This window comes from Meriones unguiculatus, chromosome 2 (genome assembly GCF_030254825.1).
Source record: "Meriones unguiculatus strain TT.TT164.6M chromosome 2, Bangor_MerUng_6.1, whole genome shotgun sequence".
Classification (NCBI taxonomy): Eukaryota; Metazoa; Chordata; class Mammalia; order Rodentia; family Muridae; genus Meriones; species Meriones unguiculatus.
The window spans coordinates 19,307,013-19,595,370 of NC_083350.1; the positions used below are offsets into that span (position 1 = coordinate 19,307,013).

The 288,358-nt window shown below is 40.6% G+C and overlaps 2 protein-coding genes across 14 annotated transcripts; one reads left to right on the forward strand and one right to left on the reverse strand.

Moving 5' to 3' along the window:
• The first annotated feature begins 17,217 nt into the window (after positions 1-17,217).
• Positions 17,218-162,775, forward strand: Rab27b (RAB27B, member RAS oncogene family). Of its 3 annotated transcripts, XM_060377080.1 has the most exons (8): positions 17,218-17,324; positions 17,456-17,530; positions 65,992-66,068; positions 145,019-145,190; positions 146,670-146,755; positions 151,454-151,557; positions 154,142-154,265; positions 156,566-162,775. In XM_060377080.1, the coding sequence occupies exons 3-8, from the start codon at positions 66,052-66,054 to the stop codon at positions 156,753-156,755; spliced, it is 693 nt and encodes a 230-aa protein (XP_060233063.1). In that variant the 5' UTR covers positions 17,218-17,324; positions 17,456-17,530; positions 65,992-66,051; the 3' UTR covers positions 156,756-162,775. The 3 variants fall into 3 exon arrangements, with proteins under 3 accessions (XP_060233063.1, XP_060233064.1, XP_060233065.1); XM_060377081.1 differs by lacking the exon at positions 65,992-66,068; XM_060377082.1 differs by lacking the exons at positions 17,218-17,324; positions 17,456-17,530; positions 65,992-66,068 and adding an exon at positions 104,820-105,293.
• Positions 162,776-168,934: 6,159 nt separating this feature from the next.
• Positions 168,935-213,828, reverse strand: Ccdc68 (coiled-coil domain containing 68). 11 transcript variants are annotated; one of them, XM_060377088.1, is made up of 12 exons: positions 213,680-213,828; positions 198,923-199,067; positions 197,342-197,466; positions 196,106-196,195; positions 193,069-193,203; positions 191,712-191,837; positions 191,167-191,295; positions 186,129-186,211; positions 184,601-184,706; positions 183,543-183,626; positions 174,921-174,997; positions 168,935-172,720 (listed from the first exon to the last, which is right to left on the reverse strand). In XM_060377088.1, the coding sequence occupies exons 3-12, from the start codon at positions 197,456-197,458 to the stop codon at positions 172,663-172,665; spliced, it is 1,005 nt and encodes a 334-aa protein (XP_060233071.1). In that variant the 5' UTR covers positions 197,459-197,466; positions 198,923-199,067; positions 213,680-213,828; the 3' UTR covers positions 168,935-172,662. The 11 variants fall into 11 exon arrangements, with proteins under 11 accessions (XP_060233071.1, XP_060233069.1, XP_060233068.1 ...); XM_060377086.1 differs by having other exon boundaries at positions 198,923-199,060; positions 213,253-213,818; XM_060377085.1 differs by having other exon boundaries at positions 213,253-213,818.
• Positions 213,829-288,358: the final 74,530 nt, after the last annotated feature.

A 288,358-nucleotide genomic window follows, 5' to 3' on the forward strand; every position in this document is an offset into this window, starting at 1 on the left:
CAATCAGCATGCAAGGGAAAATATCATAAACATTTTAGCATTTATGATAGAAATAAAAACATTATTAAATCTCCCACATGTTGCTAAATTAGGGAGGAACTGGTTTTTATGAGTCAGTCATTAAGAAATGCAACCTATAATCAATATATTATGGGTATATTCCAAAAGCATTTGCAAGTAGTTTACTCCTGAGAGTGAGCTTAAGCCTGTGCCTTAAATCACTTTATGGGGACACTGCGTATCACTGCTCAGCATTAGGTGTGCAGTAGGCATACGCTTCTGAAATCAGAGTTCTTGTGATGATTTTTCCATGGATTGGCTTCACCTTTTTAGGAAATAATGTTTGATCAAAATTAAGCACCTTTTTTCCATGAAGATGAGAGTTTCACTGAAGGGCATTCAGATGATAGCTTTTGTGGAAAACAAATTGTGCAAAATGGAAGTATAGATCACAGAATAAGGAGGATGACTTAGTAGCTAAGCTACATGCTGCAGAATCAGGAGCTGTGAATCATCATCACAACATCACAGACCAGTCAGAGCTCCTCCAGCTGAGAGCCCGGGGTACAAGAAGGCTAGCAACCGGGTCCCAAACTGAGTTTCAGTCAGCTGAAAAATGTAAATGAATGATGACGCGCTCACAATTATCCAGATTGCTTCAGCACAGAAGGGCAATGAAAAGGAATTAATTCAGGATGTGAGGAAGCCTGATGACTCAATAGCAAAATGAAAGAAACAAGGAAAAATATAGGAGATACTAAAAAAAAAATAGTCTCTAATTCTCTGATTTCTAAAAATTCTCTCAAATTGCTTCAGAATCTCATTTGAATGACTTCTAATGATGCAATTTTGGAAATGGCTGGCTTTCAGACATCTTGGTCCAATAGAAAGATGTATCAAGTTTCATGAAGAATCACACCAAGAATTCTGGTTGGAGGCTAAATTGAGCCATTTTAGGCTTTACTTAAAAGGTAGCCTGATAATAAAGAAATGTCCCAGAAAAAAAAAACAAACCCTGATTTTTAAATATAAAAACAAATGCCTTCCATTTTGTCACATTTGTGCTGAACCCAAATGAGTACTGAATTTAGGGTGAACACAAACTAAAAAGAACAGGTTAAAACTCTGGCCTGACCTTTCCAGACATTAGGTTTCTCGCTGATTTCTTAATTCTAAGCAGAGCAGCACATCTTTGAATGGACCCTTCCTTTCCCAGTACTAAGACAGAGATCCTGTCAGATTTGGAGATTTTCCTTTTCTCTGTTTGGATGATGACTTGGCCCTTTCATTCTAGGAAGGAGCTGCTCCAGAGCCGACACCCGATCTTCAAAGCTGACCACAGTCCTGTCACCCTTTCTGACATTCAAACTTCCAACAGTTTCATCAGGCTGTTTTATTACTGGGTTTTGGCACCCACTGCAAAGGAGAGTCTACACACATTTAGATTTTTTTCATACTCCAAAACTAGATTAGGTTTCTTATAAAAGCAGCCAGAGGAAGGCCCAGGTTTGTCTGCAGATGCATGTAAGCTTCCCTGTAATTCCCGCCCCCTTTGCAGCGATCCCCAAAAGGCCCTCTGCTCTATTGCTGCAGTTCGACCCAGCACTGTGAACTCCATCTGTGAGAAAATCCACTAGCACTACTAATTTTTTAAACATTTAAGGATCAATCTACTTTACATACAGTCAGAACATAGATGCGTATTTTAAAGAAATGTCTGTTAGATCCTTTGGTATTGATGTTGGCTGTGTAGTGTGTTTGTGTGCCGGGGTACTTGTTGTTTTGGTGTGGTGAGGTTATTTATTTCCTGCATTTTCTCGAAAGTAGTTAGTTTTCTTCAGTTGTATTTTTCTTCCTAGTATCTTCTGTAATGCTGGATTTGTGTTGTAGGTATTGTTGAAATTTATTTTTGTCATTGAATATCTTGTTTTCTCCATCTATGAGGACTGAGAGTTTTGCTCAGTATAGTAGCCTGGGCTGACATCTGTGTTCTCTTAGGGTCTGCATGATATCCATCCAGGCCCTTCTGGCTTTCATAGTCTCTGTTGAGAAGTCAGGTGTGATTCTGATGGGTTTGCCATCATATGTTACTTGGCCTTTTTCCCTTGCAGCTTTTAGTATTTTGTTGTTGTTGTTCTGTATACTTACTATTTTGATTATTATGTGGCGGAAGGATTTTCTTTTCTGGTCTAATGACCCTAACCAAGCAAGTCAAAGACTTGTATGAAAAAAATTTCAAGTCTCTGGAGAAAGAATTAGAGGAAGATATCAGAAGATGGAAAGCTCTCCCATGCTCATGGCTTGGCAGGATTAACATAGTATGAATGGCCATCTTACCAAAAGCAATCTACAGATTCAGTGCAATTCCCATCAAATTACCAACACAATTCTTTACAGACCTTGAAAGAAAAATTCTAAACCTGACATGGGAATAACAAGAAACCCAGAAATGCTAAAACAATCCTCTATAATAAAAGATCTTCTGGAGGTATCTCCATCCCTGATCTCAACCTGTGTTATAGAGCAACAGTAATAAAAACTGCATGGTACTGGTTTAGAAACAGAATGGTGGATCAATGGAATGTGATAGAAGAGCCAGAAATAAACCCACATACTTATGGACACCTGATTTTTGACAAAGAAGCCAAAACTATGAAGTGGGAAGATGATAGCATCTTCAACAAATGGAGCTAGACTAACTGGATGTCCACATGTAGAAAAATGAAAATATTATCCATACTTATCACCCTGCACAAAACTAAGGTCCAAGTGGATCAAAGACCTCAACATAAAACCAAATACACTAAACCTGTCAGAAGAAAAAGTGGGGAAGAACCTTAAACTCATTGGCACAGGAGACAACTTCCTGAACAGAACATCAACAGCACAGGCTCTAAGATCAACAATCAATAAATGGGACCTCATGAAACTGAAAAGCTTCTGTAAAGCAAAAGACACTGTACAACTGCCTATAGATTGGGAAAGGATCTTCACCAACCCTATATCTGACAGAGGGTTAATATCCAGTATATATAAAGAACTCAAGAAGTTAAACAGCAACAAATTAAGTAATCCAATTAAAAAATGAGGTACAGAGCTAAACAGAGAATTCTCAATACAGGAATATAGAATGGCAGAGAAACACTTAAAGAAATGTTCAACATCCTTAGCCATCAGAGAGATGCAAATCAAAAGTACCCTGAGATTTCACCTTACAGCCTTCAGAATGGCTAAGATCAAAACTCAAGTGACAACACATGCTGGTGAGGATGTAGAGAAAGGGGAACCTTCCTCCATTGCTGGTGGAAATGTAAACTTGTACAACCACTTTGGAAATCAATCTGGTGCTTTCTCAGAAAATTCGGAATAGTGCTTCCTCAAGATCCAGCTATACCACTCCTAGGCCTATATCCAAAAGACGCTCAAGTATACAACAAGGATATTTGCTCAACCATGTTTGTAGCAGCTTTATTTGTAATAGCCAGAAGCTGGGAACAGCCCAGATGCCCCTCAGTTGATGAATAGATACAGAAATTGTGGTACATCTACACAGTGGAATGTTATTCAGCAATTAAAAACAAGAAAGTCATGAAATTTGCAGGTAAAGGGTGGGACTGGAAAAGATCATCCTGAGTGAGGTATCCCAGAAGCAGAAAGACACACAGCGTATATACTCACTCATAAGTGGATGTTAGACATATACTATAGGATAAACATACTAAAATCTGTACACCTAAGAGAGCTAACCAAGAAGGAGGACTCTGGCTAAGATGCTCAATCCCCATCAGAAAGGCAAAGAGGATGGAGGAGTGAGAAAACAGGGAACAGGACAGAAGCCTACCACAGAGGGCCTCTGAAAGGCTCTACCCTGCAGGGTATTGAGGTAGATGCTGAGACTCACAGCCAAACTTTGGGCAGAGTGCAGGGAATCTTGTGAAAGAAGTGGGAAACAGTAAGACCTGGAAAGGACAGGTGCTCCACAAGGAGACCAACAAATACAAAAAGTCTGGGCACAGGGGTCTTTTCTGGTACTGATAGTCCAACCAAGGACCACTGATGGAGATGGCCTGGAACCCCTGCACGGAGATAGCTCATGGCATTTCATGTCCAAATGGGTTCCATAGTAATGGGGACAGGGACTGTCTCTGACAGGAAATGATTGGCCTACTCTTTGATTACCTCCCCCTGAGGGAGGAGCAGCCTTACCAGGCCACAGAGGAAGACAATGCAGTCACTCCTGATTAGTCCTGATAAACTAGGATCAGAGGGAAGGGGAGGAGGACCTCCTTTATAAGTGGACTGGGGGAGGGGCAAGGGAGGAAGAGGGAGGGAGGTTGGAATTGGGAGGGGAGGAAGAAGGGAACTACAGGGAGGATACAAAGTGAATAAATTGTAATTAATAAAAATAAATTTAAAAAAGAAATGTCTGTGATTTTTAGAAAACCGAATGTTCTAACTAGAGGTTTGCATGTGATTCTATTGTCTCTTGTGGGAGTATGCAGAAATTCTTCAAGGGAGGTTAACACTCCTTTGAATAACATGCTCATCTCTAAACTGCTACCTCAGTGAGCAACTTTTGCCTGATCACCACTTAATAATGCAATACACATTTCTTCATCATCATTCTTTCTTCTCCTCACTCCTATTTTCTCAAACTGCTAATTTTAAGTGATATAGTTTTTTTTATCTCTGTCTTTATAGAACAGATGTAAACTCAAGAATAGGAATTCAATCATTATTATTCAAAATAAATTTTAAAATGGTCTTTTCCTTTTACCTGTTTTTCTCCCCTACCCCCTGTGTTGGAGTTTGTGTCTAAGTCATGCTAGTCCAGTGCTACCACTGAGTTGCCTTCCAGGGTGTAGGTTCTCAATGCCCCCCATTAAATGAATGGTTGGATGACTGTGTGGCAGAATTCGACATCTAATGTGAAAGAAAACTCACATTCTCTGTGGGTACTATGGATAAGAATGAGTGGTAAAATGTAACATATTCAAAAGTTAGTTTTGAGAGTCTGGATTTGTGGCTATTTAAGGATAAGGAAAACAGTATTTACAAAATAAAGAAAATAGTTCTAATATCAGCTCAAAGTAGAGACATACTAATATGCATATTTTATGTGCAAAGACAAGAAGTTATTAAGACTTGCATAATGGAATGTAGCAAGCATTAGAGAGGTAGGTTCAGCCAGGGCTAAAAGACCTCAGATGTTAGACTAAGACTTTTTACATCTTTCATTTCAGGAGTAGGAATCCATTCACAGTTAATGAGTACCAGAAAATAGTATAAAGTACAAGTACAAAATGTGAGTGCTGTAGGACATGGCTGGAAATATACAGCAGAGGAAACTAAATAGATGGCGAGCAGTTGGGAATCATTTTAATGACAAATGCTCCAACAGTAAAGAAGATTTTTTTTAAAATGGAGGATGTGTGCAAGACAATTATGAAAGAAGAATGAGGCAGATTAATATTTCTTTTTGAACCCTTAAGAGACTAAGAAAACCCATCTTCTTATATAATACACCAAACACATTTAATTTTATAAAACTTTTCAATCATGTGATACATAAGAGTCAGATAAAGTAAAAATGACAGAGAACGAAACTACTTCCCTACCTTACCTCATTGATTTGAAAATATTGATTATAGTTTCCATGTTTTATCTGATAAGAATAAAAAGAAGTGAAAGCAGACAATTACGTCCCTTATGGTTGCTGACTCAACAGAACGTCCTACAGGGCGCACAGGCTCTCAACACACCGTGGCTGTTTCTGAGCAATAGATGACGTAAAACTTTGGAATCTCCTAGAACTTGTCAGTCTGGGAACTCTAAAGAAAAACATCCCCAGTAAACTAGAATAAAAGGACTTCTTACTTTTAAGAAAGAAAATAAGAAAATAATCTTACTTTTAAGAAAATACCTTTTATCACATTTCTGTTTGTAGTCGAAGAAGACAATCCATGTTACTTCCAGTGGACAATAAAGGAGTACTGCCGGAGAAAAGGTGTTTCTTATGCTGTAATCTGGGCCAGTGGAAAAGTTACCTCCAGTGGCTGACAACCCACCCAAAGCAGGTTGTCTGCTGTCAATTAGTTAATCTACAGAGAACATTATTCTGATGCCTGGGTTTTCTCTGATTTACTGTCCATTCACTTCTGTCTCGCCCCACCCAAAGCTTTAAATGTGTGTGTGCTTCTGTGACATATGTGTACATATGTGGAGGCTAGAAGACAACCCTGAGTGTTATCCTCATGGAGGACATCCATTGTCTTTGAGACAGGGTCTCTCAGTGGTTTCAGCTCAACAGTTAGGCTTGGCTCCCTGGCCCAGGGATCTTCCTGTCTTTGCAACTATGGAGCTGGGATTACAAGCTCATGCCATCAAGAATGGTATTTTCACCTGTGTTCTGGGAATGGGCATTCATCCCCCGCCCCTGTTTGTAAGAAAGTGCTGTACCTACAAAGCCATCCTTAAAGCCCCCTACTCTAGAGGGGAAAGTTCCTCTCATGGGGAAAGTTCACATTTTTAATAGAAAGGTTTTATTTAAAATTTGTAAATTTGTACATTCATGTCAGAAACTACACAGAATGATAATGAATGATAGTCATTGGATTTTATATGCCTTCTTTTAATTTTCTTTTGTTATAGAATTTTGACAGTTTAGAATGGAACAGATATTGATCGCATTAGCTGGTGATGATAATTTCTGAGCTCATTTATAAGCTCGGGAACTGATTTCCTTGTTCATGTGATATAATTGGACATAGGAATCTTAGGTCTAATGAATCACTAGCTTATATCCTGGACTGGTTCTGAGAGCAACAGCATCCATCATTTTTCTTGGCTCCAAACATCCCGACAATCCTCTCTCAATAAAGCATAAGTATTAATGTCTCTCCTCAGGCTCTGCTTTCCAGGAGACTCAGGCTAATACAATGATCTCAACCTATTACATTTTCATGGTCTTGAGTTTTCTTGACATTAAAATAAAGACATCAGGCTGGTGAAAGACTTCAGCAGGTAAAGGAGCTTATTGCCAAGCCTGATGATCTGAGCTATCTCCCTAGGACCCACAGAGTAGAAAGAGAAAGCCAACTCTCACAATAAAATAAGGAAGTGAATAAATAAATAAACGTGATCAAAGTTTTAAAAATAAACCACAAAATAAATTGATCCAAATTAATTCCATGATTATGTTATACTTTAACATAAAAATATTATAATTTAACTATTGCATATTTTTGAACAAGGAATATGTAGCAGAAGCTGGAGTGCCCAGTCAGGATTATTGAGTAGACAAGAAAATAAGTTAACTGAATCTGTGGATAGCAGAAACCTGCAAAACGTGCTGCCGTAGGCTGATAAAACTACTACAGACCAGACCAGATGACAAATTGTGGATCTCAAAAAAAGTTGCTGAAGTTGCATCACTGTGGCCATTACCATAAAAATAAAGATTAAATGAACGCTCATGGGGTAGAGGGGAGGGCATGCTCGGCGTACTGCATCTTGGAGCATCCTGCATCTACCAGTTCCTGCTTCTGACCAGGCTGTTGCCAGAAGACTGGCACTCCTGATTACTTCACAACAGAAAATAGCATCTGTTTTCATACTAAAGAATTCCCTCCCAGTCTAAAACTTATTCAGTTCTTTAGGATGCTAATTCCAGGCCTCAGTACATGCCCTTGAAGCCACTGAGCTATGCAGGTTCAATTTGGGGTAACACTGAAAACATCCTGGGACTTTGCTTCTTAGAAAAACTTTCAGTGGCAACCACTAAGCATAACATAAATTTTTTGAGAGTAGGTTATCACATTCTACATGAGGAATTGTCCTCCATTCTCTGTATGAGATTAGTAACATAATCCAAATGCTCAGGGAGGGCAAAGTCCTAAACAGAACTTATTGGTCTAATTGAGACTTTATTAACCCATTTTTTGCTATAACAAAATAGCCAACTCAGGCTACTTGTTTGCAAGTTATAAATAAAAAGTAGCTTATTTAACTTACTATTCAGGAGGTTTAAGGACATGGTACCAGTGCCAGCATGGTGCTTATGAGAGATTCATTGCTGATGTCATCACGATGGTAGAGCACACGAAGACACTACGTGAAATAGGAAGTAAGAAACTGGAAGAAAATGAAGTGTGTGCTATTTATATCAACTCAATCTTTCAGAAACTTATCTAGTGCCAAAATATCTTTACTCATTCTATGCTTTTGTTCTTCCTTGCTGCTCTAAAATCTTTGCATTTCTTCCTCCACATGAAATAGGGATTCACCTACATTCTTTCTCTAAGACAGATATTACTTGTTATAAAAAAGATGAATATCATAATATTTTTTATTTAAAGCATACTAATATGATGAATGTCCATAAGCCCAAAAACTAATCATAAATAATATAAATTGTATTTCATGTTTTACTGCCCCAGTTCAAAATTAATTACCGGCTTAGTCATAATTTTTTGCGTTTTCAGTTATAATTTTTATCACATTTGCATATGTGTGTAAATGACTTTAATCTTATCTTTATTAATCCTTCCAGGATTCACATTTTCACTTGGGTATAGCTTATGGTCTTACATTTTGTAACAATATATTATTATTCGTGTAAATGTTTAATTGGTCTCTTTTTCATGACCATTTGCACATTTCAAATAAGGACTTAAATGCTTGACATGAGCACTCTCTTGCATTCCTCTAGACTACTGATCTTCAGTAGAATTATTGGGTTTTGGGTATTTACTTTACACTTTTACAATCCTAGAACTGATCTATCCTACTTCCTGTTTCTTTTGAATCTGCTATGAAAACTGTCTTCTCTAGGAATTGGTTCATTTTCAGATTTCCGCCTTGACTGGGAAGTGGTTTTCCACTGCACTTCTTGTTATGTTTAATCTCTGTCTTTCTATCTCTCCTGTTTTTACAGTTTTATTGATGCCTAAAGGACTAACATGAAGCCACATGAATTCCCTGAAGGAGGTGGCCGTGGACATGTGCTTCTTGTTCTCAGGGTAGGAGGGTCGGAGACTAGCAGTACTTGCCACTGAACTCAAATCCATCACTCTCTACTCCTATGGATAACACAAAGTTCAGTCTTTTAAAAAAATAATAATTTCTGATCATTTGACTTTAAAGTGGTGATTTTACAATATTTCCTCCTCTGTATATTAGCATGTTTTCCCTTGTTTTTTCCTGGCAACTATTCATTGTTCTAGTCTAGAATTTTTGCAATATATATTTATCCAATTTTACTTATTTCTTGACCAGTCCATTCAGGTCTGTCAACGAAGACCCTGAATGGGGGAGTAGGAATGGAAAGGGACAAGAGACACAAGAAATGAAGACCAAGACACTTTCTCTGATCAAGGTCTCAGTTTGTTTGAATTTTTCATACAACTTTATAGGCAGGGCAGAAGGAATGTAATTGCCTTTGGCAGGGTTACTAAGTGACTAGGAATCACAGGATGACCCACCAGAAGAGTCACAAGATGCACTAATAAAGGTTGTTTGGAAAGTTCCTCAGAAGTGTTACTTGGGAAGCCCAGAGGGAGAGGAGGGTTTGAGGTATTTCAGGAAGATGATCTTATCCAAAGCCCCAGGTCAGCCAGCAATGCACTATTGTATCCAAGCAGCAGGCCATTAAGCCAGGTCAGGCCAGATGACAAAAATTCAGGGGGCAGCAATGTGCCAGAAGGCTCCCCACAATTTCTCTCTTGATAAGTTGAATTAGATAAGTGCAATGTATCTACTTTAGTCTTTATATACAATGTAGACTTTATATTTTCAGTGGTTATACTAGAAATTTGGTCATGCATATTTTATTTAAAAATCTGAATAAGCATAAATGATGTAAGCCTTCACAAGTAATAAAATACCTGAAGATCATCTTTTTTTCTATCTAAAAATTTACCCTTTTACTTTAATATTTTTCAGTTATTTTCTCTTTATTTTTCTGGCTACACAAATTGAGATTTGTGGTGTTTTGTTTTGCTTTATGTTTGCACTTACAGCTCAATTTTAATTACCTTAATTCCTACTCTCTGAGATCAGGTAGCTATAAAGAAGAGGAAGCAGAAAGACTGTAAGAGTCAGGGGAAGAGTGACACCAAGGGAACAGTGTCTTCCAGACACACCGGCCTCATGCACATATGAACCACAGAGCTGTGGCACCATGCACAGGCTCTGCACGGCTTCAAGTCAGATGGGGTCCCAGCACTGAGGCTGGGAAACGGACACAGGCTCCCACCTTTACCAAAGAAGCTGCCTTCAATTGATACCCACTTGCTAAGGAAAAATTGGTGTTCTCCAACAGTCTCATTTGGCATATTAACCACACTTGAAGATAGGACCCACTCCCAGCAGTGTGTGGCCAACACAAAGTGAACTCAACGGTATATTTGTGGATATTTTCTCTAATTTTGCTTTATTTGGGTGTTTTTTGGTCTTACTCGTCTTTGTTTTGGTTTTTATATTATGTTTCCCAATTTTTAAAAATTATTTTATTCAGGTGGATTGTTTGCCTGTTTACTTCTAAAGACAGCGATAAAGAAAGAGCCTAGCTCTGGATTGGTGGAGAGTTGGGAGAATCTGGGAGGAATTAGGGAGGATGAAATAGTTGATCAAGAATATAGTGTATAAAAAGACATTTAAATAAAACAAAGGAACAAAAAGAAACAAAGATGCTGTGAGCCCGTAACATTGTTCTTAGAGTCTAGTTCCTGTTGCCTCCAAACCACCATCCATCATGGACCCCAACACTTTGTAACTAACCATAAATCCAAATTAATCTTTCTTCTATTAAAAAAAAACAAATAACATAATCACCTGGCTTACCATGTTTTGTTGTTGTTCTGGTACTCTTTGGATTACTAACCTGTTTTCAGTTCTCCAGAAATTCTCTTACTAACTTTTCTTTGTTCTGCATTTCCACATTTCTTTGCCTTTAAAAGTCTTTGTCTCTTCTTAAAAGGCAAATGGGACAGACATCAGAAGAGGGAGAAAACAGAGAACAAGACAGGAGCCTACCACAGAGGGTCTCTGAAAGACTACCCAGCAGGGTATTAAAGTAGATGTTGAGACTCATAGCCAAACTTTGGGCAGAGTGCAGGGAATCTTATGAAACAAGGGGGAGATAGAAAGACCTGGAGGGGACAGGAACTCCACAAGAATATCAACAGAGCCAAATGTCACTTCTTAAGGAGCACAACCATTGGTTACCAATATAGATTTGGTCATATTGTCAAATGGCTTCAAGATTCAATTTCCTTTATTTTGTAGCCTCTATTTCTGTTTGTAATTGAAATTTGTTAGTGACATTTGAATATCTGTCTCTCAGCCTACCATGAGCACAAGGAAGGTACTTGCCCATAACTTTGTTCTCTGTCGTGAGCTAATACTCAATGCGTGGTGAGTACCACTCAAGCATTCACTGAGTAAGTGGATGTGGGTTCCCATGAGTTCTTCCCTCATTATCAGCTTCTAGTCTAGCAGCAACATTGGCATCCTCCGGCTAGTATGATATGTCAACTGTGGGCATTGTGACACACCAGATATCCTGATAATCCATGAGTTAACTCTCCAGATACTGTGGCAATGGTGAGATGCAAATGGATTGAAAACTCTTTCCCCTTTGAAAGTCCAAACTTAAAAATGTGTTTATTAATTATTGCCAGTTCAGCTTTTTTAATTGATTGAACACCAGATACGATACTAAGGAGAAATATCAACTATAATCTTTACAAGAATCTCTGCTCAAAATTCTTGTGAAGGGATGAGAAAATTCCCCTACAAATAGTGATAACGACATCATAAATGTCTAATTTAATTTACACAAGAAAGGGTATCCAAACTGTAATAACAGTTTGGATTTGGGTCAGGATGAAACCAATTTAATAAAAATAATAATGGTTATCATAGAAATACAATTTGTTGTTTAAACACAAGTATTTCCTTAAAAAGTACTCCTACAACTGATCACTTACTGAACAATTTTTTCAGTAAAACTAAGCCCTTTCTTTTAGTGCAAAGACTGTACTTTTAGTTCTTTATAATGGAGAAAGAACAAAAACCCTTGCAGAGTTACCAGAATACAGAATTTGATATTTTCAATTAGATTTGCCTTTGTCTAGGACACTTTTTTTTTTAAACCTATACCTGCATTTTTGGTGATATCTTAACACATTAAATTGTCAAAGGGCATTACATTTATTTTTTTTTAGAGATAATAAATATCTTTGTGTGAATTGGTGTGTCCTTCCTAGGCCCTCCTTGTTACTTAGCTTCTTTGGGTCTGAGAATTGTTATATGGTTATCCTGAACTATATGACTAGTATCTGCTTATAATTGAGCACATACCATGTGTGTCTTTCTAGGTCTGGGTTATCTCACTCAGGATGATCTTTTCTAGTTACAACCATGCCTGAAAATTTCATGACATCATTGTTTTAAATAGCCGAGTACTAACCCATTGTGTAAATGTACCACATTTTCTTTATCCATTCTTTTGTTGAAGAATTTCTGTCTTGTTTCAAGAATCTGGCTATTACAAATAAAGCTGCTATGAACATAGTTGAGCAAATGTCCTTGCTGTATGGTGGAGCATCTCTTAGGTATATCCCCAGGAGTGGTATAGCTGGGTCTTGAGGTAGAGCTATTCCCAGCTGTCTGAAAAAGCACCCCACAGGGAAACGCCAACCCCTGGCACTATTAACTATACTCGCTGTGTTTGCAGATGGGAGCCTTGCATATCTGTTCTCTGAGACGTTCTACCCATTTGATTGAATAGATGCTCAGACTCACAACCAAACATTAGGTGGAGCACGGGGAGCTTGTGGAAGAGTAGGGAGAAGGGTAGATGGACTGGAAGGGGATGAGAACTCCACAAGTAGACCAACAGAGTCAACTAACCTGGGCCCAGAGGTGCTTACAGAGACTAAAGCACCAATCAAAGACCGTGCATGAACTGGACCTAGGCTCCTTAAACATATGTTGCCAATGTATTCATGCGAGTTACTTAGTAAGGGGAGCAGGAACAGTCTTTGACATGGACTCTGTTGCCTGGTTTTCAGTCACTTTTCCCTGGCAGAGTTGCTTTGCCCAGCCTAGTGAAAGTAGATGCGCTCAGTCCTAATGTGCCTTGATTCACTGGGGTGGGCTGGTGGGGGAGGGCTCCTTTTTTTGAGGAGTAGGAGAGGGAGGAATAAGGGGAAGAGGGAGAGAGGGAGGAGAGAAGAGAGGGGCCTTTGCTCTGGATTGAAGTGAATAATAATCAAAAAAGAAATAGTAAATATCTTTTATACTGACATTTTATTGGTGTCAATACCACTGAGTTGAATTCTACAATCACAGTCACAGTCCATTTGACAGAACAGATTCTGGGGATGCTGCACTGAAACCTGGCTTGTATACAAGTCAGCTGGTGCATGCAGGAGACCATGGGCCTTCTGGAGGTTAGATGCTGTCCTTCAGCATGGTTGTGTATCACAAAGCACATTCTGCAGAGGGAATGAGAAAGCCACCTAGGAAGAAGTTTAGGAACAAGGAGATGGGGTCCAGGATGGCAATGCCAATTTTCTGGAATGTCTTTTAAAAAAAGAAGGAAAGAAAGAAAAAGAAAAATATACCTTCATTTTCAATACAAATGACACCATCCTGCAGCATCAAGAACAAATTTTTCAAGTTTATGACTATATTGTGGAGTTCAAGTCTCTATAAAGACTAGTTAGGCTGAGTAGAAAGTGCTTTTAAATATAATGTAAGTTTGTCTCATACCTTATCCTTAGATAATTTATGTTGGTTGACTTTATTAATCTAACTATGTTGTCATGCTTCTTTGATCATGAAGAACCCAACACACTCATTTGTTTTAAGAATCAAATTGCCCATAGTATAGAAATCCAAGAAGCGTATGCTTATATTTGACATGCTTTCACAAAGTGGAGCTTTAGCTTTATAATATTAGAAGTCACAATTTATGTAACCATTCCTTGATCCAGTGATGATAAGAGTGTCCACATTCTGCATAAGTGCATCTAGCCCTGCCAACCCTTTGCTGATGTTTCACTGAGGTCATACTCAAGAGGAAATTGAGATTCAAAGGTGCAAGAGACTCAAAATCAAAAACCTTTGATTTTGAAAGCTACTTCTGTCTATACAATTTTCAGAGCAACAATGTTTAATTGTAATGCTACCAAATTTAGTGTACAAATACAGGCTCCTGTCATCAACAGCCATGGAACTGAGCCAACATCTTTTCATTTAGAAATCTGAATTCCTTGCCGTGTCCTTGACCTCACAGTCAATTTTTTAAAGGCCAGCATGGCTTCACATCACTGTTTCACAGCCACCACTGGCTTCTGATTAGATGATCCCAAGAGGTATGATACTAACACCTTTGTCTCTCTTTGCTGAGGAGAGTATTACTACATGAATGTTGCTACAGTCCAGGGCCTGGTAAATCTTACTTTCCAGACAGTGAATCTTACAACAGTAAGAGCCAAGCAGACTATGGAAGAGATGAGCAGTGCCTGCATATTTCAGGTGTTCTGAGCTCCAAAGTATTGAAGAGTCCACACTTATATAGTTCAGACTGCTATAACAAAGTCCTATAGATGAATGGCTTGGAATCAGTAGAAAACTTTCTCAAGTCTTTGGAGATCAAGGGACAAGCAGAGGTTGGTTCTGCTTCTAGTGGGGGCCACTTCTGAGCTACAGACCGTTGACTATTTATGTGGACAAAAATGGCAAAAGGAGAGTGAGAGATCTCTCAAAACCTCTACCTTGCATTTCTTGTTCTTGTTTCTTTTTTAATGTTTTCAGACTACTATATTATTTTTAAAAAAGTTTTAAGATCTCTTATAAATTACAATTTGCAAAAGGATGTCCTTCAACAGAGGAGGATTCTTTCAGCAACTTCTTTTTCTTACCCCAACCTGTCCTTATCGAGCAGACACGTCAGTGTACCTCTAGGGCCAGCCTTTGGGTAACACATCATTCCTGTCAAGGGTCTCTAATACCCATAGAAGCGAGTGGCTACAGACGGATGCCCAACAAAAGCGCATCAGCTCCTCGCTTGCTATATAGCTTCTTCTCTGGCTCTAGCCAAGCAATGCATGGTCTCTACTTACAAACATCTCTAAAGGAGACATTATCACCTTTTATGTAGTTAATTTTTTTATTTGTTTTCAAAAGCATGATAAATTAAGAAGAACACAAAGAAGCATAATAGAGAATCAGGTCCTAGTCCACTGGGCTCAGCCAAACAGGCATTCTCTGAGCCACAATTATGCTCCAGTTATCCTGACTCTGGGATGACTCACAGGGCTCCTTGTGCTCACAGTTCTTTCCCCAAGCAGTTAAAGCTCTTTGACCTATATGCTACTTGAGATCAAACCACTGATTATCAGGTCCTCGGATTGTTACAAACATCATTCCCCTCGCTGATGCATGCAGTCTGATCTTGGGCTTGGTAGGTCTCTGATCTTAATAGAAAACTCTCGAATTTTTCTAGTTGAACCCGGAGTCTCATCTTTCCTGGCACTTGTACTAAGTGCCTGACATGTCTTGTTACTAGTTATCTAACATCATCTGGACGTGAGATGGGTGCTGTCCCGCCTTTTGGCAGAGGCAACCAGCTTTATTAGATATGGGCACCCTCCTGCTGAGCACTTGCCAATTCTAGGCTGTGATCCAAGGCCGGCAACACACACCTACCTCCCCACCTCCCTTTGCCAATTTCGCTATTTTTATGTACTTTTGTTAGAAAAATATCAAAGTTGATATGAAGTTCACTTTTCAGATTTTAGTGCCATCTGTACTAACCTTCTCCCTGCACTCAATTTTTTAACTGGATACACCAAAGAAACCTAAGAAACCTAATCTGCCAGCTCAACTCTGCACCCAAAACATCAAAACAAACGTGTGACTTATTCTTACTTTACCCATCATCTCAAGGCAAATATCTTACATGCACACAATTTAGTAGTAATGTGCATAGATAATTTGTGTGTGTGTGTGTGTGAGAGAGAGAGAGAGAGAGAGAGAGAGAGAGAGAGAGAGAGAGAGATAGGGTTTCTCTCTTTAACAGTCCTGCCTGGCTGTCCTGGAACTCACTTTGTAGACCAGGCTGACCTTGAACCCACAGAGAACCACCTGCTTCCACCTCCCAACTGCTGGGATTAGAGGTGTGTGCCACCATGCCTGGTCTAATCTTCTAATTTAAATTATGATGTGGCTAAAGAGTGATCAGCAGTTATGAGGACTTGCTGCTCTTGCAGCAGATTTCTGTTCCCAGCTTCCACATAAGACTGCTTTCAACTGTTTGTATTTCAGCAGTCAGCATCTTCACACCCTCCACTGGCCTGTAGGCACCTACACACATGTGATATACATGCACACAAACACACACATCCTCATCTGCATTCACATAAATAAAAACACATCGCCTAAAAAATGAAATAAAAATCAATTATGAGCTCCCTAGAGGCAAATGTGTCCTCCTAGTGGTACTTGAATGGAAGTACCTGGTTAGTAAATTGAATTTCACCAGCTCAGAAATTAACTTCACTAGCTACAGTACGCACAGAAAATTTTTAGTTTATTGACTGCTTCATTCTTTTCTCAGACATTTACTGAGAGGCTACCGTAAGCTGAGCAATCTTCTAAGGGTTACTTTCCAAAGTAAACAGAATAGATTCTTTTGCAAATGGCTTAGTATAGTCAAATGATAATAGAGCCAGGGAAAATGGAAACTCTCTGGGTGGAAAGGTCTCTGTGTGTTTTCTTTTGTGTTTTTAACAGTCTAAGCTAGGCAGGGATGATTAGAACTGCACCGTATTTGTAAACGGTTAAAGAAAGTTCTGTGCTGTTCCCTTTACAATTTAAATGTAGACTTAAAAAAAAAAAAAACCAAACACGGAATAAATGCGTTTCAATAAACATGGTGTCTGTGAAAACTGGTTTTCTGTCTTGATGGCCTTTAACATTGTCAGCACACTTTATTCATCTCCAGTGCTTCATTCTCAGCAACATAGCCTGTATGACATTAGCACACCATTATTTACCAAGCACAGTGTCCACTGGTGCTGCTGCTTAGCCAGGTGGAGTCTTTAAAACCTCCCGGTGGCAGCCCCTGGAAGACACAGCAGGGCGGCCCTGTGGAGTCGCCCAGCTTGCTAACCTGAGCAGGCACTAGGACCGCCCAGACACTGTCTGCGGAGCGCTTCTCACCCTGTCGGAAGGACTGAGCCGGTTTAGCTGTTACACAAGAGAGCAGCGGGCACTGAGGCGCCGACTGCCTCCCTTTTGCGGACGACAAGGTATAGATGAGCTATTTACCACTCAGCTTTTGTACGGTGTCCGCGTGCCTTGACTGTGCACGTAGTCTGCTACTCTGCAGAGCTGGCCGGCTCTAACGGGTTACTCTGTTATTTTCTGTTAATTCCCACAGCGGGTGAAAGCAACAGTGCCATAAAGAAATGGGCTAGCTATTCCAGGAGGCTGTGATCTGGAAGCGTTTGGAGGTGTAAGTAGCCCGTCTCAGATCCCTAACGCACTGGCTGTGCCATGTCTCCTGACCCTTTCCCCCACGGAAGGAGCCAATGCGCTGTGCCATATGCATGTCTCATTCATGAAGAGCAACAGAGGGTGACAGAAACCGCAAGTGATGGGCCTGAAACTCCACTTGAGAGTGGCTGCGTTCCTTCCCATAGGCTCCAGGCTTGCTAGTCAGAAGGCTGGGTTTGTGCACAGTTTGGATAGGACTGGTTTTTGCTCAGGGCTGCGGACTGCAGGCTTGGTTTCTGTTTTCTGTTTTCAAGGCTCACAGCACTCTTTTCTAACCACTGCTCCTGTGCAGTGCAGGGTCTCTTCCTGTTTCCGTTGTGTCTAAAACTCCTTGCTCTTAGCATAGAGGCGGACTTTCAGAGAGCCGAGAGACAGTCACCTGCCCGGAGCAAAGCGTTGGAGGAGAAATCCACTTCCTCTATCACACTTTACGATGCTTGACGCCACAGTTAGGAGACGCATACGCAAAAACTACCACCCTGAGAGTCTCTTCTGTGCAACGAGATGTGTGCCGCGGGAATTGCTGGCTATTAGAAAATCCAAAGGAACATGGTTGTATGCAGAGAGGTGGTACTTTTTTTTCTTTAAATAATTTACAAGCCCACGGAAGAGGCCTCGGTACTGATTAGATTATTAGGCATGTTGAGTTCCCCAGTAATCCATTTAGATGTGTGTGTGTGTGTGTGTGTTGCCAATTGTAGTCAGTAAATCCATTCAGAGAGGTTTATACTATTTTTTAAATTACTTTATTTACATTTGTGTTTGCCTTCCTGTATATCTGTGCAAGGCTCTCAGATTCCCTGGAACTGGAGTTACAGACAGTTGTGAACTCCCATGTGGCTTCTGGGCTTTGATCCTGGGTCGTTTAGGAAGAGCAGCCAGTGCTCTTAACCACTGAGCCATCTCTCCAGCCCCAAGGTTTATACTATTAAGTCTGTTAATATTCAGCTCCTGGTTGCAAGATAAACCCGGGGGGCGGGGACACCAATATGTAATGCAAGACATCAGTGTCGTGAGTTCACCGAAACAGTTACTATGGAACTTGTACGATCCTTTTAGTGGATCAGAGTTTTGTATTTAGATGCTGAAGATCCGATACATTTAAATGTCCTAAATGAGAACGTGTTCAGTAATAAAACCTTTGAAAATGTGCTTATGGTTCTCCTAAAGTTCTGTAATTGACAAAGGTAGAGACTGTAGGGATGCCCTTGCTTATTGAGCTGCTTCATACTTTTTATGTTTTAAACATTGAGCTGTAACATTTACCTTATAAATATAACATACATTATCTTAAGTGAAGTTGGAAGTGGTCATAACTTAATTTGCAGAGTCTTTAAGGATGCAACAAATATACAAAAAGCAAAGGTCAATAGTCCTATGTAATATTTCTTAAGCAGAGAAGGTTTTCACTGCTAATTCTGGTCTGCAGAAAGCAAAATCAAAGTAGACATAGTAATCAGTTTTCACTAATTTTAGAAGCCAGGGTAGAGTTCAGTTTTACTTTTCAGTTGACATAACTATGGCATACAGGTCTGTAAAGTTTGTGTGAAGTTTCCCATTTTTGAAAAGTTTTCTGTCTTTTAGTTCTAGAAAGATGATTCAATTCTTCAAATTTAAGCTTACTTTTGAAAACTCCTGCCCAACATATAATAGCAGTCTGCAAGCTTATTCTTAAGTTTTATATTGTATTATCATTATCTGTATCTTACCACACATAGTTTTAAAATAGATTGATTGCATGTCGAGTCAATGTGTGGGAAGTTACCCCAAGGACATAGATATTATTCATCATTGGTTACCCATCCCAAGAAATAACTCCTTCCTGAACTGCAGTCCTTAACTGAGATCCACCAGGCAAACCTAACTGGCTGCACATGACAGGTGCAAAGCTCACAGGAAGCTTAGAAATTCTGGTAGACAAGGAAAGCCTAAGCTGAAGAATAATATACACAGACTCAAACTAATTTGTTACTGTGTGAAAGCAGCAATCGTTTAGTGACTGATCAGAGAACAATCCCCTTAGACGACGAGAAGCCTGATGTCTGAGGGTCAGGTTGATCGGTATCATCTTGCTTCCAAAATTAATGGTTAGGTGGACATTTATAACTCACTTTTTATTTAAAAGATGTTCAGCAAATCATAAACTTGGTTTCACTGATTTTAGCATTGGCATTTTTTTTCTAAAAACAACAGCAACAAAACATTTCCCCAATATGCATTCTGATATGTATAGATTACTAACACATTTTATTATGTGGAGTTTTACATTACTAAATAAATCCCTCATACTGAAGGGGAGCCTCTTTAAATTATTCTGCTATTACAACTGACTTTCATTTTAAGTACTTATCACCCATACTTTGCTTAGAAACAGTGGCACTCAGGATTAGCCACAGAAAAGTGGAGTCAAACAGGGTCAACTTCTGATAGGAGGCTGGTGAGGGGAGGAGGCAGCGTTTATTGAATGGATAAAGAAAGCGATTTTAGGAAGTGAGAAACTGCCCTTCTGGCTTGATGCAGAAAGAAAATCACAGTGCACACATGAATTTTTGAAGAGTGGTTGCCCTACATAAACCACAATAGGGTCAGATTTCATGTAGCTTGAGATTTCCCTTTTGACAGCCACTTACACTTTTCACTTATTAAATAAAACACTGGAAGGGAAGTCGTTGAGGGCATGGTAGTGACATCATGTTCATGCTGGCATGGTGGCATGAACTAGGAAGGACAATGAGATTCATTTTGTTGTAGTTTAACACAAAGAGAAAGTTCTTATTTACCTTGCTTTGAGAGCCGAGGCATTGTCACTTCCAGAACTGGCCATTTCTTGGGGAGCCAAAGCTGAAGGATTACAGGCTCAAGTCTAGCCTGGGCTACATAGAGAGTTTGGACCAATGAGAGCTGCACAAGAAAACACTGCTTCATAAACAAGATGCAAACAGGAGATGAAGAACAGGAAGAAGAAGAAAATGGAGGCAGAGAACACACAGAGAAAGCTTTGGAAATGTATGAAATCCAGCCTCCGAGTATAAAACCAGTAAGAGTATAAAATGTATGCTGTGCATTTGTTGATAATCAAGCCTAATTCAGAATGTTGTTTTAATTTCTTCTTCCTGCTTCACACAGCCATGTGGACATGGCTGATGACATTAAGTTCTTAGACTAAATAGAAAGGACAAAGAGAACTTGGGCTTCAACATTCACCTTTCTCTGACCCTGGCTGTGGATGGAATGGGACGAGCTAACTTATACCACTGCTGCTGTGACTTTCCCACCGAGATGGAAGCCATCCTCAAACTGTGAACTAAGACTTAAGCCTCCTCTTCTTAAGTTACACTGATGGAGTATTTTGCCACAACAACAACGAAGAAAAACAGCTAATACACATTCCCACCAGCAGTGGAAAGAGACAATACTGCTTGTGAATCTTTCGCAAAACCAAAATGCAGAGCTGTGGAGCCCAGCAGAGACTGACACCTCAGCAACAGAACATCTGCACCCAAGGCTCAGAAAACAGAGGAAGAAGGGTGGAAAGACTGTTAAAGGCAGAGGGTCTGGGAGTTGCTGTGAATTTGTGTCTCCGAGGAACATCAGCGGGTGATACTGAACAGGGACAGTAGATGGGGAGAGCCAATGAAGTCTCAACCGCACACGAAGAAGTACAGGAGGCTAAGGAATGCCAAGACTCACCAATTGGGTACCAAATGATCATTCCCCAAAACATATATGTGTAACATACAGACTGAATAGGCTGTATTTATATATTTTGAAATATACAAACGTGGGTGGGTGGGTGTGGGAGGGTGTGTGGGTGTGTGTGTACAATTAATGAAAAAGGAGGCCATGAATTTGTAGGAGAAGAGATGGGGTTTGTGGGAGGCTTTAGAGAGGGTATAGGGAGGGAAGAAATTACATAGTTACATTATAATCTCAAAAAATTTTTAAAAGGCTGCATTGACATGCATTTTTCTGGCCTTCTTTAAAACCGTAAACGCTATGTTTGACCAGTGTTAATTATGACACTATTTTCCCAGGAAACTGCACGGAGATGAAACTACCCAGCAAGATAGACCCATTGCTCAACATAGACAGTTGAGCATGGCTAAACTGTGCATGCTCGCACTCGACTCTGCCCATCAATCACAGCTTGAGAAATTCTATACAGATGAGCCTGGCACATCACGTGTATAGCACAGAGTTCTGAGTTCTGCTTCAAGTGGATGAGGCAAGTTCATGCATGAAGAAAGTAGTTCGTTGACACTGGAGCTGTTCACAGCTAAACACTTAACGTTTTGTCATCTCCTCACTGTAACTTATTCACATGCACACAAGTAGCCACATTTATATACCGAACCAACAGCTTGAGTTAATTAAAAAAAATTTCATACTATATATTGTGCTCATATTACTTCTCCTCCCAACTCATCCTGGATTCCATCCCTCTCTAATCACCCCGATTCGTGTTCTTTTAGAGTTAGTTTTTAAGTGGAAAATTGTGGTGTCATGATTTAAACGATTCCTTCCATCACCTCTGAATGATACAATTACGTACAGCAGCAGATGTTTTAGAAATGTCTTCTCATTGGAAAACAAACTATGATGTAATATACTAGATACAGACAAAGCTATTTTATCAAAAAAGTCATTATATAAAATTAATGTTTTCGAGTTGAAAAAGGCTAGCATAAAAAGAGGAATGGGGTGTGTGTGTGTGTGTGTGTGTGTGTGTGTCTGTGTCCTCATGAACACATGACTCAGATGGGTCTAGATTTAATTATGGAACTATTCAAAGTGGCAGCCATAGGTAAATTAATAAATTCTGATTAAAGCCTTATGCAGAGCTATGAAAGGCCTGTATCCTGTGGGGGTGTAGGGTGTGGTAATGCAAGGTGTTCTGAGCCGCTGTGTGACTAATGGGAAAGCCAGACAGAAATTTAAATGTAAATTCCCAAGACTCTTCTCAGCTTCATTTAAGACCTACCTGGAGATTAGGAATGCTGAGATTTCTGTGTTCCAAGAGTGTAATTTCATCTCTTTGATCTTCTCCTTCTCCTCTTCCTCTACCTCATCCTCCTCTTCTTCCTCCTCCTTCTTCTTGTCCTCTCCTCCTCCTCCTTCCATGCTCCTCTTCCTTTTAAACATTACCTATTAGAATTTCATGATAATCAGCAATTGCCATTTCTTTAAATCTTTATGTTATTCAAATACTATTTTTATAGCCATGGAATTTATGCTTATTTCAAATACAGACATTAGATATGGGGAAAGAAGATTGGGTTCTGGAAGCCCCCTATTTTCATAGATAATAAAATTCAGAAAACAGAACTTACTGCTGAATATTTTTACAAGTTGAGTAAGAGGTGGCTCAGCAGGTTAAAACAATTCCTGTTTTTGCAGAGGACCTACATTCTGTTCTAGCCGACTTCAGTGGGTCACAGTTGCCTTAACACCAACTACAGAAGGTCTGACCACCGCCTTCTTGCCTTTGCAGGCACCTGCACTCACATCCTCACAGATACACACATATAAACACACACAACAGATAAAATCTTAAAGGTCTGCTAAAATACTGAATAATAAAAATATGCTGTTAAGAAAGTGCATCTGATGGATAAAATTCTTAATTCCGTATCCCTTTTCAAAGCCAACCTTCAGTGACATCCATCTAATAGCGTAAGTAATTCTTTTCTTTCCTAATGTTTTAGTTCACATTCAGTTCCATTTATTTGAAATACAAAAAAATAATGCAACTTTAAAACCATCATGTCATAATAATTATGCTTTTGTTCATCATAACCAGACCATTAGTTTATTTGTAACCATTAAATGTCATAAGTAATAAAGTCAAGATCATAAGAAATCCTGAATTTACTCGTTTAAATATTTTGACATGAAGATGGAAAAAGAATAGAGAAGGGAAAAAAATAAAAGAAGCGCCTGGAAATATGGGGCAGTAATTAAGAATACTTAATTGTTCTACCCAAACATCAGATTTAGATTCAGCAGCACACACTTGAGGCAGCTCACAAACTGCATGCAGCTCCAGTTCCTGCATGCACACGGTGCTCTTAACATGGTTGCTCATGCAACACACACAAACACACATAAAAACAAGGAAATTAATCAGTAAATGAATAATAGAAAGGACATTTTTAAAAGCGGATTAAGCCATGCATTGAAGGCAAGTAGCAAAGACAAGCTGGTAGAAATTTCATAATAGGAAGCATAAAACTCACCATAGCAATAATACTATGTATGAATTACTCAGCTTGTGCTTGGTAGAGAATCCCTGGCTGGAGAGATGGCAGTGGCTAAGAGTATACGCTGGTCCGGCAGAGGTGAGAGTTCAATTCCCAGCACCCATGTCTGTAGGCTCACAACGGACTGTAACTCCAGTTCCAGGCATCTGACACTTCTGAGCACTGTATTTACACACACACACACACACACACACACACACACACACACACACCTATCTTTAAAATATTAAGACATCTTTAAAAGATAGTCCTGTTTTATATGACTTTTAAAAAAAATACCCGTAAGATGCCGTGGCATAATAAAAGCTGCGAGTGGGGTTGAACTTATCTATTACCTGTGTAATGACTGCTAGTTCATGCCTTTCCTGTGGGGAGAGAGGTGACACGAATTTACAGAACACTCTGTGCTCCTCGCGGGAATAACACAAGGAACAAACAAGCAGAATGGACATTTTGTACTTACCTTTATGCAAATACAACTGCCAAGCTTGTGAGAAATGAATTTTTCTGCTTGGAGAAGCTCTTACAAACACAAATTTCTAGGACTGACAGCTCAGATTCTACACAGCATGTTAGTAAGGAAATGGAAAGATGGAAAGAGGGGCATGGATCTTTAATGACTCACTTACTATTTGTATCACTTTCCATAGGCTTAGGCACCCTTGTGTGTTTAATTTCTTTTTTGCCTAAAAGATGATACCTGGGGTTACGACTACATTCCTAAGGGAATTTTGAGTGAAAAAAAAAGAATCCCCCCCCAAACTGAAATATAGCTGTGAACTAAGAGCATGCCTGACGAACACATAGCTGTCCATCACCCACCTCCTGGTACTAAGAGTGTTCCTCATTAGCAAGTACAGTAAGTTCCTATCATGTTCTCTTTTGTGTGCACTCTCTTGATTTCTTGGCTTCTCTTTGTTGTTTGTAAAGCTTTGTTTTTATAGTTAAGTTGAAACACTTTTTTTTTCCAAGAATTGTTTTAAAAAATTTGGGTTGGCATAAAATACATCGTTCTTGGTCTTAAAATAATGATCATTTGTATTTTGTGTTGTAAGGCATTTAATTAGGCAAGAGAATTTTAGGAACAAATTAGCGTTATTAAGCAAGGGATTGTTTCAATACTTAAATATCTATCAGGCACTTCTAAGTGAACATTGGAGCAAGAATAATTGTAGCAGGTGAACTTTATGGCAGAAAACATAATTAGCATTTAAAAGTTCATAAAATAACCATATAGGGTACCATTCACCAGTAAAATATAGCCATCCTGAACAAGGAAAGCATTTAGGATAGAATCTAAAATATATATTTAAAAAGCAAGAATAAAAGGACAGATCCACAATATTACTGAAAAGTTTGACCAAAAATCTTTCAGACTTTGGAGTGAGAATTAAGGACATTGAAATTTTTGAGGAATGTCAGTTAGCTCTTAAATGTGTATGAACCATGAGGCCCACATTTAGTTAAAGGTTCCTCTGGGCATGGGCAAGTATTCTCCTGCATGAACAGTTGAAAAGGTAGAAGGCAAAACAAGTCTCAACACATGGGGAAGATCAATGCATGCAATTAAGACCATTTAATGATGACCACAAAAAAATGCCTCTTTATCTTCAGCGTGAATCATCCAGAGTTCCAGCAGACAGCATAAGTCCAAACTGAGCAGTCCTTAAGAGCAGGCACAAAATGGCTACCCAGTCTCCGTTGATCACAATAAAGCCCCACAAGAATCCATGTGTCTCATCGTGGTTGTTTCTAAGGATAGTTTCCCCCACCCCTTCACCCTGTGTACTGCAGGGATGTGAAGAGATAAAACAAGGTTCCTTCTGTTGACAGGTCAGAAATTTCTCACATATTGTTAGGGATGCTAAAATGCCCAACATCTACCAGGGCTTCTGTGGTAACTATGACATCTTGTGGGCAAATCCTCATTTTCTTGGTTACCTAAAAGCCATAACTGGATTTTGAGGTGGAGGAGGAAGATGAAAAGCAGGTGTTGGGTTTCCTGGAGATGGAGTCACAGGTGTTTGTGAGCCAGTTGTGGGGTGCTGGGTACTGAACTCGGGTCCTCAGCAAAAATGCACATGCTTGTAACAACTAAGCTCTTTTCACCACCTTATTGTAATTTTAAAGGACATGTTACTGTTCAGATTTGTAGGGTACAATGTGATAGTCAGATTCATGTATATAGTGTGCAAAGAGAAATAAGGTGATTAGCATTTCCGTCTCCTTTATCAGTTAGTGTTTCTTTTTTGTTGGGAACATTTGAAACTCTCTCCACATGTTTTATGAAATGCATAATGCTTTGGTGTCGATCAGTGGAAAAGCCCTTGCCTAGAATCTGTGAGAACCTGGTTTCCATCCCTATAATTGTTAAAGTGTGTGTGTTTGTGTGTGTGCGTGTATCTGTGTGTGTCTCTATGTGTAAATTACATGCTACTTTGCTATAGAATGCTAGAACTTAATCTTCCTATACTGATTTTCCTAATTCAGAAAATCTTCCAGTCATATAAAGTACCAGTCAAATCCATTATTGGCAGAATTCCAGTGTGTGTGGCAGAATAAGTATTTTAAGTTTGAGACTGTGCTGTTACTTCCATTATTGTCATGCCTTTCACTTCCTATGTAAACTGACCAAAATTAGCTTAAAATACAGAACTTTTTATGACCCCCAAGACCACATCAGTGTCCATTTTTGAAATGTTTACTTATGTTGGATTTGCTATTGACATTCTTTGCAGATCTGTGCCACTTTCTCCTCCAAGAAAGGTTGAGGAAATTTCTCAACTGAGTGGTGAATATACTGTTGGATAAGAAATTGACGCCATCTTATGTCTTTGCAAGAAGGAATGCTAGAAAAGGCATGAATCTTGTGTCTTTCTGTGTGGGTGCCAGGTGTCATCCATCTGATATACAAATGGCTCAATTAAACCGCAATTTCTGGTGGCAGAGGTATAGCGAAAGTGGCATTTCATAAATTAGAACAGAGCACAACACTGCATGAAAAGACCACGTGTTCTTGTGCTTTTTAGCTGGTTTTGGAACATAAAATTTTCTTTCTTTCAATAACATTCTGCCTATGCTAATGTTATCTGACCTTTCAGCTTTAAAAATATTTAAGCTGATGTTTGGAAGTGAGCTTTGAAAATCTCACCTACATTTCCAATTTAGAGTTCAGGTTATAACATCCCAGATCTGGAAAGAGAAGCCATGTCTTCTGATTATCAAACTGCTGACATACTGGCATATGCAATTTCTAAAATAAAACTCACAAATCTCAGATAAATATAAAATGGATGAATGTAAAAGATTCTACTTAGCTCATTTGTTAAAGAAAAAATAGCAGAAGACATAGTGATTAGTTGATAAAACCACTTAAACTAGTTAAGAAGCTTGAAAATGCAAGTATTAGGATATGGTTTAACAGGAGGTCTCCTTTGGGGTTATCTGTTTCTAAAGAGAAAACTTACTTTTATTTCTATGAGACAAAAACTCATAAGTTAACCCTGTAAATTAACAGGTAATATCATTAAATCTGAGACTTTCAATCAACAGTAAATAGATGAACTAAACCCATTACCTTGAACAATTTTGAGTGACCTTTGTCTGAATGTGTTATTGAACATTATTTCTTTTAAATGCCTGATGGCCTAGAGTAGAGACGACCAACCAAGCCTGTATGCCAGCCCACTTCCTCTTGCATGAATAAAATCATATTGAAAGGTAGATTTAATCTGATTATTCCTACAGATGCATCAAAAACACTCTCGTTAATTATGTGGTTCTTTTTGGCTTTGCAATTCTAGGGTTTTAAAGAACCTAATAACTACAGAGGCAACAAAATTCACTTTTACCCAAAAACTTTTTTTTTCATAAAAAAAAGCTGTTAGACTTTTCGTCTCTCTTATTCAAACATCTGAAGCCTAGAGAGCCAACCCCAATACTCTCTTTTACGTTTTATTTGTATTATCTTTACAATTAGATGAAACCTTCCTCATAACCATGACCTAACTTTACGAAAGTACTCAAACCACCTGAATTCACCTCTTTACTTGGCCTTGTTTTTGGAAAGCAGGTGCTCCGAAAATTGTTATTTACAAGAGCGTTGACAGTTCTAATACATTCTTAAATCGTGCATTATCTACTCGATTAGATAAGCATTACTGTCAAGCTGATAAAGAGATCGCTTACTGGGTAAGATGATTTGCTTTCCAAGCATGAAGACCACACACGTAAGGGACCCAGACAGTGCTGTCAAATGTCTGTAGCCCAAGTGCTGAATGGGGACATGACATGTAGGGAAGGGGGCTTGGCAGGGTTTGCTGGATACAAGCTTAGCTCCAGGGTGAGTCAACTCTCCTGTCTCAGGAGACTAGGACAGAGAGTGACAGACTAGGACATCTAAAGTCTTTGTGTGGCCTGCATGTGTGTATGAGAGTGCACAGCCCCACACAGATGTGAATAACACACACATACACACACATGTGAGGGAGAGAGAGAGACAGAGAGATGGAGAGAGACACACAAAGAGAGAGGGGGGAGAGAGAGACAGAGAAAGAGAAATTTTCTGAATGACATTCCAAGTTTAGACTCAGTTAATACATGGACTGATTCAGTTATGTCCTGCTACAAATGCCAAGATTCTTCCTTGCCCTGTGCTGATAACTTATTAACATGGAAAGTAAGTAGACTAAAAATATTTGATTCAAAATAAAAAGTCAGTGAGACTTAGACAACATTTAGAATACTTAACTTCAGTTTACAAAACTACTATCTATTAGGAGAAGAATTAAACGTAATGTAAGAAGACATTGTGCCTGTTTATTGAGCCACAGAAAGTTAAAGGTCTGTCCACACTATGCTAGGCAAATAACTACATTACAGTTTTCCGTGTGGGCTCACTTAAGTCTTCCTTGTTCGTTGCCGTTGGTGTGTATCTGGGGCCAGCAGGCTGCTCTTATGTAGTGTGGTTAGTAGCAGACTAGCAGTCCACAAGATCATGACAATTCTGCCAGCCTACCAGCAAATTGCCCAGGCCATACCCATCTGGAAGCCTGCCCCATTGCTAGGCCTTGGGGAGGACTTGGTACTGTATTTTCTGTCCTTTATGGAAAGTACTATTTGGTTCCTAGCAGACCCTTTAGGAATGAACAAAGAAGCAAAGAATGGCTTGAAAGAGTGGTCGTAACTAATGCATCATCATAGCTAAGATTATCAGAACAGAGGAGGGCAATGTTTGTTAGTATGTTTTCCTAAGACTTGACCAGTATTTTCTCAAGAGCGAGAGCACATTAGAAAAGGCCTTGAGATACTCCCAAGTCTTGCTGAGAAAGCATATAATTCCTAACTGTTTTATATTAGCATTTACCTTACGGATAGCTAAAGGAAGAGTGAGCACGTATTTAACAAGGATTCCTCTGCAGTTCTTGTAACAATATTGAAAACACATATAAGTGTGAAATCGCATGCATGCACACAGTAAATATTTCCATAATTTTTCTGCTTTTTCAAGTTAAAAAAGAAAATTTTGTGATTCTTTTGTTTTTTCCAATAATAATTTGTCTTTCTTTTTTAAAAATTATTTTTATTAATTACAATTTATTCACTTTGTATCCCCCCTGTAGCTCCCTCCCTCCTCCCCTCCCAATCCCACCCTCCCTCCCTCTTCCGCACCTGTGACCCTCCCCCAGTCTACTGATGAGGGAAGTCCTCCTCCCCTTCCCTCTGATTCTAGTCTGTCAGGTCTCATCATCCAATAATAAGTTTATAGACGTTTTACAGATTATCCTCCAGGATACTTAGAAACAACTTTCAAAGATGGCTACCAGCAAAATATAAATCTACACACATATAAATAATTTTAAATAACTTGTTAAATAACAAAGGAATCAGATATTATGATTTGTTATTGAAGAATTAAGAATATAAATATTGACAGTCATTAAAAGTGTGTTAGAATAAAACTGTGAAGTTAGATTTTAAAACTGGCTAACGGTTAGCATGTCATAAACTATGGAGGCTGTAGCACTAGGCAAAGTATTGTTTGCTTCTGAGCTAGTTCTGTGTCAGCTTGACACAACTGAGTTACCTAGGAGGAGATAACCTCAATTCGGCAATTGCCTCTGTCAGATTGGCCTGTGCAGGATGTTCCTGATTGCTACTTTATGAAATAGGGCAGAGCCTGCTGTGGGCAGTACCACCCCTTGGCAAGTGGTCTAGGACTATGTAAGGTAGCTAAACAGGACCCTGGAAGCAAGCCAGTAAGCACCCCTCCTTCATTTTCTCCGCTTCAGTTCCTGCCTCCAAGTTCCTGCCTTGACCTCCTGCCCTGGCTTCCTTTGTAAACTAAAATAAACCCTTACCTCTCCAAACTGCTTTTCTTTTTAGTGGTTATTGCAGCAACAGAAAGCAAACTAGATTAAATCTAAACTGCAAAATTCTACAGGTTCATATTTATTGACCTTTAATTAATAATTTAAAAAACTGAGTTAAACTAAGAGACACTTAGAGCTAGAACTACAATGTTCACTAAGCCCATTACTATTCATTTGCTTCTATTAAACTGCAAAATTATAAAGTTAAAGTAATAAAAATTAAGTACAACATAAAAATTCACTCAGTTATATTATTTATTATTTTGTTTGTTTGCTTGTGAGATGTGGTTTGCTATGTAGCCCAGGCTAACTCAAACTATGTTACTTCCCTGCCTCAGTTTCCCAACTCTACGGCATGCACCCCCACACCTAACATTCGTTGCTTTTCCTGAGAGAATTGCATACTCACCTGCAGAAACTTAAAAGATTATTAATGTTTCTTTTTTTGTCAAAAAAGAGATAAAAGATTGACATGCAATCAAGGAAATATATATATATATATATATATATATATATATACAGTTCAAGTGATGGGTAGCTTCTCACTCATAATCACTCAAAATGTTTCCATTGTGTAAGAAAAGTGCTTAGCAAGTCACTCTCATTTTCCTCTAAGGTCACCTTCTGGTGATCTCATAGTTTCCTACTCTGTCCCTAACCCTTGGGGGCTGTCTTACATAAGCAGGTTTCTGTCTGGTCAATAAGGCACTTGTCATGGATTGATTTATTGACTTTAATGAAGCTGTGGTTGCCTAGGTATACAGTCAGAGAAAGTAGGTTTCTACTTTTACCTGGAAAAATGGTGACAACTTTATTGATCAAATAGCTCAACCTTTATTGACAGTATCAGTTATAGGACATCTATGTTCTGATGTTCAAATGATATTAAACTTGAGATTTTATATAAGTAGAGAGAAGGATGGGCATAGTTTTATTTTCTTAAATCTTTCAGTTCATTATCTTGGCATCTTTCCACACACTCCTTGTGATGTGTTTATCCATGTACTATGAAATATATATATATATATATACACACACACACAAATATATCTATATTGCTGATTTTGAGATCTTTTCTATAATGTGAGCACAATTTAGCATAGTGACTGGTGAAGAGAGATGGTCAAAATATGTTTATTGGGATGTTACAAATGGGTGGGTGGGGTTCTTTAGCTCTACCTGGATAGAAATCACAGATAAGCAAGTAACAGCTCTTTTAGTGTTGACAGCCCCGGAGCCTCCCATGCTGAGCATCCAACCCCAGAAGCTTTAAGAGCTAAGCCTTGAGAATTAGAGGCTTAGGACTCTTAAGTTTTCAAAGGCAGAGGCTAATTGCTGTGAGTGCTCAGGTGCTTATTGCCCTAGGCTCAGGGCGCCAACACTTACTGGCTAGAACACCACTTCTAAGTGTTGAGGATGGAAGTAAGACTCTATGCTTGGCTGTTATCCCAGGAACTCCTCTACTGACTGAGGCTTTCAGTGTTTGCAGTAGCAGCTCCCATTCTTGGCCCTGCGCAGGTTCTCATCTTCTCCACCGTCTCTCACCTTCTCAATGCTTCTACGTTCTGCCCAGCATAAAGTTCTGCCCTCAGGCCTTTTTTTGGAATTCTTCAGCTATCTCCTAGTGTTATATGTTGGAATTTCAAGTTTAGGGGGTTGCATTTTTTTGTGGCTCTCAAATTTTTAGTGGCCTTGTGGTATTGCGATACTGAACTTTAAGCGTTGGGGTCCTCAGTTCCTGGTGACTCTGTTCCTCATTGCCATTGCCACTGTGGCCGGAAGCCCTGGGTTTTGTCTGCTCTTTGTGCAATCAGCTTAGCCTGCTCCATCATAGATTTAAGAAAAAAAATGGTAAAAACCTTTATTAGGGTTTATGTTGCAACTCCAGTAGGTAATGCATAGGAGAGAAGCCCCACACTAAGACAAAAGTCATAGCAAACAGCCTGCTTATACTCTACAGCAAGGGGTTACATGCCCTTGCTCGGACTGGAATCCCACAAGTCACAGCTTTAGGTATGTGCAGCTTCCGGTTTACCACAAGGCTTTCACAAAAGACCGATCACAAGTTCCACTTGGGTGCAACCTCCTTTCTTACGGCACATGGTGGTTTTCTTCCTCTCTGACATTGTTAAGGACTGTGACAGGCTCCAGAGTAACTGCAGGCAAGGTCATTTGAAGCCTCTGCATGTAGGGTCACCAAGGGATTGGGACTGAAGTGAAGTTTGCTGGTGTGGGTGCAGGTTGCAGCAGTTTTGACGGGAGCAAGCCCCCCGAAGCAAAAGTCTGTGGCATGAGCAGCAGCTGCCCTTGCAGTTGGAATAGTTTCCTCAAGGTCTTTGTGATGTGTTCACAGCAGCTGGGGTGCCAGGATGACAACGTAGCAAGTCACTAAAAGGGGGTGTTTGGTTGACAGCTCATCACTGTAACATAATTCCCCCCCTCTGGAATTTCATATACATTGTGTTACGGAGTACATACTTGTGTTTTTCCTGTTTGGCTACTTTCATTCACTGAAGTGTTTTTTGAGATCTGCTTAAATTCTTGCGTATATCCGCAGTTCGAGCTTTGCCTTGTGTTTGTTTCAAGTTCTTAACATTATTCCACCACATAAGTAAACCAAAAGTTTTTTGTCCATTATCTTATTGATGTGTGTGTAGAAAGTTTGTTGTTGTTTTGTTTGGGCTAGTATGATAAAGTTGCTATGATCCTTGATTTTCAAGACTATGTCTAGACATGTTGGCATTTCTCCTGGTGAATGCCCCCCAAAATAAATGATGCAGCCACAGGGTAAGAGAGCATTCGTGTTTATATGATGCTAATGTTGCCAATTTGCCAATGTTCCCCCTCTGTCTTACTTTCTTTTGCACACACATACAAGGACTTTAATTCCTTGGTGCACTTGACACACTGATTGCTCTAAATTCAGATCTGCTAGAGAGCACACTGGGATGTCCATTTTCATTCGACTGAAAAACACTGCTATCAACCTTACTCACGTGGGCACATCTGATACGCGTGTATCTTCTATTGAGGGTTGTTTATTCAGATGCTTTTGCCTACATAGATATCTAAGCATTCTCTACATATTACAGATATGAAACATTTGTTAAATATAAAATAAGTGTATTAGAAATATATTCCCATTTTCTGAAAGTTGGCTTTTCAGCTTTACAACAGGTCCTTTTTAGTAATGCTTTAAGTTGATAATGTCCTATTTCCTCACTTTTCTTTTTCTATGTATAGACTATTGATGGCTACACAAGTTAATTCACCCCATACTGCCTACAAGAAAACTGCAATTATTCAAGCGACTCTTTACAAGGCAGTGACAGTAAGACTTGCCCTCTGTCAGGTGACTCCAATGAGGCTTTTTTATCATCTAGCCCTTGGATAATGAAACAGCTTCCAACTCTGACATCTAAATAGGAAGAATTCTGGAACCTCAGGGTTGGGGAGGAAATGACATGACATTCTCTCCGTCTCCACATTTTGCAGTCAGGTCACTTTTATAACAGAACACACTTTTTATTACAGGTAGCACTGTGGCATGATTCATGGGGATGTTAGAACAGGAGAGGAAATGAGGACCTTCTCACCAATTTTTCATTCACAGGACACCTGCCTGAGTTTCACAGCTTGACAGCTGAACCTCTCCAGTCAGAATATCATTCGCTCTCAAGTGGAGTCAGGCCTCCAGAGCAGCTAAAGTGGCCCTGTCGGGCCAGAATGAGGTCTTTGTAATCAGGGAGAATTAGGCATGAATGCTGAATTGGCAATTTGGGCAAATCACTTAAGTATTTTGAACCACAGTCTCCCTCAACTGTAAAACCCAAAGCCCGGGCTACATGCTTTATTTTGTAAGCTCCTAGTAACAATCACCTTTTTCTTTTTCATTGGTGATGTGAAGGATGAAATGGAGGAAGAGATTCTCTTTTCTCTGCTGCAGTTTTAGTAACAGGAGAAAGAGGTCCATGAAACTGATGGAAAATGAAGAGAAGATTAAAAGTTGGTCTTTGTTCTAATAAACCCTACTCAGGTTTTTCAGTAATAGTGGTCTGTGGTCTACTTTATAAGCATTAGTTTATTTTTGAGGTCATGGATATAAAATAAAGAATGTTGGCACGTAACGCAAAGAGCCACATGGTGTCACCGTTACTTTCACAGGTAAGACCAACCCTTACTGAAGGAGGCCGTACCATCCGATGGGACCATTTAAGATTGTAAATGAGTGATGCCAAATTTAAACATGCATAAGAAGCTATAGCAAAAAGTCTTACCTATTTCCCTCTGGTAAGTGCCAAAACTGTCCATTGCCACCTCCTTTCCCCACCATAGTCCTGAAACCTAAAGCTTTATTCCTTAGCGATCCTTAAAGAGGCAAAGATTGATCTATACTTTTCCTCCTTTTTGTGACATAAAAGATGATATGCACGCTGCTAAACAGCTACTAGCTTTAAAAATGTACACACGCAATGTAGCATGTGAGCTATGGAGTTCCCAGAATAAGATTTTAAGAACTTTTTCAACAGTACGCAATATGCTCCTTGACAGAGCCGCGCAAGCACTGGTAGATGAAAAATGGCCTCCCTCCTAGCTCCATGGCTCAGTTCTTGAACCTACAGGCAGAAGATGACATAGACTAAAACTCAAAGTACAGTTTCTGAAGGACGTATTCTGGAGTTTAACTACTTGTGAAAACATGCGTGGAGAACGCTAACATTCTTCCTTTTGGCAAAAACAGTTTTGAGGGGTTCCTGCTAGACAAAAGGCTCCTGATGCAATGGAAAGTACAGCCTGGTGTCAAAGTGAGTGCAGCTTTTCATTGGAGAGTGAGCACTTTCATATGCAAAGCTTGAAAGGGAAAAAGAACTCAAGGCCTTCTTTTAGTTTGTTTCTGTGTGTGCTGTGTGTGTGTGTGTGTTTATTTTTTATTTTTGGCTTTATTTTGGCAAATGATTAGGAGAAATGCTTCCAAGGAGATTGCTAATTAAGGTGAATTAATTGTAACTGGAGGACGATGGCTGTTTCTTGGAGCACAGTCCCCCAGGACACTTACATGAGAGACCTTTCTGTAAGCCTTAATGCTGTTGTGCCTTATGGTTATGACCATAAATGCATTTTTTGTTTGTTTATTTTACAGTCGTAAAGTGTCTGTATGTGATTTTACCCTCTGACTTGATAAAAATCCAAAAGTATATGTATACATAATTACTTAAGAATTTAAGGAAAAAAAGAAGGACGCTGGGATCTGCGATATAAATAATAGGTATAAGGGCACCTGAATGGTTCATGTTTATTAAGAATTCATGTGCTGTTAATACAACGCATTTACCCATTCGTGTATTTCTGCTCTTGCTGGTAAATGTTCTTGCATCTTGTGAGTGCAAAGCAAGGGATCTGATGAACAGGTGTCCTGGAGACAGCTGAACAGTGGGTGTAAGGCAGTCTGGCTCCCACATTTTCTGTGTTGCTAAAGGGTGACAGAGAACACAGAAAAGCCCGGGAACCAACCCACAGGGAGAAGGCTGCCAACTCGAATATCAAAACCAAAGTATTTCCGGTTGTATAACATTTGCATTCCCCTGTAGATGTTGGCTGTGTCCCAGGACTCCAGCGATAGGTCTATCTCCTCAGACGTATGTTCTACAGCCCTGTAAAGTTTCCATCCGTGTCAGCTTCTACAGCTTGTGGGCAACTCTAGGCAAAGCTTTAGTTATAGTCTATTAGGGAAATCCTCGGGAGCTGTCTTTCCCCCAAAATGCTCTTTACAACTAGGATTGGGAAATTCAGGAGAAGATAACCCCTTTTGGGGCCCGTACTCTCAAGCAAGCCAGGCCTTCAAGCTTACTGTTTATGTCAGTGGTTGCATATCTGACCCTTAATTCACAGTACCAAGTAGCAGTCCAGTACCATGTTGATGAGTTCTTATGATTTCAATTACTTTCCCTCTCTGCATCCCAAACTTTGCCTCCCCTGTATTTGAGACATTACAAAATATGCATGGGTTTTAGAGACAATGCCAGTTATTAGACTGTGAAATCAGAATTTCCAGTTTGAGCATTTTGTATTGTTTTTATTGAAGCTTTCTCCGTGACTGATCTAATCCTATTTAAAATTATAATATTGTTTTGTATCCACAAAATCATCTGAGTCCTCCTAAGGATTACCATATTTCCTGAGAGGATTATGTCATTAAAGATATAAACACAGAAGGGTTATCATCTAGACTCTTCCAAAACTCTAAAGGCTGAATTCAGTGAGCTGAATTTTTCCCACAATCCTTACTTCTGTGCTGTGGCACACTTTTGGGTTTGCTGTAGTGAATGCCACAGGCAATTTCTTGCTAAAAAATGCAAAATTTTCTAAATGAACTGCTTAAGTTTGAGTAGAGTCAAGGCCCTCTCTAAAATAATATGATCCTTGAGTGTGCAGGGAAAAGCAGTAATTACAGGCATTATATACATGGCTTAAGACAGGAGGCCTCCAACTATGGGAGAGTGGAGACAGCCAGAGCCTAGCCTAGAGGCTCTGAGACTGAAGTTCTGGACTAAGACATAAAACTGCCGTTTTTGTTGTTGTTGTTCTTTTCCTAAATGTGTATGTGAAGGGGCTGGAAAGATGGCTCAATTAAAAGCATTGGGTTTTAACTTCCTGGGGTCCTGGGTTCAATCCCAGCACCTCCCTTTCCACGCACAACCCTCTGAAACTTTAGTACTAGGGGAGGAGATACCTACCTTTGGCTGCCGTGGGTACAGGATACATGTGTTGCACAGACGTACAGCAGGCAAGACACCCATACACATAATATAAAAATGAAAGACACATTTAAAGTGTGTATGTGTGGGGATACACATTCACACACAGATGTGTTCGTGCAGTGAGGACACCAGAGGACACGCTTAAGTGTTGACACTCTGGGGGTCAGCCACAGCAGCAGCATTTACCTCCCTCGAGACAAGGGCTCTCATGGCCTGGAGGTCACCAACCCACCTAGAAGGGCTGGCTATGTGGCCCCAGAAATCTGCTATCTCCCTCACTGCTGGGATTACAAGTGTGTACCATCAAGCCCCATTTTTCTAAGGTGCCCTATGGAGTCAAATGCAGCCTCGATCCTGACACTTGCAAGGCCCATGCTTTTGGGGCTGAGCCACAAAAGGCATTTCCTCAAGCCTCCTGAGTGGCTCTGACTCAGGAGACAGGTGGGCAGAGCTCGTGTTTTCAGAAACAGCAGCTCAGCTTCACCTAAGGCATCTAGTTCCCAGAGCTCATGAGTTCCTCTCAGCTTGAGCTCTTGTTCTCCTTGAAGTCTCTAAGACTTGCCAGGAGTGTGTCCGCCAAAGGGGCTTCGGCTCTCAGCCCTAAGTCCTTAGGATAGGCACTACCAGCTGCCAGTTCAGAACAAGAGTTCCTTCTCCTTAGCCTACAGAGGACTCCACCTCCAAATAACAGCAAAAGAACTAAAAAGCATGTGTTATTACAAAAAAATATCACGTTACATGAAAAATTGGAACAAGCCACTAATGAGTATGAACAAAAGTGTTCAAAGATAGTTAAAATTCACCTGTCTATAAGACATGGAGACACAGAAGAAATAAACAGGGTTTTTTTTTCTTCTAAATATTCATAGCACTGTACACAAGCACTATAAAATATCAATATCGGCTTTTCCCCATTTGAAGCTTTCACAGTGTTAGGCTGTATCTTAGAACTAATTAATATTTCTTATTAATTCTACTCTGATTGTTTTGGGCTTTTAAAATGTGTTTCTACAAGTTCTTAAAGAAATCAGTGGTTGGCTCTTTGATCACCTCCCCCTGAGGGGGTGGGGCAGCCTTAACAGGCCACAGAGGAGGACAATTGCAGCCAGCCCTGATGAGACCTGATAGGCTAGGGTAAGAGGGAAGGGGAGGAGGACATCCCTTATCAGTGGACTGGGGAAAGGGCACAGGAGGAGAAGAGGGAGGTAGTGCAGGATTGGGAAGGAATAGGAAGGGGTCTACAGCTGGGATACAAGGTGACCAAATTGTAATAAATTAAAAAAAAATTAAAAAAGAAATGGTTCCCAAATCTCTGATCATTTGTATTTGAGGTTTTGTATAAAGAATGTTATTCTTTTCACATAACCATGTCTGACTTAAAAAGGCAAATATCTCGGGTTATATTTACACAGAATGGAGGGTCAGTCTTTCTCCCACCAGCCAGTCTAGCCTGACTGTTCATTCATATACTTAAAGGGAACTATAATCCTTCAATTTTTAGTCAACAAAATGAAGATACCTTTCATAACCTTATAATGTCCCAACTCTGACATGGTTATACAAATCTACATCTTAGTTTACTTTCTGCTATGTGACAGCAGAACTTTTTCTTCTAACTCTAGGACCCCCACATTGTTTCATTTGAGTCCAGACTGAAGGATAACATGCTAGTTTTGCTTGAGATTTTAACATTTAAAGTGTTTAAATTGTACTGGATGAGTAAATAAGAACGTGGTCTTCCTTATTCTTTTCCGCCTTTCTTTTAGCTGTTGTTGACAGAGCACCTATTCACAGGCAGAACACACAGTTAAGAATGAAAAAAAATGAAAACACATAAAATATACTCTTTGATAGCTCTCTGGATTTAATAGCCTAATTGAAGAGAGAGAGGAAGGTCACAGCAAATACAATGGAAAATAATAAGTATAGTGGAGGCAAGGCATGCTGAGTACAGTGGGGGAATTCATTGGTAATTTAATAACACCTCATTGAGTTCCAGGCTCTGTCTAGCTACTGAAGGCACAAGTATGCACCCTGAATTCAAGGAACTCGTATTAGAAAGTGAGGTAGGGATTAACTATAACACAGCATGGTAAGCATAGTCATAGAGAGTTGCACAGGATATTGTGAAAGCAAGGAAGATTCTGGGAATGAGGGGAAAACAGATGTAGTTTCCTGGAAGAAGACATAATGGAAATGAATCAGGGATGATGGGCAGGAGAGAGACAAACAGAAGGGTCAAAGGCACAGGTTACAAGTTGAAGATGCACTGCCAGCAGCATAAACCTTTGAGAAAGCTGACCTGCTAAGTTACCGGCTGGGGATAGTTAGGAGTCGAGAAGAAGATTATGGATGAGTAGGAATGCAGTAGAGACAAAACTCTAGACAGTCATATGTGTGTGTGTGTGTGTGTGTGTGTGAGAGAGAGAGAGAGAGAGAGAGAGAGAGAGAGAATGGGCACACATTCTGGCTGGTATAAACCTTGCTTTGGAAAATACCATTTTAGAAACTTGAATATAACACTTGTCTGAAGGGAGACATAGGAGTGAAAGTCAAAAGAGGAAAAATCCATGATGATGGGTTAGAAAATGAAGAAAGGAGTCCAGAGTCCTAGGTTGGGTCATTAGACAGGCAGGTGACACTAGTAACTGGGAATGTGGGTGAGGAGTGACTGCGGTGATGTTTGCTTCAGACTCACTGAATTTGACGTGCTATGTCACTCCTGGTGGGAACTCATCACAGCCAATTAGATACTTGGACATACAAGGGGGTCTGGGAAAGTGATTAGAAACTTGAGGGTCTCAAGACTATAAAGAACTTTAAAAAAAAAGAGTTCAGTTTGAATTGGGATGAATCCAAGGCTCATCAGGATGTGGGTGTATAATCAGAGACCCCAGAGATAAGCTTACATGAGATGTTGTGAGACCATAAATCTCTATGTGGACAGCATTTCTCTTAGCTTATACAAGTTATGATCAACAACATGCTTAAATCTACCCAGGTGCTAGAGAAACATGTGAAAGGAAGAAAGGGACAGTAGGAAGGTCGATAGGGTGCTGAGCAAAGGTTTATTAGGTTCTGAGAAAGCAGCTAAGGGAGTGACAGAGAGAAAATGCTAGGGAATAGGAACTAGGGATACAGTTCCTGAAATGGATCTCTATCTAATCACCACTTTTCTGGGTCTAAAAGCAACAGCTTACACTAACTCAGGGTCCTCTGTGGCTCATGTTCTTGGGTCCAATATGTGGAGTAAATAAAAATAATTGAATGTTGAGCTTAATAATGTTTATTATTAGCCCTAAGATTATCACAGAAGTATTATCTAACCAGCTATCATAAATAATAAGACACAGACACCTTTAGATTTTAAAATTGTCTTATTTATCTTGGGCTGGGCAGATATTTCACCTACACTGTCTTAGTAACCTCACCATCCATCTCCCAGGCCCTCCCCCCCATCTAATGCCATCTACCTTAATCATCCTTATGTGGTTTATCTTCCACCCATAATTCCAATACACTTGCTTATATTTTTCATTTTTTTTCCATCCACACCATCCTTGAAGTCCTTCCTCCCAGCCCACGTGGCTCCTTCTGTATGTTAACCCATCCTGCTGTGATCCTTTCTTCTATCTTTTTATCTGTCTGTCTTTCCCGTGATTCTCCTCTCCTCAAAAGCCCAGAAACCTTAGCCACACCTACCCCATTCTGCTCTGCCAAGGTAGAGGCCATTTAATCAGCCAATCAGGTAGGTTTACACAAGGATAGGTGTTCCTAGTTCTTGAGAACCAGTAACACACATCAGAGCAACCTCTGACAGGCTGCAGAGCAACAGTTTGCATTGGTTGTGGGGTCCTTGGTGGCTCATGTTCTTGGATCCAATTTATGGAGTTAGGAGGACAAAGTTCTTTCAACCACAGATGTTATATTGGTCGCAGCATTTCAATCTGCTACGTTACAATGTACAAGGAAAGAGTTTTTGTACTAAATTCATGTGTAAATTGAAGTAGTAGGAAAGCTAGCAAGTAGCTGGAAAGGAGCCTGGGTTTACTCAGACTCGGGCTCAGACAGACTATAACTACGCACTAGTCATGTCGTCTGGGAGCCTCTAGAACAGTGCACGAGGGAGGCCTACCCTCTAGAGATTACTGCTTCATTTCTGTACTTGAGGCTTGCCTACCTTTTCATAGTCCCTTGGGTGCCTTTTATTGTGCAGACAAACATTGAGGTCCTGCTGTAAAGTAAGGAAATGTCCGTTTTGCCAAAGCAGAGTCACATCAAGGAAAATTAAATCAAAGAAGAATAAATGTAACCATGTGATCACATGGTGTATGGGCAATGGGGGATGATAGAGCAATGTCCTAGGAAAGCAGCAAAAAGAGAGGTGTTTTTCTTTTGAGAGTATAATATAATTACGTCTCTCCCTTCTCTTTCCTCCCTCCATGTCCTCTGATATACCCCTCCCACTCTTCTTCAAATTCATGGTCTCTTTTATATAAATTGTTATACTGCATGCATGTATGTATGTGATATATATATATATATATATACCTAGATCGATCTATCTATCTATCTATCTATCTATCTATCTATCTATCTATCTATCTATCTATTGTATCTGTTTTCAGGGCTGACTGTTTGGCACTAGTTGGAGTGCTTTTTCCTGGGAAAGAACACCTCTCCTGCTTCTCTCCTGTGGAGGATTTCATGGTGGTTTCTGGTTCTTTGAAAGCTACTCCATAGGGTGAGGGCATTCAGGTAATTTCCAAGCCAGTTCAGGGTTTCAGGGACCTGTTTTTGTTTGTTGTTTTTTAATCTTTAAAGAAGCCTGTGGCATGGTAGGCAATTGAGTAAAAAAAAAAAAAAAAAAAAAAAAATAGGCTGTCTAAAATTAGTTTCTGTCAGCCTTCAGACAACAAGGAAGACTGTGAAAGTCCCGGGACTGTTCCATGTCTGGCTCAGGCCTTGTTGCCCATTCACAAGAGATGAAAGCATCATAAAACTTTAAAAGTGTTTGTATAGCTTTGAAGTCATATAATTAAGCACAAGCTTAGCACCAGTTTCTGGCATCTTATTTTTAAAAGAGGTAAAACAACAATAAATGTCCTTCCTATTTTAAGTATGTTGTGTCCTTCCAGTGAAGAGTAGCTGATGTTTACACACAGCAGTTGGTCCGTGAACCTGTTTTGAATCACACTAGTGATGATTCATCTACAAACTACAAGTCTCTTGCTCATCCTAAGGTGTGACACAGTGTTCTGCAACATATCTAGTTAGAGGGAAGTAAATTGAAAGATAACTAGATGCTGGGGAAAATGCATAGCAACGTCATAGGAGAGAAAATAAGCATTATTTTGTTCATTAGAGGAAGGTTTAATTACCTACCACTCTTTATAGGCTGGCTTCCCAGACACTGGAAGATAATCCCTCCTGTTTCAGTTATGGCCCTTTATCTACACACAATCGAAGTGGCCAACCACTCAAGTGTGCATTTCAGGCTGAGATACATGTTATGAAAAATACACATACGACGCTGTTACAGAAAGAATTGTGGTATGTGATCTAGACTGGCGGGAGAGCATTTATGGGGGTCTGAGATGTGAGCTAAGACATGTGATGGCTAAATAATGTGAAACTGGAAAAAATCCCTTCAGACCAAGGAGGTAGGTGGAGAGCCAGGAGGGAGGGAATGGCTTCTTTCAGAGGCGGAGGCAGAATGTTTGCTTTTAGAATGATCCTCAAACTTCAGTATGAGATGGAAAGCCACAGGAAGAGTTTGTGTAAGGAATAAGATGGTTTATCATACACTTTGAGAGTAAGAATTTGGTTCACATATAGCGAGAAGTCTGAAGAGTTTGAATATTAAGCTGGGAGACAAGTTTTAGGAGGTTCTTGTGTCTTCTCAGGCAAGAGCATCTGGAACTTAGACATAGCAGTGCTAGAAACAAAGGAGAGAGGCACATGGTGTGTCACTGAGTGACAAAATATAGGAAGTAAAATTTCAACCAGAACCTAAAAGGAGAACAAGAACAGGCATGAAGAGCAGCATTGAGGATGCCATGGTTGAAGGGATCCTTTAAGGCTTTAACTGAAAGGATTTGATGAGAGGAATTGAATACCAACCCTATGAAAAGGAAGGATAGTCCTTAGACTATATTATACTAATATATATATCAAGACCCACTTGAATGGGAGATGCCACTTGCAGTGATAGGCATTCTTTCTCTTTATTATACACTGAATATCAAGAAATGTGCTTGTGAATCTGACATCATAATGTGGATAATTTATAGTATTTTATTTCTTTCATTCTTCCTTCATGTTATTTCACCTGGAGATTCTAACTTGAGAAGTAAATAAGGATTTTTGCTTAAACTGTTACCAAAGCATTCAGAAGCTCATTTTGCACCTAGTTATTTTTTCTTTCCAGCTGAGCTTGACACCTAAGGCTGTTTAAGATTCAGGTCTTTTGTTTTCCTGCTTAGAGAGGTGAGATCAATTTTGTTCTCTGAAGAGAAATATTTCCACTCAAATAAATGCTGTGAATTTGAAATTGTTGTTTTGCTCCTAGAGTCTGTGTGAGAAATTCTACACTTTTATCCTTTCTTGTTACACAAACACATTTCTAGCAGCAGAACGTTTTCTTGTCTTTATACTTTGCTCTATTTGAATTACAACAAAAATTATTAAGCCAGGGACATTCTTTCAAAAAAAAACTTTTAAGACTTCTTCAGAATTTTATAGTGTATTCTGATCATATTCAACCCTCCCCCAGTCCCTCCCAGATCCGCTGTATTCCTCCTTACCTCCCTATGCAACTTTGGGTCCTTGTCTTTTGAGTTCTACTCTTCTTCCTTCCCCTTCCACTTTTCTTTTTAACCCACTAAGTAATTTGTATTACCTAACTACTCTTTGGAGTGGGGACTGTCCTACAGTGCAACTGATAGCCACCGGATGTCAGTTGTCATTATGAACATCTGAGTTCCACCTCTCCGTAGCTACCAAATGCCAATAGTTCCTTGGCTGGTGGCGGTATTTTGTACCTACTTGCCCAGCGTCTGCTGGGGTTCTGTCTTGCTTGAGCTTGTTCAGGTCATGTGCATACTGTCGCAATTGCTGTGAATTCATATGTGTAACTGCCCCATTATGCCCAACAAGCCACCACTTCCTTGAAGTCATCCACCACTTCTGATTCTCACAATCTTTCTGCCCCTAATCTCCAAAGATCTTTAAGCCTTTTAGGATTGAGCACCCTGCAGCTTCTTATTCTCCACGTGTTGACCTATTGAGCGTCTCTGTGTTAATTGCCATCCATTGCAAGAAAAAGCTTCTTTGAAGAGGGCTGAGAGATGCTCTGATTTATGGGTATAGTAATATGTCACTAGGATTCTTTTAAATACTGTGTCCATTTAGCAGAATAATGGTATCAGGTTTTCTCCTAAGACCCGCAACATATTTAACTGCAAGTTTTTGGCCTCTTAACAGTGTCAAGTATGTGTTTCCTCTCATTGAGCAGTTATTTGATCCAAGAAGAAGATGGTTGGTACTCCCATAACATTTTTGCCACTATTGCACTAATAGACAACTATAGACAGCAAGAAGCAGTACATGATAAATTTGGAATAGGACTTCTACTTCCTCTGCTTACATACAACAAATGTAAACCATTTAACCTCCGTCTATAGCCAGTTCAGTAGACAGTCACAACTGCTTACTTGCTGTACATCAGTCAACCCAAAGAAGTCAGAAATCCAATGTTTCAATAAATCTCACTAACTCTTTTAAAAATAGGATGACTTCTCACTATTTACCACCTGACTATGCACCAAATTTAAGCCCTCACAATCTTGCTGATGGACGACTGACATTGGAACAAACCCTAAATGCTATCGTTGATTATTTCTTGCTCTTTGCAGTAGATCAAATACTGTTCTCCAAGGTTTAAAGCCACTCTGAAACTCAAAGTGTGACCCCCCTCTCTCTGCCACCACCTCTGCCAGGTCTTTAGAAGGTTCCAGTGCTGTTCTTAGCTCAATGCCAGATGTCTAATGAATGCTGGTCCTTTGGAGCAACTTAGATTATGACAATGGTGCAGGAAAACCTTAGAAGAGTTCCACAGCCCTTGCACTCTATCCTCATTTATTCTCCTCCCCTCTCTGCTCTCTCAGCTCTGTCCACATTGACCTGTTCAGTGTTTCTTAAATAATCAAAAGACAGTCCTCTCTCACTCGCACCAAAATTCCCCTCATAACAAGGCTTTCTCATCAGACACCCTTATGGCTTTGTTAACCACTTCCGTAGTGCTTTCCTTGATGGTTGCTCACACTTCAGCTTTTCTCTCATGTCTCATGTTTCAGTTGTTCACTTTCCTGCTTCCTGCCCCAGCATCTCCCTCCCCATCCCGTGCTTCCGTTCTCCTCAGGACTCTTAGGAAGATAGTTCACTCTTAGGAAAGTATTTACTCTTACCACACTTACGTGGCTCTTTTCTCTATTTAGCATGGCATGTGTGTAGAGATTTTGCTGTTTTGTTCACACTGTCATCCCCAACACCTGAAACAATATGTATCACAGTTTGCATAGGAAAGGTTGTGTGAACTAAAGATTTTTTTCTTCGACTTCACATACATTTTTTTTTTAAAAAGAAATACTTATGCTTGTGTGAGGGTAGGCCTGTAACTGCTCTAGGAGCCCAGAAGAATGTCAGTAGACACACTGGAGCTAGAGGTACTGGCTTTTCTGAGTCACCTGATGTGGGTACTGGGAACTGAACATGGGATCTTTGCAAAATCATTAAGTGCTCTTAACTGCTAAGCAAACTCTCCAGCTCCTAAACCTATATTTTCTGATTAATGCATTCAACTATTCATAAAATATTTATTAAGTGTCTAACCTCAGTGTTTTATTGAATATTTCACAATTGAAAGTTTAAGTTTCCTTGCTTTCAGGAAACTTAAAAGGCTAAATGATAGAGTCAAAAAACATTAGGTAGAGATAATGAAGAAAAATCAGAAGAGTCCCATGTTTCTCAAGCTGTGTGATATTTAAACTATGCTAATATCTATTAATAAATTTGTGTTTTTGACCAATATTGACAGTCTTCTTACAAACTAAGAGAGAAGCCTTTTGTGGTTAAAAATGTTCAGGCAAGTTTCTTTATGGAGGTAATATATATCATCTACAAGACGCTTTTGCCTTCTTGACCATTTTCCTGCAGGAAGTGATACCTGAGCAAAGCTTAGTGTTGGGGGAAGGGGGTTGGGCTGCTGGAGATTATCAGCACATGTTCTAACATCGCTGACAAGGATGATGTGCTCTGTCCAGCCTTAGGGGAAATTAAAGTATCCTGGCCATGGCACTGTGCTGAGCTTAATCTCAGGGAATTCAAGGGAGAGATGGGGGAAGCATCTATGTCAGCCTAATATATTTGAATGACTGCATACTTTAGTTTTTCTCTGTAAGTTTTAACGCAGTATTTGTTTCTTACCTATGTCATTATTTTTAGCATAAAGTTAAACATCCAATCAGGATTAAAGCAAAGATATCATCCTAGGCATCATTTAAAGGCTGGATGAATCAGAAGAATAACTAGTTTTCTCTCTTGATTTGCATCAAGGTGAGACATACAGTTGGCTTTCTCTCTTGAGTTCTGTATCCATGAATTCAAGCAGACATGACTTGAAAATATAAGAACAATCATGTCTGTACGGAGCCTGTACAGACTTCCTTTCTCCTTGTCACATTTCCTAAACAACATAGGATAACAATTATTTGAAAAGCATTTCCATTCCGCTTGGTGATTTAAAGCATACAAAGAGATGTGTGGAGTTTTTATGTGATAGACATTTAATAAGATAGACTTTGGGCATCCTCGGAGATTGGGGATCCTGAACTAATTTGTCATACATACTGAGGGGCAGCTGTACTGAGTAGGGAAGACTTCTATGTTCTCATTTCCTGGTTGTCTGTGACATTTTTCATCTCTAATAAGACATCCATCTTTGTTAGAACATCTTGTGTGCATGCTTCCTTTCCATCATCTCTTCCCTATCAGCAGGTACCCACAGAACAGTAGGTATGGATTTATTTTGGGTGCATCTTGATTACCGAGTTCTCTTTCCTCCTCTTTCCCCTGTCTGTCAGTCCTTGACCTTGGGCTTATCCTTTCTTGCTGCTTCATTGGATTCTGGACCCCAGGAAAGGTCAGGTGCACAGTCAACACTCCAGCATTGAATTCGAAATCTGCATGAAGCTCAAATCTTCACTATGCTCTGAGCTGCATATGTGTGTGGGTATTTGTACATGTGTGTTATATATCCTAATATATGTGTGTATGTTTGTATCTGTGCCTGTTGTGTATGTGAGTGTACTTGTGTGTGCACTCATGTATATTTTTGTGTGCATGTGTCTTTGTGTATGTGTGTATCTCTATATATGTGTGTATGTATTTGCATTTGCATACATGTATATGTGTGTACATAACATGTATACGTGTGTGTCCATGTTCCTGTGGTGTCCATGGGTGTTTGTGTTTTTAAAGCAAACAGCTGATGTTTCTGCTACTCACTTTTCTCTTCTGTCAAAGGATGGTGATATTTACTATACCAAAATCTCCTTTGGAAAATACTCTGAGTTGTCTAAGTAGGATTTAAAAGCATCTTTGCTCTCCCTGAGCCATGACCCTGGGAGACAGAATATCCCCACTGGGAGTCTACTATTACACCTCAACACCAAATCTCACTGCAAAATCCATTCCCTCTCAGAACCTCTTTTTTTTTTTAATTAATGGTGTTTTATTCTGTTTAAATGCCCTCATTATTTTCTATTTTCTTCATTTTCATTGTTTTTCTCATTCAGCCATGCCCAAGCTTATTGACTGCTCCTTCAAAATGCATGTCATGTTTGTCCACCTCAAACAGAGGGCTTGTTTAAACTTCACCTTTGTCTTCTAAGTGATATGTACTGTCACTATTCCTTACACTGCCAAGGTTACAAATCCTTTGTTTTCTACTGTGCTTCTTGTATGAATGACCGTTCATTTGGTTCTGTATTTAGCCACGTTTAAATGCCTGTCTCCTGCTCAAGTTGTCTACAAGATTCTAGGAGTGAGGGGCAAGATTCAGGAGAGCTCTGGGTCTGCCACAAGATTTCTCTGCCCTGTGTATATCCTTCATGTCAAAGCTTATATCTTGCAGCCTTGTATCCTAATGCTGTTCTCAACACTGCCAGAGTTCTTTCTTCTATAAACGGCTCTTCTATGAATGGCATATTACTCTTATTTTTACTTAAAACTATTATAGTTCTTGTTTTCCCCCAGCCCAGAGTGTCCGTCATCTGCTAAACAAACATACCAATCATCTTGCACATGGCCCTCTCCATTACAGCCTTCATTTCTGATCACCAACATACTGTGCTCCAGTTGAAGCCCAAATGCCTTCCTGTGAAGCACATGGGAAAATGTGTTTGGGGGAAGGTGACTCGCTCACTCCCTTGTAGCTCTTGGTTGGCCATTGCATATCTTAAAACACGATTATAAGCTCAGGAAGTGAAGTGTCACGGCCAGCATCTATCTCCTTCCTCTCCTTTCCTACCACTTGACAAGCTAACTCCAGGAAACGCTTTGTGGATTCTTTTTTTAATTAAGTGGACTCCTGGAAGACCAGATACTGCCCCAAAGCCCTTTGCTCACCATGATAAGGTAACTTATGTTCTGCCCAACATTAGTTCTGTCAGAAACGTGTGTTGGGCCCCCACGAAGAGTTTCTAGATTCAAATATATTTAAAAAGTAATAAATTAAATTGAATGAACTAGAGCACAGAATAATTTTCTAGTTCACTAATATTTAATGATCTAAAACCATGGTTTTCTTGTAAAGGGAACAATGATTTCCCAAAATGATTTACTTAGCCCAAAAACATGACATTCTTCTTGTGCCACTTCCTTAAAAGTGGAGCTCAACAATCACACACCCCCCCCAACTGCAAATATCGGACCTCAGGAAACCTAAGACTGTTTGGAGTTCAGTTTCTGATTTGTCGTATACGTGGTTTAAACACGTATGGCTTTGTTCCATTTCAGATCTTCATTATTTTCATGGCAGACCCTTCAGGCACTATCAAAAGCAGAAACATCAGAAAGACAAAATGAAATAACATAAAGCATTATAAGTGTGTTCGCTACTCAGTAGGAAGGAAGAATGAGGGCTCCATACCCATAAGCCGCGGAGCCTGCCTAGTAGACTAGGTCAAAAGCGAGCAGGGAAAGCAAAGCCTGCCAGCAGAGAACTTGGGAGACCTGAGTTCTGTTCCTAGATTTTTCCTAAATGCTCTAAGATTTGGACAGGGAAATTGATGTGTGTGGATTGCTGGTATAGTCCCTACCCATATATAAAATAAAGTACCTCTCAGGTATGACATCTGCAATAGAGATTTTTTTCTTTTGCATTTTAGTTGTGCTTCATGTCTGTATGTAAATCTATGGAATATGCCTAAAGACATAGCTCAGTGAAGGCCTGGCAACCAATGACAAGGCCCATGCAGCTGACTGGTTCATGCCTTGCGTCTCTTCTGGTAGTTTGTGTGCCGGTTCCCCGGAGCTAACAAGCTCAGCCTGTTAGTTTTAAATGTCATCTCAGTTACTCACTCTGCAATGAAGAAGCAAGGAGTGTTTAGGGAGTTCTTAATAGGAAGTGCGGAAGTAAATCATCACTAATGTGTCATAATGTGACTTTCCTAATGGCTTCTTCTGAGAGTTTGTGCCTGCTTCGTTTCTGGCCTTTCCTGTAATCATGCCAAATCGTAAGAACGAATGCATTTCTTCACAGCTAACAAGGAAATTTTGAATGCAATGTAATTCACTTAAAGTTTGAATTAACACAAATGTTTACTCTCCAATAGAGTAAAAAAAAAATAGTCTATTACAAATATATATGCTTTTTAAACAGGCCAAAGAATGACAAGTGTTCTTATGTTCAGGCTTGCATTTGTAACACGCGGCTTGCAGGAGACGGAACACTGTACCATCCTGTTCCTTTACTCTCTGGCATAGTTGCTCCAATACTCCCCAAGCAGGTTTCTCCTTAGGTAAATAACCCGGTAAATAACCCGGGAGGTCAAGTAACTCCACGCCATCAAGGTTTACCCAGTGGCTCATGTGCATTTGTGGAGGGCGTATTAATTTCTCAGAGTGGCCCAGCTATTTTGGATGAAGTGATTGTGAGTCACGGCAGAACTTCCTGGTGAGGCTCTAAGTGTCCTTCAGTCGGTATAACATGACTCTGTATTTTATGAAGCCAATAGGCGGTGGCTGCTTAGTGGCTCTCAGGAACGACTACAACTAAAACACCACAGCAAGAGAATTTTCTTGTATCAACACATTCGTAAACAAAATCCAACTCTCACTACATAGTTTAGGAGATGACTCATGATAATACAAAATCCACCAAGCTTGTTGATCATCATTTTGACCTTAGTGAATAGTCACTCATTTTCCTGTTTAACGCTGTTCCATCTGATCTGTCCATAACAGGTGAAAATAGCACTTGTGTATTTTCCTTGTTTCTCAGCTAATCCAAGAATATACAATGTGTCATCTTTGGGTATTATTGTATGATCTAACTTTGTATGAATCTGATAAGATTAGCTCTGTCTCCAAGAAACAATAAGACTGCAAAGGAAGCTTTACTCTATAGGCGTTACCTAAAGTTCGTTCAGGGGACATACGTGGGAGTTGGGGGCCAGTGGGAACAATAAACGATGATAAGGGATGTTACGACAAAAGAGATATTCTGTTTTGAAGAACTTCTAGCTAATGGAAATTGGAAGAAAAAAAGACCCAGCAAGTAAGAGTGTCAGTAGGGTCTGATAGGGACCATTGCAAAGCAGAGAGTGAAACTAGGGCGATTCCCTGAAGGAGTCAAAGTTAAATTCACACTGCAGGGGGATGAGCAGAACTTGATCAGGCAGGTAAGGAGGAAACCCAGGTGTAAATAATGCATCTCCAGGGAAAACAGAATCAGAGAATCAAAATGTTATAGAAGAAGAGATTTCTTCCCTATGAGTAAACCATCACAGCATACGTAAGACTGTAGTAATGTGAGCTGTAGTAAAAGGCTATCCAGCGAAGAAGAGCCTGTCCTCACCTTAGCCTGTACCTTGAAGTGTTTTTATCTACGTTTCCATCGAGATGTTTCAGATTTTACATTAAGGTCTTTGATCCATTTTGAACTCACTCTTGCAGAGAGTAAGAGAGGTGGATCTACCTTCATTCCTCTGCAAGGAGGCGTCCAGTTTCCCTGATGTCATTTGTTCAAAGGCTCTGTGTTTCCAAGATACTTTTGACACCTTTGTTAAAAAGAAAGTAGGTGTGAGACTATGTTTGTCATGTTTTACATGCTACAGTTAAGTCTCTAATTCATGGGCATTTGTTTATAATGTAAGTCAGATTCAAGTTCAGTTTCTTCTAGTTAAATAGTTAAATAGTTGCTTGAGCAACATTGTTCCTTAAATAAGCCACCCTTTACTGAACTAAATACACCTTTATCATAGACTATATTCTGTATTCCAGGATCAATTTGTGGATTGCCTGCTGTGTTTCTCTGATCCAGTTTTCCTTTCCTGTGGTATCTTGTTTAATTGGTGGCCTTCCACTAGTTGATTTGTTGGGCTCCTCTCTTCACAGTGTTTATCAAACTTTTCTCCACCTTTCATTTCATATGAATGCCAGCATCACAGGACCCACATAGAAGTTTTGTACTTGGGTTCTAGAGTTACGTTACTTAATATATTAAGAAACCATGGGAGCAATGACAGCTTTCTCAAGTTCCTTTTATTATTAACCTGAATGACTTTTAGGTATGGCTGGACAGAAGACCAGAGGCTTTGGAGGTCCAGTGAGGGCTGCAAGGTGCTGAAGCATGGATTGGAGTGACATACAGCTCAATGAGAAAGACCAGAGCATTGTGGCAATCATACTCCAGAAAGTCGGGATTCAAGGAAAAGGCTTTACTAGTCTGATTGGCTGGAGAGATGCTGGGTTCCTGTCTGTGACCTTCATAGAGAAATGGAGCATAGTGTACATGTTTACCTGCAAAGGACGAGGAGCCCAGGATTGGCCACATTGCACTCTGAAGTTCCTAAGAATCGACCTGAATCGTGAGCTCACAAGAGAAGTCTACAACAAGCAGAATACACAAGGCAGATCATTGTCACAGAGAAGAGAGTAGAGTAGTGTGTGTGTGTGTGTGTGTGTGTAAAAGAAATAGAGATAGGAAGAGATACAGACCCGCAGACAAACAGAGATGGGGAGAGAGGGACGTAGGGAGGAGAGGGAGAGGGTGACTTCTCCAAGAAGACCTTGTAAAATAAAAGATAAAAATTCATCAAATCAACCATCTCACTTTCTCTTTAACACATCACATTTGATGTTCAAAAAGAGACAATAGGCCTTTCTCCTAGTAAAGAGGCCAGGTGGAAGATAAATATTCACTCTGTTTTACCAAAATAGCTAGAAAGGACAGAACCCAGGTAACCCTGAACACTATTCTGCACGATGCTGGATGTAGAGGAAGACTCATCTTTAGGTTTGGCAGTTAGGAGAAAATACATATCATCTCTATTGCTTGATGGAGAAAAGACTTTCTGCAGCGTGCGCATTCATTCACGTGCACACAAACCCACAAAGACATTTTAAAAAGCCTCCCTTTGATTTCTTCACGTTGTTTGTGCTCTCTGGTGGGGTGCCATGTTTATTTCTAATGATGAGTTTCCTTGGGGAATGTGTGTCTTCACCTCCAGTGATAATATTATCAGTATAGTCACATAGAGGTCCTGGATGGGGACCACTTTGTTAAATGACATTTGGCAACCAAGTGGTGGGGTTTAGCCAACTGCCGTGCCAGATATTTAGTGACATAATGTAGAACGGGTTAGATGCCAACGGTTCTTGGACCATTTCCTCTCTCTGCTTACGTGTGATGGACCCAGGGGGTGACTAACAAAGTGGCACACTCTATTCATCTGTGAATCACAGCATGTGCAAATGAAGCCTGGGAGTTAGAGCGCCCCTCCTCTGCGTGGAGAAGAGAGAATGTTCTGGTGGCTCAGCCTTAATTCTGCATTGGCTTCTAGGCTTATCCATATTGATGACCCCCACATTTCCATGCAGCTATTTGAATCAGAATGTGAACTATTTCATTTTAATTGTTACAGGCATCCAAATTTCAAACAATCCAGTATGGGCATATGAAATCAGTTGCTTTGAATTAATTACACTGAACTGAGAAAATGAAAATCCTTACTCCAAATCCAGTCATTTAAAAAATTATTACAAAATAATAAATAATTGTTATGTTTTATTTTATTCTCGAACTATTACGTATTTTATTCTACATGTCACACTTGTTATTCCTCACTTCATCTAATTAGATTTTATTGAAGATGTAGTTCATATGCTAACATGTTAAGTATTGCCTGCACTGTCTGCTTTGTTCGTCCTAATGCTTTCATCTGTCTACTTTTTCTTTCATACAACTTATTCTTTGAAGAATGATGTCACTTTTCTTTAAGATTTAACTGAGTGTTCTTTTCATTAATTTGTAATCAATGACTTTATGTACAATTTCAAATCAGCATAGTCTTGGAGTTTTAAGGAAGCTTAGTATCTACTGATATCAGCTTTTTGATCCTCACCAATACTCTTTGGATCATCTCCAAACACCATATATTACTTCTTTCCTAAACTTTATTAAATCAAGCAAAGATTGTCTTTGAAATTTCATTTTATGTATCCATTCCTCAACTGAGGGGCATTAAGGCTGTTTCTAGCTTCTGGCTATTACAAATAAAGCTGCTACAAACATGGTTGAGCAAATGTCCTTATTGTGTACTTGAGCCTCTTTTGGATATATGCCTTAGAATGGTATAGCTGGATCTTGAGGAAGCGCTATTCCTTATTGTCTGAGAAAGCGCCAGATTGATTTCTAAAGTGGTTGTATAAGTTTACATTCCCAACAGCAATGGAGGAGGGTACCCCATTTTCCACATGATTTTCAGCATGTGTTGTCACTGAGTTATTCATCTTAGTCATTCTGATGGGTGTAAGGTGAAATTTTAGTGTCGTTTTGATTTGCATTTTCCCGATGACTAAGGACGTGGAACATTTTTTAAGTGTTTCTCTGCCATTCTATATTCCTCTATTGAGAATTCTCTGTTTAGTGCTGTACCTCATTTTTTAATTGGATTACTTGATTTGTTGCTGTTTAACTTCTTGAGTTCTTTATATATACTGGATATTAGCCCTCTGTCATATATGGGTACATCTACACAATGGAATATTACTCAGTGATAAAAAAACAAGGAAATCATGAAATTTTCAGGTAAATGGGTGTGGCGGGGTTGGAAAAGATCATCCTGAGTGCAGAATCCTAGAAGCAGAAAGACATACAGGGTATATACTCACTCATAAGTGGATATTAGACATATAATATAGGATAAACATACTAAAATCTGTATACCTATGGAAGCTAATCAGGAAAGAGGACTCTGGCTAAGATGTTCAATCCCCATCAGAAAGGCAAAGAGGATGGACATCGGAAGAGGGAGAAAACAGGGAACAGGACAGGAGCCTACCACAGAGGGCCTCTGAAAGGCTCTACCCTGCAGGGTATCAAGGCAGATGCTGAGACTCATAGCCAAACTTTGGGCAGAGTGTAGGGGATCTTATGAAAGAAGGGGGAGATAGTAAGACCTGGAGAGGACAGGAGCTCCACAAGGAGAGCAACAGATCCATAAAGTCTGGGCACAGGGGTCTTTTCTAAGACTGATACTCCAGCCAAGGACCACTCGTGGAGATGGCCTGGAACCCCTGCACAGAGGCAGCCTATGGCAGTTCTGTATCCAAGTGGGTTCCATAGTAATGGGGACAGGGACTGTCTCTGACAGGAACTGATTGGCCTGTTCTTTGATCACCTCCCCCTGAGGGGGGAGGAGCCTTACCAGGCCACAAAAGAAGACAATGCAGCCACTCCTGATGAGACCTGATAGACTAGGATCAGAAGGAAGGGGAGGAGGATCTCCCTTATCAGTGGACTGGGAGAGGGACATGGGTGGGGAAGAGGGAAGGTGAGATTGGGAGGGGAAGAGGGTGGGAGCTTACAGGGGGGATATAAAGTGAATAAACTGTAATTAATAAAAAAAAATAAAAGAAAAAATAAATTTCATTTTATAAAACACTAAAGAACATCAATGTTTTAATGAGTCAGGTAAACAGGGATATTGGTTTTTTTTTTTTTTTCTGTTATTCATGTCTATTCTCTCCCAGGATGCTTTTAGATCTAACTGTGAAATCAAAGCTCAGCTTCACTAGTGGCATGCCAAGTTAGTGAAGTGGCTGTAGACACAGAAGTAGCTGGATGGAGATTAGAGGTAAGTTTAGTGTGACTTTCCAAAGTGAACTAGCCCACTGAAAGTTAATAATGGCATAGGGCGGGGCTTTTCTCTGGTGTTGAGTCTAGCCCCGTCCTGTGATGTAGCGAGGAAACCTGTACTGTCCCCATGGTTATGCTTCCTGTATAGTTTCTCACCCAGGCCACTTGCATCTCTGCCATCTTATCTCCTGAACATGTAATCCTTCCAGCCACCATCTCAGTGTTGCTAAAACAAATAAATAAGAAAGCTTCCTTCTCATAACAAATCAGGCTCTAGAGAAATGAGGTGATGCATGTTCTACTTATTAAAGCTAGACAGTGTTCATGAGTTTAACATTTCAATCACAGAAAAATACAACTTCCGTTTTTTTCCTGTTGTCTTATGGCCTTTACCTAAGAACCAGAGATAGTTCGAAGAATCTGGATGAAAGCGAATAGCTACAATAAACATGGCATCCCTGATACTTTATAATCTGATTCATCAGTCTACTCTGTCTCTCCCAAAACTAATACTACAAGGAAAAAGACAAAGTAATGTTACTACTCAGAAATAATTATGGCCTCTCACAGGCTCAGTCTTATGGTAGGAAATCTTTTCAGATGCAGATTAAAATAGATTAAATATATTACTTATAAAATCAAACTTAAAATATATAATTGATTCTAAAAATAAAATACACTAATTAGCATCTATTCTTTGTGTCAGTAAGTAAACCAGACCCTAAGTATATATTATGACATTCATTCTCTTATCAGTTTAACATGGAGATAATATTATTGTTCCCTTTTACAGGTAAGAAAATAGAGCCAAGAAACATTGACAAACTATTTGATTATTGGAACCCTAACCAGTGTGAAATCAGAATCTGAACATAGGAAGCTGGACAGAATGTAAAGCTAGCTCTCCTAGCTATTATTCAGTAAGGCCAACTACTCAGTTATCCTCACTTCATTAAAAAGTGTCAGTGATCCTTTCCAGTTCCCATCATTTACCTGCAAATTTCATGATTTCCTTGTTTTTCATTGCTGAGTAATATTCCATGGTGTAGATATTTCATAATTTCTGTATCCATTCTTCAGTTGAGGGGCATTTGGGTAGGATCATCCTGAGTGAGCTATTCCAGAAGCAGAAAGACACACACGGTATATACTCACTCATATAGACATATAACATAGGATAAACCTACTAAAATTGTACACCTAAACAAACTAATCAAGAGAGAGGACCCTGACTAAAAAGCTCAATCCCCATCCTGAAAGGCAAAGAGGATGGACATCAGAAGAAGAAGAAGAAAACAGGAAACAAGTTAGGAACCTGCCACAGAAGGCCTCTGAAAGGCTCTGCCCTGCAGACTATCAAAGCAGACTCTGAGACATATAGCCAACTGTTGGGCAGTGTGCATGGGATCTTATGAAAGAAGTGGGAAATAGTAAGATCTGGAGAGGACAGGAACTCCACAAGGAGAGCAACAGAGACAAAATATTTGAACACAGGGGTCTTCCCAGAGACTCATACTCCAACCAAGTACCATGCATGGAGATAACCTAGAACCCCTGCACAGATGTAGCCCATGGCACTTTAGTGTCCAAGTGGGTTTCATAGTAATGGGAACAGGGACTGCCTCTGACATAATCTGATGGGCCTGCTCTTTGATCACCTCCCTCTGAGGGGAGAGCAGACATACCAGGCCACAGAAGATGACAATGCAGCCACTCCTGATGAGATCTGATAGACCAGGATCAGAAGGAAGGAGAGGAGGACCTCCCTATCAGTGGAATTGGGGAGGGGCATGCATGAAGAAGGGAGAGGGAAGGTGGGATTAGGAGGTGAGGAGGGAGGGGTTTATTAGGAGGGGTTTAAAGTGAATAAAGTCTAAAAAGATAAAAAAAGGAAGTGGGGAGGAAAAAAACTGATAAAAGCAAAAAAAAAAAAAAAAATATCAGTGAAAACTCAGGATGCCTACCCTGACTACTTAATGCATTTTAGCAAATCTGCTAGGTCTCATAGTTACAAGTGAGGAGAGAGAATATTTGTTTCTCGTTTTCTGCAAGAATGATGCACCATTCAGTTCCTTCAGACACTAGCAGGGTGACTGTGTTTCCTGTCCTGTTTCCTCGTCTTTATCTCCCATCACGGATCTTAACTCCATCTGAAGGAGCTGATACTGATCTGTATATTGTCAACCTCCCATTTCATTAGAGTCTGCTCTGTTGTCCATCCCCAGAGCCCAGAACTGTGCTTCACAAGTGTGGGGCATGGAACAAATTTGTCTTCTGTGAGTGAATGGGTAAGCCCAAAGGCAACAGGAAGCTTTTGTGAGCTTCCAGACACTGCCTGTGTATCTTGGAAGGACAGTGACTTCTATTTTTTTCCATTACTGCTTCAAATAATGTGAGCTTGGAGCAAACCATTCTGTTTTGCACCCAGATATACCTTGGGAGAATTTCTTCAGTTTCTTTTTGCCTGAGCCCTGCCTAGAAGAGGCAGTGATCTCAATCCAAGGTAAGGTAGCTCTGAATTCCTCTCTGTAAGTCCTCCCCATCCTCCCTCCCATTAGCTCAGTGACAGAACGATTTCCTTGCCTTTGAGATGTCCATGTTGGATCTGGAATTAATGCCAAGTTAACAATACTCCATTTTCCTTCCAGGACACAGGTTGGGTTTCTTGGCTGAGTTTTCATCCTCAGCATCTTATTGCCAACAACAACATGTCTGTGGGTTTTCTTCCAATAGTTTAACTGCTCCAGGCAACAGCGTTGTCTTTTCATTACCCCACCACTCTCCCTGTTTCTATCAGTGGCCAAATTCCGGATGGTGGCCTTCAGAATGCCAGTCATCTATGTATACCGCATTGATTTTGACCCCACAGATACCTGTTGTGATAAAGTGAATGTCATATGCACCGTTTCCTGAAATTTAACCCTTAAGTATTTCTTTAGCTTCATCTGTGTGGCCCCAGTGGAACAACATGTAATGGTAATTCCTCCCTCCTATCTATTCCTCTAAACCTATCTATCCTGCCTCAGCTCCCAGTTCTTATTCATGGCATTTCCCCTACCTGAAATGCTCATAACACTGCTCCTGCTCACACAGCCAATAGCTAAGCTTCCTCATTCTCTTCCTCTGTGCTCTCACTGCTCCCCTCCAGTGCATGAACCATGTGTGGGACACCTTCTACTTGCAGATCATGGACAGTGTGCTTGCAGTGGCCATACGCAGAAGAGCAGGCACATTATGAGAGAAGCTCTGACATCTCTAGAAATGAGCTTTCGTGCAAAAGATGCTGGAGTTAATATTTTTACTTAAGTAGATTACTCAAAGATATATTAGCTGCTTAATTAGAAAATAGGGCATATGTTGCACAAAAAGAGCATATGATATCTATAAATTCCTTGGTATAAATGTCATATGTTTACAAACTGAATTTGCCTGACTGCAGTCTTTTTAGAAAACAGAAAGAACAGCTGAAATAACTGACCGTTCAGTATTTTCATGACAGTATTTTCAATATTTTCATGACAGTATTTTCATGGGTTCTTATTTTGTTTCCTGAAAATTCCATGCATTGTTGCTGAATGAATCATGGTGGGAACAATCCAAAAGAAAGGAGTCGTGGATGTTTGGGGGAGAATATAAAACCAACATTTCCTCTCACCATGGGTGATATATTTGGGCGAGTGTTGCCATGGTGCCTCGTGTGGATATGTCTATGGGTCACTTAAGTTTTGTTCTGTGATTGTCAAATTATGCTTCTGTTTCTTGGACAAGTGCCATCTTTGGAGGTTATTCTTCCTTCCACATCACCTAGATTTCTCTTTAGCTCCAATTTGTCACACAAAGGCAACATGCAGCCTAACCTCATCTAATCAAAATAACATATGACATTGATAGAAATAGGGTGCTTAGCTGCATCCTTTGTTTTTATACATTTGGAGGGAAATTAAAGAAATATTCAAATTTACCAAGATTTTACTTTGTGAATTAAATTACTACAGCACTGAAAAAATATATCCTTTGTCAAGGAAAGTAAGAATGGCATATGATGAATGGTGAGAAAGGAAAAGAGGATCCATTCATTCAAAAGCAAACAGCATGCTGGTCTCCTGGGTACCAGGACGTAACTGATGATGAATGAGACCTTGTTGAAATAGTTGACAAGAAAGCTGGCTCTTTCAGAATAAGGAACAATGACCTGACCGTGCCTCTCAAATCCAGCATACCTGAATGCCCTGAGCCTGTGATGGCTGAACTTAAATTTAGCTGACAGTTTGAAAAAAAAAAAATCTGGAAGGATTTTGGAGATATGTAAATGTATAAAGTGTGGAGATAAGTTCTCCTTCTTGGGAGTAATTGGATAAAAGAAACAAGCATGCAGTTTGTGTACTTGGAAAGTCTACTGTCTGTGTCTTAACTACAGTTAAGGATCACTATATTTAACAGTAGATAATAACACCTATTTGTTTGCTGTCTCTTTTAATTTCTTCACCTTCTTAAACAGAGATTCAAATTGCCAAGTGTATTTCCTTAATTTTCCATGATATAACCAAAATCCTATCTCTTTCACAAATTTCATTAAGAAAAATCTGGGTTTTTAGTATGTTCTTGCTATGATGGAATAACATTTCCGTTCTCTTGTTTTTGGTACTCAGTATAGCTCTTATCATTGCTTGTTGACTCTAGTTTTAAAAAGAACAAATGTAAATATACATATTAATTCTGTCAGACAAGGAAAATCTCCATAAAGTAAAATTCCACAGAAGGCACTGTGATATGTGAGGTCCTCAGACTTATAGCCTATGTGCTATAATATTTTCAGAATTACTGGTCTATATAGCATTTTTGACTTAGGAAACAAAAATAATAATTGAGGACAAAGTGTACTTTTTAAGTTTTCTTTGTTGGGCTATTCTATCACAGAAACAGGATAGGAAATTAATACACTGATACATATCTATAAGTAAGATCATTGCTCCAGCAAAGTGACTGTGGGATTTTTTTGGCCTTTGAAACTGTTTTATAGAGGAAATGTGGAAGAGTTTGTGGCTTTGAGCTTGAAAAGCTTTTGGATGTTGTATACAGAGCAGAGCAGACTATTCCAGTGAAACCTTAGGAGTCAAGATTTCTGAGAGAAATGCAACAGACAGAGGCCTATATCATTCAGTTTAAGAAAACAAGGAAATGCTCTACCAGCAGCTGGGCTAAGGGCCATTTCTGTAACATGTTGGTTAAGAATGTGGCTGCATTCTCCCCATGTTTTTTGGAACTTAAGTAAAATTAAATTTAAAAACATTGAACTACCTTGTTTGTTGGGGGGAGGTGTGTGTGCAAGGTTAAGGCTTTGGACAAAGAAAACGCAAGCAGCAAAACAGCTGTTAAACTGTTAAAGAGTTTTCTCTACTATTTAGAGAAAAATCTAGCACTCACACTGGGACAATAGTGAAGAATTTCCTCAGGGTCAGCACACAGAATCTGATATTTCTGTGGTTCCAGGGGACCTGGGCTCTATCACTAGCTTGACCATGGCTCCCATCTTGTATTAGTTTTGAAGAGAAAGAAAGAAAGAAAGAAAGAGAGAGAGAGAGAGGGAGGGAGGGAGAGAGGGAGGGAGGGAGGGAGGAAGGTTAAGGGGGTCCAGAAAGAGAGGCTGTCTGTTAAGGCTGGAGTACCTATGGGGAGGCCCCAAGAGGCCAGTGCGAAGCTTTGAAGGTGAATCCTAACTGCATTAGGGATCCCATACTAAAGACATGAGGGCCATGGCACTTTCACCAAGGAGAGCAACAGGCAAGGATGGGGAAGACCTAAGCCTGTGAGAAAAGCTGTCCATGCTGCAAGCGGCAGATGGGGAGGAGTGGGACTACCCAAGTACCTTAGAGCCCGTCTAATTTCTCTGCGAGTCCCAGGAACTGGCCAGGGATCAGCAGGATTTGCTGTTTTTACTGTTGAACCTGTGCTTTTAGTTATATCACCCGTTGCTATGACAGAGTCTTCCAATTTGATATTAGTGTTTGATTCAGTTTCTATGTTTCATTTTTATAGAAAGGTATAATTAAGAGTTTCAGGACTTTTAAAGTGTTGACATTTGTAAAGACTATGAGGACTTTTAAATTGAACCATATTTTACGCTATGAGGTAACCATGAGACTAGGGATACGACTCAGAGAGTCAAGGCTTAAAGTGATGCGTTTGCGTGTCATGTTGGCAAGGGGTGGAATTGTGATGGCTGGTTTTCATAGCTGCTTTGACACAACGTGAAATTCCCTGAGAGGAGAGTCTCGTTGAGGCACTGTCCGGATCAGGCTGTCTTGTGGACATGCCTGTGAAGGATTTTTCTTAATTAGGTTAATGATTCATCCTGAATGTATCATTCCACAGGCAGGGCTCTGGGATGAAGAAAAGGGAGAGAAGAAACTGAACACTAGCCTGCATTAACACATTGCTCTCTGTTTCTCACAGAGAGTCTAATTTGACATCTCCTTCCAGTTCCTTCTAGCTGGGCTAGCTTCAAAGATGGACTGCAACCTGGAATTGTCAGCCAAAGAGACTCCTTCTTAGGATTCTTTTGCTGGGATATTTTATCACAGCACCAGAAAGTAAAGCTAAGACACTGTCCAACTTTAAAGTTTACATCCTCGATTCCCTCACTGTTCCTCAACTTCCTATGAACTTCACCTTTTCCCAGGAAGAGCATGGAGGCATGCAGAACAGCAATTATTCTTTGCATCTTGGAGTTCTTGATTCAGGTTTGAATCTGAGACTCAGGCAATTTAGTTAACTCTGTGAACCTATAGAGAAGACAGTGCTGGCAGAAGACAACTGGGTGGCACAAAGCTTTCTATCATTTCATGCTATTTGAGTACTGGGCAAAAAGATTGTTCTCCTGGAATCCCCTGTACAGTTTTTTAGTAAATGATCAAGGTCAAAGCTATAAATCATTATGATCTTATATCACAGGCTATCTCATTCCCATTTAGCATAGGTGATATTGCCCTCATTTTTTTCCCTTTTGTTCATTGTCTCTCCAATAAAATAGTCTTCACAAGGTGCCTACATGTTCATGCACGTGTTCCTCTTTCTACAATTCTATTATTCTAGAAAGTTTTCCTCTTTACTTTCTAAACATCTAAATCCTTGCTCCTTGTTAAGAGTTAGTTGGTTCCCCTGAAGCTAATATATATATATATATATATATATATATATATATATATATATAATTGTCTAAAATTATATATATATATATATATATAATTTTATATATATAATTTTAGACAATAATTCTCTTCCTCTGAAAATTGTACTTGTATTCATCACTACAAAGGAGGGTAGAGACTGGTTTGATGTTTTGTTCGCATGGTCTCATGGACCTCATTTCACACACCAATTTACACTCTATATTGGTTCTCAACATTCCTAATGCTGCAACCCTTTAATATAATTCCTCATGTTGTGGTGACGCCATAACATGAAATTATTTTGTTGCTACTTCACAACTGTAATTTTGCTACTGTTAAGAAGCATAATGTAAAAAAAAAAAAAAAGAGGAAGAAGCATAATGTAAATGTCTGATATACAGGCTATCTGATATGTGATGCCCTGTGAGAGGGTAGTTCAACCCTCAAAGGGGTCATGAACTGCAGGTCTACATTATATAACCTTGAGGTCAGAAGTTCAGAGTTTGGAAAAATGTTACATGTTCTTTTGAGCACTGAATTTTGGATATCCCTATACAAGATTACATTATACCCTGGCTTGCAAGGTTGGGAGAAAGTTTCCAAGCCACTAGAGTCATGCTGAGCATCCATGGGGTGGAATTCTTTCATCCAAAGCGTGAGTCGAAGTTGGCTTCACCTTCACTGCCTGTCAATACCTCCTACCTCTAAAGCCCAACCAAAGACCAAGTCATGAGGCACCTGCCACTCCTGGATACTTACCAAAGAGGAAGCAGAAATACTGCAGCAACTAGTCCCAGTTGACTGCCTGGTTGGAAGTTTTACAATGCAGTCTTTGTATCTGGCAGCATCTAAGACCAAACTCCTCCCCAGTGCCTTTTTGCTTGGGTTTTAAGTGTCAGTTTTCCTTGATAACTGGGTGAGGACAGAAGAAAAGAATTTGGCCTACCCTTGTCCTTCACGCTTGGCTCAGCTTGTTTTCGTTCATGGCAAAGCTACGAATCTGACAATTCTCTGCCTTTTGTGATCCAACATCTATTTATCTTGTTAACAAGGTTAGTGTTTCACACAGATCTTTACGTTACACTCGCTCTTGTACCACCAACGGGACCCCTAATTATCTAACACTTTCGCAGGCTGGGTTTAATTTGCTTTTAAAGCTTTGAGATTGTGATTCTGGATTTGGACACTGCTCTCTCCCAGTTTCAATCCAGTTGGTGTCTGGCTCCTCCTACTGACCTTTCCCAGAAGGAGGGGCTATACCAACTCACAGAATTGAATCTCAAGAAGCAGGCAGTAGCTGGTAAGCTTCCTTATTGTCTAAGCAGTTGCTCTATAGTCATCTGTAATCAGGTCACTGGGCTGTATATTTGCCTACTCACGAATAAAAAGAAGCTACTGGAAGGACTGGCCTTTAATGTTTTATCTTTCCAAGGAAATTTCTGTTAGTATACAAAATTAAATGTCACAATAAAAAAAAAAAAGATCAGAACAGGTACCAGTTCTTTAGAGCTATGTGCCAACTGTGATTTTAAAAAATAATGAATTAAAATATAATGACCTTAAAATGTAAAATGCTGAGAATTTATTAATTATAGTGACATTTTGGTTCTCAAGTACAAGAGGTAAGTTTTAGAAAGTTAATGAGAAAAATTATTTGCTCTTGACTCACATACATATCAGAATATACCATTCCATTATGCCAATTTACCTTCTATTATGTAAATTTGTTACTGTTGGAATATTCATTATTCTAAAAATAGTAATGCCCAATGTATAGTTATTATTTTGATGCACAGGAAGATTATGAGAATATAATAATTATGAAGCCAAACAGGCATGCCATTTTCATGTTTTGTTTGACAAAGTATATTGAAACTTGACTTAGAGAAGATACTTAACACATTATTACACAGATGAGAAGATTTATTAGTGTAAAACAGAAAACAGGAAAAGGGAGGTCATCAGTCTCTACAAAAGGCTGAAATGAGGAGACATTTCAAATTAGTTACTACCCAGATGAAGATGCTCTTTTGTAACAGTTTAGTGTGGTAGATAGCCTTAGAACCTTCTCTTCCTCTGTTGTTTCTTTATTTCTCTTGTGGTATAAATCAACACAGGTGTGATTTCATGGTATCCTGACATATATCTGTTAATAATTATCATAAAATGTGGTCACAATCCCATAAATAACTCTCTAGTGATTTTCAAATTTGTTATTAAGATTAAAATTTCTCTTTAAATGTGATTGTAAAACATCAGCTGTGCCTACATGTCCTAAATACTTGAATACAAAGGATGCTGACTCTTGCATGGCTTCAGAAATTCCTGACAGTTAATAGTGGTTCATACATGAGGCAACATTTTTTGATAATTTATTTAATTTTTATTTTATGTGCATTAGTGTGAAGGTGTGAGATCCCTTGGAACTGGCATTACAGACAGTTGTGAGCAGCCATGTAGATGCTGGGAATTGAACCTGGATACCTTTAGAAGAGCAGACAGCACTCTTAACCACTGGTCCATCTCTCCAGCCCCATGAGGCAACATTTTAAACAGGAAAAATATGGAGCGTCCACAGCACAGTGTTGGTGGCAACCATTTTGAATTTCTTAGGATAGCATCAAAGGATTCCCGTGACAACTTTTTAAATGTTTTGGGAACACACTTAGCTGGTCTCATGATTAGCATCATCTCAATCCTTTCAGAGGACGAAGTATGTGTTTTATCACCTCTCCTGCACTGAATTTTGCGGTTTTGGTAGCCATTTCTTTCAAAAAAATATTTTTTGAAAGCTGTAAGTGTTTTGGTAAACATTTTCCTTCCATCTTTAAAATGTTAATCATACAGCATGTACTCACGTAGTTCTGCGTGTAGTACCAAACCCATGGTTCTTTTACATTTGCACCCCTGCTTGTCATGCCAGGCACTTATATTAAAGAGCATTGGATTGTATTTAACTATAACTAACTTGGGCTCCTGGGCAGCAACAAGCAATTGATTTTCAGAGTACAGAGGTGTCCTGTGAAAAAGCAAAAAAGCTGGGGCAGAGAAGTGCCGTGGAAGAAAGTTTCTTTACTCTCTCCTCTCTTACCTTTGTTCCTGTCTGTGCATAGACTACATTTTGCCACATCACACTCTGTGGCAGGGAACATGCCAAAACATGTCCTGATATTTCCATGCCTCCAGAGACTGGACAGACTCTGCTTGGACTCACAGTTACAATCACCTTTGGGAAGGCGCCCACGGAGCCGGTTGATATATGGCCCCACCTTGAGCTAATTGTTTGTGACCAGTAGAAGAGCCAAGATGTTCCAATGTGTTTGTACCCATGTGGAAATTGAGGAAAGAGGGAAGAAGGGGCAGATTCCAGGGATGAGGACTCGAGGAGGCTGACCCATGAGGAGTCTACCACAGTATGTCAATTTCATCATGTTTCAGAAACAAAATGCCATTCCTGGGAACTCAAGAGGAACTGAGGCAGACAAGGCAGAAGATGGAATGTGGTGGGAACTGAGGTATGGAGATTTAATCTGATTCAGCTGTTTAACTGAGCCAAGAAACCAAATGGCTTCCAATTTCAAATTGCTATTTTAATAGAATTTTGCCTGTTTTTTTTTTCCCTCCAATTTCCCAACAAAGTGTCAATGAGATCATCTTAAGATATATGTCATATAATATTACATCATGCTAATCCTCCATAGGAACCCATCAGATGGCTTCTTTGAGTCCTGAAGCTATTCTTCTTTTCCTCTCTTTGCCCATTCTTCCAGACACAGTGGCCTGCCATGTTGCCTCAGGGCCATTGTATTTGCTCTCCTGACTCAAATGATCTCTGCCTCCTTGAATCTTTTTGTTTTAATGCAAGTTTAAGGGTGAGGGCTTGCTTAACCACGCTTTTGAATTCTTTGTTTCACTAAGGCTGGGTATGTAGCTCAAAGGTAGAGTATTTGCCTAGCCTGTCTAAGTAGCTGAGTTTAATGCTCGGCACCACAAATAAAAAGGACACCCCCAAATGACTACCCTCCTCCCCTAATGATTCTGCCTTACACATAGATTGCTTGCAGCTTATAATTTTGCTCATGACTGTTTTCTGCCATCCGACTATAGCTCCGTGAAGATTTGGGGCTTTATTTACTTTGTTTTCTGCTATATACTCAGAGCCCTTAGCAGTGCCAGGAACATAGAAGGCTTTCAATAAACACAAGTTGTTTAAACATACAAAATGTGTTATTGTATATGCTGCTTAATAGGATATGAAAATGGAGAATGCCTGTTCACAGTTATGGGCAAGTTACTGAAGTTTAAAATTAAAGTGAACTGCATCTCACGTCTAGGATGAAGCCCTTGGATAAGAGATCTCTTTGGATCTTCCAGTTGCAAATATGGAGGCCCCCAAAGGAAAGAAGCTCTCAGTGGAGTTGGAATCAAATCCACTTAGTGATCAAGTCCCAGCTTCCATTTCTGTGTTAGGCAGAACCATTAGCTGTGACCCCACATACATATCTCACATCCATCCTACATGTAGAAGTCAGAAGAGACTTTGAATATTCGCATGAATCTCCATTAAATTATTACAGGAAATGTTGTCATGACAAAAGTTTCAGAGATTGAAAAGTCTTTGTAAGATCCAGTTAAGTTTTTTAAAATAATCTCAGAAACATATTTCTCTGCAAATGAAGTAATCAAGGTTTATTAAACACAAATGGAGGAAATGTGTTCATGAGTAAATTAAATTAAATAAGCTATTGTTCTGTAATAAAGTGGCCTTATAATTTATCACAAAGTATTTTTATTCTGACCGACACTGTTTTTTAAGTACATCTCTAGATCAACAAAGATTAATAAGGATCTATTGTACTTAAATACATTCATTAGTAAGAAGCTAACTCAAATTTACTTGTTTGGCTCAATTCATCTTGCCCAAGATAGCACTTTAAGAGGGAGGGGAAATGATCAACAGTGAAACCCTTGTATTTGAGCTGAATATTGAAGATGGATTGAAAAGGTTGCAAAGTAAATATTTAGTATCAATTAGACAGAAATGAGTTGAAAAACCTCTTTTGCAACATGTTAGAGTATTCTTTCTAATTTTGCTTTTTTAAAGTAAAAATAAGAATTGCCTTCTTTAGGGTATGGAGAGATAGCTCAGTGGTTAAGAGTGTGTGCTAGTTTTCTAGAACACCAGAGTCTGTTACTGTCACATTGGTATTGGGTGGAAAACAACAGCCTATGACTCCTGGTCCAGAGCTGCCTTCTTGTGTCTGCTCTGCATAACCCCCTCCCCCCCCACATGAACACATATCATGCATATGCATATTGTCGTTTGCTTTCTCTGGGTGGCATCAAAACCTTGCTTTGAAAGGTGACTGTGTTTAACAAACGCAGGAGGCTGCAGAGCTCTAGGCACAGAGCTTCTTGAAAAGAGACTGTATCAGTTACTATACATCTGTCTCAGTCATTGCTCAGCTGTTATCAGTTCATTTCTGTGACAACCAGTTTCCTCCTTTGCAGTCACAAGATACTCTACAGCTCCGCCATATTCGTCTCCTGTGAGCGAGGGCACGAGCTATTCTGAAATTGTGCTTGTTTGCAGTTAGGCCTTCTGTACCACATCTTGAGAACTCAAAGGGTAATTCCTTGTTGGTAAAAGCAGTCTTTTTATTTCCAAAAGGGTCTGGGGGTCTAGTTGATCAATAACCAGGGACATCTACATTACAGTCCTATGGGAACATCTGAGCTGTGCATGAACAAGAAGAAGTGGAGAAGATCATATTGCTTCCTGTTCAGAGGTAGAAGGACTTATTTCTGGGCAACAGACATAAACTTTGACTTAGTGTTTGCACATATGAAGAAGTGAATAAAACCCAAGCAATAGCAACCAAACATTGAACTTCAGGGAACAGCAAACAAGAAAACATAGAGAAGTCTATAAAGCTCGGTATAAGACATCACAATATAGCATTAACTGGCTAAAAATGTTCTCAGCAGTTGTCAGTCTGTGGTGAGAAAGTCGTAATGAGGTTTGTAACTTATTAATGGCCTAGGCTCCATATATGATGCTGAAGTTGTGTGGATTTATGCCATATGACCTGTTGACACTGACCCTTTCCAAAACAGTTTAAATCTGTTTAAAGCTCTAGTAAAACAGCTCATTAAAGCAATGTTGGTCTAGCAATATCTGAAGCTTCCCAGTCCCCCACTGCCATTTGCAAGTGTCTATTCCTGGGTCCAAGAAAAGGCAAAGTTTTGACCATGTGACCAATGCTCCTAGAGCACGTGAGCATCTGCATTTTGGAAATAGCTTTTCTTGCAATCTTCTTTGCTTTATTTTCCCAGAGAGGCCAGGGAAATGATCTGATGACAAGAGCCACCCTTGATTAAATTTTTAAAAAGCACATTTAACAAGATCAAACTATAGAAATTTCATCAGAGAAAGTACAAGTTTAGAGATGTCTGGAGACTCCCAGGATTAGGGCACTGATTATACAGGGTACAGAAGTGTGGTGATACAGTTGATATTTAAGAGCCCTGAGTCTTGGACAAGTATTGAATGTCTTCTGATTTGATTTTTGACCTGCTTCTCCCACAGTGAGATAAAATTAGGGGTCAGGGAGTAAAAGAAAAGAAAGAACAACTCATTAACCTTCTGGCCTCTCATTACGAGCCCATCGTTCCTTCCAGCATTGGATCTGGCTATAACATCTTCTTCTTCTTAGAGTTCTAACCTTTCATCTTTAATAAATAATAACCAGCTCTAGGGTACTATAGTCTTAATTTTTTTCCCTTAGAATTAACAGGTGAGAGGAAATAAAAGAAACAGACTTTACAAGACATCTTACATGTGTGCGTCATAATTCAGTGGTTCTCCAAATGATGTCACCAGGAGAGGAGCTATTCTTTATTGTTTAGGTTTCATTTTTTGAGACGGGGTCTCACTGTACATTCCAGGCTCGCCTGAAACTTGCAGTGATCCTCAGGGATTAGAGAAACCAGCCACTGAAGCCAGCTAAGGAAGGTTAGTCCCTTCTTGAGATAAGGCCTAGAAAGTGAAAGAACAGAACAGCATACCGGCATGGCTCCTGGCTTGAAAGCATGGATCTAGAGACCAAAGAAAGTGTGTCCTGGATCAATGATATATATTACTTCAACAGTGCATAAGTCAGGTCATGTAAACCGTGAACTAGGTAGGAAATCTACAGATTCTGTTTAATTTATGGCTCTAATTAAGTGTGATTTCCCCACCCACATCTGGACAATAGTTTTTCTCAATATTGGGACTGAGGATCTTTCCAATAAAGAATATTTTATCCACTTGAAGATAAAACGTAATTTTTATTCCAATATTTCATTTAGTGAAATGTAAAGTAGTTGAGTCAGGGCCACAAAAATTTCCAGTTGTTTTAAAAAAAAAATCTTCATTCTTGTATGTGTATGGGTGGTTTGCCTGCATGTGTGTCTATGCACCATGCACACACACTGCCTACAGAACTCAGAAGAGGGTATGAAATCTCCGGGCACTGTAGGTACACAAGGTTGGGAGCTGTCACTGGGTGCTGAGAATGGAGCTCAGGTCCTCTTGAAGAATAGTAAGAGCTCATAACTGCTGAGCTATTTATTCAGCCCACCAGTTTTTCCCATTCTTCTCTATGATGAAACCCATTTTTAAATTCTGTCATTATCTAAAAATGATGTTTCATTCTTATATTTTTTATTTGTTTATTTATTTATTTAATTACTTTACATCCTGATACTAGCCTCCTCCCTATTTTCCTAGTCCCACCCTATGCCTCCTCCCTTCATTCCCCCCTCTCCTTCTCAAAGAAAGGGAGGCCCCCAAGGGCTAACAACCCACTCTGGCTCCTCAAGTTGCAGCAGGACTAAGCACATCCTCTCCCACTGAAGCCAGACAAGGCAGCCCAGCTAGGGGAAAGGGATACAAAGGCAGGTAACAGAGTCAGAGACAGCTATAGTGCATTGTCAGGGACTGCACCTCTGCTACATATGTGTAGAGAATCCAGGTCCAACCCATGCTCTTTGGTTAGTGGTTCAGTCTCTGTGAGCCCCTGTGGGCCCAGCTTAGTGTACTCTGTAGGTTTTTTTTTTGTGGTGTCCTTGACCTCTCTGGCTCCTCCAATCCTTCCTCCCACTCTACCACAAAACTCCCTGAGCTTGGCTTATCATTTGACTGAGGGTCTACGCATCTGTTTCCATGACCTGCTAGATGAAGCCCCTCAGAGGACAGTTATTCTAAGCTCCTGTCTATAAGCATAGCAGTGTATCATAAATAGTGTCAGGGCTTGGCTCTTTCCCATGGGGTGGGTCTCAAGTTGGGCCAGTTACTGGTTTGCCATTCCCTCAAATCTCTGCTCCATCTTAATCCTTACATTTTTGTAGGCAGGACAAATTTTGGGTCAAAGGTTTTCTCTGTGTGTTGGTGTCCCCCTCCCTCTACTGGAAGTTCTAGCTGGCTACCTGGGATATAGATAACAGTGGCTTTATTTTATACCATCTGAATTTTTACCCAACCATAAAATTAGGCAAACCAAGATTGGTTTTCAATTTTCTTGACTGATTCCACACGGCAAAGCTGAATCAAGACCAGGTAAATGAATTAAATAGTCCTTTATCCCCTAAGGAAATGGAAGCTGTCATCAAAAGTCTACCATGAAAAAAAAAAAAAAAAAAGCCCAGGGCCAGATGGTTTCAGCGCAGAATTCTATCAGACCTTCAAAGAAAAGCTAACACCAATACTCTTCAAACTATTCCACGAAATAGAAACAGAAAGAACACTACCAAACTCATTACTCATTCTATGAAGCCACAGTCACCTTGATACATAAACATTACAAAGACCCAACAAAGAAAGAGAATTTCAGGCCAGTCTCCCTCATGAACATTGATGCAAAAATACTCAACAAAATACTTGCAAACCGAATCCAAGAACACATCAAAGAAATCATCCACTATGACCAAGTAGGCTTCATCCCAGGCATGCAGAGGTGGTTCAATATACGGAAATCCATCAATGTGATCCACCACATAAACAAACTGAAGGAGAAAAACCACCAGAGATTTTTGATGAATTCAGAAGATAGCAAACTGCAATGATCCAAACTCTGTAAGCTGTCATGGCTGCAGAATAGGAATGCAAAGCTCTCAGACTTGGCATGATTCACAGTGCAATGTGCAGCCACAGGGCCTGGACTGGGATTCACTTTCAGTTTAAAAGTTCTGTAGGAAGAGGAAGTGAGATTTGACTCTGGAGTCAGCCTTCCTGGGTTTGAACCCAGGCTTTGTTGCATACTAGCTGTGTGAGAAGTAAGACTGGCTACAGAATGAAAATAAAATAAATAAATAAATAAAATAAATAAAATAAAATAAAATAAAATAAAGGGAAGAAAAGGACATTACTGCTCCTAGGTATTGTGTAGGAAAGAGTTTATTATAGATCAGCCAGAGGCAGACATATCTGGGAGAGTCCAGAGTGGTCATGACCCTGAACCATGTCTGGAGGAGGAGAGAGCAAGGGAAAGAGGGGAACCACGTACAGCAACTAGGAGGCCAGAGGTACCAAAAAAAGGAAGGTAACCAAAGTGTTTGGATTATATATGAAAGAACCTCTTGGGGAAAGACAGCATAGCCCTTGGGCTGGAGAGTTCAGGGTAGAGGACATGGCATTCTAACCACACTCTGTAACAGATAGGGATCAAGGGATGCTGGGAGAACATGGTTACCCAGGTTCACTCTGCTACGTTAAATAAGCACTTCAACCTCTTGTCCCAGGTTTGAAACGTAACAGATACTTAAGTGCTTTGGGGTTTTTTTATATATATATACAGAGATGAAAAAAAAAACCTGAATACTTACTTCAGGTTGCAATAAAAATTAAACTAATTAACAGGTACAAAGTAGATATTGAGGTTTAAAATTCAGAGAATGTTGTATACATTAGTTACCACACAGCCTTCCTTAGGCACACGCTACAAACTTTCAGCCCCAAATAAACACATTTGCATATATTTTCTGAGTGCCATTATCAATGACATTTCTCTAAGATTGTGTTTTCATTAAATAAGAAGTTGAGAATAATCAAAATGAGCTCCAGTAACTGTAGTAAAAGGCATGACTTTTACACATAATTAAGTCGGTGTCGTGAAATGCCAGATGCTTGGGTACAAGTTCTTACAGAGTAAAAGTTCTTTAGGATTCCCTCTCCACCCCCTCCCCCCAAATAAAAGATTTGCTCTAAGCATAACACATAGGAAAGCTGTTAATCTGAAGGGAAAGTGGTCCTATCCATGTAGTGCCAGAGGAACTAGTAGAAAAACTGTCACTATTCTCTTTGATGAGATTCACACAAAAATCTCACTTCCTAGCTTCTTTGTAAAGGAAGATCTCTCTGAAATTATCCCTCATGACAAAGGAAAGCTCAGGTTAGACATTGGGGCAGATGTTAAAATACTAAGATCTGTGGCCAGAAGGTCACAGTCTCCAAATGTATTTGTCTGGGACCCTTTTTTCTCTGTGAAACCGTGAAAATGTAACAAGAACCGAGTGTGCTTGTCACATGGTACACAAATGATGCTAACTCCTGAATTACATGTCTGGCTTCTATTCATGGGTGGTGTTGTTTGTACATTTTTGGCTTATCACAGAAAGTACAAACATTATTTTTCAAAATGAGGGGTTTTATTCCTCACATCTATGCGTCTGCCTGCTTTCTCTCTGTCAACATCTTCCCAAATTCCCCATCTTAACAGCAGAGTGGAAGTTAGCTTTAGAATGATCTGAAAGAGAGAAAACATGGTCATGTGATAGTTATAATAACAGCTATGATAAGAAATAGTTCATTTTGTAACAAGATAGAAAACAAGAATATTCTGCAAGAGACCAGAAAGCGAGAGTAATCATTGCACTCTCTGTCTCACTTCCTTCAGAATCTGGGATGTACACATCTTATCCTAAGCCTTGTAAAAATGAGTTGTATACAAAAAGCCAAGCAGGCATTTCACTGTACAAGCTTGTGAGCAGACTTGGGAAAGTTTGAAATTGTTTATAGGGACCCACAGCCTTATTAAAATATAAAAACATTAGATGAAGCCTTTCTCCAGAATAGCTCCATCAGAGTTCAGCTTTTTCCCATTTATGGAGACAGACTAAACAAGTAACTCTCTAAATAGATTTACCAATGGCCTATGTCTGAAATCTAATAAGGATCAGATATTAAAGTATTGCAAAGTGATTTCCAGTGTAGTGATTCGAAAGCCTGGCTTTCCAGTAGATTCAACTAAGAAGTGATTTTGGTTTCTTTGTAAGCCAAGAGCAGTTAACATTACTAATTTTTGTAGATGTTGAAAACATCTTATTTGCATAATGAAATTTCTGAATTAATTTCATTCCTTCTTTTTCTCAAAGGTCTCTCACTGCCATCTTGTCTTGGAGACCTCAATATTGTCTGCACAATGGAAATACCCAGGACATTTGTTATTTGTGTTCTTGCATCCTTAGCATCCTAAAAAATTCTAATTCAAATGACTGAGATGAAGCTGAACATTGGTAATAACTACCTAGGTGGTACTGGCCTGTTCTGCAATCTGAAAACTGGCTGTTATTTATGTCTCTACTTTCCCTTCCCTATTGTTTAGATACTATTTTCTATTCCTTAGGACTTAAGACATAGAAAATATTTTTTAATCTCATATGTACCTCAACACATGTGCCACCCTCCTCAAAGGCTAAGAGATGCTAAGAGAGAACCTTCGGGGACCAGGATTAAATTGCGCCCTGGATCTTGCTATGAAAAGTCAGGGCTTTGAGTCTTGAGGGATATTAGCTTCTGTATGGTTCATCTCTTCTTTTTTCCCCCCTGATAAAATGAAATTGTGACGAAGTAGGAAGACAGAATGAGAAAGAGAGGAGAAAGGAGAGAAAGAGAGAGCACAGACAGAGAAAATTCATTTAATTTCAGAAAGGTGGTCCTGCCTCTACACATGGGCTTCAAACATAATAGATTTATCTTGGTTAGTTTCAACTATCAATTTTACACAACCTAGTCACGTTGGAAGAGAAAAAAATTTCAACTGAAACTTGCCTGTATCAGATTGCCTGTGTCCATGTCTATGAGGAACTGACTTGGTTGGTGACTGATGTGGTGATTGATGCCCAGGTGCCTGGAGGAGAGCAAGCCAGCAAACAGTATTCCCTCATGTTTTTTCTTCAAGTTTCTATCCTGTTTGAATTCCTACCTAGCTTTCCATCAATGATGGCTGTCACAGTCAGAGAATATATGAGTCTCTTCTATTAAGATTTGGACATATATATAATATAGGATAAACATACTAAACTCTGTACACCTACAGAAGCTAAGCAAGAAGGAGGACCCTTGGTAAGATGATCAATCCCCACTCAGAAAGACAAACGGGATGGACATCTTAAGAGAGAGAAAACAGGGAACAGGACAGGACCTACCATAGAGGGCCTCTGAAAGACTTTACCCAGCAGGGAATCAAAGCAGATGCTGAGACTCAGAGCCAAACTTGGGCAGAGTGCAGGGAATCTTATGAAAGAAGGGGGAGATAGAAAGACCTGGAAGGGACAAGAGCTCCACAAGGAGAGCAACAGAACCAAAAAAATCAGGGCACAGGGGTCTTTTCTGAGACCGATACTCTAACCAAGAACCATGCATGGAGATAACCTAGAATCCCTGCACAGAAATAGTCCATGGCAGCTCAGTGTCCAAATGGGGGAACAGTGGCTGCCCCTGACATGAACTGATTGGCCTGCTCTTTGATCACCCCCCCCCCGAGGGAGGAGCAGCTTTACCAGGCCACAGAGGAAGACAATGCAGCCAGTCCTGATGAGACCTGATAGGCTAGGGTCAGAGGGAAGGAGAGGAGGACCTCCCCTATCAGTGGATTTGGGAAGGGGGATGGTAGGCGATGAGGAAGGGAGGGTGGGATTGGGAGGAGACAAGGGAGGGGGTTTCATCTGGGATACAAAATGAATAAACTATAATTAATAAAGAAAATAAATAATTAAAAAAACAATCTAGATAGAGAAAATTCAGACTTTGTGTTTCAGCCTTCAGTCACAATAAACCATGTCTCAGAAGCCAAATAGTACTTTTCCTCTAAGTTACTTTTAGTCATGGTGTTGATTTTAATCATTATTGCCTTTATCACAGCATCCGGAAGTGGACTAGATCAAAGACACTGTCAGCAGCAGCAATAATCCAAACTACTGCTTTTTGTCAATGTGAAAACTCAGCTCTCACCCCAAAGAAAATAAGAAATAGTCTAATAAGTGGCAGTTACCATGTCCTAGGAATATACATTCTTATTATTCCAGATTCCATTTTGCAATGTGGTGTCGATTCTACTGGTTTTTATAGAAATAGAAAGGAAAGTTATAAATCGAGGCATTTTTCAAAAACACTAGAACCCTAGGCAGGTCAGAGCCTCCAGAGAACATCTCTGTTTCTGGCTTCAGATGCCGTCTGAGGGCATTCTTAGCCTTCGGGTCCGTGGGAGCTGAGGGGTAAGTCTGTACCTTCCAAAGTAGATTTTGTATGATAATCAGTAAGGATGGTGGGTTAAACACAGGCAGGACAGGGGTGAAATGTGTCTATTTATGTGGATAGAGATAGCCCAAGATAATCTGGCTCTAGACTTGCAGGGTTCCAGCTCTCCACAATCACAGAGTTCATTGCGCTCAGTGTTTAAGGGTGTTTGCTGAGCCCCTGTGATCTCAGCAATGATGTAACAAGCGGTATTTTTAGATCAAGTGTTTTTAAATATTTTAATTACAGTTTACCTGTTTGTGGGAGCATGTATTGTGTGTTTGTGTGTGTGTGTATAAGGAGGGGAACAGCTCAAAGGAAAACTTATAGGGGTCAGTTACCTCCTTCCACGGTGTGTGCCCAAGAATTTGAACTGACGTTGTCACACTAAAAAATCTTGGCCAGCTGAGCCATCCCACTTATGTTGAATTGGATGCCTTTTCAACCAGAGTAAGAACTATTTAAAGATAAAATTATGATTCATTTACTTCTGGATGGGCATAAGTTGATGGTGGTAGAACCTTTGGGAAAATATATGTTCAAATATATGGTTTTAGATGACTTGATTTATCATAGAAGGCACAAAATGTCTCCTTTTGAACATAATGGGACTTTTTCTCCTTCCAATGAATAGACATAAATAAATCAACTAGAATTTCCTTCACAGATCATAAAATGCAACTTTGTATAAAATACTACATATAATTTCCCTAACCTATAACAAGTGGCTATCTTATCATTAAATACATCTTGTATTACATCAGATTTATGGATGAATGCAACATTTTAATGGTTATTCACAGCTTTATTACTTGCTTTCTTCTAAAAAATAATATGTACTTGAAATATAAATAGGAAAATCATATAAAGTATTATTGTTTAGTATAACAACTCACCCACTAGTGAAAGACAACTTGGACAAATAGCAGGAACATGAACTAGTGAGGATGTTTCTTCTTGTTTTGTTTTTGAGATGTTGAGGAAGAAACCCAGGCTCTTGTGTATGCTGATCCCACTCTCTGCCACTGAATTTCCCTTTAGCTCATGTATTTTTATTGTATGTGAGAAAATGTCATAACCTAACTTGTTCTCAACCATATATTCTCCCGCTGTCTTTGGCAGCCATATAACACTGTGTTGTGGCTGTTAGTACAATCTGTGGAAACTTTGGTGAATGAACTTTGGGTTTTTTTTCCCAATTGTTTGCCATTAGAAATCATAAAATACTTCTGTTGTAAATAGGAGTTTTAGATTCATACATGAAAGACTGCATACACTTGAAACTTGATAGAATTTGAGATAGCAGAGGAAATTTGTTTTCTAAGTGCATTAGAACACTCCACCACTGCCTCTTAATCACCCACACTGCATACTCATCTCATTAATAAAAATTGTTCTAATTGTTATCAAGTTAATTTGTCACAATTAATTTGTTCATTGCAATTATTTTTTTCTGTTTATAATTCTTTTGAGATTAATCCGTTTGCATTTTTGCCCACACATTTCTGTTGAAATCTATGCTTTAAGCATTTGAAATGATGCCATAGATTGTATGATGCTGTTTAAATCCAGCTCTTGCTTATGCATCTCCTGGTTGTGATCATTTTCTCTGGTCATTGCTCCGTGTGCTGTACTGTGTGCACTTTTAACTGCTGCCTATCCTCAGAGCTGCTCAGAGTTTGCTGTGTTGTTATTTTCACCATGTATATAATAAAGTGCTGACCCTGCAGCAACATGCTCTATGTAGCAATTCTTTGGGCCACATCCAGACCATTCACTTTACAAAAAGACATTTGCCTCATGGAGTAGCTTTATTTATTTTTAATTTTTTCTTTATGCATTACTTTGTTTGCTTTTCAAAATCATGAAATTGATTTTTGACCCTTACAAGATCGATTATAAATCTGGTTTACAGCAATGATTACCACTGAAGACACGGTCTGCCCGTCTTTTCAAAACATGGGAAGCCTCTCATCAACGTATGCTTAGTTACCACCTTGCCCATGATGTCTGCACATATGATAGCCTGCCTCACTACTGTGTATCTGAGCCTCTTGACCCTGAAGTGGGACTTCTTGGCCCCAATTCTTGACATTTTGAGTCACATAAATCTTTGGGTGGTTGGAAGTCTGTCAAGTGCACTTTCTAATCCTTGTCTGTAGCATCACAGCTTTTCTTCACTAGATCACACTAGCCATCTTCTACCACCTAGTTGAGACCAACCAAGGATCACGCCATCGCTAAGTCATCTGGAGAAAAAGTCGTGTTTGTTTCTAAGATTACCTTCTTAGAACTCAGGGTCTCTGAGGGTGGTCCTGACCTGTGGAAGATGAAAGCTCAGTCTGCAGTAATGGAGGTTACATTTTGCTCTCCCGGCTTCAAAGCATCCTTCCAGATGTCTTGTGAGTGGTTGCACACAAGGGCGAATGCTATCTGATTTGGGCCCTTGGAAGCTAAAGTAGAGGGAGCAGTTGGTGGCCTCCTGTCAGACAACAGGGGTCAGAATTGAGGTCGAGACATCCTGAGGCTCCCACTGAGGAAGACACGTGATTGTGAGATTCTGTAAGCTGTAAAACCTCCACTTCCATCGGTGGATTAGTCACAGGTGTAAAGACAAAGGTCAGAGCTACTCAAGGTTCAAGCAAGCCAGGAGCCATCTAAGCTCTCAGAATCCTGTGTGTTGATCCTGGATAAGCATTACAGGAAATGTGCGGTCCTTTCCAGCAACAGTGAGTAAGACGTTGCCCACCTGGATAAGGTGGCATTTCTTCTCTGTTCCTCTGCTTTGGAAGACTGAAGTTTGTTGACATTTGGATGTTGTCATTGTTCTGTCCTTACTGTTGGTCTTTGCTTTCTGGCTCAGGGTGTGTTCTTCTATCTTTATGATTCTTTATTCTTTTCCTGGGACAAGTTGAAGAATATTGTTATATCCAAACTGAGTTCTTTTTGTTTTGACTGAATTAGTACCTACGTGATTTTTTTTCTTTTTGACCAATCATGTCTGTTCTCTCATGGAAAAAAAAATTAAATTTCTAGTTGTTTCATGTTCAAAATTCCCTACTTTATTCAACTTCTATAATAGTGTTCTTATTTCCCTAATTATATTTTTGTTGTTATATCCATGGAATATAAGATAAAAGAGAGTTTAAATATGTGGACTCATCTGGAACTCAAGGCAGGCAGAAGGAATCCCTAGGAGACATTGAGAGGTGACGTCTTGCTGTGATGTGATCACTTTCTGGGACTTTTTAGTAGGTTCCTGAGCATAACAAAAGGATAGGTCAAGGACTATGAACTGTCCAGTGTCACTCTATCTATGTTGGTAGGAAAACAAGCTGATTTGAAAAGTTGGTACTAAGGCTCAAAGAATATGATGGCAGTGAAGAAAGATAGCTTCATCAATTCCTCATTCTTGGTCTTTTGCTTAGCATGTCATTCATTCATTCATTTACTATTTGTGCAGTTAATACTTATTGACTATATTATTTATAGCACTGGAGCTAATGAAGCTAAGTAAAACTGAAATAGTATTCCTTCTGTCATTAGCATATCTCTCCAGAGGGAAAGGGACAATAAGCAAAATACATGGTTTCATATAGCAATGGTATTTACGATGAACACAGGTACATGGGAGAGGCAAATAGTATCTGAATAAGGTGCTGTTTTATTTTTATTTTATTTTATTTTATTTTATTTTATTTACCTTTGTACTTAAAATATATTTACATCACTTTCTGCCTTCTGTTTCTTCTCTCCAGCTCCTCCCAACACCCCTCCTACCAACACCTCCCATGTGCTCAAAATCTCAAATTAAAACCCTATTATTCCCTGATTATTATTGTGACATATCTGTATATAGATGTACATACAAATATAGGAATACAGTCTTCTGGACCAGTTTTTATTTGTGTGCATATTATCTCAGGGCTGACAACTTTGTATTAAGCAACCAATGAGGGGGCTCAGCCCTGGGAGGGGCTAACTCTCCCTCTCTCGGCAGCCAGCAGGTGCCTGTAGTTCCTTATCCAGAGCTGTGAACCCAGGAGATTCTTCCTTCCCTATTGCATGGCTGTTGATACCATGCAACAGCCTCACTTACGCAGCAGTTTTGTAACAGAGAGTTTCATATCAGGTTTTCCAGTATTCTCACCTAACATAACAACGACACAATAGATCTTGGCACCCATGGTGTTCACAGCCCCTCCCAGTCAAACACCCAAAAGCCTTCACGTATTCTTCATTCAGTTTCCTGGTCCTTGTTCAAGGCCACAGTCTGAAACATGGGTAGGAAGTTCTGTGTTTGGCCCTTGGTGAAATCTCACAGGTTGACTTCTCAGATCTTTGATACATTACCCTGCAGCAATCAGGAAATAAGTTTGGGCTTTCTGGTGCTAAAATCCACAATTTGGAAGAGGTTTGGATTTTTGGAAGTGACTGTATTAAACAGTCATAAAGGATTGAGGTACCAATCATGATGAAGGGGGAAATGAATGTCTAAGATTCCTTTCCTGTTGCCATGACAAAATGCTCTGACAAAAAGAACTAAAGGGAGACAAGAGTGTATTTATCTCAGTTCCAGTTAAGACAGGGAAGTTCCAGAAAAGGGTCACACTAAATTCTATAAGGAGTGAGCAAATGCGGCTGCTAAGTCTTGGACTTGAATGCTAGAACTCTGAGCCTAAACAGTTTTTTGTCTTCATAAGTAACCTTTCTGAATTATTTCGTTGTAGCAATCTGAAGCTAATAAACAGCCCCGTGGCCCTGCCAGGGACATGCACAATTGCATGGGTTGCTCAAACACAACCCACTAGGACCTCAAAATTTCTTCCCACCAGCTCTGGCCTGGCTCCCAGGCTTGTGCATACTTCCTTTTCATTCAATCTTTTGCAATGCTGCACACAACTCCATCTGCCCACTTCTAAGCCTGAGTGGTGTCCAGGGGACAGACTGGTGGGCATGTTAAAGCCTTGTGCCCCTCCAGATGTAGGTGGACCTTTCAGGGTGGAGAGACATGATTGGAAGGCCCAGAAACTGCTATGAAGTCAAAAGAGGCATTGAGAAGCTAGCACGTATGCTAGTGTTCAGTTTGCTTTTCCATTCTTACACAGTTCAGGATATCATACCTAGGAAGAGCTAGCACACACAGTAGGTAGGGATTTCCACCTCAATTAGTAAAATCGAGATAACCCACGGTAGACATGATAATAGGCTTATCTTCCTTGTGGTTCTAGATCTTGTCAAGTTGGCAATTAACCCTAACTGTCACAGCAAGCAATCAGTCCTAATTATATCCCCCTCTTCTTATTTGGTATCCCATGGGCCATGCCTATTTAAAATGAGCTCAGCACCATGGATGGCCTGGGGGCCTGCTAGAAATGGAGAGACATAGATCTCACTGCTGTCTAATTGAATCAGAGTCTGTGCCTTAACAAGATTCCCCAGGAGATTCATATGCCAGTTAAAGTAGATGGTGAGGAGGGAGTCACTAAATCATGAAGAAAGATCAGATAAATGCAAACTGGGAGACAACTGACAGTATAAGAAGGAAAAGTCTTCAAAACTGTCAAGGTTGTAAAAGTCAAAAGGGGAGGGATGGAGATTGGTTCACTAAAGTAAAGTAAGGGGCATATTAACTAAATGTAGCATCTTATGTGAGAAGTGCTGTGATCAGTGGACTGGGGAAGGGGCATAGGAGAAGAAGAGGGAGGATGGGATTGGGAGGGGATGAGAGAGGGGCTACAGCTGGGATACAAACTGAATAAACTTTAATTAATAAAAAATAATTAATTAATAAAAAAGATGAAAGAAAATGTATTGTGAATCTAATCCAAAGGCATCCTGAGCCTCTTCCTTGCAGCGTCAGTTAGCAGAGAGTGATTCACCTAGGACCACTAGGCACTCTCCACAATCCTCCTTCATATCCGCTCCAGGTGGCATCCCAGACAAAGAAGAGGAACACCAAATGTCAGAGAGATAACCAGAGAAAACTCATGGGTGGGATTAAGAGAGATATTTAGTTTCAGAAAAGCCAGAAACCCTGTTGAAACATTTATAGCTCTCAGCCATAAATTTTACAGTTCATTTGGTTTGCATTAATGATTGTATAATATCAGAGATTGCTGTGCTTAAATAATTTATTCCTTCATTGTTAAAGCTGATACACTCAGCAGGCTTAAGTATTTGCTGCAAGTATTCTATAGTTCATGCTAGTAGTCTCAAGAGGTTCCAGCGTGAAGATTGAAAGTTAAGGTCAGCCTTGGCTATTGAATAATTTTAAGGTCGACCAAGGCAAATTAATAAGACCCTGATGAACAAGAAGTGTTGGATATAACTCACAGGAAGTTAGTTAGCTACTTTTCTCACTGCTATGACTAAATATCTGCCAAAAACAGCTTAAGAAAGGAAGGGTTTAGGGAGGCTTGGATAGCTCGTCTGATAAGGCTCTTGGGCCTGAATCAGAGAGTCCAGGGTTCAGTTCCTTGCTACCTTTAGAGGCCACACCTGGAAGTTTAAGAGTGGCTCAGACTGCGGCTCAGAATTCAAACAAAAGAGACCATTAAGAAAAAAAATAAAATGAAAGAAAGGAAGGGTTTATAGTCGTTTTTTGACTGAGGATACAATCTATCACGGCAGGGAAGCTTTGAACACAGGAGCCTATGCAAAGTTGGTCACATTGCATCTAACTTAGGAAGGAGAGGGGGGCAGGTAGCCCTCAGTCTGCCTTCTCTGTTTTTTCATTTCTAGTCAGTCTCAAATTCCAGCCATGGATTTCCACCGAACACATTCAGTGTGAGTCTTCCGTCCTCAGTTACAGGTTTCTGGTGACATCCTCACAGACATACCTAGGGGTGTGTCTCCACAGTGATTCTAAATCCTGCTGAGTTGAAAATTAAGATGGAGAGCTTGCTTAGGTTGCAGGAGGCTCTGAATCCAATAATCAATACCGTAAAAAATAAAAATAAAAACAAAATGTCATCAGACTGTGACAGGCTGTGGCGGCTAATCTTTGTTGTCAACTTGACTATACACAGGCACGTCTCTGAAGCACAAAGCAGTGTTCACAGTAATCAGTGATGAGGAATCTTCTCATTTACCTAGGGAATCTATGAGCTCTGTTGACCAGCCTCCGTGCAGTTCAAGACCTATCAACAATAACAACGCTAATCATAATAAATGATAATAAATTAGTCAGTGATATTGACTTCAAAACATTGACACGATTAATTTGTGAGTTTAAGAGATCACATGTGCTGAAAGTAAAAATGATATAATTGTGTGTGTGTGCAGATATGTATACATGTATGTGCACATGATGGTGGAGGCCAAGGACTTCAGGTATTTTCTTGAATTGGAAGAGAAGATAATTATTATTAAGTGTTAATAGCGTTGAGTACCATCCCATTCATCAAAATACCTTTATTTATATGAAGTAAAAGTTTCTAAACTTAAGATGAGGCTTAGAGAAATCGGATCTCATGCTGAGAAAGAACGTCAGAGACCCGTTTAATTTTGCTTCTTTAGAAATTTTATAATTTAGGACGTTAAATGCATGGATGAAGTAGGCAGAATGTCCTTTGTAAAAATGATATGCTTATTGCTCTCAGGCTCACCCAGAGAGAACTGTGTTCTGAAAATATTAAACTGAGAAGTCTAGGTACATAAAACTGTTTCAAATAACTTTTACTATAACACATTTTTATATTTGTTCTGAATTTGCAATAAAAAACAAGTTTGCTATGTTTAATTAAAATATTTTAAAATTTCTAATATATTTTTATTTCAAATGGTCCAAATGAAAACTTCTAGCTTAATTTTATAAGCTCCATCTAGTGTATGAGAAGAACGACTAACAAGCATAAAATTTGAAAACTTTTCCAATCAACAGTTGGGTATGCATGAAAATAATAGTAATCAAAAACAGAATTATTTTCAAAATCTCCAAGGAGGATACTGTCTGTTTTTATTTTATGTGTACCGGTATTTGCTCACACATATGTGTGCCCTGTGTGTATGTGGTGACTCAGAGGCTAGAATAGGGTGTTGGATTCTCTGAAACTGCAGTTACAGAGAGTTGTGAGCCACAGTGTGGAGGCCGGGACCCAAACCCATGTCCTTTCAAAAAGCAGCCAGTGCTCATAGCAACCAATGAGCCATGACTCCTGTCCCAGTCCCAGCCATTCTGTTTTGATTAGAAGTCTCATCTCTAGTCTCAAGCTTTCAAACTGCTTAAATTTCCTTTTTCCTCCACAAAGATTTATTTAAAGACAAAAAGTCTAAAGACAAAAAGTCTTTAAATAAAAGGTTAATTTGATGTGTAAATAGTAATGATTTTGACTGAATTCACAATAGTTTTCGAAAAATAAAACTAGTAAGCATATTTGGTTGCTTTGATTTTGTGTGTGTGTGTGTGTGTGTGTGTGTGTGTGTGTGTGTAGATAATTTTTAAAAGGCATTTTTTAACCTCTGAGCCATCTCTCCAGCCCATTGTCCTCTTCTGACATGTAGGTGTACATGCAGACAGAATAGTGCATACTAAATAAATAAATAACTAAATCTTTTAAAAAGGAGTTTTTTGCTTAATTACTTTGATTTTAGGAAGTCTTTGGAGCGGTGTGGGGGAAAGCGATGTAGGAGTCCGTTACTTGCAAGTTGATTTGTCCACAGGGGTCTCAGATTAGAACACATCTCCGGAAATACACGGATTAGAGCCCACGTGCACCCCTGTGCTCAGTCTGCCACGCACTGGGGATGAGCAACTCATTCAAATGTTTCATCACGCGTCACTGTAAGGAACGTAAATACCGTCTGCAGTCCACATGATTTGCTTATGAGCTGTGGGATTTCCTTCAGAGAAGGAAGCGCTTTGCTGCTCTTCCATGTTTGTTATTGTTGTTCTGATGGCCATTCTCTATGCTCTCTGGAGAGTGTCAGTATCTGAAATATGTTGACAGCCAGCACAGATAATGTGCTCAGCCTCAGGTCAAGGCCTGCAGACTGACCGCTGGATCTACCATCTGCTGAACACAGCACTTCTGTGCTCCCAGTAAGACGCTGGGAGGTATAGACCTCCATTGTGTGTGGCTTGTGGTGTACCCAGCAGGATGAGTAGATGGCCAGTGTCTTTGTGTCTCCTTGTTCTGCTCTTTACCTTGATTTTAAGGCATACAGACATAAAATATTCAAGTGAAAAAATTATGACCTAAGTTCCTTTTCATTTGTATTTTAAAGGCTTAAATTTCTGACCCAAAGGTTATTGTTAAAGAAACACTGAGAATGAAAATTATCTGCATCATTCTATAGCCCTCCTGTTTTTTGTTTGTTTGTTTGTTTTTTCATAGTCATGTAAAGTGTTTCTCACTTCCAGTGTGACTTGGGCATGCAGAATGTGTTAGTGAGGCTACATTCACCCGGGCCCTGAGAAAAAGAATATATTTGTTCAACTCCCGTCAAAGAAGAAAGGAGTTTCGAGGGAGTCAGCTGTTGAAGCTGATTTTTTTTTTTAATTGCAAAACTACTTGTGTTGATTCTGTTTGGTTTTGTTTGTTTTCTTGTTGACTGCACATCTGTCTCTCTACCGAGTGTGTGCTTGATGCTTTCTGAGGCCAGAAAAGGATGATGGTTTTTCTGGAACTGGAGCAGGAGACAGTTGTGAGCAACCGTGATGGTGCTAGGAACTGAACCAGATCCTCTCTGGCCTGATTCTATTTGTTTTTGCAAATAAAAATTCTCCACTTCAACTGTTTTTAAGCTTGTCTACTAATACTCTAAAAGTTATTGGTGGCTCCCCTTTTAAGGAAAAACTTTCTACTAAAACAAAGGAAATAGAAATAATAATTATTTTAAGAATCTGTAGGGTTTAGTAATTAATAACTTGTCTACTAATGTATAGCAAAGAATCTTCACATAAAACACATGTTCTTCAATTTCAGCACTTCGGGGGGCTCTAGAATGTTGGGAAACCATATGCATTTCCTGCGATTCTGAGAGAGTAACAGGCAGCTGATACCAAATCATGAAATTTCTCAAGCTAAGAAGTCTACTGCCTTTTTTTTTTTTCATCTCAAAAGACATTTCACCTCCATGTGGCAGTACATAACCTGTAATCCCAGGATTTGGAAAGTGTAAGCTGGAGGATCAAGAGTTCAAGGCCAGCCTCAGTTACACGACTCTTGCTTCAAAACACACACACACAAACACACACACACACACATTGTATTTAAAGAAGGGCCTAAATTCCTCATTTGCAATTTGTAAAACAGAAAATGGCATTAATTTAACAGTCCCCACCCCTTGCAACCATCTGCCTATTCAGGGACTGTATTACTAACTCCAGGACAAAAGAAAAGTCTCCGGAAGTGGCTCTTAGGATCAGTGAGTCAACGGGAAGTTAGAATCCCCATCTGCCTATGCTTTCAAATCCTTACCAATTACACATACTATCTGCAGAAAACAAAATATTCCATTTCCCACACTCATTAGTCAAGAGCACAACTTCTCACACTTCTGTTGTGCCAGGCAATCAAGTTGAGCACAGCCTGTAAGATCGATTGCTGTTCCTCTCCCAGCATTTCTTTATAGGATGTCTCAGTTTCCATTATGAGCATTATGAGCATCTACATGCAACCCTTCTCTTATTTATCTCTCTTTGAGGACTGTGCACAGCCTGGCCTGAAAAAAACAAACACGAAACAATTATGATATTAGAGGATAGATTCAACACAGGGTTAGTTATGAGTTATGCTTCTCAAAGGAACAATAAGTCAAGCCCGGATCTGAAATTAGGAGTGGGGGAGTGCTAGAACATACCAAGTACTAGGAGGGGAAAGCAACCTGCACAGATATGCCAAGGTGGGAAGGACCCAACTCTTACAAGGCTGAAAGCAATTAGTTCACATGGGGAATTTGCATTAAGAATTGGGGCTATTACAAATAAAGCAGCTACAAACATGGTTGAGCAAATGTCCTTTTTGTGTACTTGAGCCTCTTTTGGATATATGCCTAGGAGTGGTATGGCTGGATCTTGAGAAAGCGCTATTCCTAGTTGTTTGAGAAAGCGCCAGATTGATTTCCAGAGTGGTAGTACAAGTTTACATTCCCACCAACAGTGGAGAAGGGTTCCCCTTCCTCCACAACCTCTCCAGCATGTGTTGTCACTTGAGTTTTTGATCTTGGCCATTCTCATGGGTGTAAGGTGAAATCTCAGGGTTGTTTTGATTTGCATTTCCCTAATGGCTAATGAGGTTGAGCATTTCTTTAAATGCTTCTTTGCCATTTGATATTCCTCTACAGAGTTCTCTGTTTAGCTCTGTTCCCCATTTTTAAGTGGATTACTTGGTTTGCTGCTTTTCAGCTTCTTTAGTTCTTTATATATACTGGATATGAGTCCTCTGTCAGATAAAGGGTTGGTGATGATTCTTTCCCAATCTGCAGGCAGTTGCTTTGTTTTGATGACAGTATCCTTTGCTTTACAGAAGCTTTTCAGTTTCAGGAGGTCCCATTTATTGATTGTTGCTCTTAGAGCCTGTGCTGTTGGTGTTCTGTTCAGGAAGTTTTCTCCCGTACCAATGAGTTCTAGGGTATTCCCCACTTTTTTTTCTAGCCGATTTAATGTGTCTGGTTTTATGTTGAGGTCTTTGATCCACTTGGACTTCAGTTTTGTGCAGGGTGATAAGTATGGATCTATTTTCATTTTTCTACATGTAGACATCCAGTTAGACCAGCACCATTTGTTGAAGATGCTATCTTTTTTTTTCCATTGTATGGTTTTGGCATCTTTGTCAAAGATCAGGTGTCCATAAGTGTGTGGGTTTATTTCTGGGTCTTCTGTTCGGTTCCATTGATCCACCATTCTGTTTCTATGCCAGTACCATGCAGTTTTTATAACTGTTGCTCTATAGTACAGCTTAAGATCAGGGATGGAGCTGGAAACAGCCCAGATGCAGAAATTGTGGTACATCTATAGGATGGAGAATTACTCAGCAATGAAAAATAAGGAAATCATGAAATTTGCAGGTAAATGGTGGGACCTGGAAAGGATCATCCTGGTTGAGTTGTCCCAGAAGCAAAAAGACACACACGGTATATACTCACTCATATAAACATACAACATAGGATAAACCCACTAAAATTGGTACATCTAAACAAACTAAGCAAAAGAGAGGACTTTAACTAAAACGCTCAATCCCCATCCTGAAAGGCAAAGAGGATGGACATCAGAAGAAGAAGAAAACAGGAAACAACCTAGGAACCTGCCACAGAGGGCATCTGAAAGCCTCTGCCCTGCAGACTATCAAAACAGATGCTGAGCCTGATGGCCAACTGTTGGGCAGAGTGAATGGAATTTTATGTAAGAAGTGGGAAGTAGCAAGAGCTGGAGAGGACAGAAACTCCACAAGGAGAGCAACAGAATAAGAAAATTTGAACACAGGGAACTTCCCAAAGATTTGTACTCCAACCAAGGACTATTCGTTGAGATAACCTAGAACCCCTGCACAGATGTAGCCCATGGCAGTTTAGTGTCCAAGAGGGTTACATAGCGATGGGAAGAGGGACTGCTTCTGACATAAACTGATTGGCCTGCTCTTTGATCACCTGCCCCTGACGGGGGAGCAGCCTTACCAAGCCACAAAAGATGACAATGCAGCCATTCCTGATGTGATCTGATAGACTAAGATCAGAAGGAAGGAGAGGAGGACCTCCCCTATCAGTGGATGTGAGGAGGAGCATGCATGCAGAAAGGGGAGGTAGGGTAGGAGCGGGAGGGGGAGGAGGGAGGGGCTTATGGGGGGATACAAATTGAATAAAGTGTAATTAATAAAAAAAGGGGTTTTCTCTATGGCAAAACCAAAAGATAAATTATGAGCAAACATTTAAAAAAAAAGAATTGGGGCATTAGAAACATAAGCTGTGGAAGGTGAGGTGAATGCGTACACCTGATGTTTAAGAAAATGGAAAATATACTTTGAGAAATGACAGAGCATGACTTGGAAATTATATATACACAAGAAAGATACATAAAGAAATTGTAGTGGCAAAATACATACTGTGTAATTCCGTCCATCCAATGTTTATTAAAAGACCAAAGTACAGGTACAGGGGTGGGACGAGGGAGCATGCAAGAAACTTGCAGATTAATCAAAGTGTTCTTTATCCTGATGGTGGTGACTAAATGGCTGTATACATTCACCAAAACATGCAACAGAAAATACATTTGTCTTACTGGAATAAAATCTCTCTCCTAATATAGGAATTTATGGCACTTGGTTTGATTCTTCAGGTCTTTTTCTTGTCTTCTTTCTGTTTTAATCTTCCAAAACATGAGTTAATTTTATACTTAGCCTTGATAAAAAGACAGACAAAAGCTGAGAAGTCTCCATCCTAATTAGCAAGATTAAATATTTAAAATTTGTTCATTGTTTGCTGCTTAACAACCTCCATTTGTCACCATCTAAAGAGCCTCAGGCATATTGTGATAACGGCTGTGACTGAGCTGTTTCTTTTCACTCACGTAGATCCAGCCACATCCTGAAGGCAGCTGACACACACACACACACACACACACACACACACACACACACCCATCATTTCAGGCTGGCATTTCCTGGTTCTGGGCATCTCCAGGTCAGCCCACCCGTCTACAGTCACTGTGTACTGCGTCACATGCATGGCAGAAGCAGTTTAGGGGGGGAAGGGCTTATTTTGGCTCAGGGTGCACTGGCGCAGTTGCGTCTGTTCTGGCATCAGGAGCAGGCAGAAGGGCAGGCGCACATCTTAGCGCATCAGGAGGCACAGAAAGCTCAACCTTAAGTGGTAATCCACTCTTACGCTCCTATCTGCCAGCTAGGCCCCAGGTCCGAAGATTCTCCAAACTCCCAAAACAGTGCTACCACCATCTGGGGCCCAGTTGTTCAAATAAATGAGCTGATGGGGGACATTTTCTACTTGAACCATAACAACCAGTATGGTAAATGGGAGTTTTCTCTGTCACATGTTATCAGCTAAACTAATCCCTCTGTCAAAAAATACTTGAGAGGCCAAGAAGGCTTCAACTTTTATTTATACAAGAGGAAAGATGCTAGAGAATATACAAATGTTTGCCACTCATGGATAAAATCATGCTGTGTAGCCATGTATTCAAGTACATACATGCAAATGGATAGGTTTAAAAATAGGTGGTGTTGGTCATGTCATCTTTTTTACTGACCAAATAAAATCAATTCCTTTTTAACTTTCAAAATACGAAATAACTCTTATATCTGAAGCACACACAAGCTGTCCGTGTTCAAAAGTGAGCACAAGTTTTTAACAGAAGAAAGTGAGCATACATACAACTATAGCACATGATAGATTCTTTGGGAATTAGCATTATTAACTCATTTTGCATATATTTTGCTTTCTGATTTCTAGGAAACATGTGGTAATGGTTTCTGTAATTATTCGGGGAAACATTTAGCTCCTCCTCATGTTTCCTGTCTTATGATTGTGGCTGGGTCGCAGGACCTGCTTTGACCAATGCTGTCAATGGACAAGAAATAACTCACACTACTCAGCATCGGCGTCTACAGCCACTGTTTGTTTAGTCACTTGATCTGTTGTCTCTGGAATTCACCCTTAAAGACTTTACAAAAAAAGCTCTTGGCCCTATAGCTTTGGTCCCAGGAATAAGATCTGTGGAGCCTCAGCAAATACCTGGCCCCAGGAAAATGAAAGACACATGGAACATACTTTAACTCACTCTGAGCCTGAGCCCAGAACCTAGAGCACAGCCCAAGCCAGCAAGGAGCAGCCAACTACAAAATGCTGAGCAAGGGAGTAGATCCTGGGGGGGTGAAGCCTTGGAGTTTGGGGTGACTTATAGAGAAACAGTTAAGCAAATGCGTTAGTCAAAGACAAGCATTTGTGGGAAGCCTGGTTAGAGCTACTTTAGTTAAGTACATGCAAGCGACTATAAATTAATCATTCACTTCATCATTTAAGAATGAAGCAAGGTTTTATTAACTCTATAACATGTCGAGATTAATTTCTTGGAAAATGAGCTGTCTATAATTAATTGCTACGTGAGGAACATAACCACTCTTGTATGTATTTTAGTACTCTCGGTTGTGTTAATTTTTTTTAAAGCTTCGGAAGTTATTCTGGCTAATTAATAAATTAAACAATCATAATTTCATTCTTAGAGCTGTACAGCTCTTCAGCATTGGAACAAGGTAAAGGCTGAAGAACAGTTGACTTTAAAACGTTACTGAAAATTTGCCGTGGTCAGGGGAGTAACGTCATCACGTGGAGAACAAGTGCCCACTGTGCACCAGCTCCCTCCGAGAGTCCTGGGGAGGAAAGGAGTTGAGTTAAAAGACGATGGTGTCCTGAGGAGGCTGATAGGTGCCTGTATTCTTCTGCTGACTGTTGTATTGAAGTACGAACAGCATGGAGGAAGCCACACATATTTAAAGCGTAAAATGTGAGAACCTCAGATGTGAGTATATGCTCATGTAGCCGTCACCCGGATCGGTACAATGAACATGCCTGACATCCCTCAGGGTGTGTCTTTATGATTTCCAATGCCTTGTGCATCTCCTCCTCTTTATTGGTAAAATTAATTTTCAGGCTCCACTGTGGGCTTGATGCACACATTGTGCTTCTGGTGCATTTGACAAAAATTTAAGCCCAGGGAATACTGTGTTTCTTAAATACTTAATAAAGCTGTCTCTTGACATGTGTTTGAGGCATGTAATCTTACATGTGTTATTACTAAACTTTTAATGTAAAGGGGAAGAGAGTGAAAATGTTACTTTTTAACATTTTTTCTTCCCAATTTATTCATTATGTATCCCAACTGAAGCCCCCTCTCTCAACTTCCTAAGTCCCATCCTCCCTCTTTCCTTCATCCCTTTCCCCTAGTCCACTGATAGGGGGAGTTCTCCACTATTGCCATCTGCTCTTAGCTTGTTAAGTCTCATCAGGATTGTGTGGATCCTCTTCCTCTGTGACAAGGCTGCATCATCAGGGGTGAGTGATCAGAGAGAAGTCAACTGAGTTCATCATAGAGGCAGCCCTGATTCCCTCCCTCTGAGATCAACATAGACAACACCCTTCACAATAGCCACAACGGACATAAAGTACCTTGGTGTAACTCTTACCAAGAAGTCAAAGACTTGTATGAAAAAAAAAAGATCAAGTCTCTGAAGAAAGAAATAGAAGAAGATATCAGAAGATAGAAAGATCTCCCATGCTCATGGCTTGGCAGGATTAACATAGTAAAAATGGCCATCTACAGATTCAATGCAGTTCCTATCAAATTACCAACACAAATTTTTAAAGACCTTGAAAGAAAAATTCTCAGCTTTATATAGAATAACAAGAAACCCAGAATCGCTAAAACAATCCTTTACAACAGATCTTCTGGAGGTATCTCCATCCCTGATCTCAAGCCGTACTATAGAGCAACAGTAATAATAACTGCATGGTACTGGCATAGAAATGGACTGGTGAATTGATGGAATCGAAAAGAAGGCCCAGAAATAAACCCACAACACTTATGAACACCTGATTTTTTACAAAGATGCCAAAACCATGCAATGGAAAAAAGATAGCATCTTCAACAAATGGAGCTGATCTAGCTGAACGTTTACATGCAGAAAAATGCAAATAGATCCATATTTATCACCCTGTACAGAACTAAAGTCCAAGTGGATCAGAGAGCAATAAATTTGTTGAGATTGGGGATCACAGCTTTTATTGAAATTGTGTTATTAAATAATTTTGTATTGTTGGGATGTGTATATTTCTCATTATTATATATAGTTGGCATGAAAAGAATGTTATCAAATGCGATCTGAAATAAATGTTTCATATGTAAAGAGTTATTCTCAAATAACTGTGGATGAGATAGGTTAAGTTAGGATGAAGAGATTTAGAGACAAGTGCTTAATGCTCATTGTGAGTTTTAACTGGCATTAGAAGAAGCAGCATTTCTCAAAGCAGTGTTTCCATGCAACTGTTTCTGCTCGTGCAATTGTCAACACTTCATGTGTGCTGTTCCTTGGTAAAGAAAGAAAGGTGTATGTGGTGTGTGTGTGTGTGTGTGTGTGTGTGTGTGTGTGCATGCGCACATGCAGGCACACATCAGTGTACCATGTTTTCTTTATACCAAAGGTTAAGGTCTTTTCTACTTTACTCTTAAATTAAAAAAATAAAGACACCTAAAAAAATAAGAACATCACCAGCAAAACTCATTTATTAAGGTCACTTGAACCTTTTCTAGCTATATTTACTGTCTGATAGATAACATGTGATCCAAGAGTTGAGATTAGTAATTAATATTAAAATAGATCCCCCAATGTGCCTATAAAAAGCCAGGCATGGAGGGACTGATCCCAGGTGAGTCTCCTGGTTCAGTGAGAAATCCTATCTTAAATGACAGGATTGAAAAAGACTGAAGGAGACATCCAACATTTACCTCTGGCCTCTAAATGTATGCACAAGTGCATACAACACACACACACACACACACACACACACACACACACAGGCACACAGATAAGTACATAAGACCTGAAAGCAATGGTGACTAAGACTATTGATTTAAGCAGTATTTATTCAGTGTCCTCCAGACAAGAGTGAATACAGAGGAACCCTTTGCCATCCTGTCCTGTGCAGTGGCACTCCTTGCCTGGCAGAATTCAGGGAGGGAACCAGATGTCACGGCAGGGAATTCACTACCTGCTTGTTCTCACATTGCTCTGGGTAGTGACTTCTTTCTAGAGGATCCACAGCGCTTGTGTGTCACTGAGCAGAGAGACAGCCCAATAGTGAGGAAGTTTGCTTCCATAATCAATCTGCTCACTGAGGCGTGAAGGACGAGGTAGGACTTTTGTACTGCCTCCTGTTACCTAGTGGAGGCACTGGTAAAAAAGTAAATTAAATATGTATCATGCCTTGTTAAGTACTGAACCTCCGAATGCTTCATTTAACATTGAAATATACATCAGGATGGGACTTGCTGCATTCATTCACCTCAAGCCACAGTTTTGGTAGAAGGAAAGAGAGATCTGGCAAGAAAAAGAAAGTGGAGCAGGAGGCAGAGTCAGGTAGGTTTCCTAATGATGAAGGCTGGTGGGGTCAGATGTGGAATTGGAGTTGTCATGTTCTGACAGCTGAGTTCCTCAACTCTGACAAACTCGCATAGTGCTTGTGTGCGGAGGAATCTATTTTGACAGAAGTGATTCCTGCTGTGTGCTGCTTTAACCACCCGCTTCATATCCATCATAAGTACACTTTGATTTAAATGTTCTTTTAAAATTTCATTTTAATGGGTGTGGTCTGCATGAAATGAGTGAACAGTTACTTGTTGGACCAAATCCTTTGCTGTTAGGATAACAAACAATCTGCAGAGGGCAGATATTTGACATAATTCAGCCCTATGGACTATGGAGCAACTATTTTGTCTGAACTACACTCAACTCTTTCACTGTAGCAAGAATGAGTCAAGCTCCAGATTTATGAAAACTATTTATTTAATAAAATTATCCTTTAAAAATACTTCTTTATATTTAACATATTAAAATATTTTAAGATTATAAAATTTTATATTTTACTCCAAGGACAAAAAGATAAACCAATAAGAGGGATTTTTGAGGAGTGTGTGTGTTTGTCTGTATGTGTGTATGTGTGTGTGTGTGTGTGTGTGTAGTGTGGTGTTGTTTTACTACTTATAACATGAGAGCATTATTCTAAAAACACTAAACTGACTGGAACAGTGATTCTATCTTCTTTCACTAACTCAGTATCCGGGTAGATTCCCCTACTTTTCTTTCTTTTATTTCCTCTAAAAAGTAATTGTGGCCTGGAGAGATTGCTCAGTGGCTATCGTGCTTGCTGTGTGAGCATGACATCTTGAGTTTGGTAACTAGCACCCAAGTAAAGAGCTGGGCCTAGTGGCACACAAATGCACACACACACACATGCACAAAAATACACATGCACACACATATACACCAGGCTGTGGGGGCACATGTTATTAGTCCCGGAATGGGCAGAGGCAGGTTGCTTGCTCTGAGTTCAAACCCAGCCTGGTCTACAGAGTGAATTTCAGGGCAGCCAGGGATACATAGAAAGAACACATACATATGCTGTGTAAGCACAAATATTCTTAAAGAACTGACCAGTTACACTTATTTGGTGAAGTTACACACATTCCTTCAAAAAGACAAGACTTGCTCGCTAGTCATGTAATGAACCATAGCGTCCCAACATAGGAGTGGCATTAACACAACAATAATCAAGAATCCATATTAGCATTTAAACTAAGCCCAACCTTTTAACAGACTCGCTGTAACATTTAAATGAAATAACTGTGACTCTACTTTTCAATTAGTTCATATTGGAAAAGAGAGAAGTTGATAAAGTTTGAATGTTTAACTGTCTGGGTTTTCCTGAGTAAAGATGTGTTTTAATTATTATTATTTGTGTGTGTGTGTGTGTATGTGTGTGTGTGAACATACACCAAGTGTGTACAGTGGCCCTCAGGTGTTAGAAGACGGCAGATCCCTTGGAGTTGGAGGGGCATGTGTTTGTGAGCCACCTGGCTTGGGTGAGAGCTGAGCTCTGGTCCTTGGGAGGAGTAGGACTTGCTCTTGACCACTAAGATCCAGACCCAGGTTTTCCTTTAATCAGCGCCACCTCACCTCTCCCATCCCACATAAATAAGGTCTTTCAGAACATTTCCCCCCAAATGTCATTTCATATTACAGTTTTCCTATCTAGTTCTTTGTATACTATAAGATAATTGTGGGGGAAAAAAATTGGTCCCAGAGGCATTACTCAGTTAAATATGTATGGCTTACACCCACTTCACCCCCACATCCTGGGGACTACACCAATGCAAGCAGAAATTTAGGAAAAGCTTCGCTTCGTAGAAGGGACGACTTAAACCTTTTTGTGACAAATAACACAGTGGTTTAAACTTGAGCAGAAACAGGGAGTTCTGTACATACAGGGACACACATCAGACTTCTCAATTCCATGGGAAGGCACCATCTTACCTACCCTCGCTCCTATGTACCAAAGAACACATTCTGGCCACTCCCCCAGCAATCTTGGGGTAACATATATCCAAGCCCTCTTGCCTCAAAACAGAACCACGTAAGTTCCTTTCTCTGACATCGATTCCTTGATTAAGTCAAAAGTTCCTGAGCACCAGTTTGCCAAATGCTTACTTCCATTGAACCACTTGCTTACTCTCCCTCCATTATTTATTAACGTGATCTTTCTGAGCTGATGGAAATTTGCGAAACAGCACCAGGCACACCCTATAAGTACAGGCTCTTAGGACTTTCCTCTGGTCACGACTCAGGGCTAGCACGCAGCCTCATTGGGAGTATGAAAGAAATCTCCCATCAGTCCAAATCCTGTGAATGCATCAAGGTTTCTCTTGAGCAGTTGCTTCTCTTTCCGTGGACACAGGGAAAGAACCATGTGTTTTGTGTGTGAAGTGTGACCTTTAGGGCCGGCATTCTCTCTGCCAGCTAGCTTCCACTTCTTATCCTTCCTTCTTCTCCATCCCCAGCTCGTTCGAATCTTATTTTGCATTTTAAGATGATTTTCATTAAAAGGACAAAAAAATACACAAGTGTATAAAAACCATAAGACTGGATGAATGGCACACAGGAAGTAGCTGTAGAAGCTATGGAGGAGGAAATGGAGCATTTTTAGAAACTTCCGTGACTCTTCTCAGTCACAATCTAAATCACTACAAGATAACCACTACCTTGACCTGTGGTGTTATGGAGCAGATCTTCCTGACTTTAACTTTTTTAAATATGAACTCTTACAGAATATACTCTTCTGCCTGAGCTGAATTATTCAGACTTTTGCCAATGCAATTCACTAATTTTGTTGCAGCCACAGTTCACTCTTGCTGTTGAGTAAATTGTTTCGTGAATACACATTATTTGTAATTATATTCTTAATGGATATAATTTTCAGATTGTTAAGCGGTGGATGCCATAAGTGACTTCTAGTAATTTTATTACGAAGTTCTAGCTACTATGCATTTAGGACAGGGATGTCCGGTGGAACAATTTTCTAAAATAGTCAAGCCAATTTACACCCCGATAGAGGAAATGGATATTTCAGTTGCTTTGCATCCTCATCAACACTTGATCTCATCAGACCCCTGGCTATACCCATACTGTTGTACCCATAGTTGCTTTAATTTTCTTTTTCTGATGACTGCCAATAGTGACCATTGTACCCTGGTAAGTTAGCAGGGCATTTGTTTGTTTCTGTTCTATAAAGATCTCATTCTGTCATTCCTTGGAATTATTCAGCTTAATATTTATACTATTTTACCAATACAGAAAAATAAATGTTTTTTTGATGACAAAATGGAAAAAATAGACAGAAATTAAAAAGGAAATGTAGATGCCAAACCCCACGTTTACCATAAACCAAACCCTTTTTGGACGATGGACTTTAGCTTTTACTGCTAATAAAGTGCAGTGGCAACTCTGAGGGCCGAGCTTAGTGTTGGTAATCACGTCATTTTCATTCAGGAATGCGATCCCATGTCTGTCCTGAGCCCAATATTAATGTGAATTCTCAGAGAGCAGTTGTGCTGAACAAGCTTTAAACAGCCATCGAAGAACCTCGGGGCATTTAGAAATTACCTCAGAATCACTGAAAACAAGAAGCCTTGTATGAGGAATACAGGAAGCAGCAGCCTGCTCTTGTCCAGTGCGCCACTGAACAGGACATTCACACGGATAATCACACTGAAAGCAGGAAACAACATAGTATCCACAGAAACAAAATTGGCCAGGGGTAGTGGTAATTGCACCTATAATCCCAGAGCTTGGGAGGGGCAGGCAGGATCAGCAGTCCCAAGCAAGCCTGGGTTTTAAGACAGCCTCTCTAAAAAATGATTTCTCAGTAAAGAGAGATGTCATCATCTTGGGGGTGGTCGCTGAGACTGAATTCCGTTCCTAAAATTCTATATAGATGAAAATACACCAGAGTGAGATACTCAAAAGTACAAACAAGAGAACTCCCGTGTTGCAGGTGAATAAGATTATAATCTTAGCCAATGAGAGAAAGATGTAAATTTTCATTTTCAAGGATAAGATATTTAAGTGTTTGGCCCAATGTGATATCATTAACGTGAATTCACCGGATGGATCGAGTTGTCTATAACAATTTTTAAACTTGTTTGTTTGTTAGATTTGAGGATCTGTTTGTGATCTTCGACTGCCTACAGTTTAGCTGTGTGTAATATGGTAAAATGTGTGAATGTCAACATTTCCCCTCTATGTGGTAAGGTGTAGTCACAGCTTCTCCGGAGTTGCTGAGAGCTAGGAGCAGTCACTGCTCCACCTGGGCCAGCAAGACCATCGGAGGCCATTAAGAGGCTGGAGATGCTTTCCGGACCCCAGGACCAAGCTGGGAGTAAGGAGCTAGGGGTTAACTGAACTTTTTCTAGTATTTCAAGCTCTTTTTGTAGAATTTTTAAATTCAAGGAATATATGTGTGTACCAAAGACGAGTGAGGGATTAGCTTAGAAGGAGTTATACTTTAAACATTAAAAGCTTATTGATAGCTATTAAAAACAGAATAGATTTAGTAAATGTTTAATTTTTTATAGTCTAGGGAAACAAATACCCCCCCCCATTTTTTTTAAACTCTAAAACAGAAGTTTTAAGAAAAATTTTATCTTGACAGTGGTGGTCTCAAGGAGAAGAAAAAAAAAGCATTTGTTGGTGTATTTATGTGTGAAGTTGAACAGTCATCTTCCAGCCTCATTCTTCTGAGTCCTGGTTATTACATCACCCGCCATGCCTGGCTGTACTAAAGCGTCTGTAGCTAGTTGGAGAAAGATGATTCCAAATGATGACAAGTAGAAACAGAAAGGCTGGGTGAAGTCTAGGCTGTGTTTCTGACTGTTGCAAGCCTCGCTCTGCCATAATGAGAGGGGACAACATTGTACGTGCAGGAAGAGCCAAGGCTTTTTGTGGTTAATTCTCTCAAGTCAAACCATAGGAAAGGGAGCTGCTAATACATTAACTTAACTGTGCCATTACATCATAAGAAGTATTGTGAGGGCCCCGTGGCTCCATTTCCGATTTCCACAGACAAAATGCACACACTGACAGAATTCCCTTTATTTGCTACAGACATTTTATAGTAAATCACTTTCTAGGAGTGGATATTTATTGCTTTGACTCCTTTTCACAGAGGTTTATTTTCAACATTTAATGACTCAGCTAAAATCAGATTTCCTAAAACAAAACAGAGACTAGATAGCAACTTACACATGTGACTGCCAGACATGTCATTACGCAATCTGATATAGGAGTGCGTTTAATTTGCATGCAGAGTACTGTCATAGTGACTGTCTTAGTTAGGGTTGCTTTTGCTGTGATGGAACACCATGACCAAAAGCGAGTTAGGGTGGAAAGGGTTAATTTAGCTTCTGTTTCCACATCATAGTTCATCATTGAAGGCAATCAGGACAGGAACTCAAGCAGGGCTGGAATTTAAAGCAGGGAGTGATTTAGAGGCCATGGAGGTATGCTGCTTACTGGCTGGCTCATCGTGGTTGCTCAGCCTACTTTCTTATGGAACCTAGGACGACCAGCCTAGGGATGAGCCTTTCTCCATCAGTCAATATTTCAGAGAATGTTCCACAGACTTGCATACAGCCCAATAAATGGAGACATTTTCTTAAATGAGGTTCCTTTCTCTCAAATGGCTTTAGCTTGTGTCAAGTTGACATAAAACTAGCCAGCAGCATGACATAAAATTAAGCAGTATTTTCCTATATCCTTATTTTTAATATACTTTTCTTCTGCTTAACAACTTATTGGCATGGTTACTGAAATGATTAAGTGATATCTTATAATGTTTGTGTTTATGGTTAAGGCAGTTTTTTTGTGATCATATCAGAGCCCATAGTGACCTCTGAGAAGTCAGAGCTTTCTGAGATTAAAATTACAATCAAACATTATTCATGAAACTGAGCCTTCTCCACAGTATTTCCCTTTAACATGGAAAAAAAATCCAACATAAATTACAATAAGCTAGTTTTAAATTGGGTTTCCTCATTCACATTCTAAGAAAGTGAGGCAAAACGAGATTTAGAGTTGCTATAAGGTCAGAGCCCATGGATGGCCCCGATTCAATTGTAACTGCATGCCCAGTGTAGAAAACACCTCCAAAACAGTTTCCTGCGTTTCACCTTCAGATCAACTTGCTGTCAAAAGTTCTAAGCAAGTGCAGTTCTTAAAGTTACATCCTCAGCAGTAGGTAGGACAACCAGCATGGCCTGGGAGTCCGGTCCTGTGACTGGTTAGTTGTGCTCTGCAGTTCCCTCTGACTGGGGAGGAGTTGATCTTTATTTGTGATTAGGCAGACTCCACATGAACTAGCAATCAGCGTGCAGTGGAGGCCCGCCCTCCTGTCCACCCAGCAAACCCTGCCTTCCCTGTCTTTCACTGTAGAATTGGAGTGGATCTGGAAACCTTGAAGTTCAACAGCAGGGAGTCTAAGCAAAGAGAACTTGTGAAGAGGATTTTAAAGACTCAAAGTCAGTATCATGACCGGGGAGTCTGTGTTTCAAACCATAAAAGACAAGAGAGAAGAAATCTAACACATTTGTTTTTAAATCTATTTATTTATTTATCTATTTGTCACCTATATAGCATCTATCTATCTATCTATCTATCTATCTATCTATCTATCTATCATCTATCTACCTACCTATTCTTGATCTCAGCATTGTATCACACATGAATGGTCCTATCACCAGGAAGGTGGACTAGGGGGATTAGGATTTCAAGTTGTATTTGTATTGAGGTAATATAAAACAAGACATAAAAATGAGAACAGGACTTGGAGGAGTGAGGAAGGGGGCAAAAGGAGATAGAGTGAGGGTGGCCAGAATGCATTATATATGGACATGACATTGACAAATAAAAAATCTCTAAAATTTAATTAAGTGCAGGCTGAGCAGTTGAGAGCACTTTCCACTTAGGGCAGCTCTCGCAATACCCTGTAATTCCAGCTCCAAGGGGTTCCGGTCTCTGCTGTCACCCACACACATATGTACACACACACACACACACATACACACAGTGAGAAAGAGAGAGAGAGAGGTGGGGTTTTTAAAAAATAAAACCGTAAAGGAAGGAAATGCTATTTAAGAAGACACAAATTCTCCCCCCCCCAAATCATGGGCTCTACTCCAGAGGTAAACATTTGGTTCTCTTTGTGTTTTCGGGTTGCTGTCGCATGCTTCTCTATGGTTTGTTAGCCCAGTAATTGTTATGCAGCCATCTTACACAATCCTCACCAACTTTATGTGATCATAATTGAGGATGCAATTAGCTTTCCCACACATTCCCATTCCCCGTGTCTCCCTCTCCCCATCCTCCACATGTAGTTTTATTGCATTTTGGTTAGCTCTTTTGTGAATATTATCAGGCTGATTACATTCACACCAGAACAAAGCTATATTCTCTCATGGATTCCCTTTCTTACACAACTTTTTTTTTCCTGGAGTTTTTAATGTATTTTTAAATGTTAGCAGTACTTTGTACACATACTGAATTACTCAAAACCGCTTTCAGATGCTCTTTCACATTGTGTCTAGTCGCTGCAACAACCCTCAAACTCCTAATGTCATTTATACGAGATTTCTTCTTGCTCATGCTGTAACTCAGTAGCAGTGGCTGGAATTTCTTCAGCTACAATCTTTTGGGGTCATAACTTTCTTCCTTTAGAAACTTCACTATCTTGTAGGCGTGCAAAGTGCTTCCTTCCTTAGTGCATCTGAATGCTATCAAGAAGGAAAAAAAATGTAAGAGGGAAGGGAGGCTCTCAGGAGCCATGTAATGGAGGTAGTCTATCAGTGATGACCCTTGGCTAGAGGGTCATCAAATGTTTCCCACCTCCAGTGAGCTCAGAAAGAAATCTAGAAAAACAGAGAACAGAGAGGATCTGGTCAGCATAGGGGACAATTTTTGCAGTGAGCACACACCAACCTTGTCGTCTTCTTTCTTTTGATGGGACACAGAGGAACAGCCAGCCTTCCTTCTGCATGTCCCTTGGTCTGCTTTATGAAAACTCTTTCAGAGAACTCAAATTTTCCTCTCAGGTTGAACTTGTGATTTCTGGGTTTTGTCTCTTCCTCTTTCTTGATTTATCAGCTTGGTTCATGGAGGCTGTTTTTCAGACAGTATGCAAAAAAAATGAACACTTTAAAGTGCTTGAAAGCATGAAATGCCATCATTTACGTGGCTAACAATTAGTGCATACAATTCTAGATTCAACATAAACTCATTTTAAGATGTAGTGCTCAAAGAAACACCTTAGATTTTCCATTATTCTTGGGAAATTGAACATAGATTTATTTTCTATGTAAATGATTTGCCTATGCTCTGGAAGATATTTAAAATGGGTTACTATTCTCGCAGAATGATATATATTTAACTAATGAGTGAATTTAAAGAGGAACCTTTGATCTCATAAGTATAGTCTGTATTTGTGGAATTCTTAAAGCATTGTTCCCTTTCAATCACTGTTCCATCCTTTTCTGCATAGAAAGAACTCATATCTAGAACTTTCTTGGATTGCTTTTGGTCCCTTATTTTCCTACAATATTTTATGTAGCTTTTTGTCCTACTTTGCTGAGGATTTTCAACTTGACCTTCAGACACATCAGTTTCAAGCCTTTTAATAAGTATATTACAATCTCAAGAGGTTTAGTATATAAATTTCTTTGTTATTTACTCTCAGTAGAAGCAGGGCCACAGGGCCTGTGTTCAGCTCTTATTCAGCCAACCATGAGTCTTCCAGCAACCTCCATCCAGTCCTCTGGAGGAAGCAGATAGGGAAACTTGGTCAATTACATGATAATGGGGAGGAAACTTCAGGTTTAAGCATTCTGTGTACATGCCTCTAACCAATGTCCACATGCCAGTCTGTGCCAGGATTTCCATCTTATGAAGTCTAAGTCGGCTGGCTTTTGCAGGAAGACTTACTGATAACCCCTTGTCCATAACTCCACCCATAGACAGGAACTGCTTAGTAAACTACTTCTCTACGTCAGTACCTGCCTCCAGCTGGTTGAACTTCTTTAAACACACACACACACACACACACACACACACACACGCACAGTTTATTTTATCTGGTGATGGCTCTTGTCTTTTTAATTTCCTTTTATGGTTTAAAAATATTTTTAGAAGTTCAAAATAGATTTATTTTTGTGCACAAGGAGCTTGAGGAGGATGAAACAAGGGTGATGATTTTGCCTTTTTATCCAGGAGTTTTCCAGTTACAATGATGTCTGCGTACACATCAGAGCTTCTTTGTTGAAAGAGACAGAAATTTCAACTGCTTAAGTTATACCAAAAGAACTTTAAAGGTTATAAACTTCACATGCCTTTTTCTGTTAGAAGAGACAATTTTACAAGTCGGATGGTATTGGAGCTAGAGAGGGTGGCTTAGTGTTTAAGAGCACTTGCTGATCTTTCTGAGGATCCAGAAAGGCTTTGGTTCCCAGCACGTACATGGTAGCTCCAGTTCCAGGGGAGCTGATGTCTTCTTCTGACCCTCTAGAGCAACAGGCATGCTTACGGTGCACGTATGTACACAGACACATACATGCAGGCAAAACACTCATGTACATAAAATAAAATAAATATTTTAAGGCGTTTTACAAATTAGACAGTAGCTTGGGAGGGTGGGGTAGATTCCGTAGTGCTAAAATGGTAAGGGTAGCCAGCACCACTATAGAGTAAAATGCCAGGCATTGCTCTAGACTGTTCACTCGCTTCAACTGTACAAACCCCCACCACCCACCCTGGGCACCATCTTGCTTTCTTTTTGAGAGAAGTCTCACCCCGCAGCCTAGGCTAACTGGGAACTCGCATGGTAGCCCTGGCTGGCCCTATTAATTTTATCTTTGTTTTGGGCCTTCCACAAGAAACACTCCCTAGCAGGTCTCACCAGCACTTTAAACTCCGAAGCATCAGGTCAGGAATAAGTTGAACATTTAAATTTAGGTCCTCATCTCCCTAACTCTATCGTGAAGGCAAGCAGCAGGTTTAGGGCTATTTACCTCTCGAAGTAATACATCAAATGAGAGTATGTGGATTCAATCCTGTGCTCTTACCTTGACCATGAGTCTATACATTTAGGGACGCTAGAGTATGTCCAAAATGTAACGCCCAAAGGCAACACAGGATCTTCACTTTATGGGAAAATTCAACCCGTTTATTATAGGACTTGCCACATACTGTGAACTTAGTAAATACTTGTGCTGGGCGGAGTGGCGTACGCCTGTGAACCCCAGTACTCGGGGAGTGGGGCGGAGGCAGGCAGATCTCTGTGAGTTCAAGGACAGCCTGGTCTACAAAGCGAGTCCAGGACAGCCAAATCTACACAGCGAAACCCTGTAACCTTGCGCAGTGGCCATGTGTTTATTATTTTATTTAGCAGTAACCCGTTGATCCTGACTTGGCTTTAGGAAGTAAGGATTCCGGTGGCATGGACTAATTCTTCTGCCTGCGCCCTAGCTTTAGACATTCAGTTTCCTTCTGATTCCCTGTCTAATCAGGTGCTTTTCTCTGCTCCCCATCTGGAGCTCTGGCTCTAGGAGGTTGCACACACCCACTGAGTGGAGGCGGGCTGTGTAGGAGAGATGGTCTCCCTACATTGCCCCGGGCTCTTCGAAGGAGATGTCAGCGCAAAGCCAGGAAAATAAGTCAATGAAAATGAGCCTGTCGCTAGCGCATGCACCCCCGCAGCCTGGAGAATCCACCAGCAGCCAAGTGTGTTTCTTATTGCAGCGTTGAGTCACCAGCCAGACTGGCCCGAGGTGAGCCAGGCACATCCGCGTTAGAACTCAGACACGCCTTCTTCTCACACAAACCTTCCCGATCCCGGCCTCCAGGGCGGACTCCAGGGTGGTGCTACCAGCTCTGGCACTTGCAGTCCCGACAGGCAGAGGCTGGGGACTGCCCGGCCTTGCACCTATCCGGAGCCACAGGTTGCGGACGCAGGGAGCCGAGCCCATGACCGTGGCTCTGTGAGGCTGCCGGTGGCTGCTGGCGGGTCCCGGAGCTCCGGAAGGACCGGGCCCAGAAACCTCACACCAGCGCCCTCGCTGCCGCCGTTCCGTGGGCTGGTGAGTTGGGGAAGGAGGGCAGGCGGCTGGAATGCGGTCCCACCCACTCCCGGTGCCCGCGCTCAGCTGTGGGGATGGGGAACGCGAAGGGCGCAGGCCTGGAGCTGCAGCCTTCCAATCTGTTCGCTGCAAAACCCCTGGCGAGCATGACCTGGGGGTCGCGCCTGCTTGGATGGCCCCCAGCAAACTCCCTCTATCCCCTTCGCTTTCGTGTGCCTATTCTATGGCTGATTAGAACAAAAAGCAAACCAAAACAAGAACACGAGACAGACAATTTTTTATTTAAAAAAACAAAAAGAAGAAGATGAAAGAAAAAGGGGGGAAAAACGATTAATATTAGCAAGAAAGAGTGGCATCCAGGAGGAAAGGACCTAGGGAGGCTGGCCAGGCAAGAGACAGGACTGTCTTGGCACTTCCTTGAGATGAATCACCCACAGAAAGTGAAGAGGGCTTTCTGGCTTCCAGTGTTTGCCATATTACTTTCGAATTCTAATCAAAGTTCTGCATCTAGGCATTGAGTGAGGGGAAGTGTTATTCCGAGTGGTCCCAATACAGTCACTTCCAAGATTTTCCTAGGAAAAAGCTGTGTTTGGTTAATGCCCGCACACCTGCAATGTGTTTGCCAGCTTTTTGTGACACGTTCTAAAACAAATGCTGTGGGGCTCCAGTTTAAATGGATTGCATGTAGCTGCAGGGTTATTAGCAGAGAAATGAGAAAGCACACCGTTCACAATATCTAGTTAGACTCAAACTTATTTGCATAGACTCATATAATATACTAGTTAGTGGTTATAACTTTTGAAAAGTTAGGCAGAATATTTATGTGTATTCATACTTATTTGCCTAGTATTGTATTGTACTAGTTGGTGGTTATAACTTTTGAAAAGTAGAGAGAATATTTATTTGTATTCATACTTATTTGCCTATTTGTAATGTACTAGTTGGTGGTTAAGCTTTTGAAAAGTAGAAAAGATGGATATTGGCACTATTACAAGGAGGTAAGTTCACTGTATTTTTAAGTAACAGCAAAGTTCAGTTTGAAATTATAAAACAAGAGAAGTGCTTTTCTGATGACACTCTGCCTGCTCCCATGGCAACTGTTCATAGTTTCTTTCCAAGGATAATTCCTTGCCCACAGGAGGTCACTATTCCTAGAGGCAGGAAGGTCTGTGGATCATCTCAAGGTGCGCACTTGCTGGATGCCCTAACATTAAGGAGACGTCTCTGCTTGAGGACAGGCTCTGGGCTGCCGTGCCCTGTTACTATCGTCGCTCTTGAAGGGAAAACAAAACATTTCAGATAAAACTGGATAAGCCTGTTCTCATCTTTGCCAAGTAGCAATAAAAAGGATCTGTCAGATGCGAGCAAACCACAGCACACCCTCCTCCTGGGTCATTTCTCGTACAGGCGTGTTTGGCCTGATAAGGAAGGGAACCCTAGAAAAGTGATCCTCTTAACTCATGGCGCACCACAGCGTACTACCTTTGTCTCCCAGTTTAAGGGTGGGTGTTTACTACATAACTACTCATCTAGACACATGGATGTCAAAGTCTCGGGTGGTTCCAGCCAGTGTCTGCCGATTTCCCCCATTCTTAGAGGGCTGGGACTAGGCTTTCCGCCTAGATACCCAGTAGCGTGTGAAAGGCACACCGTCCATTCACATAAAGTCCAGCTCACAATGAGTAAAATTTCTTGTGTTGATTCATCAAGGCTAGTTAACCAATAGCTCAGCTCTGAAGCAACTACTTGTAATGCTGAGATGCAGGAGAACAATTCCAATAAAAAGAGACAGGGCAAACCAGATGTTTGCTATGAATTATTTGTAGACATGACTGCCAAAGGAGAACAATTGTTTTTCTTCATGATTAGGTATATATGGTATGGAGTGGATGTTCTGTAGATACAGGAACTGGTAACATTACTAGGTGGACCTGTTTTTAGCACTATATACTTAGCTGACTTCAGGCCCTTCTCAGTCATTATAGCTGTTCTTCAAGCATTGAGCATCTCTCCCTCCTTAAAAGAGCAAAGTGTATAGTAGCTTTTTGTTTAAGCAATGGTTAAAAGAATTCTTCCATAAATTCAATATTTTTAACTTGCCCAGTATCTTGAGAAAATAATGTATTCAGCTGCTTGTTCACTTATTGAATAAATATTCCTCAGGAGCACCAAGTCCTGTTGTAGGCTTTCTGTAGCCAGACATGGACAACATAAGCAACATCCCTAACCCTGAGCATCTTGCTACTTACCTGGAGACAAAGAGCTGACAAGATGAACAGGCTACATCCATGACACTTGACTCTCGGGTGCTGAAGAGAAACAGAGTATGGGGCAGGAAGAGTTATTTCATAAGTTTGGGTGGTGTGGGGGTAGAGGCGGGTGTGCCAGGTTGCAAATTAAGTACCAGGGCGAGCCCTTCTGAAAGGTTATTTCAGTGTCTATCTGGAGCAAGGGAGGGAGTGAACCTTTGGAGACTATTCCAGACCGAACAGCCAGGGAGCTGGGATTTTCCAGTCATGTTTCCTGGGTGAGGCACTGATAGGGCCAGGTCAAAGAAGCCTCTGAAGATGCTAATAAATAGTTGGTTTTCGGTTTTCACTCTAGGTGAAATTAGAAAGAGCCATACCAAATAGTCTGTGAAATATTTTCCAACAAATATTTGCTGAGCACATTATGAATATTAATATTCTTCTTAGCAGCATGGGTAAGATGAGCTAATAAGACAGAAGGGCTTTGCTATCAACACATTACATCCTAGAGAGGGCAGAGAGAAGCAAACATGTTAATAATCTTACAAGGTTTAATATTAAGGAAAGTATGGTAAGGGGCAAAAACAACGACACTAGTCAAGAAAAGCCCTAGGGAGAGACTTGGTTTACTGTGATGTAATAGTTATATGTTTTTGTCAGGTACAATGTGACATTTCAATATATGCTTACAGTTGGTTCTCTTTGTGAGTGAGTTCTATATCCGTGTGTTCAACCATCTTTACTCTTGTGTTTTGTTTGTTTTGAGAGGAAGGGGTTCTCTCTGCAGCCCTGGCCAGCCTGGGCTTACTTGTAGACCAGGCTGGCCTTGAACTCACAGAGATCCACCTGTCTCTGCCTTCCCAAGTGCTGGGATTACAGGCGTGCACCACCACGCCTGACTCAACCATCTTTAAATAAAAATATATGAGGCTAAATTTTGCGTACATATATAGAGCATGTACATGACCTTTCTCATCATGATTACTACTATAACAGCTAATTACATGTCCTTTGCACTATGTTGGTTATGACTATTCTAGAGATGGTTTAAGGTATATATTTGAAATATATAATGCTTGTGCAGGTTGTGTGCACATACTGTGTAATTGTCTGGAAAGGCTGATGCTTCTATGCATTCAGGTATTTTGGGGGGTCTTGAAATCAGTCCCCTGAATAATATACACTGTGAACTGATACAATTGAAGCTCATCACTAAAAAAAAATTATTGTGACTGTATTTTAAAAGCATTGTACATCTAATGGGGTGACATTTTTAAAGCTATCTCTCTGGCTTCCTTGAAGACAATGGATTGTAATAAGAACACAGTAGAAGAAAGAACAGAGATGAGGCTACTGCCGTTGGCCAGCAGCGGCAGCAGTATAGCTTAGCATTGGAACGGTGGTCTCAGATGCTAGCAGATGCATTCAGAGAGTATTTAAGAGCAGAGCTGACAGGGCTTACTAACAAACCAGGCAAAGGCTAGGAATGATTGAAAATGACGGTCAACACGCACAAAGAACAATCTGTGCAGATGATAAGGCTGTTTCCTAAGACTTGTAAAGACAGGGAATGAAAAGGCTCAAAAGGGAGGTGAAGGTGCTGTTCCCAATGTCTGAAGTATTTTCAAGTTTCTGGGTGGAAACAGCCAGTTAGGATTTTTTTTTTCATCTACAACAGCTAGGCCAACACATGACCAGACCCAAGGTCTTCAAGACATCAGTGGGAGAGAGCGAGGGTGAGACTGAGCTCCAGATCTGAGAACTGACCTCTGACTTGATTTAACATTGAGAGATCTTTCAACTGAAATTATCAGAAAACTAGTCAAGAGACAGGGCAGTTATCAGATAACACTGTCATCATGAACACAGGACAGGAGGTTTTACAGAAGGGCCAGTGGTGCCAGATGTTGCTAAGATAAAGACTGAGATGAGAAGTGTGTGATCATGCATGTCAAGGTGGAGACATGGAAAACTTTGACAAGCGATGGACTTCACATAACACATTCAGAAACACTAATACAAAATTTTGTAAGTAGCTTTTCACCTACCCACAAGAAAAATAGAAACTAGAAAGCACCAGAAAAACTTAGGAGGCTACATTCTGGCTCTAATAAAATTAATTTTAAGATGTGTTGGTAGAACAGTAGAATCATCTTAGAACGGTGCTGTGTGTGAGTTCTCAACATAACTTTGAGAAAGAGTGAGCTTGGTAGAAGTGCTAAAAAGAGCCACCAATTCCTTAAACATTTTTTTTTTTCAGAATAAAGCAGTGAATGAGGGAGTGTCTCGCATTGTTGAATCAATGTGAGAGAAACTAAGAAAGCAAAAATCCCTTTCTGTCCCACCCTCACAGTCTGATGCAGGACACTGAACCAGGGCTCCAGCATGCTTGAGCTAATACTGAGTGCCATCCCTGGCTTCCTTTCACACTTCATCACATTGCCCACATGCGCCTCCCACTTTATGCACCAGGCCCAAGTTAGGTTTTGCATTCTTCTCTCTGAATAAAGGAAAACAGTGTTCACAATAGAAGACTGGAAGAAAACGAAAATTCTAGTACCATTCAAACACACATATATGTAAATTTAAATATCCCTCAATTCAATTTTCTGTTTTAACTCCCACTGTGCTTTGCCTGCATGACTTTGAACATCTCATTTATCTTAAACATCAAGGCACTTATTTGTATAATTTTGGCAATTATGAATACCTAAAATAAAATTTCTTATGGCTAGAAACTAATAGACTACTAGCTTGCAACAACCAAACAGATCATAATTATTTCTAGTAACAACTTAGAGGAATGTCTCTCTTTTTTTTCTCTCCCTCTCTCTCATTCTCTCCTTCCTTCTCTCTGCACTTTTTTTTAAGATAGAGTTTCTCTGTGTAGGCGTGGCTGCCCCAGAACTTGCTTTGTAGACCAGGCTGGCCTCAGAGATCTGCCTGCTTCTGTCTCCCAAGTGTTGGGATAAAAGTCATCTACCTGGCCGATTTCTTTCTTTTTGAATGCTACTATCAACACAAATTGAGACAGATCATTTTTTCCCCCAACAGAGAGTATACATTCCTTACTATGCTCTTTCCAAAAGTACAAATTTTTAGATTGAAGACACTGAATATTTTATTAAGTGTGTTCTGTATCTGTTTCCTTCTTTAGCTTTTTAGAGCAGTCTGAAATTGACTCATATCTAAAATCTTAAGAATTGAACTACAAAGAAGCAGGGAGAGAGATAGTAGGGGAAGGGGATGAGTTAGATGGAAATGATATGTGTATGAAATACCACAATGAAACCCAATACTTTATTTGTTAATTTAAAATTAATAGAACATGCATTTAAAAACTCGTGAATGTTGGCTAAGTATCCTTAAAATGTACCATTTGTGGAGCAATATTTTATAACTGGTAGAAATATTTTTATTGTGTTATTTTTCAAAAATTGTGCTTTTAAAACATAGAAATTGGAATATGAGGGTTAAAAATACCTCAAAGCTGTTCTCAAATTGATTTTTCCCATGGTTAAGATGTGCTGTGTGCATGGCCACCAGATCAAAAAGATAAACACAACATGAGCAATCGAAGAATTATTGACATTCTTTGGAAAGCACACATTCTGACTGAAATATCTTAGTGTGAATTTTAAGGGAAATGTCAACTTAGTTAAAATTAACAATGCCATTTATTAACCAGAAACTGGCTATCTACTGATGCAGGCGCCTCCTCAGATAGACTGAAACCTCTGCTTCCCCATTTCCCCACCCCCCACCCCCACCCAAACATCCCCACATAAAGGAACAACATAAGCAGTTTGGTATTTTCCTGATTCCAGAGTGCACGAAAAGCACCTACATAATTCAATGAACTATGAGCTGCCATCCAAGTGCCTGGCCCTCCCCCTCAAGCACTGGGTTTTCACCACTTTAGGACTGACAATTGTAATTTAATCTTCAGCACGATTTTAGTCCATCCGAATGTGTTGACTTAAACAACACTGTGTGGCCAGCACTGTGTTTGGTACCTTCCTTGCAAAATGAACTGGCCAGGTCTCTGCTCTCAAAGGGAGCCTGTAAGGCTCTGCGAGCAGATGACTGTGAGCTGTGAATTCATTGAACTCATCCTTAGAAGGCTGTAGTCACAAGAACGAGGCCAAGTGTGAGGGGTTTAAGGTGGAGAAAGGTCAGTTAGGAATAGAAATGAAAAGATCGCAGCCTAGATTAATGATTACAAAACTGGGGGAAACGTCAGATCAGGGAAATATTAACACGAGTGGGCCCTAAAGATCAGAAGGGGGAAGGGAGAGAAATCTTACGCAGGTAAACGTGCTGCCTTGATTATAATAAAGAATTTGCTGGATGAATAATACACAGTGCAAAAAAACAAAAAAACAAAAAAGCAAAACAAACAAAAACCACTTGAGGTGCCCAGGGCCATTTAACTGGACCTATTCAGGAAAACGCCAGTTGAGAATTCATAATGGTGCGAGTTAAAAGTAATGGCAGGAAGTGGTTGGGGACATCTGTGAGACCGGATATTATTTCTCAAGGTGGCCTCAAAGTGTGCGGGGAGAATGAGCAACCCTGTTCAAACGGGTGACTTCTTTATAATTTTATTTTCCATAAGCAGTGCTCTACCTTGGCTAATGATACCACTTTAGCTCTGGAAGACACAGGGAGAACACAGTGTATATGAGTCTATACGCTTGTTATTGTTGCTAAGCTAGAAGGACATATTAAATATGCCAGCAGCTTCCACTTTGTGAGTATAACATCACCCATCCCTTTTCCTATGACTCAAGTCATTGACGCTGTCTCCCAGCCACCTTGTGAAACAGGACAAATCACAGCTCTCTGGCCTGGAACATGGGATCCTAAGAGGTTTCTAAAGTGATTGAGTAAGTCCATCTGGCTTAAATAATATCATGCTTTAATAACTGATACCAAGGTACTATTCATTTCAGTCCAAATCAGCTTTCTTAATTTTCATCAGCTTTATGCCGGCATTGCCATGATTAAATTCAATACAATTTAAACATAAGAACAGTCTACCAAAGCATAACAAAATGCACCGTGGATGTTCTGAAAGAGCTGAAAAACAGTTTTCAGGTGATATTAATTTTATAGGTTTCAGTAATATGTAAAATGCTTCCCATTGATTGAATTATAGAGATATCAAGTGATTGACTACATTTAGGGAAGTTACTCTCTCTCTCTGTCCTGCTTTTCTTCACCCTGTGTTAAGTATAGCTCTTTGTCTCTAGCTCTTTGCAAAAGCTTAGAAATGTCCCCTGTATGAGCACCTGGCTGCCTCTCGCTCTCCATATGTCCTTTTGGTTATTAAACAAGTTTAGGATATACTATGAGTCTCCTTGTCCAGCCTACTTGTTCTCTGTGTCCCTTCTGGTGTCCCTCACCGAGGTGTGCAAAGCTTTCTTTGTTATGACTTTGTTATATGAAACATAAAAGTGAGAGATGCAATCTATTCCAAAAAATTTCCCTAGATGATTAGAACCATGTTGATTCTTATTTTTCCCTTGGTGCATTTTTTTTTCATTTTTGTGTTTGTTTTTTAAATTTTATGTTAGTTTGTTTACTTTACATCCAGAGGGTTCCCCTTCCCACGCCTCTTTCCAGTCCCCCCCCCCGCCCCCAGTATTAATCTTCCCCAGCACATAGAGTCATATCAGGATTACATATGTCTTTATCCCCTGAGACCAGGCAAGGCACCCTGCCAGGGGGAGTGATCCAAAAGCAGGCAATACAGTCCATGTTAGAAACAGCCCCCTTCCACTCGCCAGGCGCCTCTTATGAAGACCAAGCTGCTCATCAGATACATGTGTGCAGGAGGGCCTAGATCCAGTCCACACATGCTCCTTAGTGGATGTGTCAGTCTCTGAAAGCTTTCATGGGACTACGTTAGTGTCTTTATTGGTCTTCTCATGAGGTTCCTGGCCCCTCCAGATTCTTCCATCTTTCCCCCAACACTTCTGCAGGACTGTCAGAGACTGCCCCATGCTTGGCTGCCAAATCCCCGCATCTGTCTCAATCTACTATTGGCTGGAGCCTTCTGGAGGACAGTCAAATTAGGCATCTGTCTGCAAGCATAGCAGAATATCATTATTAGTGTCAGGGGCTGGTTCTCTACCGTGGGGTGGGGCTCAGGTTGGGCCAATTATCGTTTGGACTTTCCCTCCATCTTTGTCCCCTGGTTATCCCTACACTTCTTGTAGGCAGGGTAATTTTTAGATCACAGGTTTTGTCAGTGGGTTGTTGATCCCTTCCTTCCTCTAGTCCTGCCTGGCTAGGAGGTGGTCACTTCAGTTTTCATGTATCCCCACCCTGTGAGGCGTCTTAGCAAGAACCACACCCATATCCTCCCTGGAGCCTACCCTGTAGCAGGTCTCCAGCTTGACCAAGAAATGTGCCTCCCCAGTTTCCCTTCTTATTCTCAGTCCTCTCTCCTCCCACCCCTGTTCTCCCCACATCTGATCCCCATCCTTATTTCCCTTCCCATTACAGCTTCTGCCCAGTTCGCTCTTGTTACAGACTTCTGCTGTTTATTCTAGACATTAGTCACTAAGCTGTTACCCAAATATTCTCAATTTTACCCAGCTGTAAATCCATCATTGTTTCATATTTTCTTAGGTAAGATCATCATGTTGTTGTGTTTTATTAGTTTTGTGTCTATGTAAAGTAGCATTACAACCACCAATCTCTTCTTTATAAACAATGTCTGGACTTGTTTATAGTGTATGTAAAGAAAAGGATGTAAATACTAGTCTTAGTGAAAAAAAAAAAAACTTTCTGGAAAACTTACAAGTATCTTACAAATCACTTTAAGGTAGTGTTGTTTGATCTGGCTGTCAGGGGTGAGAGCATACACTGCTGTGAAAACCATTAATTACGGCCTGTCAGTCACTTTGGGCTTGGCTTTCACGGCCTTCCCAGGAAGCATAGCTTCTTGCTTATATGAAGCAAAAAAGCCAAAGTTAAAAACAGACTTGTAGGGTTAGTTTGGGGAAAAGGAACTTAAAGCTGCAACAACTCATGTGGATGGGACCAGACAACCTGGAGTCGTTAGAGCTGCCTTGGTTCAGACCCCTATTACACCACAGATCTTGGGCTTAGAGAGTCAGACTCCACGTCTGAGCATGCGGTCACTCTCACAGATATGGCACTGGCTCTCACTGCAGTAGAATCTAGTAAGCCCGTCCTTGAGAAAGAGTCTGAGGTCTTAGAGTTTGAGGCTTCACCATCACAGTCCACATGTGACTGGGTATCTGATGATAAATCCCGAGGGTTCCAGGCACTTTGAGCGTTCTGAGCCCATGTAAGGACACAGTCAGGGAGCTGGCGGGTGCTGTCGTTATCTTTTAGGCTGAAGTTATCATGTAGTAACTGGCCAAGAAGTCATGTGTTCTGTGAAGAATGGAGACTGTTTTTCAGAGCCAACCTCAACCAGCTGCTAAAGCAAGAGGTAGGGTGCTCAACCACAGTAGGCTCTACCAGTGTGCCCACAGTTACAAACTAAACAGCCAACCTCAGGCATGTATAGTAAAAAGGCTCTTAGCTGACTGTGCTTTCGAGTTTCACAGTAATCTTACAGTGGTTTTTGACCTCTGTTTGTTACACTTTGTTTCCCTTCGAAATAGAAGCCAGCGCACAATTCAATTTATAGGCCGCCAGCCTAGACAAACAGACGCCTTACACAGAAGGAAGGATTAAAATTGAGACATTACAAAGAGGTAACAGTTGCCTTTCCTTAATGACAAAATCATGCCTTATTAATTATGATGAGCAAAGTGACATCTAGCATTGCCACACTAACATGTTAGAAAATGTTGTGAACTATCAAGTAAGATCAAGAGTCTCATGTATCTAATTAATAACCTGAAAGCAACCTTAATTGATTCATCATGGAAAATTCTGTTCCTGGTTCTTCTTTCTTCTCAAAGTTGATTTGGTCCTGCTTTTCTGCATATATTGCCTTTAGCCCCAAATAATAATCTTTTTCAAAACATGGAAGTTTACAAAACAAATGCTGTGATGTTTTCCTCATTGTCTGCAAGAAAGGATAAGTAAGGGGCTGGAGAGACGGCTCCAGAGGTAAAAGTACCCATCCTCTGAGCATGGGGCTGGAGTTGAGATCCCAGCACCTTAGCCAAAAACATAGGACTCCAGATTGAATGAGAGACCTTGCCTCAAAAAATCGAAGGCAGAGAATGATAGCTGAGGACACACAAGGCCTTCCTCTGCCTTCTACAAATAAACAGGTGCTCATACTTGCAAGCATACTTGCACACACACACAACAAACACATATACACACTTGAACTTGCACACATACACACTACACAAGAACATGTGAAAAGGGGGGTTATCTAAGGACTTTCTTGTGTTATTGCAGCATAATGAAAGCCTGGGTCTGATATCTGGTAAAATTCTCAGTTTTTATGGTATTTTCTTTGTTAAACTAGGAGAACACTTAATCAAACACACTGACATAATTTCCAGTCTCATTTTATGTCATGCCATTCAAGACTATTTTTCCAGAAATGTTTCTGTAAAGTTGTGTACCTACAAGAAAATTTGAACAAATGTTCTCAATTAAGCTTTACTCATAACCTGGTTTTGCAGGACATCTTCAAGTATGAGGGGCAGAATTCTTTTCCCTGTGTGTCCTGGTAGAAATCAAACACTAACTAAAATATAAGATATCCATTGCTACCAGAAGTTAAGTGTCTTCACTCTCAAGAACCAAACTTATTTAAATAAATAATTATTCTTGGTTTGCAAGATCACTGCAACTGATAATATTGTCCCATGTCTGCTAGTTTCAGACAACAACAACCAAAAATGTTGAAACTTTCTTAAATTAACATATTTGAAAATAAACAATTGCACATTTGTTTCCAAAATGGCAGCACTTGTTCTTCAAATTTATTTGCACAGTTGATATAGGGTATTGAGTCAACAAAAGTCATCACCTGAGTGAAAGAAAAATATCTTTCTGGTAATTGAAGTCCCAGAAGGCATAGAGAGAAAGTGGGGCCCTGTAGGGGTGACACTTACTAAGGGTTAGTGGGAATGGCAGACTTACAACTCTAGATTGGTGGTAAACCTCTCTCTGCTGAGAAGATGTCACTGTAAAAGTAACTTACCTTGAAGCTGTTTCAGGAATCAGGAATGATTTTTCACCTTTTTCCCTGTTTCCTCTCCTAGTTCTCCAGGGACTGGAACAGCATTAAACACACTGAACAACTAGCAAGGCACCTGGCAATCAATGAAAACAATGAGAACAGTTAGGCCATGCTGGTGTGGACCTGCTGCCTGTCAGCAGCGTAGGGAGAGCAATGTCAAAGTGTTATGAAAGAAAGCAGAGCAAGCTTACTTACTGGGAAAACAGCCACAGCCTAACCTTTAGCTCAGTCTGCTTGATTCTAATACTTTAAAGTACCAGCCTATAGGAGACGATATTCACCTAAAATGTAATGCTAATGCAAAATCTCCTTTTTAAGAATAATTCCTCAAGTTTGGGTGAACTGGAGTTACTCATTTTTCCTGCTTTCAGATTACAAATTATAGAATTATAGATTATTTTATTTAAAAAGGCACAAACTTGGGCCAACCACTTCTGATGGACTGTCATCAGGGTGTTGATCATTTAGATAGCTTTAGGTCAATGCTCTGCACACAAGCCAGGAAGGAAAAGAGGCATAGAATGAGAGGGGAAGTCATTCTATAACTGTGCTATGGGTTGTTATGTGACACTGTTCCTGGGAAAACATAAATGTATATTCATCCCAGATGAATGGGAGTGATAACAAACCAAAGTAACATGATTACCAAAATTCCACCTTAGTGAACCAATTCGTTTACTTGGGTTACTTATAGTAATATGGACAAAATATTACAACAGTGTATACAGCTCAGCAATAGCTGTATCACCAAAGTCCATCCCAGAATGAATAAAAAACATCTGGAAAACTTGTAATGTTGGAGTGTCTCGCTTCTTCATCAATATTTATTGTTTATATAACCTTGAGGAGGAAGATGCAGCCATATATATATTTACACACACACGTGTGTGTGTGTGTGTGTGTGTGTGTGTGTGTGTGTGTGTGTGAAATTTCAGGAACTTCCTGGGATTCACGAGTTTACTTCCTGAATCTTGTTTCAGCTCCAAGAAAATTCCTGCACAAATTGACTACAGGAAAGTTGCATGAGTTCTCTATTAATCAGGATGGAATTTAAGATTAAAAATGACAAAGAGGTATAACTGTAGAAATCAAGTCAAGTTCATAAATAAGTAGACCATGCAATTATGTTTTATACATGTATATATATTTTTAGGACCTAACTTTGCACAGAGGATACCGGTTAGTCATCAGCTATGACAAATGACCATGAGTTAAAAATACCAATATTTTGAAGCCAGGTAGCTTTTAATCCCAGCATTCACAGAGGCAGAGACAGGTAGATCACTGAGTTTGAGGCCAGCCTGGTCTACAAAGCAAGACAAAGCTACACAGACAAGCCATGTCTCAAAAACAAAACAAAACAAAACCCAGTACTTTGGGAATGTGAATAATTCCCAAATTTCATTGAGTGAATAATCTATAACATCTAGTTAGTGATGGAGAAAAGCCCAGGACAGAGAAAACCAGTGAATACTCGTTTCATGAGATAGTTTTAATTTAGAGTTCTTAGCCACACAGTTAGTCCCTGAGAATCTTTATCACTTTATCTTCTGTTCCTAATCTAAAGTCACTATAGGAAGAAGCCAGCTGCACTAAGCCTACAGAGTTGAGTCCTTGTGGCAGCCATGCCATGCGAGATAGGCTGAAGTCTACAACTCACCACAGGTATTCCAATGAGAAAAAGGATGTTAATCAAAAATATCTTGTTAATCCTCAGGCGAGGCATACTTGAAACTTCCCCCATTAAAATCCTCATCTACTTTTATTTGTAATTCATTCTGGCACTGATTCTAAGAAGTCTCTGACATTGTATAGGAAAATAAAAATTATAAGCTCTAGTAATATGAAAAGTTAAGGAAAAAAACACAATTGAACCAAGGCTTATTAATTTATTTAAATCTTTCTGGATGTATCTTGCATCAATTGCCCAAATTTGTGAGTTTAGTTTGCCCACATTTCCTAAGTGTAATTATTAAACTAACTACAGTAGGTAATAATTAAAATAGATACATGCATTATTAACCACTTTTAGATTTTTTTTTACATTTAACATTGTTCCATAACAATGTAATATGAAATGGAGAAAATTCATGGAATTTTTACATAAATAGATAAACATACCTTTCTCTAATATTTGGAAAAGAAGCATTAAGGTGAAAATAAAATACTGATATTTTGGTCTTATCTAACGTGGGGAATGAAGACTTCAGAACAATGAAGGAAAACTTCAAACCATCATGGCCATGAAACTTAACAATCTAACACCCTACTTGTTAAAATTACCAAAAATAAACAAAATCTTGACTCAGTTAAATATAGCAAGTAAAATTATGTTGAAATGCAATTTGATTTACTAACAAGAACATGAGTTCAGTACAGGCTGTACCTTATTAGTATATCAGACATTCTAAAAAAAAAAAAAAAAAAAAAAAAAAAAACAGTAAATAAAATATGAAGGATCACATAGAAAATATGACATGGTGGAGCAAGTGAGGCAAAAAGTTGTATGGATTCCTAAAATACTCACTGACTTTTACATTCAACCTTAAACAAAAATATTATCCATAGTTTTAACATTGTTCTTTCAAAGGAAATGCTAAGTGCAATAAGGAAAATGAGGAAAAATGGAGTAATCCTAGCTGTGCTGACACAAACCACTGCTGGGCATACAGAGCCTCAAGGCTGTAGTTGACAGCCTTTTACCAGACTTTGTTCTGAAAAGTCCTGAACAAGGGATCGTGCTGCCACTTCCTCTGAAGTGTTGATGTGTAATGAGAGAAAGTACTTGATCATAGAGTAGAGAAGGTTGGCTCAACCTTATTGTGTTCTTTGGTTCACAACAGCTAGTTAGGTTGTGACAGGCTGGCCACCCTTTTAAATATCCATTCATGATTTGGTACTGGGCAGAATTCTGACAGCCATTCAGAGAGCCAATGGATACCTACTTGATGAAGTACTACCTTTGGGCAAACTGTTGATAAAAAATCAATTTGAAGGACCCTTTAGTATTAGCTTTCAATGGCCATGTTCAGAGGTAATGCTTTCCTCCTCCCTTTCTACAGCTACCACCACCGCAGAAGACAGACACTGAAGTGTAGGGAGCACGTGCTGGAGACGTGCAGAGTACAGACAGTAGATTTGAGAGAAATCTTCAGAGAGCTGTTAACAGCAGAAAACTAAGCAACTTCTAACATGTTTCTGGTTCTGATAAGCTATGAAAATAATGCTGATTTGATAAGCTACGTGGCATTTTTCGCCTGTCTAGCAAATATTGACCCATACTTTCAAAATAATGATTAGCTAATGGTAGACTCAGGGTAGAAGTTTAATCTCAGCTGTTAAATTTTCTATAATTTATCAAAATGTCACCCCCATAAACTACCAATCACTTTTGCATCAAATCCTACAAGTTTGAAGGGTGAATAACTTCTAGATTGTTTGTTTTTGAGCCATATTTGAACCAGGGTCAGTCTTCTCACAGAAAAAAGCTGGAGAATTTTCAAAAAGGTGGAATTCCCAATTTAAATATGGTTACATTGGCATAAATGTTGTTTATAAGCAGCTTTCCTGGCACACAGGCAGTGCTCAGCGTACACATGTGAGCTTGTTTAAAAAGCAAGGAAGAAGGAAGGAAGGAAGAGAGGGAAGAAGGGAGGAAGAGGGAGGAAGGAAGGAAGGAAGGAAATAAGGAAGGAAGGAAAGAAAGAAGGGAGGAAGGAAGGAAGGAAGAGAAGAAGGCAGGGAGAGGAGGGAAGAGGGAGAGAGGAAGGGAGCAAAGGAAGGAGGGTTAGTTTGCTTACCTGTCATGTTCCACGGCAAGGGAAGTAATGCCGGAATGTGACGATGCTCGTTCATCGCATTTTGTTTGTTATTGATCTTCAAACCTAATATTCTGACATTTAAGGAACATGTGTTCTGGAAGATTGTAAACTGTTGGTTTATATTTGAAAGAAATAGGCTGGAGTGTGTGACAGAGCTGGATTCAAACGCCAACCTGACTTTAGCTGTGTAGTCTTGGGCAAAAAAAACTTACCTCTTTTGAGTTTCAGTCTTTTAATTTTGCACAACCCCAGTGATTCTTGGGAATTAAATTAATTAATATATGTAAAGTGCTGAGCACAATAACAATTCACTGAGAAGTTGTTAATATTAATGTTTACCATACTCTGGCAACCCCACAAGTGATTATCAGTACTAATTCTGTTTACACATGACACAGAAAACTCAGGGTACAATAAAATCAAGTATTTAAATAATTCTTTTTGTTTTTTCTTTTTTCTTTAATTAAGACATAATCATAACTGTATTTTGATTGGTTGTGGGTTTTTTTTTTCTGTTTGTCTTCATCTGTTGCAGAGATAGATGTACTCACATAGACAGAGGAAAGACCACAGGCCTCAACCCTACACAAAGAAAGCTACTAGCAACTAGGCAATGCTGAGAGTGAGGGAAACAGACTTTCCCAGCGAAAAGCACACCAATCAGTTATCTAAATACAAAATGGCTAGCCCCGAAAACATGCATACAAGTAACATTATACAGGCTGAGAAAGTTTTTATTAAAAAATATATACTATACTTATATACTATACATATAACAACAATTCATGAAAAAAAGAGGCCCTAAATTTGAAAGAGAAGAAGGTATATTATAAATACATATACTATACATATGTGTAATTGCATTATTTCCCCTCCCTCTTCCTTGTTCCCCCTCCCTCCCAAGCTCATTTCCTCTTCTTTAGTTGCTGTTGTTATACATATAAATAATCAGTAAATACAGCCTACAGAGATCAGTCAGTTTGGATGTCTATGTTTCTGGGGATGACCACTTGATACTGGATACACAGTTAAGGAACTCATCATTCGGAAAATCAGTCCTCCCTCTCTCGGCACTTGTTAACTGCCTGTGGCACTTCATATGGGTGTGGGCCCATGAGAGTCCCACCCCCATTCCTGTTTGGAGTTGTATCATGAATTAGTTTTAGACATCGGTTTTTAGTTTCTGTTAGAAGTCAGTTAGGTTCACAATAGTGTTCATCTTAAAGTATGTATCATTTTAGGTGGTTCAGAAATCAAAAGGCAGAATAATTACAAAGCAAAAGTGATCTTTCTTAGGTTGCATAGATTCTTCTGTCCTGCTTGTTTTGTAGAAGAATTAGCAAGCCATGTGAAGATGCCAAATGAAATTAGGCCATCCAATTAAATTGGGGCATACTTACACTACAAATTAATTGGTGTTTTATATAATATTCTAATATGACTGGATTGTCTGAATCTTATTTGCTAAATCTGATGTCATTAAATTGATAATCACATTATTTTTATCTTGATTTTTTTGTTTGTATACTACACTAGGTCACCTGGGGTAGTCTAAATACCCCACCCCACCCCGGACCCATTCCTCCCGACTCTCGAAAGACTAGAGTTTTGCAACATTCTTCTAAAATCACTGGAGGTCTTCAACTGAGAAATAATTTACACCTGTGCACACACACTTATATCCACACACATAAATGTGCCCATTTTAAGTTTCTGGTTCAGTGAGTTTTAACAAACAACACATACCTGTTTTGCTAATATATTTTATCAATCACTCAAAAAAATAAGTTTGTCTTTTTTTCATAGGATACCAGCATTCTGCAAGTATTTGTGAAATGTACATTTGGCCAATGGGATTCTTTTTTGATCATCTTCAGTAAAGTTTAATTTACAAAGTGGGAACCATTATTAATGATTATTTGCTATTATAAAATTATACCAATTTTAGTACTAAAAAATACAAAGATTGCAAAGAAATAGCTGGAGAAGTATTTCATATGAAGAACCCACCTCTACCTGCTGGAACTTTCACCACCTGCTGGGTCTCGCTTCACTGGTGTTGTTTGTCACTACCGATCCCAGTTTACAGAGGGATCTAAGACCCAGGTTGAAGAAGATGCTCAATGAGCTGGCAACTAGGCAAGCTACGATTCAATCCAGTCTGGTCTCAAAGTCCTCATGCAGTTATGTCTCAATCTGTTGTAATTTTGAAGTTCTACCTTTCCGAATCTTTCTGAACCCAATTGACAGAATCCAACTTTTATCCTATTTATTTATTTATTTAGTCACTTTACAGCCTAATCCCATCCCCTCTCTCCTTCTTCTCAGAGAAGGGGTGGTCCCTACGGAGTATCAACCCACCTTGGCACCTCAAGTCAAGCAGGACTGTGTTAAGGACATCCTTTCACACCGAGGCCTGACAAGGCAGCCTGGCTAGGGGAAAGGGATCCAAAGGCAGGCTGCAGTCAGACACAGCCCCTACTCCTATTGTCAGAGCACCCATATGTTGGCCATGCTGCACAGCTGTTATATATGTGTAGGGGGTCTAGGTCCAGCCCACGCATGCTCTTTCCTTGGTGGTTCAGTCTCTGTGAGTCTCCATGGGCCCAGGTTAGTTTACTCTGTAGGTCTCTTATGTGAAGCATGAACACAGCAGTTTCTCTGTCCCAGCTGACAAAAAATGCCTTCTAGAAAGACTCAACCAATCCAAACCAAACAAGTAAAATTCTGGCTCAATTTTCTTCTATGTATACTAAAGCCTTTATAAGTTGGAACTGGATTTTATATTTGTTGGTTCACCTGCCCTGGATCACCTGAGCCTGAAAGGCTGATGACAAAGAGTTGAAAGGACATAAATGTTACAAGTTGTGATTTAGAGGAAAGGAAATTGGTTCTTACGCTAATGAACTTTACAGTTCTCTTCAAACTGTGAATGCCATACCCTTGTCATGAAGTGAGAGTGAGACGAAGAACTTAAAATACTGGGCGTTGATATCTTGTTCCTGCATGCTCTGAGTATCTTTGTTCTCTTCCTTTATGGATGTGTTCTTCTTTTCCTTTTGACATATGTGGTGTAGACACAGACCGCAAAACCATGGGAATTTCTACAATGGAGGACATAATGGGAGGATCTGCTTCAGGGTCATTTCCTGATAGTGATATCTTCCAGAGAACTTGGAGTTGTAAATTCAGAGAAAAGAAACTGACTTGGTTGGGGTTCATGTGTGTCCATATTTACAGCAAGTCTGAAATCCTCTAGCAAATAATGGATGTTCAGCAAATGTGTATTCAACTCCTTGAACTATTTTGGTAAAGTCTTTGAAAACTGAGACTATGCTGAATTCTGAGTCACTGAGGGAAACGAGTTCCCGTTACTGATGGCAAAAGTGTGCAGGGACTGCAAAGCCAAAACAATTTTGGCAATGATTTTGATTCTGGCAATCTTAGTTCACCTGTAAAACATCCTGAGAAGTTCAACCAAGTTTTTAAAAATTCAGGAAAAAAAGATGCAGATGGGACTACAGTACAGGCTCCAGGAACATAATCAAACAGAGAAAGTTTTGGATGCCTGTCAGTCTGTGGCAAGCTGTGGACTGGCTTTTACCAGAACACATGAAACCACAATTTGAATGATTCTAGTAATTAGGGATTGAGTGTGGGCCCAGAGGCCAAAGGATAATGCTGTGACAGCAACAAAGGAATTGTAAAGACTCTTGAGTGCAGAGAACTGCAAAGTGGGTTAGCTTCTCGGTGCTCGCCAATCTCTGACTGGTGTGTTCTTCAGAAAGTGTGGGGATCACATGTTCTGTGCCCGCCAGTAACCTCCTCACATTGGTTTTTGCTGCTCCACCTTCTTGAGGTCACAGGTTCTTGGAGGGAAGTGTCATTCTTACCAGGACTCTTAACTTCTTCACCCTTTGCATATCTACTTCAGATCATTCAGTATCTTACCCCCCAGGACTTTCATTTCACTTTTCCCTCTTTCTTCAGCTGGCATTTATTTCTTGTAGCTCTTTGCTCTGTAGCTTTCTGCCTGTGACTTTGACTCCATATAGAACCCAGTAGGGCTCATGTGTTTCTATAGATTCTAGCTGAATGTTTTCATAACCTCCCTTTACCCACCATCACATGGCTGCATCTTGGTTTGAACATCTATTATTAGATTGTTATAGATTTGTTTAAAACCACCTGTGAAGAGAAGATTATTCACAACCCCCTTTAGAGCCTGACAAGCTCAACAAATATATATTAAGACCATCAACCACACAAATAGAATTTATCATTACTTAGCTGTACAGCCAACTTAAAATTGTAAGGGAGTGAGATAAGGAAGCTTGATTTTAGAAATCCTCTAATTTTTTTAAGTGGCCCTCCTCCTGTCCATTACCCTTATTTTAATTATTTCTAGTTTCTCTTCTACTTTATCACCTGGAAATTTCACTGATGCCAGTTGCCATATTCCAACCCCTTTCTGTTTTGTACTACTTACTAAACAGGAACTCTGTATGTCTTGCCGCTAGGAATGCTATTGATCCCACTTGCCTTGAAGGACTTAAGTGATAACTGGAGGCAGTTTAAGGCCTTTAACTAATCAACAAGAGAAAGAGACACTGGTTAGTATACTCCATCCTTGGTGGTTTCTTTCCCTAACAGTATTAGCATTGCTTTCTTCCCCTGTAGCAAAACCTATTTCATGAGAACTTCAGGCTGATTGGCCAGACAAATGATAAGATCCAAACAAGTTTTTTTAAGACATCCACAAACTGTCCTCAGAGGCTAATTTTAGAAAGTGCTTTGTGCAGACAAAATAGTTTAAAAACAAGAGATTTCTGCCAGCCTGATTTTTGTCACATATGTAACAAAATACATGCTGACTGGATTGTAGATCATGTAAATTAAGTGCCAAGTCTATTGTAAGATCATTGTAATATGGGTCACAGCATTTCAATATAGTCAAAATCTGGCCTGGAATCCAGTTTCTTAGAGAGAAATCAGTTTATCAACTGCCAAAGTGTCAAGCCCAAAGGAAAAGCAATGACATCAACTCCTCCATTATTCGTAATATGGGTTAAGAGGGGTCCCTTGAGATTTCTTCAAATGGTTGCCATTTTATATATTTGAAGCAAGACTCTTGGTTGTGTTTAAAGTATGGATCACTTGTTTTATTTGTCATGAGAATTCAATGCCCAACATAGTCGGTTGCTTACTTAGCAGCTTTATGTGTGGCTAGAAGAGCAAACAGGAGTCAGAATTCCTCTTCAGCAGGGTTCTCTTTCTAATAACCTTACCCTGCAGCATATGAGCCTCTCAAACATCACACACAGCATTCCACCACCCCCAACACATATTTTTACTTGGTAAGGTCCTGGAAACTGTGGAAGCAAAAGTGTAATCTGTGTGCCCCCTTATCATGGTTGGTCCTTTGTTGTGGAGGAACAATCCATAGGGAGTGTCACGTTGGTTTCTTCCATGAGCTTAATATGTAAGTGTTATGATTGTTTTTCCTCCCTTCTCTAAGCTCCCGGAATAAAGACTCATGAGACCCAAAATATATTTGCAAATACCTAGGCTATATAGTGAGGCTCTTCACCAGCTGGCTCATAACTTAAAAGAACTTATTACACTATTCTGCCATGTGACTGGCTATCTCTACTCATGTACCATGTGTCTGTGCGCCTCACATCTTGCTGGGATGAATATCCTGCGCCACCTGTCTCTGTCCCAGAATCCTTTCTGCCTGCCAGATATCTCAACTTCTATTTCCTGACTCAGCTGTAGGCCATTAGCTTTTTATTGACAGGTGATGCTTCCATACAGACACAAGAAATTCCTTCTATATATAAGGTACTTTCAAGGCAAAGATGTTTCTTCTTATGTAGAAATATCAGATGTAATTATTTCATAATATAATGCTCTCTAGGATCCATATAAACCAGAACTATCAGGGCATATGTTATGTTCACCAGACATTAGTTGAGCACTGGTTTAGATCTAGGCCACAAAGCGAACAGGATAAGTGGGGATTCTGTGCCCCCGTGAGATCAAGCTGTACATGGAAAGGGAAGCAATAATAAGTAAGAAGAAAGCTATGGGCTAGGTATCAGGTCTATGCAGTAACTGAAGTAGAACAAAGCCTTTGCAAGTGAGTGGAGAGATAGTTTTAGATATAGATGGAGGTCCACCAGATCTGAGAAAGAACTAGTGTAGCTGAGAGCTCAGTGATGGTTAGTCGACAGCTAGTGAAAATGCAGAGCTGTCAGCATGATACAGGGGAACACTGAGCAGCAAGACCATGGGACAAGACGGGACCTGCCTCCTTTAAGGAATATGAGACATTAAGTATAGACAAATAGTGGACAACATCAGAGCCAGATCACTGGGTGCTTAGCAGGCCAGACAGCCCATTTGGTTCTGTGCTGTTTCCAGTTAAATGGGAGGGAAGAGGACAAATTAAGAAGCTTTCCTTGGTTGCAGGAGCCGTATAGTTAATCCAAATGAGGACTCTTCTGAGAATGAACATGGACCCTGTCAGCAGAGGAGCTGGAATCAGACTGTGCTGAGCAACCTGTGGCTTGGGAGCTTCATAAACCTTTAGCTCTTGAGGTGCCGTGGAGGCAGAGAGTAGTGGATGGGAACTTTTATGCCACTTCATTTGGGCCCCAGGTAAACCCCATTTCCCCGGTATAGTAGGCGCTCAGGGTATATTTATTAGATGAGGAAATCTAGCAGCTTATTATCCTTGCTTGAATTCATTTATTTAAAGATTTAATTTATTTGTATGTATTGTGTGTCTGTGGTGCCCTTCCCCTTCCCCATCCTCTTCTGTCTGTCTCCTTGACCCCGTGTGAGTGTATGTGTATGTGTGCAGGTGCCAAGGAGACCAGAAGAGAGCAATGGATCCCTGGAGCTGGAGTTCCAGGCGGTTATGAGTCTCTTGACATGAGCTGACAGAACACCCTTGAAAGAACAGCAAGCCCTTATAACAGCCTAGCCCTCTGCAGGCCACAGGCCCAGGCTTTACAAACTGGGCCATGCTAAAATATATTGTGGACTCTAATCCTGATCACACAACCAACCATAGGGTTAAATTCTTTATCTTTTCTTTTCTTCTTCTTCTTCTTCTTCTTTTTTTTTTGAGACAATATCTGACAATGTACCCCAGATTGACATGGATCTTGCTATTTAGCTCAGGCTGGTTTTGAACTGATAGCAATCCTCCTGCCTCACCCTCCTGATTGCTGAGTTTATAGGCCCAAGCTACCATGCTTTGCTTTTTAATGAATACCTCATAATAATTGTTCTGAATCTTTTAAACTCCTCCCATTTCAACTTTTCTTTTCCTTTTATTTCTTCTCCTGCAGCTTTAGTGTTCCACGCAGAGAGATGTGTAGAACACAGCTGGCTGTTTAGAGACCATACATACATGTAGAACATAGGGATGTTCATAGGCTAGTTTTTATTGAAGGCAGAGATAAGAGAGGACCATAAAGAAGTGTCTTTGAGAAGCTTTTTTATCCTTTCCTTTGAAGCATCCACTGTAACAGCTGATGCTAAACCAAACAGGCTCCAAGTGGGCATTTTGGCAGGGTTCATTTCAGCAGGACAGTGGGATCTTTGTCCAACCTGTCATCCAACCTAACATGAACAGCTGCCCAGTTTGTGCAGCTGACGAGAACAGCGGTCTGCTTTGTCCCCTTTTAATTACTTAGGATACTGTTTTACTTCCAGGTTAGGAGACCCGGGCCTGATCTGCAGAGTGTCCCATCCTACCACCTAAATTTTCATGTGAGATGATTTGCATCACATGCTCAATTAAAAAAAGTCACAAGCAAACACAACCCAGCATATCTCAACTGATTGTGGTGGCATATATCTGCAATATCAGCATCCAAGAAGCAAAGGCAAGAGCATTATTATACTAAGGCCAGCCTGTTCTACACAGGCAGATCAAGTCTCAAAAGGCCTGTGTGTGGATCTGTGCATGTTCAGGTCTTTGTGTCTTCATGAACATGTGCGTAATCTCATGTGTGTACCGGTATGCTGGCATCTTCACCCCCAAGGACAATGTTCATCTTTTACAGTCAATGCCTGCTTATTCCTCTCTATTCTGTTTTCATGAAAAATTTTTCTACCTGTGTCTTCATCATCAGTCCTTGTAGTTTATTGTATTCATTTGTGCTGTTCATGAAAATCTCCTATGTACTGTGAGATAAAATATATTGTTTGTTTGTGATTCTTTGACAAAATATTTTTAATTTATAAAACTAGTTTCTGTTTTAGACGCTATAGAAAACCACATCGTTCAGGTCATATTTGAAGGTTCTAAGGTGTGTGCTATCATGCCCCTGCTTTTACTTAATATCATTCTTTTTTCTTTTAAATAAAAACTAGACAGTTAGCCTGCTAACTGACATTATCAATGACAAGCTTGCTTTCAAACATAAAAAAATCTCCATTAGTCACAAAGAGTACTATGTTCACTTTACCATAGCCACAGAAACACACAGAAAAATATGTACCATTTCTAGTCTCCTGTGCACCTGGAAGGTATACTTCTGAAATTCAGCATGCCAGCCTGTGGCCTTAAGCAACCGTGTCTCCTTTGCGATATTATCTGCTAAGACAACTTTCAGCAGGGGCAGGACCATGCTTTTGTCTGGAAGGAGCATCCCGCTTACAGAGAAGGTTACTAGGTGACATAGGGTGGGGAGAGGAAGATGCGCATTTTCCTGTGTGAAGATGGAAAGGGGGCAGGAAGAGTCAAGAATTTCACTAAGATGCAGACTGTCAGTAAAACGGACTCTGCCGGCTGCAGTATGTCACTCACTCTTGCTGGCAGCATATTGCGACTGCCCCGAACCATTGACATTAAACGTTCACTGCTTGAATTAAAGTGTAAAGTCTATTTACTGTTTTCCTTAAGAGTTTCAGAAATTAACATGTCAGTCTTTAATGGAAATGAGAAAGATCAATTCCAGAACACAGACAGAGCTATATCCTCAATAATAATAATAATAATAATAATAATAATAATAATAATAATAGAAAAACAGTTGTAGGGAAATGGGAAGGAGATACATATACCATTGTGTGTGTGTGTTAGAGAGAAAGAGAGAGGAGAACATCAGTCATACACCAAGAGGGTTCAGTTCTCTCCTTACCCTGTTGATCCTCGGGACTGATCAGGTCATCAGGCTTGGAAATAAGCACTTTTATCCACTGTCCTGAATGCCCACAAGGGCTTCTTTCTTTATTTTTATTTTTAAATTAAAATTGTAATTACCTTTATTTTATGAGTGTTTTGTCTGAATGTATGTATGCTTACTCTGTGCATGCCTGGTGCTGGCAGTGGCCAGAAAAGAGCCTGGAATTGGAGTTTTGAACACCCATGTGGTGCCGGGAACTGAACCAAATTCAAGTCCTCTGGAATGGCATCAAGTGTTCTTAACCACTGAGCCATCTCTCCTGCCCCGATTGTGTTAAGAACACTTAATTCTGGATAGCCAGCACCATGAGCCGAGGCCACCACAGTACTTCATACACTGAAGCTAAGTTGCCCACATTGGGCCACCCTACTCCTATTCTCATTCCAACTTGCCTTTCTTCCCTTTCCCTCCTCGACCCCAGCTCTCATCTCACCTCTGAGAAAGTGCTCCATTCTGCTCCACCCCATCCTCTTATGAGTGCTTCTCGCCTTTGGGCTCTGATCAGTGTGGGAGCTCTAACTGCCTTCTGAGGCAGGACGCGTTCCAAATAAAATATGTTATACAAAGATTCCCCCCGGGCCATGTGAGAGAAACGTGTTCTCTACTCTAGCTCCATTCACTCTGTACGGATTCTCTTCCTCCATCCCCATACTTATCACTCTCAAAATGCTCAGGAGATATCAGCTAAAACAATAACCGGTCAATATTATCTTCCCGAGATCGTATCCTCAGAATGTCATGGTAACATGAGCTATCTAGAGTTATGTTTGAATGGGAAATTTTTAATAACATACCATTCTTTTTATTCTCATAGATATCTGCCTCTGAATCAATAGATGCTACCTAGTTCTGCTTTGTTACATTGAAGAGTCGGCGTTTATGGTAGATATTTGATTACCATGCCTTTCTGCAGATAATTAAGCAGAGTAGAAGTCTGACATGACTTTCTCAATGCGGCAGCCTGCTAGCAAATGAGCCCAATTTTCAACATCATCACACTAATGTTTGAAAAGTCAGTAAAGGGTTTTAATAACCATATGGAGCGTTCTGGGGAGATTTAGGTCACAGTATACAACATTTTAAGAGAAATTGTTTAAGAAAATTACTGTGTAACAACAGTTGCTGTGGCTACTAAAAACATTTTGTATTATTGTTTTTAAAACAATTTTATTTTATGTGTGTGGGTGCTTTGTCTGCACATATGTCCATGTACATGAAGGGCTCCAATAGGCTACAGCCTGCCAACATGGCTCTGGCAGGCCTTCCCCTCCCCCTATTTCCTCAGCCTTGCTAAAAACCATTAGATCACATTCCTAGAGCTAGCCACCAAGGCCCATTCCCTTATTTGGCCACTTCTACTTCCTGAAGCTGACTACCAGGGTCCAGCTATCAAACTATCAAAGTCCAGCAATCAAAAACACCCTTTGGCTCACCTAATTAAAATAAATAATTACATTTAAACACCTCATCCTTACTCTTCCTTTTACGACTATCTCCTGTCTCTGTCTCATTCCCTGCCATTTGTCTTTCTGATGCAAATAAATCTTCTTTGTGCTGAGAATTCGGTTTGGGGGTATCTTGTACTGATACCTGCTGTTTCACTATGCACTTGCCTGATGCCCAAGGAGGCCAGAAAAGGGTATCAGATCCCCTTGACTGGAATTACAGACAGCTGTGTGCCTCCATGAGGGTGGTAGGAACATAAAATTGGGTTTCTTGGAAGAGCAGCCAGTGTCCTTAACTTAACCACTGGGCCATCTCTCTAACCCTACAGTGTATTACTTCCTTAACAGTTGCTAAAAGTGCATTTTAAATATTCTCATTAGAAACATAAAGATAATTATGTGAGTCAATGCATAATTAGCTCCATTTAGCCATTTCACAATGTGTACATACTTGAAAATATGTCACACATAATAATTACATGAAACTTCTGTCAATTTAAAAATAAAGCATCTAGTGCTGAGTTCAGACCCCCCCCCCCCGGGGAGCACTCGCTTAGCATTCCTGGAGCCTGAGTTCCATCCTCAGCACCAAGAAATAACTACTTTTAAACAGAAAGATATATTTAATTTGAAGCTGTATCTTTTTCTATTTAGTTATAATCTAGGAGAAGCTTCACCTTACAATATGAATTTAATATCTGTTCATTTATCATACGACAACCAAAGGGAGATGTATTGTCTGGTTCGTATTAGAAGCCATTTCCTTTTCAGAATTCAGATCTATTTGCATTGGGGACGGGGAATGGGCATTACATCCTGGGCAGGAGGCGTTTCTGAAAGCAGACAAATATGAGAGCCACCACGTCGGGAACCCATTTTCTGGTCTGTGACTGTGGGGGGCACTGGCTCTGTGCATGCTTCTAATTGTTTCTGCAATGATTAATCCCCTCATGCTATTCTTAATATTTTCTTCAGTCTTGGAAGAAATATATGGGAGAGAGATTTGTAGATCTTGAGAAATTAACTTCTTTTAAAGTTGTTTTTTTCTTATTGTCACTAACAGAAGCCCTACTTTAAAGAAGTCAGTAAAACATTTGTTTCATTTTTTTTTTCTTAAAATATGACTTGTTTCGAGTAAATGAGTCATGCAGCCCATTAGCCAGACCAGCACACAGCTTTCCAGGTCCAGTATACTAAACGTTCCAAAAGTCCAAAACTCTTGGAAGCTTGGTTTGTCAAACCGAGAAGTTTGTGTGACATCATCTGTGCATATGCTCTGAATGAAGGGTTATCATGTTTCAGGAGCTTACTCGCCTTCCATGGAAGCAAAGCTTGGGCTCCCAGAGAGCAGTTCTGTATGGCTGGGCGCCACGTCAAGGGAGCAGCAACAATAGCTCTTCATTAGAAGTAGTCATCAGTCATTGCTTGTGTGCCAAGATCGGGGATCACAAACCACTGGGGGAAACTGCTTTAAATCCTAACAGGATCAAGTTAGATAAACACGCTCCTTTCTTTTTCTTTGTCTTTTTCTTTTTCTTTTTTTTCCTTTTGGTTTTTTGAGACAGGGTTTCCTCTGTGTAGCCTTGCCTGTCCTGAACTTGCTCTGTAGACCAGGCTGGCCTCAAACTCACAGCAATCTACCTGCCTCTGCCTCCCTGAGTGCTGGCATCAAAGGCATGCACCACCACTGTTGGCTCTCAAACTCCTTTCTTTCCCCATGGATTTTCCACACTGGCTAGATTGCCTGAAGGCATCATGGGGCTTCAACCTTTCAACCTTTGACACATCTACACTGGGCTCAAGGTGAACTGTACTGATGAGGAAAGATGGTTCCATCTTGGCTGCTGTTGAATCTTGCCCTCACAGAGCATTAAACTCTGAGTCCCAGAGCCTGCTTACAGAGCTTCTGGTCAGCCTCCAGGGGCTAGGATGTGTGAATCCGTGAACTTCCCAGAATCTGATTGTGATCTTTACTATCAGACTCACTCTGGACACATGTGCTCACGTCTATGCCCAGGCTGCTTTCCAGAATTACATGACCTTGCTCAGATACCAGCCCCCGCCTCTCTCAGACTCTCAGTGTCCTGATTGTTGTGTATACTTACACAGAGGGTTGCTTGTGAAGATCCTTCCAAATAAAAACTATTTTATGAATAAGAAACCAGTTTATTTGTGATAATCATATAGAGAATAGATACTATGCAGGACGCTGGCTTTGAGTTTCAGGTGGGCATTTTTTTTGACTATGAATAAAAATTACTAATAAATTATTGTATTGCAAGCAAAGATTCATAAATTTAGCTAGTTCAAAAATTACTTGAAAAAATAAAATAATGTTTATCCTATTGGGTTTCAAATAAATGGTTTTATTGAGATACAGACAACAGATTAATCCTTTGAAAGCAGTTAGTTCAATGGTTTTATTATATTCATGAAGTTATTCCAATGTCACTTTCAGGACATTTTCACTGAAGTCCTTATACCTAATATTTGTCACTCAACATTTACCTTTTCTTTCCCTAGTTCCTGGTATGAAATTATCTCTATGAATTTATCTTTACAGAATAGTTTATATAAATGGAATTTTAAGCTATGTGACCTTTTGCTTCTGGCTTCTTTCGCTCAATATTTTCAAATTCTCTGTGTGATAATAGCATGTGTGCATACTCTTTGTCTGGCTAAATAACATTCCATTGCAGAGATCCATGTACATATCCAATAGGTAACCATTTTATTTGTTTCCAGTTTGGAATCACTAAAGAATAATTATGCTATGAGCATTTTTGTATGAATTTGTGTAAGCCTAAGTTTTCATTTCTCTTAGGTATAGAACTAAAAGAAGACCCAGGCTCATGTCCTATATCTGTGTTCATATTTTGAGGGATTGCTAAAATGCTTTTCAAAGTGCACGGCCACTTCATAATTTACCCCGTAAATAAAGAAGGCTTCTTTTGCCACATCTTCATCGTCTGTAGTTGCCCGTGCTCCAGGAAGAGTCAGCCTTGGGACTATGAATCTGTGTCCCTGAGGCCCGGATTACTCTTGTTTTCATGATCTTCCTGTCCATCCCTACGGTGTTTGAAGAAATACATCTGCAAAGCATACCTCCATTTAAAAACTTAGGTTTTCTTTTTATTGTTTAGTTACAAGGTTGTAGATAGGGAAAAAGAGAGATTGCAGGGGGACAGAAAGGAGGGAAAGGATGGAGAGGGGAACAGAGAGGGCGAAAGAGAGCAGAAACAATGGGGAATTCCTTCCATATATATTTATATATGATTTGCAAAGATTTTCTTTATGCCAGGGTGCTATGTTTTCATTTCTCTTATATCTTTTGAAAAACAGAAGTTTTTACCCATTTCTTTTTTTGTCGTGAGTAATTTTAGTGTCATATCTGAGAAATGATCTTATCTTCTAAGAATTTCACATTCCTAGCTCACACATTTCGGCTGATGTCTCATTTAGAGCTGTTTTACATATAGCGTCCAGAGCCCTGTTTTTAAAGACTGTTCTTTCTTCACTGGGTTATCTTAGCACCTTTGTTCCAATTAACTATAGATGTCAGAGTTAAGAGTTTAAAACTAATGGGTTTATACTTAGGCCTAATCTATACTGTCTTGATTGTTGGAATTTTTTTAAATTGGTAAGCCAGAACCCTTCAACTTGGTTATTAGTAATTCAAGATGGTTTTACTATTCCACTTTCTTTGCATTTGTGTATAAGCTTTAGGATTTGCTTGTCAATTCTGTGAAAAAGACAGCTAAAATTTGATGGAGACTGAGTTATGTTATGATTATTAGCCATTAATGCTTGATGGCTACAATAGTGCCCAATGTATAAGAAGAAAAAACTACTGTTAGGTATTATTTTCCTGTTTTATCATTTGAGTCATCCCAAACATTCCTTTTCTATAGATAGATAAATGCTTTGTTCATTTTTACTGTAATTGCCTTTTGGGAGGTGTGAATAGGATATTTTCTTTACAGTCATAGTGTGTGTTCTTTAAGAAGCATTCAATTTACATGAGCATGGTGTTAGATGGCATCGGATCACTAGTTATTACTCTTGATGATGTATAAGAAATGGAGACAACTAGACACATGGGCTAGGAAACATTGTGAATTAGTCAGCTGGCCCTAGAGGACCAGAACTTTTAGAATGAATATGATGTATTATAATCACTTATGGACTGTGGCCCAGCTAGTCTAACATGGCTGTTTACCATGAGAGGGCCCAAAAATCCAGTAGCTGTTTTCGTACGTGAATTCTTGGATGTCTCAGCTGGTTTTTAGTATGTGCCAGAATCCTGAAGAAGTAGGCTTTAATGCCATTTTAAGGAATGGACTTGCCAGCAAGAGCAGGGAGGCAAAGAGAGCAAGCTTCCTTCTTCCATGTCCTTACATAGGCTGCCGGCAGAAGGTGTGGGTCAGATTAAAGGTGGGTCTTTCCACCTGAAAAGGTCTGGAATAAAGATATTTCTTCCCATATCCAAAAGATGCAGAATAAAAGTGGGTTTTCCCGCTTCAAATGGTTTAATTAAGAAAAAAAAATAATCCCTCACAGGTGTACCTGACTGCTTGGGTTTTAGTTAATTCCAGATGTGGTCAAGTTGACAACCAAGAATAGCATCACACAGTGGCTACAACTGAGTTAAGTAGATATATCATTCCAATTGAAGAAGCCATGCACAAATTCGTAATCTACTCAGATTAACTAAATGGGAAGACACTGGAGAATATTTGGCTAAAACTGTTGTAAGTAAGCCAAATATCCCTACTTGCCTTTCCTTTCACAGGAGACCTGCTTTGTGACAAAACTTGTCCTGGAGAGACAAAAACACACATACCTGTGCCTCCCCCATCCCTCAGATAGTAAACCCACAACAGACCACAGCACAGATCCCATCTGAGACTAACTTGGTGAACCGAGTCTTAGTGAGGTAATTTACATAAATATGAGTGAGGGGTTACTTGCAGGAATAGAAATGACTCAAAGCCAGCTGCATTACCAAGCCTCCACCAGCATAAGAGACAGCTCACAAAGCTGAGAAACTAGAGCTCACTGCATAGCCTGCCAAGCAGCTCATCAGGTTGGAGCGTGTTCTTTCCAGGTGCCTCAGCTGGTCTAAACCTCTTCCTGGCAGCTTGCTGGTTTCTGCTTCTTCCAGGCAGCTGATTTGCTCTCAGTCTTCTTTCCAGACCAGGTTCCTTTCCTCTGAAAGGGACTCTCAGCTCTTATTGTTTACTCTGGCCGGAAGAAGCCTAGTGAATCTGGTCAGTTTCAGGGACTTCCTCAAGCTCTATTGAATTCTTTACATTCCTGTTTAAGGAGCTTCCCTGTTTCAATCTCAGAAGAAACTGTTTCACAAGATGTCCATTGATCTACAGGCCACCCCTCCTGCTCTGTCCTGGAAACACTTAGAATCTGAGCCAAGGGTACCAACAAGGGCTTCACTGAGGATAATAGAACCAGCTTCCTCACCTCGCCTACCTATGTCAGCATCTCACCAACCACTGGATCCCCAGGCCAGGATCCTGTGGAGCAGACCCCAAACCCTACGTAAGAGGCCCCAGAGTCAGTCCCTGTCCTCAGCTTGCTGACATCTCGTCCCCAGCTTCAGTGCAGCAATCCAGTAAGATTAACAAGAAGAAAAGTGAAACCATCACAATTTGAAAGGAAAGCCTATCAAGAAAAGGCATCTCTGCATCTAGAAAAATAAAACAAATGAAATAAAAATAATTTTCCTGAAATAAAGTTTAGCAAAGCACAGGGTGGTAAACCAGTATGCAAAAAACAACAGCCTTTGTGTAAACAATAGAAAGAGTTGACTACTAAACTTAAGTTATAAAAGCAAACTGAAAATACTTTTTAAAAAAAATCTGGAATCAGGCCTGGTGTGGTGGCATATGCCTTAAATCCCAGCATTTGAGAGTCAAGGCAGGTGAGTATCTGATATTCCAGGCCAACCTGGTCTATCTAAAGAATTTCAGGCCAGCCTAGGCTACACAGTAAGATCCTGTATTAAAAAATTATATCAAAAATCAGTGAGGAAACCCATAAAGTAACTATAAAATCATAATTGCAGTCTTGATGGAGGTACATGGCACATGCCTGTAATCCCATCACCCAGAAGATTGAAGAAGGAGCATTACCATTTCTAAACAGCTCTGGGCTACAAAACGAGATGCTATCTCAAACAACAACAACAAAAACAAAAAACAGTGAAAATTCTGATAAGTCTTGAGATATGAAAGGATATGTTATCTTGGTATAGAAAATTCAGTAGCATAAAGATGCCAAGAAAAGAACAAAGAAAGATGACGGGAAGATAAGTCACCCAGATAAAATTTTATAAATAATCATATTTAAAACATCACTGGAAGATAACACCATCTGTATCTGTGCACATAAGAGAAAATTTCAAACATAGACCCAATTCTGAATGAAAATTTGTGTGGTAGGGATGACACCTCTATCCACTGAAAAGGAAATCAGTTTCTAGTAAATAGCAGTGCAATAGCTAAAGGAAAGTAAAATTGGATTAATTCTTGACAGCACTAGAATAAACTCTAAATGAGCTGGAGATATAATTGTAAAATGGAAACTGTAAATACTAAAGGGATACCAGAGAACCCTGCTTTAAGCTGGAGTGGGAAGAGCTTTCTAATGATTGGAAACTTGGTTTCTTATGACCCCAAGCAATGTCAGGAAAAAATGACAATGGGTCTCCTGTGTGACATAAATACAGAAGTACACATACAATAAACATGTTTTCCATTCACAAAAGAAAAATATTATGATATATCATATGTGCTCCAAGATAGCCTGATATAATTGGGTTTTAAGGTAGAGAAGATAAGATCAGCCATGTTTTCAGGTAGTAGAAGTTGTGGTCTAGGAATGTGGGGTTCATTATCCAGCATAATTACTAGAATTCATATATCTGAATTATCTCATAGATAATGTCAAAAAGCAAACAAGTGTGTATAGTTTTAAAACATGTTCTATCTATTGCTATGTTGAACACCTTGTCTAAAAGCAGCTTGGGAAGAAAAGGATTTATTTTACCTTAAATTTTCAAGTAACATTCTATCAGGTAGGGTAGTTAGAGCAGGAGATTGGGGCTGAAACCTGTAGGCAAAAACTGATGTAGAGACCATGGAGGAACACTCCTTTCTGGCTTGCCCTCCATGGCATGCTCACCCTGCATTCACATACCACCGAGGACCACAGACCAGAGGTAGCATCTTCCACAGTGGGCTGGACCATCCAGCGTTAATCATCAATCAAGAATGTGCGCCACAGAAGTGCCCACATTCTGACAGAGGCAATTCCTCAATAAAAGTTTTCTTTTTTTGGGTAACTCTAGTGTATTTTGTTTTAAGTTGACAAACTTAACCAACACAATGCAGTAAAACTAAACCAAACCAAAGGGGTACTTCAGAGGAAAAAATAATAATTTGCAGAGTTAAAAAATTAGTTAGGAGTGAGTTTAATATGTACAAATAATGATAACGTGTCAATATAAATGAATTCTTGTTAAGCCTGTCTGTTAGACTGTCTAGCCTTTACTACAGGTGCAAGCCAAGTTGCAGAGATCAATGAATTATTAGTTTATTATGTTACAACCCTTGATCTCACATAAGATAAAACAGGTCTATTTACTTTTTTCAAATAGACAAATGAACTCCTGTTAGAGTAAGTCAGTGTGCTTCATTAAGTTGACAGATATATTTTTAGTATGAACCTTTGTTATAAGCTCTCATTCATTAATCCTAAGTAGTTTTAAAACAGAAATGAAATTGAATTGTGGTAAACCTTTCTAATAGTAAAATACAGAATTCACAAAAATAAAGTATAACTTTTAAAAGAGACTCCTCCCTCAAAGCATAATTTTGGATCCATTAATTTCATAGACAAGATGCCAACTTGTTGACCTATGCATAATTTTACTCTGACATTCTGGACACACGTGCACTTATGGAAATGAACAGTTCAAGATCAGCTATTTATACCCTCTCTTTGGCTATCATTCAGGCACAGTTCATGAGAGTTTCACAGTCAACATATATCTGCTGGAGCCCCACATAGCCAATCAAATACAGATTAGTGAAGAAAGAGTAAACAGCTGTCAGTCTTGGCAGCCTCATATTGAAATGATCTACACTGAGTTTAAATGATATTATGAACACTTTAATTGCTTAATGGTTTAAATTTTTCAAAACACCTTAAGCGTATTCAATTTTTCTTTATTAATTTAATAAGTTCAAGTCTCATGGTCACAGCTTGTCAGGGAATTCTTGAGATTGTTATTTGGTGGACTGGCCAGTAATTTTATTCATCTATTACCCTGAATTCTAGTCACTGTAACTCCCCTGTCGAAATGCAAGGAGTGAATTCTGAGTACCATGAAAACAAGAGCTACCAGTGAATATGTGTTAGACGGTGTGTCCTTAGAACTGTGCAGTAAGACATACCAGAAAGTGTGTGTTGGAACAAATAAACCCTCCGCTGAAGGAGCTCTTTTCTGCAAGCCCCAGCTTATTTTAGGATAACTTGGTAAGCTCTGTGTGAGCACAAATAGTTCTCTTTAAAACATGTAGTCCTTTGGGGAACTGCCTTTTCCCAAGGATCTCAAAAGAGTTCTTTTAAGATGTAACATTCAATTTGGGGAAGAATTATCATCAGGGAAGCTTACTCCTGGAGTGGATGGGAGCAAATACAGAGACCCACAACTGGACAATGTACAGAGAGAGAGACCTTGAAACATTTAATCCTAAATGGGATATTTCCACCAAACCCCTCCCTCAAGGGCTCAGGAAACCACGCAGAAAAAGAGGAAGAAAGATTGTAAGAGGCAGAGGGAATTTTAGACTCTTTTTTTTTTAATGTGAAGTGTGTGTGTGTGTGTGTGTGTGTGTGTGTGTGTGTTCAGAGAGACCAGAAAAAGTACAGCTCTCCTGGAGCTGCATTTACAGGAATTGGTTAGTTTGCTGAGGAGGGTGCTGAAATCCAAACTCTGGTCCTCTGGTAGAAGCAGTAAGTACTGCTGAGATCCCACTGGAGATTTCTTTAACTCTTGCACTTAAAATGGACTCTCTGAACCTGAATGTTCATCTCACAGACAGGAGTCCACCTGCTGGATTTAGAAGGAACCCATTTTTATCAGCTACTCAGAAAACTAAAATTTTTGCACCAGATGAGAGTGTGAATATATGCATTTACTCAACAAATTTTCTTTGAGTCCCATTGTTACACTGTTGTCCTGGGATCTGCATCCGGCAATGGACATAAGAGATTAAGAATGCAGTGTGGCTCAAGGAACGTTACAAAGGGAGAGAAGAGATATTGTAGGAGCCAGAGAACCAGCATATCTGCTGAGAGATCAAGTCTCCTAGTCATGACAGGGAAGCTGCGCCTGTGGAATCTCAACAGCATGGCTGCCTAAACAGGACCTGAAGGATAACACCACCAGTTGACATGCCATTGTGGATGAGGGAAGTCTCACATGGCTCCACCCCTAGATGAAGAGCTTTAGGCAACCAATAGTTGATGAGAGAGGCAGAATCAGTCTTGTCTAGGGACAAGCCCCATAATTGGTTATCCAGGTGGTCATCCCTACACACACACACACACACACACACACACACACACACACACAGGCAGCATTAAATGGATTCAGCGGGCTGTGTTATGTGTGCATGTGTATAAATATATATTCATGTATATATGCATTTTTATGTAACAGTTGTGTTATACATATATACATATGCATACATTTACTCATAACAGTAATAACGAACAAAAGGTCATGAATTTCAGAGGGAGTTTGGGACATGAGAGTTGAATGAAGTAGAGGGAGAAGAAATGTCATAAATACAGTGTTAATGAATATGTAAATTTCTCAAAAAAGGAAGAAAGGATGAATGAACGAGGGGTGAACAAGAACAGTGGAGGTGAGGGGTGGATGAAAGAAAATGTGAGCAATTTCAGTTGGGCTACTCCAGCAGTATGCCATGGTACTAGGACACTGGCCCAGTAAATCATGGTCCTGGCCCTTACAAGGAGTCAACATCCTCCTTTATACAAGGACGGTATCTCTATCTTCTACCTACCCAACATGCTTTCCACTTCTTTTATTGTTTTTCTAGTCACTGTTTATTTTTCCTCAATTAAATACAAGATTTTTTTTTCCTTTACTGGCAAAATGCTTCTCAATTTTTCTTTTGTTTTGGTTTTAAGCTTGCAATTTAATTTCCCTGCTCTCCTTCAAATCAATGGCTTCTTTTTTCATCAGTTTTTATGGCACTCACATATGCATTTGTATATACATATATATTCCAAAATACAACCTGTTGAGCCCATATAATGTTACTTGTATGTAATTTTCAAATCTGTTTGGCACTGACAATGGCTATCCTCTTCTCTAGAGAGGACTTTCTCCCTTGCTCCAAACTTTACTCAGTTGCTTATCATCCTTTGTGCAGGCCTAAAGTCTCCTGGGCTTTTCTTAGTTTGATTTGGCATGTTTGTTCAGCTCACATTTGGGCAGTCATACTCGTGAGACTTTGTGGGTGTGGCCTCTGATATCACCATGAGACACAACTCATATCAAACTATTACAATTCACCACCACCACCACCACACACACATGCAATGTTCCGTGGGCCTTAGGTTTGGGAGTGGTTTTTTAGAAGTATCTGTTGGGACTGGGCTCCACAACTCTGCATTTTGAACGGTTTGGGTTTCTGTAGTGCTCTTTCTGTTGGAAAGATAAGTTGCCTTGAGGAGAGGTGAAGACTACACTTGTCTGCTGCTATTCCATTTCTAACTGGAGCAAATGAGGGGACGTCTTGGCAGTTTGTTCAGTTAGAAATCAGCAGCCTCTCCTGAAAGGCCTCACTGATTTGAGTTCACGTCTGAGGCCAGTGCCATTGTTTGCATTTCTTGCTACCTTCCAGCAGAAGCTGTGGGTGTGATGTATTTTAGATCTTTCTCCTCCTCTTCCTTTCCCTTGCTGTCCCATGAAGGGCCCTGGGCACAGCACTCCATCTTCTCTATCTCTTTCTCCTCCTGGCTCTGTGGCATAGCTGTGACACACTGATAAAGACCAAGAATCAGACATGATCCAGAAAACATTACAGTCTTCTGGTTTTTCCTCCTTTTTAGATCTGTAGAACCAAGAAATGACAACATTACTAATCTTAGTACAGAAATAGACAATGTTTTAAAACCTTGTCAGCTATTTAATCCTTTCCAGATAAATTTCTACCCCAGTTCCTAGAAAAGGAAGTCTTACCAAGGCTTTGTTTTTCTTTGTTCTACTCTGTTTACCATGGCAGGGAAATAACATGCACATCAATCATTTTAAGACTCAGAAAATAATGTGGTCATAAAAAAAGAAGTGAAGCAAATACATTTTAGATAGATATAAATACATATATAAATATAAATGAGAGCGAATAAAATATTAAGGTTTTCAAGAAAAACTTAAAATAAACCATCTAATTCCTTGTTTCAGTAGGTCAAAGAGCATACTGTAAACACTAAATAAATGTTTTCCACAGGCGTTGTATTCATTTTTATGTGGTATCTATGTCAAAATGCCACAATGTGTCCACCATTCTTCATTTATGGAGCAGAGGCAGGGAGGGCCACAGTGAAACTATTCCCTAGTGTCCAGTACGGCTCTGGATTAGATCCGGACTTGGAGGCAGGCCTGGTATTGCCCCAGACAGGTTGTATACAATGAACAGAGGGTGAATTGGCTACCAGTCAGGAACACACATTAGGCGATGTAGTTGGCAAGTGGTTAATGACTGTGTCCTGTGAGCGGGAAGTAAGTCTCCATGCACTGGTCCCCTAGTTCTCACCTAGTCTGGGTCCTGGCTGTGCTGTAAAATTGCATGCTAGCTAATCTTTCAATATCTAAAATACATCACATCCACATGCTAGTTAAACTATGGCATACAGCTTTGGATTATAAACACAGCCCTGGTCTAGTCTGGAAATTCATGTCGTAAATTTCTTTTATGACTTTATTTAAATTTTTTTTTAGAAATAGAATCTTTTATTCTGTTTCTAAATATTCTAGTTAGGCTGGCCCCAAACTAGAAGCCCGAGACAGTGTTGACATCCTTATGCTTCTGACTCTAGCTCTCCAGCGTTGGGATTATAAGAATGCACCACCATACAATCTGTTGTCTGCAGGACTTGGGACTGGACCCAGGACTTCATTCATCTTAGCAAGCGTTTGACCAATGGAGCTGCCCCTCCAGGTCCATGCGTGCCCACATCCTAAACACACCCAGGCTTTGGGAGAAGCTAGACTGTGAAGTACGCCTTCTGGAATTTCACCTTTGTGACTAACAGCCATTTGCTGAAGGCTTTCATTGTATTTGTTTGAGATTTGTTCTCTCTTATGACTGTCAACAATAAAGTAAAATAGTGTAGGAAACTTGAATAAAATTTAGGTCATGCTGATACACCTTCTTAATTCTGTCTCCTTCATGTATTTCAGGGAACCATAGTACCCTGGAATGTTACCTTCTGTTTAGGCAGCGAGTAGCTCCAGTTTTGTTCCTCTATGGCTTACACAGAGGAAGGACTTTGGCAGTAGTTACCTCTGTCTTATAGTAAATTTAAGTCATCCCCTTCCCAGAGAAAATTAACAGCCTTATAGTACACTGATACTCATGGAAAAGATGGAGAGGTGGTCATGCAGGCCTCCAGCAGGGAGCACCATTCTTGTGCACGGGTGTGCCTGACAGGCTGGGAGGAACGGCAGAGTCAGCTATGAAAGTCCAGTAAGAATTTTAGAGCCTGCAACTTTAGGGATGCATAGGCCCATGCTGTCATGTCCAAGAGAAATCTCAAATCTGTGATTATCTGTGTTTTTTCGTTGAGGGCAGCTCGCTGCTGAGGCCTGCACATGATCAGACTTTGTCTAGATAGGTTAAAAATAGAAAACAAAAACTTCCATAATCAGCGAGGCTCTAGCCTGAGAGCTCCACAAAATGATGAAGGCAAATTACTGGGGAGAGAAATTAAAGGGCAGAATATGAATTCTCCTATTTCAAAAAAGTTTCTCTGATGAAAGAACACATATTCATAATCACTTAGTCTTACTTTTCAAAAGCAATAAAGTTCAGATTTAAGGTATTAGTTATATTTAAAAGATACAAATCCCTAAAACAATCTATTGATTATTACTTCCTTGATAAGTAACTTACTATCTTTATCAATTCTTTTACGCAAGGACATAATGTCTTTTATATTGGACTGACACTTAAAATGACAAAGTAGAAGCATTTTGGGTTAAGTTTATCTACACATAAACCGTGAGTATTCCCTTCAGATCAGTTGTAGTGGTAGTTTGGAAGGATCCCAGTTTCTTACACATGTGGTTCATGTTCTGCTCCTGAGCTACGTCCCCATCATTTTCTTACTGTGTAGCATGACCAGGTGACATTTCCCAGAAGAAAATTCAAGTTGAGATCTTCCTGCCTTCTCACCCTGGTACCACACCTCTCCTCCTGTCTCGTTCTGGAAAGAAATGCCGTTGGCTTTTTAGCTTCTGTTATTGTGGTGCCAATGTCTAGTTTACAAATGCTTGGTATTATGAGATATGACATAGAGTATCAAAATGACAGGCACAGCATAAAGTGGCTTTGGCCAAGGTATTTCAGGATTTTGGCACAACAGAGGCTTTTGATGTTAATGTCATTAATTAAATGTATGTTGTACATTTAATTGTGATATCAAGCAGAGGAAGTCAACTTTAACTATATCACACTTGTTCTCCTCCCATTCAGGCCCGCCAAGACCATCACTATGACTGATGGAGACTATGATTATCTGATTAAACTCCTGGCCCTTGGAGACTCAGGAGTAGGGAAGACGACATTTCTTTACAGATACACAGACAATAAGTTCAATCCCAAATTCATCACTACAGTGGGAATAGATTTTCGGGAAAAACGTGTGGTAAGTTTTTAACTATAGTATTAACCTTACTACCTATTCTCCTGTACACACACAGAGAGAGAGAGAGAATTGAGAAGCTGTGTTTATTGCATTTCAAAATGTCTGTTTTTTATCACATAAAACTCATAAGAATGTTATTTATTACTTTTCAACTAGCAGTAACATTTTGATAGAAGAATATTGAGTGACACTATCTCTTGTCTTCAAAAAGCAAATAAGGAACTAAAATGCCATTTTTTTAAATTTGTGGATGATGTGAATTCTATGATTTTTAAGGAACCTTTCAATGTTTTGATTTATTAAATGTTACAAGTATTAGCTTGTAGGTCTGAGGTAAATTCCTTAGAAGTTGAAGGGTTGACTTCCTAACTCCTAACAAAGAGGTTAAAAGTATGATTGGCAAGTAGCTGGCACATGAGATTTGTAAGTTCTTGCTGCATTTTTATTTGTGTGTAGCCTCAGCCGTCAATCACTGGCTTGTTCTGAACAGAATGTGAGACCCATCATGCTATTTTCCATGATAAGGGAGCTTAAGTGAGAATCACAACACCACTTCCTCCTCCTATGCTAGACACTAATGACAGGGAGGATGATATTGTGACATGTGAGGCAAGTAGCATAGGCACATAAGCTTGGCCAGATTTTCCGCCACCCATGGTATTCTTCACTGCCAAGATGACTGTGCCTTCCAGTTGATGTCACAACTCCCAGAGGAAATGCTTGGTGGAGAGCCACCGTCTGAAAAGTTGAATTGCTTCCTATACCTTATCTGAGAGCCAATAGACTGTGGGCATCTCTGCTTTCTGCATGTCCGCGATTCCTCTAACTTCTCACCTTAGTAACGCCTACCAACTTAGGTAGAAACCGAGTTTTAAAAAGAATGTCCTTGTAAAACATTTCCGCTAAGCTTCGGACACTATCTGCACAGTCCCTCTAAAGAAGAGGGTAAAAGACAGAGGCCAAAATGTCCTGGCTCAACGCATTGAGAAATTTTGCACATGTGTTCTACCTACGTCATTTTCAAACACAATTCTATGCTAATAGACATGCAAGAAAGTAAGTTTTGTTTAAAATGGTTTTCCCTTTTGTAATTTCATTTAAGTTTAGTACAACTGTAGAATACAAAAATTATGGTCTCAATTTGCCGATTTTAAAAAAGCCCTTAAAAGTTTAAATGAAAAGTTGGTGTTTGAACCTAGTGCTTGAGTCCTTATCTGATGCCTGCTGCCTTCCTGAAGAAACGACAGAAGGTGTCTAATTTAAGTCTGCAGTATGCCCAAGCTGTGTTGAAAATCATACTGTACTTGACATTTAAAAGTGAGATATATGTGATGCTTTGGGGGAAAATAAAGCAAATATTTATTCTGCACTATGAACTTTGATTATAGTAATCAACAAAAACATGCTGACTGAACCCGCAGAGCTAGGATTTTGACAGAATCCAAAGGAATATTAACTCGGGGGAACTGTGTCTTCCAGGTTTACGACACACCAGGAGCAGATGGGTCTTCAGGGAAGGCGTTTAAGGTACACCTGCAGCTTTGGGACACTGCTGGACAAGAGCGGTAACGGGAAATTACTTTCTTTCTAGCTACCTCTGCCTTAGAAAATTCGTTGAAAAACGAATGTTGCCTGTGAACCTCCAAAAGAAAGGATTTCCAAACTTTCTACTAGTTTCAAAATACACACCTACGCCCAGTGTGGTAGTTCATTCCTATAACCCTAGAACCCAGGAGTCTGAGGCAGGGGGATTGCTTTAAGTTTGAAGCCAGTCTGGACTACAAAAAGAGAGAGACTGTCTCAAAAATAACCAACCAACCAACCAACCAAACAAACAAAATAACTAATGGACATTTGTATTAAGAAATAAAAGCCCACGATTTCTAGTTTGTCATGTTCACCAGAACTGTATAGTTAGTGCAGATCCCAGCAGTCAGATTGTTGTAAATCTTCGTACTTCCCAGTGGGGAGAAACTTCTCCAGATTTACTCCAGTGAAGATGGGGAATTAGCGCTGGTGCAAGAGCTGATTGCAGACAGTGTTGAAGAAAAGGCCTTTGTTCCGTTCCTGTCTCTCTGCTCTCCCACCCAGACTCGGTCACACGCTCAGGCTGCCTTTTCTTACTCAGACTTCACTCACTCCATTGCCTGATACCCGGACTATCTTTTTGAACTCTGTATGTGTGTGTGTGTGATGTCTGTGTATGCTGACATGTATGTATATGATGTGTGTGTGTGTGTGTGTGTGTGTCTAGGGGCAAGCATGTGCCATGATATGCCTGTGAAGTTCAGAGAACAGCCTTGGGTGCAGGAGTCGTCTTCATCTTCTACTTTGTTTGAGACAGGGTCTCCTCCGGTGCTTTTCACCGATGCTCACACCAGGGCAGCTGGCCCAGGCGCTTCCTAGGATCCTCCTGTCCCTACTTCCCCTCTCACTGTAGGAGCAGCTAGAGGACAGATGCACACCATTATGGGTGGCTTCTAGGGATCCAAAGTGAAGTCTGCTAGTGCTTCGGCCTCACTGCCCACTGACCTGCCTGCTGAGCCCTAGAACCGTTAACCTCATTCCCACCTTTCTTAACCATTTCCTTTCACCAGCCTTGGCTCAAATTCTACCTTCCCTGCCAGTAACAAACTCACACTTTCTTTTAAACACCAGTGACACCTATACTCTAGCGCTATGAAATGAATGCTATCGCACTGTTTAATAACATAAATCTTCCTCCTCCTCCTCCTCCTCCTCCTCCTCCTCCTCCTCCTCCTCCTCCTCTTCTTCTTCTTCTTCTTCTTCTTCTTCTTCACTAACTGCTCTTTTTTGACTCACCTCCACGTGGCCATCTCATCCCAACAAAGCTGTGACCTGCCTAAGGGCACAATTTTTCCTTAGTCTTTCAACATCCTCTCTTCTGTCATCCACAAGATAACGAACAGTACATAGTAGCGTTGGTTGCTTGTAGTATGCAGTGATACTCCATTATTCAATGAAAATATGTTTCTTTGGGACCAAAAATTTCAAAGTGTTAAAGACCCCAATCTAATAAAACCCTCTACTATCAGATGGAATAAATGTGGCAATGGAGTGACAGCGAAGACATGAAGAAGACATCTTGCCCCAGATTCTGCATCATATGTCTTAGAATGCTGATGCTTGTAAACACCCCTATTTTTGAAATGCATCCAAAATGTTCTCGCTTTCAGTGAGTGTAAACGCCAGGAGAGGTGCTGGGCGCTGTTAGCTTTTTTTGACTGTGAATTCCATTTACACACACCCTTCAACACTGCTGGTTCTTCTGAAGTCATTCCTCCTAAGAGTCTCCTTTCATGTGTCAGTTTTGTTGTCACAAAGATGTATGTTTTATAGGCCAATTTAATTCATTTCCGAAGAAGCAATACGAAAAAAAAATGTGGTTCCCATATGTCCGTGCACATGATATGTCAGCCTTGCATGATGGCCGACTTCTCTCATCTGCCCCCTTAATACAGCTGCGTTGTGGGGGAGGTAGGGAATGGTAGGACTTGTCTTAGGAACTCTAGGCTTATTCATCCCTTAAGAAGTTTTCGTGCTATGGATGTAAGTTGTAGCTAAGCAACAACATAAACAATGCCACAGACCTCAGCCCTACGCCTTGAGGCATCTGGCAGTGTAATCCAGGTAAGGGTAATGGTCGTTGATAAACGTCAATCGTGGAAAGCAGGAAATGACATAATCCTATGTGAACGTAAAGGGTCCAGCCCTTATGACTCCTCAAGGGAGAAAGAATAATAAGGTGCCTAACTTTGGGATCTGTTGCTTTCTGAGGTCTTAGCTTTCCCTGCCCTGCTGAGTCACTGACTAAAGTGAGATGGGTGAGGAGGAGGATGTGGAACTGGGTATCAGTTGCACATTTCTTCCAGGGAGTAATGGAAGGAAGGTAACAAAGGGTGGATGGTCCAGGATGTTCTCCTGCACCACAGCAACGGTGTCCTGTCTGTGCTGCTGTTAGTGAAGGAAAATTTGCTTCAGTCAGATGATTACAAGAAGCATGTTTTTAAAATGCTTTGTTATGTGCTGTGGGCAAATAAAACACAGGCTTGTTTTCCAACCACACACACACATACACCACACATAACACAGACACGCACACACACCAAAGGTCAGCGTTCTCAGCCACATCAGTACGATGATTAAGAAACAGTTTTATGGGGACATCTTTCTGCAGAGCAAACTATTACTCTAAGAATTCCCAGGCAATGGGAGAAACAGACCTATGTGGAAAAAAAAATGAGTAATGTTTTGGTTTTGTAATCTATACCTTTGTATTACAGTAATGCTGTACAAAAGAAATGACTGAATTATCTTTCCCCATACTTCAAAGTACCATTTGCTTTTGATGCTATTTAAAATCTGTAAGAATTTTGAATCTTGTACAACACGCTGTCATTTGCTTATTTTCTTAGATATCAAAATGCAATTTGTAGGTAAACAGTGTGTTCTGGGCAATGAAAATAGACTGTGTTCTAAACGTGAAACACAGCTCATTTTTGCTTGGAGCTTACCGAATAGTGAAGTTGGACAGGCAGTCTCAGCATGGCCCCTGGACAGCAGTAGGAGGGAAGAGGCTGTTCCCAGGAGGCTCTGCAGGAAGTGGGGTGTCCACTGGTGCGTTATGTTTACACTCATGTACAATGCATGAGGGAGTGTAATCCAGGCTAAAGGACAGGCAGGGGAAGAGGAGGCACTAATGCGAGGCAGCCTGCAGAGCAAGCAGCGTGTGGGAGAGCACAGGGGCCACAGTGAACTTTCTCAGAATGAAGAGAAGATTTGCAAGCCTGTGAACAGGCAAGAGATGAAGCCTAATGATAGATGAGAATGGATCCTGCAGAGCTTCCTTGGCTCAGTGGGGTGTTTTGGTACTCTCCTAAGAACCACGTGTAATCATTAAAATGTGGTTAGTGAAGGAATCACACAATCAACAGGAAGAAATGAGGTCTCCCTGAAACTGGACACGGGCAGCTTATTGAGATGCCAGTTGAGGGTGAGAGGTGATGGGCGTGAAGTTGGTGTAGCGGGACACAGTGTAATAAGATGAACTAGTGAAGAAGTGTATGTTGATGCAGAGTGGAGAGGGACAGGACTGTGCCTCCAGCAGCCTGAGGATGCCCTTGACAGAAAAAGAAGACAGGAAGGGGAGCCGTTTAATTTGGGATGTATGATGCTAGAAATGCTTCAGCTCTGTCTATGTAGAAAAATCCCTACAACACATGTGCAAAGGACCATAAAAAGCCAAGTCTACACATCGTGGGTTGGTCAACATACAGGCTAGAGCTAACCCAAAGGAGTAAATTCTGTCTTCCAGTGTGTGTGCATAAAATGAGAAGGGTCCAGAATAGAACTCTGAGAAAAACCAACATGAAATATGTATAGAGTAGACTAAAAATGAGAGACCAAAAGTTAGGAAATCGTCGAGGAGAGCAAATGTCCTACTTCTCTATTTCAAAGCTAAGTGTGTTTCTGAAATTCAGTGTTAACTTCAAACCTTCCCTGGTCCCTGTGTGCATTCTCCAGTCTCATCCAGCGCTGATGTCATTGTGGGGCTCAGCCCATCATTATCTTCACTGAAGTCAGGGCAGGGCCAGGGGAAGGACCCATGAGAGTACATCTTAGCATTTGTACAATAGTATACTCTCAGCATCCTCCTCCGTGAATGCATATCTTCACTTCCTCTCTTCTGTATTGTTTCTTAAGTCCCTCATCATCTTCCTCTTCTCATGAGATTCACACACCTACCTGAGGAACTTTTACCCCAAAGACTGCTTTAAAAACAATTCACGAGCCCTTTCGAGTGCTAGCTTTTGAGGTGGTGTGGTGTGTCTCAGCCTGATTATGTGCCTGCTTTTCTTCTGTGCATAGACAAAAAAAAAAAAAATGTCTAAAAAGACTAAGTTAAAATCCACTATAAATGGGCTAAGATTTTTACTGTGCACCAGAGGATGCCATAAGAAGAAGAAGAAGAAAAAAAAAAAAAAGATTCCAAGAGGCTGTGATGGCAAGTTGGTGAATAAATTAAGTCTATATTATTGCCATGGCACCATGGCCCAAAAGTGGTGTTTAAAAATCATCTGCAAGCAAATCTTCTCTCCCTGCCCTAGAGCCATCTCTCACACATCCATTAAGTAAGATAAGGGTTTGCCGAGGGCATGGAAGGTATGTGTGGGAAACAGTACAGTTTGTCCCGTGATTGTCAGTTTGGGGACTGAAAAGCACTCACTGTGCTTCGTCGGCAGGTTCCGGAGCCTCACCACAGCCTTTTTCAGAGACGCCATGGGCTTCTTATTGATGTTTGATCTCACCAGTCAACAGAGCTTCTTGAACGTCAGAAACTGGATGAGTAAGTGGGTTGAGTGATACAGGGGCTCTTCGGGCTTCTTCGGGACTCAGCAACTCTGTTTGCTTGATTGCCTTGTGGGATGCAGCCACACGTTGCCTCTGAAGACATGAACATAGTGTGCCCCTGCCGACAATGGTGTGTTTAGAGGGGTGGCTTCGGGGTCAGTTAGTAGCGTGGGTCAGGATACTGTTTTCCTTTGACATTCTTCTCAGAGAAGCCTATGTGACTATCTCACTACTAAGGTCTTCGGGATTTTAGTTAAGCAGACATTACTCTCCTTTGTCCAGGAAGTCTTGAGGATTTTCATTTTATTTTATTTTTTTACAAAGTGAAAGAAAACATGAGTAGACAAGGCACGGAGAGCAACCATATTGTTTCTTGGGAGGGGACACTGGTATAGAGACATGTTCAGGGGTGAAAGGGTTAACTAGATTAGGCACTATTCCAGAGTATAGTCAGCCATACCGATAAGGCATGATGTGGGAATCAGGAAGCCCTCATTGGGATTTACTTGGATAAAATGTTGCTAAAGGCGAATAAACAAGATGATCACTCAGGAAAATGTTTGTTGTGTGAGTGTGAGAACTTGTGCTCAGGAATCCATGCAAAAAATGCCAATAGTGGTGCAGGCCTAATCCCAGCACTAGAAAGTTAGGAGGTTCCCTGGGCTTCCTGGACAGTCGCTGGATCCACAAGATCCAGTTTGGAGAGAAATCTCCAGAAACAAGTAGACAGAGGCCACCTGAAGAATCACGTCATAGTGAGTTCTGGTCTCTAAGGCAAGCAAGTACATGCGCATACACATCTGCATACTGATACGCGCACGCACACACAGACACACACAAAATAAGTAAGCTGTTCAAACATGAAGTCAACTCAAGCAGAGAATTCTCCCGCCTCCCTCTCCAGGTCCTTTCCCACAACCTTTGGGGACAATGACTTCATATTTGGCTTGGAATAAAAGCCAAAGTCCTTCAGCTACACCGTGAACACTGAAGCCCAGCTAGCTGGCTTCTCCCCCAGTCCTAAGACTCCAACCACTGGGCCCCAGCCACGCGGGCTCCCCGGACAGCAAAGCCCCCTCTTTCCTAAAGATGTTTGCTCTTCCCTGTGTCCCCTCTACCTGGATTTCTCTTCTGCAGTTGACAGCCCTGTGCTACATTCTTCCCAAGACTTTGCCTAGACCTTATTTCTCTCTTCGGAGAGGCCTTTCCTGACCCACTTCTCCACCTAATGGCGGACTTGTCCCTCTGTGTCCCCTCAACACTACACAGTCATTTGGACACTGCCACCACCCAGCATCTTTACCAATTCCCAGAATTACTGTGCCATTTACTATTTCCAGCCTAGAACACATGCGCTGGGGAAGAGTAGGCTTCACCCTTGCTCCCAATGAAATGTCCTGGATCTTTCCCGGCACTTTTTAGATGTTCAGACTCTGGCTATGTCTACCTATGTCTATATGGCTACATTTCTGCTCATTATAACACATTAAACAAAGCTAATAATACACTAAATAAAGCAACAGGTAAAAATTTACCTGTGTTTTGCATGTGAATCCAGTACCCAGGTGCTGCCAGTAGGGAAAATATCAACAAAGCCTTAATGTTTATCGTAGGATCTGTCTTTATTTCTTTTGAATGTTTTATGTCCTTATCCAAATTCTGGCCCCTTGATTAGATTCTGTTGAGACCAGGAAATAATAAGATTATTAGATTCTTCCAGAGTATAATTTGTTTGTTGTTTTTCAAAGCAGATGATCCTCTCCCTCAAGTCTCCAGGAAGATATTATTGAGATGTAAGATAATTAATTGCCATGCCTAATAACCTCTGAGTTTCTAACACTCAGGTCTCTGATATTACAGGATAAATCTTTCTGTGCTTCTATCAGGCATGGCTACACAGCACACAGGAGGCTGTAATGAGGTGGAAAACACAGGTGGACTGGTCGCTCTTTCCTTTCATCTCCCTCACTTCCTGCTTTCCTTTCTCCTTTTCCCTTCATCCTTCTTTCACTTCTTCCTTTGTTACTTAGTTTACTCTCTCTCTCCTTTCTCTTCCTCTTTCTGACCCTTTTTCCCTACTAACACACACACAGTTTGCCGAAAGAAAAGAAAAGAAAGATCTTATCTTAAATTTGGTCTAGTTTCTCAAAACCTGTCTGTTTCATAGATCATCACTTTGATGTCAGGAGAGGAGAAGTGTCATCTAATGGAGCAAGCAAAGGGACATATATGAAAATTATGTGCTGTCATTTCCACTAATATCTGAGGTCCCAAGGGCAGAAGCCACATAGGTCAGAGGGCACTTTCCTAGGTGTCAGTGTGCATGTTTAGGTACTGGGTCAGGTACTTCCTTCATACCTGTCTGTCAAAGCTACTCTTTATCATTTGGAGGCATTGGCTCCATTTTTTTAGATAAAGAAACTATGGCTGAGGAGAGGCGATGACCAGGCTGATCTATACAGTAGCCAACAAAGCTGCGGATGACCAACTGGGTTAGGAATCTGGAGTGTGAGCAGTCCTTGCGTGGGTCATCACTTGTGTGTGACTAACCCATTGCTTCCATCTGCTTTTCTACCAAGGCCAGCTGCAAGCAAATGCTTACTGTGAAAACCCAGATATAGTATTAATTGGCAACAAGGCTGACCTGCCAGACCAAAGGGAAGTCAATGAACGGCAAGCACGGGAGCTGGCTGAAAAATACGGGTAAGTCGGCTTCTCTGGGAACCATCTGGCTGGTACAGAGAGGAAGCAGAGCCATGAGACAGGCAGTTGAAGGAGTCTCCGTGGATGAGAAACAGCAGTGAATTAAAAAGGACTTTTCAGGCTGAGGGGAGGGCCCACTGGGTAGAGTGAGGAGCTAAGTTTGGATCCCCGCTTCCCATGTAATAGCTGGCCAAGGCAGAATGTGTGTGTAACCCAGTGCTGGCAAATGAGAAGAGGCTCACTAACAATGCAGTCCAGATAAATCAGTGAGCTCCAGATCCAGGGAGAGACACTGAGACTCACAAGCATGCCTGCACATGTATGCATATAACACACACGCACACACCTGTGCACACACACGCACACACCATGCCACACCTTCCAGAAGTTATATTATTAATATCTAAGATGTAGTGAGTCTTTGCCGTGCATTGGCAATTGTTGCTAGACTCTGGCTCACTGAGCTCCTCATAGCTGTGTGTAGGAAACATTGGAGTCATCATCTTTTCTAGAAGAAGGACTGAGTTTCAGCATGATTAAATGCTGGGTAGAAGGACCAATAACTATTAAGGAACAGAGCTTAAATTTAGTTCAAGGAATCTCAATCAAGGCTTATATCCTTAAATTCTGTGCTTTACTTCCTTTTACTTAGTAGTTACAAATATGAAAAAAATAATTTGATATGGCCTGGCTAACGGTACAGTTGACTGGCAGCTGGAAACAAAGCCAGCCACTGCAGTTGCAAACTGACTTCCATAGCAGAATTCGTTCATGTTTTTAAATTTAAAGGAGTTTAATCCCCTGCCAGAAAGATCTCATTTGGATAGTTAAAGCTTAGATCTCCTTGCAACTGATAATTCTAAATGAAGGTAGCTTGCATTCCCACACTCATTCAACTTCAAAATCAAACTCTAGGTGACTGCAGAGAGAAGCAGAATGTTAGTGGTGCCGCTGACCCCTGGCTTGGGTGTGTCTCCTAAACCAGGCTGAGGAGATGGCTCACTGGTAGAGCCTGTCTACTGTTTTAGTTTATTTCACTGTTTATGCAGTGCTGTGATATTGGCTTCAACTTTCTGGCAACCTCCTCTCATGGTTTCCCTCACAACGGGGTCGTGACAACTTGAGAGAACAATTCACCAAGGTTTCCAACTTGTCAGCAAAAACTGATCCTAAGATATCTTCACCAGCCACATACTGTACGGCAGTCACTTGTATGTCTTGTATCTTTTCTGATCTCTTTATTTAAAATTATTTCTCATTAAGATTTCGTGTGAGACTATTTCCTCTTGAGAAGCCCCTGGCAAGAGTTGGGTGGTTCTCTTTTCCCTAGATACCTCTCTTTCTGTTAACCATTGTGCTCAATTTAAATTTATGACACAATTTTTGTTCGTAAAGAACAAAACTTTAAAAGCTGAAATGTAATTACATCATTTCCCCATATATAAATGCAATCTGTTGAATTTGTTCTTTGTGTGTACACTGGGAGAGCAGGGCTGTCCAATTGGAATAACCATTTAGAGTGCTCATCTTTGAGGAAGACTAATTTCCCCTCTTGGCAGTCTTTAATTGATGGTAGCTCTTCTTCTAGAGGTGAGTTCCCATGCACCTTCCCTATTCACATCGGCATTTCAAAAGGTGATGTCATTGTCCAGCTTTTATTTAGGTATCTGTATAGTTGAGGTATCACTGGTGTAGCTTCCCTGACATTTCCAGGAGACAGAATCTCACAGCATACTTCCTGGCCTTCACCTTAATTAACCTCATCTCTGGGACTTGAGAGATGGCTTAGTCATTAAGAACACTTGGCACTCTTTCAGAAGACCACTTTAGTTCCCAGAATCCGAGGCAGGTGGCTTATAACCACTTGTAACTCCAGCTCCAGGGGACTTGACACCTTCTTCTGGCTTCCTTAGGCAACGTGTGCATGTGCCTGTGTATAAACACACACACGTGCATACAAACATAAATACAAATAAAATATTTTTAAAATAAATCTCAAATATTTAAAAATGATTTTTATGTGATAATATTACAATCTACATTATTCAAGAATATAATCAGTTCAAAATGTCACAATATAGTGACTGCATTTATTCATGGTAACATTGTATTCTTGAAGAATAAGTTTGGATACTAATAAAACATGATAACCTTCTTAAGCAATAAGTTTGTTAATTAGCTAGAGTTAATTTTTCTGTGACGCATATACAGTTCAAAAGAACGTGTTACATATGATTCTTTGATACGATTTTACAGGTCATTTTAAAAAATGAAATCTGTTTTTCATTTTTCTGTGCTAGCATACCATACTTTGAAACAAGTGCAGCGACAGGGCAGAATGTAGAGAAGTCTGTGGAGACCCTTCTGGACTTAATAATGAAGAGAATGGAGCAATGTGTAGAGAAGACACAGGTTCTGGACACTGTCAATGGTGGAAATTCTGGAAAGCTGGATGGTGGAAAGCCTGCAGAAAAGAAGTGTGCCTGCTAGACACTCAGAGGAACCAGTGGTGGAGAGCCAACCCAAACCCTCTGCCCTGAAACAGTGGCGAACCACAGCGTTGTTCTTGAGTAGGTCATGAACAGTGGCATGTCTTTCTCCTCCCACCCCAATCTATTTTAATAAAGCCAAATAGTCGATAGTGTTAAAAGAACTGTACTGTTAACCTGACTCCCTTCCAAACCAAAAACAATCAAAGTTTTCCTAAGGTGTTCTCACTACTGTGAATGCTCAGTTGTATTTTTATAAACTTGTGTATATGAAAAGAAGTATTAGTGAGTTTTAAATGAAAGCACATATTACTGTCAACCTGGAGAAAGGAATAGGCTAACTAAAAGGAGAATATGAATGAGAATTTGAAAGGATGATTTCTGTTTGCATCTACTTGTGTGGAGCATGATTCATACTTCTATCTTTGCATTGGGGAAGACATATTCCTAAAAATGGATACATAGCAAAGACTTCTGTGTGGCTTATTAAGGATGATTGTGTATTCCCAATAACTTGTACCAAGTGACTGATAAGATTGTGGGTGGGTAAATGGTAGGCTTCTGTAGGAAACTGTGTAATAGTGCCATATCTATATTCCTAATAAATAACAGAGAGACAAGAACAGGACTGTAGATGGAGAAGTCTAAGGGACATTCCCTGCAGGAAAATGAAACATGGGAATATGGCATTTGAACAGGTTAAATTAATTACTTAGCCAAATATCACTGAAGCAGTTTACAAGCTAGTATCACCAGTTGGGACTGGCAATGCCTTTAGAGGCTACAATTCAAATGATTTGAAACCTCAGCATTGCTTCTGATGGTGCCCAAGTTCACACTTTATTTTTACTTTTTATCAAATTCTTTTGAGTCACAAGAAAAAAAATTAAGCATTTATTGTATATATATTACAAATGTAGTAAAGCAAACTTAAGATTCAGTCTTAAAGTTTCTAAGTATAAAATTTGTTGGTGGTAGAAAACAAAGAGTGATTATAAGTTATGGCTTTGGCTTCATTTCAGAAAAGCGCTGGAAATTCTAAATTGTATTTTCCCTCTAAGCCATCTCACCCCTGCATCGAAGCAGTTACAGAAATGAAGGTGTGTTCATAGATCAATAACTTCAAAATAATTATGGACTAATAACTATGGTTGCCCTGAATTTTCATGGTATCAATCACAAAAATATGGTGATGCTTCATTCTTTATTATCAAGTCTTTACCTTGTCTGGAGAAAAAAACAATAACTGTAGTTGAGATGTACTTGAGGAAATAGCCAAGATGGATCTGGGTTCCATCTCACTAAAACTATAGTCAGTTATTTTTCCTGAAATCTGTCTTTTCTTTCTAGAATTAACCACAGAATTATTTCCCACTGACTTGTTGTTATCACTGTAAAACCTCATATTGTATTAGTTTTCCTAATCTTCATTTGTGGTACATATAAGTCAATCTTATCAAAGTGGCATTTCAACATGTTGATCAATTTTACCAATAGCAAAAACAATATACTCTTAACAACGACAAATTGTTTCCAAGCTTTCTGTTTTTATAGTGAGCTTACCATTTGTGAAAGGATAATTTCTCTTCCTTTAAAATGTTTTCAACCTCAAACTTTTGCACACCTTGACTCCTTTAAAAGTAACAAACATTGCAAAACAAAATTCCAGTGCCACAGTCAGCCTCTTTCTGTTAACCTCCATCTGATGTAGAGTCAGTTTCAGCAACACAAACAGGCCCAAGGATATGTCTACATAAACTGTTTTGAAGAGAAGTTGGATCCAGAGTTGTGCCAACTAACCAACACGCTTCAGAAGCTTAGATGGGATTCGCCCTGGTACAGGTCTCAGTGTCCACAGCTCAGCACTCCAGCATGTACTGTTGCCTCTAAGTTGGTATTCCCTTCAATTCCCAACATCTGGGATGCTCTTTAGGATCACAGTGTCTGCACCATAAATGTAGAAAGCTAACAGTCAATTTTTGTAGCATGTCTTCTGGAAGGAAAGTGGAAAGAAATGACCATGGCTATGACAAAATCTGGTGAATATCTTGAGGTCAATATATTTCTTATTTTGAATTGAAATCATACCAATATGATGGTTGAGTCCTATGATGGTGAAAGAATTTTTAGCTTTCCATCTTTGAGTTTATCGTTGTGTTCTAGTTACATTTTTAGTTTGCTTATACCGAGATTAGCAAGATTCTTTCATCTTCAGAATAAAGATTTTTCAGAACCCATTTTAAGAGCATCATTAATAACTGTAGCATGAAACAAAAGGGGCAAAGATACCTGTAAATATGGGAATGTGCTTATAAGAGTAATAGGTATTGGATAATAAACTCAAGAGGGTTGACCTTCTAAACTGCCAATGAAAATATTCTACTTACAAACACTTGGTCTAGAAATATTCCTGTCTGTAAACTTTGGCATCTGACGTCGAAATCTGTTTGAACACTGTTAGAAATGTATTCTCTTGTGATTTCCAGATTCTGGTTCTGTATACTTCATCATAGAATTGATCTGGTGTCACGAACATTCTACTTTAAAGAGCTGCATATCTCTTTTATCCCACCACAACATCTATATTTTTAGCTAAGATGTCTTCTGTTAATAATGACCTCCCAAATGCTTTTTAGTGAACTATATTGTATTTTTGAGAAGTATATATTGTAGGGACACTTCTTTCTGATACCAGCCCACATCTAGCGTGTTTACACTGGTTTTGATGTTTACAGTGTCTGAACTCAGTGCCTCAAACACCTCTGTAACCAGTTCTGTCTCCAACCACATAACTTGTTTTCTCTAATCTTAGGTCTCTGAAGGCCCTCACAGAGACAATAATATGGCAGAGATCCATCTGATATTGTTAGGAAAGGATGTAAGAGCATGATTGGGATCTGGAGAGCACTGCAATCTGTTACTATCATGTCGCTGATTAGAAATGTCTTGAGAGTTAGCTACAAATGGGTACAATGCTATTTTTAATTTTATACGAGAATGCTCTTCTGAAAAATATACGAAACAGTGAAGAGAAGATAATTTGGTCTTGGTCTGCTTGTGGTAACAAGCCATGACTAAGTGAAGAAAATACTCTATGTTGGGAAATAAGCTTCTATCTCTCTATGATGGTTTCAAGCTTCATAATTTACTATGTTAGCCAATTTCCTTTTAATTTACTGCAAAAAAAAATCCCACCAAAACTAGCATTTTAAAGTTTATCTGTTAATTTTTAATTGTCTGGGACAATCTATGCATCAGTGGATGACTCTATTTTACTCTAATGTTATTGTTTGCCAAACTGTATAGATAACACGACTGGGAAGGGGTTATTCTAATCAATGTTTTGTTGTCCTTTGTATCAAAAAAATAAAATAATGAATTTGACTATAAGTGACAACATAAAAATTCTGTAATCACAGTCTCATTACAAAGACATTTAAGGTCCAGGTTGAGCCTACCAGGAATTGGCAGATTTTATGAGGCTTTATCTTTATCTTCTCTGTAGTATCCAAGGGCCCCAGTTAGAGGCAGCTCTGTGTGGAGATACAGTGTGTGCTTAGACAAGGAACAACCGGAGCCCGCCTGTGAAGGGGACCATTCACTCTTCTGTGCCTCTATTCTCTTAAGAAAGAAAAAAAATATGCCTTCCTTGCTGTGTATAACACCAATTTTGAGGACAAACTGTCATTCATAGAGGATTTTATAGTTATATTCCAACACTCAACCTATAAAGAAGTAACATTTTGAGTCTCTGGTTCCCTGAACTGTGTAGTAACTTCATAAAAAGTGTGGAGATATACAAACTCAAACATAGGGCCCCTGAGTAGTATGTTTGAGGACTTTGATTTGGTCCTCAGGCAACAGCGAGGGAGTAGGGTTGAGGAGGAGCTAATTTTAACCAAAGTGATAGAAAACTTGAATTTTGTCTTCTACTGCCAAGCTTTATAAAGTTGAAAATGGCCTAGTAAGTCTCAATATTTTAAAGAAAGCTTTATCAGTCTTAAAGTTGCCAAGAAACTAGCCATGGTTGCCTAAGAATTTAGTCTATTCTACTTCCTTCTTGATATTTGACCACAGTGATGTCAGCTCATTTCTGAGGTGACTTTGAAGAGCTGAGACATGACAACTGAGCATTAGGTAGTAATCAAGTGTTATTTCAATGCTTGGAGCTGCCTGTCTCATAGTGTAGAAATCATAAACACTGCTGGGCATAGAAAAGACTTCAAAATTACTGTCATTGAATTCTTGAATGTGTCCAACAACAATTACATTAATGATCAAATACTATGAATATAAATAAGAGTGATAAGCTAGCAAAGTCAGGCCACTCAATATAGAAGAACATGAAGAAGGCCATAGGTTGACTTAGGTAGAGAAAGAAAACATTTATCATTTTAAAACTAAATCCATGGAAATAGTTCTTCATTATTCTTATCTGCTTAGTAGAATTTATGCCCTTCTAACTACACAAAGAAAAATATATGACTGCCAAACATTTAAGGTACATAGAAATTTTTTATTTTGTTTTTTTTTTTGTTTTTGTTTTTACTTTTGTTTTGAGAAAGGGTTTCTCTGTGTAGCCCTGGCTTATCTGGACTCACTTCGTAGACCAGGCTGGCCTTGAACTCAGAGAGATCTGCCTGCCTCAGCCTTCCTGAGTGCTGTGATTACAGGTGTGCACCACCATGCCTGGCTGAAATATTTTATTTACTGCATATGCATATGATTTTCTTAATAAAGCATACTTTTCAAGCAGTAACATTTAAAGACTTTACTGCAGCTTTTTTTTGTACCAACAGTTTATGACTGAGATGTTTTGTAATTTCATATATGAAAAGATTATTAACAAAAAATTAAGGAGCAACCAACCAATATTAAACAGTACCAAAATGGTGGAACCATTTAAAAGGATGCCAATTTTTTAGGGATCACCTATAGTTTAAATTTGCTTTTCTGCTTCCTTTCTGTGAGGTCGTGAGTGTTGTGGTTAGCACCTCTCAGCTGACTTGATTTCTCAAGATCTTTAGTAAGTATTACAGGAGCCAGATTATCTGGCCTTCACTAAATGGGGCCCCTATTTAACCAGCAACTGTTGTCCTCACGTCAAACACTGTATAATAAGGGGCTCAGTAATGTATGCTTATCATTTCAGTCCATGTGATTCTTGTTCCCAGATGCTCTTTAATAGAGAAAGGGAAATACCCAAAAATGACAACTTAAGGACCATGTGGCTTAACAAACTTTAAGTAGCTCATAAGATTCAAAAGAAAAGTACCACAGAAACTGGTTCCTTTCATAAAAAGACACCATTAGCATAAATTAAGAATAATAAATTTGCTCCTAGGTTGGGTCACTTGTCCTGATAAGATGTATAGCAGGGCCATCACAGTAAGGGTATTAGGACTGCTAAATGGACAGGAAGTCACCTTCAGGTTGCTGCATTTGATTGACCATGTATAGTGTATCTTACTGTTGAAAAAATATGAACTCTGTTTCAATTAATGTGTCATCTTGTATTTCTTTCAAGGAAATTTATTATGTTCTATGTAGGATATTACAAGTTGGTTAAAATCTCATGTACAAATAAAATTTCATGTCTAAAAGACTCTTGTATTTGAACGTAAGAAAAAGTAAATTATCCTGCTTTACATTACGTGCTGAGAGTAGACTTTCTCACAACACTGACGTGCTCTGTGGTATCTCAAGAGCTTATCTTCCGGTAACACCATCCATCTTTTTAACCTGAGCATGTTTGTTTCATCTGCTTTCTATACTGATCCCAGTGTTGTCTAATGCTTTAAGTGTAACTTAAGACTTTGAGTGTGATGATTCAATGTGTTCCTGAACAGGCTGTGGTTCCTGACAAACACTGTCAGGTCATTGCTTGTATCAATGTTCCAGTGGCCTCAGAAATCATAGCATCCCATGATTTTGTGGTGTCCGGGTTTGCACAGTACTGTTGACAACTGTACCTAGTGATTGTTACTGCACACTTTTCCAATAAAAACATGTTTTTATCAAGTATTCTGTGTATTCAAATCAACTTTGTGTGCATATGGGTATTGGATGCATAGTTAGCAGAGAGCAAGATACCCATATCAGCATGAAACGTTTGAAGCATTAAAAATGGAATCCATTTGGAGCAAAGCAAACATTATATGAGTTCAGCCAAGTGACTTTTATTAATCTCTAAATGTTTTTATTCATTGTTTAAAAGCTGAGCATTTCTATTGAAATCTTTTAATACTTTCGAATTAAGTCGGGCATGGTGGAGCATGCCTTTAATTACAGCACTCAGGGAGGCAGAGGCAGGTGGATCACTGTGAGTTTGAGACCAGCCTTGTCTAAAAAGCAAGTCTAGGACAGCCAAGGCTATACAGAAAAACCCAGTCTCAAAATACAGAAACAAAAAACAACTTTCAAATGATACATTCATTTAAAAGAGAGGACTATATGTTGAGGTGTTCTGTCCATAAGCATGTTCACATTCCTTATCCATCACAAACTGCTGCATCATGATGGCGACCACTGTGGTCAGAAACCGGTTCAGAGCCTGGCAGTTCAAGGCCCATTCTAAACCAGAGCCATCCAGCTTCCCCTCACATGTCCATTTGCCAAAGTTTCCTTGTTCCCAGAGTGAGAGTTTCTTTCCATGCGCTGCTTACCAAGATAATGATGAGTTTTTAATTTAAAGATCATCAGAGATCGCTGTGCAAGAAAGTAAACCCTTGGCCTCACATTTTCAACTTTACTGCTCAGTGTTGCAGTTGTGTGCAGAAGAAACATTTTTTCCATCTGAGCTCACTCACTCTAAATCAGTCAATACAAATCTCTAAGGTCTTGCTTTCCAAATGTCTTATAGATTTTTTTAAGGCATAGATTTACCATATTGAGAGGAAAAAAAGCAGAGAATCCTGACATTTGTTCCTTTTAATTATAGGACTACTGTATTTAAACTGTATTTGCAATGTGTTGTATTATTCACAGTCCTCTATTCCAGAGAAAAAAATTTGATTTTATGTGTTAAGGCTTCTGCAGAAAGATTTCACCAAAAGAAGACCATGGGCATTTCTGTTCTGTCAAAAAAATACATAAAAGCAGCATGCACAAAGGTTTAAAGGCCGATAGGTTGATTATGATTTCACTAAGCCAGTCTGCTTCCTCGAGGGGTTTTGTTATGCTAATCACATTTTTATAATCATTGTTGCTTTGGACCATTTTCAGAAGTCTTTGAAAGATCAAGGACTACTTTATTCCAAGTGTCTGAAGATAAAACAAAGCCAGCAAGAGCTGTAAAGTTGCAGCAGAGATCCTCATGTGTTAGATTCGTGAAAGAAACGACACAGTGCATGCACTGACCCTGGGAAGTAACACAGACAAAGCAACATTGAGTCCCTCCATTTAACACACTGAACACAGATGCTTATCACCCCAATTGCACCCAAGAACCTTGTCCCTTTCTCCTCTTCTTACCTCTATTGCAGTTTTTCATTGAGGCCATTGGAGCAGTATAAAACAGGAAGGAGTCATTTAGGCACAGTCTGCCCTTCATGACCCCTTCCAGAGAAAAATAACAGAAGACGGAGACCATACAAGCTCCTAAAATCCTTAGCTTCCCCCAACTCAGAATTCAAAGCAGTGCTTACAATTTGGATTAAAAAAAAGGACTTTCATGAAAGAATGCAAGTGTGGAAGAGGAGTTGTGCGTGGGAGATGATATAACCTAAGTTTGGTCCCTAAGTCATGGACACATCCAACCTTTCCTTCCTTGGAAACAAGTGGGCCTGCCTGGGCATGAGCTCCTCTCTGGTCCAGCCTGCTCCCTTCACTTTCTTGTCTACCTCTTTCTGCTTAAATAGACTTCCTAAGAGAGAAGATTTATTCTAAATGACTGCCCTACTTGTATCACCAGTGTGTATCACACAGTCTAAAAGGGGTTAATATCATCCTGGCACCTGCCTGTCCCTGTAGACAGCTTCATATTTTCTTCACAATCCTTCAGTTTTCTCTGACTTTATCTTCCCCATCAATGGGATGTATGCTTTCCACAGCTGTGGGGATGGAACCCAGGTCCTCAAGCATCAAAGGCAAGTGCTCTACCACAGAGCCACACCTCCAACCTATTAGATAATTTTAGGAAAATAGAGATGTTTATTTTTCTTTCTTTCCTGACAACCCCCTCTTCCTTATGCCCATTATCACACCTTCTTGTAGCCCTGGCATATAGAACTGGGTCTGGCAACCAAGGGACATTCAACAATATTCCCTGTAAAGAGAAACGAGTAAATCTTATCTTAAAAACACGACTGGGTAAATATAGTTACCTATGGCCAACTCTTTTCTTCTTCTTAATCTCCTCCTCCTTCTTTTCTTCTTCTTCTATTCTTCTTTTCTTCTTCTCTCCTCTTTTTTCTCCCTTTTTTTCCCTTAAATTTGATGTCTTATTGGAGAAAATAATGTATACAACATGTTACACATGGATGGCACCTGTTAAATTCACCATCATGAAGTTATTGAACTCTTGATCCTTCTCTGTGCCCATTTTCAACTTCTATCTCCCTACAGCCACCAATTTGTCAGTAGGAGATCTTACAGAATGTTTATATTTTGCAGCAGGCTTCCTTTTACTTGGCATAATAATTTGAGATTTTATTAGGTACATGTAATTCTTTGTTGGTGACTTGGCTCTTTGGTGAGTTATAGTCCAATGTGTATATTTTTTAACATTATTTTTTAACAATCTCCCAGTGGACATTTGCTTGTTTTGATTTTTAGCTTTTGGTTCTTATAAAGATGTGGTGAAAAAGTAACATGAAAACTTACCTAAGTGAAAAAGCTTTAGTGTCCCTTGAGCAAAAGACTGTGAGATCAAATGGCTAGATCATATGACAAACATACATCCAAATGCTTAAGAAATTGCCAGTTTTCCAACGTAGCTTCACCACTTTTCTGGTCCTATCAGGAGTGCTTGGGTTAATTCAGTTGCTCCAAATTTTCAGTACTGGGCAGACTGTGGTTTCCAGTATTCTAAGGGATGTTGGTTGCTTAGTTCCTAGCGGTTTTAATTTGCAAATGTCTTTTTAAAAAATTTTTAATTATACTTTATTCACTTTGTATCTCCCCTGTAGCTCCCTCCCTCCTCCCCTCTCAATCCCTTTCTTCTTCCTCCTTCTCCAAGCATGCCCCCCCCCAAGTCCACTGATAGGGAAGGTCTTCTTTTCCTTCTTTCTGAGCCTAGTCTATTAACAAAGATGCCAAAACCATACAATGGAGAAAAGACAGCATCTTCAACAAATGGTGCTGGTCTAACTGGATGTCTACATGTAGAAAAATTCAAATAGGTCCATACTTATCACCCTGCACAAAACTAAAGTCCAAGTGGATCAAAGACCTCAATATAAAACCAGACACACTAATTTGCAAATTTCTAACAGCTAATGCATTAAGCATCCACGGGCTAGAGAGAAGGTTCAGCCATTAAAGACTAGGCTCACAACCAAAACACGTGTCAAGCATCTTTTGTGTTTATCCATGTATCTTATTTCATAAAGTAATTGTACAATCATTTTTGTCCATTTCTGTCACATTATTGTTTTATATTTTGATAAGCATATAGTCTGGGTTTAAACAAATCTATATACATTGTGGAGGGCGTCTCTAATTCCACAGTAGTAGTGGTTTAAATAAGAAATGTGTACCACCCTAATTGCCACCAGAATGTCAGACATTAGAATACTTGCTCTCTTGTTAGTGACACTGTTTGGGCAGGTTGTTACTGTAGCCTTCCTGGAAGAAGTAGGTAAGTAGGGGGCAGGCTTTGAGATTTAAAAGTCTCTATGACTTCAGTTCACTCTCTCTGCTTCATGCCAGCTGTTCAAGATGCACTGTCAGCTTCTAGGTCCCGTTACCAGGCTGTCCCTACCATTGTGGACGCCAACCATCTGAAACAGTAAGTCAAAATAAACTCTTTCTTCTAGAAGTTGCATTGGTCATGGTGTTTCATCACAGCAACAGAAAAGTAACTAATATGATGACTTTTTGGTTTGCTTAACAGCGCTTTCCAAAGAATGCGGATTTGAATTTTAAGGAATCCGGGAAGATCCTGTAGACTTTTGCAGTTCCTGTTATTTGTGTGATACTGTAAAATCTCCCCTATTTACTGCTGCAAAAGTAATTCCTCCTAAAACTCTGTTTTTGCTTTACATTTAGTATTTAAACATATTGTTAAATATGTTAAATAGGATCATTGTATATGTTATCAATATTTTCCTCCAATCATATATTTCCAGTGTCTTTAGAAATATTAAGAAGAATTTCTCTCTCCCAAGGGATAGCCTTCTATGCTTTTGCCAAAAATAAATTATATGCAAACCTGTTCTGGGCTTTTCTTTATTTATTGACATATATGTTTCCTAAGATAATGAGTTTTGCTTGTTAGTTTTACAATTGGTGAGCTTTAACTTCACTTATACTAGTCATGTTTTACTTTTTCCAGTTTGAAGTATAATCAACAAACTCAAACTGTGTATGTTTAAGATATACACCATAACAGTTTGATGTGCATAAACCATTATAATTATCACTGCCAATTTAGTAAAAATATGCATAATTCCATGTATACACTGAAGATTTAGGAACTTCTCTCAGTAGATTTTTCTGTCTTTCAGATATCCAGAATCTAATACTTTTGGTTCATTTGAGTTCTCTGTGCTAACTGTCCTAAATATAAAAGGAAATTCCTACCTTTTCCTTTGTCACCTGTGTGCCTCCACTTTCTATTTTTATTACTTTTCCCCTTCTAGTCAGTGCTACAATATTTAAGACAAGTAGTATTAGCAGGCATCTTTGCCTGTTTGTTCTTTTGTTGGAGGTTAGTATTTCCTTTATAAATGTGTGAACTGAAAGGTTGTCATGAGTGCTCTTTTTCACAATAGCAATGTCTTTTGATTCCGTTTTTCACAAATTTTCACCATAAGTGGGTGAATTTCTTCAAGTGCTTTAATTCATTTTTTTAAAATAGTCACATTTTCTACCATAGTGTTGTATGTGGTAGATTACTCTAGTTGATTTTCTAATTATAAACCAATCTCACATGTTTAGAGTACATTCCAGTTTTCCAGGATTCTTCCATCATTTTTAAAACACACCTCAGTTTTCTACCTTAGGCTCTTAAACAGAAGGCAGATTACCAAAGAAACAGATACAATTTAATTTAAACTTTATACAATATAGATACCTTCAGAAGCAAATGAAGAAATGGATAAAGTTGTGAGTTTTAAGGTAGATTTGAAAATAAAGTATATAAGAACTAACTTGTTTACTCAAATCTTTTCCTGTGTCTGTCTTTAAAGTGGGGGGGTAATTCCTTTATTCTTGTTATAAGAAGGATACCCCTCAAATGAGGGTGACATAGAGAAAGATTGGAAAAATTCTTGCTATATTTTGTTACTTGTGCCAGAGTTTAAAGAGAGAAGGTAAGAGTGATATCCTGTTTCTGCTATTTTTTTCAAACACCAATGTATCATAAATGTCATTAAAGTCCATTTAACTGTAGAAATTAGCAAAGAAAATTATTTTGATTACTCACATATTTCCTACATTCTTAATAGTTTATATGAAGAATAGCAGGGGGAGGGAAGGAAACAAGGGAAAGAAGAAGGCAGGGGTTAAGGAAAAGGAAGGGAAGGAGGAAGAAGGTAACTACTCTAAGTTTGACACAAGGTGAGCTGCCTTTTCATTTGAGTTAATACTTTACTGTTGATGTGACTTTTAGATATCTTTTGTAGGATTTTTAAAAGGCAAGGATTTCAATGGGAAGAAGTACAAAAGAAAGTGAAAGTATGTACGCTTCTCCTGAATATTTTAAATATTATTTTTCAATTTACAGTAATAATTTAAGATTGTGTGTCTAAGTAATTAAGAGAACAAGGACCCAGGTTCAACCCTCAATACTAGGAAAAATTGAATGTAGTTGTTTTTTTTAATTAAAAATTGCATCAGAGAAAATTAACAACAACAGCAAAAAGAAAAATTTGAGAAGGTGTTTATGTTCATTAACTAGAAGACAATCCCTAAGTTATTGATATGACAAACAATCAAATAAAAATTAACTTATTTATAAAACTTTCAATATAAAAATATACACTATAAAATTAATTTTAACAAAGAATAAATAATTGCTCAAATATATAATTTGTAAATTTATTATAATAATATTTTGTAAAAATTTGCACATTCATGGAATGAAGGGAGATTTTTGAATGACACTATTCCTGAAGAGACATGATAAGAACAAACACCTATTCACACCAATTAGGGAACCAACCACAGATCAAAGTATGGATACCACAAAAATTCAACTTGATGAACAAATAAAATATTATTGGGATTACGAGAATAGGAGTGAGGGGCTACTTAAAGGAACATACATGACTCAAAGACAGCTGTATCACCACAGTCTCCCTCCTCCCACAGCACAGGAGACATCCCATGAAAGCTGAAAACCTGGAGCTGACTGTGCAACTTAACAGACATATTGCTAACTTGGAAAGTGAGTCTTTCAGGCATCCAGATCATCTCAGCCTGCTCTGGATGGCTTGGGGGTTCTCTCTCTCGTCCAGGTGGTTTTACTGTTCCGAACTTCTTCTAGGCAATTCAGCCTGTCTGAGAATGTGTTTCATCAGTCTAGCCTGCTAATATAGGCTTGGGGAAGGAAAGGCTTACAGAAACTGCTCAGCTTCATGGACTTCCTAAAACCTTTCAGTTGTTAACTTTCTGAGCTTTAGGAGCAGTCTGCAGAATAGAACATTAGACATCCCCCTTTTTATTAATTTTCTCTCCAAAATGGGAGGTTTTTATCTCAGAGAAATTGCTGCACAACACAGATCTATATTTCATTTTATTTCCTGGTTTTACATATGAGTTCATGGCTCATCTCAGACATTTCTATCCAATACATTGACTAGTGCAATTAAAGCAAGTTATCGAAACCACAAAAGAACCAGTGGTTTTCGCCTCTATTTCCTTAGCAGATAGTACTTGCACAGTAATAGTTGTTGTGTCTTTTCATTACTCAGTACTATTTATTTCTAAAAACATTTCAAATAATAAAAGCCAAAACCACAGAATGTTGAAAGTGAGCCTCAGGTAAGAAATGCGACACTACTACAAAGACACGCATTTGAAGTCTTTCTGGACTCAGACATGGCTCACTGTTTTTTTTTGTTTGTTTGTTTGTTTGTTTGTTTGTTTGTTTCAAGCAGTCTAAAGATGGTTCCAAAGTAAACCATACATCATGAGTGACTGTCTCATCTATAATGTGCCAAACTGTGTTTCAGATTTAAAAATAGCATACTAGTCGGACATGGTAATTAGTTATGCCTGTAATCCCAGCACTCTGAGAGGCAAAGGCGGGCCAGTCTCTGTGAGTTTGAGGCCATCCTGGTCCGCAAAGTGAGTCCAGGACAGCTAAGGCTACACAGATAAACTCTATCTTGAAGAAAACAAAAACAAAAACAAAAACAAACAAACAAACAAAAAAACAGTGAAAATAGCATACCACGATCAATACAATATTCAACAGTGTCTTTACTTTAGAATAAACTATTATAGTAGAAGTGATCCTGTTAGCAGTAAGCAATGTTCCTGACTGCCATCCACAGCCATCAGAGATGCTGAGTGTCTGTTCACTGAGGCAAGAAGGAAGACATCAGCATAGCTGAGCACCATCTTAGACCCTCAACTGAACAAAAAGAATTATAAATTATCCATGTAGAGTCAAAAGGTTCAGATCTATGTCTACTGTTGGGGCTGGGCCAGTATCTTCATTGCTTTCATATATCTTCTTTACAAAAACAAGGATAGTAGTTTGGATCTGTTTGTGAAGGCTTTAGGGAAGAGTAAAAGAATTTATACAGTAAGAGGGTTGGAATTTTCTTGACATAGGATAATTACATCCTAAATATATCTGTATTTTAAAATCTAGTAAACATGGCTGAAGAGATGGCTTAATGATTAAGAGTACTTGTTTTTGCAAAGAAATGGGGTTCAATTTCCAGCACCCACATAGTGCCTTACAACCATCTGTAACTTCATTCCCTGGGGATCTGATGACCTCTTCTGAGCTCCATGGGCCCCAGGAATGTACACCTACATACACACAGGCATAACATTCATAGACATACAATAAAATAAATAAATCTAAAAATTAATTTAGAATATCTAGCAATCAGTAGACATGTTAGCAATAACACCAAAAAATATTATTATGTAAAATTTCCAGGACTGCTTTAAATGGATGGATTTATAAATACATCATGTTACTTCACCTGTACATGCACTTAAATACTTAAAAGGTAATATATTTCACATGGCAATTGGACAGATTGGAAGCATCTTTCCTGAGAGAATGCCCCAAGGCTTAAGGGAAAGTTTTCTTTTGCATGACTGTACTGACTAGTTTTATGTCAGCTTCACACAGCTAGAGTCATCAGAGAGGATGGCGCCTCAGTTAAGAAAATGCCTCCATAGGATCCATTTTCTTAATTAGTAATCAATGGGAAAGAGCACAGCACATTGTGGGTGGGGCCACCTTTAGGCTGGTGGTCCTGTGTTCTATGAGAAAGCAGGCTGAGCAAGCCACAGGGAGCAAGCCAGTAAGCAGCATCCTTCTGTGGCCTCCTCACCAGCTCCTGCTTCCAGGTTAGGGGCCTTCCTGAGTTCCTGTCCTGACTTCCTTCAGTGATAAACAGTTATATGGAAGTGTAAGCCAAATAAACCCTTTCCTCTCCAATTTCCTTTGGTCATGATGTTTCATCACAGTGATAGTAACCCAAACTAGGAGAATGACCAAGTGCCTCTCTCTTTATTCAACAGAAACGTGGTCTGCTTTCCTGCAGGTCAGCATTTCTGAGGTTTGGGTTTGTTTGTAACTCATAGCCCTCACAAGCCTCGCCTTAAATGCAGGCATGCATCAGAATTTGTGCACACTTTCACAAAAATGCCAGCCCTAACATTCCAGCTCAGAAACTAGGATTCTTCCTGGCTTGGATAGCAGCCATTGTTCCACTGAGCTGAACAGTTTACATTATTATGGAGATAATGATTACATTATGTTGTTGCCATGTTCTGTCCTTCTACCTAATTATTTTAGATAGCATTAATATGAAGAAGAAAATGAGTACCAAAGTAAAATGCACCATGTGCAGCCATATGTGTGTGTGTGTGTGTGTGTGTGTGTGTGTGTGTGTGGTTTTCCTCTAGCAATCTGGAATCCCTAAAGAGCAATGGCCTTCTAAGGTGGTAGAGGCAACTAGACAGCCATGATTCTCAACCTCAGAGTCCAGCATTCTGTCTCAAACAAGCCTAAGAGAATCTCTTTACTTCCTCTTTATATCAACCAGTACACACCTGTTTTTAAAAACAGGGTGAGAGATGAGACTATGACATAGTGAGATATTTATTATCCAAAAATCAAATTAAATTACATTATTCATTCATACACAAATTTTACACACTTTCCTTTACTTATACATAGAAAAACTGCTATCAACGGTCAAATCTGACAACCTTAAAGGAGCACCCTTAGTAAAGTATTTGAGGATATAAAATCAAATTTTATTTTTTATTAGGTTTAAAGCAGAATTCATCTTCCATGTAGGAAAGATCCTGATTTCTTGGTCTTTTAAGTTAAGTTGTTTTTTTTTGGGGGGGAGGGGTGGAGTTTCTTCTCTTGCATAGACATTTGCTGAATTGCCTAAAATATCACCTTCCTATTAGGCAACTGATGTATAATAAGTTACATTTAAATAAATACTGGCATGACATCAATTTAACTTGGGAGCTGAAACTGCATTTCAAGGAATAAGTAAGATCTCCGCAGTCCTCTGTCAGAGCTTCATCCAGACAGCTCATTTCCGTAGCCTAATCAACATCAAGTAGGGAGAAGCACCCTCAGTCTTCAATTCGCTGTAGGAAAGACAACATAAATTATCAAAGTGGAACAAGGTATAGTCTAGTAATGCGATGGCTAGACCATCATTATCTAAGGATAGGCCTAGTTAGGCAGTCCTCAAGTGCTACCATACTGCAAAGTCTGACCTAAGAGGCAGCCACTAATGTCTCTATTCTGATGGACTTCCCCATGGGGTATAGTAAAATCATGCAGGGAAGGCATTTATCATCAATAATTTCATATAGGTTGAGTCGGGCAAGAGTGAGGCAGAAGTGGGGAGGGCAGAAGGGGGAGGGCAGAGAGTTGGTGACTTTCCACTGGGTGGAACTATGCAACAGAGCAAACTGAAGATGAGAACATTCAAAACATCTGTTTCAGTTCTGTGGATTCTTCAAGCCTGAACCTCCTCCCTTACCATGAGAGTCTAGTATTAAAAACTATGCACATATGTATATATGCATATATGTACACATCTATATATGGATGCATGTGTTTTGTAACAAGATGGAGTGTTATATCAAACATATCACCTCCTGTATTCAGCATAAGAAACAGCTCTATGCTGTTTAGGGACTAAAAATCCTGTGTGTACATAGTGACATTCAGGATAGAACAAGGTCTTGTGGGAAATATGATCGATTTATTCAGACAAATTTTAACTGTTCTCTCTCTCAAATTATAATTTCATTGTATATTGGAAAAGTCCAGGCTTCACTTACCAAACCATGTAGCAATGACATTCTTAAAGCAGCTAGCCAACTCAGTTTTGAAAATGCACAACAGAATTTATGCCCTTAACGCTGGAGCTTTTGTGCTTGAAAGAACACAAAATGTCCAGTTTCAACACTTCGGTTAGGAAGTCCCTCTTAGTTGAATTTTTCTAATTCATGGAAAGAAAACAAACTCTTTAACAGTATAATTTTGAGCTGTCAATTAATTGCAGGTCAAAGGCACCACCAAAGGAATCATTGTTCCCAGCATGCCTCCCCTGTACCAGGCGGGTGTGCAGCACTCAATGCAGCATCACTGTAAATAAGCACCTCTAGCACTTCCTCCACAACCCCCCTCTGGCTCTGTTTCCTATGCATGACGCTCACCAAGTTCTAGGAAACACTTGTGCAAAGCAGGAAACAGAACACCGACCACACTCCCTTCTTCAGGAAAGCTTGCTTTCTCTTTAAGACCCTCTAGGGCTTAGCTTTTTTTTTTTTCTTTTTAGAAGTTGCAATGCTAGTGACCAACAAGTTGAGAATTTCGCACCTGGAGATCTGAGGACTTGATTCAAAATGGCTTCATCTCTACTCCCTAATTATGCACATCATTAGCAAACTGAATCATTGTTGCTAGGAGTTTTAGAGACGAATCTGTCTGAATTCCTAGACTAATGTTAATCATAGCAAGTCTGATTTTCCACCTCAGGCCTGTGCCCAAGAGTCTCTGAAAATGAGATTCTTCCCTGTAGGGACCAGACAGTGGAATTCAAAAGCAGCTAGAACAGGAAGTTTTTAATCACTCTTTAAATGATTCATGTAATTACAGGCTATGCTTTCTCTTAAGTGATCATTTCCTAAAGCTTATGGAAATGAGATTTAAGTTCAGATTCAAATTCTGATTTAGCCAACAACAATAAATATCATGCACAAGGAAATCTGTCTGGTTTTGAGCATCATTTTGATTGCTTCCTTGGGTCATTATCACTGCTTGAAATCATCCATTGGTAACTGGTAGTTGTTGACGTTACGTGTTCCTAGTAGTACCGAAAATGAAAAGAAAGAGGAGGACCCAGTGATTTCCTGGGAATATTTACAATCTATTTGATTGAGAGCTGACATGAAAATTCTCGTAAGAACTAACAACTCATGATTGAAACATCCATTAATGGCACAAAGAACGGAGCAGCTGAGGAAGAAGGAGAATAGAGGAAAATTATGGGTAACAATTGAAGAAAGTTCTGAAGTTTGGGCTTGGTTTAAGGCAAAGAAGAGAGAAAGATATACAAGCACGTGCTTTTATTTAGTTGGCACTAGTATATCCAACCATTAGTATTCAGTAAATAATAATATGGACTGTTCCGAACAGTATTTGGGTGATAGGTGGTGAGGTAGTTAATCTTCATCATCAACCAGATGGGTTTTGAATCACCTAGGAGACTCACCTAGGGGCTTCTGCACAGAATGTAAGGTGGAAGATGGAACTGAATGGGAAAGGCCTTACCTTGTAGAGACAGCCTTAGATACTGATGTCCTAGGAGTTTCTGTCCAATGTGCCACCTTGGTTTTCAGTTCTTTATTCTAAAATTAGAAGCCATAAGGCACAGAGATCAGACAGCACTTTCACATATTGCCTCCATCCTTCACGCTTCTGCTCTACTCCCAGCTGCCTCACGCCTGGAGAGTGAGTTTATTGTGGTTATTTTATTAGAACCAAGAAGCACAATATGCCCACGTGCCTTGAAAAGTACATAATGTAGCAAGGGGTTAAAATATAATACCCTGAGATTCAGCCTTCGAACTACTTAAGTTTACAAATATTCCTTTTCATGGGCAAATAAAAATATTCCTAGTGATACAGATGATACTGACTACATAATTATCTTTTTGATACATCCTGCTGATTATAAAGGTTATAAAAACAGGTACAATCTCTTCTTCGTTGTTCATGCTGTCTTCATCTTCAACTTTCTTCTTAAAGGTTTATACTCTTCATGTCCACACTCCTAGTAAAGATACCAGTCCTGACTCACTTTTATAAGTTACTATAAGAAACAGAAACATATACTCATATTTCAAATTTCTTGGTAGATTAATATTATATGATTATATAAGTCTGGGAGAAAATACAACATTTGGCAGCAGATAAGGGAAGATGTTCCCAGGTACAAATTCCAGTATAGTCAGTTGCCACCTATGTGATGTCATTTGGCTTGCTTATCTTTCTAATTTTGTCATCTACATAATAGATACCATAACAGACTTAAAACGAGGTAAAGATATATAAATTACTCATTCAGACAATGTCTACCACAGATGTTAAGACTTATAGACAGAATAGTTATTATTCCAGTCTACATAGCATTTTTATCATGAAAATTTGAGGATCCATTATGCTACACAACTGTCATGGTATATTTGTTATATTTTTTCTATATTCTAAAAAAAATAACTGAAACAAACAATCCCAGTGAGACAGGCAGATGGTGGTGTAATCATTTCACATATCTCAAGTGAAACTTTAAAAAGTCAGTCATCACCCATGTTGAGTTCCAAGTTGGCTGTAATAACAGGTCAGAGGTCATTAAATCTAAGATTTTTCTAAGCCATACACATCTACAGAATTAAACCCTATATAGGGAGGTAATACCTTTCCAAGATGCCATAAGCTATCAAACAAAAATCCAGTTCCAGGTAAAGGTTACCTCTTTTCCAGCTATTGATCAGTAATATACCATAAATCACCAAAATTTTACAGACCATTGCTGTTGTTCCTGATTACTCTCCAGAATTTGATAGTAAGACCCTATTGTTGAAGACACCACATAGCTGAGTCAGAACATGAAAAGAATCTAACTAGTGCTGACCTGGAAGTTTCATTCCTCCTGGTACTCTGTACTCTATTAAGGAAGAAAACAAATCAAGATTTTCCCTGGATATGAACCTTCAGCTACAATAACAACTGACTTGACAAGACATGCTCATTGGTATAGTAGTGGTATAATTGTTATGGAAACAACCAATCATCTTCTGGTTGGATTTAGAGTCTACTCCACAAGACAAAACTCATGTCTAGCACTGTTAACTGAGCCAAGACACCTTGGGTAGGTAGGTCATAGGCCCCAAAGGAAAATATACTATATTACTCTACTAAATAAACATAGTATTGAACTTCTCCTTTGTCATTATATCCATAGATTAGTACAGTCTTCATCAAAGAAACTTTTTTTTTTTTTGCAACAGGTGGTAATTAAAGAAGATTCCTAATTGGTCAAAGTGCAGCCAATAAGAGTCTGTGGACTGTTCAGTCCTAAATGGGACATCTATCTCATACCTCTTCCCCATGGCACAGGGATCATCATAAAAAAAGGATGTGGAAAGATTGTAAGAGCAAGAGGTAGTGAAGGACTGCTATGTAACAGTGCTTTCTAGACAGGGAAGGGACACTGTACGTATGAACTCAGTAGCTATGACTCTGTGCACAAGGCCTTCATAAGATCAAGCCAGTTAAACTCCCAACATGAACGGGAAACACTCATAAAGTTCCACATCCAGCTGAGGAGCTATTGACCACTGGTGACTGTCAGGAGAAGGATTTCCTCAGTTTTCTTTAGGGATGTGACCCTAGACATCTTGCTCATGCTTCTATGGACGGTCCCACAGTCATGTACATACCGATAGCACCAAGCAGAGTCAGTGGGTTTAAGCCAGAGACAGGAAGTTGGTAGAGGAAAGTGGGAGGGAGTATTGGAAGAGCTGGAGAAGAGGAAGTGGGAGTGGATTCGTCAGAACATATCGAGTGCAGGTATAATTTTAAAGTGTCTTGTACATAGCTGGGTGAAATGATGATAGCAGAGGTTGTTGTTCTCAAGTCATGTGATTAAGTTTAAAGACTTTTTCTGAGATGGTACATAAAGATTCAGAACAGCCACTAGTTTGGAGAACGCCAACACCAAAATGCAAAGTTTTAAGAAACAGACATTAAAGTTTTGATAGAAGTTAGAAAATTAATAAATGCCTAGCATGCAAGACATTGGTCAGGTATTTTCTTTGCAATACTTCTCTTCATATGACTGACTCAGCCTTAGGCAATGAATTATGAATTAAAAGATTCTGCATAACATACAGCACAAATTATATAAAGTTAATACAGATTGTTTTTTATTAACAGAATAAGACTATATAAACTCCAATTGACCAAGTAGCTGCTTTGGGTAAACCACAGGCAGTGAATGCAGCTCTCAAACTCAGCTGTGGTCTGCGGGCAGGCTGTTTGACTCCACGGCCTGTTTTCTTTTTCCTCCAAGACATTATTTTTCTCTATGACTACAAAATTTAGCTCATCCTTCTTACTTTGCAAGTGAATAAACAGTGATTACAAGAGGTACAGATATTTAGGGGTGTCTGGGGAGAATCCAGGTATGGTAAAAATGTAAATGGAAAAAAAAATCAACAGTCACAACAGTCAACTGAACTAGCTAGCCATTGATATTGAACCTCTACCCTACCCACCCCAGTAATCCAGTACCTGTCACATGTACAACAATAATCCAATTCCAGGGGTATATGAAGAAGCCCAAGAAAGCATTGGAATATTCTCTTTCAATATGTAGGATGCACTATTATCATTAAAGTGACAGCAAAGATAAAATAAAAACAATTATGTCATAAAATAATAATTAACAGATAATTACAGAAAAGATATAAACTAAATTAGAGGGACCAAAATAATTTAGGCCATTCAATACACATAGATATTGAACCTGAACCTTAAAGACAAAATGAAATGGGTGAAGTAGAAAAAGGAAAAAACAAAAACAAAAACAAAAAAACACACGGCTGTAGTTCCTACCATGTAAACCTGGTGTCATCAAGATCACCTGGGAACTTGAGGGCGCTTCAAAATCTCCATTATCTGAGGAGATCCAGAATCAGAACCCAGATGCCTGCTGGTGATGTACCAAAAACTCAACAGGTCCTTTAAGGGTGGGTCAGTTTTAAAAAGTAGTAGACTGAGAGTGAATTGCTGTCTCCAGCCTGTACTAGGACTGTGAGAAGAACTTTAAGATGGAAGATGGGACCAGCATCACTGGACACTCTTTTATTGTAGTATTGCAAGAGTTAAGCATGTATATCTCATCCAGAAAAATATTCTTCAGATATGACAAAATGATAATAAACATTGTCCTCCTATTATGAGACAAGTTTAATGCATGCACACAGTGAGGGCAGGCTCACATCTTAGGCCATGCATGTGACCGAGAAAAGTCCTTCTGTTCAGAACTTCTTATGTGATGAAGCAGTTGAAAACACCGTGACACGCTGACAACTTTGATTGGAGTAAAAATATACTGTGATTGAACAATTATGCTGAAGCTGTTTGGATTTTCTCCCAAACAAACTCTTACTTGTTCAAGTTGGGTCTCAAACGCAAGCAGGAGATTTGGCCAAGCTTCAACTTAAATGCGGAATTGTTTCATCCATTCTTAGTTTCCATTCCTAACCTTTTCTCTTTTTTTTTTTCTCTAAGACAACCATATACCTAAGTTTTCATTAATCATCCATATTACTAAACTACAAACCACTGATCAGACTATGTTTAACATTATTATGACTCTACCCTATAGCAGTTCATTGACATGGTGTTCTGATAGAGCATAATTTTTGCATAATTAATTTTTTATTGGCACATTGCAAGAATTGTATTTTATAAAAGCAATGATGATTTTCTAAAGTAGACTAATCTTTAATATTTAGAAGATACAGTGATTTCTGAGGGCATACTTCCCCAAGAGAAGATCATTGGGAAGGTAGAAATGAATGGAACAGAAAGTGAATGTCAGAACTATAAATTAAGGTGATGAATGACATGGAATGGTAGAAAAAAAGAAAATTATTTAGTTTGTGTTGAACAGATTATTTTTTTCTGATAATATTTAAAAGGCTGAAGGGAATGCTTTTAAATTAGAGTTTATAAGTCAATTTTATCACCCAATTAGATGGAGGGAACAAACACCCAGATGGAAAGAAAATAAAACCACATGGAAAAACTTCTTTTATGACCTGACGATCTATAATAAAATCCAGTGGATTTAATATATTAACTTTGGCAATGGCTAAAACACACAATTAGGTAAGTTTAATGTAACTTCATGTCTTTTGTTCTTTTTTAAATATGTTTATTCATTTTTATTTTTTGTATATGAATGGTTTGCTTATATGCATGTCTGTGCTACACTTTCATGCCTGCTGTTCTCTGAGGGCAGAGAAGGTCATCCACTCCCGGAACTGGAGTTATGGACAGTTGGTGGATACTATATGATTATGGGGAGTCACACCCAAGTCCTCTGCAAGAACAAGTGTTCTTAACCACTGAGTCATTTTTCCAGTCCTGACTATTCACTTCGAATCACTAACTACACATTTTTATATGATTTTATACATGTTAGTATACGTATACCTACACGTATATTTATCTGATCACCTATGTGGATACTGGAGTAGGCCATATGCTCTAAAGTCAAGTACACTCAATTGTAGTGACTGCCATTTGCTGAGTGTGGAATTTTGGATGAAAATGGCCCCCATACACTAATATTGAATGTTTATTTTCTAGCTGATAGGCTACTGAGGAAGGAAAGGACGAGTGGCCTTTTTGGAAGAGGTGTGTCACTGGGGGTGGACTTTGAGTTGTCAAAAGCTCAGGCCAGGCCAGGCCTCACTCTGCCCTTTGCCTGCAGATCAGGGCGTAAGCTCTCACCCACTGTTCTACCATTCCAGCCTTCCTGCCTTCCACCACAGTTCCCGTGGTGACGAATATGAACTAATTATGTAAGCAAGTTCAATGCTTTCTTTTTAAAGCTGGTCATGGTGTCTCTTCACACTACAACAGTAATTAAGACACGGAGCAACTTTAAACAAATTTCTTATCTTCTCTGAATTTCATGTCATCATTTCCAAAATGCAATTATAAAAAAAAATAATAACTTTCTCTTGGAGTAGCTTTGATAATTGAACATACACAAAGTCCTGAGTTCTATTCCAAGGAGCTAATAAATCTTAGACAGGCCTATAATTTCAACACTCGTGGGGAGGTGGTGGCGGGAATATTCAAAATTTACGGACATCCTTGGCTGTGAAGAAGTTCAAGGCCAGTTAGTCAATAAGACTGAGGCTTTTAAAGCTCCGAGGAAATGATTATAGTGGTGACGTGGAAAACATTTGTCTACTGAAGAAAGTAAAAGTTCAGAGCATAAAGGCCAGGATTCAGCTATCCTCTGAGAATCCAGGATAGCACCAAAGGGTGTTGTCACATCATTATGAAGACCCTGTGGCCAGCTAACATGATTCCATGGGGGGCCATGCAGGTCTGCTCATGCCCCCACTAAATGGGGTCAGCAATCCCTGGCTGAAACTGGAAGAAAAAGGCAGAATGGGACAGAAACAGACACACGTTCTTGGTTCCACTACCGGACCTCAAAGCCAACTGAATCAATGCATCTAGGATAAAATGTGATGTACTTAACGGATGACAGAAATCTTCTCGGAGAGATTCTCCTCGTAGGGGGCGCTCCTGTACTTCCTGTGAAGCAGATGGAATCGACCTGCAAAGCCAGGAAGGGTTTTCCAGGGGAGAAAACGAGTGGATGGGAACAGAAACATGTCTTATCACAGAAAATGAAAATCTGTTGTTTCTGAGTTTCTCTATTTCGTTTTTATCAAAAAGAATTTTAATAACATATAATTTAATTTAACATTTATTTAATTTAAAGATGGTTGTCCAGCAATGGAGGAGGGTTCCCCTTTCTCCACATGCTCTCCAGCATGTGTATTCACTTAAGTTTTTGATCTTAGCCATTCTGATGGGTGTAAGATGAAATCTCAGGGTCGTTTTGATTTGCATTTCCCTGAGTAGTATTCCATTGTGTAAATGTACCACAATATTTTCTGTATCCATTCCTCAGTTGAGGGACATCTGGGTTATTTCCAGATTCTGGCTATTATGAGTAAAGCTGCTACGAACTTGGTTGAACAAGTATACAATATTTGAGCATCTTTTGGATATATGCCTAGGAGTGGTATAGCTAGATCTTGAGGTGGGACTATTCCTAATTTCCTGAGAGAGAGCCAGATTGATTTCCAAGGTGGTTGTACAAGTTTATATTCCCACAGCAGAACTTGAAAGAACAATTCTCAATTTCATAGGGAAAAACAACAACAACAAAAAACCCCAGAATTGCTAAAACAATCCTCTACAACAACAGATCATCTGGAATTATCTCCTACCCTGATATCAAGCTGTGCTATAGAGCAATAGTAATAAAAACTACATGGTACTGGCATAGAAACAGAATGGTGGATCAATGGAATCGAAAATAAAACCCAGAAATAAACCCATACACCTACAGATACTTGATTTTTGACAAAGAAGCCAAAACTGTACAATGGAATAAAGATAGCATCTTTGACAAATGGTGCTGGTCTAACTGGATGTCTACATGTAGAAAAATGCAAGTAGATCCATACTTATCACCCTGCACAAAAGCAAAGTGGATCAAAGACTTCAACATAAAACCAGACACACTAAATCTGTTAGAAGAAAAAGTGGGGAAGAGCCTTGACCTCGTTGGCACAGGAGACAACTTCCTGAACAGAACACCAACAGCACAGGCTCTAAGATCAACAATCAATAAATGGGACCTCACGAAACTGAAAAGCTTCTGTAAAGCAAAGGGCACTGTCATCACAACAAAATGACAGCCTACAGAATGGGAAGGATCTTCACCAACCCTATATCTGACAGAGGGCTAATATCCAGAATATATAAAGAACTCAAGAAGTTAAAAAGCAACAAATGAAGTAATCCAATTAAAAAGTGGGGTACAAAAATAAAAAAATAAAAAAATGTAGGGTACAGAGCTAAACAGAGAATTCTCTGTAGAGGAATATAGAATGGCAGAGAAACACTTAAAGAAATGCATGAACTCAGTGGCAGGCTCTCTGATCACTTTCCCCTGGGGATGCAGCCTTGCCAAGCCACAGAGGAAGATGATGCAGCCAGCTTTGATTAGACCTGATTGGCTAGTGTCAGATAGAAGGGGAGGAGGTCCTCCCCTAAGAGGGGATTAAAGGTGGCACATAGGGAGAGAAGAGGGAAGGTAGGTGAGACTAGGAGACAAGGGATGGGGCTACAGTGAGGATACAAAGTGATTAAATTATAATAAATAAATAGGTAGGTAGATAGATAGATTTTAAAAAATGGTCGTCTATGATGAATTGTTAAGTCAAACCTAAGAAAAGTGGAATTTAATACAATTATAAAATTACTTTGATTAAGTTATTTAAAACTCAGTTTTTTAAATATAACTGCCATATGGGGAGCTCTTCATTTTAAAGTCATAGAGAATCTTCTACTTTGAAGGAAAACTAACCCTCATCACTTTCCCAACCAACTCCCAGGAAAAGCCTCTCATTTTACAGTTTTACAAGCACTGAAAAGCAAGGTGATTTCTGCAGTCACCTTGGGATGTAAGTAAGCCCTGAGGCAAACCTGGGAAGCCTGGATGGATGGAAGAAAAAAAAAGAAGAAAGAAGAGGACATTGCATGAGTGAAAGAAGTATGGAAACAAGGCTCAAGAAGCCTCACCATCCGGCTAGAGAATTTACAAAGAGAAGCCTGGACCATGCTTCTAGCCCAAGTTATATGATCACCCCCTCTCTGCCAGGACAGCGAGTATCCAGGGTCGATGTGGACGAACCTTTGACATTTATTTTGTTTCTAAAGTTAATAATAATAAATTAATATATTTGCTCAATAACAATAATTTAGTCACAATTTTAATTTAGTAGCAATTGGAATTAAGCTATAATTCCTCGTGCATAGCGGATGCATAGACACTCATAAAGATACATGCATAAACACCAGGGTACACGGACTTACATAGAGACTCTGAGACACAGTCAGGTGCGATTTTACACACAAACACATTCAAAGTCAGACAAGCAGAGAATCATGCACAAGCACATACATGTGTGCTAATGTATCATTTACACACAGGCGTACACTTACATACAAAGACCAGGCATGTACCAACACTGAAAGGTTCCGCACAGATTCTCTTCTCACCTGGGCTTCAAGTGTGTCGACCTTTTCTTTCAAATGTTCGATTTTTTTATCTTGTTCCTTTAAAGTATTTTTTAGTCCTTCCATCTAAGAGTCAGCAAGAACAATTGGGAAATCTTGTCAGGTCATCGGGAATAGATATAGAAGTCAAAAATTATACAGCTTTCCGTGGTCAAATGGTGTTCATCAGATGAAAAGATGCAACGCCACAGCATGAACATAGCCAACAGAAACTGGACATAGCCAGAACTGAAGACCACAAGCCAAACTGGCACCCAGGGAGAAAAGTATCAGGTGATGCTACCCTCCATCCCATCTATAGGAGAACCCTGCCTACGGAAAAACCCATCAGGGGCTTAGGCGGGGGAAGGCTCCGGCGGGTACACATGTCTCATCCTCAGGAAGAGCACAGGCTAGCTCCTGCTCTAAAATACCCCACCCCCACCCCCGCCAGATTCACTGTTCATGAATATGTTGCAGTCAAGTCTGCCTGTGCCTGGAATGCCAGTTACCCAGGAAGCTGAAACAGAAGGATTCTAAATTCAAAGCCAGTCTGGGCTGCATAGCAATGCTCAGACTATCATGGTCAATTAAGCAAGACCTCCATCTCAAGGATCAAAGTAAAACGGGGCTGTGGCTACAGCTCAGTGTTACAGCATGTAGCTAATATGTGCAAGGCATAGCGAATGCACAATATGAATAATAATAATCAATTACGCAAAAAAATCCCACACAACCCAAACCTGATTAGCTAAGAAGGGACGAAGTCTTCCATACACCAGTACAAAGTCTTCCATAGACCAGTGAACAAAGCCTGACTCAGAACACTTAAACGCTTATACAAAAATCACTAAACTATCTGAAGAGCAGCTAAGCACAGTCTCTCAAACTCACTTCCAGAACCCAACAGGTGTAGGCAAGAGAAGCCCGGAGTCAGGCTGGCTGCGAGACTAAAAGGATATGTCAGTGAGAAGGCGGACCACAGAGCGTGCCATGCTGTTCGGGTCGGTCTTTGCCCTGGCAGCCTGCCGTCTACTGAGAAACGCACTTGTGAGGCTGACCTCCTGGATGATGCTGTGCAGGTGCTGGTGCTGGGAGTGAATCACGAATTGCAGATGACAGATCTGCTCCTGGAGGGTGGAAATCTCTGACTGAAGATGCCGGCAGCTGAGAACGCAACGCAGAGGAGGAGCGAGTGAAGGATTCTCTGCCTCACCAGCCCTCCTCTCCTGCTGTTGAGACATGTGTGGGTAAGATGCCAGGGATCCACATAACCGCACAAGGAACGGGGAAGAGAAGAGGCCTGGGCTCCGCTTGCATATGAACTTGAGTGAGAGGTCAAAAGCTGCTTCGGGGTGGGGAGATGGATCCTAGGCTAAAAGTGCTTGCCTTACAAGCAGGAGGACCTGCAATGGATTCCCTGGACCCATGTAAAGCTGGTTGTGGTCACTGGCATCTTTAATCCCAGTATTTCTACAGCAATATGATAGGCCAAAACTAACAACTACTTAGACGCTCAAGAAGCTAGCATGCTTGGCCTATGCATAGGGGGAGAAGAGGCCTCGGTTCTGTAACCCGGTCCTTTAAAGGACCCATTCTCTTTCTCTTATAGAGAGGCAGTGGGAGTTAACACCAGTTAAATGTACCATCAGTCTGTTGTTTTTCTCCATGTTGGTGGCCAGAAGATGGCTGAGCTAAGATGGTGACATGGAGTAGGTGTTATCTTGACATCAGAACATACCGTGACCACAGTGAGCTTAGAATCAAAAGCGAAAGAAAATAAAAAATCTCAGGAAATGAGATATTTATCAGGACCTAACATTCCGGAGGATTTCCTCCGAGCAACTGAGCATGACAGCTGCTGTGTTGACCAGAGTCCCTCCCCTTAGCAAGGACCAGAGAGATCAGGTTGAAAATTATGACTATGGCAAGAGAGCCCAACAAAGAAAGGCTGCTTTCTGCCGTGTTTCATTCCTTTCACACTCTCTGCAGTGTGAAGAGTGCCAGACTCTCATAGTTTCACTTGGGGACTGGCCAGTTTGACGTAGGCTGTTGAAGATACCCACTTACAAGGATGAAAGCAAAGGGGATAAAGATACCTCCAGTGTCTTTGAGTAAGTGGAGGATAGACATCCTCTTCAGCAAGGTGAACCCCCCAAGTGGGTCTCCAGGGCCCTCCTGTACTCTGGCCCCTGGTCCCTCAAAGGAGACAAATCAGATGCATGTCTGTTAATCGTAGGAATTTGCCATTCCTTCTCCCTGCCTTTGCCCCATTTCTGATACCTGCCTTAAAACAGGGGTTCTCAACCTGTGGGTCATGACCCTTTGGGGTCCCCGTATCAGCTATCCTGCATATCAGATGTTTACAGTACAGTTCATAACAGTAGCAAATTCACAGTCATGAAGTAGCGATGAAATAATTTTATGGCCGGGGATCACCACAACATGAGGAACTGTATGAAAGGGTCGCAGCATCGGGGAGGTTGAGAACCTCTGCTCTGGGCATTTAAAACCTACCTGTGGGCAGCCCCACATACTCACAAACAGAAAGCTACCAGGAACTGCTTTTTAGGAGGTAGATTCTCAAACCTTTTGGAATGTGCAGCATTGGGCCCGAGTTGCAGCAGCTTCCTTTCCAAACACGATTTTTTCTCTAGGAGTGTTTTCTTTTCCTAGGAGAAAAAAAAAACAGATACAGCTTGTGTGTGTATGTGTGTCTGTGTATGCATGCACAGGTACTTGCTGTTGATGATAGGTATGTCTTGTATACTGGAAATATGGCCTGCTCTCCAGAGCAATTTCATCTGAGTAGTTACAACGTGCCCCCACGAAGCCTGGCTGGGCCATGTTCTCTGGTTCTAAAAGAAAGTCAGTGCTGTGTCATGAGCACTGCTTAAGGTGGGCATGGTTCTGCCTGTGGTTAATCCTTTGGAGGTAGAAATTGGAGGATCAGGACCAACTGCTGCTACATAGCAAGTTCAGAGTCAACCTGGGCCCCGTGAGACCCTATAACAGAAGAAATAAAAGTCTTCATAACTTATGCATTTAGCGTGAATGAGACAGCCCGCTCCTTCTCCAGCCCACTGTCAAAATGCAGCCTTTGTAACACAACCTGGCCCACCCACCTTCCCCACGACACCTGGAGTCCAAAGCCTGCAGGGCCTCTCCTGATGTGAATTCCCTTACTGCTGCACCTGCCTCATCACCACATGAGGAGAGTTGTTGGTACCCAAAGACACCGCTGCACATGCTTCAACGCTGCCACCTGCTCTCACAGCATCTGTCACCCAGTAGTAAAGAGGTAAGTGTCCGCTTAATGAGGGATCGAGGCCCCAAGTGTTAACTCCACTGCCTAATGAGACTGCAGGAGAAACTACCAGACTGAGAATCTCTTTTAGAATGTTTGATTTTAATTATTAAACCAAACTGTTCACCCCAAGGGGAAAGCGACGAGTCCAGGAAAGGCCGAACTTGGGAAAGTGGAGCTCGAGTTACTGCTTAGTGCCAAGTTGTGGAAACCAGAAAAGGCTGCAAAGAGGTGGACGCTGGTACTGGCAGCATGGACAGAAGAATGGCCTGGAGATGTTTCAGAACATGGACAATGCTTGTAAAATTTCTTCCCGCCACAGCGTATAAATGGACACGGTCTAAAGCATTGCTCAACCACAACCAGAAAGTGCCTGTACACGCCGGGCTGCGTTTGAAGCTTTGGCCAAGGTTTTAACTTCTCTGAACCTTATCATCATTAAAAACCTTTAACCAAACTTAAAAATAAAAGTAACCTACATCATGAATCTTCTTTACTGGTTCCCCGGGTCACTGTTTGATAAGGGGATGCACCAATCATTTAGTTATGCCAGACAACTTCCTTGTTTTACTTTATTGTTAATTTATTAGAACCCCACTCCTCTGAAGTTGCGTGCCAATTTTAGATCTTGTTTTGTCTCGTTTTAGACTTAGGTCTCTTTCAGTACAGACTGTCCCTGAACACAAAAGTGTTTTTAAACTAACGTCCCCTTGCCTCAGCCTCTCTGCTGATAGGATTATAGGTGTGATGTTCCACATCAAATTTAATTTATAGATTTAATCTGGTAAAAGACAGTCCTAAAGGTTATAGTTTAATTGTCTTAAAGAATATTAATTAGATATACCTAGAGTGATAACACAACCCTGTATTCTGCTCATCATCTGTGCCTCCAATATCCAATGCCTATAAATACCCTATAGAAACAAACTTTATTATCAGACTGGTTCCAAAATTATTAGTGAATTTAATAAAGAGCAGCCATTCTCTAATAGTATGAGCCATGTTTTTAACTATATGAATATCACTAAAAATGACGTTAACATGGATCAACTCGAGACAATGTGTGTGGGATGAGAAGCCTCCTCGCTTCCCTGACAGATATTTGGATTTCAATATACAGTAATGTAAAGGTACCAATTACTTCATCTCCTGTGTGAGTTGTGACTTTTAATTATGCTAACTTATTTAAATTATTTTCTTCGAGCAATCTCGCCTCATAGAAATTATTCCATATTAACCTTTTCCATGTTAGCCTTAAGTGTCTTCAAATACTTTCTGAGAGATATTAAATATAACTTGAGGTTGATGTTGATGCCTGCATTCGCAAAGAATCACTGTCACTGACTATGGATTGTGCATTTGAGCGGTGCAGAGAACAGGTACATGACAAACATTCCTCTCAGTGGACTTCGTCTTGATTAATTCACAGCCAGGGCCAGAGACTGGGCAACTAAGAAAGTGTTCTCTTCGAGAACTCATCTTCGGAAGCACGTAATGTCACACTTGCCTAGCTCACACTTCCTGGCAGTGCCTTCCTCATGCACGCAGCATGGGTACCAGTTCTACCTCTGAGAGTTCAAGATTTCCCTTCGCTGTTGATCAAAGTAGACCGATGCAGATTTAAGACATTGTAAATGTTAACATATGAATGTCTCAACAACCCAGAATATAATAGTATAAAAATAATTACATTTTCCTTTACTTACTGCGGGTGTGCGTATGTGCCACAGCATGTTTGTGGAGGTCAGAGGACTGTCTGTGGGAATGAGGATCTCCTTCCACAGAACATGCCTTAGGGATCTAACTCAGGTTGGCAGGCTTGGTGACAGGCACGTTTACCTGCTAAACCATTTCACTGGCCCTAGAACATAATCTTTATCCCACATTAGACATAAAACTTGTGGGAATAATAGGAAGGGACACGAAGTAGAAATGGCAGATAACGGGACAGTTTCTTGTTTGTAGGTGCTCTCTGAAACATCTCTGAGTGCTGAGATCCTAGTGGAGCCAAATCAATGACACTGGCAGACAAATGTGAACCAATAGACCCGCACTGCTGGCAAAAGGAACATATGCCATGCTAAAATGCTCTTGCAGGGCGTTTCTGCTAGCTTCTTGCTGTGTGTTCAGAATTCATTCTCACCGCATTCATGATTAAAACGGGACAGATGGTGGGGGTTTTAAGTAATGTGCTCATTACCAGACCTCACAACACTAATGGCTACTTATTGGAGCAAAGCCTCGCTCGAGTGAGTAGCAAATGAATCCTTCTCAAGGGGCAGCCACTGCTAGGGCAGTGTCTAGTAGCCTTTCTGAGGATGTGTGCTTTTCGTGTTCACTCCCATTTTGAACTTGCATCTGCCCCCACGAATACAGAAGGGTCAGCATACTCCCTATTATTCTGAGACACATTCCCCACCCAGGAAACTTCCATAGAGCCCCTCTTCTCATTATCTCCTGAGCCCAGGAAGGTGTTACTGGGTTCTGCTGTTTATTTTACTTATTTCCACACGTTTGGAGAAGATGAAACCACATTAGGCTAAATGTGTTTTAAAACAACAGTCTTGCGCATTGCTCCTCTGTTTAATTGCCCTTAACCTCCCCTAAATGGAGAGCCTCTAACAGCCCCCACGGTAGATGCCCCTGAATAGAGAATCTGGAAGTTCGTCTCATGGCCTTGCTTGAGCATGGCCTCCTATCTACTTACGGTGTCACGGAGCTCTGAGCGAGAATCACAATTATTGGCCAGGATCAATGTTCTTAGATACACTGTCCTACCTCAAGTGGACTGACAGCTTTTCCAAAAGACTGTTAGGAAAATTAAAACAAAAAACAAAACAAAACAGGAAACCCACAAAGTTCCTTACACTCAGAACAATCTAGTTATATACACTGTAATCCCCATGAAGAGTGATTATCTCCAGCTGTTTCTCAAGTGTTACTGCATCTCCTGTGCCCAACTGTGGGCAGCACATGTGCTCAGAGACCTTGAAGTAACAGCACTCGACACTCGCAGGAGTCTGACAGAGCTGGGTCAAGCCCAGAACTTCAGGAGTTGCCAGGAGAGGGAGTTCCCCTCCACTGTTCTTTCGTGAAGTTTCATGCACCCAAAGGTGGCCGTTAGCCTGACTCTGTGTTTTACTGATGGAGATCTCATCTAATCTCCCATTTCCACTTGTTTAATCAGTTATTTGGTTAGGTAATTCTATTTGCTTTACAGAATTGTCTTTCCTCCCTTAGTGCAAACATGTGCTGTGCCGTCTTAGTCCTTCAAATTATTTACTGCCAGATAAGATATTCTAACACTATCGTACACTCAACAAACACTGAAGTTTTTCCAAAAAATTATAAACTGGCATGCCGGGGTAAACAGACTGCCAAGGATGAGTTAGTGGTTCTGGGAAAGACAACAGTGACCCATGGCCTAACAGTGATGTGGGTGAATGCTGTTATCACTATCAGGTCCTATTATGTTTGTGCTCATGTCATACTTACTTCCTGGCATCAAATTTTACATTTTTGAGATATATTTTAAAACTAATTAAATTCCCTTTGGTCAGAAACCTGCACAGTACAGAAATGTAATGCCCAGGAAGTGGAAGTTTCCCTAATGGCAAAAACCCAGGAAAACTCAAACACCTGAAGGCTGAGTAGACCTGGGGCCAGACCAGAGATAGAATGAGTGAGAGATGAATGGGACATTACTTACAATAAGCCTGAGACTGTATTCTCATTTACTCATACTTTGGTTTCTCGGATGCCCACTTATTTTGCTAGTAAAAAGATCATGTCCTTATTTTATCTGAATTCTGAATTCAAAAGCACAATCTAAATTTATGTGATTTATATTGGTATTTGTAGTGATAACCGCTAGAATCTATTCCAGGAGACTTTCAGTGTTTTTTTTCCCCCTGCTCTTCCCTAAATAGACCTTTTGAGAGTTCCAAATGGCTACATTTCTCTCACACATTTTGTAGTCAGTTTGGTATAAGCCCCATGTAGTCGTGGGCTGCTAAAAAAAAATGTATATTACAGCCCAATTCTAAAATTTCTAAGTGCTAGATTACAGGGATCCACTGTGCTGTTGCTCCAAACAGCCACTCTGTGAGCTAACCCGTTATCTCGTTCCCAGCCCATAAAAGGAGGACTCGGGCAGCCAGTAACTACAGAGCGGGTCGTAGGAAGTGTCTAAGAGGAGAAGCAGAGTTATGAGGCACGCCCCACAGTCCCGCACTCCAAGGAAGACTTCCAACTCGTCACTCTAACTCCCTTTCTACAACACGGTCTGGAAGAAGCCCCTCTGCTTCTCCGGGGACTTACGTTTTCCATCCTCTGTACACGGTTCTCCAGCCCTATGATTTGGACGTGTTTTTCTTCGAGTTTTCCTGAAAGTTGACTCAGGCTTTCAGCTTGTTGCTTTAATGCCTGCTCCTTTTCAAGGTTGTTTATCTGTGGTCAGAAAGAAAACAGTTGCTAGTATTTTGTTTTTATCCTTTACCTAGAAGAAAATATAACATCTTGTATATCCAGTTAAAAGTGGTTTCCTTTCTATCAGAAAATGTCTTAAGCAGGATAATTACCCCCACTGTGCCCCAAGGTTGCTTGTTAGATATGTAGCTAGATCAGGCACGGATGTGTTCCCATTAGGGAGGGGTCTTCAACTGACTTCCGCTATAGTTCACATGCCTATATAAAACAGCTCGAAACAGCGCAGTAGAAAATGAGCTATGTCTCTGCCTCTGAAAACAGCAGGTGAGCCTTCTTGCCATGGCTCGGGTCAGGGATGAGCCCCTAACATATGCCTGCCACCTATGGCTAGGCGGAACTGAGCTCTCCAGTCCCTGAGCTGCGGCTGGGGACAGTACCTGCAGCAAATGTTTACTGTCCTCGTGCTTTTTCTTCAGGTCCTCGGATTGTGTTTGGTAGTTCTCAAACAATCTCTGCGCCACGTTTCTCAAAGTTGCTGCTCCTGCTTCTCTGGAAGCTTCCAGCTACGAAAAACAAAAAGTCACCCAGCAGGTTTTAATATTTCCAACAAAAAGAGCTGAAAGCGGAACGGTTGTGCAGTCAGTTAAAAGCGGTCCCTAATCACGATTTGCATCCTTACAGATACTTTATGGGAAAGAAGTTGATGGTGTTGAGTAAGAGCAGAGTGTTAAATGATGAACTCTCCAGTAGGGCACTGAACGTGGGCATCTGCCATGGTCAAGCCAAACCTGAGTGCTTGGCACAGGTAGATGGCACCCTGGCAGTGCACTTAGGGGCAAGCCTTTTATCACCAGTGTTCACAGCTAACCAACAAATGCAGCTCTCTGAAATAGAAATGGGACAAGATGGGAGCAATTGAGAGCACTGAGGTTCAAGCATCAATTTTTCAAGGATATAACCTAAAGGAAATGATCATGCCTGCCTGCGGAGGTCTACATACAAGGTAATCCTTTTGAGGCTGCACATAAAATTAACCCCAAAGGGGAAATAGAAAGCACTCAACAATAGATTAATTAGACAATGACTGAGGCATCTGATAATAAAGACTAGAACCAGTATTTGGGTTTGGGGACATAAGTGCGTGTTCCCATGTGCACAGATGTGGGGGTGAAGATGCACAGTTTATATATACACATATACACATACGGAAGTCAGAAGTCAACGTCGGTCTTTCCTCAGGTACTATCTTGTCTCTTTTTTCCTTACTATGGAGTCTCTTGGAGGTCCTGAAGCAGATCAGGCTGGGATGTCTGGTTAGCAGCCCCAGAAATCCTCCTGCCTCTGCCTCCCCAGCACTGGGATTGCAAGCCATAACTCTCTCTCTAACTCAGGCTCTCAGGCCTGTAGAGCAAGCACCTCACTGACTAAGGTATCCCCTACCTCTGATATTTCACAGGCATGCAAACTCTTTTCAAATTGCACTGTGGAAAAAAAGCAAGTTAGCCTGAGAGCTCCCCGCTTAATAAATGTGTAAGTACACACAGTACTGTTACCCGCAGGTGTGACGGCACTTCAGAAGCTGCCAGAACCGGGCACTTTTTCATAACTAGGACCTTCAGAAGATTTCTTCAACACTAAAAGTCATCTTCAAAATAAAACAGTACGGTTCATTTGTATGACCTTCCAACATTTTGGCCACAGGCTTGCACAGAATAGCTTCTGGGTGTGAGTGGGCATTTCCCAGTATGAACAGACCCATGCAGGCTAACTACTCTGAGCTCCTAGTAGCCATACCTTGATTTGCAACACTTCATTTTCTTTGTTCATTTCTAGCAGCTGCTGGTCTTTTCTTCTCATGTTTTCCAGAAGCAAATCCAAACTGGTGGGGTCTGCTGTGGAATCAGATCCATTCTGAATTGTTCCAGAGCGCTGAAATAAACACACAAAGCATTTAATGGACTATCCCTTTCCTCTAGGAACATGGGCAGTAATGATTATCATTCTCCACACAAGTCAAAGAGGATTCAAGCCTGCATAAACAACTCTCTGAATCTCAACTTCTAGTGATTAGTTCTAGATTAACGAGCTAGCTTCTGTGTCCACTCAAATTTAAACATAGTCTCATACATCTTTTTATGCCTTTCACACTTCCTACAGCTTTAAATTCATTTAAATACATAACAAGCAATAACCACCATGAGACTGGATTAATTAAAGTCATGCCTATAAATAGATTTTGGTTAAACAGAATTGGACCTGATAACATTCAGTGTTAATGGTGTTTCCTTGCAATCACTTCATATTGAATTTCTAATCAGATATCAGAATAGAGCACCACAGCGATGTGATCCCGTGCAAAGCCATGCTCCCTGGAACAGACATCTCATGTGGAGTCATGGGCATATGGAGGTGAAAAGGAAACTAGAAAACAGCTTAGCCCACCAGTTCATGGATGTGGAAACTGAGGAGTAGAGTCGACGCTTATGCAAACAGCACAATAGCTCACGACACAGCTTCTTGGTCATCGTCTGCACTGTCTGCTCCTTCACTGTATTTCATGGTGGATAGAAACACTACCTTGCAACTCCACATACCCCGTGGCTTTGATAACAACTTCTCTTTGTTAAGCATCTACGATGCATGACGTCATGTCTTCCATGTTATATACCCTCTTTCCCTGGATGCTTAAAATATAAGAGATCATTATATTCTTTATAAAAGTGAGAAAAGTTAAAATTATAGAGTATCATATACTCAAGTGTTCTAGCTTGATTTTTGCTGCTGTGGAAAAAAAAAGTCACTCTGATCAAAATCAACTTGGGAGATGAAAGAATTTATCCCCCATAAACTTCCAGGTCCGTCATTGAGGAAAATCAGTGAAGGATCTGGTGTGGGACTTTAGAACTATGGAATAATACTGTATTCTCATTCATTCAAACATAGCTAGTTTGCTTCTACAACCCAGGGCCACCTGCCCATGAAATGGTTCAACCCACCATGACCTGAGTCTTTCTACCTCGATTGACAACCAGGATAACCTCACACAGACAAATCTGGTCAGGGCAATCCTTCAGTTGAGTTTCCTGTCTCAGGTGGTTCTAGGCTGTGTCCAGTTGACAGTTAGAGCTAAAGTTACACCTATATAAATAACCATGAGACCAGATTTAGAGTCTGAGATTGCTTAACAGCCAAACCTATACTTTTTCCACTACAATAAACTATCTATAGTTCAGAAATAAAAACCAAGCACATAACACATACACCGTAACTCTTTGGCTTTTCTTTTGTGGTCCAGACCTTGTGCATACCTTCCCTGACAGTAGTATAGATATATACTACAGAATAACTGACAGAGTCTTCCAGAAGGTAGATTGCTGGCTATAGTTGACGGTTATAGAAGACATAAGATCATTGTCCTCATAGGAGTCAGCTGATGGGAAAAGGCTACAGACTATCAGTCAGGAGGCCTGGGTAGAGGCCTAAACAGTACAAATCTAATAACCCTATGGAGCTGCTGCTGCCAAGCCAGCAGCCCACACTTGACATGGTAGCAAGATCCTCCATCACAGAAGCAGCATGTCCTCTCCATTCACACAGAGACACTTCTAGCAAGGTCAGCAAAACTCCACTTCAGTGTTTCCGGTGGCCATTGGCCAGTTCTCGGTTTGCATGGGCAGCACTGGACAGTTACTTCTGCCACCCACCCTCATGAGCTCCATCCTCTACTGCTCTTCTTCCTAATCCTCCAGCATCCATTTCAACCTCTGGGATGCTTCTCATTCTTGCATAGACAGAAGCTTTGGGAAGCTCATCATTATGCCTTTAGGTCAGCTATCATTTCTATGTACACTCACTTGCTATATAATCCTCTCCACTGTCAAAACTATAGTATTTCATTATTTATTCTGGAGAGTAAAGTCTTGCTATGTCAACAAGGCAGCCCTTTCACTCTTGTCCTCCTGCTCAATGTCAAACTAATCTCCACTTTCATAACATTACCAACCATAATGTCTCAGTTCTGAATATCGAATCCTGAACTTCCAATCCATATTAGGATCCTCAAATCTAAATTGTATGTCTACCCACTGATAGATCTATAAAGTAGGATAAACATACTAAAATCTGTGCACCTAAGGAAGCTAAACAAGAAGGAGGACCCTGAGTAAGATGATCAATCTTATCTTCTTTGCAATACCCCTACATAACCCCTTTTTGCCCAGCTTTGGAGCACTTAGCGTAAGAAAGTCTTTATCACCAGCTGTGTTAGATTGGAAGCTGAGAGTGACACAGGGGCCTATGTTTCCATTGCATATTCTACCTCCTTATGTGGTGTGTGAATATGGTTTATAGTCAGTAATGCCAATGAGATGCACGTGGCTCCAATGAGCTAGATTTGCTCAAACTTAAGTACACAAAGATGCTATTGGAATCAGAGGAAGGTCTTAAGCTTATTGATCAGCAAAGTCCTCACTGTATTCACTGTCTGTCAGTTGCTGTGCCCCATAGTAGGCTTGCATGCTTACACCTTGATCACTGAAAAGTGTCACTGCCATGTAGTCTCCTTGATCTGACATCTTGCTGTATGGTTCATAATTATGTTCTGTTTGCAATATTCCAGCAAGGTCTGCTCATTCTGATCTGATCCTTGTAATGATATCCCTGATGATGTCACACATAGAGGCATTAACATCTTTAGATGTTAGACATGCATGAAATATTTTATCACTCGGCTTCAAAGAGTATTAGCCGGCAAAGTAGATTGAATAGAAATTTATATGGCTTCGTGTTAATTTTCTGAAACAATGCAAGTAATGGATCTTGATGCACTTACTACCCCCACATCCAGTTTGTGACTGGCATTGCCATGTCCTTGTTCATCTGTAAACATGTGACTTCGGATCTTTTCCAGGGTAGTTCGAATCTGGAGGGGAAAGAAAAAAATTAGTGAATTTGTTTACAAGGCATTTAATTACAAATGCATTTTTCTTTCTTTATACCAGTTACAGGGCGCCTTATTTACACATGTATCCTGATGTCAGATTTAAATATTAGCCTCTAACCTAAATTATGTTTAGGTTTATATTGTTTAGATTAATGAAAATAACTGTTTGGGTTTTTTTATATCTCTTTTTTTTTCAGATAAGCCTAAAATATGGCAAACTAAATTAGTTATACTGTAAAATAATTTAGTAATTAGTACCTTAAAACTGTGCATTTTGTTCACTCTCTTCTATAATTCAGTACTAATTTAGTGTTTAGTAATTGCTATAAGACAATTACTACTTAGTAATCACTACAAAATAATTATTATATAGTAATTACTACAAAATGATTACTACATAGTAATTACCACAAAATAATTGCTATTAGTAATTACTACAAAAAATCACTAAGACATGATCATATGAATTTATGCATGAAATTTGAGCTTCATCTTGCTGACCTGTGGAATTACAAAGACAGTCCAAGATAATTTAATTAGCTGATATGAACAAATTACAAACTATCAATGTCGGAATTCTTCTATGTATTGTAATAGACAGTTGATGCAAACATCTTTTGTTAGTTCTTTCCATAGTGGAGTCTCATAAGTTACATTTCTAAGGAAGGCTCTTGTAGAGGAGTCACTGGCATTGGCTAGCTGGAAAGTGCATTCAGAGGAGGCAAGGAAAGAGAGCAAGGATCAACAGGCAACATAAACACCTAATTGGGAGCACAACCTCCACATTCAAGAAACCACCAGGGAAGGTTAAAAAACAGCAGGAAACCCAGCAGTGGATGGCGATGGCGGGTGCAAGCTAAATGCTGACAGGTGTTCAGAACCCTCCTGGCCATTATTCAGTTTACTGAGCGGAGAAAATCACTTTACTTCACACATAGGCGCAGGTTCATATTCTAAAGAAAACTGACTAACCATTTTTAAATCTAAGCTGTCCACTGGCCTAAGCCAAGCAAGGATGCCTCCTTTCCATAAGTCGCATGGGTAAGGAAACAGAGCCCACCAGTCCACGCTGGTGCTTATCCTAAAATGACCATGTCCCGTAGATGATGCCTGCTGCCTTCATACCTTTCTCACGTACTCGGTTTCTTCAGTGATGTAAGCTGACGTAGATCCATATAAGACAGAGTCGTCTTCTCTTTTACTTCTTGGGGGAACTTCTGAGGTCACGGTTACAGTTGTCATGATGAATGCTGGCTTTAGGAAAACATAAATTAGCTCAGCAACACAGCATAAAGGAGTTTCCTCATAATCAAAGTTTTTATTATTATTACAATTTATTCATTTTGTATCCCAGCTGTAGCCCCCTTCCTTGTCTCCTCCCAATCTCTCACCTCCTCCCTCTTCTCCTCTCATGACCCTCCCTCAGTCCACTGATAGGGGAGGTCCTCCTCCCCTTCCCTCTGATTAAAGTTTTAGCATCAAATGTTTAGTAGCATCTTAGACTGTAAAATCTCCAGAGAGGGCCCCTGCTTTGTTTTCTGTTATATCTGACTGTAAGTGTTTAATAGACGCCGGTGAAATTAGAAATACAGTTATAACCAAACTGGGTTGTGTATGTGTGTCGTGTAGGAACGCTATAAAAGCTGTTTACTAAAGGGCTCTGTAATGGAAAACAATGGAAGAAACCCAAATGCACAAAGGTAGAGAATATGAATGTCTCACAGCTTTAACAAAGTAAGTTTCAGATCAGCCTGGGCTCCGGGATGAGATCCTGCCTATACGCACAAACACACACACAGAAAGAGAAAGAGAGACAACCTTTTATGTTACTAAGCCTAAAAGAATTAAGACATCATTTTAGAAAATCGTGTCTATTAGTGGCACTTGCTGAGATATTTATGGGTAAAATGATGACAACTGGACCTGCTGTGGAGGAATACACAGTAGAGATGGAGTTGGGATAAAGATAACTTTCTTGTCTTTTTCAAAAGTTTGGCAGACAGTAAGTGGCTTGAACCGACGACATTCTCTCGTGTGTTCGGACACCTGACGCTTAGCTGATGGTGCTGATTTGGAAGGTTAGGGAGCCTTCAGGAGATGACCTCTGGCTCAGCTGTATGGGTCACTGAAAGGAGCCAGCCCTGCTTTTGATCCAGAGTCCACCTCGTGGTCCAGGCTCTGAGTGAGGAACAGGCTCCCACCACAGAGCCACCCTTCCACAACTACAAGTCGCGGTAAGTCTACCATCCTCTAAGTTGAGCCTCAGACACTTTGTCACACTGAGGAGAAATTAACCAGGTGAAAACAAGCTACAGTAAAAATCTGAGAAGAGAATTATTGAACTTTGTCTACTGATTAGGAAGTTTAGCATCCCTTAGTGATGTCAACTTTCCCAAGGTCACAGAAAAACTAACAGCGGCAAACCTCAAACTCTGTTTTGCGCCCCCCCTCCCCGAGCTCAAGGATATTTCCACACCATTCAGACTGTCTCCCCCACAAAGAAACAACAAAATGCCTAAAATCCAGCAATGACCCGTGCTACTAAAAGACAGAGAGGATTTTTTATATTGGCCCACAGCACTCTGAAAGAAGATTGCCTCAGGGGAAGCCACAAAGCCCTCTGTTTATCCTTTAATCTTCAATGAAATTGACAGGGCATGCCAAGAATTTTCCATTTTATTGCAAATCCTCTCAGAAGGCAGCAACCTCTCTTTTTGTTTCAGCCGAACTCAATTTGGCAGCTTCAACTTCGTGGGTCTACGGTGTGGAACAACATGGAAGTACTTCTCCCTCCTGGGCCGCAGAAGTCTCTTCCAGGATTAGGAGCCCGCTCCACCACAACATCTGAATGCTCGAAGAAAAACAAAACCCCGGAGAGACCGTAAACGCTGTGTTCAGAAACTCAAAGGAGGTGGTCAGCAAGCTACATTCTGCGCCTTCCATCTGGCTTCCCCCGGTTTACACAGCCTACAACCTAAGTGTATTCTGATCCTTTCGAATGTTTGCAAATGATTGGAAAGTATGTCATCTCTTGAAATGTGAAATGCATGTGAAGTTGAAATTTGTAAGCACTGAATTCAGAAAACACATGTAGTTCCAATCCGAAATGACCACAGGTTCATGTTTGGCATAGCCGTTCCTCTGGCTGGTGGTACTGCTTTGGGGTGACTGTGAAAGTTTTGGGTCCTGAGGAACAGCTAGCCTATGTCGCCTTTGAAGGCCCTTTTTCAAACTCCCTTTCTGGTACCTGCTGCCATCTTGCCACAAGTCTATCTTGTGTGCTCCTGCTCTTTTACCTTCCCACCATGAGGCAGTGAAACCTCTCAGAAACGAGTCAAAATAGACCCTCCCACCCCTATGTTGTCTATGGTCACAGAAACACAACAGTAAAACAGTGTCCATGTGTGAGGTTTCAGCTGTGGCCGTTTGCTGGCGTATGCTACCTGATATTTTGGCCCTACAATATCACAGAAGCATAGCATTTACCACAGAAGCAGTACACAGCAAGCAAAACTAAAATATTTATTTCTAGAAAAAGAAAATTCTGTGTCATGGTGTTGCAGGGAACAGGGACTGTGGCCGTGGGCAACCAGTGGCAAGCAAGGCCATCTCTGGGCTTGGGTTGATTTCTCTTCTCCACTGCAATGAGCTGCTCCATAGTCTCACTGGACTGAAGTACTTTCATTTTCCCTTTTCATATGTGCGTGCACAATGTGCATGCATTTTCTCGCTGAAAAATGAAACTTTAGAAAAAAGTGCCCTGCTTTCTTAGTCTTTGCTAATCTGACACATTGGAGCTAATTCCTATATCTTAAAATACATTTTCTTCTCTGCCTTCCATTCTTAATAACAATCAGATCTTCACCTTAATGCTGATAAGTGATCCTCAATTACTCTCTCTCTTCCCTGCTTACTAGTTACTAGTAACTAGTTATGTACAACTTTAGCTTATATGTCTGTAAAATAAGGGGGACAACCCCCTAGAGACGCAACTTGAGTTGTTTTTATGGCTCACTGCAGGAGGCACTCTGGACCAAACGACAGCAAACATCAATGTTACTGCTCCTCTGGTTTTATATTCTTAATGACCTCAGAAGACAAGCCATCTATAACAAGGGGGAGAGGTCAGATCCCTGTGGTCTGGAAGCTTTACATCCAACACTGCCTATATGAAATGAAATTCCACTTCTCTTTGCTTCTGAAAACTTTTGTGCCTACAGTCCCCGGGTTGAATAAAGAAATCACAGATAGGAGTGGGGGAGGGAGAGAAGGGGCATAGCAAAGTCCAAGCAGCCATATGGCATTATCATCCTGAGGAAAATCCATGTTAGCATTTTATGTCAGCCAGGAGTAGATTAGACAGATAAATTTTTCAAAATAAAACACAATCAGTTAATTAAAGTGAGGAAAGGCTTTATTTGTTTTATGCTAGGGTGGATTGAGGATGGCTTACACGCGGCATCCCGCCAAGAGGGGGTATTTCCTATAGCAAGCCTGGTAAACAAAGCAGCAGGTGGTGCTGGGCAGAGTGCATTGGCCCCTCATCGGGAGCCAAAGCAGATGCTTTGTGTTACCACACAGCTTCTTCCCAAGAACTTTCAGTGACTAGAACAGGTTCTGCAGCTCAAAAGTTTAGAAGGAATTCTCTTAGCTTCATGGCCCCTAGAGATACACCACCACCACCACCACCACCCAGGATATAGTCACCGTGGCTGCTCCCCCATCGTTCAGGGCCTCAGTTTCTCTTATGGTAAAATTTAGGTAGTATTAATTATTAATAATAGAAATCAACAGGGGGTGATTTGTGAGTTAATATCTGTCACGCACTTAGCTCATACAATAATACATAATAAATGATCTGCACTTGTTTGTCAAGTGAGTAAATAAAATATGAGGCAATTATCCATAATTAAAGATGAAGAGCAGTCTGAGTGGTTTTGTTCCCATCGTGGGGAAATCAGGTAATGTCTGTAATAGTCTGCACTCTTAGCTGGGCTAAAAGGAAGTTTGTTTGGTGGCATTTTGGCGCTCGTAATTTATGGTAGTGATTTCTTGTTGCTAGAGCATCAGTAGTTTGTCAACATACCCAAAAGATGATGCTACCAATAGCTTACCGTCTTCACAGCAATACACATGTATTGTTGTGTACTGTTTCCTGTGGGATAAGCCAGCACACTACTGGACTAGAATGATGTAATTAGATCCATTTCACTGCTCAAGAACCCGAGAAGAGCTGAAGGAATACTAAATAGGTTCATCTAAGGCTTTGATATGGATAGATCTTTGATTCCCTCCAAATTTACAGGCTGAAGTTCTAGAGCCCAGCGTCAAGGCACGACTTTCTTTGAAATAGGGTAAATGTATATATAGTTAGTGTAGTAACACATGTGCCATGACACAGTCGTAGCATCATCTTTACTCTAGTTGTAGATATCTTTACGTGTTGAAAGGGTTAGGCTAACTTTGTAACCTATATGTCTTCTAAAGCCAATAGTTTTGAGTTTTAGGTCCAGGTTAAGCTAAAGTCTCTTAGTACCTTTCCAGAGAGTGAAGGAATGTGACCCTATCTGTGAGGACAGATATAAAAAAAGGCAAGCAAGCAATGACCTTCACTCAGCAAAAGAAGGACCAGACCCTTGTCTTTGAGATAGCGTTTCTTAGCAACGAACCTAGACTTCTTCTGAGTAGCTTTTGACCTCCAGCCAAAAGTCTGTAGCCCCTAATCTTCAAGGATGAGCTAACCACCCCCACCTTCAATTGCAGCTGCATCCACACTTGGCAGGACTGGCCAAGCTTGAGCACCTAAGACTAACCAATTATCTTACTTTATAGCTTCCTCATCCAATCCTAAATTGCCAAGACTGCAACTTCAAATCTCCTGCAATTTTTCTTTTAAAAACCTAAGGGCCTTTGTCTCCCAGTGCCACTCTTTGCTGACCGGCAGGGGTGACCCCATTGTGCAATGGTTAATAAACCTCTTGCTTTTGCAACGAGTCTTGGTCTGGGGGAGTTTCTGGGAAAGGCGCAATCTTGAACTCCTGAGCTGTGAGACCCCAGGTCTTACAGTGTAAGTAGGCTTGGAGATAGATGGGCTCATAAGAACAAGGATATATGAAGAGGAAGACAGATGGACTGATGGGTAGATGAAGGAACACGTGAGTGATGCTTCTACCAGCCAAAGGATACCAAAGATTTGCCTCAAATGTCTAGGATCCTAGAGGGGGGAAATGCAACACACTCTCTTCCATGCTCTCAAATAGGTCTAACCTGCAGACACCTGGATCTCAGACTTCCAAACTTCAGAAGCACAAGATTGGGAATGTCTGTTTAAACCACCCAGCTGGTGGCTTCAGATTTGAGCTGCTCAAGGACTATAATGCAGAGCTATTTACAGCCAAGAAGCATTGAGAAAAACGTTTCCTTCCCTTGCCTTCCATCATTTCACATTTCATCCTTCTTGCTGGAGATAGCTCCTAAACAGTGCTGGGAGAGCAGCTGTGTCTACAGGTCCGCCCCTAAAGACTGCTACACAGGACTTTGAGTTCAGGAACGCAGGCAGAGAGGAGTAAACACCTGTGGGAGGGCAGTATAAAGGATAAAGCAGATAAGAGGAGCCTGACGAAAGGAAGTTCTGCTTGGAGTAAACATGTGGAAGCCAACCAAGGAGGTCCCACTGGAGAGAGGTCTGGAATGGAGGAAAAGCCGGTGGCTACTGAGAGGAGAGGATTCCAGGCGGTGGGGCAGAAGGGGCAAAGCGGGATTTGCTAGAGCTGGTTCTGAGAGCAGCACGGCAGATAGCACAGTGCGTGGGGCTGACACTGGCCACCCAGAATATGACAGCCTCCAGATCGACGGAGTCTGCATCTGCATTTTGCTTGAAACTTGAAAGAAAATTCCTTCACAAATCCACCACAGGGAGGAGCCTGAGGCCGAGTACTGGCTTGTTTTCTGATGCAGGAAGCCCTGTAATGGAGGCCACAGTCGCCCCTGGGGGACCTCACCTGCACTTGCCCAGTCCTAATCTTGCAGAATTAGCTGTACAGGGACCTCCCGCCTTCCAAGTCTACCTTTTGAACTTCCCTACCACTTCTGGGGGGTGGTTCCAGAGCCTTACAGCAGGTTCTTATCTGCAAAGCCATCCAGCATCAGCATCCTGCAAGCAGGAGCCCAGACCCGTTTTGCCACATTTTTTGAGTTTTCAGGTTTCAGATCTTTGGCTCTGGGCTAACAATATTGTTTGGTTTCGATCACTAGGCTATGCATGTGCCTAGATGTCAGCTAAACTGAAAGAAACGTCCTGCAGGAGGCGCAGGTTGTGGGAGCGGGGCAGCACATCCCCAAGCATTGAAGAATTTGTGCATGCCTCCCATTCTAAGTGTCACACTTGTTCTGCGACATGACACAGCACAGCGGTGACATCCAGTGACTGGCTGCAAGCCTCAGGTGACAGGGTTTACCTGAAAATGAAGTACAGCCCACCCAAGGCATGCATGGATCAGAGACCCCCAGGCTCTGCTTTCAAGCAATTCTCTATGATATTCTCAGCAAGCGTTAATTGTTTGTTTACTCATGTATACACATACAAGTTTGCATTATGCATAATAAACAGAAATTTCTAGAGAATATCCAGAGAAAATTATTAGATATAAAATGTAAGATATTTCTTTGGGAGAAAGATTAGCTATTAACACAAGTACAATAAACTATATTATATATATATTTATTGTAGGAATTGCTTGCCATCATATTTAAAACCCTGCCAGCTTAAGCCTTTCAGCCCCCAGTAATCTACTATCCTCCCTCCCTTAATTTACTGCCTTTTCTCACAGAAGTTCCCTTTCTAGTTTCCTGGCCTCCTTTTGGGCTCTTGGTTAAACACCCAAAGCAAAAGATTTGATGCTAGAATCCACCTATTAGAGAAAACGTTGAACCTTTGTCTTTCTAGCCTTATCAAAATAGCATTTCCAGCCACTAACTGGCAAATTCCATTTTTCCTTAGAGCTAAGTAATATTGTATTTATGTATAAGCCACTTTTTGACCCGTTCATCTGGTGGTGGTGAAACACTAGTTGATTCCATTTCCCACCTGTTGTGAATACGGCAGCGATGAGCACAATTCAAGGGTCTCTCTCGTAGGTTACAGAGTCTGCTAGGTATAAGCCCAGGAGAGGCATTACTAGCTCACATGGAAGCGCTATTTCTTGGTATTGAAATAGCTCCAGACTTGTCTCCAAAGGGGCTGCACTGGTTTATCATCCCACCAACACTGAACGGGTTTCCCTTTCTCACAGCTACACCAGCACTTGATGGCATTTGTCCTCCTGTAGTGGCCATGCTGACTGGAGGGAGGAAGAACTCTACAGCAGCTTTCCTTTTCCTTTCCTTGATGGCTAAGGAGACAGAGAACTCTTTAGGTGTTTCCTTGACATTTGCACTTCTTCTCTTGAGAACATTTTTTGTTCAGTTCCACAGCCCGTTTCTAATTGGATTATTATTTTTTAATATTTAATACAGGGAAAAGCAGGGAAGGGAGGGCTTCCCTGAAGGAAGTTGGTAAGAAAAGCAACATAAAAGCTATTATCTCAAAACCCAAGCTAGAAATAAGAATTGAAGGGATAGGAGAAGAGATGTGAAATGAAATAAGAGAGGGGAATATTAACAGTTAAAGGATTAAGCAAGAGTAGAAGCTAGGGAATGGAGGAAAGGGGGGAGTGGAAAGTGAGTTAACTAAATCTAAGACTGTATAAAGGAGCCTTATGAAAAATCCAGTGGTTAAGAAACTAATTTGAAAGTTCAACTTTAAAAATGAAGAGTCTGAATTGGAATCAGCACTGGTATTGGTCAAGAAAGCTCCAGGGGTCTGCAAAACAAGACAGGCTATTGTCAATTGCCATTGCCCTTTGTAAACCCTCACCCCACAACTACAAGGGAAGGCCCTATTGCTGGACACACCACACACTCAAATTCTGAACACAGAGAAATTGATCTTAAACCAACCAGGAAACTTCTTTTCTCTTGGCCAGTTTTCATCAAGCTGAAAGGTGCTATGTAGGCTGCAGGAAGAGAAGGAAAGCAATGCTCTCACTCAGAGCTGGGTCCTGCATCCAGGCTAAGATGGTGGATGAGCTCACTGGTGTAAGAGTGGCACAACTGTCCTGGGGTGACTCACTGCTTTCTGAGGCCTGCTCCACAGGATGGGATTTCATGCCCTGTGCTGCAATCCGAGTCGAAAGCTCATCACTAGGATAATCTTAGGGCCTGGGGTAAAACTTGTTCTTGTTATTTTGCTAAATGATCTTGTTATCAAATTGTCCTCTATGTGTTATGCTTATACCCATAGACCCAGGCTGCTCTTAGCCTAAAGCAAAGAAGCTTTTTTCTGCAGTGGGCAGTGGCCCATATATTCATACTTAGTCAAAGTTCTGGGAATAGGACACTGAACAGGTGATGGGGATGAGTGTCGTGAAATGGTGTCTTCTGGACCTGACACATCTATCACATTCATCAGTTCCCAGCGGCTGTTGTTACCTGCACAGGATCAAGCCGCCAAAGTCCAGATGTAGGTGGGGTTGGTGATCTCCAGGCCACATATCTGACTGAGGAGGTACTGGCAGCTGTTAGCTTCTCAGAGCGGGAGAACCAGTCTTTGTTAAGGGCATTGCACTAGTATGTTTTCTATGCTCCAATATGGAATAGAGCCATATTCTTATACACATGAGTAGCACTAATTGGACATAATGGTTACTGAGATTTACAAAAAAGAAGACATGAAGTTGGGGTGTGCGTGTTGGACAGAAGTGGGAAGATCATATTTCACTGTGTCCATGAAGGAAACTCTCTCAAAACGATTGCTTCCCATTGAAGAAGAAGAAGCAACCAGGGTGTGCTGAACTTTACAATACGCCAGGACACCACGCCCCCTACGACATTTCTCAAATATTCTCTGAAAGGCCAGTGTTATAACGAATGTCTAACAAATGAATAAAGAAGGCTCAATAACACTAACCAATAACAGCTAGCTTATTACAGCCCCAGATTCAGACCAGTCCACTGCCTCCCCCCATGATCCTGCTGGCTCCCTCTCCCTTTCCAGCTTTCTCTCTGGCCATCTGCCACATTCTGAAAGACTTCAAAGTCTCTCTTCTTCCAGTCAGGTAGTTCAGAAATGAAGTCTCTCATTCAGCAGCACACAGTGAGCTCCTGATTGGAGCTCCCAGGTGAATGACTCGGGAGTCTTACCAGATGCTTCGGTCAAAGCAGATCCATCCCATCAACAGGGGCTACATGACTTCAGGGCTAACAAGAGATGAGCTGTCTACAAGATTTTCTTCCACTTCCTTACCAGGTCTTAGAAAATTATTTAAACTCCAAAGTACTTAGTTTTTTTTCAAGTAAAAAAAAAAAAATGCAGGTGAAAATGTGTACTTCTACAAAGTTTTGTGAGTACTGAATGAAACAGTGAAGTATAAGGACTTACAGAATATCTGACCAGATGAAAATTAAGTGAATATTAAATAATAAAATGTATGTTCACAACATTCCCATGTTGGACATCATTGGAGTATGGCAGTGTTTGCTCTCTGTCCATACCTTACCCAGGCAGCCTATTCTGTCCTCAACTTACCACAGACCCTCAAAGCATCAGGAACAAAAGACTGTGAAACTTAAAAAAAAAAAAAAAAAAAACCGAGAGTCAGAACTAACCATTCTTCCTGTAAGTTGCTTATTTCAAACATTTATAATAGGGAGGGAAAACTGACAAATATACCAACCAAAAACTATGTTGTTTTTGTTTTTGTTTTTGTTTTTTTCAGGGAAGAAACTATACCATGAAGAGATGCGAGTGCTGGACCACAGACATTCATAGCATTCCCACTCTCCTCTCTTAGAAAATTTCTTGATTCTAGGGAAGATTTTAGGAGGAAATAGTTCAGGAATTTACAAAATATTGCTAGCTTGTCTAGATTCGTCCTAAAGCATTTGGCTGTAACAGTAACTCCATTGTAAAAAAGAGCGACCCGGGAGGAGGGAGCTAACTACCTAGTCTTACAGCTCAGGCTGTCCTACAGGAGAATGCAAAACACATTGCTGCTTTGGATAACAGTCTGGCAGTGTCCTGCACAGCTGAACACAAATGGTACAGTGCAGAAATCCTACTCTTAGTCATTCACCCAAGTGAATGACTAATGAGAATGTCATGAAATGACTAATGAAATGAGAATGTCTGTTCTACAAATTGGAGCGGAGATGTTCACAGCTCCCACACAATTCAGATGTCCACCAGCAGGTGAACATGACCCAGTGACCCAATGGAACTGCTAGAATCTGGATCTGGAGTGTTCCCTAAAGGTCCTTAAGGTGAAGTCGTGGACCTCATCAGGCCACAGGGGGACAATGGAGCCTTTACAATGTGGGGCCTTATAGGTGGTCTTTAGACACTGTAGGGGAGCCCTGGAAGGAGAGTTTAGGACTCCCGGGACCTTCCTCTCTTTTTCTACCTGGTTGTAAGGTAAACATCTGTGATCTGTGCTTCTTCCCTGCGGTAATGTCCTCTCACCAGCCTAACGGTGACAGGGCCGAGTGATCTGAGTCAGAAGTCGTCAGAATGGAGAACCAAAGCCTCATGGACTGCTCACAGATCCATGTCTTCCTAGGTCTGGCAGGGCAGGAAGGGCTGACTGGGAAAGCAGCACGGGCAATAGTTTCCCCCTGCGACACGATGGGGTTTCTATGGGTGCGGTCACTCACCAAAGCTTACCAATTCTGCAGTGGAAAGACTGTGATCTTCACCTTACCATAAGAAAAAGGACAACCAAGATGTCAAAATTTAAAGATCTTTAGTGGGTTCTGAGAACTAGAAGCAACAGTTGGCTGGACTGGCTTTCCTTTGTTGCATTCATTGGCCACATTGGCCTAGGAGGAAATTTACTGGGAATGATGCTTGTCTTGACCTGAGTTCAAGCTCCCGGGAGCTAGCCATAGCGGTACACACCTGTGGTGCCAGACTAGGGAAGGAAAAGCAGGAAGATCCCTGGGGCTTGTTGGTCAGGCAGCTTCGCCTATTGTTCCAACACAATGAAAAACTGTCCCAAAAAGCAAGGCAGACGGCACCAGAGGAGTGGTGTCTGAGGTTGTCGTCTGGTTTCTACACACTCATAAACAACATGCATAGGGCCCCACATACACACTGACACTGACACCTGTAACACATGAAAACACACACAGACACTACTGATGAAAAGAAAGTGTATGTCGCAAAACACGGAAATAAAAAACCTCTACTCTTGCCTGATGCGTCTAAAACAAAAAGGGGGAACTGTAAAGAGCTGCGTAATGCCGCGCCTTAAAGATGGAGTTGGTTTCCACCTCCACCTTCCCGATGGTGAGTGCTCTCTGTCACAAACAACTCCACATTTGGCTAAGGCTGAGGATCTGGCTTGCTTCCATGTATGTGGACCTATCTGTATTGCCCACGTGGCACGCCAGGGTTGGCTACCCAGAGGCTATTTAAGCTGTGGGCTGGCTTTCCCCAGGGTCAGATGATTGTTCAAGGTTCCTGAATAAACTGCATTGAAAAAAAAAAAAAGTCAGTCACGAAGCAGGCCACTGTGCTGCAGGTAGCTAGGCTAGGGTGTGGAATGAACAGCTGATACGTAGAGAGCCATGGGTGAAACTTCCCCTGTGATGTCAGAGGGGAGGCAAGCCTTCTGAGAATATCAGGGAAGTTAATCGTTGATTTTTCCCTGGATGCCCACCTGCCACACTGACCGGGGAAGCAACCAGATGATCTTCACTCTCCCTCTTCTCCTATAATCCAATCCCCCAGTCTCATCCCCAGCTCTGTGCCTGCTGTGGCCTCCCCTCCTTCTTGAAATTCATCTTCAGAGGATCACACTGTTCTTCTACTGCCCTTCTCACCACAACACCCCTTTGCCTCAGCTGCCAAGTCCCACTGGCTTTCCCTGGAAACACTCTGGCCACTTTAGCCAGGGAACCAAGCAACCACTGCCCTGGCCACCCTGTCTCAGCCTCAGCTTGGTAGCAAACCACCTGCTGTGGCCTCTGCCCTCTCCCCCCGCCCCACTCTCAGGGGTCTACACAGGTCCCAGTGGCACCCTTTGCTTTCCTCCCTCCTGTGGACTCATGGAGCTTTACCTCCCCTTAGGTCCTCAAAGCTTCTGGCCCTTCTGCATGCTGTCCTTAAGACTCTTTACATTCAGATTATTGAGTTGATGACTCTGAAATCTATTCAGGGCCTGGAGCAGCCAGGACCTTTCTTTCTGTTACTATCTGTGCTCCTTTCTGTACAATAAAGATGCCTGGCTTCTCCAAAACACCATCCTATCTCGACCCAAATAATAATAGAAAGATACCAGAGAGAAGCAGATGCCTGGTGTGGGCAATATGGACTTCTTCTGTTTTGTAACTTTCTAAACCTTTGCACAGGTGAATAAGACAGATGACGTTACTGAGATCAGTCCAGGTCTCACCCAGGAGCTTCAGGAAGCTCCTTTGACATTTCAAACAGAAAAACAGAGTTGTCTGTAAGAATACATCCAACATGGAAAATAATATTACTTGACTCCGGTTATCTTGTTCTCAAATGTAGAGTGTTTTTCAAAAATCTCTTGCATTCCAAGTTGCCAAACAAAGACCTCATGCTATCTTACTGTTCATGTTTTCTACAGCAAGAACTTTGATGAGTGGCACCAGAAAGGCATTCATTGAGATACTGTCTTCTCGCAGGTTCTCAGAACCCATGGACTCTTTATAAGAGTTTCAGCTCAAATACAGAAAACTCTTTAAGCATTAGTCATCAGGCATAACCATCCTCCAAAGGTGCCCATTGCCACAGCACACACAAGTTAAATGAGGGCCTAGAAAGCAATCAGTTTCCTGATTCTTAACAGTTATCCCCAAAAGTCATTGCTTTTGCAACATTGGAACATTGTTACTGGATTTTCTAGACAGTTTAGCACAGAAAACCCTACCGTTTAACAGGAAATGTGATGATAAATTCTTAATGCTAATAATGGAAACTGGGCTAGGGATGCAGCTAAGTCAGGGCTGTGCTTTCCCAGCATGCACAAAGCCCTGCCGTTGATCCTCAGCACTGCAGAAAACAAGGCATCGTGGAGCATGCCCATACCAATAAACAAAGAAACCAAACACTTGGCTCAAAGGATGAAGTGTCTGCTGCAGACTGTGCAGACCAGCCATCAACCCCTCACACCCATGGTATGCTGTGCAGAGGGGAACCTCATGGAATTTCAGTGCACAGGTGGTAGAGAGGGCGGAGTCCCTGCAGCTAGGAGTGAACTGGCCTAGCTGATTTAACAAGCTCTGGTTCCAGTGGGGAAAAAAAAAATCCTGCCTTGACATATAAGATGGAGAGAATAATACCTTGTGTCAGTCTCTGGCCTCCACACACATGAACCCACACATGCAAACACATATACACAACACAGGGAAAAAAGTATGCACATATGTGTGTAGGTGTGTGTGTAATAAAATATTTAAAACAATCCCATCAAGTGGAGTGGATAAAATATAACCAACCACAGATACATGCTATAACTAAAACCTTTATTCTATGTAAAATAAGCCAGATATTAAGGATTGGTCCTTAATCCTTTGTTTGATTCCACTAGGTTGAAGTGTTCAGAAAAGATAAATCTAAAGAGTCAGCATTTCCCTGCGACTGAAGACAGGGCTAGTGAAACTACAAACGTTTAGGGATGGTGACATGGCTGGACACTGGATTGTGGTGACAACTGTGCCGTTCGGCAGGTTTACAAACACTTGCTGAATTATACAGTTGGATGTGTTTTAGACTATTTTGATTTCACCTCCAATAAAAGCAAGAATAACGTGAACATAACTGATTTTCCCCCTGTGGGGAACTGCAATAATTGTTTCTGTGTTTTTCTAATATAAAGGAAAAGAAATAATTCTTGGATAGGATTTACTTAAAGTTAAAATTTGTGCTCATATTTTCCCTCCAAAATCAGTGCCACCCAGGGCAACACACTTAAACTTCAGCTATTCTTCAGGAAATTAACATCTGACCCTTTAGTCCTAGCAGTTCCAGTTTAACGATGTTAAACCTAGAATTCATAAGTCCTAAGTTTTCCCCCAGTCTACATGAAATAGAACAGCACTAGCCAAAATAACACGGAGTTCTTCTCTAAGCTGTAGAATTAGCTATAAGTGAGGGACACCTTGGCAGAAAGATGTCTCCCTTATCCCTGGTGTGTTTCCTGATACACGACTGTACGATGCCCTGAAGGAATCTCGTACAACCAGACAGGAAGGTGTCTTCTTGTGCCTTCAACATGAAACACACTGACCTAAGGATCTGGTCCACAAGTTCACAACTGCTTAAAATAGTTTCAAAAACTGATTGCATATTCACTATCCCAAACCAACATTGTTTTCCAAGCCCATGTAGAGGGCATGATTTTGTAGTTGGCAAAATGTAAATGTATTGGAACAGTTTATTAAAATAATCAAGGACAGGCACTGTTGGTGCTTAACAGGAACAACAACCAGAATGAATCTGCATGCTGTTGAGAACATTGTTTTGTCTTTATGAAATGTTTCAATCACTAAATGGTCATCCGAGTCTAACTGGTCATCCAGCACCTGTCTCAGTTCAAAATACTTGAACCTACAACCTTAAAAACTTTTCAAGTCCCTTCAGAATCTCTTCTATTTATCAGCAATTATTTGTAAAACTTTTTAAGGACTCAGCCAACTCTAGCTTATATCTTTAAGCATCTTGGCAAAAAAAAAAAAAATGTGGATTGCAACCCAAGTCCACTGTTGGAGCATATTTGAAACAGCCAAACTAAAAAATGATATTATGTGGATTTATTCAGGTTGTAGTCCCTATTAGTAAATTACTGAACAGTGCCTGTCCTTTTTTCAGTCTCTTTTCGGTTAGGACAGAAAATCAGACTATTTTGAAAAGAACAAATTAAGAATCTGCAGCCCATAGGAGCTCAGTCTTCGTGTGGGTTTCCTAGTAAGTGGAGCAGGGTTTGTCTCTGACATGGACTCTGTTGCCTGCTCTTTCCATCACTTCTTCCTGATTGGGCGGCCTTGCCAGGCCACAAAGGAAGAGGACAGGCAGTCCTGATGAGACTTTATAGGCTGGAGTCTTTTGGTAGGGGAAGAGGACTCCCCCTTTCTGAGGACTTGGGGGGGGGATGGGAGTAAGAAGGAGAAAGGGAGGGTGGGATTGGGAGAAGAGGGAAGGGGCTACGATCCAGATGTAAAGTGAATAAATTTTTAAAAACACATTTAAATAAAAATACAATTTAAAAAGAATCTTAACTAGTCTGCCTAGGTCCTAGGACATGAAGCTTCTCTTCATTATTTCTGGAATAGAACGATCATACAGTGCTCTTCCCTGCCTGAAACACAAATTCTTTGTCTCCCTCCTCTCTCATCCCCCTCCCACTCCCTCTGCAGGGAGGTGGGGAGACAGGGGGAGGGCACTTGCAACAACTGAACAACAGCACCAATTGTGCGCAAGCACCTGACACTCAGGCCCAGCTCAAGTTTCTGGAAAACCAGTCTTAGGTAGAGCTAAATATTTAATGGCGTCTGGTAAAATCGGGAGGCTAGGTCACCTTTAGCCATTCCTAAACTTCCTGTTTGTCATTCCTAAGCTTCATCTCTTCTTACTAACCTTTATATAGCACAAAAGGAAGGGGGCGGGGTCAGGGGACGGCTCCATCCTTCGAATAAAATAACTGTGATGTGATGGAGAGCCCTCAGTTTTGCCCTGGTCTGGAGGCAAGTTTTCTGTTCTCAAGTTTATGTTCACTTTTTTTCCTTCTGAAAGAGGCTGAAAATTCATAACCATGACGATCCACCCTCACACCCCAGTTGCTCCTGCGGAAGTACTGGTCGCTGGCAAAGCTGCCCCGGGCCCCTCTACAATCCAAATGAAGAGTAGGAGACTGACCAGTGGTGAGCTGTTCCCTTACTGTTCTTGCAGCTACGGAACAGCGAACACCCTCGCTCACCTTTGCTGCCAAAAATCGCGGAAGCAGAGACGCCCCTCCAGGGAGATGGCAGCGTTTTCCGAGTTACTTTTCTCCAGGGCCCACTCACACAAGCGGACAGAAGACTCCGGACTTCTGGTTAAGGGACCAGACGACAGTGACAGCCTAAATAAGCAAGCCTGTGTGTGTGCACTGGGGTCGATTCCATTGAAGCGGAAAGGCAACTTTCTCTCTTTCTCGAAACTTGTGGATCAGGGAATCCGAACCCAGAAGAGAGGTTCAAAGAAACACCCTCTTCACCTCTCCCAAGATCTCTTCCCTCGTTTCCAGGAAACTTCCCAGGGTGCAAAGCTTCGCTGGGTGGTGACCCGCTCCAAGGTCACCTGGCGTCCCCTCACCTGGCGGGCCTCAAGTGCGGGCCACACACAGCCATCCAGGGCTCGCCTACCTTGGGGGGCGCTCGGCGGAGGGCCCCGCCGGCTGCAGCTCCGGGCGATCAAGCAGTGAGCCCTGGGTCAGGTCCCCAACTGGTGCAGTTTAGCGACTGAAGGCTCTTAGGCGGGGCACACTGAAGGCAGAGTCCGGTGCGAGGCGGGCCCTGGGAGGAGCCTAGGCTCTTCAATGCCTGGGCTGCTTGCGCCACTGCTGTAAAGACCGGACTTCGCCCTAAGGCGCCTGTCCCAGGAGAGAGGACTAACTGAGGACAGGCCCTCCTGAGGACAGGCCCTCCTGAGGGTGTTCTGTTTGCACCCCAAGTCCACAAACTTCTCTCTCTCTCTCCTTCCCTTCCTCCCTTTCTCTCTCCCTCTTCCTTTCCTCATCCTCTTCTTTCCCTCTTCCTTTTCTCTCCCTTCCTTTCCCTCCTTCTCTCTGTCTCTCTGTCTGTGTGTATGTGTGTTTAATACAAAATTTTATTTCGGGATGATCTGAAACCAAACAAAGGCAAAACCCGGAGTAAGAGCTCTCTCTACTGCTAAGCCAATGCCCCAACGTTTACGCTTCCATGAAGGTGGCTTCGTGGAAAAACTACAAATTTAGCAATGTTCATTGCTATTAACAAACCCCCAATGCTTTCTGCAAATGCCACAAGTTTTTTTAGCTAATACCCTTTATTTTCACCCCAAGATCCCATTCGGAATACAACAGGCATCATCACCTTGTCTTTGCTGGCCTGGGGTAGCTTTCTAGTCCTTGCTTGATAAACAGCTTTAGAGATTTGAGGTACACCAGAGAGGTTTTGCGGGTATCCCACCTGTCTGTCAGATGTCTTTCACATGTATTTATGTGTACACCAGGAAGAACACCACAGGTTCAAGTACCCCTCTCATCCCATCCTCTGACGGTCAACATGAGAGCAACAGGACATCACAAACAATGCTGAGCTTGATTCCTTGATGAAAGTCAAGTCAGCTAGGTTTTTCTCTCCCACCATCTTCCTTGCATTGAAATCGCTCAGTTCACTTTACTCCAGGTGAGAGGAAGATTGAACACTACTTCTTGTAGCATTCAGACATTATTGTTGGGATTGTTAGTTAAGGGAATTTTTCTTTTCTCTCATTTATCCGCGCAATCAGCTACATCAGCATGGACTTGCATATTGGGTATGAGTCAGTTCTACAGTTCTTTCTGTTACATGGAGAATCATTTCAGTTATTTTCTATGTCCCTCTGAAAGTTCATAAATGTTTAGGTTTTTTGAGGAAAAACAAAAAAGACACAAGACAAAACAATAGCAAAAGCTCAACAGCATCTCTTTCTTTTCACCCCTCTCACATTTAACAGGATACAAAAAACTGCTGCCAAACCTCTCAATATCAAAAGGCTTTCAGAATTTTCCTTTGAACCCAACAATTTTAACACATTGGAAGAAAGTGGGGTTTTCACAACAAATTAATTTGTATGAATTATGGCCCCATTGGAGGAGTGAAAGTTGATATCCCTTTTTCTCTCCCTCTCCCTTCTCTCTCCCTCTCCCTTCCTTTCCCTCCTTCTCTTTGTCTCTCTGTCTGTGTGTATGTGTGTTTAATACAAAATTTTATTTCGGGATGATCTGAAACCAAACAAAGGCAAAACCCGGAGTAAGAGCTCTCTCTACTGCTAAGCCAAAAAAGAAAAAATTCTTTTTTCAGAATTTAATATTTTCATTAAGGCACAAGAAATGATTATTTTTCAATATCCAGGCACTCTTATAAAATTAATGAAGTGATGGCTTGGTGAGCAGAGGTAGAAATGATTATTTTTCAATATCCAGGCACTCTTATAAAATTAATGAAATGATGGCTTGGTGAGCAGAGGTGATGTATGCAGTTCCTTCCCCCTGAATTGAGTCCCAGAATCCCAGAGAGTGGGAAAGACATAACTCCCAAGAGTTGTTTTCTGATCTGCACAGACATGCTTAGTGCGCGTGCGCGCGCACACACACACACACACACACACACACACATTAATTAATTCATTTATTTTAAAATGCAAATAAACTAATGGGAATTATCTTTGCCGAGAAAGAGCAAGGAGGTTAAAGAAGTAAGAACAATAAACTTAGGGTGATGGCTTTCAGATAATTTTCTGTTCTATAGCTAATCTACATGGCTGTTAAATGCACACATGTATACTTATTTTAAAAAAAATATATCATGACCCAAAGATAGCCATGGATGTTTACGCCTGGCTTAAACACAAGTTCCGATGCTCCCAACCATTTGTTATGTTGCTTTGGTTGCTCATGTTTGCTTCTGCCAGTCTGTTCCATAAACAGCACACTTCCTTGGCTTGGGTTTCACTCAGCCTTTGGTGCCACTAGGAACCTTTGCTGCCTAGGAACCCTCCACCCCTCTTTCTGGCCAGACTTCTTAGACCACCACGAAGTATTTCTCCATTGACCCAGGATGTGCCAGGAAAGCATGATGAGCAACCGACAGAGCTGACCTGTTTCCTACTTCATGGCTGCTTTCTGACTTTATATTTAAGTGGCACCAGTTTTGCTAATAGAGTAAATGTTTACCTCCTCCACACCCACTGAATTTCAAATGACCAAGGTCATTTAAAGATGAGATCTTTCTTAAGCAGTTAGGTCTTGGGGCCCTGTTGGTTTGGTGTCCTTTTTAGAAGAAACAGGAGAGAAGGGATCTATCATTTGAGGACACAGCAAGAAAGACACAGAGGAGGAATAAGGTCTCACATGTCACAACTGTGTGTGCTTTGATCTTCAACCTTCCAGACTTTTAAAGGTGAGAAATGAATGTTGATTGTTTAGCCAGTTAAATATAAACCTATGGCATTTTCTTATCAGACAGATGAAGATGATGTCTCTGAAGAAATCAACAAAGTCAGATCTATGAGTAAGAATGTGTGTACTTTCCCAAAGCTGCTCTTTGGGTGTACAGTCTGGGAGCTGCCAAGGAGTCTGGTCCACCTGGAATGAAAGACACCAGCTGCAGGTAAAACAGAAAAGGGGATAATAGGTATAAGGTCCCAGAGATGTTTTGTGTTATGTTTCTGTCCATCTCTGTGAAGAAAAGATGAAAAGAATCATTAGAGGAACTGAACCCACCATCATTGTTATCAGTTCATGAGCAAAACACTTAGCAAGTGTTCAGGAACAATAAGCATGTCAATCTGTGTACACAAGTCCGTCTGAACACGTAAGTCTTTTATGTGTGAGTCCTTTCACACAACAAATGCAGAAACCATGACATAGCCAAGAGTGATATTCAAAATATGCATCTACCAGTTAAGCAACCAAATACTGCTTAACTACAGCTGGATATGGTGGCACATGTTTTTGATCTCAGCACTCTAGGAGGGAGAGGTAGGTGGATCTCTGCCAGTTCGAGGCCAGCAGGCTATGTACAGAGTCCAAGACAGCCAAGGCAACACAGAGAAACCCTGTCTAAAAAAAACACAAAAAACAAAAAAACAAAACCCACCATCAATATGTCAACCAACAGAACATGAGCCCTGTTATCAGTATTAGATATCAGTATTTGCTGCACTCTTTGCAAAGGAGCTGTGCAAGGCCAAGGAATACATGTCAATGCTAAGATACCTACTTAGTATGCACAGGCCTATGTTTGATTCCAGGCACCACAAAAACAAACACATCACAACAACAATGTCATATATACACACATCTGCTATTCCATGTGACAGAAATGTCATCTCAAAACCCTGGTGTATATAGTTATCTGAACATAGCTCTGCTCTCTATGGAATTTCTTGTGCTTACAAGCTTGGCTTTCACCTATCTTGGCTATAGCTAGAGTACTAAATGCCACGTCCTTCTGCCCTGTGAGCCTTTCCTGTGTTAAGGTTTCTACATGGCTGACTGACTGTGTGTTTATGGAGAGTTGGGCTGTTCATATCAGAGTCAAATTATCTGGATCTCTCTTTATCCCTCTTAGTGACCATTCCCTGCTCAGCTCTGTGAGCCAGCATTCATCCTGGTACTCATAGGTAAATCTTCTTAAAAGACCCCAGCTCTTGCTTTCACCAGCCCACAGTTAGGAATGCCATCAGATAACACCTGAGGCCTGTAGTGAGACCGTAACCTGCCATGTGATGTTCTGTACCAATACATTTTAATTATCTTGTTTTTAAAGGAAAACTAATTGTGTCTATGTATATATACCTGTGTGTGGACATGTGAGTGCAGTGCTCTGAGGCCAGAGGTGAGATCCTCTGAAGCTCGAGTTACAGGTTGTGAGCCTTCTGGGAAATACGCTGTTGCCCAGCTCTGGTCCTCTCACAGAGCACAGTGTGCTCTTGACTGATGATCCACCTCTCCAGCCACACCAGTGCATGCTCTTTCTTTTTACTTATTCTTCTCTCATACAATACATCTGGACCACAGCCTCCCTTCTCTCCACAATTCCAAGTCCTCAACCCCCCTCTGTCCCAGATCTGCTCCTCCTCTATTTTCCTTCAGAAAAGAATAGTCCTCACAGGGATGCAAACTGAACACAGTCTAACAAAATGCAACAAGGCTAGGCACAAGCCCTCACAGTAAGGCTAGAAGAGGCAACCCAATAGGAGGAAAAGGGTCCCAAGAGCAGGTAAAAGATTCAGAGACACCCCCACTCCCACTGTTAGGAGTCCTGCAAACCTCAAGGTAAACACCCACAGCATGGATGCAGAGGACCTATCTTAGACTCATGCAGGCTCAGTGGTGGCTACTTCAGTCTCTGTGAGCCCCTCTGGACTCTGCCTATGTGATTCTGTGGGCCATGTTCTGATCTCCTCCAGCCTTCTCACTCCTACAATTCTTTCTCCTCCTCTTCTGTGGGGACCCCTCAGCTCTTCCTACTGTTTGGCTGTGGTCTCCGCCTCTGCTCCCATCAGCTGCCAAGGAAACCCCTCTGATGAAGATTGGACTAGGCACCAATCTATGTGCATAGCAGAATATCACTAGGAATTATTTCATAGATTGTTTGGAGGAGGGATGTGGAGCTCAGAATAAAGATACAGGAAGGTATGTTAAACAACATTTGCTGGTTATCTCTAGAGCTTACAGCTCAAGACTCCTACTGTCTTTATTACTTTGTGATCACATTCTCTCTCTTTGTCTTTACCACCTTCAGAGGATTTCAATAGCACTTCTGCAGCTCTTGCATTCTTTAATAAAATGAAGTCTAACAGGTTCTGAAACTCAGCTTTCTTTTGGTTCTAGTTTTTTTTTGGGGGGGAGTTTTTGTGTATGTTAACTCACATGAATGGACACATGTTGTTTGTGAGTACATATACATACATGCATTTGCATGCTCCTGAAACGGCACCAAGTTGACATTGTGTGCCTTCCTTGAACTCTACTTTGTTTGTTGAGGCTGAGTGTCTTAGCTCGAGTTTTACTGCTGTGAAGGGACAACATGACCAAGGCAACTCTTATGAAGGAAAGCATTTAATTGGGTCTGGTTTACAGTTTCAGAGGCTTAGCCTGTTCTCATCGTGGCAGGAAGCATGTGGAGTGCAGACAGGCATGGTGCTCAAGAAGGAACTGAGAGATCTACATGCAGATCTGTAGGCAGCAAGTTTTCCGGTGACTCTGAGCCACTGAACCTGGGTTTGAGCTTCTGAGACCTCAAAGCCCACTCCCCACAGTGTCATACGTTCTCCAAAAAGGTCACACATACTCCAAGACTATACCCCTAATAGTGCCACTCCCTATGAGCCAAACATTCACATGAGTCTATGGGGGCCATTCCTATGCAAACCACCACAGAGGCCAAGAGTTTGTTCTGAAACCAAATACGTTCTGGAAAGACAGGGTCAAGTTACCCTTGTGGTGATTGAACAAAGTCAGTCATCAATCCAGAGACTTTTAAAATACATTGCCGGAAACACCAGGTAACTGGGTTACAGCAAATCAGAGAAATCAGGCATTATCTGATAGCATTTTTATCTTTAGAGTTTGGGAAAGCTGGGGATCTATTTCTACATTTGTTTACATAGCAGTCACAAGGCCATTAGGTCATATTCAGAAGCGGGGCTAAGATAATTCAAGATAATTTGTATCTAGACCTGTAACATTCTAACTCACAACAATCATTGATCAGCTCTAATAAATCAACTGTGTGATGTGTTTAAATAGATGTAGCTTTTGTTCTTTCAGAACTTCAGTTCACATCATAAATTGACTGCCGTTTAAAAGGGTGTGTGTTTCTCTTCCCCTCTCTCCCTCTCTTTATCTCTCTCTTATCTCTCTCTCTCTCTCTCTCTCTCTCTCTCTCTCTCTCTGACTTAGTAACTATGTAGTAGTGACTTCCTTTGGAGAAAAGTCAACAGGGACTCGGGTGTGACAGGTCCTTAGAATAGAGACTCAATGAAAGCACCATGACTCATGTCTCCAGCCCAAGGTAAACAAGGAGTGACCCCAAGGAGCTTGTCATTGGGTTGGGCAGGAGTCTGTGGCACACCCACACTTGATTCCTCTCCTTCATTCACCTTAGGAGGATTCTATGATGGCTTTACCCCCACAAAAAATGATAGCTGCTTCCTATACCAAAGACTTTTATTTGCATGGTCCTAATTAAATTTGTTTTGCTTGTGACTCATATAAAATTATTGTTATTGTTATTATTGAAAAAAAAAGGTGAAAACTGACAAACAAGGGATGTTATCACAAATGTGTGTTTGTACTTGAAAGAAAAGTTATCTCCAGAAGTTAGTTCAAATAGTTCAAATAACTTCTGTTGACCAACAGAAGATAAAAGAAATTTATCTAACAGTGGCTCAGGCTTGTGGGCAGTAGGCCTTTGACACATTTCGGCATTCATGGCTATCCCTTCTGCAACCATGTTTTCTTTAGAGACACTCCAAATTATTTTATAGGAAGTGTTTCATTTTCTTTAAGGGTTCTCTGTACCTTAAAGAGTTAATGTCTTATTCCCACTGTTCTCCGTGAAAAGTGTGCCCCTCTGTCACTATTTCTTAAGAATGTGTAATTACTGCTTGAAGCTAGTTGAAGTTTAAATCGTGTCCTCGTCAGAAGTTCATCGTTTAGCAACTCCTTTTTGTTGTGCCCACACAAATTCTAGAAGTCAAACTGAAGGCTGGGCACCAGCTAAAGGAGAATGCCACCTATGTCTCTAGGACAAGGCACTTGAAGCTTCAGACATGTTCTCATACCCTGGGATGTCCTCTTGGTTAATATTCTATTGCCCTGAAGAGTCCCCAAGACCAAGGGAACTTACAAAGGAAAGTATTTAATTGGAGCCTTGTTGGTCTGTAGCATCGGGTCCACTTCATCCCTTTGGGGCATCCAGGCATTGGACTCCAGGGATCGAAGCAGGTCTGCAGGATCCTGACTCAGCAGTAAGTGCGGGAGGCAGGGAAGATATCAGCCCATATGGTGACGGCTCTCACAGGGACACAGCTCTCTTCATTGGGGAGGAGAAGGGCTATATAAATCTTGGGAAAGTGGGTGGGAGTTCTCGGGTGAGTGACCATCATTGACTGGAGCTGAGATGTTGGGAATGCTTTATTTGCATGGAGAGGAATTCCAGGGGCTAGGCCATGTGGCTACCTCAAGACCTGTGAGAATGGGGATCACCAGACTATGTGTGCAGGGGCATGTGGGCACAAAACAGGGAGGGAGAAATCCTTACCCCTGCCAGTCTCAAGATGGAGATTTTCAGAATTTGGACACGTCTCATCCTCTGTCTAGCTCCGTGCTGATTTCCCTGGTCACACAGTCCACGTGCTCCACATCACCTTGCTTATGTTTTCAGAGGCTTAGTCCATTATGGTCATGTTGGCGAGAGTGGCTGGTGGCAGGCACTGTGTGTGCTAGGGAGGTAGCTGAGAGAGTTTCATTTTGATCCACAGGGAGCAGGCAGAGAGACAATGGGCCTGGCACAGGCTTTTGAAACCTCAAAACCCACTCCCAGTGACACACTTCCTCCAACAAGGCCACACCTCCTAATTCTACTAGATATTCAAATATTTGAGCCTACGGGGCCACTCTTATTCAAACTACCACAGATGTCAATGAAGACCTCTGTTTCAGGGTCTGCTGTAAGAATGGGTGACCATTGTTCTGGGCAATCACCTGGGCTGTGTTTATGATTTTTGCAGCCATTGCTCTATCAGAAATTTGAGTTGCTTATCCCATTACAGAATCTGACAAGCACAGTGACCCTCTATCACCCACATCTCTGAACAGACTCTTGGTCAGAGAACATAAAGAGAGCTGTGTCTGAATTAGTGCCCTAGGGGCTATCAGTTTACAGTTGGCAAAAACAGCAACTAAGAGCTGTATTTTATCAGCTGTGCCCTGCCACTAGGAACTTGCCTGGCACTCATAATCAGGCTATGGAGAAACCAACCAGAAAACTACAAGAAGGGAAATGCCAGGTCAGTGGCTTTCATACTCATACAGGAAACTGGGCCTCCAGAGAAATAAAGCTGCTTCCCAATCAAGGCAGATTTACTCCAGCAAGACTGACATAAGATTGACTAAAAATCAACAATATAGTTATCTATGTGAAGAAAATATCATTTTGATCATTTCAAAATGTGAGGAAAGTATTTGTTAAAATAATTATTTACTCTAGACCTGAAGATCCCTGTCCTTCTCTGTCTCCATTCCCTAGAGAGTCTACAGATCCTCACAAGGCCCAGCCTTTCTCCCTTATTTCATTCTTTATGTCAGCCATCAATACCTCGAGGCATTCTCTACCTGGGAACTTGCTGGCCACACTGACCTAGGTATCAGGATGGCTGTCTTCATTTTCCTTTTTTCCCTCCATTGCAAATTTCCCTGTCTTATCCCCAGCTCTACAAAAGACCACTTGAATGGTCTCCCTCCAGTTCTCCCTCTGACCTCCACTCCCAGGGGAAAGTTACAGCTTCCCTTCTGTCAACCCCTTCATTCCTCCTCCAATTTCCATTCCTTCCTGTCGGCCCCCAATAAGTAGAAACACACTCTACCCTGGACCTCCTGGGGCCGTGAGTAACAATAATTCAAAAGCATCCTTTATTAGACAACCCAAAACCACTACACTCTCTTCAGATCCAGACAGGGCAACAAAAAACAAGGAACAAAATACCCACCCGACAAAGACAAGACCAGGTATCAACACCTGGAATTATAATCATCCCAACTCCAGATACCTATACTCCAGTGTAAAACACAGTAACAGTCAGGACAATACATCTCCACCAGAACCCAGTCAGCTCACCAAGTATTAAAGCCAGATATCAGCAAGACCAGAAACAACAGAAAGCTTTCAAACTCATGGAAACTGAACAATTTACTACAAATGAAAAATGACTCAATACAGAAATTAAGAAAGTTGAAAACATTTTAGCATTCAATGAAAATGGAAACATAACACTTCCAAACCCATGAGACATAATGAAGACTCTTCCAAGAGTAAGTTAACAACACTAAGTGTTTACATTAAAAAAATGGACAGATACATATTTGTAACTTACTAGCACACCTGAAAGCTCTAAAACAAAAAGAAGAAATAATGCCCAAAAGATGTCAAGAAACTATCTAACTCAAGGCTGAAATCAATAAAATAGAAACAAAAAAAAAACAAACAAATATAAACAGTTCATGAAGAGTTATTTCTTTAAGAATATCAATAAGAATGATAAACCATTAGCCAAATTAATTAAAAACTAGAGAGAGGATATTCACTTTAATAAAATTAGAGTAGAAAATGGAGAGTTAACAACAGATCCTGAGGAAATCCAGAGAATCATAAGGATATACTTTAAAAACTGTACTCCACCAAATCGGAAAATCTAAGAGAAATGGGTACATTTATTAATATATCCAAATGTCATAATTAAATCAAATCCAGACAAGCAATTTAAACAAACCTATACTCTCTAGTAAGATAGAAGAAGTAATTAAAGTCTACTAACCAAAATGGGGGTACAATGGATTTGGCACAGAATACTACCAAACATTCAAGGAAGAATTAATACCAATACTCCGTAAACTCTTCCACAAATTAGAAATAAGGATAATTGCCCAATTCTTTTTAGGAGGTCACAGTTACCCTGATACCCAAACTATATTAAGATCCAACAAAGAAAGAAAATTAAAGGCCACTGTTTTGTGAGTATAGATGGAACAATTCTCAATAAAATAATTGAAAACTGAATCCAAGAAAACATTAAGAAGTTCATCCACCAAGATAAAGTAGGCTTCATCTCAGAGTTTCCATACATAAATCAATCAATGTAATCCATTATATAAATAGAATAAAAGACAAAAACCACTCATTAGATGCTGAAAAAGCCACCGACAAAATCCAACATTCTTTCATGATAAAGGTCCTGGAGAGGTTAGGAACGCAAGTGACATACATAATAAAGGCAATTTACAGCAACCCCACATTCTTCAACCAGCTTCAACCTAAATAAAGAGAAACCAAAAGTATTTACACTAAAATTAGAAACAAGACAAGCCTGTTACTCCTTTTGACATCTATTAGATATAGTGCTTGAAGTCTTAGCTAGAACAATAAGGCAGCTGAAGGAGCTACAGTGGTACAAAAAGAAAAAAGTCAAAATACTTTTATTTGCATATTACATGACTATGTGTAAATGACCTTGAGAATTCCACTGGGAAACTTCTATAGCTGACAAAATATATTCAGCAGTGTAGCAGGATACAGCACTAACTCAAAAAAAAAAAAAAGGTAGCTTTTCTACATACAAATAACACAGTGAGAAAGAAATCAGGAAAACAAATCTGTTCACAGAAGCCTCAAAAATATCTTATGGTAACTTTAACCAAGCAAGTGAAAGACTTTTATAGTAAAAATGTTAAGACACTAAAGAAAGAAATTGAAGATTTCAGAAGATGGAAAGGTTGCAAGTTTATGGATAGGTAGGACTGATATACTAAAAATAAACATCCTACCAAAAGCAGTCTAAGGATTCAACACAATCCCCATCAAAATTCCAACACAATTCTTCACAGATCTTGAAAGGACAAGTTTTAGCTTCATATGGAAACACAAGAAATCCAGGATAGCCAAAACATTCCTGAACAATACAAGTACCAATGAAGGTATCACCATCCCCCAATTTCAAACTGTATTGAAGAGCTATAGTAATAAAAACAGAATGACATTGGCACAAAAGTGAACATGTCTGTCAATAGATTATAACTGAAGATTGCTGAAGAAGCCCACATACCCATGGACACTTGATTTTTTTATAAAGAGCCAGAAATTCACACTGGGAAAAAGACAGCCTCTTTAACACATAGTGATGGTCAAACTGGATGGCTGCAGGCAAAAGAATGCAAATAGATCAATATTTATGACACTGCACAAAACTGAACTACAAATGGATCAAGGACCTCAAAATAAGGGCAGGTACACTGAATCTGACAGAAGAGAAAGTGAGGAATACTCTTGAATGCACTGGCCCATGAAAAGATTGGGAGTAGTCCAAACTTGTACAGCCACGGTAGAAATCAGTGTGGTGGTTCCTCAGGAATCTGGGAATCAATCTACCTCAAGATCCAGCTATACCACCTGGGTATATACCCAAAGGATTGTACATTGTGCTACAGAGATACTTACCCATGTTCATTGCTGCTCTATTCATATTAGCCAGATATTCGAAAAAAAACCGATGTCATTCAATGAATGAATAGATAAAGAGACTGTGTTACATTTATACAATGGGCTATATTATTCAGACATTTTAAAAAACAAGTAGTGAAATCCTCAGGTGAAAGGATGGAACTAGAAAAACCATCCTGAGTTAGAAAACTTAGATCCAAAGAAACAAATATTGTGTGTATTCATATCAGATTTGTATTGTGGATGCTGGCCCTTAGGTCTTTGATAAGAATGCTACAATTCATATAACCACAGAGGTTAGGTACAGAGTAAGGGACTAGAGGGGAGGAAAGGATCTCCCTAGGAAGGGGAGACAGAATAGATAGTTGTGGATTGACCGGAGTATGGGGGCTGGAACCGGAGGGTTAGACTGGGAGTGTAAAGTACATACCTATGCGCTGGCACAAACACACACACACGCAATTAAAAAGACGACATTTTGGCTACTTGGGGGTGCATGATACCTGGAATGGAGCACAGGGCTCTCTGCTCTAGAAGGTCCATTTTATGACGTGGGCAGCATTGACCTCAAGAAAGCGCTTCCCAGGTTACCTAGGAGTTTTGCACATAGTATTTGTTATATTTCAATTAAGATGTTTAGTAAAAACAAAGAAAGCTAGATCTCCTTCCTTGTATCACCTCCCCGTCTCCTTGTGCCAGTGAGGCACACACATTCATGAAAAGAATTACCACCTCTCAGTTACTCTTTCTTTATTCTCACTTAAGCCAGTTTCAATCAGGTCTTTGCCTGAACATCCATCACGCTGACAAGATGTTGCAGCCTGGGCCACAGTGACAAAGCATCTCTGAGCACAGCCACCATCCTCACAGCTTGATTCAGGTCCACAAGCCGCATGCCCTACCCCCCCCCTCTAACTTTCTCTGGCTCACTGTCTGTTTTTTCTGAGCTCCAAGACACTATGCTTTTCCATGTTTTGGTTCACTGGCAGTTTCTCACACTTTCTGAATTTTTTTCCCTCAACATATACCCAAGTTCTTAATCTTTGGAATGTCTACCTCACTCTTGGTTCTTTTTGCTCCTAGGTTTCAACTCACTTCCTTGATGAAAGGCAATGTATGTTTTGATAACTCAAAAATATAAATTCCCAGGGTCTTTTATTTGTGAACACACACACACAGTAATAATTAATGGTTTAGTAGAAAATCTCTGTATTACATATTACAAATTTAATTCACGATCTTTCTGTAACCTGTCTCTCTGGCAATCTTCACTACTCAGTAGATATAACTTCATAATTCCATTTGTTTAGACCCCAAATATTAACGACAGCTTATTTGAATTATTTCTAATTAAGTGTACCATGTAGCTATTTTTTTTAAATTTTATTTAGTCAGGCATAGTGGCACATGACTTTAATCCCAGCACAAGGGGGAGCAGGGATGGCCACAGAATACGTAAATCCTGTGAGTTGGAGGCCAGCCTTGACTATAATGTGAAGTGCTGTCTCAAAGAAGTACCTGTTTGTTTTTATGTGAATGAGTGTTTCACCTGCATCTATGTATGTGGCCACTGTGGGCAGTGCTGGAGGAGGCCAGAAGAGGTCATCTCTCTCCTGGGATGGCAGTTATAGAAGATTATGAGCCATGCTGTTGATGGAAACAGGACCAGGGTCTTCTGCAAGAGTAGCAAGTGCTCTTAACTGCTGATCCTGCTCTACAGTCCCCTAGTTATTAATTTACATAGTCTATGAGAAAATTTTGTAGGTTGTACCATGAAAACACATGCAGCCCTCTAGTACAACTCTGGGATAAATCGCCATTATTTATGGCTCTAAATTTAAGACAATACCTTCCTAAACCAGTGACTTTAACACTCTTCTTGCTTCCTGTCTCCTGTTTGTGTTCACTGATGTTTTCTAAGCCATAATCTGGCATATGATATATGTCCACTAATTAATGAATTTATAAAACTAAAATAACAGAAAAATTGAGTTTTTTATGGGAAAATTGAATTTTTTGTTTTAAAATTTTATATCTAAACTACAAAATAGATATCCAATTGGATAGAGATAGTTTTTAGGAATTGAATCTAAGCATAGAGTTCAAAGTTGGATATTTAGGAATTATTTGGTTTATGAAATATGAAATGTGTGAAATAATCTAGGGGTTGTGAGTAGGTAGAAAAAAATTGAGGAGTAAACAGCAAAGAGATTAAAAAGATAGCCTCCAACTAAACTTTCAATGCTTTGAGTTTTCATTTTTCTTTTTCAGTTTCATGATGCAATGAATACACAAGGTTTTAATCTGAGGCTCAATAAGCCGATCAATTAGTGTGAATTGTAGATTCCTGTTTAAGGCTCGTGTTTGAGTGTTCTTTTGATGATGCTCTCTGAAATAGGTCATTAAAACTAAAAAAAGAAACTATATAATAGAGCTAAAACGAGTGAATCAGTTTAAATTTGGGAAAGAAATCGAGTTTGATCCTGTTCTGGAGAACGAATGATGACCAAAAGTCACACTTATCTTTACTGACAAATTACTGTCCCCTTTGTGAGCAGATGACACAATGTCAGAGCTGTCACAGAAGCCTGGCATATCCTTTCACCCGGCTCTGGTAACAGAAGCGGTCACAAGGGCTCTATTGTGCACTGCTGACCCTGAAATGCTCCCTTGATGCCCACCTTCCTCCCCTCCTGAGCTTCTCTGATTACCTCTAGACTTGCTCATACCTGATGGTGCCTTCTGCTCCTCAGCTGTAAAGGCATAAGATGAAAGGCATTATTTACTTTAAACTAAGTAACCAATAAATTACATTAAATTAAAACAAAACAACTGAAAGCTTAAATAGAATTCAGTCTTGTCAGAAGGAAAGTTGTGTGTTGCAGGTGAGGAAAGATAGACAGCCAGTTTCAGTCTCTGAAGTGACTTCCTTCTCCAGCCTTTCGGAGGGGCACTGTTTAATCTCATCTTCACCCTTGCCCTTTTAGGGTCCTTTAAAGTTGGTTGTTCAGAAAATTAACGACAAAGACAAATGGACGTATGACAGGAGTCTACCGCAGAAGGCATCTGAAAGACTCTATCTAGCAGTGTTTCAAAGCAGACACTAAGACTCATAACCAAACCTTCCGGCAGAGTGCCGGGAATCATATGAAAGAAGGGGGAGTTAGTATGTCATGGAAAGGATAGGAGCTCCACAAGGACCAAATATATCTGGGCACTGGGGTCTTTTCTGAGACTGACACTCTACCAAGGACCATGTATGGATATAACCTAGAACCTCTGCTCGGATGAAGCCCGTGGTAGCTCAGTAACCAATTGCTCTTCCATAGTAAGGGGAACAGGGATTATTTCTGACAAGAACTCAATGGCAGGCTCTTTGACCTCCCCCCCCCCGAGGGAGGAGCAGTCCTGCTAGGCCACAGAGGAGGACTTTGCAGCCAGTCCTGAAGATACCTGATAAAACAGGGTCAGATGAAAGGGGAGGAGGTCCTCCCCAATCTGTGGACTTTGAAAGGGGCAGGGAGAAGATGAGGGAGGGAGGGTGGGATTGGGAGGGAATAAAGGAGCAGGATACAGCTGGGATACAGAATTAATAAAATGTAACTAATAATAAAAAATTAAATTAAATTTAAAAAAATAAAAAGGCATGCTTTTCTTTCTTCATTGACTTTGATTCTAGAGTGCACACTTTCATGAGACCTGTTTCTCCATGGACCTTTGCACTGTGCAATGGCCTGTGCATGGTCACAGTCCTTTTGCGGGAGAGCATGATGTCTTCATTTGCTGGGTGGAGATCAAGCCTTGTATATTCCACAAGGCAGCTATATTGCCCACTCTTTCTCTTTTGCACCTTGGCAGGAATGACCTCATTTTCCCAGGCAAAAGGAGACTCCTACACCAATTTCCAATTCTGGACTCTCTTTGGATCGTCACAGTAAATTTTTGTCAAGCTGAAGAAAACTGTATTTCTGGGGTTTTGCTGCCTTTTTTTTTTCAGAGTAGAAATTATGCCGAATGCCAAAAAAAGTTACATTTTGTTAGTCCTTAAGATTCACCCTCATTCCCACAGGCAGACAGTTTGGAATGTACTCTGGATACAGTGGTAATGCATTCCCTACCAAAAGCAGTGAAGTGTGTATCTTTACAGACTTTTAGGTATACTTTCAGTTTTAAAAATGTTGTTTAACATTCTGACCCATTTAATAACATAAGTACATTTTTAAAAATTGAAACAAAAATAAATGAATGAATTTACTTAACATCTGACACTCATCCAAAAATAACTTGAGTGATAATACTAGAAATTTCCAACTACCTTGATACTTGGAAGCCGATAACATTTACCAAGAACTGAGAATTAAAAGTAAGTTAAACTGGATTCCCAGAGCCTGCTGCCATTGGGGAGTATCAGGCCAGACACTATCACCCCACCACCTTCCTCCATCCCACCTACATTTCCTTGCCTGCTGCATCACTTCTGGGAAAGCCCAACAGTGGTGAGGTCCACCCTGCTCCCTGTCCATTTTGCAACCCACAGATCTGCCTCCATCTCCAGAGTCCTGCTGCCACCAAGATGAAGTAGATGAGAGCCCTTTCCTCCAATCTCCTGCCCACCTGTCCTCCTAAACCACTCCTAACAGCTCTAATCTGCACCTGCTTCCTTGCTCTCCATTTTCCGGCAACAACTCTGCCTGCATTACCTGAGGATTGCCAACTTTGGGGACAAAAAGACGGCTAGAGGCCAGCATAAGATCACAATCAGCAAGAGCCAGGGCAATACGGAACCACCAGAACCCAGCTATCTTACAAAGCAAGCCTAACATAGCTGAAGTACAAGAAAATTACCTTAAATTCAGTCTTATGAAGATGGTATCAAGGCCATTAAAGAAGAATTAATAAATCCCTTAAAGGAATGCAGGAAAGGGCTGGAGAGATGGCTCAGCTTTTAAAGGCTAGGCTCACAACCATAAATATAAAAAAATGCAGGGGGAAAACAAAACAATCAAACAGGTAAAAGAAATGAATAAAACTGTTAAAGACCTGAAAATGGAAATAGAAGCAATTTTTTAAATTTTTAATTTTTAAAATTAGGGAATCCTGGAGATGGAAAAGCAAGATAAGAGAACAGAAATGACAGATGCAAAGAGAGAATCTCAGGAGTAAACAATACAATTGAAGAAATTGATATATTGGTCAAAAAAAGTTCAATCTAAAAAGTTTCTAACATAAAACATCCAGGAAATTTGGGACACTATGAAAAGACCAAACCCTAGGGTAATAAGAATAGAGGGAGAAGATTCCCAGCTCAAAGGTCCAGATAATATTTTCAACAAAATCATAGAAGAAAATTTGCCGAGCCTAAAGAAAGAAATGCCTGTAAATGTAGAAACTTACAGAATACCAAATTGATTAAACCAAAAATAAAATCTTCCATCCATGTAAGTATTAAAACACTAAGTGACAGAACAAAAAAAAAAATAGCTTCAAGGGGAAAAGACCAAATAACATTTAACATATAACATATAAAGGCAGACCTATTTTAGAATTATGCCAGACTTCTCAACAGAGACTTTCAAAGCCATAGGATTTGGGCATAAGTCTTGCCGTCTATAGGAAACCACAGATGTCAGCCCAGACTACTATACCCAGCAAAACGTTCAGTCACCATAGATGAAAAAAACATGATACTCCATGACAAAACCAAATTTAAACAGTATCTTTCCACAAACCCAGTCCTACAGAGGATACAAGATGGGAAACTCCAATACAAGGAGGTTAACTATACCCAAAGAAAACATAGGAAATAAATAATTTCACACCAGCAAAAGTAAAAGAAGAAAAGTGCAAGCATGCACATGCACACTACCACGCTGCCATCAAAATGGCAGGAGTTAACAATCATTGGCCATTAATATTTCTCACCATTGATGGACTCAATTTCTCAATAAAAAGGCACAGGCTAACAGGACAGATGTGCAAACATGATCCACTATTCTGCTGTATACAAGGAATAAGTCTCAGAGCAGGGCATGGTGTTGCATACTTTTAATTCTTTAATTTCAGCACTCAGGGAGGCAGAGATCAGCAGATTACTGTGAGTTCGAGGCCAGCTCACAGATGCTGAGCCAACAACTGGAGCGCATGGATGGGACAGACCTAGGCCCCCTACACATAAGTAACAGATGTACAGCTTGTTCTTCGTATGGGACCCCTAAAAGCAGGAACAGGGGCTGTCTCCAACTCTGGGGCCTCCATTTGGATCCCTTTCCCCACAACTGGACGGCCTTGTCTAGCCTCAATCAAAGGAGACGCACCCAGTCCTACCAACTTGATGTGTCAAGGTGGGTTAGTAGCCATGGGAGATTTCCTCTTCCCAGAGGAGAAAGGGAGAGGAACACAGGGAAAGAGAAAGGAAGAGGGAGGGCCTGGAAGGAGAGTAGGGAGGGGAAGTTCCAATTGAGAAACAAATAAATTAATTAATGAATGAAAATAAAATAAAATAAAATAAAATGGGGGGGGGAGAAAAGTAAGTTTAAGTGGGCATGGTGGCACACACCTTTAATCCTAGTGCTCAGAGGCAGAGGCAGGCAGGTCTCAGAGTTGCAGTCCAGCCTGGTCTACAGAGGAAATTTCAAGGCAGCCAGGGCTACACAGAGAAACCCTGTTTCAAAAAGAAGGAAAAAAAATCTGGAATTAATGATGAGCAGGAACTTCAACTATTTAAATATTGATTTTCACTGCAAAAGAAATACTGTTCCTTGCCTTACAAAATTAATTAAGCTCTGTGTTAATTAATCACTGTGCCTCTATAATGAGAGGCTGCCAATCACCTTGTCAGATTGTTTACACCTAAATTCTTAGCCCCAAATTTGTCTAGTTAATGATCTAAGTTAAATTTAACCCATGTCTCAGGACATCCCTGCCTATCACATCGGCGCTCATGGCATTAGAATCCCACACAGGCTTCCTAGCTTCTCCATTAAAATAAGCAAGCCCCAGATTTCCCTACTTCTCTGGGCCTATGCCTAACTGTACCCTGGAAGGATTTAAAAAAAAGCTAATTTTAAGAAGATCTGCATGTTCTTTTCCTATCTTACAGAGCAATATATTCAGTAAAGAATGTTTTATTGTCAAATCTAAGGTAACTGATTAATGGGATACTTCTAGAGCTAAAAGATTTCAAAACGGAAGCAAACATGCAACAGACCCATGATAAAATGCTTGTATGTTTCAAAAGCCTGTCCAGAGCAGGGTCAAGGGGTTTTCACAGTTTGCCAAGTTCCTTGTATTGGATGGACTGAAGGTCTCTTTAAGGAGTTTGTTGTTTGGGGCAGGGAGGCTTCCTTTTCATGTTTTCCTGTGGAGTAATGACTTAGAAGATGAGAGTAGGCCATGAGTTGAGGAAAAGGAAAACTCACAGAATGCATCCAGCCTGGGGACTGGCCCAAGCTAGGCCGTGGTTTTCAGCATCCTTTCCCAAAAAGCCCGTTAATAGCCACCCATGGCCACGGAGTACACAGAATGCGCTTAGTCTTAAATGAAATAGATAATTTCACAGCATAAAAGAATACATGATCTCAGTAATATTTATATAGTAACAAAATACAGGTGAAACTGATGTCTTGGATACACTGGCAAAAATAAAATATTTAAAATTATTTTATAATTTTCTTGAATTACTTCAATGGGACTTCTAATGTTTGGAAAATGTGTATGTGACTTTTGCTTCCGAGATAGATGTATTTTAGAGTCAGCATCTTACACAAAGATAAACAATCTTCCCAGTGTCCCTAGGGAGACTGCAAACAGAGCCCTGTGGGCACCTGAGGCTGGCCATGTACAAAGAGAAACTTACTTTCTTGCTGATCCTTAGATAATCCTCATCTCCACGGCAAAGCCTTTCACGTTCAATACTACTGATGAAGACAGACGTGGTGTTTATATAGAAGTTATCTTCTAATCACTTAACCCGGAGGGGAAATCTAACGACAGAGCAGTTGTTCTCAGATACGGTTCCCTGATCAACAGCGGCAACTGGAGACTGCAAATGCGCGCTCCTGGCTCCGGAGCCATTCATCAGGAGCTCTGAAGGTCAGGGTCTCCGCAGCTGTATCGATGTGTATCTCCAACTGATTCTGATGAACATAAGGGTGAGGACGGCGAAACCCTGTGAGCCAAATAAAGGGACCCAGCTCTCTTTGAGGATCTGAGGGGTGTTAGGCACTATTAAAATCTGTTAGCATCACTGTTGGTGTTAATTATGCTGTATAAGTTTACATCGTAAGGAGTTCTGCTCTTCGCTTCCTTATAAAGAAGCAAAGACGTTGAGGTGGGACTATCTGACTAAAAGTTATCATGTATTAGACTTGGCCTTCCTGCCCTGACAGCTTTGTGCAAAAGGACCCTCCGTTGCCCAGCCAGCCAGATGGATGCCCTCATGACAACAGCAGCCACCTGGAGTCAACCAGAAGAGGACTGGACTGTTTGCCTCAGCTCCAGGGATCTGTGGAATACTTGATACCAGATTTTTTTTTTCTATTGCAAGCCTGAAAGAACTCTAGGTGAACCTGGCCACCATTTTCTCCCAGGCCAGAGAAGCACTTCCACTGGTAAGCCAACAGAGGGACTGTTGGGACTAGTGCTAAGAGGCGAGGCTGCCAGTATTCCACAGAAGGGGTTGTGATCGTCCAAATCCCCACACAACCCGGGAGTTGGCCGAGAGTTACTCACCCATGCGGCTTCTCCTGGTTTTGGAGCAACAGCTCCCCAAAGACTTTTCTGTCAAGTGCCCTTTTCTTGCTTACTTTCAGTAGTGCAGGGTTAGCTGGCTACATAGGGAAAGGGGCAGCAGAGACAGAAAGAATGAAGGCGGCAGAGCGGGAGGGAGGCGGCAGGCACAACAGCCCCGGCGCGGGCAGAGTGCACCAAGGAGCCTCAGTAGAGGCAGGTGTCCCAAACAGTGTCACAGAAAGAGGAGGCTGTTACAGGAGTCAGGCAGCAATCTGACAGCAGAACTACCCAGCTAAGATGGGAAGGAGAGCAACAGAAAAGGTGGGCGGATGGGGCAATCGAGGGCCAAGATTAAAGAGTTGTAGAGGTAGTAGGGAGCCAGGGAAGGCAACTATAATACTTACGGAGCCAGGGGTCTTGAGACCCAATCCTTGCCTGCGGACCATGACCTTTGCTGCTGTATCTTGCGGCCGCCAAACGTTCGTGTAAGGAACTTGGCTGCAGACTACCTGAAAACCTGCTTGCTGATTAGGAAGCTGTGATTTCTATCTACCTGGAGCGGAGGAGCCCTCAGCTAGATGACTGGCAGCAACTGCACTCAGTTTAAGAGTTACCAGATAAGGTCTTAGTGAGGTTGTAGCTCAGTCAGCAGAGGGCTCGCCTGGCAGGCATCCCTGTATAAAGCAGGCACATTAGCACATGCCTATAATCCTAGCACTCAGCAGGTCAGAAGGACCAGGAATTTAAGGCCATCTTTGGCTTCATTGGGAGTCTGAGTCTAACCTAAGATACATGGCTCTTTCTCAAGCAAATAAACAACAACAGAAAAAGCCACCACCGAGAGGCAGAATCTTGAATGCCCATTTACATTTGAAATTCCTATCAACAGCAGGCTTCATGGAAAGGTGGCATTTATGGCCATCTTTTAAAATATATATTACATTTACCAACCTGGCAACAGTGTATCGTTGCCAAGACAGAACTAGAATGTACCAAGAATTGCACAATTACAACTTATCTAGAATTGTAAGTGTTAGCACAACAGTAAACTAAAGAACATCACCTACTTTGAGAGGGAAGAGTCAGGGAAAGCTGAGAGGCGGGAAGAACTACAAAGAAACTGCTAAGAGAAGCTGAAAAGTGACCACCCAGATCTATCCCCTGTGACTCTAGGAAAACTGGCTAAGACACTGTCTGCAAAATGTCTTGAGAAAGAAAAAAAAAAAAGTACATACTAAATTCACTACTCCGACTAGAGAGCTGGGAATGGCATCAGTTACCCAGTGCAGTGTAACAACTACCCTGCCACTCTGTAGCTTAAGATGAAGATGACAGCTGTCGTGATTTAATTCTGGGGGATGCTCAGCTCTCTTCTGAGGCTTTTGAGAGTCCTCTGGGGCCTGGGAAGCTCAGCCTTTCAAAGGAGCTGAGGAGATTTGGCTACATGTCAGTGGCCGTGTTCCAAGAGCGTAAGACCCAATGCCCAAATACTTCTTATATTGGCTATCCATGTTGCTCTGTTATGTTATTGATTTTTAACTGACCAAACAATACACATTGGTTGTACGCAACATACTTGAATTGTATTTATAAGCCTCGTGGAGTGGTTGTGTGAACAAATTACGTCTATGCTATGGCAAATCACTAGTTTTTGTGATGAAGATACTCTATTCTCTTAGCTATTTTCAAGAATACACTGCTTCTTTTAGATATATTCTGTCTTTTAATTTATTTTATTTTTGATTCTCTCTCTCTCTCTCTCTCTCTCTCTGTGTGTGTGTGTGTGTGTGTGTGTGTGTAGAGGGGTATAATGTATATGTGAGTGCAAGTACCTGCAGGTTTTAGAAGATGGTAGCCTGTCCCCTGGGGCTGATGGTGTGCCTCCCTGGGTGGGTGCTGGGAACTGAACTTGGTTCCTCTGCAGCAGTCATGTGTTCTTCTAACCACTGAAGCATCTTTCTAGCCCCTGAACATATTACATACAACTGCAATCTTCTGTCATTCTCAATCCTCTACTTCCCTCGTAGCCAATATCTTGTCATACAAAGCAAACTGATGGCCAAGCCCAGAGTGAGGGACAGAGGGTACACTTTAGGACTCATGCTCACTGTTAGCCCTTACTATGGTCAGCCAGAGATGGGTGATAGCAGGTATTGACTGACGATCAGGATGTAGAAAGAAAACAGTCAGATATAAGGTTTATTATCATGATATTGAGGAGGTCTTCAACATATGTTGAGGAATATACAGTTAAATGTTATACTCTTAAGAAACTATTCATTAATACGTTAGGAAAGTCTGATACACTCACACCAGGGTGGTTCTGGAGAATCATTTTGTGCTCGTGGAGAGCAGGCAACAAAAACTGTCCCTTGAGCAGAATTAATTGCATTAATTAATGGAAATGAGTTCCCAGAATTGCTGAACACCCTGGTCTCAGGAAGAGAGAAAAGAAGGTTCCACTGCATTAGAGCTCAATGGACAGGAGATACTGGGAGTCTTTCCAAGGGACTGACCTTAGGGAGTGTCAACTCTACCCATCATCATCCTTGCCACCTCTAATAGTTGCTTTTCTTCTCACTGGGACAGGGTCCTAGACAGAAGATACTCAAAGGAGGGAAGATTTATTTCGGTTCACACTGTGGGAGGATTCTGCCCATTGTGGTGGAGAAACCATCACCAGTTCATGGTGGATGAGTGCCCCTGAGTCTCTTCAAATATTGGTGGGCCAGAAACTAGATTGCTCATCTGGAAGTGAAGCCAAACTTCGTTCTTCAAGGTAAGCCTCCCTGCAACTCTCTTCCCCTGGTTAGGCCCCTCCTCCTAAGGGGTCACAACCTCCTAAAATGGCCCATTTGCTGGATACCTGCTCCGGAGCCTGTGGAAGACACTTCATGTTCAAATCATAATACTACCTAAAATTCAAATTCTGAGAGAAAGCGTTTTATTGGTCTCTCGATGTCAATTGCTAACCATTTGGCAAGCATTGGGAAGGGCATCTTGGGCAACAGTTCTACAAAGAATGAATGCAATGTGTGAAGTTAGTTTGCAAGAAACCGCCGAGAGAGAGAGAGAGAGAGAGAGAGAGAGAGAGAGAGAGAGAGAGAGATGCCTAAGAGACTTCCCAAAGAGGCCATGAATATGAAAGAGAGCAAGGAGGGCTGTGTGGGAGGTTGGGGAGGGAGGAAAGGAAATAATGAAATGTTGTAATTATATTATAATCTAAGAAATAAAAAAAATTAAAAATCTAGCAATTAAAAATGAGACGAGGGGCTACAGCTGGGATACAAAGTGAATAGACTGTAATTCATATAAAAAATAAAAATTTAATTTAAAAAAAATGAGACGATACCACGTATCTCTTAACCTTAACCTTGGACCAAATCCCATATGCACAGGTGGGAGAAGCCTGCCTCAGCATCCTTCCTCCTGTCCAGAGCCAAGACCACCTTCTTACTAAGACCACATTTAAGACCTCCTCCCATCCTTTACCATTCAGCCCTCTTCCCTGCTATGTGGCTCCTCCAGCGTGACTTCTAACCTCACCTGTAGTCATGTCGCCTATTCTCAGCTCCCTCAACAAAGCTGGCTGTTTCCTCTAATTCCATTGAGTCAATGATTTGACTGATGTGACCCTTTTGGGGACCCTTTTCTATAGCCCTATTCTCATTCTTTTTTTTTCTCCTGCCACTCCTCTAGCTCAAGCCCACTCACCCAAAACACATGTACATATCAAGCACAACCAAAATAGAATTGTAGGAGAATTAATCCAGCAGCCACATGTAGAAAGACAGCAGGCAAGAGCCATCTTGGAAGCTAGACCCAATAAGGAACTAGACTGGGGGCGTGAACAACAAGAAGGGGCAGACATAGAGGCCCTGGTCACTAAGATGTCAAAAGGAAACACTGGAGAGCATTAAAATTTTGACTCCTAGGTTTAAGGGATAAGAAGTACAAAGAAATGGAACAGAAATTGTTTTTGATAGTTTTTTGAAAGTTTATTTTGGTAAAAAAGAAATAATTGCAAGGATATCCAAAGCACAGACAACCTTGTAGAATCGTGATAAGTCAAATATAGTGGTTAAGCATTCTGCTTTGACTTCAAACACAAAGATAAGCGCAGCCTCTGGCACGCTCAGGTGGAATTCAAGTCTCTGAGAAAGAAACTGAGCACCCATGAGTCTCCTTCCTCTCAGACACCTTGACTCTAAGGAAGCACCCCCAAAGTTCACAGCCTGGAGAAAGTAAAGCTTTGAACACACCTTTGAAGCAGTTCATGTAGACACCGCTCAGATTTTTATTAATGTTACTAGTGCATTATTTCCCTTAGCTATTCCTACTAGGAGGCCACAGATTATATATAATATATTGACCCTTAAATCACTATATATGGGGAGACATGGAATTATCATAACAATCTGATGTACAATGTAATCCTTGCATCTATACCATGTATGATAATTAAGCCAGTATGATCAGCATTTCTGTATCTTTAAACTTTTCTCATTTCCTTATTTTTGGGACCTGTACACTTCTAGTTCTTTATATTAACTGGATAGTCTGTCATGGACTTAGCCCTAACTATCTTGGCATTTGTTACCCAACTTTAATTCTTCCTCCAAGAATCCTTTCAAATTTGTAATAATTACCATCCCGTTCTCTCCTGTGAGATCAATGTTTTCATCTCGGAGACCCGAGGAAAACACATGGCATTTGGTGGAGTGCCAAAATACTTCAGCAAGTTCATCTTTGAGTGTGTTCAAAGTACTCACTTTTACAAAATCAATTAATGAGCATTAATTACTTTGCTTGGGCAGTACTTAATTGGCTTACAAAACATAAGTAAATTACAAAACTAGAACGTAGCGATGAACCGGAAGAAGTGACTCGGGAGGGAAGTCTAATTGGTTACAGCACACGGCTCACCAAAACGAGCAGAAAAACTGGGTTCCGGGGGAGCCCCTCGATACTTACCTGCACCCAGGTACAGTGCCTCGACTGCACTACTGCTTTCTGTGAAAAGCACCCTAGAAACTACATCCAGAGAATCAGCCCTACAGTAGCAACCACATGGGGTTTCTTTTGAGGACTCTCTGCTTGCTTGGGGGTAACAGCACCTTAGGAGCAGAATGTTTGCTGACTATTTGAAAGGCCTTCCTGTGGTATGGCAAATCATACGGAACTTTGATTTTTCAGCTTTTTAAAAAATTTTACTTAATTTATTTTTTTTATAAATTACAGTTTATTTACTTTGTATCCCAGGCCCCTCCCTCATCCCCTCCCAATTCCACCTTCCCTCCCTCATCTCCTCCTATACCTCTCTCCAAGTCCACTGATAGGGGAGGTCCTCCTTGCCTTCCATCTGACCCTAGCCTATGAGTTCTCATCAGGACTGGATGCATTGTCTTCCTCTGTGGCCTGGTAAGGCTGCTCTCCCCCTCAGGGATAGGTGATCAAAGAGCAGGCCAATCAGTTCATGTCACAGGCAGCCCCTGTTCCCCTTACACGAAGACCCACTTGGACACTGAGCTGCCATGGGCTACATCTGTGCAGGGGTTCTAGGTTATCGCCATGCATGGTCCTTGGTTGGAGTATCAGTCTCGGAAAAGACCCCTGGCCCAGATTTTCTGGTTCTGTTGCTCTCCTTGTGGAGCTACTGTCCCCTCCAGGTCTTACTATCTTCTCCTTTTTTCATAAGATTCCCTGCACTCTGCCCAAAGTTTGGCTATGAGTCTCAGCATCTGCTTTAATACCCTGCTGGGTAGAGTCTTTCAGAGATCCTCCATGGTAGGCTCCTGTCCTGTTCCCTGTTTTCTCCCTCTTCTGATGTCCATCTGTTTGCCTTTCTGAATGAGGATTGATCATCTTACCCAAGATCCTCCTTCTTGCTTAGTTTCTTTGGGTGTCTGTTACACAGCTACGAGTCATTTATTGAGTGGACTTAACTTTCAGTCTACCCTGAGCAGACTTTCATCTCTTATTTCAAATTTCCATTAGCCTGCCTTCTGCCATTATTGCCAGAATGCCAACATTTTGCTTACTGTGAGCAACTGGGAGTCCAGAGATGGTATCTGGTCTTTGTCAGGACGTCCTCAGACACGTTTAATGAACAAAGACATTGTCCAAAGTCCTTAGTTATCAGCTGTCAGCAACTAGAAAGAGTCCTAAACTAGCCCAACATGGGGACAGCAAATACGTTATTTTTAAACAAAAACGCATAATTGGAAGCCATCCAGTCTTTTTTTTTTTTTTTTTTTTTAGTCTGTGGTAACAAAATTCCCAGTGTCAGATGAGGTGAATGCAATGCAGCCCATTCTCATGATCCTTCTTAGTGATTCACTGCAACTGTAAAAATGACCACATGTTGCCACCTAGTGGCTATTTTGTAAAATGGCAGGCCGTCCAATTTACTAACTAAAAATGTAGCTAGAATTGCAGAGCAGACTGGTTGGGACCTTAGATGTCATCTTTTGCATCTTTATTATGTCACGGCATCACACTGGGCTCTAGAAGAATCAAAATTGAAATTATGAAATAAAAGGATCAAAATGGGAAGGCAAAAACCACTGATATTTCTTGAGCATTTTCTTTGTGTTCAGCACTGGCTTTCCCCAGATTTAATCCCATGTGATCCCACTGGACTGTCATTAGCACCCTCCCATCTTTAGAGACTAGGAAACTTAGACATGGGAGAATTAAGTAAGTTGCCCACAGCACGTACCCTCGCCACCAAGCTGAGTTCAGTTTAAAATACAGGCTGCCTGCCTGCAGGGCTCAGATCCTCATCTTTTCGTTTGCCATGTGTGAAACATAGGAGATGGGCCTCCTTTTATAAATGTGTTGGGCTTTGGTGTCTCCACATTCTTTAGTAAATATTTGCAATATTTCACGTGGTTCTAGGCTTTCCAGGAGACAGCAAGAGAGAACCCTCTCCAGTGCCTTCATCTTGCCTGAACAATGAAGGCAAGCACTCTAGTGATGGGCTCTGGCTGAGAAGCCATCCTCCCTCCCGCTCCTGCTGCCCAAGCACCACTCATCAGCAGACTTCAGCTTTAGAGGCCACTTTTGTTGCAAGGCCGAAATCCCAAGATCTAGGAGGTAAACACATAAGCTAAATGCTTATGCAATTTACCCCCTTTCAAGGCATTTTGGAGAGGGGTCAGACCCTTTTGACAAGGTGAACTGTAAGCCAGAATCTTGTGCACAAAACTAGGAATGTATTTGGTGACCAGGAATTGCAGGTTAAAGCTATTTTAAGATTCTAGCCCACCCCTCTCAGACTGGCCATCATCAAGAATAAAAATGACAACAAATTCTGGACAGGATTTACTCACTGTTTGTGGTGGTGCAAACTGGAGCAGCCACTTTATAAATCATTCTAGAGGTACCTCAAGGTTCTCAAAAGTCTGGAAATAGGACCAGCCATACCAATGCAAAGCCAAACAAACTTTTGTAAAGCACAGACTCTACATTGTGCTACAGACAAAATTGCTTATCCACATTCATTGCTGCTCTATTCACCAATAACTAGGGAACAGAACCAGTCCTGATGCCCATCAACCCAAATGATAATTGTGGCACATGCGCACAGTGGGGTTTTGTTCATCTGTAAAAGAAAAAGGAAATCTGCCAGGAAATGGATGGAACTAGGAAATGTTACATTATAGTAAGTGGGGTACTGTAGCCCCAGAAGGTCAAACTCTGTATGTTCTCTCTAATATGTGAATGATAGCTTTAAGTTTTCAGATCTATTTAACTTGGAATGTCTGGAGAGGCCTGGAAGCAAAAGAGGGGGGTCAGTGTGGGAGAGAAAAGGGGCTTTAAGCAGGGAAGAGATGGGAGAATACATGGATGTGGAAATAAACGGAGGGAATTAAGGAGATGGGAACAAGGTGAGGGTTAACTAAAACATCAATGTCTGAAGAAAACACAGGGAAACTGCAGCTCACACTCTAATTAAAAAACAATTTTTGAGGGTGGGTACCATGTCTTGGTGGGTAATGCTGACTCCAGAAGCCATGGATTATCAAATGGAAATCCCTGGGCCAGGTGCAGAGTACTGCCTTAGGCACTGTTGGTCAAGAAGACCCAGAGCTTTCTAAAACTATTCAGGCTATGGTCACTTTCTGGTGGACAACTGGATATCAAGACCTGAGGTTGGAGACACTACATGTCTTGATTGCAGAGTATAGAGAAGGCATGATGGAGGAGTGTTCCCTCCTTTGTGTTAGAAAGGCAGCTGCGAGAGAAAACTCAGCAGTGGTTTTCCCCAGCTCTGAACACCACAGTACCAGCTTGCCAGGCAGGAAGTGCTTACTGGTGCCATCGTGGGATGACTGTAATGAGAGTGATCAACTGATGTGTATGACTGGGTATGAGGCTCAACCCGTGGGATGGAGTTCATGCCTGAGACTGTAGACACGGTCAAAGGCCCAGAACTGGGGAGGTCAGAGGTACTCGGGATGATTCTACTACTTTTGTTTTGCTAAAAAGGCAAGCTGTCAAAAGGCCTCGTGAATATTTATGTGCACACGCGTAGACAGGTGTTGCCCTAACCTTTGATCAAAGAATCATCTCATTATAATAGGTATCAGTACAGAGACTGGCAGGTGGCCGGTCAAGGTTCTGAGAACAAGTGACTATTAAGTCAAGCATCAACAGGTACTCAGCCTTAAATGGAACACTCACATCACCCTCTCCATGGCTCAGAAAATGCCACAGAAGAAGTGGCCGAAAGAGTGCAAGAGTTTCCTGATGGGGAAGAGGACTGTGGAACGCTGCCTTGGGGCGTGGCATGGCTATTGCACTCATGAACTCTCGGAAGCTGCAGTTGCTTGTACAGGGCCTACAGAAGATAGACCATTAAATATCGAGTCATGGACAGGGGAGGATTTCAAGAGGGTCCATGCCACCCAGGGGAGCTAATGGCAGTGAGGAAGTCATTGTCTTCAGTGGTGCAGCCATTGGCAACTTACTCGTGCCCAGTATGTACTGGGCAGACTCACACCTCTGCCCATGTAAGTGGCCTTGGTGAAACCCCATGGGCACCAAAGCAAAGTCAAAAGTAAGACAAAATAAAGAGGCATGGGAATGCCGTGGTTGCCAGGCATAGCTGTGCCACACCTTTAATTCTAGTACCCAGGGATCAGAGGCAGGAGGATCTCTGTGAGTGCGAGACCAGCCTGATATACATAGGGAGTTCCAAGTCAACCAGGGTTATGTAATAAAAAAAAGCAGAAAGAAAGAAAGAAAGAAAGAAAGAAAGAAAGAAAGAAAGAAAGAAAGAAAGAAAGAAGAAAGGAGGAAGAAAAGGGTGTTGAGTGTGAGTGGAAGGAGGGTGATTGGTGCAGTTGGGGAAGGATAAGAGTGTGTGGAAACAGGTGAGCCCATGAGGCTCCAATGAACAGTTCTAAACCCATGACCACTAGACTGCCCTCATTAACCTCGGTGGGCCACAAAATAAAACCCAAGCCACAAACGTGAGAAAGGAAAGGGTGAGGTGAAAGGCCTGGATAACTGGAGTGCGTTACTTACAGGTATGAAATTTTAAAGAACGCATTTCATACAGACTCTAATTGGAGTTGAACATTTCCTGGCTCCCATCCTCTGACTTGATGTACTTTAACCGTAGGCGGATCTTAAATAAGGACAATAGACCTGAAAAAAAAATGAGCGGAGAAAAATGAGTGTGACCAGAGTGTATTATCGGCATGTATGAAATTGTCAAAGGAGAAATTAATTTAAAAAGAAGGAAATTTACTATATTAATTTATTTATTTAGTTTCTAACCATATAAGCAAAGTAAAATCAATAAGCTGGTTCCAAGTGGGCAGCTAATAAAATTAATTTTGATTGAAAAAAATATATACGGGGATGTAATTCCTACATGCTATGAGAGTTCTTCCTCCCCATGCGCCCAAACAATTTGCTCAAACCTTTATTTATAGCATTTATGGTTATGTTGTGATGACTATTTTATTCTATTATCTTACTTCTTATCCCCTTTCACCTCTCAAGCGCAGGCTGCAGACAGGCTTCTACCAATTGCAAAAGGGACAGTTTTTTAAATCCCCTGTTCTCTGGGATTTTTCCAGACTCATAGCATTTGTTCAATAAATGTTTTTTGAGTGGCTGGAATGCAGTACGGTTTACCTAAAACTAAAACCCAACTGGATGGAAGTAAAATATCTGCATATTTGATATCTTGTGTAACTAAACAAATTAAAACCCAAATATAGAACTTGATGGCATGTTTGCATAGATTTCTTTTTGTTGTTGTTGTTTTGTTTGTTTTTGTTTTGTTTTGTTTTTGTTTTTTTGTTCATCACTCGAAGTAAAGGATGACTTAAAAGCTTTTGTGACTTTCATGGTAGTTTATGTCACCAAACAAAATGCACATTCAGAAAATAAATAGCCGAGTCTGCTAATGAGGAATCATGGTGCTATGTGTGCAAAATTCCAAGCCAATAAAGTGAAAATATAGTTTCTATGATGATTGAAAGCAAATGATATTGGTAACTATCCCCCTTCACACCGTCGGCACGTTTGCACTGAAAAGGACTAATTTTGCGACTGAATCTGGCATGATTCTCTTATGACTAAATTATATTATATTTAATATATCTCTGTTTGAATGCATAGCAAACATCCTAGCTTTATCTCCTCCAAAACAGACCTCCTGGTCTGTCCTTTGAACCCATTCCTTAGAGCGAGCTGTGCCATTTTGGGGAAGGACGGTGTCATTTTGGTTTCTCATTGCAAAGAAGTGAACTCCATCCTGACTCCTTTGTTTTGTCTTGCCCTGTGTCTCACCCAGCAACAAACATTCTGGTTCTTTCTTTAACGTATGTCAGATATCTGCCTCTTCTCATGCCATGGTAGCTGGGCACCTTGATTTGTGCGGTCACCCCCTCAGGTAGCACAGACAGGGAAAGTGGAAGGGACATGGAAGAGAAAGAAACCCCTCCCTCTACAGTCTGGTTAAGGTCTCTTGCCAGCCGAGAAGTCAACAATTCCAGCACTCTTCACAAAATGTGCTGTGAAGGTTGTCTTTGTGGAGATAATATTCTTTATATACAATTATATTTTCAAATAAAATGGTAAAGTAACTGTAAATCAAGCATAAGGCATGTATGACCTTCAAGCATGGTCTTTCTCATCCCCATGTGTAACCTGCCGTTTCCTGGAAACTCAGAAGGGAGACTGTAAATCTTGTTTACAGAAAAAGTAAAAACATGTCTCAAATAATGCATGTGAGCATCAGCCTATTATAATTCTAACCAATGCATCTCAGTAATGATTCTCTGAATTTACTTATTGAAAAAGGAGAGGAAGAAGGGGTGGGTGTCCTTTAGAAATCCTTATAAAATGTTTGTTCAGTAGCCATCAAAATCATAGGTATGGGTATTAAGAGATACATGTGTGACTCTCTCTTGATAAGCCCACATTCACACTAGAATGAGTCCTCTTCTTCCCTAAGTGAATGTCCTTCTTTTCATGTCCATGTGCACACCCTTATATATATTTTTAATCTCCCTAATAAACTCCAGTTCTGTTTCAGGCTGGTGATGGGTTCAATGGGATATTCCCAGTAATCTCAGCGTCTAGCTGTCTGGGGGGAAGGATGCCATTGGAAATGACCTTTGACAGTTTGAACATTCCTGGCACCTCCGGTTGGCTCCCTTTGCTTCCTGCTCATGCTTGGAGATTCGAGCGGAGCAGTCAGCCACTGTTCCAGCCTTCATGGCCACCTGTTCCTTTTCAGTATGTTTCTCTGGCATGATGGTGATGGACCCCTTTTCCCTCTAAAATCATAAGCCCCAATAAGCCCTTCTTTCTCCAAGTCGCCATAGCCAAGCATTTTATTACAGTGATAGAGAAGTTTCCGTGCAATACTGATTCAGCTGGTAATTCTGTTTTGCCACACAGTCAAGAATTGAAGTTTCATCTGACCAGAGGTTTCTGAAATCCTCAGGCTGCTACAGATGGCAGGATGGAGCTGTGTCTCTGCCTCATGTCCACTCTGCTATTGGCTCTCACTGGTCCCCACTACGCCCCATCCTTACACAAAAGACACTGAAAAGATTGTGAGGATCTCTTGCTCAGAATCTTTCAATGGTTACCATTTTCTCTCCAAGTACAAAGTACTCATGTCATTCAAGGCTTTAGTCTCTAAGATTTTGTTCTGACTCTTTCTAACTTGTCATTTGAGCTCATTTGAAAAATTCCTTCTCTCTTTAACAACGCCTGTGGTATCAGCATCTGAGAGCCCGTATATGCCCCATTTTTTTTTCCAATAACCTCTTAAATTTCACCATTCCCTAGAATGTTAACTACGTTTCTCAGTAACAGAGAGGAGAGGAAGAGAAAGGCAGAAAACTCCGAGTAACATAAATTCTAAAGCATTGGTGTGTGGAGGACACCTGTAAGAACCACAGTTGGGACATTAGTCGCCTTTGTGGTTGCAGTGAAGCCCTGTGCATCAGTTAGCATCACAACAATGCTGGGTAACATACAGCCTCAAGCACTTAAGAGGCCGTAACAGTGAGCTTTTCCTGGCCACCCATCGGAAGTGTTAGCAACATGGGCTGGGCTCAGGGGCTCCCGGCTGCGTTTACTAACACACTTGGAGCTACATGCTTGGTCTCCCTTCGGCTGATACTTAACAAGAATTATCTAAAAATTAAAAATATATATATTTAAGAAATGTGGTTGTTTCAATGAGAATGGATACCACAGGCTAATATGTTTGAAAACTTGGTTCCTAATTGGTGCGGAACTGTTTGGGAAAGATTAAGAAGCGTGGCCTCGTTGGAACTTGAGGCAAGCTTTGAGGTTGCAAAATACTTGCAACATTCCCAGCATGCTTTCTCTGCCTCTGGCTTGTAGATCAAAAGATGTGGATCAAAAGATGTGAGCTCTCAGCCATTCCTGCTGCCCTGCCTTTGCTCCGCCACCATGGACGCTTACTCTCTGAAACCATTAGCTAAATTAAATGATGCTTTCTTTTATAAATCACCTTGGTTATGGTATTTTGTTACAGCAATAGAAAATTAATAAAAAGGATAAATGAGTGTATGGAGGAAGGAACTTATAAATGTTATTATATGTCTGACCCCAGGCTGGAAGTTGGAGAAAACACACAGATAAAATGATAACCCAACTACAAGTTTCTAAAACCCAGAGCAGGGGATTCAAAAATTACAGAGTGGAAGGATTTGTTTCACAAGAAACAAAAGAAAAACCTGTGACAGTAGACGATCAACAAGATAAAATAAAACAGTCAAACATACTTGCTGTCTTCCTTAGCCCGTTCGCCAAGCTCTCATTCTTGCCCCATGCCAAACTCCTCAGATTTTTACTTAAATAAAATGTTTCCCTTTAAAACTTGCACTCATCACACAGCATGAATTCATTCCAGCTCCATGAAGGGATTTGGTAAGCTCTGAGTCATAATGAACTTATCAGAGTCCAGTGTTGAAACACAGAAGTGTCAAGTCAGGACACAAGGTAGAGGCCTAGCTCTTAGCTGATTTCCAATACAGTGGGGCTAGCCCGTATGGGCCTACACTAAACAGGATAAGACAGAGTGGATTTAGAGCTAATTCCAATGGTGTAGACAAGGAACTCAAGGGAGGAAAAATACAATTAAGAAGACACAGTTATTGCCCTGAAAATTATCAACTGCCCCTATGGATCCAGAGTAACAGTGCTAGTATGTCATGTTTAAGACCAAACAGAAAAAAACACAATGTCTCTGCGAAGCTTTGACATGTTTTTCCAACATCAGACTCCTGTACACTCAATTCTTAGAGCACTCACATTCCGTACCACATAATTGAGCACCTAATTATATTTTTCCTAGTAATGCTTGCTGTTTTTTTCAGGATGGTTAGTCTCCTACTCCTACCAGATTGTAAACCCACTAAGGCCTGTGAACATATGTGACTGTGTAGATTTTATGAGACCTTTGAGATCCTTTTATGTAGATAGCTGCAGAAGAGGAAGACTGACAATTTGTACCTAGTTCATACAGCCACTTTGTGTTTGGAAAGTTTCTTATAATCTCCCTTTATTGGTGAAGAAAGGAGTAATAAGTAGATCCCCACCCCCACCCCTGCTCCCCACCCCCGCTGACATTTTTGCTGTAGATTTTTAAGGTGATGTGGGCCAGCTATCAATTATTATTATTAATTATTTTGTGTTAGTCGAGGCTTGAATATAGAAAGGATGAGACTCTTTATGCCTATGAAAGCCTCTCTAAACAGGAGAAAGCAAGTGAGAATCAGTGGATTCCAAGAGCTGATAAGATAAGGTCTGACTGTGAATGAGAAGCAACAATTAGGATCTGACCTATTTGACAGACTGAAGGAAAAAAAAAATGGAAGCATTACAAGAGGCGGGGTCTGGATTCAGAAATGAGAGTGCCGAGCTGCAATGCAACAGAATGTGCCCTGCTGTAAAGAAGTCTGTACTGCGTAGAACAGGGGATTTTCAGCCTGTGACTTGCTCTGGGGGACTCCATCTTACAGGCAGTGTTTGGCTCCAGTTTGACTGCAAACACAGAGACAGGAAGCCTCCATACCGTGGTGGGCATATAAACAACACAGACTGCCTAGTACCATGCACAAGACACAGATCAATAACTTGTTTCCAAAAGTGAAGAGGTACTAACCTATAAACTTAGCAATGTAATTTGAGGCCCTATGAGCTTATGGGTGCATTAAAATAACACCAAACAAAACAGGCTTGAGAACTTACCAAATACATCAGACTAGAAAAATGGTGTAAAACCCTGGCATGAATCCTATGAAGAAGAAAGAGAGCATTGAACACTGGGATAGTGGTCGTTCCCTTACCCAGCTGTCATCAGAACACCCGGTGCTTCTATCAGGGAACCAAGGAGAGAACTCCCAACTCTAGAGATTTCAGTTGGAGTCAGTCCCCACCGCAGATGTAGCCTAGGGTTGTCTGTCCATCTGAGCACTAGTTCATGTGAATCCAGCCCTGCTCTTCACCCCCATAATCCCTACCCCACTTTTGTCTCTCAACCAGACGCTGAGGTTAGGCTCAAACCTGAGACTCTGAGGCCTGTGTCTGTGTCTAGAGTAGCATCTTCAGCCGACATCCAGCTTCTTGCTTCTGCCTTTCAACGAGGCATTGTTGAAACTCCTTGAACTTTTTTAAGGCCTCTTTAGCCCTTTGTAGATGTATTTAGTGTCTGATATGTAATGTGTGATCTGAAAGCTAATATTAGTAACTAATATTGAATAGATTCCCCAATGTGCATATAAAAAGCCAGGTATATTGGCATGTATCTGTAACCCAGTAATTAGGGACCAGAAGCAGGCTGATTCCAGGTGAAAGATCCCAGATGGAAAGAAGACATTCAGCATTGACTTCTGGCCTCTACATGTGTGCACACATATATTCATGTAAATATTCATGGCATGCAACACACACACACACACAAAGCTGAAATAAATAATCTCTATTTACCTTGGGAAATCATCAAGGGAACTAGAACTACTTGAGGAAAACTGCTGTCTTCCGAACCAAAGTAAATTGTTAACTGATCATTGTTCAGTAAGTTCTGATATTACGCAAGTATGTGCTTTTGTGTTTCTAGCACAGTGTATTCGTGAAAGAATGGATGAGAGATACCTTTAACCCGGGCTGGAAACATGAATATCTCAGGAGGCTTTGCCACCATTCAGGCTTTAATTAGAGAGGCCTGTGCTATGATAATCATCACCCATAAAGGCTGAGAAGGCAGAAAGGAAACCATCCACCATCCCTAAGACAGCTAGGTTCTGCGGCACACAGATGTAATCCTAGCATTTGGGAGGCTGATGCAGTATACTTGCAAATTAAGGCCAGCTTGATCTGCGCAGCGAAACCCCCTTTGGAAAACTTGATGGGTTTTGTAGGTTTTGTAGATACTGCTGTCACCAGTAGCCTCTTTACGTCAGACATGATCAGCCCTCGGTGGGCCTTTAAGCATGTGTCCTTTGAGCTGTTTGCAGACAAAGTCCCATGATGTTCCCTGGGCCTTGGGGTTTTATACAGATGTCCCATTTAGGGATGAGAGTTCAAAAATCATTTATTCTCATGACTTTGGCCAAATAAGTCTCTGCATTGACAGTCACTTTCTGCAAATCGGAGCTTCTCTGCCTCACATTGAGAGCAACATTAATAAATGAATATTTACTAGCAAGCTTTACAACATGTCCATTTACCAAAACAATAATGCTATGATCCCAACTTGGGTTCATAATCTCTGCAGCCCCAGGCTTTTGACTGAGTTTATAGTGCCAGATTATTATATGTCTAATTACTCCCACGGAGCACACTTCGCATCTAATCATAAATTGGTTGGTCACACCAAGTATAGTTGTGCCACTATTGAACCACTAGGCATATCTTCCCTGGAACACTGTTATTGTAGAAGAAATAGCCTACAGCTGATAAGGTCGTTAATGGGTTTTCCCACTCTTAGTTTATTTTTCTGTTGCTGTGATAAAAATGCCATGACCAAAAACAGCTTTGTAAGGAAAGAGTTTACTTGCCTTACAAATCCCTGTCATAGTCCATCATCAGGGGAAGGCAGGATAGGAACTCAACCAGGGCAGGAACCCGGAGGCAGGAGCTGATGAAGAGGCTATGGAGAGGTGCTGTTTACTGAGCTGCTCAGACTGCTTTCTTACACACCCCAGTACCACCTTCTTATGGGTGGTCACACCCACAGTAGGGTAGGCCATTCCGTATCAATCACTAATCAAAATATCCCCACAGAGCTGTCAAGCCTGCAGAAGCATTTTCTCAGTTGAGGTTTCTCTTCCCAGGTAACTCAAGCCTTGAGTCAAGTTGAGAGAAATGAACAAGAACGCTTCCCCCAGCAGCACGGTCTGGCACTATGAATGCCAGTCAACAGAGAGGGAGCTTCCAGCTTGGTTCTAACTTGATTTTGCTGTGTTCTGCAAGGCTGGTGTGTGATGCCTTCATTCTTGCCCTCTAATTTTGTGACCAACCAAGAGATGTAGCAATGGTCAACATCTCATTAAAAAGTAGATTTAAAAGTCTATGACTCTGGAGACAACATTATCCACCCATGAATTAATCTCATTATATACGAGACATATATATATATATATATATATATATATATATATATATATATATATACACATATAAGCCAAATCCCATGTCATCATCTGGCTCTTCGAATGCTTCTTTTTCACCCTTCTTTTCCTCTGCTGCAGCAGGGGCAGAAGCAGCAGAAACAGCCTACCAGCAGGCTCAGTGGTGAGCTTGCCAATACCCGAGGTGAGGACAACCTATATGATTTTTCCCTTTAGCTCACTGATGACTTTGTTTCTGGGCATCATCCACCTCCATCCCCACACTGTCTAGAATTTTCTTTCTGCTCCGGCACTGGGAAAGGCGTTACCCCAAGGGCAGCCAAGACGTAAGAATGACATAGCAGCAAGAGGCCTCACACATGCAACCTCTGTGATATGAGGAGGTAAAACCTCCTCTCTGATATTTTCTTTGTTAAAGCAACTATTGAAATACTTGGTTTACGTAAACTACCTAGTGTACTTTGTGATGGTTGACTTTTGTAAGTTCTTCATATATGATACTCTTCCTCAGGTACATAATATGAAATAATTTTCCAAAGTCTCAAGCTTTATTTTCATTCTCGTTTTTACTTTTTTCCTTCCTTTTTTAATTTTAATTTTTGTTTTTGCAGAACCTTACTATGTAGCCCTCACTGGCCTGGAGCTTCCTGTGTAGAGCATTGTAGGCCAGAAATCACAGGACTGACTCCACCTGCCACTGCCTCCCAAGTGACTAAAGGCATGTGCCACCCTGCATGGATAAATTTCATTCTCTAAAACTTGTCATTACAAAAGAAAAAAATTAAGTTTGAGTAAAATAAATCAAACTTATCAAAATTATCCTTTCTATGAATTATATTTTGCCTCCTATCTAAACCTTCTTGTCTACTCTGAGATTAAAAAGATTTTCTCCTACGCTTTTCACCCTTTTATTAAAATGTTACGGTCTTACGCTTAGGCTAATAATCTCTTGGAAATACTTTTCACATATAGCATAGGTATGGGCCAGAGGGGCTGTGGCCGAGACGGTTCAGTAGGTAAGAGCGTTTGCTGTGAGAACATGAGGGCATGCCAGTGGCTGCCAGCGCCCAGCTGAAGAGCCCCACGCTGTGCTCTCCTGTAGCCCAGCGCTAGTTGGGGAGGGGGAGACAAGAGGAGGGCTGGGGCTTGCTGACTGCCAGCCTAGCTCCAGGTTCAGGGAAAAACCCTGCCTCTAAAGAATACTGGAGAGCTCAACATCTCAGCAAACCCTTGCGCACACCACAGTGCATACACCTCACACAAACACACACACACACAAATATGGATCAAGATTTTTCTCTGTGTGTGGATAGAAATTGTCCCAGCTCCATTTACTGAAAAAGACTTACCAGCAAATTGTTTTGTGGAAGATCGCTTATCCATAAAAGAAGGTTGGTTTATTTATTCTTTCTTAAAATATGGTTTTACTTTTCAAACTAATTTAAGTTTTCTGAGAACTTCATACATGAGTGCTGTGTTTACATCGTTTCTACCTTTTCCTTCCACTGACTTTTTCCTTCCTCTTCCAGCCGTGCACTAACTCATGACCTCACCTTCTATAACACCTTACGGATTCCACTGAGTGCTGATGGTATGCCCATGGGTTTAGAGCTAGCCACTTGGGACTGGATAACCTCCTAAGGGTCTCCTCCTTGGAGGAATCAGCTCCTCCTTCTTTGGGCTGCCACTGATCGCCTGTAGCTTTTTATTTAGGAGTGGGGCCTTGAGAAGGTTCCCCTATCCGTGGGATATGTCAACTGGAATTCCAATTTTGCAGTTGTTGTAATTCTGTATCTCCTATTTCAGCAAAGTTTTTTTGATCAGTTTGTCTACCCTAATGCCAATACCCCCATTTGTGATCACTGATGTTCTGTAATATGCCTTAAGCTTTGTTTTGTCTTCATTAAAATTATTTTCGTAATTCTGCACATACTAATATAGATTTCAAAATTGGGTTGTCAGTTCTCTCCACGAGTTCTTTACTAGATCTATGCATCTAAGTCTGAACTAAGCCTGAGTTTTCCTGGCAATTAGCATGCCATGTCTTCTCATTCCCTTAAGTCTTTAATTTCTCACAGTAATATTATGGCAATGCTAAATTCAGTCTCTATGGCTATTACTGGTACATCAAAATATAGTTCTGTTTATATTTTCTAATTTTGTCACCTCTTAAAATTCGCAAAATATACTAGTTCTAGTGGGTTTTGCTATGCAAATTATATAGGATTTTGCATAAACAACTATGTTGCATCCAAATAAGAGCAGCTTTGTTTCTTTCAAATCTCTGTATATTTCCTCTGTATATGTTTCCATTTGTTACTGACTAGAGCCTCCAGCACAGTGATGATGTTGAGTAGATACTATTGCTTCCTTCCTTATTGTTAGAGAGAAACATCCAGTTCTGCATTGTTAGATACACAGTTAACAGTTTTGTAGGGGCCATTATCTCTCAGAGGAACTTTGCTTCTACCCAAGACCCCACTAACCACGAAATGTGCTCAGCTGCAAGATGGAAAGCATTCCTGACTTTGTGTAAGCCCAGGAACATACATAAAAAATTGACAGCTCACTATCAGACTGAGAAAGTTCTGGTCTATTCCTACTTTGTTGAGGATTCTTATGGGAGTAAATTATGTCTGATGTTTAATCAGCATCCCTGGATGTTATTATGGGGATTTTCTTGTGATGATATGACATACTATAATGATGTTTATATGTCTATTTTATGAAAAGAATGAGGATCATTGCGTAAATGATTCTGAAGACTCTGAGAGCCTGCAAGTAACAGATGAGCGATGCCTAACCCAGGTTTTCGGAAAGGATTGGCCGTTCACACACCATGAAGTTGGCACTTCACCACTTGGTCCTTTATTGGTGATAAATTCACAAATGTCATGAGTAGCGCTTTTACCCAACTGGTGGCCACTATGTTCACAGAGGTCTCCCCAACACAGCAAGCTATGTGAGGAGCTAAAATTTCCCTTTGGTTCTCAGTTTGGAACTTCTTGACTATGGCGTATCTGGAGAAACACGTTTCCTTCAGAAGTTTTAGGGTTGTAACACTGTTTTGGCAGTGAACCTTATTTGTGCCCACGACCCTTCTTCCACTCTGGCCCCACCTCTACTCCTAATGTCTCCCACAAATAACCACTATGTGGCAAGACAAATACTTGTGTTTTTAGCGTAAATCAGAATAATTATTTCCAGGATATGAGTGACATTAAAATGTTGTTTGTGCCATCTTGTACTGCTTGATGCTTTTGGGATTTTATCTTATTTTAGGCTTAGATTTGCCTATTCTATTTTGTAAATGTTTGCCTGGAGATATGTATGTGTTCCTGGTGCCTGGCCCAGGTCAGAAGATGGTATCTGACGCCATGAAACCGAAGTTGCAGATGGTAGTGAACTGCCACATGGGTGCTGGAAACTGAACTTTGGTTTCTCTGTAAGGGCAAAAGTGCGTGTAACTTCTGAGCCATCTCTTTATCCCCTCAATCTACACGTCAGTGTGACCACCATTGCTCTGGTGAAGTGGACAGCCTCCTTCAAGTGACTAACTGGTAATATGGTTTTTTATAACTAACCGTGTTTATAAACTGGAGATAGTCTGAATATTGTGCTTATATGTATTATTGTATTGACACACACACATCCCATGTGCATTTAACAATATGCTGGAGGTAGTAGTGAAAAACCAGACTTATTTTTTTTGTGAAGCAACATGGAACTTGTAAAAAAAACAAAAATGCAAGTTGCTACTGAACTCTCTCAGACAGCTATAGTGGAAGTTGATTCTGGAAAGGCCATTATGGGGGTAATTGCCCAAGAGAATGTTTTCTTACACAGGAAATTAAAGACAGAGAAAGTATTATTAAAAGTAAAAAAAAAAAAAAAAAAAAGATTTTTACATCTGCCAGGACATGTCGCATCACTTGCTCCCCTAGTGGGAATAATGACTAAATTGAATCTCACTTAGATCCAGAATTTAAGATGAATTTCAAGGGGGACAGAACCTTGAATAATAAAGGGAAAGTATTCAAGATGTTTTATACAGTGAGATTCCCCATTTCCTGAAAGTATATTTTAAAAAAGTTATTTCCCTAAAAAAGGTAAAGTGAGGGGTTTATTGCTTATATTAAATGAGAGATCAAAACGTTTAGATCGGTGCTTTTGAGAACTGTGGTTCTCCACCCAAATTCACCATATGTATTGTGATTCTAGATGCTAGATATGATAAGATGTAAAAAGTGCCTGTCACTAACTCTTGTTCTTGAATTCTTAGCAAAATGGAGAATTATTCACATAGGAATATAGACGTGTTTGTGAATGTATATATGTTGTGTATGTAATACGTGAATGTGTATATCTGAAGAGGAAAAAATGAGTCAAAATTAAAAATGTTAATTGGACAACATTCTTGAATGTCTTAATTACAGTGATCTCTCATTTGAATTAATTCAGCAAATAATCAATTTATTTTCTCTTTGGTCTGCAATCTGCAGTCCTTTGGATTCCAATCTTGAGGTGCAGCTCTATTGATGCCACAGCTTCTCCATCTCTGCATTAATTTATAGGAATAGTGATTATACTCTGTCATGCAGCTAGACAGTTTTTGGACAAGATGTCATCTACATTCATTAACAGCTCATTTATTTGCCATTATAAGTTTTGCATAAGTGAAGTTTCCAGATAACCAAAATTAAATCTGTGACATTTTACTTTAACCATGTTGATGGAAAGGGACTCCAATTCCCTCATTTCTTACAGAAACTATTCTTATGAAGATGCCAAGTGAGCTCAGACTGTCTTGAGAAGGAGATCTTGGTACCTCATGGGTGGAAATTAGACTGTGATGTGAAATTTAAATGATGTACAATGAAATGATACTTTTGCAAGTGATTTAAAGAAGAAAATGGTCACACGATAATGCTAAATAGCAACATAAAAATGCAAAGCTAAATTCTACATTATCCCAGTAACCGAGTGTAGGATTTGCACAGAAAGTATGGACCATGACAAATTGTTAACAATGTTTCCTTCTGAAGAGAGGATTAGAGATGATTTTGATGTTTTTTCCTCAGAAATTCTGATATTTATTTACACAAGCATTTTTTTACAGTTAGTTTTCCACCCAAAGGCAATTGATTTATAACTTACATGATAGCTTCCCTATTTTTTCCTTGTAGTGAGAATTTTTGGTTTTTTTTTTTTTTTAGTTTAATTATTTCTTTTATTTCAACTTGTTCACTTTGGTTTTTTTTAACTTTTATTAATTACACTTTATTCATTTTGTTTCCCTCCCCATACGCCCCTCCCTCCTCCCTCCTGGTCCCACCCTCCCCTCCTTTCTGCATGCATGCCCCTCCCCAAGTCCACTGATAGGGGAGGTCCTCCTCTCCTTCTTTCTGATCTTAGTCTATCAGTTCTCATCACAAGTGGCTGCATTGTCAGGGTTCTAGGTTATCTCCATGAATAGTCCTTGGTTGGAGTATGAGTCTCTGGGAAGTTCCCTGTATTCAAATTTTCTTGTTCTGTTGCTCTCCTTGTGGAGTTCCTGTCCTCTCCAGCTCTTACTATTTCCCACTTCTTACATAAAATTCCATTCACTCTGCCTGTCAGTTGGCCATCAGGCTCAGTATCTGCTTTCACAGTCTGCATGGCAGAGGCTTTCAGAGGCCCTCTGTGGCAAGTTCCTAGGTTGTTTCCTGTTTTCTTCTTCTGGCTTTCAGAGGCCCTCTGTAGCAGGTTCCTAGGTTGTTTCCTGTTTTCTTCTTCTTCGAATGTCCATCCTCTTTGCCTCATATAAACATACAACATAGAATATACCCACTAAAATCTGTACATCTAAACATATGAAGCAAAAGAGAGGACCCTAACTAAAATGTTCAATACCCATCCTGAAAGGCAAGAGAATTTTTGGCTTCTTTAAGAACACCCCAAATAAACTCAACATCCCTAATCAGCAGGAAACAGTCTAATGATATTGACACCCCTTTTCCGCTCTAACTTTTTTTTCTCTCCTACCTAGTGCCAGAGATTGGAATGGAAATGGATGGTGTGGGAAAGTAGAAAATAGAACCCAATAAAGTAGCCAAAAAGTCCGTCTGCAGTCCCTTCTTACTTTGTGTCTATTCATATTAAAACATGAATACATGATGATGATCATAACATTCATTTCACATGAAATCATTTCTGAGGGCATTTTCGTAAAGAGATTATGCTTGAAGGGTCTTGAGGTAAAAAGCCATCTTGTGGCTTTCTTCTGCCTGGTGTTCATTAATTTTGTACTCATTTATTATAGAGGCAAGGAGGTCTTTTTTTTTTTTTCAATGCAGTTTATTCAGGAACCTTGAACAATCATCTGACCCTGGGGAAAGCCAGCCCACAGCTTAAATAGCCTCTGGGTAGCCAACCCCAGCGTGCTACGTGGGCAATGCAGATAGGTCCACATACATGGAAGCAAGCCAGATCCTCGGCCTTAGCCAAATGTGGAGTTGTTCGTGACAGAGAGCACTCACCATTGGGAAGGTGGAAGGCAGAAACCAGCTCCATCTTTAAGGCGCGGCATTACGCAGCTCTCTACAGTTCCCCCTTTTTGTTTCAGACGCATCAGGCAAGAGTAAAGGTCTGATCTCTGATATTAGAAATAAATTGGGACTTTGTACTGATGTTCATTTAGGTGTCATCCACCCAAAGAGCATCAGACCCGTCCGATACCTTTTTCTCAGAGGCGGGACCTGGGGCATCAACCTGCATGCAATCAGACATGCTCTTCTCTGGGTCCAAAGCGGCTGACCCTGAGTGCAGTGCTTAGCCTCGCATCCTGAGCATAACATTTTAGCTTTTTATGGTAGCCAACAATGCTTGGGGAAACTGTCCTGCTTCAATGGCTGTAAAGGCCTGAATGGTCATGGCTGCATTACGCTGTTATGAGACTCTAATCTTGCATATATACCACAGGCAAACCAAGGAGACCAATACCAGAAGGCCTGCTAATGCTCCCATGCCCGCCCATTCCTTCAGATGATTCATGGCTGCAGCAATCCATGATGATAATCCTGTGGCTAGTCCTGCGTCCACTCTGGTAGAATTTACCATGACAATGACCACTCTCAGCTGCTCCATTGTAGTATCGAATTCTCCAGTCCAATTACCTAAAATATAGCTAGACAATTGTTTAGACAGATTTGCAGCACAGGAAAATTCTCATGTTGTATGCTAGTGACTCAAAGTCCAGCATACTTTCATTGACAGCCAAGTTGAGCGATTTGCCATAGGGTATCAATTTGCTCCTGCAAGAGGTCAATCCTCTGATTGACCACCATCAAGCCTCCTTTTAGTTGAGCATTAATTCCTTTTTGTACATCTAAGGCATGAGCTACATTGGCTAAAAGATTATTCAGGGTCTGAGCAGTCTGAATTTGAACACAGGGAACTTCCCAGAGACTCATACTCCAACCAAGGACTATTCATAGAGATAACCCAGAACCCCTGCACAGATGTAGCCCAGGGCAGTTCAGAGTCCAATTGGGTTACATAGTAATGTGAAGAGGGACTGCCTCTGACATAATCTGATTGGCCTGCTCTTTGATCACCTCCCCCTGTGGTGGAGCAGCCTTACCAGGCCATAGTAGAGGACAATGCAGCCACTTTTGATGTGAACTGATGGACTAAGATCAGAAAGGAGAGGAGAACCACCCCTATCAGTGGACTTGGGGAGTGGCATGCATGCAGAGGGAGGAGGGAGGGTGGGATTGGGAGGGGAGGAGGGAGGGGCTTATGGGGGGATGCAGAATGAATAAAGTGTAATTGATGAAAAATTTTTAAAAAAAAGGGAAAAAATAATTTAAGAACCTTAAATGACTTTCAAAAGTGGAGGAAAACATGGAGTTAGTCAATTTACATGGAGCACGTCTCACCCCTGGGGGCAATGGTCTCCTGAACCTACTCAGACCTCGGACACCACCACTGCTAGTTCTAGAACTAATGCAGGATGTGCCAACGAGGGGGTTAAGGCTTCTCATAATATCTCCTATAAGCCCACACCTGTTTGTTTATATCCCCCATTTTTATTCATTATTAGCCAGATAGAGCCAAGTAATTGTGGTAATGATACTTGCTTTTTTGCCCAATGCTGGAATGCTAGTGAATTTAGGTATGCCCTGGTTACTCGCATGCCTCGCTGGGTGCCTGTGCCCATTGATGCCCCTCACGCTATGACTCTCTTCAGACAGAAAAGGGATCTTGGAACTACAGCCACCATTGTTACTGCCATCTCATTGGCGGCTGTTGGAGCTACCACCGCGGCATTAGCCATGAGTCATACTGTGCAAAGAGGTCTTCTAGAGAATATAAAACAGACACCTCAGCCAGTATCTATAGTCTACAAAGCATATTAAGAAACGTGTTAGCTATAATTCTTGTCTGAGTAAACCCTTTAGGTCAAGATGGAGAGCAAAAGCCAGCCATTGTGTGATTGACTGCCCATATTAGTCATAAGAATAGAGATAAAGTTCAAGGATCTGTGACATGAACTATTACGTCTGCCAACAGCTAGGTCTTCTCTTCAGTTCTTCATGAATTCAGCACTTTGGCCAAACATGGTTCATAGTGGTTTCTAAGGGAACCATATTTAACCTTTGTGGTCATTGAGGACTGAGGGATCCACAGTGGTAGGCAGTTGTCACCTGTTCGGCCATAGTGAAGATTATCTGAAATAATAACTACCCGTGTATGGGTGTGCAAGTGAAAAAAAAATAGGTTCTGGAGTGAGCGCTGGAGTTTTCTATGCATAATCCTTTTAATTCATTCCATGAACAAAATATTTACTTTCTCTGCATCTTAATTTCTCACCTTCAAGAGATGTTAGTACTAGAATCTACCCTATATGGTCTTTGAGGGCATTAAAGATGTTATATCCAATACTATTTTAACACAGTTCCTAAGACATCTACATAGTCAATAAACATTATTATTAGCTTTTACTTACGATTCATAATCAATATAACTCTGAATGTAAATATTTACAAAATCACAATGAGCCAAAAACATCACAGGACCATAGCAACTGTGTTCTGTTAGGTCCAGAATAGGAATCAGAAAATTGGAGTCTACAGGCCAAATTTGGCCTGCTGCCTCTTTATGTGAATAAAGAGTTATTGGAATGTAGCTTCACCACTCTTTGCATATTCTCTGCATTGCTGCTCTGCTATAATGGAAGAACTGAGCAGTTGGAACTCAGCCATAGCAAGTAACACCTTAAATACTATCTGCCCCTCTATAGCGAAGCCTGCCACCCACTTTTCCAGACCTCAAAGAGAAGCCAGGAAAAATATATGGCACTTGAAGGAAATGCAGTATTTGAAGAAATAATAATGGAAGAGACAGTCTGGGGAATGATTCTGAGTCATTGCTTAGCCAAAAACAAAGCAATGGTGGCATTAAAATACCAAGTGAGTACCTCTGCCAAGCAAAGTCAAGGCAGGCAGCAATTGGCTTATTTGAGTACAAGAAGGAATCCCATCAAAGGAAAGGAGAAAAATGGAAGTAAAGTTCTTACTTTGGACCACAAAAAACAAGGAAGGCCACCTTCATGTCTGTGAGATAAGGCAGCAATAAACTACTTACTCAAATCAGCTTGCGTTGCTTTGTCCAAATTGTTAAACACAAAACAAAACAAAAACCACGGGCGGGTGCTCATCAAGGGTGTTGATGCCACTAGGGCTGGAGCGATGGATGGCTCAGATGCTAAGAGTTCCTGCCACACTTCCAGATCTGTTCCAGGCACCCACACTGCTCACAACCACCTGGAACTCCAGCTCCAGAGAAGCTAACACCTGCTTCTGACTTCTGTGAGTACCCACATGAACAAGCAGGCACACACACACACACACACACATACACACACACAGGCATATACACACACACATATACACACCCCCACAAACATACACACACAAGTACGCACATGCACACACTGTGATCTAGAAATTCACATATGAAATACGAAAATAAAGTAAATATTTACAAAAGAATATTGACGCTAGTGATAAAATTACTAAGGCTCAGAAAATGAAAGCTGGCCATCAGCAAACTTTTGCTCTCTGCCTAGCAAAATGTTGCAAGGACCAGGAACTTGTATTATGACAGAAGAGGATCAAGACTATGGAAATTGTTCTGACCTGGGTTACAGTCTCTGCCAAGATGAAGACCATTGCTTGTTCTTATAACAAAAATCCACATAAACTATCAGACCAAGCTCCTATCCAGAGGATAAATTCTGATTCCACGACTGCAAGGCTTTGCCTCCAACCGATTCTTCTTGCCTAGGGTTGGCCAACAAATGAAAATATCAAAATAAGCATCCAGACTTTGTAAGAGTGGTCAAAGTAGAAATACGTAAGCCACATTATACATAATTAGTGCAAGGCCTCTATTCTTAACTGAAGGGTAACCGCGTATGCCAAAGTGGAGGCGAGTAAGGGCCAAGCTGCTTGGCAACCTGGTATTCTAACTAAAACTTCTAAAATCCCCTGAGCCTTCATCCAACCATGTTGGGAGTTGATTTGATGCTTGTATTTCAGTGCCAGTTACTGGCCCTCAAGATCTGGTTACTGCCTGGATAAACCTATCCTTGTTTGGTAAACCTGCCTAAGACATTATATCTGATTGGTTGATTAAAGGTCTAAAACCTGGGCGGGGTAGAATGGGGTAGGCGTGGCTAAGGTTCTGGGGCTTTGATAACAGGAGAATCACAGGAAACAAACAGACCGACAGGAAGAGAGGAGGCAGCAGGACACCACAACGAGTTAGCGTGGCAAGGAACCACGTGAGCGGTGGGGGGGGGGGAGCTCCAAGGATGGCATGGGTAGCGGAAACACCAAGATGAAAAATATAAGCATTTATAAGATTACGTATGAAAGGTAGTCCAGATAGGATAGGCAGATGGCATTGGATGGGGGTTGGGAGAGGGATGTTGAAGTTATCCAGACAGTATAGGTGGAATATTTGCCAAGCCCAAGGTAAATAAGGCAATTATAAAATCTAACAGGTGTCTTTGTCTTAGTGTTTGTGACAGTGGGTTAAATAATACCTCCATGATAATCATAGGGCAAATAATAAATATACAGCCTGACCCTCATTGTATTTACAACGACACAACCAATCACAAATTAAAGCGGTAGAGAGTGGACGTCTATGTTGGAATTCCAAAGCCCATTCTATGCAGCCTCATTTTCCCACAGGAGCATGCGCACCTCATTCGTACTATGTACACTGTTGTCTCGTCAGTCTTTGGTAAAAGACGCAGGGCCACACAGAGCCACTTACACACTGCACTAAGTTACAGGAGTCAGCACATAGCTAGCACTGGCTACTGTCTCTGGAGATGAAAATCGTTGCTGTGTTCTAACTTAGGAACCAGTGGACACCTGCTTGGATATTCATTAGGTCTGTTCAGCACTGACACTCTGAATTGTGAGATTTCCTCTTTGGTGTGGCTTCTGTGGTTCCGTCCTTGTAAGGATGCACTTGGGAGGGAGGTATGGGGAAGCTTTCCGTTGTTACACATGTGGATGTTCACATCAAAAGCAGCAAGGAAGGAGAGGTTGAAATGAAATCACTCTCGGCCACAGCATCATTTCTAGGGGACTCAGGGCAAGATGCAAGAGCTGAGAATTCTTGGGGTGTCTTCTTCAAACTGTGGTCGGGGGGTAATAATGATGCATTTAATATTTATTGACCTTGGATACTTGGTAGCTTGTAAGTGTGGGTTTCGCTGCTGTGGCCCTCTCTTACTGCTTAAATCCATAAATACTAACAGAGCATCTTTTTTAAAAGGCTAGAATCAGAGAAATTCATCAAAATGTTAAGATTTGCTTTCTTTGAATGGTAAGAGTATATAGATTTTGTTGTCATCATTTGCTTTGTAACATTTTTTTTCTAAAAAGTCTATGTGTTCTTTCAGAGTGGAGCAAATATGAAATAAATTACATTACACTGGCTTATTTAATTTCTTCTAGCATATTTGAAAAAAAAAGAAAAGAAAAAGAAAATTAGCTTATTTCCTGATATGACAGATGGATGTCTGGCAACTACATTTTAAAAATGATTTTAATAAATGAGAGTAGGGAAAATAATAACATTTTTCTGGCATTTAAACCTAATATAAATGAATAAAAAGGCACAGTCTTACCTTAATGAAATATTTCAGCCAAAAAGTCATTCATTTTTATTTGTTATGTGGATAAATAAATGTGATTCTCCCCCAACCCCTCTCATTAGCTCTCCTTCTGGTTTTTTCCCTGCCATTTTACATTTCTCTCCATTTCTTCCCTTCTCTGACTTGATTGTTCACTTCAAACAACAATCATAATTGTTCAAGTACATAAAATAAAAATGTTTGCCTTTGGAAGTAATGGTCTTAGCATGTTGTACATTAATTTCTCATCTTGCTCCCTCATAAATTACATATGTGCCACTTGTTCAATGCAGTTCATTAAAATTAGGTAGATATTTTCTAATTCTACAAATAGGTGCTAATTAAGACATATTTGCAATTAATGTAATTTTTTGTAAATGTCTACATTCCCATCCAACATTTAAAAGCATATTTCTCCATGTACAGACACTGAAATGTGTATCTTAGGCTATTATAAGTACTATAAGTACAAAGATTGTGTCTAAAAACCATTTGTACTTTTGCATTTGCAATTTTCTTGGTCTATTATAAACAAATGCACTTTTTATAGAGCACATTTAGATGCATTATTTCCTTGCTTAAAAATGTACTCTTTTTAAAAAGAGCATTAAAAGAAATGCTAATGTATCTAGTAGATTTCACTTGGGCAAGGGGTGAATCAACTGAGGAGTGGAAATGCAAGCAAAATATCCTTACTGCATTAACTGTAGGATCCTGTATTCACGGCACTACAGTGAGTCAGTCAAGAGAGTGAGCGCTTGCCTAGAATAAATAAGACCTATCAAATGATGATCTACTAGAAACACATTTCTATCTATTTCCAAGTCAAAGCAATGTGCATCCCATGCCCACCTCTCCCCTCATCCTTGCGGTCTTGGGACATTCCTTACTTACAGCAGTTTCTTTTATTTGGTGACAGTATGAAAAAGCTATTGCCCATCTTAATGCCCTTCTGCGACTGACACATAAGTATCAAATGAGAGGACTGAGGATAAGGATGGGGTTGCCCTCTCTTACTCCATGTCCTTGTCACTTGTCCCACAAAGCGGAGTCCAGTTCCTTGGGTCTGGTCATGAAGGCTTGTCCGAAATGCCCATCGCCAAAGATACCAATCCCATCATCATGAATTGATACAGTCCACACTCAGTGCACAGGGCCAGTCGGCAGACATCTTGAGAAGGGATGTAGATGGGGATGTAAAATGAGGATGGTGTGCTGTTTACAGCCTAACACCTTTCCAGCACACGCTAGACTCTGAGCGCCTTCCCTCCGCTTCTTAGCTTACCTGCCAATTTTCACTTTCTCCCATCGTAAATATTTAATCTGCTCACATGAAAGGTTAGCTTTTGAAACACACACACACACACACACACACACACACACACACAATCTGCCAGTGGCTGAGAATTTGTGAAATACTGTTAATTCAATGTTTTTGGTATAAACCTCCTGGAAACAGTGGAGTGTGACCACCACATGAGATTGTTTTGGTTTCACTTTAACCCACCCAGGCCCCTTTCCTGCCTCAGATTTAGCAACCAAGGAAACAGGTAAATAATCCTATTTTTAGTGAGGTGAACACACAAGAGCCCCACCCCAAAAGAAGCCCCGGTCTGGTTCTGGCCTGTGCTGAGCACGGGGCTCTGTCTTTCTGGGAGCCATTGCTGATGACATCTGTCTGTCTCCAGAATCAAGTGACATGCTCAGAGCTTGCTCATCACTGCTCCTTCCTGATGACTGGGCTGAATGCCTGCTTCCGGGCCCCTTCCCACTCTCACTGTGACCAGGGGCACACAAAACTTAATTCTCCCGTTCCTGGGATGGCTGATATATCTTGGATTTCTTGCTAGTCATTCATTCTATGGTTTTCTATTCATGGATACCAAATTATCCTAACTTAGCTCATCTATTTCACTATCTCCACCTTGATGCCATTCCAGTCACTGTATCCCTGTCCTCCACCATGCCAGTGGGCCCACTTCCATAGCTCAGCATCACCATTCAGCCTCCTCCTGGTACTTTCTGCCTTCTTTGACCTCACCGATCCAAGAATGCAATTGCGGTTACAGTTTTTAGCCCAAGCAGTCACAGCTGAGAAGCAAGGAGGCATCCTAGAGCTTTCATTGTAAAGGTTTCAAGTTGTATGGATTCCCCCCCCCCCATTAATTTTGTTCTGAACCTGTAAATGCCATCTGGGATTCTTTAACTCTTCTCAATCAGTGTTTGTGGTTTGAAAAATAGCCCAACTTGGCTGTTGAGAGAACTTTGCTCCGCTGTACAGCATCTGAGAGGAGCTTCTCTCCTTACATAGACTGCAGTAATTTTAATGCATGAGAAGACTGGGGGAGGAGCCTTGACACAGAACCAAATTAAACAGAAACGGGATCATAGTGAGGCTGCTGAAGCTGGCGAGATCCTGGGAACTGTTAATACTCCTTACATAAAAATCATACACACATCCCATGTACATGCATACACACAAACTGTATGTCTCCACCATGTATCTGCTAGGCTTGTAACCCAGCCCTCTCCACCTTCCCACAGGAAAGGGAGCTGGTGCCTCAGCAGAAATAAACGAGCTTCTTGCAGGTTTAAGGAGCTGTTCCCTGATCCAAACCAGGGTGCTTGAACAGTTCCGATAACGAAATGAAATGAGTTTTCGGCTGCTTTAGAAGGGCTGTTCAGCAGACCCACACCGGGCATTTCCATTGGTGCTCACATGGCGAATGAGTTGATCGCGGATGTTCCATCTCTAGAGACATCTTCTCCTTGTAGTTTAGGTGTCTGGCTTTCTGAGTTAGGTCCTTCGAAAGGTTATCCACTTCTAAGCATCAGAAAAGGTGCCCAGCCTGCCTCCTCTCTGTCCTGTCCCTGAGGCAACTGTAGTGAGCGCTTCCTTCAGCTGGACAGCTTTCCAGAAGAGCCATGAAATTGCAGGAGGCCTGTGCAAGGAGGGGGGTAGGGTGGAGTGAGCAACAGCCCAGCGACCCACCTGTATACACAAGCACACACATACCCATGTCTGAACTATGTCAAGAATTTCCTGATTGGATGGAAGGTCTAAGTTTGTGAGATGTGCACACATGAGAAAATTATACTTCTGACAGTGTGCAGGGCAATAAGAAGGTGAAATGCCAAACCGAAGAAAAACTGCAATTATGATAGATAAGGGTTCATTATTTTTCTTATTGAAATTGATCTTTTCCTCTAAGAAAAAGTAAATCTCCTACCCCTTCATGACTTACTAACTCAACGAACATAATGGCTAATGGTTAATATGCATATGAAAATAACTAAATCTATAGTAATCATAGACGGGGATTTTGTACATTAAAGCAATATCACATTTTTATTGGTTTCAAATTGAATAAAACACTGGCTTATGTGAGGAGCAATTGTTCTTTAGTATCAGCTTTATTGTTTTACAAGTCCATTTATTTTATATCTAGGATGACAGCAATGATATTAAGAACATGGGGAGATGTTTAGTTTAGTAACCATTCTCAGCTCTAAAAAGCATAAATTAGTTTTTTAAAAAAAACATATAATAGATCGAAAGGCATAGAAACACTTAAAGAGATGCTCAACATCCTTAGTCATCAGGGAAATGCAAATCAAAACAACTCTGAGATTCCATCTTACACTGATCAGAATGGCTAAGATCAAAATCTCAAGTGACAACACATGCTGGAGAGGATGTGGAGAAAGGGGAACTCTCCTTTATTGCTGGTGGGAGTGTAAACTTGTACAACCACTTTGGAAATTAATCTGGTGCTTTCTCAGAAAATTTGGAATAGTGCTACCTCAAGATCCAGCTATACCACTCCTAGGCATATATCCAAAAGATGCCCCACCATTCAATAAGGACACTTGCTCAACTATGTTCATAGCAGCTTTATTTGTGATAGCCAGAATCTGGAAACAACCTAGATGTCCCTCAATGGAGGGATACAGAAATTGTAGCACATTTACACAATGGAATACTACTCAGCTATTAAAAACAAGGAAATCATGGAATTTTGCAGGCAAATGGATGGAACTAGAAAAGATCATCCTGAGCGAGGTAACTCAGAAATGGAAAGACACGCATGATATACATTCACTTGTAAGGGAATATTAGCTATATAATATAGGATTGACATCCTAAAATCTACAGGCCTAAAGAAGCTAAAGGCTAAGGAGGACCCTAGAGAAGATGCTTAAATATCATTCAGAATGGCAAACAGAATAGACACCAGAAGCAGTGGAAGAGAGGGAACAGGACAAGAGCCTACTGTAGAGGGTCCTCTGAAAGGCTCCACCCAACAGGGGATCAAAGCAAATGCTGAGTCTCATAGCCAAACTTTGGGCAGAGTACAGGGAAGAAGAGGGAGATAGAAGAACATGGCAGCAGGGGAGGTGGGGGGGGGAGCAGAAGCCCTACAAGGGGACAACAAAGCTAAAAATTCTGATCTCAGGCGGTCCTACAGAGACTGATGCACCAACCAAGGACCATGCATGGAGAGGACCTAGACCCCCTGCTCAGTTGTAGCCCATTGGCAGCTCAGCCTCCATGTGGGTTCCTGAGTAAGGGGACCAGGGGCTGCCTCTGTCATGAACTCCATTGCCTGCTCTTTGATCACTTGCCCCTGACAATGCAGCCTTGCCAGGACACAGAGGAAGAGGATCCAGGCAGTCCTGATAAGACTTAATAAGCTACAGGCAGATGGCAAAGGAGAACTTCCCTTTCAGTGGACTAGGGAAAGGGGATGGGGGGGGAAGAGGAAGGAAGTGTGGGACTGGGGGAGTTGAGAGACAGAGCTTCAATCAGGATATATAATGAATAAACTGTGAAAAAATTAAAATTAAAAACATATAATGAATGAATATGTAAGAGAACAATGCTGAAAGAACAAAGGTCCAAATGTTTATTTTATGAATTTTATGACTTTTTGCTTTCTTGGTGTTCATGTATCTGTTGTATTTGATTCACTGACCACCATTTTCTTTAAGTCAGCCTGTATATAAAGTCCTTGTATTTCCGCATATATTTACCTATCCGTGTTGACTTGCTAAGTTTTACTGTATGGTTGCTTGAACAATTATCAGCCCAGCTGTATTAAGAAGTGCACAGGCTAGAACTCATGGCTATGGCAAGCCAGGCCTTTTCATGTGGCTTATGGAGACATGAGCAATAGGTGGACTGCAGCCTCATTACCCTGCCATTAGATTTGATGACAGGAACCCTAGGCTTTCTTTTCCCCAGTGTATGTTGTGTTTAAAATCATCAGCATGTCATGTCATCCTGTTATACAAAATGACATCGTCTGTAGTTATAGAACATGTGCTGAATTTTGAAACCTGTCTTGTCTTTATGTGCTAATGTTTGAAATACGTCTTTTCGTTTTGAATACTGTAATGTCCTGGGCTCAGACGGAAATTCACTGCAGGGTCTACATACAGCTGGAGTGAGGATGGCACCTGTGCCAACTGTTTAGTTCTCTGCAATATTGTGTAGCATATACCTCCAAGATTGAGGTATGCACCTGGATAGGGTGGCCAGGACTAATAGACACTAACTCATGCAGAACGCTGCTGTGTATATAAACACAGAGCCTGCAGTGTTTTCAAGGAAGTCTGGTATAATCTTTACTCACCTAGATCTATCTATGACTCACATGTGTGACCCATTGCTGATCCTTATATCAGGAAAGAGTAATGCTGTCACTTTGGAGGAAGTGTCTTTCCCTACTCTCTCCCTTTCTTTCTTTCTTCCTTCCTTTCTTCCTTCCTTCCTTCCTTCCTTCCTTCCTTTCTTTCTTTCTTTCTTTCTTTCTTTATTTATTTATTTCTTTTTCTTTTTTCTTTCTTTCTCTCTTTCTCTTTCCTTCCTTCCTTCTTCCCTTCCTTCTCCTTTCCTACATTCTTTTGTCCTCCCTCCTCTCTATCTCTCCCTTCCTTCCTTTCTTCCCCTTATTCTTTCTCCCAGGCTAGCCTCAAACACTTCACTGTGAACTCATCATCCTCCTGCCTCAGCTGTCCCTGTGGTGGGATGCCTGCCATCAGCCATCAGTAACGAAGGCAGTTACTGTTTGTTCTGCATACTGACAGCAATAAAGCTTTATCTATTTTGTAATTATACTAAAATAATAATTTCACTTATATGAGTGATGATCAGATCTGTTTTGGTATGAGTGTGAGTTCCGAGTTTTCACTTGCAAGTAATTTTTCTCTTATGTGTATATGTTCAACATATGGACATTAGATAATTTAGGAGCATGTTTGTTAATTCTTACAAGAGTCTCCGAGATGACAACAGTTCCATCATACTACAAGGAAAAAAGGAAGTAAGTTTTAACAGGTTAAATAGCTAAGTAGTATCACAAAGCTAAAAAGTTTGCAACATTCTCGAATCTTCACTCAAACTCCACTCTGGACTAGATGGCATTTGAAAGATGACCTGACTTCTCTGTGTCTCCTTTAGTCCCCTTATTGTCTCTGTCTCCAGAAAGCTACTTGAATCTCTGACATGGAAATAGCTTATATGACACATAGGTAGGAGCCGACACACTCCTTTCTACATTCTATTTTACATTCTTAGCCCCACACTGGGGCTAACATTTCCGCCAACATCCTGCTAACTGCAGCACAGTCCATGAAATAGATTTGTCATGTGTTAACTCCCCAGAGCAGAGAACGACTGACCGGCCAGCTCACTATTCCAAGTTCCCTGGATCCCTTACCTTTCCTTCCAAGCTTTCCATCGACCCCCTTGAAACCGACTTCAAGTTAACTCACTAACAACTAGAATGATGCATGTATTCTATAGAGAACATCAGCAGGTATACTTCAGTGAGTGGCTTGATTGTGTGTAAATTATATCTTAATAAGTGAAACTTAAAAACTCAGCTCTTGTCATTCAAAGCAGGAATTGTTCTTGAGCATCAGTAAGAAAACGGTCTTGAAAGCAAGGTTTTGCAAGTAGTCTTGATTTCTTTCAGTTTTGTTTGCGTTTCTTTTTCTACTAGTTTTCATTGACTTGACCTATTAGAAAACTGCCAGTCTCAAAAGTTTGTGATTTTACTATAGGCATAGTATGGGGGATGGGAGGTTGTATCAGGAAGACTTGGCACACTGAATAAATGATTAGCACTAGGTAGACTGATGGAAGTCCCAAGTGCAGGAAGTCTTGGGAAGACACCTGCAAGATAAGTTTCATGGCAATTGCTTAAGAGAACATTTAGTAAACAAGCCAGGTTTGGCTCCTATGGTACTGAGAAATAAACATACTGTTGGAGATCCAGAAATGTCCTTATGCGTATGGAGAGGACTTGGGAAGGCAAAATCTACAGTTTACCAGCAGAATCATGAGTCAATACAACAAGTAGAACAATTTGGCTAGTATAGTCAAAAGCCAAAGATCAGAAGCTGGAAAAATGAATGCCAGTGTGATGTTTCAAAAAACTAGAGGACAACAGAGTTCTTCAGGCGACACCAGTTTGGAGACCAGACTATGACCACAGAAACCTGTGAGCATCCCACAGACACCATCACACATAGAGAAGGTAAAAAATTCTAAATCACCGACTGTTTATTCTCAAGAGACCAATCCACCGGATTAAGTTATCTGAACCTAACAATTCTGAGACATGGCTTACTAACAAATATAACATTAAAATTAAGCACTGACCCAACACCAGGAATAGTACACTGAGTATACTCAGGTGGCTGAAGTAGGCGGTAACAAGCTCGAGGAATGCCTAGACTACATAGCAAGACTATACCTCACAGAAAGTAAAGAGAAGGGAGAAAGGGGAGGAGAGGGAAGAAAAAAGAGAAAACTTAGGAGCTTGGAAAGACGACTCTGTTACTAAATTGCCTACTGTGCTAGTGTGAAGCCCTGACTTTGGATTCCTAGCACCCACATAAAAAGCTGGACATGATACTGATCATCTATAACCCCAGTAGAGAGGATGTAGAGGCAGACAGATTTCTAGAGCTTTCTGGTCAACCAGCCTAGACAATTTGCTGAGTTCCTGTCCTGTTGTAGCCTCACTAGCCTCTGTGACTGGCAGTACAGTCTGTCAGATTACCTAACCCTACAGTGTTTTCCTTCCATGATAATGAGCTCTGAATGACACCCCCTAGCCGTCCTCCCCTTTAAATCTATCCGTGTGTGTTACTCAAGAGAGACGTGTTAGCTATTACCACACAGCTCAGACTCTTCCAAGTACTGGAGGCAAAGCAATGGGCGAAAGTGAGCATCTGCAGGTGATGTTCTGCCTTGGAGCAGTTGGGGATCGCAAGTTCCTCTCAGATCATTCTCTTCTTTTTTTCGTACACATCCTTATGAAAACAACTCTTTCCCAATATGAAGGAAATCTGAACCAGGCTCCCTCTTTTGTTTGTTAGTCACGTTTCACTAACCAAACTGTAAATCTCTCAAGATGAGAGACTTGTTTTTACATCTTTTATGCCTCAGGTAAAACCCATTTGGTAATTTTATAATAACATCTATTGGCTCACTAATTTCTTGGCAAAAAAAAAAGAGAAAAGGAAAGAAAGAAAGAAAGAAAGAAAGAAAGAAAGAAAGAAAGAAAGAAAGAAAGAAAGAAAGAAAGAAAGAAAGAAAGAAATTACAAAATTTGCCAAGAAGAACTTTCCATCAGATCCTGTCTCACTTCTGTTTACCACTTTGCCTTCAAGGAAGGTCAGAATAAATTTTTTACTTTCTCACTGATTTCTTTCTGATTCCTGTAGCCTGCCCAAGTTGGATTTATTTACATTGTTCTGGTCTGAAATTTAGTTTACATAACCTTCCCTTCTAGTAGATTCCTGCAAATTTCCTTGTGCTTAATACCATTCCTTTCAGCTATGTTTCAGCATAGGGCTTTCTTTGTTCAGAATTCTGATACTGCCTTCCCACAGCTGGACACAGCCAGGCAGGAATGTGTCCGGCACTTGTTCAGAAAGGGGGATACTGTGTGCTTTCCAAACCATCATGACATAATTTGAGTGCAGAGAAATTCCTATGTCAAGGAGATTTTTATTTCCCTCGTGTCAGAACAGCAGCAAAGCTGAACCAGAAGGAACAGGAGTGTGGAGGGGACTGCACTTGCTTTAAGCAGCCGAAGTGTGGCAGCTCCGTATACCAACGCAACCTACTCTTCAACATTGATTGACTATTAGCATATCATAATTTAACCTCATATTGCAAAGATTCTTCATGTAAATGGTCTAGAAAAATCTGTAAGCAATTATTGTTAATAACAAGCAATTTGCAGCATCCGGGGATCACAAAACCTGTTACAAATGAGTAAACAATATTGCTCAAGCTCAACCATCATGGGAGGGACACAGTGTGAAATTAAGCAGTCTTGATGAAGACTCCACTGCCAGGAACAGGGGACAGTGAGGCTACCACAGGATAAGGGTCAACAAAATTCACACCCAAAGCATCCAAGTTTCCAAACCCACAGGCAAGCTCATGGATCCCACTGCCCTCCACTCCTTTGTGTTTCTGTATCCTCCTGTACCATCCTCATCTTTGTGATCCATTACCCTTTGAAGAGCAGAGCAAATATAGTCAAAGGCACCATACTGGATGGCTGGAAATGGTGGGATTTGAACACCTGCATGAAAGTAATGAGCAAAAGAAAACTGAGGAAAAGCAATTATTCCCCAAGTAATGGATTATTTTAATCAGTATCTAAGTGACTGTTGTTCACATGGGCTCCAAAGTCTTCTTTCTTCTCTTTTGCTCTCTCTGTCAACAGATCTCTTCTGAAATTAGTCCCAAGTTAGAGAAACAAAGCCATTTGAAGTAAAAAAGAAAAAAAAATACCCTGAAGTGCACAGAAACAAAGGAGAGATGCTTCTATTGCCATTTGCAGACTTTTAAAAAATCCTGCAAGGCAGCTGCCTTTATTGGGGATAGATAATGGCCATGGGACATGAGGGTAGGTGAGTTCTTGGGTGGATGAGACTGACAGTTTATAGCAGTGGTTACTGTGTATGATACTCATTTGAGAAACAGAGCAAGCATAGCTCTGGCAAGGGCCCTAAGGAAAACTATGGGTCTGGTGCCTTATCTTATCATTAGAAGCCACTCCAAGAAGCAGGAGATAGAGAACCCAGACCTGGAGGGTACAGGAGCTCCACAAGGAGACCAACAGAGCCAAAAAATCTGGGCCCACGGGGTCGTGCAGGGACCAATGCTCCAACCAAGAACCATGCATGGAGAGGATCTAGATCCCCCACTCAGATGTAGCCCATAGGCAGCTCAGGCTCAATGTGTGTTACCTAGTAGGGGAAGCAGGGGCTATTTCTATCATGGACTCAGTAACCGGCTCTTTGATCACTCCCACCTGTGAGGTGCAGCCTTGCCTGACCATGGAGGAAGACAATGCAGCCAGTCCTAATGAGACTTGATAGGCTAGGATCACATAGTAGGGGAGAAGGACCTCCCTTATCACTGGACTAGGGGAGGGACATAGGGGAACAAGAGGAAGGGAGGGTGGAACTGGGAGGATATGAGGGAGGGGATATAGCCAAGATACAAAGTGAATACATTGAAATAAATAAATTAACAATCCGTCTTTAAAGTGTGCTCCATTGTCTATTGTCTGCTGAATGTCAAGACTCCATAAGGTTTAGACTGAAGACATTTCTTCCTAGACTTCTGATTCTTCTGTTTGCTCCTGTGTTGACTTCTTCGCTATGATGCCATACATGTATAAGCTTATCCTGGCAAATATTTTATGCCCACTTATCTGGCAGGTGAGACTGTTCTTAGGCACACCATCCTCCTTGAGGCTCTCTGGATATATTCAGAACTACCAATATTATCCAATCCATCCAACAAGAGGAAAGAAAGAGAAATGGTCCTCATTAGAGGTTCTTGCAGCATTCCTAAATACACTATCTAATCATGTCTCCTCCATGGGTGTGGCCTTGACAGAGCTACTGGTTTTATTGCTATTTAACTATTCAGGGGAGTTTTCTTGTGTCTCTAATTATGAATCAGAAACTATCCCCTTAAGTTATCCAAAGCACAAAAGCACATTTCCAGATTGGTTGTAACTACTTCTTTATAAATATTTTTAGACATTCCAGCAATAAAAAAAATGCCTGTATTAATCAGATCCTTATAGTCATATTTAGACTTATGGTCTTTCCCTCTAGTGCTTTGGAGGTTTGGGGATTTGACTTTTTTATTTTTTTATTTTTTACTTTTATTTATTCTTTGAAAATCACACACACACAATGTATACTGATCATATTCACCCTGCCTTCCATTTCAGTTTTCACCTCTCCTCAGGGTCCCATATTACACCTCCTTCCCACTTTCATTCCATTCTTTTATAACTATTTTTAAACCACTGAGTCCAGTTAGAGCTGCCCATATGCGCACAGGTGTGGGGTCACCCACTTGGGCATGGGGAAGCTACCAGTGGCCACACTCCAAGGAAAGTGACTCATGTTCATGCAGTAGCTATCACCTACCAAGAGCATCTCAGCTAGGGCAGATTTGTAGAAAGCCCTCCCCAATCCGTACTGGACATTTTGACCGGCTTAATCTTATGAAGATCTTGTGTAGGCTCAGCCACTGTGAGTTGATGTGTGCAATAACCATGTCATGTCCAGAGGACTGCATTTTACAACACTCCTCCCAATTCTCCAGCCCTTACATTCTTTCTATCCCTCTACCATGATGTACTCTGAGGCTCGCAGGGAGGGCTTGATATGGATATTCCATCTACAGCTGAGCTCTGACAGTCTCTTATTCTTAGCTCTTTGAACAGTAAAGCATGCAACTGTACATTAACCACTACCTACTGAAATAAGAAGCTTCTCTGACCCAGACTGAAAAGCAACACAAATCTATGGATACAAATATAAATATTTAGAAGGCAGCTTGACAACATAACTCCTTTTTTAAAAATAACAGTATTGATAGATTCTTCCTTACGGCTTATGACTTACTTGGTTTTTTAACCAGCCATTAATTCCTTCCCTATGGAGCAGACCTCAAAGCCACTCAAAAGAGTGGCTGGTTACCCCTATAAAGAGTTTACCACTATTACTGCACTGTGGCATAGCTTGCTTCGCATAGTATTGTAGCATAAAGGGCACAGTGCTGGGTAAAGATGATTGATTTATTTCTTTCCACCAGATTCCTGCTTGGCATCTTCCAGAACTATGAAAGTTAGGCAGCAGGGAGAGATTCTTGGTCAGTTTGAGATTTATTTCTCTGTGTCCTGCTACCAAAGTGGGTGGTGTCTTCAACAACAGAGTTTTACCATCTAGCTATGGTGGACAACCAAGAGCACCACAGTAGCCTACATTGTAGTGGCCTCTCTCACCAGTAACTCACAGAGATCACGGGGATGTTTCCTATGCAAATTGGCACTGAGATTTACATTTAAAAACCCTTGTCTTTTGTGAATTATTCACTAAAGTGGGTTATTTCTATTCAAACGCCTCAAAAGAAAAGAACAAACTTTCAATTAGCTTATAAACTACTAGGGTTTCCTAAAACCTGTTTGTATATCCTTTAGTTTTGGTTAAACCATTCTCCATTTGCAGCTCTATAGTCATGGCAACTCTATTAAAAATAGCTAGAAAATGGAATCACCCTTGGGCCTGGCTACTTTTATGTCAACTTCATATGAAATAGAGTCATGTGAAAGGAGGGAGCCTCAATTGAGAAAATGTGTGCATGAGGTCAGGTTGTAGGCAGGCAAACCAGGAGGACATTTTCTTAATTAGTGAGTGATGAGAAAGTGTCCATCCCATTGTAGGTAAGGATTCCCCTGTGCTGGTGGTCCTGGGTTCTATAAGAAACCAGGCTGGGCGAGCCATGAGGAAGAAGCCAGTAGCCAGCACTCCGTCATGGTCTTTCGCCTCAGCTCCTGATTCCAGGTTCCTATCTGGTTTAAGTTCCTGCCTTGGCCTCCATCAGTGGATTGTTATTGAGGATCTGTGAGTGAAATAAACTCTTTCTTCTCCAAGTTGGTTTGGGTCATGGTGTTTCATCACAGCCACAGTCACCTTCAGTAAGACAAACGCAGATGCCCATCCACTAATAAATGAATAGTGAAATGTGGTACACATACACAGCAGAATATTGCTCAGAGGTAAATACAAATAAAATCATTAAATTTGTGGGATAACGGGTGAGCAAAGTCACCTGGGCCCACAAAGACCAACACTACATGTTCTCTCTCATACTAGGGCACTAGTTTTGAATATTTTGTTTTCTGCATGGAACATGGAGTACACGTGGAGTCCAGAGCACTAGAAACAGCCTGTTGGAAGAAGAAACAGATTTAGAGAGAGGGTCTAATAGCATATAGGTGAAAGTAAAGTAGATGGGGGACACTGGGGGCAGACAAACTCACACAGGCAGTGGAATGCTAGGAATGGTGAAATGAGGGGTCAGGTGAAGACCTGAGCAAAATGAAACGAACATGAAGAAGCTGCTTGGGAACCTGTGACCTTGTAGTCCTGGTAGAAAAGTAGAAGACAGTAGACCACATGTGATATGAAAGAATCCTGGGAGCCAAAGGTTTAAGCAGGCCTGGGGGCAGTGTGGCATAATGGGGAGTGGGCATTCTTAGCAGATGAAACGTTAATAGCCACATGCTGGAGGTGGGAGATGCCTACAGGGTTGCTGCGTTGACTTGGAGTTGGACGGGAGCTCATAGCATTTTCCCTAGAGAGCCTTCCTTTCTCACTGAAATTACCTAAAGCCTATAAAATAAACACCGTATGGCCACTGTAAGGCAATAAGGAAAAAGTGACACACAGTTGGTCTTATAAACAATCACCAATCGAAGGAAAGAACGAACCCTTGCACTAGTTCTCTTACCTTCACCGATATACAACACAAAATAAAAATGTAAAAAAAAAAGAAAAAAAACAGTCACTATTTATACACCAACAATTTGATTGGCATCCTCTTTCAAAGATGTCATGCGTGACTACAATGATTCATCATAAGAAAGTAGGACAAAGGGAATCTTTATGTCACAAGACATTTCAGAAACTTCTTGGAAATTTCTTTGAAGAACACAGTGTGCACTATTTCTGAAATACACTCAAAAGTGGCAAATTTCCTTGCATGACTCGTGTCAGGAGTGTGCAATGAGAGAAACATGGAATGACGAGTTCATGTCTTTCTGTAATGTCAGAGTTTATTGGGTAGCAATAAATTCACAAGTTTAGCCGTTTCATTAGCTATAATTTGCCTAGATCTGTGACCACTGCAAAACACAGGTCTTCGCCTTTCCATCTTAACAACTAATGTTAACTTGGACCACACATTGCACAGCAAACAGCATATGTGTGTATATATACAGATATCTGTAGGCATATGTAGGTTCATGCATTGTGAATGTGTAGGTTATGGAATGTTTACAAAAATGTTATGGAGTCTACAGAGTTCAAAGAAGCCATGCTGGAAGTAGAGATATACAACAGATACAGAGGAAGATCGTCACCTCAGTGGTCAGAGAGCTATGAATGAACCCAGTTGCAGGCTTGCTGAAGGGCAGCAGAGCTACTGCGGGTTGCAGGTTCGGGGCGATGCAGGGCTGCACTAAGCCACAGAGGTTCCAGACCATGGAGGTACATGACTGCAGAGACTGTAGATAGACCTGAGGAGCCAGAGCAGGACCAGATCTGGATGGACTAGATGGATGGACTGACTGACAGACAGTAATTCAGTGGAGACTGAACTGAGCTAAGGCCCGGGCATGAAACGCTGGGGGTTCTTTGCCTGTCAGTCCCTTGACACACATACAAGGTGGCCCAATGACAGGTCACTTGGTCCTCCATCATCCCAGAGTTAGGTGTGTTCCCTTTTATCAGATCCCAGGGAGGTTTCTGTATCCTTTGCTGGTATGGCATCCTTGGTAAGTTTTTAGGACTGTTTTATTTTTAAGATAGTTTTACAATGCCCATACGTTCCCAATCTACTATGATTTTTACTCTTAAACAATTTATCAGCCTTGCCTCATGGTCTGTGCTGCCTGGGTGATGATGTTGTCAGGCACAAACAAAAATGCAGATTCATTCTGCCCCTGCATTGCCATCTAATTGGAGGTGCTGCTTTGTGAAATGAAGTCTCCCAGACAAGGCACAGCCTAAAAGACACCATTTCACACGGTATGGACTGTGATCTGTGGCCAGGGCTCAGCCTGAATCCCACACTGAAGGTTCCATAAAATACAGACTGCAGTTCAACAACTTTGCCAATGAAAGCACCCTTAGGAAATACGTGGAAGTGACTATCAGCTCAAAACCGATTTTTTAAAATCTTTTGATAACAGGCTTCATGATTGTGCTATTTTGTGAAGGCTTCGCAAACCATGCCTCTCCTTTTATTCTGTGTAATAGTATGTGCACAGCATTTCTTCCATCAGTTCTTTCCAGTTTTCATATCTGGCCTATATTGAAAGTTCTTTAGAATGATGATCAAGGATTGACTATATTAATTTCTCTGGTGCTGGAAAACACATTGAAACATTAAGGTCCAGGCCTTGAGGATCATGGTAGACATAATATATTGCAGAATCCATAGCAACAGCAAATGGAGCATAAACCCGGATGGCCTCTTTAAAAGAGTTCTTTTTTATTTCATGTTCAGTATTGCCTTTTTAATCAGGTTGATCTTCATCAGGCCTAAGTCACTGCTTTTGCTGGAGAATTAACATCAAAGAAAACTGTCTGACGGGGTTATTGCTTTTAACAACTTTCTCAATTAAACCTAAAGAGTTCTTTTTATCTGCCTCAAATTAAAAATTTATGTTCTCACCCAAAGCTGCCATATGCCCCCTCGTTTTAGGCTCTTTGGGCCACACACGCCATACTATTGTTCTAAAACCTGCCTGCACTCACACCTGAAATAACTACAAAGGCTCAGTCTTCCAGCCAGGCACCAGGCAGACCACGCCTGCTCCAATCCACCACTAATTGACCGCACGTGCTCCGCACATGGGAGAAAGTGCATTGCACACAGGGTTTCCTAATCACTTCCAGAAACAGCCTCTCCAGAATTCATGACTCACAGCAAGCATGTGTCAAGGCTGTAATTGGGAGATTATGCCTCTTAATTGTTATTTATTTTAAATATAGCCTCCTCGGAAAGGAATGCTTTCTGAGGTCTTTGCCACTCAGAGCACAGATGTCTATCCAGTAATATCGGTGTCCAATCGGAACTCCGCAAAAGGGCAAAATTAGTATCCATCCAAACTTGGCGAATCCAAAGCTCACCTTTAACAGGAAACTGGCATGACTCTTATGCTCATTTTATGTGGGGGATGCCCTGGACCCTAGGAAACCTGAAACATGGTCAAATTTTCTTTCCTAGAAGTCTTATGATAATTTCTGATTTTTTTCTTGTCTTCAAAAATAAAGACCGTATATAATAACAAATCAGTGTGATACTAGCAAACTGCAGAGCTTTTTCCCCCCTAAACAAATGTCATATGTTGCAACAAAGAGAACATGCAATGACTGCAAAGTTCCTTCCTAAAGTCTTTTTGGCCCTGAATTATGCTGATTTATTTTGATGTGTCCACAAATTATAGAAACGTATTCTGGCCTTTTGTCACCTATGAGGACACCCTTGAAAGCCAATGGCTTCTTTACAACAAAGTAAGACAAGGGGTCAGGAACACAGTTCTGTCCAAGCAGCTTCTTTTCCTTCCTGTGTTGGTTGCTTTTCTCCCAGCTATGACAAAATACCTGACAAAAACAACTTGTTGGAGTCCTTATTTTGGCATGCGGTTTGACGGTGCCACCCACCATGCTGGCTTTGGCACCAGGAGAGGGCAGAAGCTCCTCATGCTGATCTGTAGTCAAGTCAGGGATGCATTCTGGTTCTCAGCCTGCTTCCTTCTTTTCCCCTTTTCAATCAGTCTGGGATAATAGTCCATGGGCTAGAGCCACCCATACTAAGGAAGGACCGTCTTTCTTCAGTTAAACTTCTCTGAAAACACCCCCATCCATGGGTCAGAGACACATCTCTGAAATGATTCTAAAGTAAGTCAAGTTGACGCTTTGATGAACAGTTTTGATTTTTAATAACGTACTAGTTAACTCGTCATAATTATTAATTTTTGTGTGTTGTCAGGGATCAAATTCAGGGCCTAAGTGCACCCTAGCCAATCTTTGCACAATGGCAAGGTTGCTCTCCCAATGCCCTGGAAATGGTTATTTTAAACCAGGAACTGCTATGACAGAACCTGGACAGTGTTTAACAGCCTGAAGACTGGCTACAGTGGAACAGAAGATATATTGGTCCCAGTCTCTCCCTGTGATACTGTTCTGCTTCACTGCTTACATTCTGGGAATCTACAGTAAACCCCTGCATAGAGAAAGGAGCCATGCCCTGATCTGATAAAGCAAAGAGCTGGGGAAAGAGGCATAGCATTAACGAAAAGCTTTCAAGTTTTAATAAACTTGAGATACTGGTCATATGTTTGTGTTTGATCCTCCTCAAATCTGTCACCACAGGGTGTCATGCACCTTCCTTCCTGTGGCGTTGCCTTCGCCAGGAACAGCTTTCTCTAACCCGACTTTGAAAGCTGTCCTCAAAACGACCTAGGGAACATCCACAGGACTATGGGAGCATGATCTTATTTATCCTCCCTGCTAATTTAAATTTTAAATGCTGTTATCTCGCATGAGATCTCTTTTGCTCCAAACCGAGTTCCTGAGAATCTTGAATCATTCCTCTACAGCTGGAAAACTGTTCAAATATGGTTTGCATGATCTGATTGTTTAAAGGTTGCTGCCCCCGTCAGGTTGATGAAAAGTAGCTCTTGTCAATAGCAAAAGGGTAGCAACATCAGTGGTCAATTTGTCTTTGTGAAACTAGAAAACGTATACGTGAAGATAAAATATCCCTCTGTGTGTGTGTGTGTGTGTGTGTGTGTGTGTGTGTGACTTCTTGTAGCATTTTATTAAAAAAACAAACAAACAAAAAAAAAACAGTCAGTTTAGGCAACAATCCGTCTTCATCGCGAGCTGTACAGTGTTTGTCAAATGGTGGAACTAACGGATTTGATAACTGGTGAATTGGACAGCGTTTTTAATGTCTCAACATCCTTTAATCTCCACTTCTCTGCCCTACTTCTCTGTAAATCAAGCTGGAAAAAATGAGTCAGGAAGATACCCCAGTGAGGCTGCTATCTAAGCATGTGTTTACATAGGTGTAGGGGGTCGGGGGGAGAGGAGTGAAGTATATTGCCAGATGCACCTATGTAGCAAGCCATGACACTTTAAGGGTGTATTTTGTTCCGTTTTCTTACACCTCCAACTCATACTTAATGGCCATGCCTGCTCTCATCCAGCAATATGGACCTTTAAGAATACACAGCAGTACTCCTCAGCTGCCAATCCACGTGGAACAATTCTAGAACAGTTTGACTCCATCCCAGGAATGAAGGCATGTTTTCAGTGTTCAGAGGATGCTTCTAGGAGCCTGAGCTAGGATGGCATTGTCTCTTGCAGGTACCATGAGCTTAAGAGCTGAGTTGTTATGGCAACTGCAGCCCTGTGCCTGGGAAGTCAGGCATCATGACACAGCTCCAGAGGCTAAGGGTTTGGATTATGTCAGTGGCAAAGTCCTGTGTTTCGAGTCTGTCACGGTACATACAGGTGCCAGGAAATATCAAAGACTGCATATGAAAACTAACAAAGCCTCCACAGCAATAGCAGGAACAATTCTGGGGTATTCATGAACATATCCTGGGTTATGTGACTTTTCTAGGAGAAACACTACCCAGATTCAAATTTGATCCCTTCCATTTTGAGCCATATAATAGTATGATTATCACCCACTCTACCCACAGAATTCATCTAACTAACATTTAGGCCTCAGAGGACACAGAGATGAAGAAAATCCCTATATCTGATCATTTTGTTGAAACAATAATATTAGACTCTGCCTCTGTAGCTGGAGTTATGAAGATCAATTTAAAAAGAAGAAAGAGAAAAAGAACAAAGATTTATTCAGTTATTATTTAAATGTCTGTACCTATATGGATTTATATATAAATATAAAGATAGGTTTTATAGATAGATAGATAGATAGATAGATAGATAGATAGATAGATAGATAGATACACACACACACACACAGATATATAATACATGCTTGTGTGAGCCTAAAGAGACCAGAAGAGGGTGCTGGATTCCTGAAGCTACAGTTACAGGCAATGTGTGTGCTAAGAGTCGATTAATAGGTCCTCTGCAAGCAAGCCCGCTTCACTGCTGATTCATCTCTCCAGCCTCAAACAAGGTTTGACTACTGTAAATAACTCTCCAAAGAAGCCCAGGAAATGGGCTTCATTACTGCTTTACAGCTCAGCAGGTTGGAGCTCATGAGCTTAAGTCCCTAAACGTGACAAAATGGGTAAGGGTTCAGCTGTCCGGTGATCTCAGAGCCAGAGTGAGCCCACTGAGTTCAGTCAGTGGAAAGCAGCAGGGCACTATGCCTAAAAGATTTGCTTATTACACATGAGCACCAGGACTACAACAAAGATACAGACATCCGGGGTGATTTGGCATGGAAGTAGTCAGGAAAGGTGTGTCGACAGTCAGCCAGGTGTCTATCAGTGAAGTTGCTCCCAAGGATGAAACGTTGGTGAGGGATTGGAACACCTTACCAATAGAGGAAGAGATACCCAGATTATTAACAATGATCTTTCCAGTAAGAATTCATTAAAAAAAAAATTGTTTTTGCCTTTCTCCACAGATCTCAAATAATTGTCCTAGCTTTCTTTTAATTAGCCTTTATCTCTTTAAGGAAAGAAATTGGGTAATAATTTTGGTTTCTCATTTGTGGAAGAGGAAAGGGGAATTAAGCAAATTCCTGTTCCAAGATGATGTAGAGTATCAATAAAACAAAATAGCTGCTCTAGGTTTGGACCTGAGGTTCCCTTTAGTCCACGGTTTGCTCACCAAATCAGTGTGTTAGTCACTGGCCTGAGCATGGCATCTGCTGTGTGTTGTGAAAACGCTGCCAACAAACCTACTTAAGACCATGTTCTCCTTTATACAAATCGAGACTTTTGCTCAGAGAGACCATAAAGATACATGTAACTTCTGAGCACGGTGTAGGAGCGCATTACCCATGATGTCCTCAGTATATGCTTACAGTATATTGGCTCATCTCTTTATGGAACCCATGTGGAGACTAATGCCCATATCTTTAGAAACAATATAAAGACATAATACTTTGCCTCCATCTAGGTACTTAGTCACTCATCCAGGGCTGCAAAAAGATCTAGTTCCTCCCTGCCCTCCCCCCCTCCCCACTGACCTGTCTTCCCAAAGTAAGGGCAATGTGTGGGCTGATTCCCACGTGTGGTTCTTTATTAGGTTGTGTTATCAGAGCATTCTCCATATTCCTCAGTATCTAGTTACCCTGTCTTCCTCGGTATCAGGCATAAATCTCAGTCATACAGCCATCCTATTTTTCTACACACAAAAGGTTAGATTTCCAGGAACTTCTTAACCCAGTTAGGTCCGGCCACTCATGTATGGTCAATACAGCAGCAGCAGAGCATCCTTTAAAGCTGGGAGCTTAGCCTTTCCCCTCCCCCTCTCACTTCCTTTGTCTTGGCCAGAATATGAATGGATGGGCTGAAGCATCACAGACCCTTGAGACTATAAAATCACTCCAAATAAAGTCACAGATGGATGGACACAGCAGAAGAACACTCGGGACCCGATGCTGCCAAAGAAAGGAACCTCTTGATGAGACAAAGAAAGGAACTTCTATCTTGCTTAAATATTCTATTGCCAGAGGCTTAACCTAACATGTCCTCTTGGCTGCAGCCATGTTTGTGCTGCTTAGTCCCAGGGTCTGGAATTTCTCTTGGCTTCCCTTTGGAGTTGCTGATATATAATTACTAGCTTGAGCACTTAATTGAGAATTTATCAGGAACTATCTTCTGGCATTTCTCTTGCTTTGTCAACCTACACTCCTATTTAATGTATTAGTTGCACTTGACTTGTCATGTACTTTCATGTATTAAATTTTATTTTTCCACCTAATTGGGGGTTCTTTCTGTTGCAGAGGCTCACTCACAAATTACAGGCACCATACTTCAGTGACAAATCAGGGATGCTCGTAGCGCTTTGAGTTCAAATTTGAAACACAGCTCCTTAGTCTACACTTTGCATACCAAACATTATCAAAATAAATTAGCATGAGGTTCCCGAGCCTGCCTTGAATCTCTAGCTTGGTATTAGGTGCCTCAGTTTCCCCATCTTAAAATACAGACAACAATAATAATAATAATATATGGTAATAATACAGATGGGAAGTAATAATGTAAATTATTATCTTGGGAAATTTGCTCCATAATTAGTTTCCTTAACAGTGAAAAATGAAGAGCTGGGGAAATTATACTCTTCAAGGTCACAAACGTAGTGAGTAGGAGAGCAGGCTGAAGTCCTGGTATCCTGTGATCTCAATAACCCTACCTCCCTAGAGAAGCTGCCACGGCAGCACCAATACTGTGCAGGCTCTCCAGACTTTTTTGAATGGTTGCTATCTACACTACTCCTGCTACAGTGATGGTCAACTACCCATGGTTGCGTAATTTGCATAATGGTAACCCTCAGGAATACACCAACATGAATTAGGGAAGTATCACAGGTCTTACCCCCTAGGTGAAGAGCTACAGGCAACCCCTAGCTACTGAGACAGAAACAGTCTCTTTTCTCCAGAGACAAGCTCCCTGACAGCTTACCAATTCCAAGTGGTCAGCCCTAAACACCAAACAAATGGGCTCAGCAGGAGATACATGTGTGTGCAGAAGACAGACATTTGAAACAATAGTTAAAAACACAAGAGGTCAATAATTTGAGAGGGAATGTCAGGGGTCTGGGGAAGGGCATGAGGGAGGGAGTGTATAAGGATGATGAGACTACAGTGCTTATGTAAGAAATTCTCAAAAAGAGTAAAAAGTTACATAGCTAAATCTTTTAAAAAGCACATAGCATTTTAGAAGCCAAACAGTCCATGTATTAAAATCTAAAAACAGAAGAAGTTATAAAGTCACAACCAACATTTTAAAATATCTTCAATATTCAAAGATATGTGGTATATTGAATTTAAATATATATATATGTACTCAAAATATTCATCTGAAGATGCTAACATTCTGCACAATGAAAGTGCAACAATAAATTATCGATCCCTTTTCTTCTGAAAAGAAGCAGAGTGTGTTGTGATCAAATAAGCACAAAAGTCACAAATCATTTTGTTCCAGCTATCCCACTTAATTCTTGGAATTATTATTGTTATTATTATTTATTATCTTGCTCCTCTAGGAAAAAAGCCCAGAGCCTCATGCATGATATGCAATTCTACTAGTGAGCTGTATACCAAACCACTTGATTCTATGAGAGTCCTGGCGAAGAGGAGTCTATTATCAATTCATGTTTTTTGAAGTAGGAATGTGAGTAACTCAAGGGCTTATGAACTGCATGTAGGTGACTCAGTTGCTTTGAGCTGCATCCTTTGGTCTCCGCACCGTATCATGCTGCAGAATTTCCAGAATCTTAGCAGAGATAAATGCAGAATTCAAATGCTAACACCCTAACATGTTTTTCAAGCTCTCTTGGAAAAGTCAAATGAAGAATGACTATAGTTAACACATCGTGTAATTATGTCAAGTAGCAATATATTCATCTTTGGGCTGAAATATTTTTTTTGAAGAACAAGGCAATATACCTGAGATTCAAATATCTGTGTGAGTTATTATCTGTGGGTAGGCAGCAAGTCTTCATTATTTGAAGTGAGAATCGAAAGACTGGATTCACATTGAAAAAAACAAGTCAAAACCCTTTAATTTTCTTCACCAACCAAAGAAGCAAGCCAGGATGGGTAAGAACCCTCTTTCCCAAATGCTCACTGGCTTCCACTACGTCTCTACAGCTTCCTTCCTCAAATTAAATCTTGAGTGTGGGTTTTTGGGACTTGGTACATGGAAATGCTGTCCCCCATGATGTAGACCCAGGTGCAGAATAAACTAATATCCTTCCTAATGCATTCCCCTTTTAATAATAAGGGGAAAGTTATAATCACTTTTTAAATAAGTTTTTCCCCATTTGAATAAATACAGTTCATGAGTAGGGATCTCTCTGGTCCAAAGAATAGTGTTTAGCCCGTTAATGACTGACCCCTATAGTTTACTAATCACATCCCCATCTTGCATTGGTAGAGTAATATTAGTTCTTGGCTCACTTATAAGAACTATCTATTATCATTTTTTCAAATTAACACTTGATTGGCATTCAGCATAACTTCTTCTGGGGACAGGATTTTCATATACCACTAATTAAGCGAAGGAACTTATTTGTTCAAAAGTTGAAAGAATTGGGATTGTGAAACTAACATTTTTTTTGCCTCAAAATTGCTATAGACTCATGTACAAAGTTTCTCTATAATGTGATGAAATAATTATTGTAATTAGCATCTTAATTTGAATTTAGATGCAATTTTTTTTCTTTTTAGAAATCTAAATTAATTCCCTGGGAAACTGATGAGAATTTTTCAAAGTAGAAATAAATGTCTGTAATAAATCAAGAGATAAGGGAACAGGAAGAGATTATTCTTCAATTAAAGTTTACTAAATTAATTCCACTTAAACTCCTCAGAGTTTAATGTGAAAAAAACTAAGAAGTGTGTGTCTTCTTAAATTAAAAAAAAAAACAATGATACACTAAAAATTTAAAGGCAAAGAAGAAAAAAGAGGCACATAATCAATATTTCCCTAAACACTAATCAGAAAATAAATGTTAATATTCTTCTCACAGTTTGATATTAAAAATATAAATAAAAGACACCAAACTTGAGTAAATTAAATGGAACTGTGGACAGGTGATTGGAAGTTTAGTGTATTTGTTTTACCCAAATGAATGTAAATTTCATTAGTTGATAATTAAAAGGAAATTATATAGACATTACAATTACTGCCAATGGCATAAATTATGAAGCTGGGTAGCAAAACAATTTAGGAACTCATGTTGCTGTTACTATTGTCAAACTGGTTACCAGAGAAACCTATGATAAGCAATCTACTCTGTGACTATGGAAATGAGGCCTTGATGTGTTGCTAGGCTGTTAAAGCTAATGTCATTCTATGAAACAATAATGTTAAACATTATTAGTTTTTTAATTATGTCAGTTAATTGGAATTGTTTCTGTTAATTGCCTATGATTCATCTCCAGATGAAAAATGCTCAAGAAAGAGTTTGGGCTTTGTCTGTCCCAATGTGCTATCAAAAATAAGGTCGGGGTTTCACACAACTGGATTTTAGAGGCACAATCGGCCTGAGGAACAGTAGGAGACATGGTCAGATTGTCTGCAACAAAAGGTAGTGCCATGGAAGCAAGGTCCTCGGGGCCCTCGGCAGAGAGCCAGCACTTGACAAGTCTGAACTCAAAACATTCATCCTGACTTCAAATATCGGTTTTCTATCAGATTTTCACCAAAATTCAAAGGCAAATACAGCAAGCACAGATTATTTGACCTTTGACTTCTCTGGGCCTTCAAAGTCACCCTCTTCCTTTGGTAAAAAGATTATACCTGGCCTTGGTGTGTATAAGCACTCTACCGTTGACCTATGTCCTGACTCCTACTGTTACTTTTTTTTTTTTTTTTTTCTGATAGAAGGAGCTCACTAAGTTATCTTGGCTATCTTTAAACTGAGTCAGTGTCCAGGCTAGCTTTGAATTTGTCATCCTCTTGCTTCTAGAGTAGTTAGAATTTTAGTCTTGTACCAGCAGGCTCAGCTAGTTTCTTCCCTTACATTTTCAACATAATACCATATATTATGGTATATATTCATTTTATTATCCAATACTTTGTGATCACCTCAACAAATAACAGATCGTGTGTTGAACACTGTAAATATACAGCTACAGGAAAGCATAAGCAAAGGACGTCCCCCTTCCAGGAAGCTTGGACCTTAAAACCGTGAAAGTGCCAGTGAACATTC

Coding starts and splice junctions, on each gene's coding strand:
- Rab27b (XM_060377080.1), top strand. Junction 151,558..154,141: donor GAACGTCAGAAACTGGATGA/GTAAGTGGGTTG, acceptor TTTTCTACCAAG/GCCAGCTGCAAGCAAATGCT. Junction 154,266..156,565: donor GAGCTGGCTGAAAAATACGG/GTAAGTCGGCTT, acceptor TTTCTGTGCTAG/CATACCATACTTTGAAACAA.
- Ccdc68 (XM_060377088.1), bottom strand. CDS start 197,458: ATGACAACTGTAACCGTGACCTCAGAAGTTCCCCCAAGAAGTAAAAGA. Junction 196,196..197,341: donor AAACCGAGTACGTGAGAAAG/GTATGAAGGCAG, acceptor TTTCCCCTCCAG/ATTCGAACTACCCTGGAAAA. Junction 183,627..184,600: donor TGCACAGCATCATCCAGGAG/GTCAGCCTCACA, acceptor GCTGACTCTTAG/ATGGAAGGACTAAAAAATAC.